The following is a 288358-nucleotide window of genomic DNA, read 5'->3' as shown; positions in this document are numbered from 1 at the left end:
GCTCATTTTCTTCGATACTATTGTTTCGGTGAAAATCTCATGTTGAGAAGCCACTTTTAAGACTCATCAAAATCATTCTTTCATCGATAGACCCCTTTTCGTTAAGTCACTTGCAATTTCCATCGAAATCATTCTTTCGATGAGTTTCTCTCTTCGGTGAAGGCCTATGTATGTTCATCGATATCCTTTTTTCATTGATATCCCTCTTTATCGATGAAACAACTTTGCCTTTGCTCGACGTCATGTTCATCGATGAAAACTTGTATTTCGATGAATGCCTTTTGAGTTTCTTCGGTAATGATATTCCTTCAAAATCACCTTTTTGCCTTTTCGCCTTTTGTTTTCACTTTTTTGATGAAACTTAGAGTATCGATGAGTGGTTTTCTACGTTCATCGAAGGTAACCTTTTGCCAAAATACCTTTGCTTAGTGCTTGTGTCGATGAAAACACTCTTTCGATGAAACTTCCTTTGCAGTGCTCGATACAGTTTGCTGGTCGAAATATCCATTAGTCTTCATGCTTATGGAAACATACATTTTTTTTATATATTTTTATTTTCAAATATAGTGCTCAACAGTGGCTCTGACTGAGGATGGAGGCATATTGAATATGTCTTCAAGAATCCAGAGTCTCTGGTTAGCGCAGATATGATGGTATTTACAATGGAAATGGATCCTAATCTACTGTACAGGTGATACAGAATGTTTCAAGAAAAGAAGTTCTTTAAGAACTGCCCATGTATTGGCAATTCTTGGACCTCCCCTGTCGCGTTTTGAAGCAAATAAGAATCCTCCCCCCTTTTGTCTATAATCACATATGGGCCGATCCACAAGGCTTCAAATTTACCATGCTTGCCTTTGTCTTGACTCCTGGCATTCCACATTAAGACCCAATCTCCTACACAAAATTTTCTGTTTGATGTCCTCTTGTCATACAACCTCTTCATTTGATTTTGAATCCTGATATTCTGCCTTTGAGCTTCTGCCCTTACTTCATCAAGTTCCACTAACTGCATTATCCTTTCTTGTGATGGATCTTCAACATCTATCTCTTCTTGAATCATAAATCTATGCACAGGCAAGAGATTATCCAAAGGTAGTCTAGCCCTTTTGCCATAAACCAATTCAAATGGAGACTTTCCTGTAGATTTCTTCACAGTTATCCTATCTGCCCACAGTGCAAGATTCAACTTCGAATCCCATGCTTTTTTGTTTTGTCCCAGCATCTTTTTAATGATCTTTAGGATGTTCTTGTTGCTTGATTCAGCTTGCCCATTCCCCTAGGGGTGGTAAGGAGAAGAATGTGATATCTTAATGCCATATCTTCACAAAAAGTGTTGAATTCCTCTGATTTGAAGGACATGCCATTATCTGAGATGATCCTTGCAGGGACACCAAATCTAGTAATAATGTTCTCCATTAAGAATTTTATCACCATCTTACTAGTGGCCTGTCTGGTAGGTATTGCCTCCACCCATTTGGTAAAATAGTTTGTAGCAACCAATATCCATCTGTGTCCTCCACTGGACCTTTCTGATATTTCCCCTATAAAGTCTATTCCCCACTATTGAAATGGTTCCTCAGCCAACATTGGTCTCAGTGGGAGTGATCCTTGATACTTTGTTTTATTTGAAAACTTCTGACAAGCTTCACACTTTCTGACATATCTATAAGAATCATTGAAGACACATGGCCAATAATATCCAGCTCTCAATATTTTATGTGTTGTAGTCTTAGCTAAGAAATGGCCACCACAGACCCCATCATGCATTTCATGAAGAACTTTGTCTGCCTGGTAGTTGTCTAGACATAATAACAATATCCCATCTCTATTTTTCCAATATAAGTCCCCATTGATAATCACATATCTTGCTGATTTTAGCTTCAAAGCTCTCTTCTGACTTTCGGTCATAACATCTGGACATTTTAAGTGCTTAAGGTAATACATGATATCAGTGTACCATGCTGTTTTCTCAATACTGAAGTTAGCTTCTTCCCATCCAACCTGATTCACACCAGACTCTTCAATTTCAGTTCCTGTCATGAGTTTGGCCAGCCCTTGTCCTTTGATAACCTGTGAAATTTTAAGCTCAATGTTAAATTCTTGTATCTGATTGATCCATTTGCATCTTTTGCCCGTGACCTCAGTTTGTCTGAAGATATCTTTTACTGCTGCATCGGGGACATAAGCAATGACTTCAGCCCCTACTAAGTATGGTCTAAATTGTTTCACTGCTTTGACCAAAGCATAGGCCTGCTTTTCATTCAATTCATATTTTACTTCTGAAGGGCTCAAAGACTTGCTAAAATATGCAATGGGCTGCTCATACCCTTTTGAATTTTTCTGTAACAACACTGCTGCTATAGTGTGACAAGAGGCGAATGAGAATATCATAAAAGGTTTACCAAAATCTGGGGAAATTAGTACTGGTGCCGCGGTAATTGCCCTTTTGATTGCCACAAAGGAATCAATTGCTTCTTCAGTCCAATCTATCTGGGCCTCTTTTTTTAACATCCTTACTATAGGTTTCACTATGTCTGCAAAATTCAAAATAAACCTTCTCACAAAATTAATTTGTCCCAAGAATGATTGAATGGCTTTGATAGTCCGGGGGATGGGAACCTCATTAATAGCTACTACCCTTTTAGGGTCAATTCTTACTCCCTCCTTGGATACTATGTGTCCAAGTAACTTTCCCTCTTCAACACCAAAGTGGCATTTTTTAGGATTCAAGGAAATCCCATATTCTAAGGCCCTTTTAAATATCTTTTCAAGGTGTTCATAGTGATCATCAGCTTTCTTTGAGTACGCAGTCAGATCATCTTGGTATACTACCATGATTACATCAATCAATTCTGCAAAAGCCACATCCATTGCCCTTTGAAAAGTAGCTCCAGCATTGGTCAATCCAAATGGCATTCGTGCATAGACATAGGTGCCCCATGGAGTTGTGAAGGCTGTCTTATATTTTTTAGTTTCTCTAACTTTCACCTTATTGTAACCTGAAAATCCATCCATCATAGACAGCAACTCACACCCTGTTACCTTCTGCAGCATGTTATCCATATTTGGCAATGGATAGTTATCCTTTAGAGATGATACGTTTAGATTCCTAAAGTCTACACATAATCTAATATCCCCATTTTTCTTCCTGACTGGTACCAAGTTAGAAACCCATGTGGAGTATCTGCATGGCTCAATTATTCCTGCGTCTTTCATCTTTATAATTTCTTCCCTCATTTTTGGTAACAATGTAGGATTAATAGGTCTCTGCTTTTGCCTAAATGGCTTAGCTTCTGGCTTAAGTGGTATCTCATGTTGAAAGAGATCTTCCCTGTAAGCTTTGAGATCTTCATAAGACCATGCAAACACATGTTTGTATCTTTTTAGCAACATTATCAGTTGTTGCCTCATAGCAGGAGTTAATTTTTTTCCAATAAAAACATTTCTGGGGGCTCCTTCATTTCCTAGGTTGATTTGTTCAACATCACTCTCTTTAACAGCTGACCCTTTGGTTTCAATCACATCTTGAGCATTAAAAGTTCTTTCTAATACCACTAGGCCTCTTGGTAATTTATTTGACTTTAGTTGTATAATTTCATGTCCAAATAAAGTTTCCTTACCTTCAGTTTTTTCCACAAAGTCATTAAAATTTATAGCTTGAGCCTGATAATGATCAACACACTGTAAGAAGTTCAGTAGATCTGCATCATCTTGAAACACTTGCCAATTATACAAGTTGTCAGGAACAGATGGTCTTACTTTCATCTCTACTTCAGATATCCCAGTTAGCGTTACATCATTGCCTTTTAGTGCAATATTTGCTAAAAAATCTGCCATGATGTTCTTTGATCTATCTATCCAGGTTATCTGAAAAGCATCAAAAAGCTCCATGGTATCCCATACAGCATTCCTATATTGTTTCAGTCTTAAGTGTTTCAAGGCATATCTTTCCCTTACTTGTGAGACTATTAGTTCTGAATCACCAAAGACACTTAACAATTTGATTCCATGTTTGACTGCTATGTTAAGACTAGTGAGTAGAGCTTCATATTCAGCAATGTTATTTGTACATTCAAATAATAACTTGAAAGAATATTTGTAAGTTTCCCCTGTGGGTGAAATAAAAAGGATTCCAGCCCCACTCCCTTCTTTGCTGCAAGACCCATCAAAGAACATTTTCCATATCTGACCATCCTTTTTAGTTAGACATGACTCAATGGGGATCCACTCTTTAAATTTAGGTTTTGTCAACTGTACCTGGAAGTTGTCCATATCAGTTTGTAAAAAACATACTTGGTTCACTGTTTCGTCCATGTCTTCTATGATATATGTGGACCGAGGTTCCCTGTCAATTTTTATTTCCTGTCAATTTATTGGAATTGTAGCATAGGACAAATCCAGCTGCACATATCCACCAATCATATTCTACCATTGTCTAGACAACAGCATTCCATAGTTTGGTGGAACATCCACCACTGTGATATCTGTTTTATATGATGCTTCTGGACAGGCTGCTAATCTGAACTCTACATCCTTCATGATACCAACCACTGGGACTGATCTATTGTCCATGGCATAGCACTTCCCAAAGGTATAATCAACTTCCAATCCTAATTCTTTCATCACCCCAACAGGCATGACATTTATGGTTGCTCCTGAATCGATCATACAATTCTTCACCCTTTTGTTGTTTATCACCAAAGTGAGATAAAATGGGTCTACTTGTGTTGGGTTTTTAGTTATAGTGGACCCTAAGTATATAATTGGAGCCATTTGTTCATTGTTGTCACTTGTTGGAACCTCTTGTTTCTGTTCATTAATATTTTCTTCTTGGACACCTGAAATCATCTCCAAAGTTTTTTCTCTATACTCAGGAAACCTCATTATTTCCATCAATGGAACAGAAACTTTTAATTGTGTTAATGCAGTTGAGATATCAAATGAGGTAGAGTGTTGTGATGAAGGGAGTTTTACTATTTCTTCCTTTTGAACGTTAGGACCCTTCTTATTATTCTTTGGTACAACCTCCTTAATCATAGCTCCTTTGTTTATTCGCTTGAGTGTCTCATTAGTTTCTTTCATAAAAAGACTAGTAGGTTTACCTTGCTCTGGATTCACTACCCTATTCCTTAAATCATAAGTCCTTTTTGCTTGTGCAACGGCATAAGCTGTAATTCTCCTTTTTTCTTCCTCAGTAGGGATTCTGAGCTTAACACTTTCATTTTTGCTGGTGGTCACAGGCAAGATAGAGCATTGATCAATATTGATAGAATCTGACCTTCCTTCCTGACTAAATGATATCATATTAACAGTTGAATCATCCACATGTTCTTCATAGCTATCCTCTTCCTCTTGCAATCCTTTTGCTACTGCACGCAAAGAAGAAGCGTGTGGCATATTGCAAGCATAACACCACATGTCATCGTCTTGAGTATAATTCACTGTTCTTTTTAAAGGATCTGGAATTTGTTGATTGTCTCTGTGGTTCCTGTCTACTGGTTTTCCATCCTTCCATGTGGTGTTATAAGGCATGTCATGTAGTCTAGGTCTCTCAGGATGGTAGTATTGCTGCTTCTCTATTTTGTTTACTCTTACAGATAAATATTTTAGGGCATTTAAAACTTTGTCAAGCTTATCTTCATCTCTATTAGCCTTGGGTGCTCTAGGATTGTATAACCTTGCATCCTCTCTCTTTCCCACTTTACCAGCAGCCTTTCTGTTGTTTTCTATAATAATAGCATCTTTCATAACATCCCAGAGGTCTCTAGGATTTCTGGTTCTTAGCTCATAGTTTGTTTTACTGTCATAAGCATTGATATAATACAGAATGCTCACCTCAGGTACTGGTTTCATCCTATTGGGGATTTTGTTTAAAACCCTGTTAAATCTTTTGTTCAAATCTATCACTGATTCATTTTGCTCCTTTTTTATACTAATGATTTCGTGCAAAGCAAACTCAGGGCTGTTATGGTCTCCATACTACTCAAGGAACAAATCTTTGAATCTTGCAAGATCTCTAATGGATGCGTCAGGCAACGTCCTAAACCAATCTCTTGCATCCTCTATCAATGATTGCATAAACAACTTGATCTTGACATCTTCATATGGTAACCCAAAATCCTCAATCACTGCGTCAAAGGCTTTACAGTGAGCCTCACCTGAAACTGCATTACTTCCTGTGAACCTTGGTATTGCTGTCCTGATTTCATTTGGGATAGGATATGGGTATACTATCATTCCTGAAAAATCAAACTGCCTCATTTGCTCCATATTTATCAGTCCATGCCCTCCATGAGGATTCCCAAAGTTTTGGTTCACATTACCATAAAAGGGTATTTGGTTTTGATAAGGAAGAGGGTATTGATTCTAGTGTTGATATTGAAACTGATTAGGGGGTGGATGTTGGTTATAAAATTGACCAGGGGGTGGGTACTGATTATGAGTATGTGAATTTTGCTGGACTGGTGGTGCACTTGATTGCACATGATCATCCCTTTTGCTACCAAACAAGGGATTCTCATAAGCTTTGAAATCGTTACCTTTTGTTTTACCCACTCCTTGAGCATATGTTTTCTTGTAATTGTTTACATCTTTATTAAAGTCATCCTCACCAACATTTATGCCCAACTTGGCACACAGCTCCAAACATTCTTGAGTCCTTCCTGAATCTCTCATCTCAGCAGCTGCCTCCATCATTTGACTAGTTAAATATGTGAATCTATCTGCAGGGTCTGCCATACTTGATCCTGATGGAGGTGGTGTGTATTGTCTGGACCGTGCTTCATGATTTTCAAAACCAGGGGGAATTTGGCATCGCCCCTTTTGAGCTTTATATGCTGCAACCAAATCTTCATTCACCGGGCTTGAAGTTGTTGTTCTATCTTGTTCTTTTAAGGGTGAATGTTGGCTACTTTCATGTTTATACTAGTTGTATCTTTCTCTCATGGAATCATTCATGGGTTCTTTATTTTTGTTCTTTCGTTGAGGGAAATCTAATTGGGATAAAGATTGTCCTTTTACAACCGATCTTGTTCTGTGCATTGATATTCTTATTTCAGAGTCGCCACCTCTTTCCTAGAGGATATGTGTTATTTTTTCTTCTGAGTTCTCTCCCACAGTAGAGTCTTAATAATTTCTCCCCAGCAGAGTCGCCAATCTGTTGGGTCTCAAATCAACAGATTGGATAGGTTCTAAGGAAATGCCAACTCCTATGATCAAACCCTCCAATTGACTTGGCCAACATGTAGAGTGAACCTGTTTGGTTGCTAACTCTCTCACTTTAGGCTCTGCAGGACCTAGGCGGGTATACCTATTCACTGAATGTCTCCGATAACCAGTGCTTTTTATAGCAGATGTATTATCCTAATCTAATATTTCCTGATCTTTGAAATGGCATGAGTTCCTTGGATGGAGATATAGCAAATGAGTTCAAGATTGTTGTTGTAGAAGCTATTTGATCTATGTTTCCTAACTACTTATGTTTGCTTTTAAAATAACAAATGGTGAAATATAATGATGAGTGTAATCTATTTTGACCAGTGCCTTCTTTGCTGTTTGGGCTACAGAGTCATTGTACTTTCTTCAGGACTTATTATGCGAGCCTGTGAGACAGTTTTTTAATCCACCCTTTTGTTGACCTGTCGGTTATTATTTCTTTTGAGATCAATTTGAATGCTTATATCATGTGTTGATTGAATGAATTTAACCCTACCTTTAAGGGACCAATCAATGAAGTACTGTAAGGAACAATTACAATTCGCAAGCAAAACTTTTGTTTCAACGTTATAACATGAAGCACAGATTTGATTTCAAGGATATGAATAACCTTATCACTTTAGATAATATCACAAATGATTGCCAAAACAAAGTGAAATAATCCACAACACATACGCAAAGAAAAGCAACAGTTCATAGCATGTATTCCATCAAAATTTGTAGAACTTACAGGCTGTCATACATCACCATCTTCTTCTTATCTAATCATTATCTCTCCCTAGGCTCACCCAGAGTCATACCATAATAGTCTAATTTATTCTCAAGTAAGTGATAACTTTTTGAACTTTTGACAATGAAATCAGAAAAAACTAATAAACCTGGAACAATAGATTGTTTAGCGAAATCAGTTAAGTGTTTAGCACTGGCAATAGACAATTGCCTTATAATCTCCAAGCTAGCCACTCCGTTTGGTACCATAATTGGAAGCATATGGGGTTGCCCTTCATATCCAAATACCCTTATTTCTGTGTGATTATCATGGCAATACCAATCACCCCAATTATGTTCAATCTGTGACTCTAGAGAGAAGTCCTTTGGTCTGAGAAATCTCTTGATTTCAGGAGACAAAGTGTAATCCCTGTGTTGCCCAAAAGTTGGACTGAGAGGTTTCACAAAGTATTCTTGAAAATGCCAATATTGGTTATTCATGAACCTTTGGTCCCATGCTGATACCCATAACTGAACCGGCTTCTTCAGACCATTCTTATCATAAGATCTAATGCTGAACTCATCTGGCCAGAAGTTAATTTCTTGTCCACAATAAAGAAGTATATGCATTAACATGGAGTATAATGAAAAATGAACATTCACAAGGTCTCCTTTCAATTTCTCCAGCCCATGATTCAAGGCATCTGCAACATAAGTGGCAAAATCAAATGACCTAGGGTCTTTTGATTGCAAGTCGGCACACAGAACCATAACCCCAATATCCATGAGTGGATGAGCCTCTAGGCCTAGTACTTGGGCTGCAGCATAATATGTATACTTGAAATATGGATGGAAGTGGTTGACATCAAATGGCACCTTGTCATCTTTGCCAAACTGAACAAATGACCCACCCACTTTTGGCCTGTGAACAGGTAGTCTCCAAGTCCTGTAGATATTTTCCAAACTAAAGAATTCTTGTGAAAGTTTCTTCATATCGATACTCTCCTCTACTTCCCAGTCCAAATCAAAAACCATATCGATAGTCTGTTTGTTAATTACTACTAATGTATTCCCTCTGTAATCACATATGGTTTTGGTTCTTGGGTTGTAGCAATCTACCAGAGCTTTCATTAATTCTACATCTACAAACACATTTGGGACTACTAATTTGCCTAAGTTCTTCTTCCATAGATTGCTTATGGGTTCAGGTGCATCCCTTCTTTTGTAACCAAACAAAAATAACTCATGCCCCCTTATTTCAGTCCAAATGTCTCCTAAATTTTCAAATCTGTCCTCTAATCCTTCTTCTTCACTTTTAAACTTCTTGGACCTTACACTAGACGATGGACACTGGTCTAACAAATCCTGAGTTATAGCTCTCCCTTCTTTCTTCTGTCTCTTGGGCTTCTCTTCAGGGTTCAGCTCTTTTCCTTTCCTACTCTTTTTAGAAGAAGAAGACGAAGGTTCCATAATCACAGTAAATAAGAGAGACAACACTTACTTGGTGGAATGCTCAATTCTTCTGGTTATCGTTCGCAAATCTCCGCAAGTTCTTCGCAATTTTCAATCTTTTAGCATCGATCTGGTTCTTACGAAAATTCACTCGGTTCAACTGTAATCGTATGGGCAACTTGTGCATAGTTAATGTTCTGCATCTATAACGGCTACTCAAGTGTTTAAACTTAATTGCAGATGTGACACTCTTCAATTGGGCCTTTAACTCTTTCGCGGGAAGTACAGTTCGCTCAAAGTGCTCATATTTCAAGTTATCAATGAAACCCTTGTCTTCGGCTGAGTGTTTAAATCTTCCATGGAAAGCTCATTTTCTTCGATACTATTGTTTCGGTGAAAAGCTCATGTCGAGAAGCCGCTTTTAAGACTCATCAAAATCATTCTTTGATCGATAGACCCCTTTTCGATAAGTCACTTGCAATTTCCATCGAAATCATTCTTTCGATGAGTTTCTCTCTTCGATGAAGGCCTATGTATGTTCATCGATATCCTTTTTTCATTGATATCCCTCTTTATCAATGAAACAACTTTGCCTTTGCTCGACGTCATGTTCATCGATGAAAACTTGTATTTCGATGAATGCCTTTTGAGTTTCTTCGGTAATGATATTCCTTCAAAATCACCTTTTTGCCTTTTCGCCTTTTGTTTTCACTTTTTCGATGAAACTTAGAGTATTGATGAGTGGTTTTCTACGTTCATCGAAGGTAACCTTTTGCTGAAATACCTTTGCTTAGTGCTTGTGTCGATGAAAACACTCTTTCGATGAAACTTCCTTTGCAATGCTCGATACAGTTTGCTGGTCGAAATATCCATTAGTCTTCATGCTTATGGAAACATACATTTTTTTTATATATTTTTATTTTCAAATATAGTGCTCAACACCTACTACATGTGCTATGTCTGGTCTACTATGAACAACATATTGTAGCTTTCCAATCATGGATCGGTAAAGTGTCTCATCAACAGATGAAAATTCATCATTCTTTGATAATTTACAGTTGGTGGTCATAGGAGTACTTACTGGTTTTGAATCCTCCATTCCAAATTTCTTCAAGATTTCCTTTATGTACTTGGATTGAGTAATGAAAATCTCATTTTTCATTTGCAGTATCTATAAACCTATAAAATACTTTATCTCACCAATTAATGACATCTCAAATTCTTTGCTCATTTCATTTCCAAAGTTCTTGCATAAAGAGTCATTTCCACAAAATATAATATCATCAGCAAATATGGCTGAGATCAGTATTCCATTTTCATCATTCTTCATGTACATGTTGTTGTTCTCACTTGTCCTTATAAAACCAATCTTAATCAAATAAGAGTGCAATCTTTCATACCATGCTCTAGGTGCTTATTTCAAACCATATAAAGCGTTGTTCAATTTACATACCTGATCTTTATTATTGTCTTCAACAAATCCTTCAGGTTGTTCAATAAAAACTTCTTCTTCTAATATTCCATTCAAAAATGCAGATTTGACATCCATTTGATATACCTTGAAGTTTTTGAAAGCAGCATAGGCCAACAATGTTCTTACTCCTTCCAGTCTAGCAACAGGTGCAAAAGTTTCACCATTATCAATTCCTTCTTCTTGAGCATAACCTATGCAAGTTAGTCTTCCTTTGTTTCGAATGACTTCTCCTTTTTCATTTAGCTTGTTACTGAAAATCCACTTTGTACCATTTAAATTTTTGTCCTTTGGTCTTAGGATTAGTGTCCATGTGTCATTCTTCTTGATTTGATCAATCTCTTCTGTCATAGCATTTATCCAATCTTCACTGTTAAATGCCTTTTTCACTATTCTCGGTTCAAATTCAAATATCAAACATGTGTTCTATCTCAGTTTGTTCCTTGTCATCACTAGATCATCCTTATCTCCTATAATCTGACTTGGTGCATGGTGTCTTCTGACATACTTGGCTAATACAGATGTAGACGTCTAAAACTGGTCAACTCTTGCGGAGTCGTATTTTAACATTGGCACATTGCCTTATTTTAGTTTTTTTTGCGTCACATTAACATTTCTTCTATGTTGTGTACTTGGTCTTTATCAGTTGCAAGCATCGAGTCCTTCTTTTGCATTCTTCATTTGTCTCGCTTTCAAATTAGGTCTTGTCGATAACAATTTTCAGTCATGATTTTGGTCAATCTTATCCTGTCGCATCAATGTGCGTGTTAATTTTTCATCATTTTGGACATCGTCAATCCTAATTAGGGTTTTGTCCTCTTTTCAATCTTGTCATCTTGCAATTGATTCATCATCGATCCTTGTCCTCTGGTCAATCTTGTCATTTTGTGATCAATTTGTCATCAATCTTGTCGTCTTGCGATCGATTTGTCATCGATCGTTGACATTTTCAATCTTGTCATTTTGCGATCGATTTGTCATCGATCGTTGTCATTTTCAATCTTGCGATCGATTTGTTATCAATCGTCGTCCTTCTCAATCATGTCAATTTGGATCAATTTGTCATTGTTCCTCATCAATTGGTGCTTTTATCAATCAAATCACTTATCAGCATTAGTCCTTTGTTAATTAGAATCATAATCGAATTGGCATCAATTATCTTTTGTCAAGACCTAATTGTCATCCTTGCATTTCTAATTCATCTTCTAAGGTTTTATGATTTATTCATTTAATCTTGTTTGTCATTTTCCCTCTAGGTTAAATAATTTATTTATTTATCCTAAGTCTTCTTGTCACAATTAAATGTTTATTTAATTGGCTAACTAATTTCTCCTCTCTTTGTGAATTAATTAATAAATGAAAAATTATTAATTAATTTACCTAATTTTCCAATTTACTAATTTCTCCTAATTCCTAATTTTCTAATTTTCATCAATTTTCTAATTTCCTAATTTCTAATTCAACTAATTTTCAATTTTCTCCTATATTTCCCCTAATTTCATGGGAATGACATAGCAATTTGTCATAATTATAAATCAATCAATCTTGCATAGAAAGTGTCAATTTGTCATAATTTGTCATATTTGTCATTCTTGATTTGAAATTTCTTTTCAAATCTCCTCATGCTAATCTTGTCTTTTCTCTGATTTATCTATAAATTGGATGAATTTCTTCAATCAAAAGGTCGAATCAATCATGCTTCTAGTACCCTTATGTTGTCGCCTTGTCTTGTCAATCTTGCTTTCATATTACACTTATGCACTTGAAGGTGAGATCCACAAAACAAAGTAATTTGAAGGAGAAAGAAGGACAATGAAGATTTCTAGAGGAGATATTCACATTTGCAATGGTTTGCATTTGAATTGAATGTCTTGTTTTTCATGCATCTCTATTGAATGTAATTAGGATTTGTCACTGCATTTTAGTTTTCATGATTGAGCTAGGCTAATTTGCTATTTGCTTTGATGATTTCTAGATTCCTACCTACATTTCTTGGTGAACCCGACGTGAACTAACCATCTAACCATGTTTTGAGTGCCTTTTGAGCTGATTTGTAGGTAAAAACCCAAGAAACAGGGCAACTCAAGGCTTTCTGGGCAGTTCTGCGCCTGTGTCAAAGGGATCTGTGCCAGTGTCAAGGGATTTGCACCTATGTCAAGGCATTATGTGCCTATGTTAGAGGGATCTATGCCTGTGTCAATGCATTCTGCGCCTGTGTCAATGCATTCTGCACCTGTGTAAAGACATTCTGCGCCTGTGTAAGGCCAGAAACAGAGGTAAAAATCAATGTTTTTACTTGCAAAGTACTTTGTTTTGCATTCTATTTTGGTATTCTAGTTTTCTTTGGTACTGATTCTCTATGCAGCACCTTGGCATTAACTACTAACAAATCTTATGCAGGTTCACTAGTCAAAGACCAAGCAAATCAAACTCCTAACTTAGTGATTTTGCAGGTTGCCTTATATTCCAACCAAACTTTGTGTTTGCAATTCATAATTAGGCACCTAGTATGTTTGCTAAGTAGGATGGAATGAACATGTGTTTACTTTGCTTGTCGAGTTTGACATTGGAGTAGGAGAGTATGCTCTCATCCTTCTTAGGGTGATCAGAAATCCAGATCTTCGATACCATTCTCATGTTTTGGATTGTTTGTTACCTTTAGAGGGCCTGCCTTCCTAACCATTTGCTTTCTTTTGCAAGCAAGTGAAAATCATGAGAAGGGAACGACCCAAAGTGAGCATAGCTAGAGTACCTTGGCATTCTAACTCACTATAAATAAATACCTGATGGGTGAAGCTTTGAAGGAAGGGTTATGTGGGAATTGTAGTTACTTGGGAAGTGATGACCCTTGGACTCTTTCTCATATCAACATCTAAGTAGGGCCTCATGGTCTAAATCCTACTTGCGTGACTACATTTGTTTGGTATCTTGGTGGGCCTATGTCTCAATCACGCTTGTGTGACACCAAGGAGTAGCGCTTAACATAAATCCTTATTAAACACCTTGTATTTAGAGGCCAAAAATCCTTCTAGTTGCTTGAGAAGGAGGAGTTTGGATACTTGGAAGAGATACTAAGTTTGCCATGGGGAGATTTCCATGGGAATTGATGCTTGGCTGCCCTGAGAAGTGAGTGTTGTGGAGGGGAGCCCATGGGGTCAAGCATCTATGTATTCTCCTTGAATCTCATAACGAGTCTACCTCTCAAGTACCTAATGTCCTTACCTACCATAAGAAATGTGTGAATGAGCATGATTGTTTTGAGTCTAAGTTGAAATATCTTATCTTCTTTGCTTGTCAAAAGTTGAGTTGTGTCTCATTTCAAAAACAAGACAAATTGATTCAAAACAAGGTTAAACACAAGAGTATTTCATTCAACAAAGTTCAAAACACCTTCAAACATGGTTGTCAAACATTTTTTAAGATCTTGTTTCAACAATCATGTCACTTAGATTTAGGTTCATCCTAGGTTTGCATTTTGCAAATTCATTGTCAATTACCAAGGTTAGGTTTCACTTAGGTCATACTCCTTTGCATATCAATAAGGGTCATCCATTTGCATGTGTCCTCTTGCATTAGAGTAATACCATTTCATAATTCACCCTTAGGTTTTGCCTTAGGTTGACATTGTCATACATTTGCATTTGCATCCTTGTCCTCACAACATTAGGTCATATTTGCATACCCTAGATCCCTTCATTAAGCTTAAGTCATTATCATATCATATTAGGGTCACTTGCATAGTAATTGTCCCATTGCATATAGTGTCAAAACTAGGTTTTGTCATACTTGAGTAATCCAAATCTTTGATAAACCCTAAGTCATTGTTAGGAAGTCTAGACCTTATCAAACTTTTGTCTTTTGTCATCAATGTCATTTTGTCAAACCTAGCTTAGTATCCAAGCATATAGGGGAGACATTGTCATTTTCTCCTTTTGTCACTTGGTCCTTTTGTCCTTTGAGGTCTAGACGTCATTTCAATTTCATAAGGGTCTCTTTCTTAGATTTGCATTCCAAAAAGTTTGTCAAAATCTTGAAAAACAACAAAAACATAGGTTGCCTTCTTGCTATAGATTGCATTCTCATCTATTTAGTTTGCATTTAGTTGCATATCATATATCATTCTTGAAAAATTCTAAAAATATTACATTTGCATAGTGACATGCCTGTTGAAACAAGGTCAAAATCTAAGAAGATGGGTGAATCAACATATCAACCCATTGACAACATATCAAACTCACAGTTTCAAACTAGACAAATAGTACAGATTGAAGGTTCATCAAGCACATCATTACCACCATATGGAATGGTTCAACTTGGACCACCTCCATTATATGAACCAGTGTTTGTACCCATGAAACTAGGACATGGGAGTGTTCCACCAACACCAAGGGGAAATGCACCTTTTGATTGGAATCAACCAAACCTGCAACATGAAATTCAAACATTATATGAGGAACAAACTCTTTCACAAGGATTTGGTTTAGATCAAGGCATTCAACAAGAAATAAATCCAAATGTTTTACTAGATTCTTCATCAGATTTCAATGCTTTCGATGATGTTGATATGTTCCTTAAAGATCCTAAGATGATGAAAAAGATGGATAAGTTCTTGAACAAGGTCTTTAAGATGTCCCCACAAAAATATCTTGACATGATGAGTAATGTGACCTCCTCAAGTGAGCAAATCAATGTGCAAAAACAACAAGGTGGTGAGCTGTTAAGTTTCTCTCCGCATCCAAATGAAGAACATGTGCAACAAGAAACTCAACCTACCTTGATGAGTAAATGTGCTTCAAAGGCATTGACAGTGACTATTCCTCAAAAGTCACCATTTGAGACAATAAATAATCCATTATTTAACTCAACACCTGTAACACAAGATCAAATGAGGACCACACAAATATTGGTAGTTGTCCCTCAACAAGAAGTGGTTCCTCACATGCATAAAATTGGATCAAAATCTAAGATGCAAGAAAGCTTTATGACTGGAATGCCTGATCTCACCAATGTCTAAAATAATTCCACAATGCAACAAAGTTCCTATGTCCCATTAAGTTCAATATATTTGCCAAACACTGAAGTACATGTTATGCAAACTATTGTGATAGATCCTTCAATAATGGCGACACAAAGAGCTACAGATAGTGGTTTGCACCAACAACAAATGTTGCAATAATTGAGTAATACACAAAAGGTACAATCGAATGTGCAAACAAACAATGCACAATAACAACAATGCCGCATTCGACAACAAGTTGCAGTGCCCTCTGCACCATTACAAGTTAATGCAAACTTGCAACCACCACAATGGATTGGACAAACAACACAACAAGTCAATGCAAGTGCCATACCCCATCTTAAGGAGAAACAACAAAAACCTCCCAAACAAAGTTTTTTGCAAATGATGGGATTTACACCGAGACAACAACAATTGGCACAAAGTCAGCAAATTCTGATTCGTCAGCATCAAAAACAACATGTGCCTCAATATGTGCCAAGACAAACAAGCTATCATACTTCACAACTACAATTGACGCCTGTGCAATATCAACAACACCCTCAATTGCAATATCAACCTAGGCTACAAACGATGATTCCACCACAACAAGCACAACAACAAGGTCAATATCAAGAAATGGCACAACCACAACAACAAGAGGTGTACCAAGAACATTATATGTCGGAGACACCAAAGACGGCAATTTCAGAGCATCAACAACTGATCGAAAACACGATGTATCGACAAAGAGTACCCACCAGGATTAATGATGGACCTCCAAAATCTGACACAATTGTGCAATAGCTTGAGAAGTTACAACGACAAGTCGACACATTAGAAACCAAAGGAACAAAGAAGTTGTACACAGATCAAGATTTATGTCCTAATCCATTTGACAAGAGCTTATATATGCCTCCCTTCCCTAAGCATATTGAGGCACCTAATTTTGAGAAATATAAAGGGAATGGCAATCCAAAAGATCACATTCGAGCATTTTTCATGGCGTGTACTGAAGTGAGTTATGAGGAAACATATTTAATGTGCTTATTTGCATGAAGTCTCATGGGACAAGCCATAGATTGGTATTCGCATTTGCCAGGAAATATAAAGACTTGGTCGAAATTGGCTCAAAAGTTTATATCTCACTTCGCATTCAACATTGACAGTGACGTGACCATGTCAGATTTATGCAACACCAAGCAAAAGCAAGGTGAACCATTAGTGACTTTCTTGTAATGATGGCGAAGCTTGTATAGTCGTTCTTCCCTAGATATACTTGAAGAACAACAAGTGAACTTGTTTATCCAAAATTTGGTCCCAGAAATGATGTATGAACTCAAATTGAAAAGTCCCAGTAGTATTGAGAAACTCATTAAGAAAGGGATGAACATTGAAATTACTCTTGTAGCTAAGGGAATCATTAAGCTCAACAAAGATAGTGACAACACAAACAATTCAGGGGACATAAATAGATTTTGGTACAAAAACAAGAATATCACTAATGATGGAGTTGTTGATGCAAGAGCGGTGAATGCAAATCAACCCCCATTCACAATCAAGAAATTGAGTGCTCCTAATATGTCAACAATGGAACAAAATAAAACACCAGCGAGCAATGTTACTCAACAGCCGCAATACCAACAACATACTCAACAATACACTCAACAATATAATCAACAACAAGGTCAACAACAAAACCAACAATGAAAACCTTTCCGATCAAGGGATGGGCCTCCTCGACAATTTATGCCATTGGAAGAGCCTGTTGAATCAGTAATGAAACAATTAATACAAGAAAAATTTATCAAGTTACCAGATATGAAGGCAGAACCATTGGTAAAGCCGCATTGGTGGAATGATAATGCATATTATGAATACCATCGGTCAAAAGGACATAAAACTGCATCATGTTTTCAATTGAAACATATGATTCAAGACTTGTTAGAGCAAGGAGTAATTGAGGTAGATCCACCCAACGCAACCTCTAACACTGATCATACAATTTTCAAAACTCCTTTGCTTGATCATGACAAGGGTAAAGCATCTTCTTCAAACTCTACCCAAACAACAAATTATGCAAATACTGGTTATAACAATGTCATCAATTGTTTTCGAGCGTCAAATGAGTATGTTTCCACCCTAAGAATAAAGGGACAAGATCCTTCTTGCGCAGTCACCACTCGTTGATCCAAAATAGTCCTAAAAGGAGCTCCTACAACTCCTCCCAAGTCAACTTCTATAAGTCAATATAATCTCCTAGATCATCTGGGAAAGACACCTGCACAAATATCGATCCTTGAGTTGTTGAAAATGTCCCCTGTGCATTGCATAGTCCTAGATAAAGCTTTAATTGAGTCCACTGTCTTGACAAACATTGATGTTGACCAGTTTCAAGCCTGAATAGGACATCTAGTTATTTCCCAACACATTGCATTTTCTGATAATGATATTTCACCTGATAAGCTCCCTCATAATGATCCTTTACATCTTGAAGTCTTTGTCCATAATTGCAAAATCCGACAAGTCTTGATAGATGGCAGAGCGGGTCTTAATATTTGTACCTTGAGAGTGGTCATTGGTCTTGGTTATACAGAAAATGATATTGATTCTTCTAGAAGAATAACAATCAAAGCATATGATGATGTTGAGCGCCCATCTAAAGGGATAATTACATTGCCTATCAGAGTCGGTCCAGTGACAGAAAACACTTTCCTGCAGGTCCTAGACCTCGATCTCCCTTACAATATGATTCTTGGCAATCCGTGGATCCACACAATGAAATCAGTTCCATCCACTTATCATCAATGTTTAAAATATCCTTACAATGGAACTGAGATAACAATTCTAGGAGATCCTAATCCATTTCAATTTTGTGCTACTATAAAGGATTCCCCGCAGTAGCAAGTCCCAGTTAATAGAGAGGCATAGTCACATAGTTATGTAGATCCTAATGAATTGTTAGATGCAGTCAAAGGAAAATTGAAGATACAAGACCAAGGATGCAGAGAGTATTCAATGGCTCAAACATTCCTCATCGGGAATTTACCAATATCTCCAAAACCATATGGCAAACCACATTTGTTGCAAAAGGAACCTAAGGTAGTCATTCAATATCAATCCCCCACTACATTTACAAGATGGGGTGAACTTGACAAAGAAAATATGGATGATGATGTCATAAATTGGCTTTATAAGGATCCAACTGAGACCCCACCTGTCAGGTTGCTGGTGGAACGGTATGGCAAAGGATTTACTATGCTGTAGAAGAAAGGATATGACGGCTATAGTGGCTTAGGCCCTGACAAGAAAGGAAGGCTAGAACCTATTATACCCAAGATGCAACCTCCAACTTTAGGGTTAGGTTTTGTACCATTGCGAATTGGACCCTCGTCTACCAAAGTGACCACGCGTGGAAAGGGGCATGACTCTGATGATGAAACAACACCTGAGGATACCTGACCTGAAACTAATTCCAATGAATGGGAGTGGAGTTCTTTTTCTTCTAGCTCCTATGCCCTTGATAATGTTTTCCTTGACCCTGATGATTTTCCCATGGAAGACAAACATGAAATAACTCCCCCTCCCAAAACATGTCCTAATGCTTGGATAGAGTCATTCTGGGACCCAAGCTCTGAATTAGATGCAAGTAGTTCAGACAGTGATACCACAGACATTTACATCTTTACCATCTCAGCTCTCTCTCTCCTTCAAATCGATGATGGCATGCCCCTCGTTTATCCCCAGCTTATCCAACATGACCAACAAGAACCACTCACATTGGACTATTTTCAAAATGACGAAGCAATTGTAGAATTTCTAGGACTACGGGAAGGCATACCACAAGGAGACCATAAGGTAGGATTTGCTATTGATCTAGATTCCACAACATATTTTGGGGAGTCAACTCCATCTTCCAGTTATAAACATGAAAAAAGAAAAGAAAAAGTACAAAATAAAAAAGATAAGTCTTTGAGTGAAAACCGTAAGGCACTCTCTGATCATAAAAAAGTAAAAATAAAAGATGTACCTGCGGGTGAAAACCTCTCTGAGGCACCCAAAGGTGGAAGATTGGACGTACCCTCGTCAAGTCAGGATAAATCAACATTGCTTGTGGAAATGACCGAAGAAATAAATTTGGGTACACCTGACAACCCTAAGGTCATTCATTTTGCTGCTTCTCTATCAAAACAGGAAAAGATAGATTTTGTCAATTTCTTTCTTGAGAAAAAGATCAGTTTTGGGTGGTCCTATGCAGATATGCTTGGCCTTGATCCAGAATTAGTCCTTCATCACTTGCCATTAAAAGCAGATGCCAAGCCGGTCAAACAGAAACTTAGAAAGATGCATCCCCAGGTGGCTCTCTTGGTCAAGGTAGAACTAAAAAAATTACTAGACGTGGGCTTTATCAGACCCATTGATTATGCAGACTGGATTTCAAATTTGGTACCAGTTAGCAAAGTAACTAGGCGCATTAGAATCTGTACGGATTTTAGGGATCTCAATAAAGCATGCCCTAAAGATGATTTTCTACTGCCAAATATAGACATCATAGTTGACATGACTGCTGGATATGAGATGCTCTCATTGATGGATGGTTTCTTCGGCTATAACCAAATTCGCATTGCTCCTGAAGATCAACATAAGACAGCATTCACCTGTGCTTGGGGTACCTACTATTGGAATGTGATGCCCTTTGGTCTTAAAAATGCTAGAGCAACATATCAAAGAGCTATGATGACAAATTTCCATGATTTCATGCATACTTTGATGGAGGACTATGTTGATTACTTATTATGCAAATCTGTCACAAGAGATAGTCATCTAGCCATCCTGGGCCCAATCTTTGACTGAATGGAGACCTACAAGCTCAGACTCAATCCAAAGAAGTGTGTCTTTGGTGTCACAGTTGGCAAATTACTAGGGTACATTATTTCTCATAGAGGCATCTAAGTCAACCCTGCCAAGGTTAAAGCAGTAATGGATATGCCTCCTCCTTCCAATCTCCGTCAACTAAGAAGTCTGCAAGGAAAGCTACAGTCAATCCACCAATTTATAGCTCAATTGGCAAACAAATGTCATCCATTCCAGCATTTATTGCATAAAGGAGTCACTTTTAAATGGACTGAGCAATGTCAATCAGCATTTCAAACTCTTAAGGACTATTTGTTGTCACCACCTATTCTAATGCCTCCTATAGAAGGAAAGCCATTTATATTGTATATTTCTGCAACTGAAACAGCACTAGGAGTTCTCTTGGCCCAACAGGATGAGAACAGCAAAGAGCGAGCTATTTATTATATCAGTCGGAGACTAGTGGGCTATGAGCTAAATTATTCAACTATTGAACGGGCATGTTTAGCAGTAGTCTTTGCAACATAGAAGCTTCAACACTATATGTTAAGTCATCAGACATTGCTAGTTGCAAAAATTGATCCCTTGAAATACTTGCTTAGTAGGGCAGCTTTGACAAGTCGCCTAGCAAAGTGGGTTATGATCCTCAGTGAGTTTGATATTGAGTACATGGAGTGAAAGGCAATAAAAGGACAAGTCATAGCAGATCAACTTGCAGAGGCTCCTATTTATGATGATCATCCCATGTTGACCGATTTTCCGGATGAATCAGTCTTTTCTCTTACATCTTCTAATGAATGGAAGTTATACTTTGATGGATCCCATACCAAGTTTAGGTCCGGAGCAGGTATATTGTTTGTCACCCCTCAAGGTGATGCTATTCCCATATCCTATAGAATAACTTTCCATTGTACCAATAACATTGTAGAATATGAAGCTCTGGTCACAAGACTCCGAGTAGCGGTCCATTGGAACATCACACATTTACAAGTCTATGGGGATTATCAGTTAGTCATCCATCAAGTGAATTATGACTACAAAACAAAAGATGAAAAGCTTATTCCCTACAAGCATATGGTAGATTTCTTCAAGACAAAATTCATGGCTATCCATTTCAGTCAAGTTCCAAGAATTCAAAACAAGTCAGTAGATGCGATGGCTACGATTGCTTCCATGTTGAATATGCCCCACAATATGGACAAATGTGAATTTTTGGTCGAACTATTGCTTGTACCTTCTTTTGAAATTCTGACAGTAGATGTGATGTGTGTTCTTGTTGGCCCTAACTCCCCAAGGTACAATGACGTCTATCAATATTTGAAATCCCAAACCTTACCACCTAACCTTTCTGCTAACCAACGCTGAGCCTTCATCAGACAGACAGCCAAATATGTCATCATTGCCGACACCCTTTACCATCATTCCTTTGACCATACCCTCCTTAGGTGTTTGGATTCTGACAAAGCACAAATGGCTTTACACAAGGTTCACGATGGTATATGTGGGGGGCATTTCAATGGTCTGAGCTTAGCCAAAAAGTTGATTCATGCTGGGTATTAATGGCCCACTCTGGAAAAGGATGTTCATGATTTTGTTAAGAAGTGCTACAAATGCCAGATCCATGGAAATTACATTCATGCACCAGCCCAAGAGCTTCATTCTGTCATATCTCTGTGGCCCTTTTCTCAATGGGGTTTGGATCTTATTGGCAAGATTCACCTGACATCTGCAAATGGGCACAAGTTCATCATTACAGCCACAGAGTATTTTACAAAATGGATCGAGGCTATCCCCATGACCTATATCACTGGTGTGCAAATTTGAAAATTCCTACCGAATTATATCATATGCCGATATGGGGTTCCCCTTGCCATAGTCACAGATAATGGCTGTCCCTTAAAGAATAAAGATGTCAAGGAACTCTATGAAAAGTTTCATATCCAACACCGTTTCTCTAGTCCATACTATCCATAGGGTAATGGTCAAGCCGAAGCATCAAATAAAACCATTATCAAGATCCTGAAAAAGGTTGTCAATGACGTTGGTCGAGATTGGCATGTACAGTTGAATCCAGCACTATGGGCTTATCGCACTTCTATCCGCACACCTACTAGAGCAACACCTTATTCTTTGGTGTATGGTGCAGAAGCCATTTTACCCTTGGAAGTGGAGATTCCTTCTTTGCATGTTTCCTTGCAACATCTGATTGATGACGAGACACACAGAGTCTCTCAGTTGCATTAGCTTGAGATGTTAGATGAGAAACATCAGACAGCTTTGACACATTTGCAAGCATATCAAAACTGTCTCTGTCGCTCTTATAATAAGGTCAAAGGGTGACACTTCAAAGTGGGAGATCTAGTTTTAAAGGCAAACCCCAAGAATGCACAATCTACTGACGTCATCAAAGGCAATTTTGAACCTAATTGGGTTGGGCCTTTCATAGTGACTGCAGCCTATGGCTCGGGGGCATATCAGCTTGCCACCCCAGAAGGTGACCCTTTGTCTGATCCTGTAAATAGCATGCACCTTCACAAGTATTGGGAATAATTTTCTATCAGCACTTTTTCAAATATGATCCTGAAAAAAAATACAAAAAAAAATCAAAAAGCTCAAAAAAATACAAAAAAAAAAAGTGAAAAAAGTGAAAAACAAAGAAAAAGAACAAAAAAGTAAAGAAAAATGATTCGCCCTCTAGTGAAAACCTGACAAACAGGTGCTTTGGGCAAGTACCATGGTAAAAACCTAGCAAACAGGCACCATGTGTAAAACAATCATTGCTCTGTCATCTATCATGACCTCTAGCTATGCTTTCTCTCTACAGGTTTATCGTGCCTATCCTTGTCCTGACCCAATGTTCTGTTTCAGGCCTATGATTGGTCAACATCATTGTCTTGCATACTCTAGTTTCTTGTGCATATGTTTCAGTCCTGGTCTCTATATATGTCTTTCAGATGTGCATTGGGTGCGTTCCCCTTGTCATTATCAATCACTAGAACTTTCAAATTGAAAAATGTCCTAAAATAATCCAAAAGAATTGAAAAATGTCCTGCAATAATAAAAAAAAATTGAAAAATGTCCTGAAAAAATCCCAAAAAAGTCAAATATAGTCCTGAAAAAATGAACACAAAAAAATTGTAAAAACTCGAAAAGCAAAACAAAAAATATCCTCTTGGTGCATAAGATAGATCATTGAGCATACCTCCAATGACATGCAATCACACATTGTGCTTTAATGGAATCATGCGTTAATAGATGAACTTTTTCAATCAAACCAAACATTCAAGCTGATCACAATTGTCTTCTCAATCGAACATCAACATTAATATCATTCATCCTTGGCACATTATCATGAGTCTTATACAGGGTGTGGTATGCTCGAAACCAGACTGTGTCCTATCTTAGACGGGGTACCGCATTCCCTGAAACCAGATAGCATGATCATCCTATCAACACTTTCAACTTTTGACAATGAAGATCAAGATGTTTGTTTGACTTGTTGGAATTAGTGAGTCTTATCTTTTTATTGATTTATCTTATCTTTTTATTGATGATGTCACTGAGTGATTTAGAGTGACCGGGATGGCTCATGGTCCCTTTCTTTTTTGTTGTGATTGCTATTTGTGGAATGTTTATCACCAACTGGGGCAACTATATCATTGGGTGTCTATGATAAGTACATTCGCTTTGTGAACATTGCACATACCTCGACCCTTGATGTATGCACCCTAGGATGCTTCACTCATTCCTTGTGTGCGATGTGTCTGTCTTTTGCAAAAAGGGTTGCATTTCAGCTCTGGCCTTCAATGCCATGATGCTATGCATCCATTTTGCTACATTAAATAAAGGTTCTCACATACAAAGTGCATTAGTGAAAGCAAGTTTTTCTTCATCTCTAACTATCCTTTGTCTCATTTCTTCTTACTAACATTTCTTCCATCAGTTTGGGTAGTCAGTTCAGTCTAGTTCTCTGATCTCCACAAAAAAACACATATGTTGTATCCTGCATTCATTGATTAGTACATTTGCATTATATCAAACATCACATCAAGCATTTTATCCATTATAAATGCATCAAAAACACATAAAAAATATATCCATACATGTTCCACAGTGGTACATCAACAGTGCATAAGTCATCCATACATGGAAAACAACTATAAGTCATAACGCATTGCATCCCATCATATTGATGCGTGTCATATCATATATCCAAATAATATTGGAGTACAAAATTGGACTGCCTATCCTTGGTATGGCCCACAGGCTGACTACATAATGTCACACTACATAATGTCAACTGTCTGTCATAAGGAGCACGTGCCTCTGTCATTGGGTGCTCCCTCTGTCCTCCTCATCCCTGCCATGTCTCAAGGATGATGTCCCTCCTACTCCAGGTCCTAGCTATGGTGGTCTCATAGGTCCACTCACCCCCATGTTGCTCACTGACCTCTAAGAATGTGCCCTGCTCTCTGTCCTCGATCGTGCTTGATATGATGCTACTCTCTGCTCTAGTGGAATTGCACTCTCATATAGTGTCCTCCAATGGTGTATCTCCTCTCTGGTCTCTACCAACATCTATGCCATCTCACGTGCATTGGAATCCCTAATCGACCCAATGCACTCAGTGACTCTCTACCCTTCTTGCTGTGCCTGGGCTATTGTTGTATCTCGAGCCACTGTAAGTCTGGCTATCTCTGCTCTAAACTGATCATGCTCTATCCTCAAGATAGCATTTTGTCTCTCTAATGTCGCAATGTGATCATGCTGACTCGCTATGGTAGCCCTGCACATCTCCATCTCCTCTATCCTAGCTGTCTCCGGCTCTATGGGTATATCCTGCAATGACTCTTGATCGGTTAAATCTGGCTCATAATCTTCATCCTCATCATCTCTGTCCTTGTCATCCCCCTCATCCCTGTCCTTTTCATCCCCCTCATCCTCTCCATCCTCATCCTCCTCTCCATCCTCATCATCTCCCTCCTCCTCTCTAGCGAGTGGGAAGTCCTCTTGTCTCCTAGGTACTGGAATATCAGGATCTGTTAATGGCACTGGCCATCATCGTGCAAACCATCGCTTATACTCCTCTATCATCCCAACATCCACCACATCTGATCTCCAATCCCACTGTCTCTACTGTAGCTATGTGAAGTCATCATATGCTATGTGTGGCTGAATCACCCTCCCCCACTGACTCGTCTCTCTGTGAGATCAGGCAAAGTGTGCAGTCCCTCTAGGTACATCCTGCCTCTCTCCAAACTGTCATCTGACTCTCTCTGGCAGGTTCATCTCAATCATTCTCTGATGATTCACTGGTCACCCAATCAGGTATCTCTCCTGTCTACAATACGGTAGCTCATCACTATCATCTGACCATCCCGAGCAATCAAGATATGGCCTCCATGTGAACTCCCTCAATCTGTCTAGCTCATGTCGCCAATACAATATGTATCCAAAAGGACCCTATCTTAGTGCTCCCCCATAGCAGTACACATATGGTCGATGTGGTAATACCTATCTCTCTGCAATCGGTCGACGTATGGCTATGTGCTCAAATACCCATACCTATAATAGTGTGACTCCACAGCTCAATGTCTGCACTCCCTTATATGCTATCTAATGTAGCTGAAAATATAGCATAGCAAGTACACATGGTCCCCATGTGTACACCATACCCTCTGTTACCATCCGCTCTAGCACTCTTCCCCATCCAATAGGGAATCCATGTCCTCATCTGTCCCCTGCTAGTAGGCATGCTATAACCACTGCTATCACTACATATCGTCGATCGTACTCTGATGCCATGGTCTCCCAGCCAATCTCCCTCTCTATGATATCCAAATCATCTGCGTCGCACTCAAATAATCTGCACAAAGCATCTCTCCCTGTCACTAGGTCATACTCTATCATCTCCCCATGAATCGAAATGCGGAGGATATGCCATACATCCTCTAGTGTCACAGTCGCCTCTCCAGTCGCCAGATGGAATGAGGAAGTCTCTGAATGCCATCACTCTGCTAGTGCGGTGAGTAGTCCTATGTTTTCCATAATCTTGGGCATGAATGTGATATAGTATATTCCAAGTCCTGATAATGTATCTTTGTCTGTGCTCCTAAGTCTATGTTGTAACATGAAGCAGTCAGGTCGGTTCTCCCGCATGATCAATGGATACTGTCAACTCTGCATCACAATTGTGGCACATTTTGTCAGTTTTAGGGTTTTCTCCTATGAGCTGTATTTCCTTGTTTCATGTCCAAATCAGGGTGTTTCTAATCTATTTTGACCTATCCTACCCTTATTCCCCTTTTCGGATCATTCGCATGCTGTTTTTGACCAAATTTGAGCTCCCAATGCACAACTGCGCTTGTGTGCTGTATCCTGTGCCTGTGTTGCATCAACTTGCACTTGTGTACCCTAAACAAGTGCATAATACCCTACACAAGTGTAGGATGCGCTCACACAGGCGCACAAGTCACTTTCTGCATTCTCTGTGGGCCCCGCAATGTCCCGCAAGCAAGTCAAATTCATAAAATTGACAATATGGGTTTTTGAGATACATACCATTGCTCCCACGTTGTCCAGTCAGATGTAGGTGCGTACACATTCTCTGAGGTGATCTACCATTGGAATGTTCGCCATCTCTCTGCAAGCATCCTTTTCCAGAGCAACAAATTTTCCTCTTTGGCTAATGCAAATGAGCTCTTTTCACTCTCTTTGTCTCATTTATAGATCTTTGTCACTGCATAGATGGACATGCACCCTCTCCATCTTATGCTGGTTGTGGTCTTTTGCACTTTCAATTGCTTTTCCTTTTTGTATCCGAACCCCAATTTTCAGTCTGCTTGCTCCTATCATGTTCTATCATTCTTATCGATCAATTGGCCTCTTTTCTGGATGTTTTCGGCCAATTCCTTGAGAGGGCATGCATATGTCATTGTCATTATCTGGGGCATTTTCATTATTTTTCTTTGAAACAATGCTTAATATCACATTGTCTCAAAGAGGGGCAAAATGTAGATGTCTAAAACTGGTCAACACTTGTGGAGTTGTATTTTAACATTGGCGCATTGCCTTATTTTAGGTTTTTTGCATCACATTAACATTTCTTCTATGTTGTGTACTTGGTCTTTATCAGTTGCGAGCATCGAGTCCTTCTTTTTCATTCTTCATTTGCCTCGCTTTCAAATTAGGTCTTGTCGATAACAATTTTCAGTCATGATTTTGGTCGATCTTATCCTGTCACATCAATGTGCTTGTTAATTTGTCATCATTTTGGACATCATCAATCCTAATTAGGGTTTTGTCCTCTTTTCAATCTTGTCATCTTGTGATCAATTCGTCATCGATCCTTGTCCTCTGGTCAATCTTGTCATTTTGCGATCAATTTTTTATCAATCATGTCATCTTGCGATTGATTTGTCATCGATCGTTGACATTTTCAATCTTGTCATTTTGCGATCGATTTGTCATCGATCATTGTCATTTTCAATCTTGCGATTGATTTGTTATCGATCGTCGTCCTTCTCAATCATGTCAATTTGGATCAATTTGTCATTGTTCCTCGTCAATTGGCACTTTTATCAATCAAATCACTTATCAGCATTGGTCCTTTGTTAATCAGAATCATAATCGAATCGGCATCAATTATCTTTTGTCAAGACCTAATTGTCATCCTTGCATTTCTAATTCATCTTCTAAGGTTTTATGATTTATTCATTTAATCTTTTTTGTCATTTTCCCTCTAGGTTAAATAATTTATTTATTTATCCCAAGTCTTCTTGTCACAATTAAATGTTTATTTAATTGGCTAACTAATTTCTCCTCTCTTTGTGAATTAATTAATAAATGAAAAATTATTAATTAATTTACCTAATTTTCCGATTTACTAATTTCTCCTAATTCCTAATTTTCTAATTTTCATCAATTTTCTAATTTCCTAATTTCTAATTCATCTAATTTTCAATTTTCTCCTATATTTCCCCTAATTTCATGGGAATGACATAGCAATTTGTCATAATTTGTCATAATTGACAATCAATCAATTTTGACATAGCAACTTGTCATAATTATCAATCAATCAATCTTGCATAGAAAGTGTCAATTTGTCATAATTTGTCATATTTGTCATTCTTGATTTGAAATTTCCTTTCAAATCTCCTCATGCTAATCTTGTCTTTTCTCTGATTTATCTATAAATTGGATGAATTTCTTCAATCAAAAGGTCAAATCAATCACGCTTCTAGTACCCTTATGTTGTCGCCTCATCTTGTCAATCTTGCTTTCATATTACACTTATGCACTTGAAGGTGAGATCCACAAAACAAAGTAATTTGAAGGAGAAAGAAGGACAATGGAGATTTCTGGAGGAGATATTCACATTTGCGATGGTTTGCATTTGAATTGAATGTCTTGTTTTTCATGCATCTCTATTGAATGTAATTAGGATTTGTCACTGCATTTTAGTTTTTGTGATTGAGCTAGGCTAATTTGCTATTTGCTTTGATGATTTCCAGATTCCTACCTACAACAGGCTTGGTAGGCTCTGTATGATCTTCTTCATCACTCGGTAACTGGATATTCTCTTCATTTTCTTCAACAATCTTCTCGGTAAGACTTCTCAGTTGAACATAGACAAATTCATCATAGTCTTCTGGTTCCTTGGAATTTCCTTCATCATTTCTTTCTGCAAATTCACCAATTTTCACATTTGCACTTTCTACTATTTTGTTAGATGATTTGATCAGACATTTAAATGCTTTGCTTCTAGAAGAATAACCTAGAAATGTTCCTTCTTCACTTTTCTGATCAAACTTGCCATTTCTATCATCTTTGTGAACATAGTATCTGCTTCCAAAGATTTTAAAATAACTTACATTAGGTTTCTTATCATACCAAATTTCATATGGTGTCTTCAAAGTACCTTTCTTCAATTGAACTCAGTTCAAGGTGTAAACTGTTGTGCTTATTGCTTCTCTCCAAAATGTTTGTGGCACCTTCTTTTCAATCATCAGTGTTTTAGCACAATCCACAATAGATCTGTTTCTTCTCTCAGCTATTCCATTCTGCTATGGAGTTCTCAGTGCAGAGACTTGTCTTTTAATACCATGATCATTGCAGAATAAGTTGAACTCATAAGATGTGAACTCTTCTCCTCTATCTGATCTAAGACATTTCAGTTGTCTTCTTGTTTCATTTTAACTCTTGCCTTGTACCATTTAAACATTTGAAAAGCTTCTAATTTTTCTTTTAAAAACATTACTGACATCATCCTTGAATAGTCATCCACAAATAATATGAAATATTTATCACCATAATAACTTTGAACTTTCATAGGACCAAAAAGATCAGTGTGCACTAGATCTAAAACTCCCTTAGAAGTGTAAGACTTACTTGTAAAGCTTGATCTTGTCATCTTACCCATCTGGCATCCTCGACACATAGCATTCTCAGGTTTTTCAAGTCTCGGTAGACCTCTTACTCGGTGCTTCTTGCTTATTTTGATCAGATTATCAAAATTGACATGAAAAAACCTTTTATGCCATAACCAGGTATCATCTATCTTTGCATACAAACACTTGTTACGAGTTGAGTCAAGGTGAAATGTGTTACCTTTTGTTTGTGTCTCGGTAGTAGCTAACTTTCCATTCTTGTCATGAACTTTGACAATTCCTTTCTGAAATTCTATTCGGTAACCTGTGTTGTTTAGCTGTGCTACACTCAACAAATTGTATTTCAAACCTTCAACCCAATAAACATCATTGCATCTTGCATTGTCAAGAAGTGTTATAGATCCTTTACCTTTCACCGGACATGGTGCATCATTACCAAATCTAACATAGCCTCCATCATAATCTTCTAATATAACAAACTTGTGTTTATCTCCTGTCATATGATGTGAGCATCCACTATCTATAATCCAAGAATAATTAGTGTTTATGTGAGATATTAGGGCTTTTTCTTCATACCTTTCTTCATCTGATCCATCTTTGATAGCCACATTAACTACTTCCTCTGTATCTGTCTCATTTGATTTATCATCATTGGATTCCTCATCAGCTATTAAGCATGTCTTTCTATCTCTTCTTCTGAAGTCTCGGCGTCTTCTGTAATGATTATCTTTCTGTCTGTCATCTCGGTAATCTCTCTTTTCAGTAAAATCTTTGTCAGGGCAGTTAGAAGCCATATGTCCTATCTTATCACAATTGAAACATTTCAAAGGTAGTTTTCCTTTATACTTACCTTTGCCTCTCGATAACCTTTTGGCTAGTAGTGCTTCAAACTCTTCTTGCTTTCTGATCTCCTCATATAGTTTGTGTACTTCTTCCATGTTCTTACGAAATCATTTACTTGCTCCACTATGATCTCCTTAAGAGTACTTATACTTTCTTTCATTGTAATCATTAGATTCATCAAGATGAAAAGAACTAAATGCAGATTCAACTTTATTTATCGAAGATCCACTGTTATCAAAATTACTTAACTCAAATGCATGTAGCTTACCAATAGTAGCATCTAAATAAACTAGCATATTAGGTACAGACCTCAATTCATTGATTGTAGAGACTTAGATTGCATAAGCTAGTAGAAGGGTTCTCAACAACTTACTTGTTATATCCTTTTCTTCAATAGATCCACCTGCTCCTTTGATTTGATTGACAATCTCCTTTAGTCTTGTACTATACTGAGTTATGTTCTCACCTTCATTCATCCTCATAGATTCAAGTTGTCCTCTTAGACTATCTACTTTTGCTCTTTGAACATGTTCATCTCCTCCATATACTGATATGAGATTATCCCACATAGCCTTTGCATCATTGCAGCCTTCTAGGTCATTAAACTTTGAGTTGGTCAATGCAGATGTTATTTCAATCATTGCTTGAATATGTTCTTGCTTTGCCTTTATCTCTTCCATAGTCAATGGATAGGTGCTCGGTGTAAAAAAATCATTCTCCAGATAGTATACAACATATTCTCTGACTCCTGATGGATGTAGCTTCATCCTTTTCTGCCATGTAGAGAAACTTGACTTGTTCAGCTTCCGTGCATCCCTCTTATACATCTTTGCATCTTTAACTCAAGTGCCTTTAAACTTTTCCTTCCGGAGTCCAAAGCTCTGATACCAATTGATAGTTCTGATACTTAATATAAGTACAGATCCAATAGACAATAAGATGAGAGGGGGGGTGAATCATACAAACTTAATCATCCATAAAAACATCAGATTCAACCTCGGTAACATATATATCAGTAATATAACCTAAATTGTCAAACATACAAACTCAAAAGCATATAAACATCATAAACCTCATAACACCAAATTTAACATGGAAACCCAAATAGGGAAAAACCACCATGGGATTTTGGGCCCACTAAGAAATATACTCTTCTAGAGTATGCTCGGTTAAAAGAAAATCCTGTTAAAAATTACAAACACATTGCTAGATGTGACCCGGTTAAGGGATTTCCCTCAGATCTATTAGGATCTTCACCTTGTTAGAAGTGACCTTGTTAAAGGATTTCAAACACTCAATTAGAATGTCACCTTGCTAGAGGGTTTTACAAATAAGACTGTTAAGTCCACTCAGTTAAGAGATTTTTTGTCACTTTCACAAAATAACAGTAATAAAAATCTATCTGCAACTTCACATCTAAAATGCTAAAGCAGATTCCTATTTGTTCAATACAATCTAGACATAGAACTAATCTTGTCTATCTGCTGGGCTTCTATACTCTGTTATTCAAACAAGTCTTCAAGCTTCTGTGCTTGGTAATCACTATGTAGCATCCCTGTGCATACACTTGCCTGCATACATTTTTTATCAACAGTTTCCTATTTATAAACAATTACGTAACTGCTTAATCTCCTTGATCATGTTTCCCATGATCAATCATAACCATCATATCTTCAATCTTGTCCAGGTTCAATGCATCTTTTGATCTGAAAATGTTTTACCCTGCCTTGGAACTTGCATACATTTCTTGGAACTTGTGCCAGGGTATTGTGGTTCAATATGTGTTGTAGATCTTCATGTTGACTTTCCATTGCCTTAGATTCATTAACAAACTTCATCCATAGCTCACCAATCATTTAATTAGTTCCTGCTCATCAGTTTCCTTCATTAAATAATGTATGCAAACATTTAATGTATTTTGTTATAGCTCGGTTACAACTCGGTAGCAACTTGATTATAACTCGATAAATACTAAACTTCACTCGATAAACATTCTGCCTTCATTAACCGATAGCGATAACCTTAGGGTTTACTGACTAGGTTCCTTAGGGTTTACCGACTAGGTTCTTTGCTTGGTAACATAGTATAATATTAAGCTTTACAATTTACAACATATGTATGATGTTAAAACAATCTAAACATCATGATCTCATCATTGTCTGACTCCGTAGTAGTTGCCCATTGAATACCTTATTCATCCCCTTATTCATCATATTCTTTCCTGTGTCTTTTACTGGCATCTTTATATTCTTTAAATCATACTTCTCAAGATATGGCAACATCATACTGAATTAGAAAATCAATTTCTTGACATCAATGACAAAATAATAATATCAAGATAGTAAACATCTTTAATCATTTTTATCCATAATCATCAACAACCTTCTCAATATCCTTATGAAATGCCAACAATCTTTCATTGTTTGTTAAAATGCAATATTGCCAATAGTTTGTACGTGTGATGATGCCATGAAAGGTTTTATATCCCTATTTATCAGACTGAGAAAACCAGTGAAAGACAAAAAAAATGCATTGAGAAGGAAAAAGGTTGAATTGCCTAATGTTTGATGTTGAAGTGATGTGTGGGGACCCTGCCAAGTGAAATAACTTGTTGTAGTTTCAAAGGGTGGAAAAAGAATAAGCATTTTATTTACTGTCCTAATAGACCATCCATCATAACAATGATTACCAATGATGTGTGCATTGAAAACAAAGTTCTAGAGGAAGGATCTTTCTATTGTAATACCAAGTGAGTGTCAATAGACCTTGTGTAGGGTCCTCTGCCATTTTAAGTTTAACCAGTTTTATATGGAATTTATTGTTCTAGTTTTTTACTATCTACTAGACATTATTGATACAAGGACTTGCATTGCATCCATTTTTTTAATTAGGTAATATGAAGGGTAGGTTGTATTTGTAAATGTCTCTTTGAGTTTATCCAAATTTTATAACTATTACCTCACATCTTGTTATTGTTTCATATCTCTATGTTCTATGAGGAGAACACCTATGTTTTTCTTTGCCAATCCTCTAAGATAGTTTATGACTGCTAATAACTATATATTTTGATCATTTTATATTGTCTCAGACCCATGATAATAGTGATAATGCATCAATAGAATATATGGATATAAAGTTCTTATCCTGCTATAACTGTACATTGGACAGTGTTCTTTCACTCCATGGTTTCTCTACGTGAGTATTATTATGACTATATGCTGCTATTACTTGGTGATTCATATGGACTATTATTTAGGCATTCTCCTTATTAGTACTGTATGATCTGCATGGTTGCTATCTTATATTTGTCAACCAATCTTATATTTTCCCTTGATGGTCATGTATTTTATTGCTATTTGTATTCCCCATAATTTGAGTCTTTCTCATACTATTTTTTATATGCTTTCTCATCGCCTAGACTAATGCATAAAGTTCTATCATAAGCTAGATAGTCCCTCATTGTTGAAAAGAAAACCTTTGAATAGTAGCATACTATTTTACCATCTTATAACAAGATGGCTCCCATGACATCCTCAGTAGCATTTGTGTAAGCTTCAATGAGAAACAAAGAATTAGGTAAGGTCAACATTGGAGCATTGTGATGCAGAGCATCCACCAATCTCAATCAATCAGGGAGCTCTTTCTCCCAACTCACCTATTAATAGAGAACAAATCCCAAGCCCTCACTAGCCTACTATCCCCTCAAGTTGCTTCAACACCCCAAAGACTCACTTCTCCCATAAAACCATTGACATACATCACATAGGGAATTCTCACCTTGCCCAAATCTATCTTGAGGTCTTCCAACCCTTGAATCACACCAACTCACAAAATCTTACTCCCTCAAGCCCTTCTCCAATTAGGACTCCTAATGGCTTTTGGACACAACTCCTAATGCCAAGTAGGAACACATCAACCCAAGGGTACTCAAATACATCCCCTCTATTTTGGCTTTGGTTTCATCCAATTTGATTTTGTTTTGAAAAAGATATTCCAATTTTTGTAAAGCACTGTCAAAACCCTTCCTAGGGTTAACAGTGACCATAAATAATGTAATGCATCATTTGTAGCCATAGTAAAACCACCAAAACTGGTGGGAACTTGTAAAATATCATGCCTTTTCATATTTTGGTGTTTTCAGAGGCTCACGAGTAATTTTGGCACATGCTAGTTGAATGCAAGGGACTGATTTCTAAGTCACAGTATGAAACACAATGATTTCATGGAGTTTTAAGTAGTGTGAATGCATCAATGGTTCTTAGGGAGTCTAGTTAAGGGAAAGAGGAATGTGTGAGGGATCTATTGACAAGGGAAAGGGTCACCAAGTTGAAGAACAAATAACTAAGAAAACCTTTGGCTATCCTACTTTAACATTGACTATGACTGTCTTAGCAAAACCAGTGAGACAACAATTTCTTGTTTGCCAAATAGGGTGTGATGGGAAGTTTAATGGTTGGAGTTTTGGGAAGGTTAGTACATGGACCTTATAAAGTCCTAGAAGCCTTTTGGAGGCACTGAGGAGAGGGGAGGAAGGCCATGTTCATTATTGTCGTAAGCCTACATGACTGGAACAAAAGGACAATAGTGTAACAGTAAGACTTCCTTTGTACTTTAGTTGGTTGGTTGGTTTTATAATGTATATAATAACTACCTTATCTATATTAGAGACTAACTTAATAATCCCTTTTATAGCCCATAGAGGTAGGGCCCATCCACTGTAGAGAGTTCTAACTAATTGCATTTACAAGTATTCTTTGTTCTTTGTATTATTCCTAATGTGCATCATTTTCTTGCAAGTACTACTTATAACTAAGAGAAACATCATGAGATATGCCAAGTTCTCTCCTCTCAAAATCAACGGAGTAAATAAAAGGGGACATGCCAAGTTCTCTCTTCTCAAAATCAATGGAGTAGCATTCTTTGTAGATGGGTTTATTTAGTGGGCCGAGTATTCTATGATTATCTTGTCCCTCAATTTCTTCTCTCATATGTCAATGATAGAATTTGGAACCAATATAAGTTTCTCCTCATCATCCAATGGTAGTAGATCAATTAAGGATGCAATATTTTAGCCAGGTACCTTTTTGGGGAAAGACACATGGAAAACATTGTGAAGCTGACTACTTGTGGGAAACTTTAACTCATAAGCCATTTCATGAACCCTTTTTAAAAATTTATATGGTCCATAAAACAAGCTTTGAGCTTTTCCAATCCACTTTACTTTATAGTAGTTTTCTTATAAGACTATAGGAGTTGAAAAACCATATCTCCCACATTTAAAGATCTCTTGTTATGGTGTTGATCTGCTTACAACTTTTGTTGAGTGACTTTTAAGTGACCTCAAAATGTCTTGGTTATCTTTCACCAAATCATTGTTATTGATACCCTGTTGTTAGTAAAATTAGTAGATGATCTCCTTCATTTATTTTCATGCATTTCTTTATAAACAATTTAAATATTTTGCACCTAATTCTTGATGGTAATTCTCATGCCTACATATTGCAAAAGCCACTATTCATTGAATACTCATGGTTTTTATTCTTAAATTCAATGTTTATTCAATAGTTATTTAGTATGCCATTTCACTTCTAATTTACTATTGATGTTCTATTGTGTTTTATAACTTAAAACTTAACAATCACTAAAAGCTTTGTATTGTAGTAGGGTTTAGGTTAATATTTAAAATATATAATTTATTATTGATGTGTTATTATGCTTTATGAGTTAAAATTTACAATCAACAAAAGCTTTGTATTGTAGTAGGTCTTAGGTTGATAAATGTAGCTTTGAATGCAACTATTGTGTCTTAACATATAACATTGGGTGTATGTGCTTGAACATATCCAATTCATGTGTGCTTGCATTGTTAGAGTGTTTAATCTTAGGATTTATTTTCAATAAAAAAAGCCTAGAATTCTTTGTCTCGTGTTGAAAGATCATCTCAACCTTTTACCTAGGCAAACCCAAAAAGACTCATTTTAAAGTTTTTTAAAGTTTATATAGCTTGACATGCGATCCGTAGAATGACATTGTAAATTGTAAGTACATATTGTTCATAGCAGGTTAATTTTTTATTGTACATGAGCTTCCCTTTCTTATTGGAAGAGCAATTAACATTAACACCATTGGCTATTCCCCACAAATTCATGTTCATCAATTGTATTTGGTTTTTTAATTTCTAGGTGTGGAAGTTGAGTTCAAAATATTTTTCTAATGGAATTTTTGTTCCTAGACCATAGAAAATAAGGCACTTCCACAAAAATAAAAATTTCATAAAAATTTCACACTTTGGAAGATTATTTGAAAGATTCCTTTACAAAATTTTTAGCTCAAAAAAATTATTGAATGTAGCTGATCTTTAGCATTCACCCAAACTTTTTGCAAACTATTCTCCCAATAAAACCTGCCAATATAACTTTTAACATAAGCCCTAATGAGTGGATTCCCTATGCTTTCTCTCTTTACGATGTGCCTAACTGACCTATTGCCATGGTCCCTACTTCACTACCAACTTCTACCATTTCCTCCACAAGTAATGTTTAGACAATAATTCTAAAGTGAGGTACCAATAGGGCTGCTGATTGTTAAGGCCTCCAAGCTAAATTTATCAAATATGATCCGAATTCCTTGGCCTCCCCTTCGACAAAGATTTTCAACAGAGTTGTTTGTTCAAGGTGGCACCATTGTTTGATGACTTGTATGAGGGTGCAAGGCTCCTTTTCATAAGTTGAATAGTGCCACAAGCTATCATTGATAGAGTTTGAGTGATGGGCAATAGGTTGGCCATGCTAAATTAGCATGATGTCTAGTACATAATCAAATACATCAATCTAAATATCAAATGATTTTGCAATATTCACTAGAGTAAATGCTAGCACAATGTAGAGGTGTTGTTTGAGGCTATTAAAGGCATGTTTTTTGTGGAGTCCATATCAATGTTTCCTTCATGCATATAACCTTGTTGAGTGATCAAGGAACATGTGAAAATATAAGGAATAACCTTTTATAGAAGTTCTCAAGTTTGAGAAAGTTGTGCAATTATTTGAGTTTGCATGGGTATGCTAGTATCATGTCACCTTGATTTTTTCAAGATCAACTTGAATGGGAGAGTGGTTGATAATGTAACTAAATTTGCATGGTGCCAACATTTCATTTGTTGAGGTTGGTTTGCAACTTGTGTTGGCATAGAATATGTGGTACATGTGTAATGTGTAACATATGTTCTTCCAATATTGTATGGGATAGGCTAGTATTTAATCACCTTGATTTTCTCTAGATCAACATGAATGCAAGTGTGGTTGATTATGTAGCCAAGGTGTTAATTTTGTGTGGTGCCAAAATGCATTTATTAAGGTTAGCTTGCAAGTTGTGTTGATGTAGTGTATTTGGTACTTATGCAAAATGTAGCATGTATTCTTTTAAGATCTTGTTAAATATTAGGATCTCATCCATGTAGACAATGATAACATTTTTTATCAAGCGAGTGTCACAAGAGCATTAGAAAATGTCAAAAGGCATAGCCATCCATTCATAGAGTCCTCACATTTTGAATATAGTTTTCCAAATTAATTTTTTTCTATTGGATAGAAACTTAATGATATGTTGATTTGGTTTAGTGTGCCTAGAGATTACCCAAGTGATTGTTGATGTGTAGAAAGAGATACATGTTCTTCATTGAGATCTTGTTGAGACATAAGAGTCAATGTAGAGTCACCATATGTCGTCTTTCTTGGGTGAAAGAATTATCAAACTACCACAAGGATGAACTCGACTTGATACTTCTTGAATTTACTAATTTTTGGACTTTGTGTTGATTTTGTTCTCCTAAAATGATGTGTTAAAGATATATTTGGATTTAGAGATTTGAGAATTAGGTCAATTTTATATAGTATGAAGTAGTGCATAGGAAGACTTATCGATAAAATATCAATGTGGCTTCATGTGGGATTCCAAATGGCATTGAAATTCATCCCACTATACTTGAAATTGAACTACTTGGCTTCATCTAGTAGGACATGCTAAAAGGGAACCAACAAGCACCATTGCAATTGGCATGAGTATTATTTTAAAAAATAAAAATAAATCACCATCTGAATTTCAACATCATCCCAACTTTGCACCTACGACCAAACCATTAGACAAACAACATCCTTGTCAGTGCATAGTTCTCGATAGGCATCAGAATTTTGACGCCAATTGAAGAATAATCTGGCAAGGATGTTGTATGCCCGACGTAACATTATTATCGGATGCTCATCGTAATAGTCATTACTGCAAGTTCCTGGTAGGTGTCGGAATTCCAACATCCATCCAACGAGGATGCTTTACACCTGATGACATTCTTTGGCCGGATGAGCAATCATGGTCGCCATTGAAAAAGTTCAGGATGTCGTCAGAATTTTGATGTTAGATGGCACTGTCGAAATTATTGACGATGAGTTTTTGACAGCTTCACTTATCGGCAGTCCGACGAAAAATAGTAAAAATTTTGACTATAGGCTGTTGGAAATCAGCCCCAAATGTACTAGTGTGTGGGTAGATTCCCACTATGGTTTTTCCCTCAATCGGGTTTTCCACATCAAAATATTGGTGCTATGTGTGTTATTGATGTGGTGTTGCTTCATTCTTTAATTCTTAGTTATTAGATCTAATTTGTGGTTATGTTGTAGTAAGTTTTTGATAAAATTAAATCACCTCCCCTCTCAATTTGTTGCATTGTTGCCAACAATTGGTATCAGAGCTAGATCCTCCAGAAGAAGCTTGACTGCTTGAGGAGATCCGGGATGGCAACTTTTGGTTTCAAGAAGGATAGTCCAAGATTTGATGGAACAAACTACACTCTCTGGAAAAGCCAGATGCAATTTCATTTAAGATGCATTGGAGAAGAGTACTGGAAGATTACTAATAATGTATATAATGTTCCTCAAAATGGTCCTACTACTTTGGATGAGATAAAGGAAGAAAAATTCAATAATAGAGCTAAGGAAGCATTGTTAAGTGCCTTGTCAGATTTTAAGATGACTAATGTGATGGAATTAGAGACTGCTCATGAAATCTCAGTAAAAGTGGAGACCTTGCATGAAGGTGATAGTCATGTGAAGATTGTTAAGTTGTAGAGATTGAAGGGAAAATATGAAAACTTGAAGATGAGAACATTACTTCTTTTATACATAAAGTGACTGATCTTGTGTCTAGAATCAGATGTGTCGGTGGAGTATTAGAAAAATTTGAGATTGTTGCTAAAGTGTTGAGATCCTTGCCTCCTTATTACAAACATAAAGCTGCTACTATTGATGAGATCTAGATTGTGAAAAATGTGACCAGAGACATGCTGATTGGTAAACTTGCTGCTTTTGAGCTGAGTGAGTTTGGAGAGTCTCTTCCTAAGACCAAATCTGCATTCAAAGCTACTGTTTATGGGAAACAAAAATATGATCCAGGAGAAAGTTCTACAAGAGTATCTAGATATGAGAAAGAGATGAAAGAGATGGAAGATGAAGAAAGAGAGCATGAGGAGCTTGAAGTGCTTATTGTCAAAAGATTGCCTAAAGGTGTCGGTAAGTATGAAGGAAATTTACCTCTTAAATGTTTTTTCATCTAATAAGATAGGATATTTTGCAACAAGGTGTTCGGAAAGAGATAGAAATCCTAAGAAGACATATATGCCCAAAAATCAAAAGAAGTGTTATTATGTTGCTAATGAAGGAGTGACGGATGATGAGTCAGATAAGGGAAATTTAGGAGATGAATTTGTGTTCATTTCTATCAAGGAAGATGATCTTGTAACTACAGATTCAACAAGATGCATTAATGTGGAGAAAGCTTTGGCTACTAAAGTTGAGGAGAAAGATGAATGGGTAATTGACAGTGGTTTCTCTCATCATATGACAGGTGATAAGAGTAAATTTGTAAATTTGGAAAAGTATGATGGTAGTATAGTGAGATTTGGTGATAACAAAGCTTGTGTAATCTGTGGTAGAGATTCTATTTCTCTTGATGGTAAGCACAATACTAATAATGTGTTGTATGTTAAAGGTTTAAAGAATAATATTTTGAGTGTTGGTCAGATGGTTGATAACGGATACAACTTGCAATTCAAGAATGACAAATGTGAGATCTTGAGTAGCTCCGGAATTGAGATTGCATCAGGTGCAAAGGCTAAAGGTAATATCTTTCACTTCAATGTTGGTGGTAAAAGATTCTTGATTTCTCAAGTTGATGAAAGTTGGTTATAGCATAGAAGAATGTGTCATGTAAATTTTGATTGCATGGTTAAGCTAAGTTCTAGTCAATAAGTGAGAGATCTATCGAAGTTAATAAAGACTTCTAATCTGATATGTAAGGAATATCAATTAGGGAAATAAATAAGAATTACTTATAAGAGAAAACCATATAATTCTAATGGATTGTTATATCTTGTACATATTGATCTATGTGGTCCCTCTAGAGTGAGAATCTTGCAGGGTGATAGGTATTTCATTTTTTTGATAGATGTTTATTCAAGAATGATGTGGGTTACCTTCTTAAGGGAGAAGTCTGAATCATTGGAGAAGTTCAAGATTTTCAAAGCTAGAGTTGAAACTGAGACTGGATTCAAGTTGAAGTGTTTGAGATCTAACAGAGGTGGAAAGTTCACTTCTAGTGATTTTAATGCATATTGTGAAGAGCATGGAGTTAAGAGACAATTATATGCTCCTAGGACACCATAGCAGAGTACTGTTGTAGAGAGAAAGAATAGAACAGTTCAAGAGGTTGCTAGAACCATGATGATTGAAGGAAATGTTATGCATGTGTATTGGAGAGAAGATATAAGTACTGCAATATACACTCTTAATCAAGTAAATGTCAAAGGTGATACTAGTAAGACCCCTTATGAGTTATAGTTTGGTGCCCCTACTGTTAGGTGTTTCAGAATTTTTGGAAGTAGATGCTATATCAAAAGAGATGAAGATCTTGGAAAGTTTGATGCTAGATGTGATGAAGGAATCTTTCTTGGTTATTCTACTAGAAGGCATATTGGTGTTATAATAAAAGGTTGAGAAAAATAGAACTGAAAGTGCTAATGTGAAGGTTGATGAAGGTAATGTAAGACATATCAGATCTCACAGATATGATTCTGATGATCAGAATGCCAGTTCAGATAAAGTAAAACAAGTGCAAACCCAAAGTCAAGTTCAAATTGATCTAGAAAAGTCAGAGAATGAAGAGAAAGGTGCAAATGCTTGTGTAGAAGAAAGAGTTCAAGAGCCTGAAATTCAAGAAAATCCTAAAACTCCCAGGTATGTGAGATTGAATCATTTAGAAAATCAGATTATTGGTGATAAAAATAAAGGTGTGATGACTAGGAGAAGATTTGTTGAAGAAATTTGTTTGATTTTTAAGATTGAACCTAATTGGATTAAAGCCATGGAAAAAGAATTGAATTAGATTAGGAAAAATGATACATGGATTCTTGTTCCTAGACCTAAGGATAAAAATGTAATTGGAACTAGATGGGTATTTAAAAATAAGTTGAATGAGTAGGGTGAAGTTGTTAGGAATAAAGAAAGACTTGTTTGTAAGGGTTATTCACAGATGGAAGAAATTGATTATGAGGAGACTTTTGCTCCGGTAGCTAGAACTAAAACTGTATACACATAAAATTGGCTATGAGTAATTAAATAAATATTTTATATTTATTTAATATTTATTCTTCTATTAAATAGTTAATTTGAAAAGATTAATTTATTTAATTCATTTCATGTCTTTCTATTAATTAATTTAATTGAAATATTTTATTAATTAATTCATTTATCCTTTTCTTCTAATCAATTAATTAAATATCTAATATTTCATTATTCTTCAAATCAATCAATTAAATATCTAATATTTAATGGTTATTCTTCGATCCTATAGTCTCAAATATTAAATAATTTCTTCAATTATTTAATCTCTTTTCCAATTCATCTTCCATCTCCACTTCATATTTCCTTTGACAACTCATCCATCATGTGGCTAAATTAATTGAACAAAATTAAAATAAATAAAACATTTATTAGCCACTTATCTCCAACTTCCAAAATAAATGAAATATTGTGTATGTACACATATTTCTTAACCTTGTTCTATATTCTCTCTAACATCCCTATATCTTAGGAAGGACTTAAGTCCACTTGTCCTCTCATGCCTAAATCTTCTCCAACCATCCCTAGATTCCCTCGGTCTGCAACCTAGTCAAGGTGAGATGAGTGACACGTGTCTTCTCCTTCCCCCTTTCTCTCAACCTTCACCTTTGCTCACAACCATCCAAATTTGCAGATTTGATCATGACCATTGATCTCAGACACATCATCTTATCCTCACAAAAGTCTATAAAAGTAGTTGTTTGAGTTGAGAAAGGGTTAGTCTTCAAGATAACAATTTGAGTAAAAATTATGCATCCATGAGTTTTATCTTGAAGCAATTTAGCAATTTAGCATTTCTCATTTAGCATAACCATTTAACTTTAAATCATTTGCATTGCATATCATAGTATCAATTAACTATCAATTATCAGTCCATTCTTCATATGCCATCTTGGAAGCTACTAGTGCTTGTCTAAGAGCAAATCATCTACAACCATCACATTTCATCATCAGAATACTACCTACAACATATTAGTTTCACAAAATACAAAGGAAATGGTACAGGAAATCCAAACTCAACCAATGAAACTACATAAAATTGATATTAAAATAAAAACAATATTACCTTCATGATTTAAGTCTCATTGTGTCCTAACTCCACTGTTCCTGGTTGCAAATAATTTGCTCTCAGACAAGCACTAGTAGCTTCCAAGATGGCATATGAAGAATGGACTGATAACTGATAGTTAACTGATACTATGATATTCAATGCAAATGATTAAAGTTAAATGATTATGCCAAATGAGAAATGCTAAATTGCTAAATTGCTTCAAGATAAAAATCACAGATGCATAAGTTTTACTCAAATTGTTAACTTGAAGACTAACCCTTTCTCAACTCAAAATCCTACTTTTATAGACTTTTGAGAGGATAAGATGATGTGTCTGAGATCAACGGTCATGATCAGATCTGCAAATTTGGATGGCTGTGAGCAAAGGTGAAGATTGAGAGAAAGGGGGAAGGAGAAGACAAGTGTCACTCATCTCACCTTGATTGGGTTGAACACCGAGGGAATCTAGAGATGGTTGGAGAAGATTTAGGCATGAGAGGACAAGTGGACTCAAGTCCTTCCTAAGATATAGGGATGTTAGAGAGAATATAGAAGAAGGTTAAGAAATATGTGTATGTACACAATATTTCATTTATTTTGGAAGTTGGAAATAAGTGGCAAATAAATATTTTATTTATTTTAATTTTGTTGAATTAATTTAGCCACATGATGGCTGAGTTGGTAAAGGAAAGATGAAGTGGAGATGGAAGGTGAGTTGGAAAAGAGATTAAATAATTGAAGAAATTATTTAATATTTGAGAGTATAGGATAGAAGAATAACCATTAAATATTAGATATTTAATTGATTGATTTGAAGAATAATTAAATATTATATATTTAATTAATTTATTAGAAGAAAAGGATAATTGAATTAATTAATAAAATATTTCAATTAAATTAATTAATAGAAAGAGATGAAATGAATTAAATAAATTAATCTTTTCAAATTAACTATATAATAGAAGAATAAATATTAAATAAATATAAAATATTTATTTAATTGCTCATAGCCATTTTTATGTGTATACAAAAGCTGTTAGATTAGTTATTTCCTATGTTGCTTATAAATATTTCAAGGTTTATTAGATGGATGTCAAATCAGCCTTTCTTAATGGTGAGTTGGAAGAAGAAGTCTGCATTGAGAAACCAAATGGATTTTAGTTGACAAATGAAAAGGACATAGTTTGCCGGTTGAAGAAAGCATTGTATGGATTGAAGTAAGCCCCTAGAGCTTGGTATGCCATATTGGATAAGTATTTGATGAAGCTTGGATTAAATAAAGGTACAACTGATAGTAATTTTTATTTCAAGATTGATCAAAATAAAATTTTGATTGTTGAAGTTTTTGTTGATGACATTATCTTTGAAGGAAATGATTGCCTATGTAAGGAATTTGTTGAAGAGATGCAGAATAAATTTGAGATGTCTATGATTGGTGAAATGAAATTCTTTTTGGGATTGCAAATTACTCAATTGGATAAAGGTATTTTTATATCTCAGTCTAAGTATGTGAAGGAATTGTTGAATAAATTTGGTTTTGAGAACTCTAAGCCTATTGTTACACCTATGGTAACTAGGTGTAAGTTAACAAAGGATGATGATTCTCTGAAAGCTAATCAAACTAGATATAGATCTATGATTAGTGGATTGTTGTATTTGAATTAGACTAGACCTAATATAATGAAAGTTGTGTGTCATGTTGCTAGATTTCATGATAAGCCTAAGGAATCTCATGTTACTTCTATAAAAAGGATATTTAGATATTTGAAAGTGATAGTTGATTTTGGTTTGTGGTATCCTATTCATGATGAATTTGTTGGCATGATGATGATTTTTGTATCTGATAACTTCATGTGTTGTCATTGATGGCACACATATGTTTTGATTGTCATAGTCATCTTAGTTAAGGTTAAACCGGTACTACTATTGAGTTATTATATTGTTAACCGATATCATTTGTAAAGAGTAAGTTAAACTGGTATGAAGATGTCTAAATTGGTATATGTAGTTAAAACAATCGGTTTTGGTATGATGTTTACAAGGGTGGAAGTGGACCAAATACCTTTGAGGAGAACTGCAAGATAGTAAATCACAACCAACTCATGGCAACCAATAACACAACAAAATCATCTTAACCCCACATCCTTATGACCCCCAAGGCATACATGCCATATTTTCTCCCCTTATGACCCCCGAATGCATAAACAAAACTATGCAGCAAGCGTCACATAAACAAACCCTTGAGATCACTCTCAAAATGAGAGCCTCTCACTCTAAGGCTATCAAACTCCTTCTACCCCCAAGACCATCCTACCCTCCCAAGGGTAAGAAGGCCTTGGATACTCCCAAAACACAAGAGAAGCATAAACAGAAATAAGAGGAAGATCACATAATATTTTCACAAAGGAAAGATAAGGAAAAGCAACATTTACATTCAAACATTCCTACAAACAAATTTCAAACATACAAGTAAGAAAAAGCACCAACCTTGAATCTGCCAAGGGTATTCTAGGGATAGCTTGAAGAAGAGCAGCCCAATTCCACAAATCTTTTATGCAACACTTAGCCAAAATTTCTATTCTAAAACTAGTTTTTTTTTAAATTGCAAGATCTCCAAAAATGGAGAGTGGGTGATTACTCACTAATTCTCCATCTCTATCCTAAGAAGGCTTCTCTCACTCCTTCCAACCTCTTGGATAGAGTGAGAGGCTCCCATTGGTTGGTCTTCCCTAGGTCTTACACACTCCCTAGCCAAGGCACCTCAAGAAGAGGAATGTAATGGGGAAGAGGAATGACACATATCAAGAAGGTTATCTAACCAAGGATGACACTCCTAAAGATGAAATTCGGCCATCTAGGAAAACCCACTTTTTTGGGTGGTTAAACAAGCCCTAGGGGAAAGTCACATGGCCAAATTTCACCTTCACCCATAGGTACCCCATGAGGCCCAATAAAAATGCTCCAAAACTGACTCTAGGAGTTGATTTAACCCTTTGAAAGTCCACCTAAAGTTAACCTACGGGTCAACTCTGAGTTGACCCTCCTTATGGCTCACTATCCTAGATTTATTAGAACCTTCAAGGATAATTTGGAAATATATCAATTAAACAAAAAAGTAAATCTCTCAAAAAGGTGACATGACAATTACCAGCATAACATACAACATATGTGTCAAGTGACACTACAAAATAATTCTACATCACAAATACACACATGGCAATTGTCCCTTGAATTATTTAAACAATTTAATAAATACAATTTACACACATGCAAACATTTATGTTTACAAATAAAATACAATACATACGGGGTGTTGTCTCTCCAAATAGACAACCCCTGGTTTTATGAACGTACATAGGCCTAGGCTTGATTCTCCATAATGTTTCCATGGTCACATGGATAATTTTTCCACGCATCTCAATTACACATTAGTACTTTCCAATAGCCCCATCTAATAATAAACACAAAATAAGAATACAAATCAATCACTCTGCATACAATTGACATCATACAAATCAATTTACCATATATCAAAGAAAATCCACATAAGCAATGATCATAGTCGTCATAAACTCAATCCATTCATAAGATATGAATCATATTTCTAGAATCATAATAAAGTCCTGCAAATCAAATAATGACCTACACCATCTCAATGTTATCCTATTCTAGAATCATATAAAATTCTATATCCACAATGCATAGAAATGAAGCATCAATATATCAATGTTATCCAATTCTTGGTATCATATAAAGTTCTATATCCATAATGCATAAAAATAAAGCATCCATAGTAGTTCCAACATGAAAATCACTAAAATGCTAGGATGGGTTGGGGTAGGGCCTCACACAAAATTCAACAAGAGTTCTACTATGCTATATGAATAGATCCAATCTCAAAGGATGAAAGGTGATACATCTGGGTTAGGATACAATACATCTGAGAAAGGTGAATATTTCGGTACTAAGAGCAACATGCACAAAGGTAAAATTTCTCCTAATGCTAAGAAGCCTATCAGTAAGAAAGCTTACAAACCTATTTTCTTTAACTATCATAAACCAGGACATACTGCTAATTTTTCTAGAAGCAGATCTGATAGTAATACTGGTTATAGACCTAATACTAGGTATATGCCTAGAAGATTTGAAGGTTATTGTTATACATGTAACATGTATGGGCATAGATCAGTTGAATGCAAATATGGAGCAAACAATCCTGCACCTCACATGAATCCAAGACCTATTGGTGACTGGAGAAGGAATATCACTGATCGGAGGAACACAAATTGGCAAAGACCCTATGTTAACTGGTCTAGTCCTTATGAGATGGAAAAGAGAGTCAATGTGACTTGCTTAATTTTCAACAACTTTGGACATGTGGCTATGAAATGCAGAAGAATAATAGGAAGGGGCAATGCAGGACCTTGGAAAGCATCTGGAATGGCCTACTATCATTGTCACAAACTGAGACACATTGCCAAGTATTGTAGAATAAAGAAGAACCAACTGGTAAGTTACAATGTATATCTGAAAGGAAAGAAGAAGGTAGATATTGAAGAAACCAGATCCGAGATGAATAGGATTAGGAAAAAGAAAAGTGAGGACAAGCCATTGGAAGAATCGAATACTTCACCTAGTGTGGAGAATCCTTCACCGACAAACTGAGGTTTTCAATAAGCTTAGGGGTAGCATATCAGTAAATCCATTTTCGAACCCCTTGAAGAATGTATAGTAAGTAAATTCTACATTTTGAATTAGAATATGAGAATTTTGATATTGTTATCTATCGGTTTTCTAAAGGATTATCAATTGGTTAGTATACCTACCGGTAAAAGGCAAGCTTGTTAAGTGGTAATTAGGGTTTTTCACCCTATCGGTATTGCATTCAAAGAGCATTTTGTGAACACTTGCAGAGTGAAACAAAGTATTTTAGCATATTGTGAATGGATTTGTGCTACGGACTAAGAAGTTGAATCAGATTTGAAGCTAAGAAAGGTGAATCAGGTGTGGAAGAGAGAGAGAAACCAAAAACCCTAGCAATATGAAGGGGACAAGGTATTTGGTCAATCTCATCTCTTGAATCAAAATTATTTAAAATGGCATCTTCATCTTCTGCCCCATCAAAGATTTGTTTTATCACTACAGAAGCTACTGAGTCAATGGAGTCAAACAAGATAGAGTCATACAACACAATATCACAGGTGCCTGAGGGATTTTTAATTAAGGGTGATTTGTCCAATTACATAGATTATAAGATAGAAGATTTAGGATCTTTGGAAATCTATTCCCAGTTGAAATCTTTATGCAACAAGAATGGTAAGATCAAACTCGAGTATATTAGGGTTTATGAGAAAGGTTTTCCCAATGCAGTTTATTTTCTGGAGGATTTTGAGGAAGAACATGTGAGGATCATTCTAAGTCACATCCATGTTAAGAACATGTACTTAGATAGACCACACACTATCACAAAGGAGGCTATTCATGCCGTGACCAGTCACTGCCAAACCGATGAAGTTTCTAAATTGAGGAAAATCTCACAGAATATTGTCATTGAATTGATGAAGACCACTTGTGATGGTCGTGCCATGTCTATTAGCAAGATTTAAGATGAAGCAGTCAGATATTCTACAATGATTATCGGTTACAAAATATTTCATTCTAGCCTGATGAACAGTGCACCATCGGTTGTTGTACATATCGCCTACCAGATGATTAAAGAAAATGTAGATTATGATTTATGTGAGGCAATGCAGAATCAACTTATGTTAAATATGGAATCGATCAAGAAGTACAACAATCAGAAGTTCAAGTTTGGACAACTTTTGATCGGTTTGGTTTTCTATTTCAAAAATTTTATTCTAGGTATTGGTGATATACAATGGTCAAAGGATACACATGTTTTAGCCTAGATTAAGAATAGCATAAAGGTTGTAAAGAACACATTCCTAGTTGCTATGAATAGGCATTTCAATAAATTCCAAAAGAACATGAGAATGAGACTAAGGTTATCAGATGAAGTGGTGAAACACTTTGAAAAAGACATATGTTTCACTGTGACCACCGATTTCTGTCTTATGGAGGCTATTAAATCGAGAGAAGAAGAAATGGAGAAAATGGGCTATGAAGACAGTTATCAATTGTTGATCATATATGCCAACAACCTTCTGGCATCACCTAAGGATAAAAAGAAGAAGAGACTTGGTACTTATCAAGAAAGGATTGCACTGGAATAGCTCAGTAGTGTGAAAGGGAAAAAGAAAAAAGATGATCAAGCAACTTCTGTGTCAATCGGTACTAGAGTAACAAGAAGTGTTCAAACCAAGAAGGAACTGGTACCTAAAGTGTACACAAAGAAGTAGACTACCACTAGAAAGATAGGCATACATCTCATCCTACAAGAATAATCTGAGGATATTGAGTCTGAGGAAGAAAAGAAGAAGCTGAAGGCAACCGATAAGAAATCTAAATCAATAGGGGAAATCCCTAAGCAAAATATTTCTATTGATGTTGCATCTTTTAAGTCAATGAGTCATTTTAAGAAGACTTTGAAAACATTAAAGAAAATGCAATTTAGTAATGTAAAAGAATATTTTGATTCTTTTGATGAAGTTCAGAAATAAGAAGTGGTACAAGAGGTAATCAATTACCTATGTGGTTTAGGGATTCTTCCTTTTTCCTCTACTTATGAAATGGTGGAATTCTGCTCCTTTCTGTTTTGGGTCCCGTATGTTTCAGATTTCTAAGAAGTTAAGTTATTTGAAATTGAATATTAGGGAATGGAATATCTTGCATTTTAAGAATATTTTTCAGGAGAAACAAAGGATTCAAGATATGATTGAGTGTCTTAATACTCATGTGCTTCAACATGGTATGGTGCCACAAGTTTTTGATGAATTGAAGTCACTAAACTTACAGCTTGAGGAGGTGTTAGCTAGAGAGGAAATCTATTGGAGACATAAATCTAGAGAGTTATGGCTTTCAGATGGTGATAAGAACACAAAATTTTTTCATTCTTCAACTAAGATTAAAAGATGTAAGAATAGGATATCTTGTATTCAGTGTCAGAATGGGAATTTATTGACAGAGCTAGAGGATATTGCTTCAGAGGTAGTTAGGTTTTTTAAGTCATTATTATCTTCAGAAAATGGAAATCTCAGCAATGATATTATATCTAATATTCCTCCTTTAGTATCTTTGGAAGACAATAAGATGTTGATGTCTCCCTTTTCCTTAGAAGTTAAGAGTGATTTCTTTTCCATGAATCCAAATAAATCTCCGGGACTAGATGGTTTTACTCCTTTATTTTTTCAGAAATGTTGGGATTTTGTGGGAAATGATGTTTTATTGGCTCTCAAGGAAGCTAGGAGAAATAGGTCTATTTTAAAAGAACTTAATACTATAATGATTGCAATTATTACTAAAAAAGAGGATACTAAGACTTTTGCTGACTTCCGCCCCATTGCTTTATGTAACACTTTGTATAAGATATTTATGAAGGAAATTTCCCTTAGGTTGGAAAAAATTCTACCTAGGATCATTTCATTGGAGCAAGGTAGTTTTGTTCCTAGAAGGGAGACAACAGAGGGTGTAATTGTAGCACATGAGGTGCTTCATTCTATTTCCACCCAAAGAACACTAGCCATGATACTTAAACTAGACATGATGAAGGCTTATGATAGAGTAGAGTGGGGGGCTTTATGTGTTGTTCTTGAGAAGTTAGGTTTTTCCAAAGCCTGGGTCAAATCAATTCGTGCATGTATTTCTTCTGTAAGATTCTTAGTTTTAATTAATGGTTCTCCTTGTGGTTTTTTCTCTTCCACTAGGGGTTTGAGATAGGGAGATCCCCTTTCTCCTTTTTTGTTTATTCTCCTAACTGAAACCTTTAGTTGGGCTATTAGGGCTGCTAAAGTGGGGGGGCTTTGGAAAGGTATAAGGATGCATAATATTCCCCAAAGTATTTCTCATTGTCTCTTTGCAAATGATACTCTATTATTTGGACATGCTTCATTATTTGAGGCAAAAGTGATTAAAGGAATAATACAAAATTATGCATCATTTTCTAGTCAGAAAGTGAATGGTGATAAATCAAAGATTTTCTTCCTTAATACATCACAACTGGTTCAGCATAGGTTGCAATCCTTTTGGGGATTTGAGACTGGAAATCTTCCATGTACTTACCTTGGGTTTCCTTTCTTTGTTAAACAGGATAAGATTGGTTTTTGGGATAAGATTATTTCGGTCATTTCTAAAAGAATTCTCTCATGGAACCATAGATGGTTAACTTTGGTGGGTAAAATTGTTCTCATCAAGTCTTTTTTGAATGTTGTTCCCATATATCTCATGTCTATTTTGAAGTCTCCAAAAGAAGTTATTGTTAGTTTATAGGATACCCTTAGAGATTTTCTTTGGAACAATAATAAAGATGGCAAGAAAAAATTCCCTTTAGTTGCATGGGATAAGGTATGTTTGCCTAAGGAACTTGGGGGAATAGGAATTCGGAGTCTAGACAATCAAAATTTAGCCTTAGGTGCTAAGTTGGTTTGGAATTTATATGAGAAGCCTAGCTCCTTATGGGCACAGATTATGTTTGCCAAATATTTAAATAATGGACTGAGAGAGTACATTTTTAAAGTCTCAAATTTGCCTTTGGGTTCTGCCATTTGGAATTTCCTTTGTAAATGTAGATCAATTATTTTGCCTCATCTCTCATGGATTGTTCACAATGGTAGAAAGGTTAGATTTTGGGATGAAGTATGGAATGGATACACACCTTTGGTGAATATTAGGGATTGGTCTCCTCTGATCACTATTCTTTCCTCCCTTTGGGGTATTTTTGTAGCAGATTATTTTGAAATTGTGACTAGTGGACCCCTTAAGCTAGCTAGATGGAAGTCGATTGATTTCTTAGATGTTGATCAAAGTATGAAATTAGATTTTGAGAAGATTTTGGGGGATAGAATTGTATTTCTTTCTGATTTTGAGGATGAACTTATTTGGACAAAGAATATTTCTGGTAAGTACACTGTTAAAGATGGTTACAACTCTCTTATGGTTGCTAAAGATTTATCATCCTGGCCTTATAAGTTGTTTTGGCATTTGGCTTGTCTTCCTAAAGCTAGAGCCTTTACTTGGTTGGCAGTTCAGGATAGAGTCCTTACAGGTATGAGACTTGATAGGCTTGGTATTACTATTGTTTTCCCTTGTGTCCTTTGTAACAAAAATTTGGAATCCTCTTCACACTTGTTCCTACATTGTGATTATGCTTATGAATGTTGGCAGTGGTTGTTTGAGAAGTTAAATATATCCTTTTTTATTGGTAAGGATCTCATTTCCCATTTTAGATCTTGGCCCTTTATGCTTGCCTCATCTTTTTTATGCATGCCTTTGGATCATATCTCCATCTATTGTGATTTGGAATATTTGGCTAGAGCGAAACAATAGGATATTTTTTTAAAAAAGTACTCCTGTGTTTGAGGTTCTATTAAAAATCGAGTCTTCAATCTCTGAGGTTGCTTTGTCATTTATTTATAAGAATTTGGACAATCTTACTTCTTTTTCACACTAGGATAGTAGAGTTACTAGAGCTTGGAAGATGTTGTCGGTTTTATCCTCTCATGGTTCAATTTTAAAAAAGAATGATGCAATAGGTAAGAGATGCTCTGCTAGGTGGAAACCTCCTCTGCAGGGGCACTTTAAACTGAATTTTGATGGGGCCTCTCATGGTAACCCTAGGCCGCCTAGGGTAGGCATGGTAATTTATGATCACAATGCAAATTTTATTCGAGCTAAGTGTCATGCTATTGGTTTTAAAACTAACAATTATGCGAAATTTCATGCTTTGTCTTTTGGATTGGATATGGCAATCTCTTTGGGAATTAAGGACTTAATAATTGAAGGTGATTCTATGGTGATTATTTAATGTGTTATGAAAAAGAAATCAAATTGTTGGAACTTGCAGTATATACTTGATCTAATTTTACAAAAATTAGAATTGTTTGAATCTTTCTTGTTATCCCATTGTTATAGAGAAGTTAATAAGATTGCAGATTATTTGGCAAATTTAGCCATTGATAGCAATGCTAATCAATGAGAGGTGGGTTTTGAGAAAATTCCTTCTAGGGTATGGGAAGGTTTGCAACAATAGTTATGTGATTTTCTTGAGTAATGTTGATGTAAAATTTTATGATGATAATTATTCCTGCTTTCCCCTTTCATTTCAAGTATTCATGTTCATTGTCTGGAGGAGTCTTCGAGCTCATGGTATTTGATACAATAGTGTTTTTCCAAAGGTTTTTTGATACTTTCTTTTTTGGTGGGAAGGTTTTTGGCTCATGGGATTTGGCATAGGGCTTTGGAAAATTTTGTCTTCTTCCATTGAAAGAAATTGTGGAGTCTACATTTGAAAATTATATGGGCTCTATGTAAAACTGATATTATATGTGTTATGACCACATTTTGTATGTGGTTTTGCATGGGGTGTATAAACTGAACTGCTAGATACTATAGGTTTATTTGATGAAATGTGACCGGAGGTTTTCTTCCTAGGGTTCTTTCCTCTGGTATTCTCTTTGAATCCTGTGTAAAAAATATATATATATATTAATAAAAAAGTTTAGTGGAATAATCCACTTTTATTGAAAAAAATAAAATTTACCTATGTCAATATAACCAATTACCACATGAGATTCATAAAGAAATCTCTGATTCTTTAAATTTAATTCTTGAAAGTAAATGGAAGTTCATTATTGATTAGGAACAAGAGATGATTGATAGAAATTTTGTTCAATATTTTCTTGAATTGTCTCATGGCGAGTTGTTAGAAACAATTTTTAAGCATAAGGGATAATTTCATACAAGATCAAGGAGAATGAAACTATTGGTAGGAAAAATTTAGGAAGTTGAAGATGATACTCATCAGGAAGCTAAAGCTATTTAGGAAATGAATGACCAGTTAAAGAAATATCACAATAAGCCTGATCAAACTAATACTAGAGCTCCACTGGAGCTGGACACTGAAGAAATTATTCCATCGGATGTAGTCTACCCTATCAAGGATAAAGATGACACTATTTCACCACCTCACATATTCTTTGTGGATGAAACTGAAGATGTTCAGGATATTGTTGATACAACCGGTACCTATATTGAACTGGTTAAAGATAAAGAATAGGAACTAGATATGGTTAAGGAATAGAAAGCAGAGGAAGCACCGACTACTAAACAAAGTGTGGACATACAACCACCACCAAAAAAATAACATAATGTTGAAAGAAAACTACCACCGGTCATTACACCAACATAAGAGGAACATAAAGAGAAACCATAAAACAAGGTAGAAGAGAAAAGGATGAAGAGAAGAAAATAGAGACGTGGAAGAAAACAAATGTTGAGGATGATGATGATGTCTCAATCAACATTAAAGGTCATATAGCTATGGACAATCTGAGTGCCTCTGAATTAATGTAGATTTCTACTACTATGCAATCCAGAGCACATAAGAAGAGGCTAAAAGAGCAGAAAGGAGAAGCAAAGACCATTCAAACTATTGTTAACATTTTTTCAAGTCTCCTACCGGAGACTGATACAGGTAATCTATCCACCCCTATTGCTAAGCTTGGATAGTTAGTTATTGATGCTAGTGAACAACTAAAATCACTTGAAGAGGCAACTCATGCCTTAGCAGAAAAAGGTTATAGGAAGGAAAGGGGAGAGCAACTGATTTCAGAAATTGATAAAGGCAAGATTGCTTTAACAATGAACAAAGATCTGTTAAAAATGGGTACAGAAACTAGCGGTAATATTTTGGCCACTATATCTAAATTGTCATTATTCTATTCTGACTTAAAGAAAAAGAAAGAAGATACATAGAAGGAACTTGAGAGGATAAGTGATGTATACCTACTGGTACATGATTCCTCTTTGAATTTTGGTAAATATGTTGATGCCTTAGAGAACCTATTAGAAGTTTATGATTTTGAATAGGTGAAGCAAATAATATCCTTGAAGGAGCTAAAGAATCAGTTAATTCCAAAAGTTGAAATCTTACAAAGGGCATACAAAGACGCTGAAGCAATTTTGGCTACCCCGGAGATGAGCATTGTTGATGCTATGGAAGAATTCGTTGCATAGATTTTGACACATGTTGAAATCACGGAGACACTGTTAGAAACATGGGATAATGACCTTAAGAATTTAAAGTTTCATTTAAGTGGCATTTTCTTGAGAATTGCATTGTAAAGACTTCAAAACTCTTTTATCTATATATGAAGTTTTTGATGACAAATTTTGATGTAATGTATGTATTTTACTTTCTGTTTGGCATTGCTGTCAAAGGGGGAGTAGAATTAGTTTAAGAGTCAAAATATTGTATGTACTATTAAGGGGGAGTAACATTTTTGTAATGGAATGCAATTGCTAAGGGGGAGTGTGTGTCATGGAGTCAATTTTTGTTTTACACACTTAGTCGACAAAATTTTTCCTAAGTGTTGCCATCAATGCCAAAGGGGGAGAATGTTGGCATGATGATGATTTTTGTATCTAATAACTTCATGTATTGTCATTGATGGCACACATGTTTTTATTTTCATAGTCATCTTAGTTAAGGCTAAACCGGTACTACTATTGAGTTATTGTATTGTTAACCAATATCATTTGTATAGAGTAAGTTCAATCAGTATGAAGATGTCTAAATCGGTATATGTAGACAACCGATATATGTAGTTAAGAAAATTGGTTTTGGTCAGTTCTACTATTACCATTTTTGAGATGTAGCAGAGAGAGACAAGGAGGTGCATGGAGACAATCATCCATTTTGAATTTGACATGAATCGGTATGTGAGTTTGAAGCGGTCAACACTCAACCGGTATCATTGTTCCAACCAGTTTTCCTAGTTTGTGTGATGAGTTATCACTGGTTGTGATGCATTACCACCAACCAACACTATGGTGTTGATTTGTGTCATGTTAAGAAAATTGTCTATATTCATTGAACCTAGGAAATTGGGTCAAGGTTCAGGAGTCGACATGAGATCTAATGTCTATAAAAAGACATTGTGATGAGTTATTTTGTAATAGAAGATACAAGTTATGGTATGAGTTTAAGTAGATGCAATTTTTTGAAGGAGTTGCATAGTATGTTGGTGATATAGTAACATGTGAGTAGAAAAGGATCTAAACAAGCAGAATGTGTTATTCTTAGATCATACCACCTATTGTTTTCTAATCACTACAACAATTAAATCCCCTATTTGGGTAAGCTCTAACAAGCTTCATTGTAGAAATCCTCTAACAATGTGATTCATTAGCTTGGATCTAAATCCTCCACTGAGGTTACCTTTAACTAGGTATAGCTCCTAACAGGGCTTGGGATCTTTAACGGGATCTACTCCTAACAGAGCATTTGTAGACCTTAATCAATCAGTTACCTATTCTATAGATAGTTAACTTGTGAGTTCCATCTCACTATGGTTTTTCCCAGTTGGGTTTTCCACGTATAAATATTTACGTAATGGTGAATTTTTTTCTTATAGTGAATGATTTTATAACACTTTGGATTATATGCAAAGGCATTGGTAAATTGGTTAAGTGTTTTTACCAGTCTACAATTAAAGTGTTATTGTTTTTCCTATCACTGATTCACCCCCCCTCTTAGTGCTTTATAAGTTTATTAGAATTTACCTTGAGTGTTTTTACAGATGCTTTTTGGGAAGGTGATTTTGATTATTGAAAGATTACTACTAGTGGTGCATTATTTTTGGGTAAGAAGTTGGTCTCTTGGGCAAGTAAGAAGCGTAATGTTATTTCTTTATCTACTACAGAGATTGAATAGATTGCCACTACTAGAAATTGTACTCAGGTAATTTGGATGTAGTAGATGTTGAAAGATATAGGAGTTGTTTATAATGAGCCTATTTCTATATACTATGATAATTCAAGGGCTATCAATATTTCAAAGAATCTAGTGTTGCATTCCAAAATAAAGCATATATCCATCAAGTTTCATTTCTTGAGAGAGAAGGTGAATGAGAAAGAAGTCAAATTGGAGTATGTATCTACAAAGGAATAGATTGCAGACATCTTTACGAAGCCTTTTCCTAAAGATACTTTTGAGTATCTTAGAGAGAAGTTAGGGGTGATTGCCCCTCCTGATGAGAACTAAGATGCATGGAGTTGCATCAGTCTAATGAACTTCATAGAGATATCTTGTGATCTGGATTGATGAGTGAGGCTACTACTTAGATGGAGTAGTCAATGTTGGTGTTTAGTGGTTAAGATGTATAGATTTGTGAAGCTAAGGGGGAGAGAATACTAATTCTTGAGCCTTTGTCATTGATGTCAAAGGGAGAGAAGAGCATGTGAAAAACCATGAAGTATTTTAAAGATTTGTGATTTGAGTTATTTGTCAAAGGGGGAGTTGATCCTTGTGATTTTAAGGGAGATTTTTGTGAGTCGATTTCTTTCTTTGCATTGATTTTTTTTACATTCATATGTTGCCATCAATGCCAAAGGGGGAAATTATTGGATATTGCTGAGAAGTTTTCTGAAATGATGTGTTGTTATTGATGTCAACATATTCTTTAGTGTATTCACATGTTGTAGTTAGATTGAATGAGTTGGTTTAGCTTGTGTATTGTAGATGAGCTGATGCAATTTAAAGAGTTTTTGATATGTTGTTTGTAGATGGTTCATTCCCATTTGTAGAGGTCCACATGATGTTTTGATTGAGTTATGAGGTTCGGTGTTGTGGATATTATTTAGTTGTTTGTGTTATTTGATATTTTGGTTTGTGCTCCATATTGCTTTGAAATTGTAATATTTTTAGTTGTGGATGTGTGGGATGTATTCTGGACATTGATGTGCATCCTTAGTTTGATTGGTTCATGATTTGGAAATCCACAAGCGAATCTTTCAGGTTGACAATCAGTTATGTTGGTGTTCTTAAGCTTTGATAAAGAGCTGATGATGATTCTAGTAATCCGGGTTGTTGTGATTGTTGTGGTATAATTCAAGTTGTTTGAAAATGTTTCTAGATCATGTTCTATGCATATTGGTGGTCTGCATTGATTATTGTGCACATTATTGAATATTTTCCTTGTACGGTGATGTTGTTCATGTTATACGACATTCTTGGTGATTGTAGCGTGTTATGGATGATCAACGCATAATTCTTGGAGGTGTTTCATATTTGCAGTGCTGATTTGGGTCCAGACTATGTCTTAGCTGACATTGTTTTGGTTCGCATATATTGTTGTAGCGTGTGAGGTTATTATTTTGTTATTTGTATTGAGGGTTTGGCCAACCTTGAAATAGAGCTTGATGACTTGTATAAATGAATATAATAATCATTGGGAGGTATCATGCTATGTGAAAATATTGTATTAATCATTCAATAGAAGGGAAGTTGTGGAAAGTTATACGAAGAAGTGTGTTGCAAAGAGGATTGGACAATGAGCTTAACCAGAACCGTACTTAGGCATATGGAGATGCTATTTTCATAGTTCATGTAATCCGGATTGTTGTCTAAATGCTTTTGTAAGTCAGTGAGACTTCTTGTAAGGTAGTGAGCCTTCCCTAAGGGTTGTATCCTTTCTGGGTTTTCTTGTTTGAGTAGTGTGCTTGAATGCATGTGCATTCCCCATTGTAATATTTTACTTACTCCTAACAGGGTATTGTCTCATTGTGGGTAGGGTCTTACCGTGTTTTTTTCCCTTAACTAGGTTTTCCATGTCAAAAATCTTGGTGTTATGTGTGTTATTGATGTGGTGTTGTTTCATGCTTTAATTGTTAATTATCAAATTTGATTTGTGGTTTAAGTTGTAGTAAGTTTTTGAGAAAACTAATTCACCCCCCCTCTTAGTTTATTGCATTGTTTCCAACAAAGTATAATTGAATTGTTTTAATGAAAATTCTCTCCTTTTGAGGGTGTAGGCATCTAAAAATGATCACTACTTGCGGTCTCATACTTTAACATGTCTGCATTACCTTCTTTTAGGTTTTCACATTTTACTAACACTTCCTCTATGTTGCACATTTGATCTTTATCATTTGTCAACATCATGTCATTCTTATGCTTTCTCTTTTTGTTCGATCCTCTTCAATTGTTGCAATTTAGATCTTATCAATGTCATCCTCAATTGTCATTTCATGATCATGATCAGATTTTAATGTTAATTAAACATCATTAATCATTTTCAATCATTATCAATTTCTATCAATCTTGATCAATTTATCATCAATCCCTATCAATTATCAATCATCATCTATCATTATTATTTTTTGTCAATTTCCATCAATCCTTGTCAATCTTGATCAATTTGTCATCAATCCTTTATCAAATCAATCTTGCCAATTTTGATCAATTTGTCATTGGTCTTTGTCATTATGAATTCAATAAACTTTTGGTCCTTGTAAATTATCTTCTTGATCATGATCATGATCATTCATTTATTACATTAATCACGTCATGGCATTGTTTTGACCTATTTCATTCATTTTCTCCTTTCTAGGGTTTAATAATTCTTTAATTATTAATCCTTTACTAATATTTTTCTTAGGATAAATGAATTTATTCATTTACCCTATGTCTTGTGTCACAATTAAATATTTTATTTAACTGTCTAAGTTCCCTTTTGTGGTCTAATTAATAAATCAAAGGTTATTAATTATTCCCACTTTTCTCTCCCTTAATTTTTTCCTAATTTTCTCATAATTTGTCATCCCTAATTTCATGCTTCTCATTTCTTATAATTTCTCACACCATTTCTCCACTAATTTGTCTCCACTTTTTCTACTCATTTTTTCATAAATCATGAGCTACTTTTGTGCTTAATTTGTCCTACGCTTGACATAGCAACTTGTCATATTTCTTGACATAGATATTTGTCATAACACTTTGCATGGCATTTTGTCATAAATGTGACATAGAAACATGTCATAATTTGTCATAATCATGCCTCTTTCAAATCAGTTTGCCAATTTTGAATGAGGTTGCTTCTTCCATCATCTTTCATGCTATTTTCATGATTTCATCAATTTCTCTATAAATTGGCCTCTTTCATCAATCATTTTCAACCACGCTTCGAGTAAATTTGTGCTACGATTTTCATCTCTCATTGTCAATTTTGATTTCACTCACATTTGCACTTGTAGGTGAGATCCACATCAAATTTGAAAGTGAAAGAAGAACAATGGAGGTCAATGGAGGAGACATCTAAGTTTTTGATGGTTTGTGTTTTTGATGTTTTATTTTCCATTCTTCTATTGATTGAACTAGGATTAAATTTGATTGCATTTTAGGTTTGTGGTTGCCTAATTATGTGCTTTGATGCTTTCCCCCATTTTCCTAGTTATAGAGAGATATGCTAAATAATGTCTAAAACACTAATGTTGTACCTTTTAATGGAGTTTTGTTTGTCTACACAAGGAATTAGGGTTTCATGAAGTCTTCACAAACATAGAACATGAATGTCAACTCCAATGCTTGAAAGAAGACCGATTGCTTGCTCACTTGAATTTAAATGCTTGATTTATTGAATTGATTATATTAATATCTTAGGTGGTTATCAAAATGGGAGGGGTAGACCTCCTTTTATACATGCTTGTAATTTTTTTTTTTAATTTTCCAACATGAGCCAACACAGGATCAAGATTCACTCAAATTAATGTTACCATTGAGGGGCCACAAAATGGGCCCCAATTAGGAGGACCAGGGCTCCAATGCCCTGGTCCTGACCAATCAAGGACCAAGAAAAGAGGGGCAAGAGATGTGCATTTTAATAATAATGAGATATTTGCATGGTGTGAGTAGAATTAGGGCTTCGATCAGGCCTTGGGACAAGAACACCAAGGTGAGGGCCCAAATAAGGACAAAATTGTAAGGGAGCACAATTTAGGATGCTACAAACCCAAATGAATTGACATACTAATTGCCTATAGGAAAAACTTCAAACAATCAAGGAATGTCCCAGTTCACATGAGACCCATACGCCCTTGATGATCTTAGACAATCATGTCCTAAGATGAGTGAAAAATCCACAAACAACAAACTAGTGAACATGCCTCATCCTCGCCTTTCTAGTCAAATGCATCCCGGAGATATAATCTCTAGTTAGATACATCCTGGAAAAGCTAAAAGACATGTTGTAGACACCTAAAAGATGCACAACAAATTAAGTGAATTTTATTCATTTAATTATCCCTAATTATTCTAATTAATTAAATTAAGATTTAATTAATATCCCTATTCTTCTAATTAGCTTATTAATCAAATTAAAGATTTGATTAATATTTCCCTTCTTCTATCTAAGCCATTTAATTAAATTTACATTTAATTAAATCCCCCCTTCTAGCTATTTTAATTAAATTCACATTTAATTAAAAATCTCCATTTATCCCCTTTCCCCTTGTAATTAAATCCACATTTAATTAAAACCTCCTTAGATCCTGACTAACTTGAATTCACTTAAGGCATTTGAGTAGTTTGTTCATAGGAACAAAATGGATGAGGAAAAATGACTCATAGGTTTTCATGTATCAGATAATTTGTTGTTTGATATCGTTGAGCACACAACACCTAAATACGTGTAGGATAAGCTTGAGGAGTTGTATGGTAAGGTAAATGAGCTCGGGATCCTGTAGCTTGAAGTTGATCTCTTCTTTCTCTCTAGATGTATTTCCCACTATTCAAAATTTTCTTGCACAATTCAAGTTATTTTTGTCACAGTTAATATGTTGTGGTCATGCCAAAGAAAATAAGGAGTGTATTTTCTTGATCCTATCTAAGCTTTGAGGTCAATTTAAAGTATTTGCTTCTACCTTCTATTCCACTATTGATACTATGAGGAAATATCATAAGATGCCTCCTTTTGAGAAGTTTTGTGTTGGATTGACTAAGGAGTAGGCCAAGTTGATTTAGATGGATTCTCTTCCTTAGAGTCATAGTTTGATGGCTCGGTCTTCCAACGTGATCCCACAATATTGGGTTATGTAGACACCTAAAAGTTGCACAACAAATTAAGTGAATTTAATTCATTTAATTATCCCTAATTCTTCCTATTAATTAAATTAAGATTTAATTTATATCCCTATTCTTCTAATTGGCCTATTATTCAAATTAAAGGTTTGATTAATATTTCCCTTCTTCTATCTAAGGCATTTAATTCAATCCCCCCCTTCTAGCCATTTTAATAAAATTCACATTTAATTAAAAATCTCCATTTATCCCCTTTCCCCTTTTAATTAAATCCACATTTAATTAAAACCCCCTTTGCAAATATATAAATCAAAATTTATTTATAAATCCCCCCACTTGCAAAAATTCAAAATTCACATTTAAATAAATCAATATTTATTTAAATCTTTCAAATGCAAGTTGCAACCAAAAATTGAAATAAATCAATTTTATTTTAAATCCTATTTTCCCTCACCCAATTGTAAAATCCTACTTCTCCCACTTGCCTCCTAATTATCCTTCTAGATACCTCCTAATCCCATCCCAGTCATGTCTAATCTCCTAATCATGTCCTTTCCCTAAATTTGAGGAGGTCACTTCTCAAGTTTGGAAGAAAGTCTTCTAAATGCATTAAAGGCTTCATCTCTCCAAAAAATAACTTGTTGAGTTCCCCAAATTTGGAAGGACTCTTACAAATTTGTCCCCCAAAGTCCTATTAGCCATTAATGGTTAATTCAACCTCCCCTCATGGTTAGAGTCTTTCTCTCTAACTTAACCCTCATCTAACCCAAGGGTATCATCAAGCACTCATGGCTTTGACCCTAGTTATCCTATTAGCCCTTGAGCAAGAGTTTACCCCTTGGGTAGAGGCTTTATCCATTGGTTATCCACTAACCCAACCATAACCTTACTTCCTAAGGTAATGACCATGTCTCCTTAGGCATTCAATCCCTCTTACATCTCCTCTCAATCCCTCTCAAGGTGACATTTGTCAGCTTGGGATTGGATTTAATCCCTCATATGGATTGACAACTTTCAATCCTATCCCTTGTTGATATTGCTCAATCTAAACCATCCATTTCTCTATTTTCCCTATAAATAGATCTCATTCCTTCTTCAAAAGAATCCAATCTCTTTGTGCATCTAAATTATAGTCATTTTGTTGGTTAAGGAGCTCATTCAAGTCATATTCAAGCATTATAGCATTTAGTATTTGAATCATGTTTTACGACATCATCTAGTTTAAATGCATATCTTTTCATAGCTTAATTAACTCATCTAGTATCATGTAATATTTAATTTGGAATCAATCTAGTTCATTATCTTCATCATCTTGAGCATTTAGTCTTGCATCTTACATCCTAGCTCTCATCCATCATCTTAGCATTCATTAGGATCTTAGTTGCATCCATTTTGATCCTAGAATCATTTAAATCTTGCTCTCTAGGTTGTCATCCAAGAGATTAAGTGCTCTTCCAAGTGAGGGCACCTTGAATCTTGAGGAACTTTAGAGATAGAGGAGCATGGAATTATTTTAAAGAGTTTAAATTCACTAAATTATTTTATTGATTTCTAAACTCTAATGCAATGTTCCATGTGTGTGTTTGAGTTGTTTTCCTTGTAGTGCAGGTTGATCCCACATTTCCAGCACACATTTTTGGCACCCACCATGGGGCTTGACCCCAGAAATTTCAAAATTTCTAATATTTTTCTACAGGATTCATGCCTAGAGTTTTCAACCACATATTCGCACATACAACCTTTGTTATCACACATTTGAAAGATTTTATCATGTATTTGACATATCTTTTCATGCATCTGACATATCTTCTCGTGCATTTAACATTTCTTTTAGCACATTTAATAGATATTATCGCGCATTTAACAGTTCTTTTAGTACATTTGATAGATCTTTTCGTGCATTTGATTGTACTTTTAGTGCATATGACCTCTATTTTCATGCATCTAAGATAGAGCAAAAAATTGTAACCCGAGTTTGAAATTAGGCTTGTGTAAGCTCACCAAAGGATTCTATATTTTTACTAACTCTAGTTTTTGCAGGTTTTCCTAACAGTTTCTTGAAGATTTTGAGGAGTTAGAATAGATTTTTTTTTCCTTTTTTTATTTCTTTCAAAGTTGGCTTAAAAAGGACTCACTTTTTTTGGTAAAAATAATCTCATCTTTCATTTTGGGCTTAAAAAGAACAAAATTTTCAACTTGCAAAAGCGATTTACTTTCAAGTATACGTGTTTCTATTTCATTGACCAGGATTTTCATTTCCTAGTTAAATATCAATTGTTGTGAAGGATTAAAAATAACACCATGCTTGTTGTGTTGGTGCCCAAAACCACAGATTGGAAAACCAAAGACTTGCCTAGTCCCCAGTTGATCCAATCAACCTTGGCCAATGGACAGGGATGGTCAAAGACCAAATCCCTCTGCACTTTAGACTCCACTAAACTCAGGTGGGTGTACCTTACACTCTCAAACACAAAAGAGGTGTGTTTTGAGTGAATTTAAACTGTGAGAATTAGCAATTGTGGGGATGACAAAAGGTTTTCCTGCAACTATGCTAACATTAGTGCTTTTTATTGAATGCCTTCAAAACTGATAAAATAAGTGTGAGTATAGTTGTATTATGCAAGAAATTACTGTTAGGACTTTAAGCAATTATGAAAAAGAGTAGTACTTATAGAAATTAGAATATTTGTTTCTCTGATAAGGACCTAATGCATACAAACTTATTTAGCAAAGATTAATAACATACCAGTGCCTTTATCTAATAGTTAATGAGTAACTTTGTGGACAAGAATCACTATCAACTCAAGAGACAATTATAAGACCATCACTGTGAAGGTTTCATTATGTGTTGTATGAACAATAAAAACCTAATTTTATATTCAATACAACATCATGTGATGGCACATCACAACAAATCTAAAATATTTATCAAGAGGACATGTGATTTCATCAAACACAAAATTACACACAATGATCTGAAGATAAAAACATGAAATCTTGTATATTAACTTCTGGAATAAGGATGTACACAAAAACTGCACTTACAAATACTCCAATACATTCAGTTTGCATAGAATAAACCTCTTATTCCTACTAGACCTTTCCAAAACATAATAGTTTCCGCCCTTCCAACGGTAGAATTATCTATCACCCCTTCATGATAAAAAAATGACTCATTAAATATATGTGAGCCAAAAGATTCAAATAAAAGGACACACCATTTCATCTTTTTAAACTAAACTCAACTAAAACCTAACACCTAACTACTTAACCGCTAGATGCAAAATATAATAAAAAATCAGTTAAGGCCATCCAATATTGTGTCACACTTTTGTATGTGCTCCAAATACTTGTTGTCCTTATGAGTGCTGGTGTTGAACATAGTATCTCTGACAATGATTTCCATGGTAGCCAATCTCTCCATCTTCTCACCTGTATCCTTCATATCCAAAACATCTTCCCGAGCAACATCAAGGGATGTGTTAAGTACATTATGGCATTCTACAATCCAAATCTCTTTGTCTTTTAACTGCTCTGCATCATCCACAATATCTAGTAAACCATACCTAACAATATCTTTGCAATTTGTAAATTCTTGTTTAATGTCCACACCAAACTCTTTATGTTTATTCAACCTTCTCTAGATCTTCTCAACCACTTTCTCATTGGTACTCTTATCTTTCAACAATGACTTTAGTGTTACAAATCTCTTTTATGAGAAGCCATATTATCCAAGGTCTTCTGACAGTTTGTCCAGAATTCTTTGAGAACTTCCAATAAATGCTCAAACCTATTTGTTAACAAAACACAAGAAGCATCTATCTTGGCAGTCCTGATTTGCTTCTTTAACTTAATGTTTTCCTTCATTTGGTCTTCATATTTCTTCTTCCATTGAACACTAGTATTAGCTATCTGTGTTACTTCATGACCATGACTTCTCAATAGGTCTTCTTATAAATTCTTATATTTTTTACCCTGTTTTACCACCCACTACATTTGGGCCTTATTCAATTTTGCAATGTCAATCCCCAAATCTGTTGTGACAATTGGATTAACCTCTCCAACTTTCAGCTTCATCATGTGCCCAAATGCCTTATCTACATCTATGATCTTGGGTCTCTTATTTGGAGGGTATAGGGCCCAAAGAAACATTTCCTCTTCATCTGGATCATACCTTGATCTAATAAAGATATCATTAACACCCCGTATGTCCAATTTTACATCCTTTTTGTCAGAATGCAACAAGCTGTCAATGATAAAAGAGGCACTTAAGTCCCATCCTAGGAACAAAATGATGCCTACCCCACTGAGAAGTTTTCTCCCTCTCTGTGGTGTCATTGTGGCCACTTCTTCATCAATATCTTCTTTTAATTTTTTAAGCATCTTTGCTTCATTTTCTGGAGTAACATTTGGGATGTCTCCCTCAAGTTTTTCCCTTTATAATGGTACAAAAATGACTTGAACTCCTTTAACTATACAAAAACCTCATCTACAACAAAATTTGTATGCTCTTCTAGTCATATATCTGCATTGGCATTTATTCTCACCATGATTTTCTCCTAGCTCTCTGCCACTTCTTCTAATTCAAGTACATGGAGGGTTGATACAACTACATTCTCATCAGACCCACTCTTAGAATATCCTTCTTCTCTTAGTTCCTGAAGCCTTGGCTTCCACTCTTCTAATTTTTGGTTTAATTCCTCTAAAAGTGTAGCAGCCTCATCTCATTCCCTATTTCTAAATAAATCTTCAGCCTCCATGGGTATATGCAGATAATCTCCCAGATTCTAGCTCTTCCTGCAGTGGTGGATATACCCCTCTGGATCATAGTTTTTCTGAGCCTGATGTCCAAACAAATTGTACTCCTCTACTATCTTCTTTTCTATTATCTCATAAGCCTTGGTAGATACAATGGTGAAGTCTCCAAAATGCAAAGTGCCAGGCATAAATGTCTACTTGTGTGCACCACCAAAATGTTTTGCATTTGACATACTAAGTTGCCTAACAATATTTAAATAGGCAATCCTATCAAGAACTAATATAGGCAACATATACGGAACACCCTCAAAACCATAAACCCTGAAAAAGGTGAAATTCTAACATACAAACCAGTCACCCCAATTATGGTTAACCCTCGTGTCTCTAAAAGCATGGGGTCTCAAGAATCTCTTAATCTCAGGTGAGAAAGACCCATGAAATTCCACTCCAAACAACCTATACAAAGACTTAACAAAATATTCTTCAAACAACATGAAATGTGATTTGACAAACCTTGAGTCCCACAAGGATACCCATAATTGAACTGGTTGGTTCGGTCCATCTTTTCTCTTCGGAATCACCCTTAATTCCTCTGGCCACAAACCCTTTATCTTACCATCAAACAAAACCATATGCATTAGCAATGAGTAAAATTTAAAAGTAGGGTTAGGTTCCGTCTACAAACTCAAGAACCCTTCATGCAACTTCTCTACCAAGTAAGTTGCATAATCAAATGGCCTTGGCTCATGCATTTGAATATCTGTAGCCATGACCAATGGGCCTATCCTTGTGACATCAGGTACTTCTTCCCTGCAGACCTAGCCACATGCCCAGTATGTGTATTGCAAGTATTGTCTAAATAGAGTAATTTCAAAAGGAGGACCATCTTGCTCTATGAGTCTTTCATTCTCTTTCTTATGAATCACTAACCTCCACACTATGTGAGTGGTGTCCAATTGGGTTTACTCTTCTTCCAGGTTTGTAAAAGATAGGGGCATGTAAGGCTCATAAGACACATCAAAAACCTCATGAATAGTCTTGACATATATCCAGATGAATGAATCCCCATTGGGAAATTGAATGCACCTTTTTTCTTTGTTGTACCTTCTGGTAAGCAATTCCAATAATCTAATATCCAGAAAAATATTTGGGACCACCAGTCTGCCCAAATTTTTTGTCCAAGGGTTTGACAATGGCATCTCCTTGTTCCACCTCAGGTAATGATATAGAATCAATTCATGGCCTCTTATGGTTTCCCATATATCTCCAACCTCTTTGTACTTGTCTTTCAGTTGATCCTTGGGCAGAAAATAGGCTTTAGACCTCCTCAACTTAGTACCAGATGACTCCATTTGGTCAATCATGTCCTAGTTCAATTTTTGCTTTTACACACCCTCTACAGACTTTGTCCTTTTTGATGTAGCAGACTGTGTGTCTGAAACCTCTATGACCTTTCTTTTCCCTTGTGAACCAAAAGCCTCCATGATTAAATTCTTGAACTTTCAAATTACCTGCGCATCTTGTCTGCAACTTCAATGCTGATGGCTAAAAACACTGTGAATAATTCTCGCACGAAAACCCTTTCTTTATGCTGGATATGCCATGACTAGAGTCTGTAACAATAATAAATGCATCATATTTTCTTCGTGTAGATCCAATCTTCTTGATTGTCTTTCTGACCAGCATAGGTCACTCAGACCAGTCCATCGGATCTCACCCCGGCCGTTTCACTTTATTCCTCAAGGCTTGGCTTATCCTGATGGATCCTCCTTTCCTTTCTATTAGTCAGCTTTGCTTTATGTTAAATCAAGGTAGGTCTCTATGATTAAACCTCCTTCCGTTTATCCCTCCAGTCTCGGGCTTTAGAATAAATCACTTAATACTTCATCCAATGGTCCCATGACATTTAACTTTCTTTTTTATCAGTGTAACCTTCCCCGATGGATTTGCCTTTTGTCCCTCTATGACATTCTGCCCATCAGGCATCGACATAACTCTGAAAATGTTTCTCTGATAATGTAAGTTACCCCGATGAGTCTTTTATTTCAATCCGCACCTTACTCTCCTTATTGGGTTGCTTTATTCTATCAGCGTAGGTTTTCTTGATGTAATCTGTTCATTGGTGATGAGCTCTTCTCCCTCATCGGGTATCAGGATAACTCAAAGCACAGCTTCCTGATAATGTATGTTATCCTGATGACCTAGCTCCCTTTTTTGTTTGGTAGCACTTTATTGGAGAGTCTCTCTAATAGAGTCGCCTTCTCCACTTAGTCTATCGGGTATTAGGGTAACATAAATTAGGACTTCCTAATGACTTGATGACATCGCTATGAATACATTGCTCCATCTATTGTCGGCAAGACTTCCACCGATAACCTCACTAGGTATCAGGATAACATTTTTTCCTCGTTCCCGATAGTGTATGTTACTCCAATGACTCTGACTTCTTATCATATCATCATCATAACTCTCCCCGATGGATTACCACTCAGTCACACTTCTTCCTACCACTCAGGATTTTAGGAAACACCATCGGCATGAGTTACTATGATCAACACACTCTGTCCTCCTTGGGTGATCTCATCAGGGTGGCTTATACCGATAAGCAGAATTTTGCATTTTGTACAAAAGAAGCCTTTCTCCTTGGATGCAACTTTTAATAGCCATACTAAAAGGTTTCTCCCACACCATTGACACCTTTGAACTTGTTCACAACCCTTCTCTATGTTGATCTTCCAAAGGTGTTCTTGCAATGAAACTAATTGTGAAGATGAGGATTACCAGAATGTCATCACACTCAACATTTCCCTTGAATATGCCGAAGTGATGCCTTTTCATGAAGACACTACAACATATCACCTGCACATACAATCCAACAGTAAATTCTCTTATGATGAAACTATATGCAAAAAGCATCCATATATAGCACATAAATATTTTGTAAAAATATGTGCTAACATGTTGAATAGAGGATAGTGTTACAAGCTAGGGTTGTTGTTGCACCAAAAGATCAACCTATCAATGCTCGATACAACCACTAGACTTATAGAATCTACAAGAGGCTATTAAACCATGTCGTGAATCCCAATCAGGGATGTTGGCCCACTACCAACAATCCCCCTCCCCACATCACTTGTCATGGCCTACGTGATTCAAACCTGTGACCAAGCTCTGATACCACTTGTTAGGATCCAAGAACACTGAGATGGGGGGTGAATTAGTGTTCTATCAGAATGGACAGTTTTTAACTTTCTAGACCATGCATATATATACTAGTAAACAAATAAACATATAACAAGAAGCAAATAAACCAAGCACATAAATGAACACCATAACACACAAAATTTATACGTGTAAAAACCTCAATGTAGAAAAACCATGGTGGGATTTGTGACCCACAATATCAGTTCACTAGCCATATAAAAAGATATTACATATAATAGGGGCCTGCACTTGCAGGAAGGCACACTGCCTAGAGCATACTGCTCATCAGTAAAGATCTTCACTAATTACAAGATTTTTGCCAAAGTAAATTACTAAAAATGAACTCAAGAATGCATCTACTATGCCAAATAGAGTTCCAGTTTTGGTTCTGGTTTGTACTAGTTCATAAACTTTGAACTACTACCGGTATCTCTTTTCCTCCAAGAATGCTTTCCAAGCTATCTATAGATCATTGCATGATATAATATTCACATACAAAATTATCTTCATACATATATTTCTCATCATACAGTTCTGCTATATTCTCCTATATCCACACATTTCATCTATCACATTACTTGCAAAAATAACCTAGCAGACTGGCCTATATACCTATTACAAATGATATGACTTATGTCAGGTTACAATACATTTACAAAAATATCAGCCTTGACAATAATAATTACAAAATGATTTAAGTAAATCCTCCTTGATGTCAGCTTCCAAAGAAGTATTGATGCTGGTGTTGGTGTCAGTGTCGGTGTATCCCTGAATGCTCCAAAGTCGGTATCTACCGGTATATGCCTCCTAGTGTCAGTTTATGACTTCCATCATATCTTGTTGCCATCAATGACAACAAAATGAATCTAATGAGTGTCAATTGGCAACAATCTTCGCCTTTGGCATTGATGGAAACACTCATGTGAAAAATGGATTCCCTACCAATATGCTCCCCCTGAGCAATACACTCCATCTAAAATGTGTTTCCTTAATATTTTCCACATATACTCCCCCTTTGACATTAATATCAAAGACTGGTGAAAGAATCGAAAGAATAAAATAATACTGTTAGTTTCACTGGAGCTTAGTCATCTTCAGGATTTTTAGGTATGGCTTTTGCAATAAGTGAAGATATGTATCCCAGATGGATTTGAAAGTATCAGAAATAGATGCAAGTCCACTTAGTAAGTGGGCAAGTGTTTCTTTCTCTTGGATATATGCCGGTGTGGTTTTAGCTATCATATCCATGCACTATTTCTTGTGAACACCCAATGAATCTAGTCTAGGACATACCAATCCTCTTAGATTTCTTGCACTTCTCATTATTTTATCTCTCTCCTCAAAAGAAAAAAATTGATTCTCCAAGGACCAAATTTGTCCATCAATAGATGTGGTTAGTGTAGTCAATCTATCAAAAGAGCAATTTTAGCCATCTTATCATATAAATCCTTCAATGTGCTATCTACATTAGCTGTAAGACTTTCTATGTTATAGCACACTCTGTAGATATTAGTACATTGTTTTAAACAAACCTCAATAGGGATAAGTTTGTCCTCAATTTCCTTCTTTCGTGTTTCTATAAGCTGATCAAAAGTTGTTCTTTTTGCTGTTGTGAAATTTTCCAAAGTCTATCGGTCTACAATTGACCTCAGAGATTGAAAATTGTTGGATATGTGCTATGTTAGAGTCTTTATCTTACCGGAAGGGATTTCTCCATCTTCAATTTGATAGTTAGGTAATAATCTGTGCAACACAGAGATTGACTGATCAATTAATCCTTTATCTACAATACATTCCTTCAGTAATTTTTGAGTAGCCATCATCATTAATTCAATTGGACTCAACTCGAAGACTGATTTCTTCTCAACCTTAGAAGTGTCAATTGCCAAAACCTTTGCCGGGGAATCAATTTTACCTACCGATATGGACTCAGTGGCTTTTAACTTTTCCATCTCAACCTCTATTGCACTAGTGGCTTCGCCACTTGGTGCAGTGTTGGTTATTGTTGATGGAGTATTATCCACCGAATTTCTAGTGTCCTATACATTGCCTTGCTCAAAAAATGGTCTGTGCCGGTACATACTATACACTATCCTTAGCTACCGGTTCTATTTGAGTATCTATAGTTACTGTCGGTTGTATCAAAATTGCAGTTGAACTGCCCAAAATACCTTTCCCTTTTGATTTGACAGGAATGGTGGAAGTGGTTGCCCTTGCAAATTCTTCTTGAGATGTGAGAAAGTCTGGGTTTTTCTTAAAGAATTTGGTCCATCCCTTAATTGTCTCATTTACCACCTCATTTACTCTCCCCATCATAAGGATTATCTATTGGGATTTACTACTGAAGATTGTCCTAATTGTAGTGTCTATACATCTTTTCATTTCCTCATTATTTACAGTACCACACAATCCCAAAAGTGCTAATTCTTTGATCTCCCTATCTCTCTTGATATCATCAAGTCTCCTAGCCTCAAGTTTATTATACAAGGATAAAGGTATCTCCTTCAAAATTTCAATTAAGGCTTTCTTATAAATGTCCATATATAACAAAATAGCCTCTTCTAATTCACTTTGCTCATTCTCTTCTAAATCTTCATAATACTTTGATATATTTTTCAATATTCCATCTTTTGTAGTTTCATCAATAAGCTCAGCATAGGTCATTGTGGTCTTACCGGTTCCAGTATCATCACCCTTCTTCTTTTTTCTTGTGGTTGCCGGTGTGACTGGTTTCCTCTTTTGCATAGGCTTCCTTACCGGTGGTGGAGGTGCAGTAGGCTTAGTTGCCTTTCTAACAAGTCTCCTCCTAGGCTCTGCCTTCTTCTGCTCTACCGGTGGTTTTACCACATTCTTCCTTTGTAACCTTCTAAAAGCTAGAGGTTCATTATCCTCATAATTAGATTTTGAAGTGATAGGGGAAATGTGAACTTGTGGCTTCTTCACTTTTGCAGTACCAAACTCTATCGGTTTAGTTGCTTGTTTTGATTTGGAACCCAACCGAATGTCTATCTTATAGATCAAATTTTGTACATATGCAAACATCTTTTCTATTTTCTTTTCTCTTCTCTTCCTGTTAAAGATGGTTTTCACTTCAAGAGCCTTCTCTCTTGTTGTACCAAAATGTTTTGTCTTATCATCTAATGGGGCATCTGATAGCATCTTTGTATAGAGTTCAAATATTCTATCATCCACCTCATATCCAAGCTCAGTAATCCAAATTTTCCTAGGTTCAACTGCTTCCATAATACTTTCATCAGTTTTTACCATGAAACAAATATCAGTGGAATACTTCTCCATAATGTTCTTTGAAATTCTCTCCCTTTGCCTCATGTGTTCTTAAAAAGTCTTAAAATACCCCCAAAGTTTCTCATCTTTGCTGGTACCAAGACCGGTGATAGATTCCTTGATCTGCATACCTACCAGTATGTCATGAGCCCAATGCTTCTTCCCTAGACCGGGTAGCTCATTTAGGAAGTAAAGCATTAAACAAACAATCAATTTTCCATATCTAAAAGTACCTTTCTTGATTCTTTTGATCTTTCCAAGGTTTAACATCAACTCACTCCTCATCCACTCACATAAATCATATTTCACATTATTCCTCAGCATCTGATATGTAGCATGAATGCATGAACTAGCAACAAAGTTCAATTGGTTGGATTGAGTTACCTTGTAACCTATGATCATGTGCAAACTTTATATCTATGTCGGTGATTGTGCTTATCCTCATTGAACTTCTATCAGGTGTAGCACCAGTGATTTTTTTAACCTTTGTGTTGGAAATTTTCTTGCCAGGTTCTTGTCGGACCCTGGGTAAGCTGGTGACAGCTTGAATTGCCTCTTTCGTGATCATGTAAGGCCTATCTAGCCAAATAAATTCATTGTGAACCCTGCTCAGAACGTATATGATCACTTCATCTTTGAATTTTGGTATGTACATAATACCAGTTAACCCTAGATCCTCAATTGCTTTGAATTTTGATTTGATGGTTCCGGAGTCTCCCAATATCACAGATTGATACATGCTTTTGATGTTCAGTGCCCAAATCCTCAAGGGTATAGTGAATGTATGCCCTCACATCTTTGACATACATTACACCATCAGGAACCCTAGAAAATGCTCCTGTAGAGTCTTCCTTTTTAGCAATTTTGGGAACCTCCTTAAATACTGGCCTTAACCTATCCTTGAATTTGACAATGGTCGGATTTGCAATAAAAGTAGGAGCTGAAGATCTAGATGCCATGTTGAAAAATACCAGAAAGTGAATGGCGGTGGAAGTTTGATAACTGCTCGAAAGCTTTTGATAATGCTTCTGCTCACTCTTAACTCACCTTTACTTTGCTTTGAATGCTTGAATGCTCAATAAATAAAAATGAATTCACTTACCCTCTTTTATCATCAAATAAAACCCTAATTTTATGTAATAAATGCTTCACCAACAACCCTATGAATGCCAGTTTCACAGTTATGTGTTGGGTGAACCTTCATTGATGATGAACACAATTCTCTAGATGTCTTTCCAGATCTCCTTAGATCTCTTTAGGGGTAATATGTAAAATTTAGCAATGACTTTTCCAACCCCTATGGCTTATGCCTTAGTTTTTGGTGGAATTTCCTGTCGATCGAGGAATACTCTATTCTCCTAGTGGAGTTACTAGTATAGATCCATCTCCACTTGGTTCTTCAATTTTTGTAACCCATTTCTTGGTGTGATCTTGTTGTATTTCATCTACCTTCTTCTTTATTTTCTCATTATCTTTATCATTATTAACCGATTGAGTCGTGCTTTTGCAATACTTAGCAATATGACCTATTTTGTTGCATGCATAATATGTAACATTTATCTTTTGAATTGCTTTGACATATCCGGTATCATTTCTTGACCTACAATTATTAGCAAAATGTCCAAACTTTCCACATGCATGACATTTAACATTCATCTGCAATCTTATGATCTATGACCATATTTCTTGCAGTTTGTGCATTGAATGGGAATAGAATTGTAGTTTTGATTTGTCTTATTTCTACATTTTTTAGCCATATGCCCAAACTTATTGCAAACAAAACATCTACCATTAAATTTATAAGCCTTAGATTGCCTTACCGGTTTCCTCTGTTCTGATGAGTTCTGCATACCGGTTGTCTGATCTTCATTTGCAGTACCGGAGCATTCACCTTGTACAAATCCAAGTCCTCTCGAATCATCAATCTGTCTTTGTCTTTTCAATAAGTTATCCAATTGTTGCAGCACTGATCTTAAATGTTTCTTTATACTCACTTGCAGTAGTCAGATCATCTCTCAGAGTGGTTACTTGTCTTTCAAGTTCTTGTTCATTGTTTTGGGAGTGTGCCAAATCAATTCTCAATAGATTATTCTCATGAGTCAATCTACCACATTCATCAAATTTATTCTTCAGAGATATAACAAGATTATCTTCCTTCTTCATTCTATCCTCAATATCTTTTGATAACCTCATAGTCAGATCTTGCATTTCATTCTTCATGAGCATGTTTGGTGGACTTAGTTTTTGACATTGTTCCTTAAGAGCATTTTTCTCCTCATCATCTGGTTTCTGTAAAAGTTTTTTTCTCTTGGCTTGAGCAGATGATAACCTTTCTTGTAGGATAAGAATGAATTCATTTGCAGAGTTCAATTCTTCTTGCAATTTCAAGTTCTTCATCCTTTCAGCATCATAATCCTCAAGAGCCATCTCAAGTTGCTTCTCCATAGCAATGTTCAAAGATTCTAGTTTTAGGATCTTCCTCAAGATGTTAAACTTCTTCCAAGGAACCAAGCTTTGATACAAATTGTTGGAATCCAAGAACACTGAGAAGGGGGGGGGGTGAATCAGTGTTCTCCCAGAATGAACAATTTTTAACTTTCTAGACCATGCATATATACCAGTAAACAAATAAACATATAACAAGAAGCAAATAAAACATCCACATAAATGAACACCATAACACACATAATTTATACATGGAAAACCTCAATGAGGAAAAAACACGGTAGGATTTGTGACCAACAATATCAGTTCACTATCCATATGAAAAGATATTACATATAATAGGGGCTTGCACTTGTAGGAAGGCGTGGCCTATAGAATACTTCTCATTACTAAAGAGCCTCACTGACTACAAGCTTTCTGCCAAAGTAAATTACTGAAAATGAACTCAAGAATGCATCTGTTGTGCCAAATAGAGTTCCAGTTCTAGTTTCTGCTCTGTACCGGTTCATAAACTCTGAACTGCTATCGATATCTCTTTTCCTCCAAGAATTCTTTCCAAGATATCTATAGATCATTACATGATATAATACTTACATACAAAATGATCTTCATACATATATTTCATATCATACAGTTCTGCTATATTCTCCTATATCCACACATTTCATCTATGACATTACTTGCAAAAATAACCAAGCAGACTGACCTATATACCTATTACAAATGACATGCCTTATGTCGTCTTACAATACATCTACAAAAATGTCATCCTTGACAATAATAATTATAAAATGATTTAAGTAAATCCTCCTTGATGTCAGCTTCCAAAGAAGTATTGATGTCAGTGTCGGTCCCAGTGTCGGTGCTGGTGCTGGTGTCGGTGTAGCCCTGAATGCTCCAAAGCCAGTATCTACCGATATATGCCTCCTAGTGTCGGTTTATAACTTCCATCATATCTTATTGCCATCAATGACAACAAAATGAATCCAATGAGTGTCAATTGCCAACAGATAGAAAATCATTTCTTTGGAAGGATAAAAAGAACGCTTGGATTCTATGTCTCCAAAGTGATAGGCATATGCTCTTCCCTTAATTGGGTGATAAAAAGGCCGAACCCACTCTTTTATGCTTTTTACACTTCAAGAATTTAACTTCAAGTATTTTGAGGGCCTGCCTTCTCGAAGCCTTGAGGGGGATAGTGAGAAGGCTATGACCCAAGTGAGTACGGATAAAGCCAAGTAATCTAACTCACTATAATCAAATCAGCATTTGACATGAAAATCTCAAGGGATGAAGCATATTTGAGTTATCTCATATTGAGCACTTTGTATGGCCTTGAGTTCTCAATCACGCTCATCTAACTACATCTTGTTTGATACTTTGTTGGCTATAGGCCTCAATCACACTTGTGCGAATTCAAAGGATATCTTCAAATGAAATCCTTATTATGAACCATCAAAGTAGAAACTTGGAGCCGAGTCAGTTGCCATACATTGGCAATATCATAGTGCAAGGGTGGGGAAGAATCCACCCCCAAGATTACTCACCATATATCTCCCAAGATAACCACCCAATTGTTAAGCAATGCACTTTGGGTTAATTTATGAAAAAAGACAAAAAAATGGGCATCCTCTAGGGGGTGACAAGGTTGTTTGAGCTGACGGAGTATCAAAAATAATGGGCTATGATATTGTTGATGACCCTTTAATAAAGTGTCTATTTGATGTGTCTTTTATTGTAAATCAAACCAGTGATAACATCGGGGATTTGAAAACATCCTCAAAAGAACATACACTCAATATTTAGCATAGGTGTTCGCTAACTAAATTACTAAATTTCAATTGATTGTCAACCCAGGGACACATTACTTGAAATGGGTCTGCATTATATATGCACTAAGTTCCTACAATAGCTATCATGCATTACTGCAGCAACTAAAATCTACTTCGGATAAACAAGAAAGAATGAAAACAACTGAATGGCTACAGGAAAACTCTGCATTAACATAAAACTCACTTAAAGAAATTATAACTAAGCCCAAAGCTATCAAACAAGAATTACTCTGTTTGCTTTGGCTGTAGGAACAATCAATGGATCTGTTTCCAGTGGCTGCAGGAATAGTCAATGTCAGGACTTCTACTATGGCAGAAAAGGAAAACTAAAATTAACAAAGGCACATGATCACTCACCAAGTGGGCCCCCTTGGATGAGTGTATTCAGGCTTCCAAAATAACTCTAAGTTCTTAGAATAACATAACTTTATTCATTGCTTTTCAAAAGTCAACACATCATTCAGAATGAAAGAAGACTAAAACACTCTACAACTTTATTTCTAAATCTTCTTCTCTTTGTCCCTCTCTTTCTTTCTAACCTTAGAGAAGAGGCAAAGATACTTATTTAAAAGAAAATTACAAAAACTTCCTACAATTAAGATCACGCTGATGAGAAGAGGCATATAACATTCATGAAGGAAAATAGTCGGAGTTAAGCCACTAAAACCTTGGATCTACACCAAACCATAGCCAAGAATATAGTGTGGCAGTATTAAAATATTGATTCTCACTAAAGTCGGACATAAATGAGTCTTTCACACCCTTCTACTTTGCCATTCCTAACGCTCATTATCCTCTTCACTGATTTGAACTTTAGTTGCCCCTTGAATATCTCAAACTGTCATCTCGACGTGATAGGACAACCTTCTCCACAACATCTCATTTATTCTTGCAATTGAAAAGAGAGAACATACAAGCATATACATATCTATTTTAATTAATCATAACACTTATTCATTTCACACATGATATCATCTATGACAGTCCATGAGGCAACATGAACAAATCACATGGCTATAGGAATAACTGGCATGGCAATATGAATACCTGGCAAAGACAAATCATGATTTAATGGGTTCAGTTAACATTTGAAATGCATATAGTCAAAGTTTAATACATCATTACCATCCCATTATACAAATTAAAACATGACAAAAACTTATGAATTCTAGGAATAAAAGGAGCTAATATATCAGCTCATCATGCCCCCCAACTTAATTTCTTGCTGATCCTCCGACAAGAGGAAAGTTTCTAATTCACACACTAATTCACTGGTCACCAATAGTTCCCTGACCTGTCCCTCTTGAAGCCAAATTCCAATAAAATCCCTTCATCTTTTCTAGTCTAGCCCATCTGGCTTCTTCTGTAGCTGCCTCATCGGATTTGTCTATAATCCTACATCCCAACAATGGCCACATGAGGATAGGAGGTTAGAAGATCAAAGGTAGCTAGTCAATGCTTTTTATCCTACCCAATCGATGTATTTAGGGGCTCTCTGTACAACTGCATGAAAATTTGGCAGTGAATGAGGTTCACCCTATTTTAGGTCCTCTAGAAGATTATTCCAACACTGAATCAGATAGTCAACTGCAGTTGCACTTTCATTTTCAATCAAGTGTTCATATTCCTGAAATATTTCCTCCCTCATTGGTAACACTTGACTCCTTACATTAGGCCTTGCTAATAATTTCTGCCAATCATAATAAAGAAGTCGTGGGTCCTTGGCTTCAGTCCTAAGTGGAAATAGACAATCAAATTCAATAATTTTATATGCTTTCGCTTGAGTTCCCATGCTAATTTCATTTTGCACCCATGACATTAATGCTTTTATGTGGATATCACCAATGTATAACAAGGGATTCCACTCACTATCAGAAGTTACATCATAGCTATGCAAATAGAATTCACACAATAAATTTTTAACAGTTGTTGGAGAGGTCTGATAAGCATCATAAAATTCTTCTGGGGTGTCTAAATAAGGACTAAGGTCTCTAATAATGTGGTTTAGCTTAAAACTTAAATACCTCTCTTTTAGATGCAAGACATAAACCCTTGTTGGAGCCCTACATTGTATCAATTCAGAAACCATACTAGTAATTTTGTCAACTTTAGCTTCCAATTCTGCAATCTGATTATCCCTCTTTTCAATTTCCCTCTGTTGCTTATCAATAATTCCATGTAACCTATCCCTCTCCATCTCCCACTGCCTATAAAACATTAATGCAATAGACAAACTAGTGAGAGATGATGGAGGTTTGATAGCTGTTAGCTTAGGGCATGGAATTTCTTCAACAAGTTCTTCAAATTGTTTTTCCACATATGCTAGACTTGAAATTATGTCAGCACCATGTTCTTCCTAGAATTTAACCTCTGTTGGACTCCCATGTTCTTCTTTTGATGTTTCTATCGAAATGACCTCCATTGCAGCGCCTGTTGGACGAACTTTCTATGTACTCCACTGAGTCCTTCTTGCATACACTTTTGGATTAATTGTAGGAATGGTTTCTACTAGAGGCATTGCTATAGGAGGATTTCCTTTCGGCTTACGCCTTTTGGCTATAGGAGGAACCTGCATTGCTTTAGGCTGCACCATAGTTTCTCCTTCTACATCAATTGTATCTACTTCTTTCCCTTTCCTTTTAAGAGATTCCTCTCCTCTTTGTAAATGAGTGGAGGGCTGCTCAATGTTTGTTTCAACCACCACATCTTCTTCCATAGTTAAAGCTTCTTTGGCAATAGGAGGTTCATTTCATAGAGAAATTATAGGAGATGAGGGCTCTCCTATGTCTTCCTCTTGCTCTACTAATTCCTCTACAACAAGAGCATCTTCAACCCTAAATTGCAGTATATCTTTGAATACCCCCCATGATATTTGAGAAACATCCCTAAGAGAACGTTCTACTAACAATTTTATCAGGCCATGATGGCTGACATAGCAATTTCCATTCTTTCATGTTTCTTTGGCACTTATGGAAATAAGGTGGTATAGAAAATTTGGAATATTTACCCTTCGGATATGCCATAAATGACTAAGAAATTTGAAATGGACCGAATGTAAATTTGAATACCTTCCATTGCAAGTAATGTATTTCACTATATACAATGCCACCTAAGACCATTCTGGTAGAAGAGATATCCATCTAGTTCCTTATTTGTCCACCATTAGAGGTCCATCTGTGGGGTGTGTAAATTATGTCTTAGCACTTCTTGCATCCTTAGATTCAGGGAACAACTCTCCTTTCTGCAGGAACCCAGTAATTTCAGCTATTCGTTGTTCTGTAGAAATAACCCTCAATCCCTTGACAAAAGCTTCTCCTTCATTGAATGAATGCATGAATTTAGAAACAATTTCTTTTGGCATTTTTGATGATGATGTTTTGATTGTCATTGATGGACACACACTTTCTTTGAGATCACTTTTTGCATGTATGAGTTATGCTCAACCGGTATTTGTTCCAACTGGTATTATGTAATATAGTCTTTAGACTATCAGTGTTTTGCAGAAAGTGTTTACTGATCTCAAGCGGTATGAGGACCCAAAGTGGTATGAAGACCTCAAGTGGTTAGAGGATCCGAATGCGGTACGAAGAAACAAAGTGATTGTTATCATTTTTCCCTGTCTTCATTTTGACAAACCGGTAATTGGTAAAATGTGTGAATCAGTAATCGGTAAATGTATGAACCGGTATTACTCTATGATGAGTTACCAACTGGTATTTTTGTGATGAGTTATCATCCATTGACACTTTGGTGGTGATTTTTTGCCATGTCACCAAATGTGTCTAGATACACTGAACCTAGGAACTTGCAATGTAATCCTATTGGACCGACATGAAATTATATTCCTTTATAAGGACATCATTTCTAGGGTTTTAGGAGAAGTTAGGGTTCAAGGTGGTTGATGAGGTTTTTGTATGTGTGATTACAGAAGAAGATTAGGTCTGTGTGAAGAAATAGAGTGTGGAGATATTGAAGATTGAAGTAATGCTAAATGTGCATTAACAATGAGCTATCAAGGATATAACCAAGCATACTGTGCTAGTATTTAGATCACTCACTTGTTGATTACTCACATCTTCGACAAGTCTGAAACCCTTAACCGGGTAGGCATGTCAAATCTTTTATAAAGCCTCTAACAAGGTGGTTCACAACCATGGATCTGAAATCCTCTCACAAGGTAGTCTTTAATCAGACTTATCTCCTAACAGAGATTGAGATTCCTAACAGGATCTGTTCTGCTGAGGAACATTGTATGACCTTAACTAGTCTGACCTTAACCGGTCTGGTTACTATTCTTCAGATAGTTACTTGTGAGTTTCATCTCACCATGGTTTTTCCCATTTGGGTTTCCATGTCAAAATCTCTTGTGTTATGGTGATTGTGCTCTTGTGGGTGAATGCTTTATTTGTTGTTTGGTTTGCATTTGTCTTAACTGGTTTGTTAGTAAATCTGTTATACCGGTTAGCTGCTAAATTGTTTAAGTGTTCGAGTTCAGTAATTTTTGGTATACTAATTCACCCCCCCCTCTTAGTATTCATCAATTGGTATCAGAGCCAACCTTTCTATAAGTCTAACCACTTGGAAGGAGATATGGAAGAATACACTGTGAGGGAGCTTACTCACCGTCACACTCAGACTGAGAAAGCCTTTGATAAACTCAAGGTCAAATATAAAGCCTCTTTGGAAAAAAGAAGAGAGCATGCTGAGAAACTGATGGAGCTTATTGAAAACAATTCTTCTGATGAAGTAGACATGGAAGCCCTAGTTGAAAAACTAAATGAGTCTAATGCCAATCTGAGAAGGGAACTAGAAGGACTGACTATCAGAATGTGTCAAGAGCTTGAGAACCAGAGGAAAATTGAAGATTTGGTAAAAGACAAAGATCATGAGATCTCCAAACTGAAGCAAGAAATCAGTGCACTTAGCGCTCATCTCCAAGAGAGTAAAATGGAAAAAGAAGAAATGCAAGGTGAACTAAACATGGCTATTTCTGAGAATGCAACCTTGAAGGAGTCAAATGCTTCTATTACTTAGGAATTCACTGAAACAAAGGAGATACTTGCCAAATTCAATCAGAGTGCTGCTAAGTTAGAGCAAAAGCTTGAATCAGCCAAACCGGTAAAGAATACTAATGGACTTGGTTTCTCTAGTTATGAGGTACGTGAGACCTCTGGAGCAAAAGATGTAGCATCAAAGAAGCAACCGACACCAAAGGATAAAGGTAAGCAAAATTTTAAATGTGTTTGCTTTAATTGTCTCAAGGAAGGACACACTGCCAATGTATGTAGAAATAAGACTTACAATAATTTTCCTTATTTTCTAAACAATAAGCCTAGATCTAATAGATTCAATGGTAACTGTTATGCATGCAACAAGTTTGGGCATAGAGCATTTGAATGCAGGTCTATTGTGCACAACACTGGAAGATATCCTCAAAGGAGTCAAGGAGTTTTTTCTGAATCTTCTGTGAACTAGAATCCAAACTGATATAATGCCTATAATCATTAGTTAGGTGGTGGTGGCTATCAAGCAGCAACCGGTTGGAGAGCAACTTGTTTTATTTGCCATGATAGTGGTCACACTGCTGCAACATGCAGGAGGAAGAATGGTAGAATGAACAATGGACCATAGAGAACACCTGGAATGGTATACTATCATTGCAACAAACCAGGACACCCTACCATAACATGCAGAATGAGAAAGAACATATCAGATGATATACCGGTCACTCTGGAAGGAAAGATTGATGTTGAAACTATTCAAGAAGATATGAAGACAACATGGAAGAACAAACCTGAAGAAGTGTCATAGGAAAAACTGGTTTCTGCACCTAGTGTAGAAGTCTCTGAACCGACAAACTGAGCTTTAGACAAACCTGAAGAAGTGTCATAGGAAAAACCGGTTTCTGCACCTAGTGTAGAAGTCTCTGAACCGACAAATTAAGCTTTAGAAAAGCTTAGGGGGAACAAATTGGTGAAATGTTTCAAACCCCTAGTTTACACCGGTAAAAGACCTTAACCAGCATGTGTTACCTATCAATCAGCAGAAGACCATAAATGGTAAAAGGCAAAATTAGGGTTTATAACCTAATGGTGGAGCATTTATTATGGTAGGTGAATAATTTGTTTAAAAGGGATTTTCAAGTCATTTTCACTTATCAATTTGCGAGAGAAGAAATTCTCAAGTGCAGAGTGAACAAAGGTGATTTGTTTTGCGATTCAGAGAGATTTCAAAAACTTTGAAGTAGAATCTGGAGATAGTATCAATCAGTCAAGTGAAGAACACTAAGTGGTGTTCCAAGTGACCAAAGTAGTGTGTTTCTAGCTACAGTGTCAAAGCCCTAAATCTCAATTCGTGAAGGTATTTTTCAAGTTTCTTTGTTTATCATGGCTTCTGCTTCGCACTCCAATTCAAGTGCACCTATTGATTCAGTGGATTTCATACAAAGAAAGATGAAATACAATGCCCTATCCTAGATACCTGCTAGTATTATAGTTGAGGAAGGTATTTCAGATTATATTGATTGCAAAATAGAAGACCTAGGATCCCTAGTGATCCATTCTTAGTTAAGTCTATTCTGTAGGGATGACAAGAAGATCAAACCAGAATACAACATCCTGGAAAGAAAGAAACTTCACAATGTGGTCTATTTTCTTGAAGAATTCATAGAAGATCACATCTACATCATCTTAAGCAGAGTGCATGGTGACAAAATGTATCTTGAGCAGACACATGACATCACACTAGAAATGATTCATGCCATCACCAATTTCTGTAACGTTGGAGAGGTGCCAGCCCTAAGAAAAGTCATTAAGACAAAAATGACCAAGCTCACCGGTTTTGTGAGCGACCAACAGGGAATAACCGTCAACACTATCAAAGATGAATTGGTCAAGTATTCCTGCATGGTGATCGGATATCAGACATTCTATGCCAGTAGAATTAACTCTGTCTCTGCTACTACGGTTAATTCTGCCTATAGAATGATCATGGAAGATGCCTCATTTGATCTGTGCACCTGTATGCAGAGGCAACTTTTGGTAAACCTGAAGTCTATTAAATAGGACAATGTCTTAAGATTTAAATTTGGACAACTATTGGTAGGATTTTTTTTCTACTTTCAAGGTTATTTTTTAGGAGTCGGTGATATTGAATGGTTTGCTGACCAACTGTTTACCAAGCAAATCAGAGAAAGTCTTCAAGCAATGGGAACTAGTTATCCTAAAGTCTTGAACAAATACTTTGATGAATTCAAGCGGAAGATGAGCCAGAGGATGAGGATATCTGGCAATATTGTCAAGAAGTATGAAGAGGACATCTGCTTTACCATCAAAGTAGATGAATGCATAATGGAGGTAGTTGATCCCAGAAAAGAAAAAGTGGAGCCCATGGGATATGAGGTGATGTATGACATGCTCGATGGGTATACCTCTACCCTAATCACCTCACCTCTTGATCCAAATAAGAAGAGCACTGACACCTACTTAGAAAGGGTAACACTGGTTGAAGAACCTTCAGTGAAGAAAGGAAAGGCAGTGCCATTGGTATCGGCACTAGTTACTTCAACAAGTCCTAAAATGACCAAGCGATCACTGGCCAAGAAGAAACCGGAAGTTGCACCTGCCAAGGTTTTTGAAAGAAAGCGAAAGACTAAGAGCAACTCACCAAATTCTGAGGATACAGAACCTAAAGTACAACCTAAAAAGACTAGGCAAATGAGGAAGAAGGCAAAGACAACTAGCAATGAACCGATATCATCAGCACCAGTAAATATAGACATTTCCTCTTACAAACCATTGACACATTGTCAAAGAACTATCAAGAATATTAGGAGAAAAGTGCTAAGTGATTTAATAGATCATTTTGATGATTTTAATGACAATGAAAAGGAGGAAGTCAAATAGGAGGTTATTCAATATCTATGTAATAATGATCGATCACCACCAAAAATTAGATCTGTGACACTAGATTCTTTATACAATTCTTTAGATAATAAATGGCGCATTGCCATAGAAAAGGAACAGGAAATATTTGCACAATATTTTCCTGATGTGTCAAATTCAGAGCTCTATGAAGTTATGGATAAATATAAAGGCCTCTTCTTCATGAGAAGAAGAAGACTCTTGTTACTGGAAGGCAAAGTCCCTGAAGTGGTGAAAGATACACACTCACATGCCAAAGCCGCTCTAAGATTGCACCAAGTGTCTAAAGCCAACAAGAAGGCTGAACAAGAATCAAAAATTGGAAAACTGGATGAGGTATATGAGGGTGAAGGAGAACCAGTTACTGAACAGATGGGCACAATTGATGTTGATGCTTTGGATGGTAAAAATGTCACTCCGGATGCAGCAAAGGAAAAGGCTGATAAAGAGAGAGTGGACAAGGAAAACAGGACAAAGAAAATGCTGAAAAAGTGCAAGTGGGGAAAGAGAAAAAGAATCAAGAGGAAGAGAAGAGGAAACAAGCAGAAGAGGAGAAGAAAAAAAAGGAAGAGGAGAAAAGGAAACAGGAAGAGGAAAAGAGGAAACAGGAAGAGGAGAAGAAGAAACGGGAAGAGGAGAAGAAGAAAAAGGAAGAGGAAAAGAGGAAACAAGAAGAGGAAAAGAAGAAAGAAGAAGAGAAGCAGAAGGAAGAAGAAAGAAAGAAGGATGAAGAGAAGACAAAGAAAGAAGAAGAGGAACAAAAGAAGGCAAAAGAGGAAAGGCAAAGAGCTGAAGCAAAGAAGGAAGCGGCAAAGAGCACACATGTGGAGACACCAAAGGTAACCGGTAGTCAAGCCAAACCGGTTGACATTACTAGTCCTATTGACCTCCAATCTACAAATGAATCAGAGCTGCTCCAAAGCATTAAGCTTGCACAAGAGCAACTTGAATAATTAAGGAGGAAAAAGGAGCAAGATGTTATTCAAACTGCGGTTGAAACACTTACCAGTTTGATTCCTGGTACTAACCTCCCTAGTACCGATTCCTCTCTGGCCCAACTAAAACTTCTATGTATAGTTGTGGAGGACCAGGTACAATGCCTGGAAGAGGTTGCTGAAGCTATTGCACAGAAAAAGAATCAAAAGGCACTAAACATTGCCTTAGTGAAGAAACTAAACGAGCTCCAGTCTGAACTTCAGAAAGAATAGAAGGACATAAGAGATGCTATGGATGAGGGTAAATTGTAGTTCAGTAAGATAAGCCAACCCCATCTATTCTGTGATGATGTGCTTGCACATAAAGACGCCCTATGATTCCTTCACTACATATGGGCAAACTATTCACCGATTTCAGCTCCAGTCTGCTAGAATAGAGTTGGAGATCAGCAACTAGACCATAGATTTGTAGGAACTTCAACTAGTTCTACTACCCAGACTACAAATACTTCAGAAATGCTATCTCAATCTGGATGCCTTAACGGTCACTCAAGAGATGAGCACAATTGATTCCATGGAAGAACAGGTATCCCAAATGCAAATAGAAAGTGAGGTGGCTACCTCATTACTTGAGTCATGGTCTTCATGCATGAAGACCTTTATGTAGGATTTTAAATTGGTTTTTGATAAGTTTCACTCATTATTGTCATAAACATTTATTATATTAATGATAATGAGAAACAAGGGTTATTCTGCAATACTTTGTCATTGTTGGCAAAGGGGGAGTAGTATTTTGTATTTTAAAATTTTGATGAATGTATACTTTCATGTTATCTCTTTAAGGGAGTAGTATATATTGTATTTTCTACAAAAGGGATAGTGTATATGCTTAGGGGGAGTAATTTTGATTATGGCATATTTTTGTTGAAAAACACTTAGATGTCAAAATTTTCCTAAGTGTTGCCATCAATGCCAAAGGGGGAGATTGTTGGCATTTTTGATGATGATGTTGTGATTGTCATTGATGGACACACACTTTCTTTGAGATCACTTTTTGCATGTATGAGTTATGCTCAACCAGTATTTGTTCCAACCGGTATTATGTATTATAGCCTTTAGACTATCGATGTTTTGCAGAAAGTGTTTACCGATCTCAAGCGGTATGAGGACCCAAAGCGGTATAAAGACCTCAAGCGGTTTGAGGATCCCAAAGCAGTATGAAGGAACAAAGCAGTTGTTATCATTTTTCCCAGTCTTCATTTTGACAAACTGGTAATTGGTAAAATGTGTGAACCAGTAATCAGTAAATGTATGAACTGGTATTACTCTGTGATGAGTTACCAACCGGTATTTTTGTGATGAGTTATCATCCACTGACAGTTTGGTGGTGATTCTGTGTCATGTTACCAAATGTGTCTAGATATACTAAACCTAGGAACTTGCAATGTAATCCTATTGGACCGACATGAAATCAAATTCCTTTATAAAGACATCATGTCTAGGGTTTTAGGATAAGTTAGGGTTCAAGGTGGTTGATGAGGTTTTTGTATGTGTGATTACTAAAGAAGATTAGGTCTATGTGAAGAAATAGAGTGTGGATATATTGAAGACTGAAGTAATGCTAAATGTGCATTGACAATGAGCTATCAAGGATCTAACCAAGCATACTGTGCTAGTATTTAGATCACTCACTTGTTGATTACTCACATCTTCGATAAGTCTGAAACCCTTAATCAGGTAGGCCTGGAAAAGCCTTTATAAATCCTCTAACAAGGTGGTTCACAACTGTGGATCTGAAATCCTCTCACAAGGTAGTCTTTAATTGGACTTATCTCCTAACAGAGATTGAGATTCCTAATAGAATCTGTTCTGGTGAAGAACATTGTATGACCTTAACCGGTCTAGTTACTATTCCTCAGATAGTTACTTGTGAGTTTCATCTCACCATGGTTTTTCCCATTCGGGTTTCCACATCAAAATCTCTTGTGGTATGGTGATTGTGCTCTTGTGGGTGAATGCTTTATTTGTTGTTTGGTTTGCATTTGTCTTAACCGGTTTGTTAGTAAATCTGTTATATCGGTTAATTGCTAAACTATTTAAGTGTTTGAGTTCAGTAATTTTTGGTATACTAATTCACCCCCCGCTCTTAGTATTCATCAATTTATTCATTGTAATCTATTATTTTCAAAAAATAATCAATCCACCCATTCACCTGGAAATAATGCTCACACTTGGCATCCTACAGCAACGTGTCATGGATTACAGGTTCATGGTGGTTAGGATCTCCACCCATGACTATTTTAGCTCACAAAATAATTTCTGCAACTAGGAATGAGGACCTAAAGTAATCTGCAAAACTGAAAATATTGGCTTGAATATTCCTTACTTCTAGTTTCGACGACAGAATGCATTGCTCACTCATACCAAAGAATGTCTCATTAAAAAGAATTATGATAGGCAACCAAATCAAGTTACTGACAAGGACAAATAATTACTTAACTTGGAAATCAGACCATGAAACACCCCCCAACTTATTTTGACATGTGTCCACACATGCGGAAAGGATAGAGGGAAGTGTATGCGGATTTGAAATAGGCAATAATCATAGTAAAATAATAAATGCATAATTAATAAAAAATAAGCTATGTACATACTTAGAGTCACGTGAATAAATGCTGCATGAAATGGTTAACTAAAAATATGGGTGAAATGAAATGATGTGACATAAATGAAATGATAGACAAAGAAATGAAGTGGGATGACATGGATGAAATAATTATTAATAGAGAATAATATTTCCATAAGACATGGAAATATCTTTATGAAATGATGCTTGAATAATTTATTGAGTGTTAGGAACGTTCCCTATAGAAGATGCAGAAACCGCGCCCTTAATGTTTCCATCAGTTGTTGTAGGAACTTCTCTAGTTGCTATAGGAACTTCTCCAGTTGCTGCTGGAACTCATATTTAATCTTGACTGGTGAATTGCTGCATAAACTATTCTTTGGTTGCAGGCTTATGATACAGGCGTAGTCAATGACCATTTACTAAAAGCTTAAATCGAACTAGATCAATAGTGGTCAAGCAAACTACTCCATTTTTGAAAACTTCTTCTATCTCATATGGGCCTAACCATCTTGTCTGCAGCTTTCCCATAGTATCCTTATATCTAGAATCATACAACAGTGCCCAGTCACTTGCTTGAAATTTCTTCTCCTTTATGTACTTATCATACCACTTAGCTCTCTGATTTTGAATAAGTTATGTTTGTTGGACAACCATCTTTCTCAGCTCATCCAAAACATTACATTGCATGGTCTCTTTGGGCTTTAGAAAGTGTCATATTCAATTGTAGAGTTGTTCTCAGAGTTTTGTGTTCAAACTCAATAGGCATCATTGCTTCTTTTCCATACACCATTTCAAAAGGTGTAAAACCAATTGGTGTTTTCCATGTTGTTCTATATGCCCAAATGGCCTTAGGAAGTCTTTGAGACCAATCTTTTTTTATGAGCAGCTAATGTTTTAGTAAGAATGACTTCTAGATCCCTATGACTTCTACTTAGCCATTTTCTTGTGGATGGTATGGGGTAGACTTTTTGTGCCTGATATTGTATTCATTAACCAATGCTGCAATCAATGTGGGAGTAAACTGTGGTCCTTGGTCTAAAACAATTTCTCTTGGAACTCCATACCTGGTAAATATTTCTTCATAGAAAAATCTAGCCACTTTATTATCTCTTGCATGTGTCACAGCTCATGCTTCCACCCATTTGGTGACATAATCAATACATACCAGAATATAAGATTTTCCATTGGAAGGAGGATCAATTGGTCCAACAAAATATAATCCCCATTTATCAAATGGTGCAACTAATATCTATGGATATAATGGAATTTCATTAGATCTAGTAGGCCTACCCATGCACTGACATGTGTCACATTTCCTTGTGTATTGTGATGCATCCTTATATAATGTTGGCCAATAATATCTTGTGCCCTATATTTTAAGTGTCGTTCTTTTAGCAGAAAAATGTCCTCCACATGGCTCATCATGGCATGCATGAAGGATATCATATGTTTCATCCTCTCTAACACATCTTCTCATGACTTGGTCAGGCCTAGTATAAAATAAACAATCAACAATCCATGAGAAGTTAAAACTTTTCTCAACTAACAATCTTCTTTCTTTAGGAGAGAAATGAATTGGCATTTTATTAGCAGCTAAATAATTGGCAATATCAACATATCAGGGAGTGTGTTCTTTTATAAGGAACAAATTTTCATCTGAAAATGCATCATCTATGGCTGCAGGATCATCCTGCAATTGAAGCCTAGAAAGATAATCTGCAACCACATTAGACTTTCTTGGTTTATCAACAACTATAATATCAAAGTCCTACATCAACAGTAACCAGTGAGACAATCTTCCTATAATTGAAGGTTTATTCATGAGATATTTGATCGTGGTATGATCAGTATGCACAAATATCAGATATCCTATTATATAATGCTTGCATTTGTTGAGTGCATATATAACTGCTAACATTTCTTTTTCAGTGACAATGTAATTAAGCTCAGGCCCTTGCATATTCTTGCTAATATAATAAATTGCACTCTCCAAATTCAATCTTTTGTCCCAAGACTACTCCCATGGCATAATCTAATGCATCTGTATGAATTTGAAGTGGCAAGGACTAGTTTGGACCCTTAAGAACTGGTTCTTGGGTCAATGCTTTTTTGAGCTTCGAGAAAGCTTCATTGCATGAGGAAGTCCAATTAAATTCCATATCCTTGGTCAAAAGAGAATATAAAGGACCTGCAATTTTGCTGAAATATTTGATAAACCTCCTATAATATCTAGCATGACCAAAAAAACTCCTGACATCTTTTTGCTTTACCGGTGCAAGGATATTTTGAATGACTTCTATTTTTGTTGGGTCAACTTGTATTCCATTTATAGAGATATGATGACCTAGAACTATACCTTCCTGCATCATCATGAAGCACTTTTCACTATTCAATGATAAATTGTAATCTTCACACCACTGCAAAACTTTCTTTAGGTTCTTCAATGCCTCTTAAAATTCTAAACCATAGGTTGTAAAATCATCCATATAGATTTCCATGCTGTCCTGGGAAATATTTGAAAATATGCTTATCATCGCTCTTTGAAAAGTAGCTGGAGAATTACATAAGCCAAAAGGAAGAACAAAATATGTATATGTTCCCAAAGGACAAGTCAATGTAGTCTTTTCTTGATTCTCTGGGGCAATTTGAATCTAGTTGTAGCCACTGAATCAATCAAGAAATGAGAAGTACCTCTTCCCTAATAAGGAGTCTAATACCTAATCCATAAATGGTAATGGAAAATGATCCTTTCTGGTTGCCAAGTTCAAAGCTCTGTAATCCACACATACCTACCATTTTCCTCCAATCTTGGGAACTATCACTAAAGGTGACACCCATTGACTATCTAAAACAGGATAGATAAATCCAGCATTTAATAATTTCTGCAATTCTTCTTTAACCATTTCTCTTAATGCATGATTGATTCTTCTTTGTGGTTGTCTAAGTCGTCTACAGTCTTCTTTTATGTAGATACGGTGGGTACAAACTATAGGATCAATTCCATGCATGTCCTTGTAATCCCATGTAAAAGCATTTTTATGACATTTGAGCAAGTCCACAAGTGCTACTCTTTGGGTTTTTGTGAGTTTACTATTGATATTCAAATATTTGTTTGAATCAACTTCCACTTTGATAGTAAGATCAATCTGAGATACTTCAGAAAAATGAGAAGTGTAGACTTCTCACGGCAACAAAGTATGCAGTATATCAGTGGCTGCAGGAAAGTCTGATTTTGAAATATTTGATACTAATTCCTACAACTGTTACTCTTCTCTTAACTCATTTGTCATAATTTTATAGAGAATTGAGTCATCATCATGAAGTTGGATGAATGGTTCTCTATTAATCATCATAAGGTGATTGACAGAGTCAACTCCTTCTTCAAATTGTTCTCCCAAGTTAGGCCAAATGACTTGTTGTTGATCAAATTGGGGCTAAGTGGGAGAATATAGAGCTAAAGTTTTGGTAGTATTTCCATCTGAGATAGTCATATCCCTTGACCAAAATCCAATATATGCATCAATTGTAGCAAGACAAGGTCTCCCCAAAATCACTGGATATCCTCCCAATGTGGCCTTAGGAGACAGGATCATAAAATCTGTAGGGTATTCCCAAGAATCTAAAGCATCAACTATATCTTCACAATCATACCATCAGGTCAAACTGTGGAATTTTTAGCAAGATATAGGATTGTAGGTGTAGGTATGAGACTAAATATTTCAAGCCACTACATAATATCCCTTGTTATGACATTAATGGCTACTCCCAAATCTATCAAAACATTCTTTATCTGAGTGCCATTGATGACTATATTCACAAAAGGGCTACCAAGATCAACATACTTACGAATTGAAACTTTTCCTAACATGATATCAACAAATTGACCCATTACATGCATTGTTTGTGGATCTTTTTTCTTTCTATCAAGCTTCTTTAGACATGCTTCCCTAAGTGCCTTATTGTACACAGGGACATCCTTAATAACTTCTAACAATGGAATTTTAACACATACGTGTTTCAGCTGATCTATAATATCACAACTTTGATCCTCTTCTGGAAGAATCTTTTTTGCTTGCAACCTTTGAGGAAATGGAGATATTTGTTGATTTTGAGGTATTGGAATTGTTGGACTATAGATTTCTTGTTCTTTTAGTATCTCAGTTATAACTGGTGGGGATGGGTTAGGCAAAGTTGTCCCAGATCTGAGGTAAATATCACTTATAGATAGAGAATAGGTTGGGTATTGATTAGGATCAGCTGAATAAACTTGTTGTTGTTGCTGAGATTTGCTATTAGGATTCAACATTGGTTGAGTGGGTAACTATGTGGGCTTAAGTGGAACAGTAGTGGGTGCAGGAGGAGGAATTATTGCAGGTGGTTGTGGCTAATGCATAGGTTGCTGATATCCAGAAGACTGATTTGTCCATGGCTGACCCCCCCTCCATTGAGGAGTAGGTTGCCAATTTCCTTGAAATTGCTACCATGGTCCCTGAGGTGGAGACCAACTTCCTTGTGGCTATTGCCACTGTGGATTTTGATTGGTAAAATTTTGCCCTTGGCCTTGAGGACCATACCAATTTGGATAACTACCATTGATTATTTGGTGCATAGGAATTTCCACTATAACCAGAAAAAGAAAGTGGATTGGGAGGCATACCTTGTCTTGGAAAATTTGGCCTTCTTTGAGAAACATAGAAAACTTGTTCATAATCACCTTGTATTGTCTTGAATTCAGGAACTTCAAGATTTGAAACCATTTTACATCTATAGCCTCTTTTCCTTTGTCTACAATGGGGGTAGAATTCTGCAAGAACTGCATCAACTTCATCATGCTTCTTCTTAGTTGAGAGTGTGTCCAGTTGAGTGTAGCCATATTGTTTATGATATCCCCCTTAAAATCCTTCAACAAATGGCTAAGTTCCATTCTAGAAACTCCATTACCAGATGTTGATGAAGAAACTCTTGGCTTAAAATGCCTATTCTTCTTAGAAGCAGATCTTGAATACTTTTGACAAATTTGTCCAATGTCATTCCATGTTGATTGTGTTATGTCACCTCCTCCCATAAGATCCAAATCATTTATGCATTCATCACTGATTCATCTCAAAAATATCAGCTTGAGAGAATCTTCATTTAGAGTGCTATGCTTGGACTTTTTGAAACTGAATAGAAACCTCTCCACATAATCTTCAAGACTCTCATCTTCTTTGTGTCATTCTAAAAATATCATCCCCATGTCAGTTAGTGCCTCTACAATAATCCTTGTATTTCGTAAGAAACAATCATTTCATCTCATCCCATGTAGTGATTGTGCTACTCCCTAGACTCATAAACCATCTTAAAGATGATTCTTTCAAAGTGGCAGAGAATATTTTGAGTCTATAGGCATCTATAGTTTAATCAAAACTTCTATAGAGGACATCAAACTCAAACAAGAATTTTTTTGGGTCCTCTGTCACTAATCCATATAATTTAGGGAGGGAAGAAGCTTGAATGTTCTTGAGATTAGCACTACCATGTTGATCAGAAATATGGAACTCAAATGTTGGTGCCATAGGTGGAGGTGGGTTATTCCCACCAGGGGGTGGATTTCCTTGCATTGGGATTTTGAGAGAATTCACTAAATGAAGTTCCTCTTTAGGATGTCCAAAGAGAAAATGGAGGCTGCTCTTCAGAAGTTCAAATTCAGGAGGGTTCAAATTTTCTGGGATTTGATATAATGCAGCAAAAGGATTTACATCTGGGGGGTCATATGGATCTATTCTTGCATGATTAGGATGATTGGGAAGGAATCTACCTTGAGCATCTCTTCTTGACCTATGCATGCAAATTCATAAGAATTACTTTAAACAAATTGGGTTATCAAAAACAACTTCAACCTTGTTCAGCTAATCTTATCTTCTCTCATCAACAGTTTGTGGATAATACCATTGTCATGGGGGAATCACATATCTTAGAAGCTAGAACCCTGAAGGACACTCTTTGTAAGTTTGCCTCTACATCTGGTCAGCTCATTAATTGGGTCAAAAGAAAAATTTTCTTCATCAACACACCAGAGAAAGACAACTAAGAATCAGCAGAATCTTGGAATGTCAGATTGTTGATCTTCCTGCCACTTATCTTGTCCTCCCCTTGGGCATTGCACCTCCTGATTATTTTTGGAGCTCTCTAGTGGAAAAATTTCATAAAAAAATAGCTAGTTGGAAAGGATCCCTTTTAAGTCAGGCTGGAAAGCTTCAACTTCTAAAAGCTTCTCTTCAAAGCATACCTATCTATGCCCTAAGCCTTTTCAGAATTCTAGTTAAGTATGCTGATGCAATTGAGAAAATTCAAAGAAAATTTCTATGGTCAGGGGTTGAAGATAAGAAAAGAATGTCTCTTGTGGCTTGGGATTAGGTATGCAGACCAAAAAGTAAAGGAGGTTTGGGCCTGAGAAGAATCTGGACCCTAAATGAAGCTCTCCTATCTAAATAGGTTTGGAGAATATTCCACTCAGATAGTGAATGGTGTAAAATCTGGCGAAGTAAGTACTCCCTTCTATCCTCCTCTCTTTCCTCTTTATCAATTCTAAAATTAGTATGAATGGGTCCCATATCTAGAATCATGCCTCTAAGTGCAGAGATAACATTGCTAAAGGGGTTATTTGGAAAGTAGTCAATGGTAGGAAAGTTAAATTCTGGGAAGACCCCTGGCTTTTTGATAAACCTTTAACTAATTTCCCAGAATGGTCCCCTTATGCCTCCTCCTATATTAGAACATTTGGTCCTTTAGTTGAAGGGTACTGGATAGGTAATAAATGGCAGAACATTGAAAGTATCCACCCAAGCCTTATTAAGCTTAAAAACCATCTGTCTTCGGCCTGGTTGAATAAAGAGGAAGACTCCCTCATTTGGAAATTTGAACCCAAAGGTAATATTACTATCTCTTCAATGTATGGTGTTCTCTCCCTCACCCCTTCTGAAAATCCTTTCTGGTCTAAAGCTTGGATAAAGGGTCTGACCCCCAAAATCAACTTTTTCTATTGGACTATTCTTCAAAATAAAATCTTGACCTTAGATAACCTCAAGGGTAGAGGATTTGCCTTTCCTAATAGATATGCTTTGTGTCTTAAGGAGGAAGAGTCTATGGACCATCTGGCCATCCATTGTTCCTATTCTGCTTCAATTTGGGATAGATTTCTTAAGAGTTTTTGCATTGATTGGGTGTTTCCTAACACTATGAGTGAGTTGTTCTACTCCTGGAATTATCATTGGTCTAACTCCTTTTTGAGATCTATGTGGCAGCTATCACTCCCTCACATTCTGTGGGGATTATGGAAAGAAAGAAACAATCGTATTTTTAGGGACACTTCTCTTACTCGGGACATTGTGTTCCAGAAAATACAATGGGCGATTGTGGAGAACATTGGGATCATTGGGGGTCCCTGCTTTTTGACCAACTGATTGGAATCTCACATTTTAAGTTCCCGGAGTTTGAAGAATGCTGGCAGTTCTGACCCCAAGCAAAACAAAATATTAGAAGAAAGATGGCAAACTCCCCCTCATGGTTGGTCCAAAGTCAATTTCGATGGTGCTGCAGAAGGTATTCCGGGCCCTGCGGGATGTGGAGCTATTCTTAGAGATGATAAAGGTATATGCAAGGAAATGATTGTTGTTCCAATAGGAAGCCAAACAAATCACAAGGTAGAAGCAATGGCAACACTCCAAGGTATTCTCCTCGCAAAAAGATGGACTTGCCCCTATATATGGATTGAAGGGGACTCTAACAACATTATCAAATGCCTCAAGGGGACCTCTAATCCCTCATGGTCTATCAATAACATTATAAAGGCTGCTAAAGACCTCATTAACACTTGTAAGATAAGTTACATATCTCATATCTACCATGAAGCTAATGGTTCTGTTGACTGGGCAGCTAATGTAGTGGTCAATCAAGATGAAATGATTACTTGGAAAGGAGAACAAGGCCTCATAGAGGATGTCAGATTAACCATTTTTAAGGACCGATATAATAATACCCCAAAGATCTCAAATGGACAAAATAATAATGAAATGGATTAAAAGGAGTGCTTCGAGCAATAATAATATTGTCAGCACCATTTATTATAACACTCAATCAATCACTTCCCATGATTTTTGGGTAAATTTGGTAGCTTTGAGAAACTCTTTGTCTAAATCTTTGCAAGTTTCAACATTCAGCTCTGAATAGAAAAAATATGGGAAGAAATAGATGTCGCTACAAACCTAGCAATTGCAAGGAGTGGAAACAAAATGAGGCGGTCTAGAACATTCTGCAGAAGGGTGGGTTTTCAAAATTTATGGAGAGGCTCCATGGACAAGACGCCACAATCACTAATTTCTTTTGTAAAAACTAGAGAAAGGGCACTTTGAAGATGGGAGACTAGTCTGTCATCATAGATGAAGACCTCATTGCTCAGGCCACGAGTCTCCAAAGGGAAGGAAGCAACTACTACAGAGATAGAAAAGTGAGCAAGGAGGCAATTAAAAGATATCCTGAAACTGAAAAGGAGAAAAATGCCTAGTGAAGCTAAGTAAAACTTACTATCCTCCTAGGGATTTTGTCAAGCCATGGAGGGAGGTCCTTTTTGTTATAATGCGCTATATCACTTTGGATGGTAGATTCACTAAAGTGTATGGCTACCATTTTGTTTTGTTGAATCATTTTAGGCATGACGAGAAAGTTAACATTCCTTATTTTTTGTTATGTTCTATGAATGTCACCATTAAGGCCCATAAAGAGAACCCTAAGGGTGACACTACCATGCATCAAGGCTTAATGGTTCTAATTTATGACTACCTCAAGGCTAACCAAATAGCCTGCCCTCAGCCCTCTATTTCTGAGTCTGAGGAGAAAGGGTCAGACTCTATTTTTTCTTTGGATGAGGGTTCTGATAGTGATTGAATGAGTGAGTCTGAGGAGAGTATGGATGACTCGGAAGCTAAAGTAGGTAAGAAGAGGAAACATTTGAATACCAGGCCTTCCTTCTTGAAGGGCAAGAAATATAAAGGCAAAATTCTCTAGATTAGTTCCTTGGAGGAGGAGGAGGTCTCTAAAGATTCTAAAAAGGAGAAACCCCAGGGTTCACTGAAAAAGAAAACTAAAGTCCACATCTAGACTAGAAACAAACAAAATAGAAAGGAAGAGAATGTGAAGGAGCTGGAGGAACAAAAGTAGGAAAAGATTTTAGAAGTTGACTAGAATTTGGAGGAGGTGACCACTGGGGAAGTACATAGGGTTGAAGATAAAGCCACTATTGGTGACACCCCAAATAAGGAACAAGACAACTCCGATAAGATAGATCCCTCCTCAAACCCTCCCCCTAAGGGTATGAAAGGTTTTATGGACACCATGGAATGGTTAATCAACAATTACAAGAAAGTTGTGGAGGACAACAAGAAGGTCAGTCATAGAATCCAGATTCTGGAAACTATCAGCACTGGTGAAGGGAAGACTATGGAAGATTATATGGAGGATTTGACCAAAACTATTGCTAAAGCTGAAAATATAAGAGACTCCTTCAACCCTAGATTTGATAAAATTGAGAAAGACTTGATTGAGAGGAAAGAAAATGCTAGTGCTATGGATCAAACAATGGTGGAAGTTGTCAGTAAAGTCAGAAAAATTGAGGAATGTCTCAAAAGCATCGTAGAGCAAAGCTCAAACATTCTGACGGTCTCTGCTAGTAATACCAAAACCCTCATCAGCAAATTGGATGAGGAAAAGGACACCCTAGAAATTGACCCTAACACTAAAGGCACAAGAGATGTTCAAGGACCCTGAACAAGAACAAGAGGTAAAAAGAAGGAGAAGAAGCCAAATAAGGACCTGGATGATCTCAAAGCTATTGTGGCCAACTACGAGCAGCTAGTGATTAAGGTGGAGGACCTCCTGAAGACTATAACTGTGCAATGTTTTACTAGTTTCTGTTGTTTTGTTGTTTCTATCTTTTGTTGTCCTTTCTATTTACTGGCTTTATTGCCAGTCATTTTGTAAGCCATTTTTATATGGTCTGGATACTCTATTATGATCTTTTTTAATCTCCTATGTTAAAGGTTTTGGGTCCTGAAAACCTATTTTTCTTATTAATCAGAACTAAATTGAAAACTAAAAATATAATAACAATATTAGGTTCTTAGTTTGACACCATCCCCGACAACGATGCCAAAAAAATGTTCACTCCACCAGTAGGAATAATAACTATAATTAAAGTATCAACCCAAAGTTTGGACATTCACTTTGTGAAGTTACTATCTCCATCACTGAAGTTCATTTGATTGTCAACCCAGGGACATATTACTTGAAATGGGTCTGCATTATATATGCACTAAGTTCTTGCAATAGCTTTCCTACATTACTGCAGCAACTAAAGTCTATTTGGGATAAGCAAGTAAGAATGAAAATAACTGAATGGCTACAGGAAAAATTTGCATTAACATAAAACTCACTTAAAGAAATGCTAACTAAGCCCAAAGCTATCAAATAGGAATTACTTTATTTGCTTTGGCTGTAGGAATAGTCAATGGATCTGTTTCCAGTGGCTGCAAGAACAAACAATGCTAGGACGTCTACTATGGTAGAAAAGGAAAACTAAACTTAACAAAGGCACATGATCACTCACCAAGTGGGACCCCTTGGATGAGTGTATCCAGGCTTCCAAAATAACTCTAAGTGCTTAGAATAACAAAATTTTATTCATTTCTTTTCAAAAGTCGACACATCATTTAGAATGAAAGAAGACTAAAACACTCTACACCTTTATTTCTAAATCTTCTTCTCTTTGTCCCTCTCTTTCTTTCTAACCTTAGAGAAGAGGTAGATACAATGATTTAAAAGAAAATTACAACAACATCTTACAATTAAGATCATGTTGATGAGAAGAGGCGGATAACATTCATGAAGGAAAACAGTCGAAGTTAAGCCACTAAAAATGTGGATCTACACCAAACCATAGCCAAGAATATAGCGTGGTGGTATTACAAGATTTATTCTCACTAAAGTCAGATATAAATGAGTCTTGCACACCCTGATACTCCTTTGTTGTTCCTCATGCTCATTATCCTCTTCACTGATTTGAAATTTTAGTCACCCCTTGAATATCTCAAACTGCCTTCTCGATGTGACGGGACAACCTTCTCCACAACATCTCATTTATTCTTGCAATTGAAAATAGAGAACATACAAGAATATACATATCTATTTTAATTAATAATAACGCTTATTCATTTCGCACATGATATCGCCTATGACAATCTGTAAGGAAACATGAACAAATCACATGGCTACAAGAATAACTGGCATGGCAACAGGAATAACTAGCAAAGAGAAAACATGATTTAATGGGTTCAGTTAACATCTAAAATGCATATAGTCAAAATTTAATACATCATTACCATCCCATTATACAAATTAAAACATGACAAAAACTTATGAGTTCTAGGAATAAAAGAAGCTAATATCTCAGCTCATCAGTAGGGATGGCCATTGTTTTTGTGTGTGCTATATCTTCTTGTCATGAACATTGAAACATCTTGCAAGTTACAAATCAACCAATACAACAATCAGTTTAAAATACAAAGAGAAAAGAGAAACCTTAGAGAGAAGAAAATTTAAAAATCCAACTAGAACCTTTAAAAGGGGTATCGAATCTTCAAGTATCTTAAAAGATAATATTTTATCCAACGAGATTAAGGAGTATCAAATAAAGTGATCAAAGCTTTCATCACCCAACAAATCTTATAAAAAAAATACCAAGTCAGGTTCTCAAGCTGCCAAATTAAGTTTTTACATTGTGAAACTTGACTCATATCATTTGACACACTTTTTCATGGGGGTGAATCAAACTAAACCTCTACTTGACAAGTAATATTGAGTATCCAAATCAAAGTATCCATATCAACCATCAACATCAACATTGATCATTTTGTATGACCACTCCCCATATTTTGAGAAGAACAAGTCTTCATCAAAAGACTAAGTTGAAGAAGAGACAACCTAGTCCTAGGGCCCTTACCAAAAGGAGTAAATTTCTCTACATCAACCACCAAATCTTTAAATCACATTGTGTTTTCTTGCATCATATGTGGTTGTATCTCCAAGGAAAAACCAACGAATTTGTCAAGGAACCTTTGAGAAGTAGGGCTTACATTCAAAAAGAAACATTCAATCAATGCCTTAATAGTGGAGGAAGGATTAATTTTTCCTTATTTCCAAATTTTTGCATCAATTACAATGAAGCTTGACTTGGGCCACCAACTCGACTAAGATTCCCAATAGAAGAGGAGGAAATCACTGCTATAGAGGTATATTAATGCCCGTTGGCACTCAATCTTGAAAAGGCAAGGAATTGGATCCACAACCAGAATCTAACATGAGATGTAGGGAATCCAATCCTTTTGATGAATATGTAAATATGGAAGAAGATGAGATCACCGAAGAACTCATCCAACAATGCCAACAAAGTGCTGCCTTCCAAAAGCTCATGGAAAGGCTTATAGATTTGGACAAACAAACGTACCTCTTCATGATAAATAGCAAAGGAATCCCAATACCTGAGGATTTTGACATAAAAAATTCAAAGAATGAAATATTCCCAAGACAAAGGTCAAGGACCTACACATTCACTCAGAATCAAGAACATCTGAGAGGAGAGGACACACATGATCAAGACAACACATGTAGCCGAGATGACACCCATGATCATGATGACATTAGTGAACAAGGGGATGCCCGTATCAAAGGTCCAATGAAGGAAATGTGCCACTAGATCTTATTACACAACAACTCTAAGAAATCCAACAACAAATGCAAGATATGCAACAAGGGTATACAACGAGGTATTCTTTGGAGGATATTTATCCTTACCCTTTTGACAAGACGCTAAACATGATACCTTTCTCGTCAAATTCAAATATACCAAAGTATGATAAATACGATGGTAAGAGTGATCCTCGTGATCACGTCAGGTAATTTTGTACTATGAGCTTAGAGTTTTCTCATAACAATACATACATGATGAGGCTATTCCCAAGAATTTTGGGAGGGAAAACAATGGAGTGGTTGTCAAAACTCACACCTCCCATCAGATCATTTGATGAGTTGGTGAATAAATTCTTTACACAATACTCCTACAATATCTAACATGAGATCACTATGCTTGACATATACAATACAAAGCAAAAGAACAATTAAACATTCATGGTGTTCTTACAACGATGGAGACATATGGTCTCAAGGTACCCACATGATGGACCTAAAAAGGAAAAGATAGAGATTTTCATAGACAATTTAAATCCTGAAATGAGTTACAACTCAAACTATAATGTCTACCTACTTTTGCAAAGCTGATAAAAAATGGCATCCAAGTAGAGGAAGCCTCCATCAAGAAAGGGACCTTGAAGTTCTCCAAGGAAGATGTTAGTTCGCTAAGAAATAACACATATAGAAATCAATATAATAACAAAAACTCAGACAAGTCCAAGTTTTGGACTAGAAACAAAAATGTTGTTAATGATGGGGTAGTTGATGCCAACAATGTAAAGTCTAAGCAACCAGTGTTGACTTTATCAGGTAATACACCATCCAACAATGATCAAAGAAGTGCCAATCAAGGCACTAACAATTATCAATTCACTACCAACCAAGGAGCATCGACATCAAACAATAACAATAACAAAAACCAAGGAAACAACAACTACCGAGCCAACAATAACAACAATAAGGGGAACAACAATAACCAAGGGGGAAACACTAACACTCAACCTCCCCCACATTGAAGAATATATACACCATTGGGAGAAACCCTGGAATATGCATTTCAAGAAATATTGGCAAACAAGATCATCAAATTGCCAGTCATTAGCAACTTTGAACCCCAAGTCAAACCACCATGGTGGAATGACTCATATTATTGTGATTATCATCAAAACAAGGGGCATAGAACAAATGATTGCATGAGGTTGAAAAACCTAGTTTAAGATATGATAGACAAGGGAGACATAATGATCGATGGACATAAAACCAATGGTGATCATGAGGCTTTCAAAAATCCTCTTCTTAATTAGGACAAGGGAGGAGCATCAACGTCAAATAACAACAAAGGTGCCCACATCAATCACATATACAAAAACACCATAAATCACATATCAACATATGGCAATCAAGTAAATGTCATAAAGATCAAAGATAAACAAGAACATGCACCAATAAATGTGAAAACAAGGGCTCATAAATATATCTTGAAGGGGAGCACATCTAAAGCAACAACTATCCCCAAGACTCATTATAACTTGGTCGATCAATTGCAAAGGACACCCACTCAGATATCAATACTAGAATTGCTCAAAATTTTACCAAAACATAAGGATATCTTGGAGCAAGCTCTTGAAGGAACAACTATTCCAAATGATCTGGATATCAATCGGTCCCAAGCCATGGTGGCCCATATGAAAATGCCACATAACTTATCCTTCTCAGAACATGATGATGTCTCTTTGAGTCATCCACACAACACCCTGCTCCATATCAAAGTCCTAGTCTATAAATACCTGATGAAAAGAGTGCTAATAGATAGAGGATTTGGTCTCAATATATGTACCTTAAATATTATCCATGCATTGGGCTTCTCTAAGAAAACTATTTATCCTAAAAAGAAGATAACTATCAAAGACTATGATGATGAAGAAATGTCATCTGAAGGCATAGTGATACTACCCATTCAGGTAGGACCTATGCAAAGAGACACAATGTGCCAAGTCTTGGATATAGAATTGACATACAACATACTCTTGGGTCGTCCTTGGATCCATGAAATTCTAATACCTTCTACGTACCATCAATGTCTCAAATTCCCCTACAATGGACAAGAGATTTCAATATCAATAGACACTAACCTCTTTCAATACTGCAATGCTATGGGGGCAACACAAGATGTTCTAGTTCCACACAACAGTGAGGCCCAAGCTTCCTCATCATCCAACAATCAAGAAAAACTCAAGTCATTATCCATAGACTGAGCAAAAGATGAAGATAAAGGATCAAGGCATGGAGGAGTACTCTTTTGAACCCCTATGTCTATCTAAGTTACCAACTTCACCAAAATATCACAGACAACCTTCCACATCAAGACATCAGGGAGCACAACCCATCAAGAATTTTGATGGTAAATTATCCAAATCGGCACACTAGTGGAAGAATTAGAAGACAAGGACATCCTTAGTTGGCTATACAAGGATTAGGAAGAAGTAAGAGATGCTACCCTAGAAGTAGTTGTTCTCATAGAACATTATGGAAATGGGTTCAAAATCATGCAATACATGGGATACAAAGGAAAAGGACCTATTGGAAAGCATCAAGAGGGAATCCTAGAACCCATACAACCCCATTCACAACTGGAAAAAGATAAATCGGGACTTTGATATGGCCAACATGTTCAAACTAAGCAAAAGAGAGATCACCATCAAAAACCCCAATGGAAAGAAAAGGTAACACATAATGAAGAATCCTAGAAAGAGATGCTACACCACATAGAGGAAAAGACAAGAAAAGAACAAGAGCATGAATAAAATGAGAGGAGACAAGAAGAACTAGCTACAAAGGAAGGAGGCTTCTTATAAGAAAGTACATCATTACAAGAACCTGATAAAAAAAAGTCCGAGCCACAACCTGAAGAAATTGCTACTCAAAGAAGGGAAACTATGTATGAGAAAATCCAAAGAGTACAAACAATTACAGACCCTGAAACAAAACAAGCTACCAAACTTGGATCGCTTATTAGTGACCTTTTATCTCCCTATAACATACTTGTCAGATTTAGTGGAGTGACCTGGGACAGTTATTCCAAAATAGATTCCAATGAGTATGAGTGGGACACTTGCTCTGATATTATTGAGGATATTGAGGTGGATACAATCCATGCATACACACCCATTCCTTATGAGGGACAAGGCTCAATCTCTATATTGTTTGAATTCATCCAACATATCTATGAGGCTAGTGAGAATGAAAAACTTCAATACGAAAGAGGCAATATTGATGAGAGTACCATAAAAAACCTTGAGATTTTTATAGACCTCACCCATGCTATGGACAACTATGACAATATCTCTATCATGACCCTCATAGCGACTGATCTTGACTTGCCAATTTACTCCCTACCTCTAATATATCCTGACCTTATAGATAGGGAAGAACCTGAGCACAATATACCAATATTCCAAAACAATGAGGCCCTTGTTCAATACCTCTTCTCTGTTAGCCTAGAAACATGCTCCACTAGTGAAGCACATAACAACATTTGCAATCAGGGGAGTTCCAAGTCTCTCAGTCACAAAATGAACAATCGATCTAATGGTGAAAACCATCTAATGGCAGTATTAGATTGCGAAAAAGTAAAAAAAAAGGATGCATCTAATGGTGAAAACCTATTTGAGGTACCCGAAGATGGGAGACTTAACACTCTTCCTGAACATCACCAGGAGAGATCACCAATCTTGATTGAGCCAATGTAATCAATAAATATTGGCATTGAAGCAACAACCAAAACCATACATCTCGTGGACTCACTAATGAAAATAGAAAAACCTGACTTTGTCAAATTCTTCAAGGAAAAGAAAATCAACTTTGATTGGCCTTATGAAGACATGCCAGGGATAGATCCAAATCTCATCATGCATCATTTGTCAATCGCTCCTGGAGATAAACCTCTCAAATAGACATTAAGGAAGACGAACCCATATGTCGCGATATTGGTCAAAGCAGAGGTGAAGAAGTTACTTGATGTAGGATTCATCCGACCCATTGATTATGCGAAATGGATTTTCTAACATTGTGCCAATCTCTATTCCAAATAAAAGAATTGGAATTTGTATAGACTTCAAGGACCTCAACAAGGCTTTTTTGAAGGATGACTTCCCTTTACCAAGTGTTGACACCATTGTTGATCTAATGATAAGGCACACAATGCTATCCCTCATGGATGGTTTTTTTGGCTACAACCAAATCAAGATAGCTCCAAAAGATCAGGATAAAACTACATTCATGTGTCCATGGGGTACATACTATTGGAACGTCATGCCTTTTGGCTTGAAAAATGCTGGTGCAACTTATCAGAGGGCCATGACAACAATCTTCCATGACATGATGCCTATTTTTATGGAAGATTATGTGGATGACTTGCTAGCAAAATCATTCACAAGAGCAGAATACCTAGACATCCTAGATAAAATCTTTCAAAGACTAGATCAATTCAATATCAGATTGAATCCTATGTAATGCCCCACCAGGAAACCCTGAAGGGATAAAGCTAAAACACTCAAATGGAGTGTAAATATTTTTTTTTAAATAATATATTCATAAGACACAGCATTAAGATGCATTGGAGTTATCTAACGCTTAGACAACATAGAGGAAGACTAAATGAACCTAAGGAGTTTCCCAACATAATTACATAACCTAACACCTAACTCAACTCATGACATCTGATCCAATTAAGCAGGATATCTTAATTACATGTTATTACTTGAAACATGGATATAATTTGTTTAGTGAATTAACATTATAGAAATTAGGAAGCGTTCATCTATTATGGTTGAAGATGAGGCTAACATGAGGAAATTTACCCATAGAAGTTAAAACATAGATCACTTGCAGATTCATCCATTAAGGTTAAAATATGGTTAACATGACGAGTCCATCTATTTTAGATACAATATAAATAATATATCGAAGTTCATTTATAGAGGTTAAAATTTAATTAACCATATGAGTGTTAGGCCCAATATAGAAAGCTAATGTACTGAGAGGGGAGGGGTGAATCAGTACTATAAAAATTTTCTTTGATAATAACCTTACTATTATGCATAAGCAGAATAGTGCAGTAACATAAAATAAAACTATAATCAACAGATAACAATCATACATGATTCACTCCATAACACATATATTTTGGTCACGTAGAAACTCTTGGTTAGAGAGAAAAACTGCGGTGGGGATGGCACCCACATTTTCACTACTGCAATAATAAAGAATTCTTGGTTAGAGCTACATTTAGCTATTTCTGATAGCTTACCCTGTTAGGAGTATTAAGATCAGTTAGATCTACCTTACTAAAGGATTTTTACAACACTATATAAGTGTAGCACTTGGTTAAAGGATTTACAGTTTATAGACTTGGTTAGAGTCATTTACCCTGTTAAAGGTTTCTCTTACAACTTCAAAATATTACAATATAATCATTACAAATATCTGCAACTTTACATCTAAAATGCTAAAGTAGATTCTATGTGTTCTGAATAAGATTACCTAGCTTGTAGCATACCTCGGTAACCCATAATAAAACTTGGTAAACCCTTCTGTTTACTTTGTTCTTCGACTGTTCACTAATAACCTTCTCAGTGACCTCTCTGTGTCTCTATAATAGTCTTCCTTCATGCATACACACTGCTATCTCATTGCATGTCATACCATATTATGTGTCTTGTTCTTCTAACCCTAGAATCATGTTGTATATATAGATCTCTTACAACGGTGATCTGATTCATTGCTTCGATATTACAAAAAGATTCTTCGAATGAATAACTAAACAAAATATCTCATAGGTTAGATTGGCCTTGTAATCATAAACACTCTCATAGTGCAATTTCCAATGCAAAAACGGTTAGATGTGCCTCGACCTTGTAACATGTTTTCATGTGCATGTCTAGGTTCAATGTATCTGATAAAACATTTCACTTGGTGAATATCAACTTGGTGAGTTAACTTTACCACTCAGTAGCCATGAAACTTTACTCGGTAAACAGTTCGGTGAATGCTATGTTTTGTGATTGCTTTCTTCAGTAATCGACTAGACTGTTCATACCAACTTCTTTGTGTGTACCGACTGCATGATTTAGTAATACTTAACCGACTAGAATATAGTATGACTTTGGATATGAAACTAATGGCAATTTGATAAGTAGTAACAATCTCCCCTTTTGACATTAGTTGAGATGTTTGACAAAAACTACTTACAAAGTCATAACTAAAAAAAATATATACTTGACAAAATGACTATACTTGATAATATGTACAATAGTCAATAGTATATGCAGATATACTCCCCTTATCATTATCCTGTACATAACTTTGAATTTTGCATGTTCGGTTCTGTTCTGTACTTGTGTGCTCTGAATGCTCTGTATATTCTGCTCGGTATACTCCCCTTGTATACAATACTCAAAATTGTGTTATCAAAAGTGTATTACTCTCCAAGTGTAGAGTTACTCCCCCTTTGCTGGGCTTTCTTCTATGTAGTAACTAGGATTTCCTCTGTGTAGTAACATAATATTACTCCCCCTTTTTGACAAACATTAAAAACTTAATTTGCATCCAGAGGCAGTAACTAATCAAAAATAGTCTTATACTTGGTTCGGGCATCAGTGAGGGCGACTGAGAGTGAGTCCTTGAGACTTTCCATTAATGAGTTATGTGCTTGAATATCAAATAAGAGTGATATCAAGCCATCAAGAGTGCTTCCCTCTTGGGTAGTTGATAAGCTTGTAGCTCGGTTGAGCTGCTCTTGGACTTATGAGAGATGAGGAAGGAATAATGTTTGAAGGGTCATTATATCCGTCCTAATTTTATGCTCTTCATTCCTCAGTTCTAACTGTTGAGCCATGAGCTGTTGTAGCTTTTTGTAAAAATTCTGAATGAAATTAGGCTCAGTGGTCAACTTGGATGAGAGATCTGTGATCTCTTTCTCAATTGCATCAGTTTATTTTTTATGTCTTTAATAAATAAAGAAAATGTACACAATTTTTGGAATAAATAAAGAATGTGCTTGAGTTGAGGGGTCAACTCAGCAATGAATTTGACAAGTTTTACCTTGCCAACAACAATTGATTTTTGGACTTCCTCTACCATTTTTGTTGTGAGCTCTTTATCCTTGAGCTTGCGTAGGTACTCAGATGCATCTACTCCAGACGTTTCAATCTGATTAAGAAGTTCATCCAACTGAATATGGATGGCTGCATTGGTTGACACTGTTGCTGATGGTAGCATTTCTGTGAGCAGTGTCCTAACCTTTTGAAGTACCTTGTTCTTTTTCTGTATGGCCAATTGCTTCTCTTGTTCAGCCTTTGCTTTGCATAGTTCACTGAATTCAGTGAGTGCTTGCCCTTTTAATTTGGAAATGTCGACATTGGGCAACACGATCGGTTTAGATAAATCAAATTTAAAACCATGCTTTCTCACCTTCTTCTCTTTTCCTTTGATCTATGGCACTAAGACAAGTACTTGTGAGGCTTGTTGTCCCTCGGTAGGTTGCTCGGTAGATGAAACACTTTGCACTGTTCCTGTAGCAATTGTAGTGTCTTTGGATGGCTTGATGCTAGGGGTCTCTGCTGTAATATTTACTATGCTTGTCTGTGCTTGAGACGATTGATCTTTTGTTGTGTCTGCTGCAGCTTCAGATTTGTTACTTGTATCTTCTGCAGCTTCAAATTTGTTACTTGTATCTTCTGCAGCTTCAGATTTTTTACCTTTGGTAACTTGTTTGGTGTCCTTGGGAGCTTTGGTTGGGACTGGTGGCTTCACCGGCGGATAAGGCTGAACTTGTTCTAAGACCGATTCACTAGACACAAGTTTTGCATAAGTGGTGTCTTCAATCATTTCCTGCTCCAGTGTGGCTTCATCCATTACATCTTCATCAATTTGTATTGTGTCAACCAGGTCTGGACCTTGCTCGGTGACATCTGGATCTTGCTCGGTGACATCAACAATTTCAATTTGAGATTGTTCACCGACATCCTTTTGTTTGAAGATCTCTTGCCACTTGGCCTTAGTCTCATTCTTCACATCAATATATAGCCCATTCATCAATTTTAAGTCTCTCTATTTCACAAGAATTTTTGAATTTTATGTGGACAAATTCTCCTTGATTTCAGCTACGGACATGTCAGGAAATAAATGGACAAGACTTCTTTCTCTTATTTATCTCTCTGAATCCATTGCATATTTCCATCTGTTATCAATATGTGAGTAGAGTTCACTTGGAAGTGACTTTGCTAGTTCTAATGGTGCTAACCAAAACTTTAGAAGTGTACATATGACAACTTCTTCAATCTATCATTTCTCATCATTATTCCTAGACTCATACTTAACATATCTAAATCCTACAAATCCATTGTATTCCTTAAGATTGACACAAAAGTTTTCAACACTGTGAATGTTTGCCTTTTTGCTCTCCACAATCTGGAATTTGTTAGCATCATTAGACTCTGTATCACTCGACTCTTTTGGCAAAATGAGTCTCTGAGTAGATTTCTTATAAGTTCTAGTTACCTTAGGAACGACAACAGTCTTTTGTTTCTTGCTCGGTGATGCAGCTGATGCTCTGGTGTTGGGTCTCTTTGTTGGTGGAGTCGGTAGGCCCTTTGTAATGTCCTATTTCTTTCTTTTTAGAACTTTTCCTTTTGGCAACTCTGTGCTCAATGTTATTGCAGCCTCCTGTGCTTTTGATTCTTTCTTGGTAATGGCAAGATTGCCTTTGACAGGTGTAGAGGAGGATTCTTCTCCAAATTTCTCAGATAAAGCTTTTATCATCTTTGTAGCTTTCCTTGTAGCCTTAGGAACTACAATGCTCATTTTTACTTTCTCCTTTACCTCTTCATAGGTTCCATACCTTAGTTCAGTTGCATGCCTTGGAAATGATAGGTAGGCATCAATTTGTTGCTATGTGATGTCATAATCAATCTCATAACCCATTGGTTGCAACGACTGTATTCTTGGTTCAACAACATTTACATAGCAATAATCAATGTCGACTTCAAAACAAATATTGTCCTTGTATTTTTCGACCAGTTGTGGTGGGATCCTATACCTGTTGTGCATTTTCTCTTGGAATTTTCTAAAATAATCATCCATGACATCATTAAAGTTATCTCCTAACTTCTTGATGTAATCATTGATCTAATGGGTGATAGGTCGGTGTAGCTCCCATACTACTTTACCGACTGAGGGAAAGAACTTCTCAAAATAGAAAAACATACAGACAAGTAGTGAACCGAACTTTAGTGTGTTTGCCAAGTTGTTTTTCTTCAGCTACCTTATTGTGTTCAGGTTCTTAAATAAGTTCTTTAGTAGTACTTCACATAAGTCTACTTTCACTCCCTTCTTTACTATTTTGTAGGCCAGGTCCACTGCAGCACATGGTACACTATTTTCCCTTGCAGATTGGAAGAAATAGTAACCAATAACTCTGATTGCAAATTTTAGTTCAGCATTAGTGACACTATTCAATTTCAGTCCTTGGTAATTGGATTCTACTCCGGTTAGACTAATTAGCTCCTTTTGTGATATCATTTTCTGTGCACGAACATGATCGTAGATGGGATATCCGGTGATCAGGTGAATGACTTCCTTTGTGATCTTGAACGGTTGCTCTTGTAGCCACATGAAATCATCATGTACTCTGCTCAATACAAACTTAACCCATTGGGGTTTGAACACACGAGGATAGACTAGGGCTTCAGTTAATCCCTTGATTCTGATATGTTCAAATTTACTATCCAGTTTGCCGTTAGTGCATAGTTCATTATATGTGTCACTAATCTCTACATGACTGAGTTCCTCAACATGACACTTGGTAAAGAATCTGACATCTTCTACCAATAAGACTCGATCCAGGATAAGTGAAAATGTAGTTTTATCATTCGGTTCAGAGGCGACTTTAGGAGTTAGGGAATACTTCAGAGATGGCTTCTCCACATTTTGGACAACTACAAGGTCTTGGATCTTGGGCGCCATGGTAGATCTTGAGTAAAAATTCGACAGGTTATCCTTAGGGTTTACAAGTAGTTGACTCTTCACACTCGGTAGACACTAGCAATTTGACTAAATCAGAAACCAGCTAAACAGTGTGAATAGATTGATGTAAATACCTCAAAATTCACTTTGAATGAATTTTGATCACTTTGATTCGCTCTGCTCTGCTTCTCAAAAACTTGGGTGAATGAAAATGACCGCGAAAACACTTTTAAGTACTCAAAAATACCTTATCGGGCTCCGTGCAAGTTAGGTCAAGATATTAAATGCACTTGGCTCACCTTTTATCGATTTACTCCTTTTTTTGTTTTCACCGAGTACCCAACTTTGCTTTGTTAACCGACTTGACAGGTTTCCTGTATACACTGACTTGACAGGTTTCCTATATAGTATGTAAACTGACTAATTGCATCTTAACCATGCGGATTTTGAATTCTGGTTCATAATAAAATAGGAACTGTTATGATTTAACTTTTAAAGAATGCAGTTCCTTCATACCTTTTCTTGACTAATTTGAAATAGGTGCACCTAACTCAGTAGGTAAGGTGCTTTCTTTATCAGACATAATTTCTTTCTTTTTCCAAATCATCTTGAATTTTTCTTTTATCTCCTCAGTGTCTCTTCTCGGTTGATCTCTGCAATCTCTAGCTAAATGTCCAGCTTTGTGACAATGAAAACATACCATACCGAGATTTCTCCATGATCTCCGGTTGTTCATTCCAAACTTTATAAAACAGTTGGCACTTATATGTCCATATCTTCCACAACATTCGCACCATATCCTTGTATTGTAATCCCATGGTACTGCTACATATTGTTGGTAAGAATCTGTGTGAATTCAGTAACCTCCAGTGTTTGCTTGGTGTGGATACTTCATGTAGTTCTTTTGCTTAAACCAGCACTTCTCGGTACTATGTCCATATCTATTGTAGTTTTTACAAAACCCTTTGAATTTTGCCTTCTGATGGTTGTTAACAGACTTTGTCCTACATTGATCAGGTATGTGACCATATTTATTGCAATTATAATAGTATCCATTGGACTTAGAGATATTTGGTTGCTTACCTTTTCTGATCTGGCATATGTTGGCAATATGACCTTGATTTCCACAGTAGTAGCAACTAGGCTTCTTCCTTTTGATGTTATTCCTTTTTCCAATTTGTTTTGATGATTCTCCTCTCTCGATAGTATGAATTCCTTTCTCGGTAGAGTCTTTTCCTTTGTAACTAAGTCCTCCATCTTTGTAGAGTCTTCTTGTATTCAGTTTCTCATCCAACATCTTTGATGCTTCATAACTTTTCTCCAATGATTCTTTGGATTTCTTTTCTGTTTCAAGTTCACCAGTCAACCTTAATACTTCAAGTTTCAATGATTGATTTTCATCATTCTTCAAAACTGCTTCATGATGTGCATAACCTAGTTGATCTGTCATATTTTGTTGAATACCAGTTAAGCTTATGATTTCATCATCCTTATCAGATACTAGAGCTTCAAGTTATTGTTTCTCTCTTTGTAGATCTCTTGCTTTATCCTTAGCTATCCTTAATGCATCTAGATTTTCAGCCATTTGTGTACTAAAATGTTCATGTTCTCTTTTCATTGCTTTTAGTTGATCAACCAATGCTTTGTTCTTTTCTTTAAACATTCCAATCATTTCTTTAGTTTCTTCAAATATACTGTTCTCAGATGATGTCTCGATTTGTTCCACTAGCTCTTGAGAATCCTGCAAGTCATCAGATAATCTTCTCCTTACTTTCAAAGATTTTTGCATTTTCCTCTGCATGTCTGCAATCACTTGATTTGCATTATCCAACTCTTCTTGAAGATGCACAATCCTCCAAGATTGATTTTAGCCTTCCAATGCTAAGATCTTTCTCTTTAGGTAGTTAAACCCTTTTCCAAGATTCAAGCTCTAATACCAATTGTTAGGCCCAATATAGAAAGCTAATGTACTGAGAAGGGAGGGGTGAATCAATACTGCAAATTTTTTTTTTGATAATAACCTTACTATTATGCATAAGCAGAATAGTGCAGTAACATAAAATAAAACTATAATCAACAGATAACAATCATACATGATTCACTCCATAACACATATATTTTGGTCACGCAGAAACTCTTGGTTAGAGAGAAAAACTACGGTGGGGATGGCACCCACAACTTCACTACTACAATAATAAAGAATGCTTGGTTAGAGCTACATTTAGCTATTTCTGATAGCTTACCCTGTTAGGAGTATTGAGATCAGTTAGATCTACCTTACTAAAGGATTTTTACAACACTATATAAGTGTAGCACCTGGTTAAAAGATTTACAGTTTATAGACTTGGTTAGAGTCTTTTACCCTGTTAAAGGTTTCTCTTACAACTTCAAAATATTACATAAGGTTCATGTCATTTACATTTCTGCTCAATTGCAAGACCCCTCTGGCAATTAATTAAGTTAAGATTACATAAGGTTCATGTCATTTACATTTCTGCCTTTTAGGCGAACTCAACCACTATACAATGACCACTTTGGTCAATAAATCCTAAATGATCCCTACATAGAAATGGGTCCAACTAAGCATATTAAAAGCTAATACAAAGGTTCATTGCCTGACGGTACTCTAACAAGGAGCCTGACCATCTTAGGGCCAACCACAACTCAGCCAGATAAACAAACATAATAGGGTCTTCCAAATAAACCTATCAAGGCCTTGCCATTACTTAAACAAAAGCGAATTTATAAATTAAACTTGTCATATTTCCATTTGTCCTTATCACAAAACCAAGAAAGAACATAACTAAACCATTTATTTTACTAAAAGAGGATATCCTTAACTCATCAATTTTCCAATCGATGCATTATTAAATTTCTGATAATTCTATTAGCATATCATTTAAGTTTTCAGAATATCCAACGATGAACATTTCATTTTTCAATTACTTATATATTTTAGCAATCTATTTCTAAAGTTCTCAGATGACCTATATCATTCAAATCGAAAAAACATAATATGTTCCTGAATAAGGTATTATTTAAAAATAATCCATTAATAAATTTTATTTTTTTTTCAACAATCTCCCAATTAAAATAATATTCTATCCTCTTCCCAACAATGAGACTTCCCCATTAATACTGCTTCCAAAATTGAATATTAACTATTATATATTTATAATCCCATGATTAATAAAATATACAAAGTTAATAATTAATAATACCCAATAATCCCATTTAAATATTAATTAATATACATATATATTAATCTTCATCAATAAAATATATATTAATAATAACATTTTAATAATGTTCAAATTTCAAATTTATTATTAATTAATATATACATTAATCTTCATTAATTAATATATATATTATTAATAATTAATAATTAATTACAAACTATATTAAAGAAAAACTTTTATAGAAAAAATAAAATTTTAAAAAAACTTTTATTAAAAACAAAATTTAAAACTTTATTTTTTTTTACACAAAAAAAACTTTTAAATTTCCCACCCTCCCATGGGGAAACCCATGGGCCCCACCAAGTGGGAACCACGTGGTCCCCTCTCCCTTTGGGAAGGGGTTGTGGGGGCCAGGACATGGTCTCCCTGCAGCCAAGGCTACGTGGAGACCTTGCCATGGTCTCCATGCCATGGTTCTCCCCATGGCTTGGGGAAGCCACGACTCTCCCCAGCCATGGGTTGAGACCATGGCTCTCCCCATGCTGCCCCAAAAAACAATGCACATAAAATAATTTGCAGTTTATAATTTTTTTTGAGTTTTAATATTACTTTAACAAAAAACAATTAAACTCAAACCCTAGTTGCTGGGTACACAACAACAACATATATTCTTTTTTTTGACAATACTCAGAAATTTTCTGAGAACAAAATGAGGGTATTTTCCAGAATAGCAAAAGACCAGCATAAACATATCCCTTTTAAAAAAACAAAAACAAAAAAAAAACACCAGAAAGCCCCAAATAAAATACAAGTAAACTAAAACCCCCAAATAAAAAACAAGACTCTGAAATTCTCTGAGACACACAGAAAATGGATTCAGCCATTTTTAAACAAGCATTTTCATTTCTAGGCAACTAAAATTAACAATCTTTTCCACAATACAAAACTAATTTAACCATTTTTCCACAATACAAAACAATGCATACCCATTTTTTTTAAAGCTAAAACTCAAATCTGAGGACATTCATGGCTTCTTTTTTTTTAAACCAGCATTTCATGAAGAACAACCAAACACCATTTTTGATTTAACAGCAAAATAAAAAGGTAAACATGAATCCTACCTCCTTTAGCATTCCTGGCAAGATTTTGAAGAAGATCCCCCAACCTGCAGTTGTAGAAATCCTTCCTTTCCAAAATCCCCATTCTCCATCCAAAAATATCTCCTTTTTTTTTTTCAAAAGAAAATCAACAAACCCCCCCCCAAAAAAAAATATTTTTCCAACCTAGGTTAAAAGAATGAAATTTTTGACCTAATTTTCAAATTTCGAATTTAAACACTTTTTAAATTAAAAAAATGGAAATTATCATTCTTTTCAACTATTCAAATAATCTAACTTGCTTTTGTAATTAAAATTAAAATGCTTCTCTCTCATTTAATTTTAATTTTCTCAATATTACTAAGCTAACATTTATATTTCACAATATTGACGAGGATAAAATATTTTGATTAAATTAATTCCCAAAATCAATCTTTCACACTATATCAAATATACTTTTAAATTAAACTTGCTTTTCTAATAAAAATTGATTTTCTTAAATGAGTAAAATTTAACCTTTCTTTTCCAAAATGCAAAAGAGGTTGAATTATCTCTATTTCAAATAACTTTAAATCTTTCCTTTTTAAAACGCATAAACTAATTAAATTCGTTATTTAAAATTAACCATTAAATTAAACTCGCAACAAACATAAATAAAGTGATCTTTTTTTAATTAATGATTATTCACATAAAAGAAACTTATTTATTTTAATTCCTCAATTACTAATGCATAAATGGACACATTAAATTAAATTAAATACTTAAACTTGCTACAAACATAAATATAGCGATCCTTTTTAATTAATGATTAATCACCTAAAAGAAACCTATTTATTTTGATTTTTCAATTACTAATGCGTAAATGAACACATTAAATCAAATTAAATACTTAGGATAAAGTACTCCATTTTACCACACACAAGACATGCAAACCAAGAAAGCCCACCAATCACATGACACACAAACCCAAATGAAAAAGGAACCCCGATAGACCACACACAATGCTCACCTAATCATGGCTAAGGCAAGACGAGGGTTTTACGACCACCTAATCCAAATTCTAAGGATAAGGGAGGTATACCCCACCCTGCGAATCCTGATGGAGATGAACCTCGCACCTAGACGGTACTGTGCCTGCAATCTCTTGCAACCATGAGTCACACAAGCATACATAAATATACATATTCAATGAAGGTGTTAGCTCGTGATTTATAACCAAAATTAGGGAAACAATTAAACTTACACAAGAATCGAAGCGAAAGCACAATAACATGTATGCACAATATTCGTATTATCTAATCTACAACATTACATCACAGTAAATCAACCATTCAAAAGGGCTACATAGGAAATCAACCAATGTCAAACCGGTTTTGCAAAGCTAACTAGGGTAGGGGCACTACATTCTCCCCCCCTAGGCTCCAACTTACTCTTGGAAGTCGCAAGGCTAGACGGAAAACATGCAACACGTATTAGCCCTAAAACTCATTTAACAATAATAAATTTGCACATATGAATCTTTTTGTAAATAAATGAAACATTATTGCTAAAACCTCTAAGAATGTCCTTATCCATAGGCAAGATACCTCTAAAGCCATACCCTTCTTTAAAATATTCTAGGAATTATCCACAATCATAGCAGAAAAATGAGAATTTTCTTTCTTTCATTACACCCATCAAAGCATTAAAAGAGGTAAGCATCAATTACCATACTCATTCTACCAAGCAGGTCAAGAAAACATAGTATCATGATCAATCTCTTTTACCATTACATCTTTTTACAAAACTTTATCACATAGAACTAGCTTCAAATATAAATTTCTACAACCAAGTTAACTTTCAATGAATAAGAGCAACGTAAATAACTCAATTGTTTACACTTTCTAGGCATATAAGAACTTTTCCAATGACTATGTCCCATAACATAGTGACAAGTTAACACCATTTAATCCATGATTACACATAATACCCATCCACATAACTGGATTGCACAACACAAAAGGCCACATGTGAGCATGTCTAATGCTCGGTCAAAGATAACATGCATGATCAACATCTCTATGCCTAGATCTCAGAACAAATAACATGATCATAAATATCCAACATCTCACTCAAGGGCTTGATGGTGCTAGGGTACACCATAGTGGTGCTACCTTCCATACAAGACCCTCATGAACATCCCTTGCTGTGTAGGGTGTTTAGCCTCCAAGAGATAGTCACCACTCATAGGTAGGTAGTGGATCCTAGCTATCTCACAACCTCACTTACCCCCATCCTCAAGGTTCCCTACATCCACTTCCTCATATACACTCAACCAAGACCATCTCCTACATTCTTGGATAGGAATTCACATTCCAACATAAGATCAGCATACAAAAACAACAAGGATAAACCGGTTTAGCCACCCAAGTATAGAAGAATAAAGATAATAATCATCAATTCCAATAGTAAGGCAAGAAAATCATTCCAGAATTGCAACATCAAATCAAGTAAAAACAAGATTGCAAGATCGTGGCTAAACCTTCAAGGTCAAAATAGAATAAATTGCTGGCCCACAAGGAAATAAATAAATAAATAAATAATAAAAGAAAAATCATAAGTGCACATTACATCACTATGTGACTAGTAGCTAGCCACCAACAAGGAAGGAAGGAACAATCATCTAGCTATCGTAGTAGCTCATCATGTGGTGTGGCCTAGTCAAACATCCGCATGGCATGGCAGTGTGCACCTCGACATCACCCTGCATCACATCATCACGTGGCATGGCTCTACCCTAAACCTATCGGTAGGCCGCATGGCAATGTCTACTACATCTTGCATCGTGTCTCAGCATGGCATGGCAGTACTCCAAGTGGAAAGGGCACGCAATGGACATAGCCCACATGGCAGTGTACCTCACGGTTAAGGGCACGCGCAGGTCACACCTCGCATAGCGACGTACTTCTCAGGATACTCGCCGTAAGCCAGAGGTATACATGGCTAAGGTCTACCCACAAGTCTACCAACACTAGTCAATTGGTAGCTCATGTGAAAAATAATATACCTCTCATGAAGACAAGGCAAAAGATGCTCCAATAGAACCCATCATTATGCTCAAGATCTGTCATCAATTATGCTCAAATAAAGGATAGGAATACGCTGACACACATGAACCTCATAAATCGGTTCATCACAAGGGAAAGTATTGAGTACACCTAAAATACAGTTTCATTATATAACTATATTTTTCCTTGAAATAGGGAATCTAAAGTTGCTTCGCGTCGACATTACTCGTATGTTGTTCCATACTATTCAAGGAATGGTGACTTCTAATACTACCCCTTCACATACTAACTTATCAACAACCCGTGGGTTGGCACTCAGTAAGGAAACAAATAAGCAACACCACATAAACAGTATGGTTTCCCATACTCATAAGCAAACATATCCTCCATGGTTGATTACTTCGCCATTCCATGGGCACACATAGTAGGCACGGGTTTCTTACAATACACAAGGAATAGCACCATCACTGGTTTACTCACATTTACGGGGGGTACTTTTCATTGCGCTATCATCTACTCAAGAAGGATTTTAACTATGCTTTCCACATGAATAACTGAATCAAGTTTATTCTAGATACAAGTAATGAAATTCTTAACAATTCACCATTACATAAGGAAATAACATCATTCTGATATCTTTCTCAAATTCCACTAAGAATTTGCATTCACACTACTAACTATGCAATTTTCTTTTGCAAAGCGAAAAACTTTCCTCTTTCAATTAGAAGCCAAAAGAAAACATTCATTTTCATATACATTATAAAAATTCTTCTTAAATCACTGCATTCTTAATAGCATTTTTAAAAAAAAAAACCTTATAATTTAGGCAAGAGGAGGAAGAGAGAGTTGGAAAATCAACTATTTCCTATGAATACACATGATCAACAAGATCACACTGTATGCTCAGATATAAGTCTATCATTTTAGTTGCATAGTTTTCATTTCACTATCTTTTTAGGAGGATGCCAAAACAACCTAACATGACATTTCCAATTATTATGGTTGCAATAGAATGTTATAGTTTTTCGAACAAGAAATCAAGACAGACAATCTTTTGGTGATACAAGACCTCTTGAGAACACTCACTATTCTTAATTCAATACTATAATACATCAAAATCTTCAACCTAACATTGAAAATCAAAATACAACAAGAAAGTAAATGAGGAGCTATCAACTAAATAACATACATTAATGCATACACATCAAACAAGTCTTTCATTCGCACTTTCTAAACACAATAAGGCAATTATCTATATCCAAAGGCAAGTTAAATGGAGCATTGCTAAAATAGATCCTTGTTCAACTAGTTTAAAGAAGCACATAAAACAATCTTTCGTGGAACACATTAATACACTCTTGAAGCTACTATAACATGTTCTCTTTTGGTAGTTCTTTCACAACAAGGCATTTTCACAAAATCAACTATGCGCATATTAATGCACCTTACTTAAGATGGAATTTAATTATATTACTCCTACAAAGCACATGGAGAATCCTTAATGTAAACATAAAATTTTCTCTCAATAACCAATATTAACATTCAAACCAAAGCCCTTTTTTTATAATCTAAGAACACATAAGCATTATAAGGCTCAAACAAGGCTCAAGAATTCACATCCTTTCTCTTGGAATAAGAAAACTCAAATAAGAGATAAATTACACATATCAAACTTATTTTAATTTCTAGAGAGAGAGGAGGAAGGGTCATAATCATTCAATTTACTACATAATAAGCATTTAATATTTGCCATACTAGTCCTTCAAGTGGACAACACTAAGATCATAACTATAACAAGCACATTTCGTACTTTTAGATTTAAGACAACACTAACCAACCCAAATGGATTAGTCAAAAGAGTACAATGAATCAAAAGGAAGGTACATATGACTCTCTTTCAGAATAAGAGAAATCATAGACCAAGACCTCAATAAGAAGACAAAACACATACAATCACTCCCAAGCACCCACATCAAGAAGTTGAAAACAAGGTGTGAACACACGTGTTACACCCCAGTTAAGGTTTGCTCAATCATACACCTACAAAAGGGAGGACAAGCATACACATAAGGTCGGTACACCACACACCAACTAAGGGCACAAGCAAAACCAGAGATCCCAGTGTTGCAATCTGGCTTTGATACCAAATGTAATGCCCCGCCAGGAAACCCCGAAGGGATAAAGCTAAAACACTCAAATGGAGTGTAAATATTTTTTTTTTAATAATATATTCATAAGACACAACATTAAGATGCATTGGAGTTATCTAACGCTTAGATAACACAGTGGAAGACTAAACGAACCTAAGGAGTTTCCCAACGTGATTACGTAACCTAACACCTAACTCAACTCACAACATCTGATCCAATTAAGCAGGATATCTTAATTACATGTTATTACTTGAAACATGGATATAATTTGTTCAGTGAATTAACATTATAGAAATTAGGAAGCATTCATCTATTATGGTTCAAGATGAGGCTAACATGAGGAAATTTACCCATAGAAGTTAAAACATAGATCACTTGCAGATTCATCCATTAAGGTTAAAATATGGTTAACGTGATGAGTCCATCTATTTTAGATACAATATAACTAATATATCGAAGTTCATTTATAAAGGTTAAAATGTAACTAACCATATGAGTTCATCCATTGTAATTAAAATATTGCTAAGAAGATGGAGTTCATTTATTAAGATTAAAATGCAAATAACCGTATGAGTTCATCCATTGTAGTTAAAATGTAGGTATTAGAATGAAGTTCATTTATTAAGGTTATAATGTGGATAACCAATTGAGTTCATCCAATTATAGTTAGAATGAAGCTAATTTGATGAAGATCATTTATATAGAATAAAACGTAAATAACTAAATGAATTCATCAAATTTAGTAAAATATAGCTATTATGATGATGTTCATTTATTAAGATAAAAAGGTAAGTAACTAAATGAAGTTCATCCATTAGAATTACAATTTAGGTATTATGACAAGTTCATCCAATAATTGTTATCCATTCATTATGTTCAAACTTTTCCTTAACCATATACCATGCATCTAAATTTCATTACATGCTTAAATACCATCATAACCTAGTGAGTTCTTTCCATGCTTACTTATTTTCATTAACATTAACGAAATACTTTCCATAATCATATCTACAATCTTCTATGATCCTAATTACTGCATTTAACAAGATGACATCTATTCCCCATTATACACTCACGTAATGCATCCATACATGCTAGCACTAACTATGAAACATGAGAGACAAAAGCATCACATAACATAGAAATGATCTCAGAGTTCACCCCTAGAGAGCTACATCTCCAGGTCTGCTCAACTGCAAGACCCCTCTGGCAATTAATTAAGTTAAGATTACATAAGGTTCATGTCATTTACATTTATGCCTTTTAGGCAAACTCAACCACTATACAACAACCACTTCGATCAATAAATCCTAAATGATCCCTACATAGAAATGGATCCAACTAAGCATATTAAAAGCTAATACAAAGGTTCATTGCCTGATGGTACTCTAACTAGGAGCCTAACCATCCTAGGGCCAACCACAACTCATCCAGATAAACAAACATAACAAGGTCTTCCAAACAAACCTATCAAGGCCTTGCCATTACTTAAACAAAAGCGAATATATAAATTAAACTTGCCATATTTCCATTTGTCCTTATCACAAAACCAAGAAAGAACATAACTAAACCATTTATTTTACTAAAAGAGGATATCCTTAACTCATCAATTTTCCAATCGATGCATTATTAAATTTCTGATAATTCTATTAGCATATCATTTAAGTTTTCAGAATATCCAACGATGAACATTTTGTTTTTCAATTACTTATATATTATAGCAATCTATTTCTAAAGTTCTTAGATGAACTATATCATTCAGATCGAAAAAACATAATATGTTCCTGAATAAGGTATTATTTAAAAATCATCCATTAATAAATATATTTTTTTTTAACAATCTCCCAATTAAAATAATATTCTATCCTCTTCCCAACAACGAGACTTCCCCATTAATACTACTTCCAAAATTGAATATTAACTAATATATATATTTATAATCCCCATGATTAATAAAATATACACAGTTAATAATTAATAATACCCAATAATCCCATTTAAATATTAATTAATATACATATATATTAATCTTCATCAATAAAATATACATTAATAATAACATTTTAATAATGTTCAAATTTCAAATTTATTATTAATTAATATATATATTATTAATAATTAATAATTAATTACAAACTATATTAAAGAAAAACTTTTATTAAAAAAATAAAATTTTAAAAAAACTTTTATTAAAAACAAAATTTAAAACTTTATTTTTTTTTACACAAAAAAAACTTTTAAATTCCCCCCCCCTCCCATGGGGAAACCCACGGGCCCCACCAAGTGGGAACCACGTGGTCCTCTCTCCCTTTAGGAAGGGGTTGTGAGGGCCATGACATGGTCTCCCCACAGCCAAGGCTGCATGGAGACCTTGCCATGGTCTCCACGCCATGGTTCTCCCCATGGCTTGGGGAAGCCACGACTCTCCCCAGCCATGGGTGGAGACCATGGCTCTCCCCACGCTGCCCCAAAAAACAACGCACATAAAATAATTTGCAGTTTATAATTTTTTTTTTAGTTTTAATATTACTTTAACAAAAAACAAATAAACTCAAACCCTAGTTGCTGGGTACACAGCAACAACATATATTCTATTTTTTGACAATACTCAGAAATTTTCTGAGAACAAAATGGGGATGTTTTCTAGAATAGCAAAAGACCAACATAAACATAAAAGAAAACACCAGAAAGCCCCAAATAAAATACAAGTAAACTAGAACCCCCAAATAAAAAACAAGACTCAGAAATTCTCTGAGACACACAGAAAATGTATTCAGCCATTTTTAAACAAGCATTTTCATTTCCAGACAACTAAAATTTACAATATTTTCCACAATACAAAACAATGCATACCCATTTTTTTTAAAGCTGAAACTCAAATTTGAGGACATTCATGGCTTCTTTTTTTTTAAACCAGCATTTCATGAACAACCAAACACCATTTTTGATTTAATAACGAAATAAAAAGGTAAACATGAATCCTACCTCCTTTAGCATTCCTAGCAAGATTTTGAAGAAGAGCCCCCAACCTGCAACTATATAAATCCTTCCTTTCCAAATCCCCATTCTCCATCCAAAAATATCTCTTTTTTTTTTTTTTTTCCAAAAGAAAATCAACAACCCCACCCCCCCCCCCCCCCAAAAAAAAAAAAAAAAATTTCCAACCTAGGTTAAAAGAATGAAATTTTTGACCTCATTTTCAAATTTCGAATTTAAACACTTTTTAAATTAAAAAAATGGAAATTATCATTCTTTTCAACTATTCAAATAATCTAACTTGCTTTTGTAATTAAAATTAAAATGCTTCTCTCTCATTTAATTTTAATTTTCTCAATATTACTAAGCTAACATTTATATTTCACAATATTGACGAGGATAAAATATTTTGATTAAATTAATTCCCAAAATCAATCTTTCACACTATATCAAATATACTTATAAATTAAACTTGCTTTTCTAATAAAAAATGATTTTCTTGAATGAGTAAAATTAAGCTTTCTTTTCCAAAATGCAAAAGAGGTTGAATTATCTCTATTTCAAATAACTTTAAATCTTTCCTTTTTAAAACGCATAAACTAATTAAATTCGTTATTTAAAATTAACCATTAAATTAAACTCATGACAAACATAAATAAAGCGATCTTTTTTTAATTAATAATTATTCACATAAAAGAAACTTATTTATTTTAATTCCTCAATTTCTAATGCGTAAATGGACACATTAAATTAAATTAAATACTTAAACTTACTACAAACATAAATATAGTGATCCTTTTTAATTAATGATTAATCACCTAAAAGAAACCTATTTATTTTGATTTTTCAATTACTAATGCATAAATGAACACATTAAATCAAATTAAATACTTAGGATAAAGTACTCCATTTTACCACACGCAAGGCATGCAAACCAAGAAATCCCACCGATCACATGACATGCAAACCCAAATGAAAAAGGAACCTCGATGAACCACACACAACGCTCACCTAATCATGGCTAAGGTGAGACGAGGGTTTTACGACCACCTAATCCAAATTCTAAGGATAAGGGACGTATACCCCACCCTGCAAATCCTGATGGAGATGAACCTTGCACCTAGGTAGTACTGTGCCTGCAATCTCCTGCAACCATGAGTTACGTAAGCATACATATATATACATATTCAATGAAGGCATTTGCTTGAGATTTATAACAAGAATTAGGGAAACAATTAAACTTACACAAGAATCGAAGCGAAAGCACAATAATAGGTATGCACAATATTTGTATTAGCTAATCTACAACATTACATCACAGTAAATCAACCATTCAAGAGGGCCACATAGGAAATAAACCAATGTCAAACCAGTTTTGCAAAGCTGACTAGGGTAGGGGCACTACATCCTAAAAAGTGTGTTTTCAGAGTCACATCTAGAAAAATCTTGGGCTACATTGTATCAGAAAAAGGCATTGAGGTGGACCCCACAAAGGTTCAAGCTATCATGGAAATGCCACCTCCTAGGAACATTAGTTAACTATGATCTCTTCAAGGCAGGCTACAATCCATCAGATGATTCATTGCTCAATTAGCCGACAAATATCTCCCATTCATCCATCTGCTTCACAAGAATGTACCTTTCAGATGGGAAGACAAATATGGAGAATCATTCCACCAACTCAAACAATATCTAGTGAATTCACCAGTTTTGGTACCACGAATAGTAGGCAAACCACTCATCCTTTATATATCACCAACCTAAGTGTCACTGGGGGCACTGCTAGCACAAGAAGATCCAATAGGAAAAGAAAGGGTTATCTACTACATTAATAGGACTTTGAATGCCTATGAACTCAACTATATATTCATTGAAAAGGCATGTTTAGCAGTGGTGTTTTCCTCTCAAAAGTTTCACCACTACATGTTAGCCCACACAATCAAGCTAGTGGCAAAGATTGACCCACTAAAATATCTACTTAGCAAAGTCACTCTCACAGGGAGGTTAGCTAAATGGGTCATGATCCTAAGTGAGTTTGACATTCAGTACATGGAATGACAAGCCATCAAAAGACAAGCAATTGTAGATCAACTGGCAGAAGCACCACTCCCAAACCAACACCCAATACAGGTGGAATTTCTAGATATGGATGTGCTCACTATCACACCCAAGCAATGGATCCTATGTTTTGATGGATCCTATACACAACATGGATCAGGTGCTCACATCCTATTCATCATTGTAGAAGGACACACAGTTCTAAGATCATACAAGTTGATGTTCCCCTGCACCAATAACGTTGCTCAATAACATTGCTAAGTATGAAGCTCTAGTGACAGGTATCAAAGTAGTCATAGAATGGAGAATCACATAATTGAAATTCTATGAAGACTCTCAATTAGTTATCAATCAAATTAATGATGACTATCAAATGAAAGATGATAATCTCATGCCCTACAAATGCATGGTGGATGATTTCAAAAAGTACTTTGTACACTGTTGGTTAACGGATTGGATTTCTCAAAATTTATAAATAAATACTCCTGTTGCCCAAATAGAAAACCAATGATAACCAGCAGTTGGGTAAATAATTGTTGTTCTTACCCTCTGCATTAAGGTACAACTTCCTATATAATATTCAATGAATTTTGAATAATTTTCTCTTTATGTGATTCACTTTTAACCAAAAAGTAAACGAAAGGCTTCAACATTCATTAGTCAACACAATATGAATGCTTAATGATGGATAATGAAATTCTTAATAAGACATTTGATCTCAAATGGAAATTAACTCTCAGGATGATAAAAGAATGTTTGAATTCTGATTGACACTCACTCATGTCTCACAGGACAAGGGGAATCAGAAAATTCAAAAGCTTACAGCTAGTTTCATTTACCAAATTGATTTGCAGACTTCAAATGAAAAATCAGAGAAAAGAAATTGATACATGAACACATAATCATTCCAACAGAAATTTTACGCATTCAAAACACACAGGTTTCTCAAGTTGTATCATATATTTCATTCCACTCAAAGATGGGTATTTCACTAAAATTACAAGTGAAATTAGTCTGGTCCTTCAAGTTTTTCACCCAAAAATTCTATACCGTGCAAAAACATCCTTACAAATATATATATAGCCACCAGGATTAATTGTCTTTTTAAATAAAATGCAAATATGAAATTCTAGAAACAACTGCCTATAACAGAAATTTAACTAAATGGCTACAAGCCGTAAATAGAGACATAACCTAAAGAACAGAAAATGACCTAAATTGTCTCTGAAGTGTGCATGGTGCCACGTATATTTTGCCACTCCATATGATCCGTGGAGAAGTTATGAACTACTTGGTAATGTGGGAGCCCAATGTGCAGGATGCGTTGCTTCCACACTTCTTTATCCATACCCACCTGCGTGACTTTAGTTTTGTGCACTTCCAAGTGATCTGAACAGACAACCAACATGGATTCAATGCGGGCCACTCTGGTGAAGTCATCATGGGTGAAGGATTTTGATTCTTTAACAGAATTGATTTTCCCTTTGAAATTCTGCACCATATCTACTACCTATTCAATGGTCTATCCGTCTTCCTTCAGAAGTTGTACATCAATGCACTTCAAGTCTTTCTGCATCACGGCAATGAGTTCTTTCAATTCTTTTAGCAACTTAATGGACTCTTCATGACCTTGTTTTATGATTGAATTTCTCCATTCAATGTTTTCCTTGGCCACATGCAGTACCTTGTCATCTAAATCATTTACTACCTTTTCTGTAAGGAAGTTCATGACGCCATACTTCTGTACATCTTTCATTTGAACCAGTACTGCAGCCCATTTTTTCCTTTCCTTTTCCCATGCTGGCACTTCTATTTCCAGCTCTTGAGTCACAGTCACAGCATCCTCATATGCCTTTACCAAATTAGCAATATACTCTATTCCTTGCTGAATTATGAACTCAAGCCACTCTTCAAAGGTTTCTGCCAGGACATGATTTCTCTGAACCTTATCCAACAAATTCTAGTTCATGGGAGATCTAGGATCAAAATTTTGAGGAACCTATGATAGGGGCTATGGGCTGGGATGATGAATGGCCTTAATATACTCTGCCATTTGCTTCACAGTTTGCTTCAACTCTCGTTTGTCTTTCTCATCCTTCCATGTTCTAGGCAACATTAGTTTAGCAGAGGACTCTAAGTGTTTTGCATCAGCAGCCCTTGAAGCAGTTCCTAAATCAAGCTTTTCAACAACAAAATCCTACTCCATTGCATTTTTTGGATCTTTGTCAGAAATAGGCCTAGCCACTTCAGCTACCCAGTGCCCTGTATTCTCATCCACCTCCAGCATAGCTTCTTCTTTTAGCTTTTTGGACTTAGGTGTTTTTTCGAGGCATTTGCTCACCATATCTTCCATGGGTACATTGATAGGGACCACATTGCGCTTCTTACTTATTGATGCTCCTAACCACCTTGAAACATTTGAGGATATCTTAGCTGGCGATGTTTGACATTCAGATGAATCCATGGTCACCAAAGTAGTCACTTGATCGGAGCCTTCCCCAGACTGCTCCTTTTCTTTACTTGCATCTTGAGCTGCAGGAATGTCTGTTTCTGGTTCACCCATACTCACTTGCGCCTCCTCAGTATCAAGAACTATGATGGTTTCTTTTCCTGTGATGTCTGCACCTTTCCTTTTACTTTTGGAACAGGTGACTCAAACTATTGAGGGGCCAAATAGTGGTTCTTTAAGTCTTCTGGTTTGAACCTTTTCACTTCGAGTACCAGTGACACCTGCAATATTAACAACAATGTTAGAAGAAGAAATTGGTACAGCAGCATGAGATTGCTCAACTGATTTCTCGACTGAGCCAGCAGTAAATTTTATTCCAGGCCTATGATCTCTTAACCATTTCTCTATTCTTCTTATTACATTAAAGGTTCTTGACTGAATATTTTCTTCTTCTTTCCTATCCCAATCAATTTTAGGAATAGGTTGCACATGAACTCTTTTATTGAACTCTGGGTCCAATACATCTTCATCTTCCACTTCTTGTATTCCTGCAATGTTCATGGGCAATTTCAAAGTAATAATTTGCTGTAAAGTGAACCTCAACCATAATCTTCTCCGAACTTCAAATTCATCACAGCAATCCTCCCAATAATCTTCTAATTGGGGTATATGTGAGAAGTTCACATCAACATTCAATTGCTTCATTGCATATTCTTTGTTGTCGAACCCCTGTCGAGCAACATATGGTGGCAAATTCATCTTCTTGAGCTCCAATTCTAAGTTCAATGCATCAGAAATAGTTTGGCAACTATAATGTCTGAGTTCAACTAGGAAAATTGCTTCAGATTCACTTTTCATCCCAAATCTCTTATCCACATGAGCTAGCTGTCTGCTAACTTCTAAAAGTACATAGCTGTCGAGAGCATATCTGGGTAATCTGAAAGGTTCATCTTCAAAGCCTCCAATTCTGATATAAGTGAATCTAGGAAATTGAATGAAACAACTCCCATATGTGGTGACCAACTTTAATGCCTCAGGTGACATCCTATTATTCAAATTTCCTTGTAGTTCAAAAGTTAATCTTCCCGCAAAGACATCATTCCATCTCAAGAAATTTTCTTTGTATCTCTGTATTTGCAAATGTGGATAGCACTCGTAGACCTTCATTCCATTAACCCAGGGTTCCTGATGTAATCCTGTCCATTCTCTAATACATGCTAAAATATAGAACAAGTATGAAGTCATGTGAAAATTAGTTGTTCCAACAAAATTACTCAACCCTTCATGCAATCTCTCAGTAATTACTTGTGCCCAGTCCAAGTATTTTTCACCAACTAATAATACCTGAATGTAAAAATACATCCAGTCCTCCCAATAGAAGGCATGTGAATTCCCCTTAAGCCTGTTCAAAAGGACCACAATATCCCTAACTTCTGTGATGAAATGCTCTCTTGTTAAGGGTTTGGGCAACCTAGAACCTCCCTTTTGTATTTTAAGGAGCCAGTTCCTGGCTATGACGCTTTGATAAACACTTCTCTTCTCAGAGAAAAATGCGTATGAGGTTCCTATGGACCAATCTTCATATGGCTCTTTGTGAGGAATTCCAATTGCAGCCATTACAGTTTCTCTGTCAATCCGCACTAGCATGTCTCCATTATTGGCTCTAATACACCTATTACCAACATCATATCAGTTCATACATGCATATACTAATTATGGGCAAGGAGCAGCAATTGGGAATGCAGCGGCCTCAACAAGACCACTATGAACTATCTTTTCCATCATGGAATTAGCTGTCGAGTTCTTGGCCCTCTCTAAAAAGTTATCTAACTCATCCTGAATGAAGGCTATATCATCTAACTCTGGAAGAGTACTAACCAAGCATGATGTTCGACCCAATCTGGGCAGAACCGGTCTCATTTTTGCTTTAAATTGCGTCAATTAGACAACATTCAATTCTGAAGCAAAGAATTACACTTTCCAATTTTCAGAACTAAACAAAGCAAGGGAAAATAAGCAATTGAACTCACCTGTCTTCAATATCAAACTGTGAAACCCTCAGAAGAACTGAGCTAGATTACCTTCTGCATCTCCACTCTTCACCAATGGCAACAATAATTACCTTACCTGAGATGCCCCATATTTAAAGATGGAAAAGACTGAAATGAACCAACACACGCTTCGACCCAGCTTATTCTCCGTGTGAAACCACTTGTGATTTGATATAATTCTGACATGCTTATTAATTAGAAATCAACTCCACATAGTCGACATGCCTTCTCATGATTGTTTCCATAATTACAATTTGAAAACATGAAAACCAAGGAAAATTATGTTTTGATTGCACCACCTTTTCTTTCATGACACCATCGGGCTGAGTTGAAAACACCGGTTTGAACCTTGAACTCATTTTTAAAGAAGTTGATTGGTTCAAAGTTCAATGACAACAAGTCACATTTGCAAACAAGCAGAAAGAGACAAAAGGAATGTTCAAAAGCACGAGAATGAACCTTGAACCTTGAACCATTTCAAAACAAAAGTTCAATGGTTCAAGTTCAAAGCGAACACAAGACAAGCACTAAAAAGACAACCGCAAAACACAAGACAAAAGACCGATTGAACCTTGAACCTTGAATCGTAAAGGTTCAAAGTTCAAGTTCAATGACTATGCTAATGACAACTTGGAACTTTATGGAATGCATCTCTCTTGAACTTGAATTGTGAACTTTATTAAAGGTTCATTGAATGAGTACGAAGCTCATTTAATGAAGACTTAAGTCCTAGAAAATAATTACCCTTTTTTTTTGATAGGCTATAAATGAAAAATAAAAAGGGGGCAACATACACATCACCTTTGAGCAGATTCCAAGGCTAGAAAATAGAGTTGCTGATGTAATGGGCACTATCACCTCACTTCTACAAATTCTAGATAAACAAAAGCATTATGAATTCCTGGTGGATCAATTGTTTTCCCCAGCCTATGACAATTCAACATCCCAAGTCATTTGTGCCCTAACCGGTTCGGATTCCCCTCTATATGGGAAGATTTATGCCTCCCTCAAAGACAATACCCTCCCACCAGACCTATCTAATAACCAAAAATGAAGCTTTATTTGACAAGAATCCCACTACACCTTAACCACTGACACACTTTATCGCCAAGGTCTTGATGGTACTCTTCTTCGATGCCTCGATCGTAACGAATATGACTCCACCTTACATGAGCTTCACGAAGGTATTTGTAGTATGCATTCAAGTGGTCCTACTCTTGCCAAGAAACTTTTGAGGATGGGATATTATTGGCCGATAATGGACAAAGAGTCTTATCAATTTGCTAGGTAATTTCCTAAGTGCCAAATTCATGGCAACCTCATCCATGTGCCAGTGCAAGAGTTGCAACCATTCACTACATCTTGGCCTTTCTGTCAATGGGGATTCAACCTAGTGGGAAAGATTCATCCTTCCTTGTCAAAAGGACACAAGTTAATTATCACGATCACTAAATACATCACCAAATAAATTGAGGCAATTCCATTGACTATAGGTGACCAACAAACAGATAGCTTCCTTCATCCTAAATTACCTCATATGTCGATATGACATCCCTAGCTCTATTATCACAAATAATGCAAGACCTTTCAAAAATCAAGATGTCTAAGAGATTTGTGAGCGATTCCATATTCAACACCTTATTATCCACAAGGGAATGGCCAAGCAGAGGCCTCAAACAAGACAATCTTGAAAATCCCCAAAAAGACAATGAATGATGTTGGTAAAGATTGGCATGTCCAGCTTAATCCTGCACTTTGGGACTACAAAATGAGTATCCGTACACCTACAAGAGATACACCATACTCATTGGTATATGGATCCAAATCTATCCTACCTATTGAGGTAGAGATTACATCACTCTAGGTGTCATTAAAAGGCCTCAATCCAGATAAGGAATATCGAGTCAACAGGTTGCAAGAGCTCAAGCTTCTAGATGAATGTCGACAACCTGCCTTTGATCATCTCAAGGCATATCAACAAAGAATGTGTCAAAGTTAAAATCACAAGGTCATCCCAAGGGCATTCAAAATTGGTGATCTAGTCCTAAAATAAAATCCCAGAAATCAGCAAGATCAGGAAAAGAAGGGGAAATTTGAAGCTAACTGGTTGGGACCTTTTGTCATCGTATCAACTTATGGATCGGGAGCATATCAGCTGTCAAATTCAGAAGGGGACATGCTCGATGAACCAACCAACATCATCCATCTAAATAAGTTCTACACTTGAGTCATCCAATGCACAGATCAAGCAAAAAAGCAAAAACATAAAAAAAGTATCAAAAAATAGTCACTAGGCTGAAAACCTGGCAAACAGGCACCTTGTGACACAAAAAAAAAAAATACAAAAAATACAAAAAAACGAAAAACAAATCAAAAAGTGCAATAAAAACAAATGGTGAAAACCTTGCAAGAGGTGCCATTTGTGAGAGAACAACTCCTCTGTCTATTAATACTCACATCATATATTTGATCCATTTGATCTAAGCCCATAGCCACTACAAAAAACTCCCACTAATGCTTATCAATCCTGGACTTACTTAGCATAATCGCTATCCTTGATTATCTAAATAGTTATTTGTATCATATCACACCATGGCTTGGTCCGCAGTGTACATATCCATATCAAAGCAGTATTGACAACAAGGGCAAAATCCTGACCTCACTGGGGGGATTTTTCTTTAAGGGTTTTTAGGCATCATACCAAACACGTAGCAAAACAACAAAGATCAAGACAATCAATAGTGACCAAAACAAAGAAAGAAGGCAAAACATCAAGGATTGCACTAATTTGGACTTGACAAAAGGATCTATTTTCAAGATGTTTTATTTTGGCAAGAATACTTTTCAGATAGCATGCATGCTTATGTATGGTTGTTGATCTTTTTGCTTATCATATCTCCTAAGCGACTCAAGGATGTCTTATGACTAGAGAAGCAAGGAATGAATGTGATGTTTTATTTGTCTGATTTTTGGGAATGGAACCTTCTACTATACCAATTTGTCTTACGATGTATTCAAGAAACATATCACTAAAGACATTTTGGATTTGTATGGGACAAAGGTTAACTCTTGTTTGTTTTACACAAGCAACACTCAGGTCATCTTGGTTCAATTATACCTTGATGCTTGTGTCATCTTGCAATATCAAAATCCATGTAAGTTATACTCAGGTTTTTATGGTTCAATTATACCATGACGCTTGTATCAAATTTCAATAAATCAAATCCCAATGATGAAAACAAGGGAAGCACTAGCACTTTGATAAAAAAATGGATGACAACATTGAGAACAAGAATGCATATTAAACTTTGTATTAGGTGCATTATCATGTTAAACTATAGTTAGTTGTATTATCATCATATCATGCTAATTAGTATCATTTCATTATCATGTCATGTTAATTAGTACCATTTCATTATCATATCATGTTAATATTTCTTTAGGTTGCACATCATTATCATCTAAAAGCTTGGATTAATTTCCACATCATTGTCCTGTTAATATTGCATTTAGGTGCATTCACATTTTCATTTTACAAATTACATTAGATGCATTAACATTTCATATCATTATCACATCATACATCTCATTTTCAAGATACATCTCACATCATACATCTCATTTTCAAGATACATCTCACATCATACATATCATTTTCAAAATATAGATCACATCATACATCTCATTTTCAAGATACATCTCACATCATACATCTCATTTTCAAGATACATCTCACATCATACATCTCATTTTCAAGATATATCTCACATTATACAAATCATTATCACATGTTACATATCAAAAACATTTGGTATTCTAGATTTCATTATCCAAAGCACATAAAAGCACAAAAACATGTTAGCAACATTTGCACCATCATAGGCATATCACCTTCCACACATATAGTATCCATTAGACATACATTAAAATCATCATATAAGCATGTAGATCATAAAAATAAAAAACACACACGTCACATCATCTGCATCGTCATCTACAAAAGTCATATAAATCAAAAGCATATCATATAGCTCATGAAAATCAAAGTAGCTACATTGATAATATATCATCATATATATGTGTGAACACATGCTGATCCAAAGGAAAATCAATGATACAAGTCAGAGCCAATCATCAGTGAAACAATTGAATGTCCAAAATCCCTGTATATCATATCAATAACAATGTCCATAAAATCAAGCAATATCAGTATCAAGGAAATCACTGAACATCAATAATCTATGGAATCAATAAGCATCATATCAATGAGATCATCAAAGTATCATATCAATAAAAACATCAACAAAGTATCATATCGCAAGGTCATCAAAATACAATAATGTGTGTCTCGATAAAATACATCAATGTACAAATACAACATATGTGATCATGATCAAGGGGCAGGATCATCCTGGCGACCTCCAGAACCTATTGACTGAGAGCTCAAGCTACCTGCACCTATGCTACTATTGGGAGTGTCTCTCCTAGGTCCCACGACCCCTTCGCTGCCCCTATGTCTACGAGATCCACCCCACTAAGAACTAGATGCATAGCTAGGAGCCCACTGAGCTACTGACACCATCACAAAGTATAAATCCCTATAGTAGGTGGCCCTCTTAGTCTAATAAACAAGAGTCCAAATGGTCTTTTCTATAACCCCCTACGTGGTTTCCTATTGCAGAGTTTAAACCATCTCATCAGCTCGACCCCGACACTCTATCTTATTATCCCACTTTGCGGTAATCTGCATAATTTGTGCATGGGCAACCTGTAAATCCTATTGTGCTATGTCCCTCTCAGCTCGAGTGGTTTCCCACTCTAGTGACACCATCACCACCTATCTCTGTAACTGTCTTACCTATGCCTAGGCCTATGTAAGATGACCCTATACCCTATGCAATAGGGACTATAATTCTTCTATCTGTGTTTGCTGCAGATGTGGAGGCACTCTAATATGTGCCCCTTGTGGCTGCGATGACTAAAGATCCTAAATACCAACCTGTCGAGGGGCAGGAGGGGGCATATCAATCCTCCTTCATCAAGAAAGTGGTTGTACATCCTCCTCCTCCTCCTCAACTGCTATTCTCACCAATCCTATCAACCCTACTCCTCCACCAACCTCCTTAGACTTAGTCTCCTCATCAAAAGAATCATCAGTCTCCTCCTCAGATCTGTCATCACCTAGCCCCTCCTCGGCCTCCACTAAAGCAACATCCTCATCCTGTACTGGCCCTCCTCATCCCAACTACTGCCTCCATACTCCTCATGTACCCCTCTCTCCCCATCCACCACCCCTCCCATCCCTTCCCTCATCTACTCCTCCTCCCTCGCCACCACCAACTCCCCGATCGTACCTAATCGCACAACCTCTAACACCTCTACTACCCCTCCCACCTCTCCCACCCCTCCTACCACCTTAATGACCTCCCCCTCCACCCTAATCATCATCATCATTGACCTCCTCCAGTGCATGAATTGACTCTCCTGGCCCTATCAGTCATGGGAGTCTATGTGTAAGAAAATACTACATATACTCCGCAGTCATCCAAACATCAACTACATCCTTTAGCATTCTCCATACACAAACTGGCAAGGAGTAGAAATCAACCCAGGATGTAGAAAAATCTAATGTAGGTCCCCAATATGTCCTCTCATTGTGTACCCTAACATACACAGTCATCCTCTTCGGCATAGGCTGCATGCGACCAAACTGTCAGTAAACCCGAGGTAGAATAAACTGCTCTACCACATAAGTGGTGCAACCTAAAATAAATCTGCTCAAAAATAAATATGGCACCTCAAAACCATCCTTAGGCCAAGGCTCACACAATCCAAATGGCCTCCTCACTACTGAATCGATGTCATTCAAATCCTGCCTCCAATACTCTAACTTCCTGAGCATTGGTTGGGAAGCGATCTGGCTATACATCATCACAAAGGTGCCCCTATTGGTTTGAACCTCTCTCCAAGTGGATGGGTCACTACGATGTGCTCCCATCTGCAGAAGAGTGCACCTAGAAGCTAGACTGGTCGCATCATCATAGACCACCTGATGGAGCTCATGATATAGATTGGCAAGAAAAATATCCCCCATGCATATCATGTACATGATTGCACCATCTATTGTAGAAATCGGCCCCATCCAATTGATAACCCATGCAACCTCCTGTATAGAATTAGGAAGCTACCAATCAAACCTGCCAATACTAATGAGAGTGGGGCATAATTGTCTACCATTTCCTACCATGCCACTTAGTAGTCTGCAATCTGTGGATCTACAAACACCTCCCACAAAGCGTTTGTCCCACCAACCTCCACATCATAAATGACCAACTCTCCTAAAATCAGAATCCAAAGAATCTGATAGATGTCCTCAGGTGTCACTATGATCTCACCCATCGGTAAATAGAAGGTGTTATGCTTAATGTTCCATCTCTCGGCCATCGCAGTGAGTAATGCCCTATTCTTTTGATAGCATGGTATGTGCAACAAGTAAATGAGACCGCAAACCTCTATAATTACCAAATCATCGCCAGTCAATCTATGTCTCATCACAAAAGTATTCAGGTATTTCTCCCGAAGTATGAGAACCACTCAATGGACCTATATCATCACATGGGTATCATTCTATCAATTACATCTATTCTAAACAATCAAACAATCAACAAATCAAGCAACAGTAGTCACGACATCAACCAAGGCCTATGTAATCATCCAATCAATAAATCAAGCATCATATTGAGAATTAATCGACAACTTCATTTCAAGACTCATATCAAAAATCAAGAACCATATCAATGACAAAGTTCCATATCAAAGATCAATCTCAAAAAACAATCAATCATGTTTCACTGAATCAAGACTCATATGATAGATCAATCGATCAATCAAATCAGCCCCATATCGAAATTGTTCCATATTGAACAACAACAAGACCCATACCAGAAATAGACCCATATCAAAAAATTGACCCATATCGACAAATAGACCCATATCAAAAAATTGATCCATATCAACATCAAGACCCATATCGGAAACAGACCCATATCAAACAAGAGACCCATATCGAAAACCGACCCATATCGAATAAGAGACTCATATCGGTATCAAGATCCATATCAGAAATTGACCCATATTGACAAGTAACCCATATCGACCTTGAACCATATTGACTTTGACCAACTTGATCCAAACCAAAATTTGAACCATCTCAAACTAACACAAAGGACTCATAATGACAAATGACAATCAATCAACAAAAAAAAATCAACACAATCAATTCAACTAACACATTGATAGGGTGTAAAACTTCATAATAAACCTCAAAATCAAAATTGCACATGTCAAAATTTTCTTAAAATTCAAAAAATTGTCTCATATGCGCTAAAACAATATTTAAATGCGTTGTTTCAAATGCGCTATTTAACTAATTATATGCGTGAAAAAAATCATTATATGCACTAAAATGTCACTCATATGCACTACACTGTCTATCAAATGCACTACAATCCTACTCAAATGCGCTAATAAAAATTCATATGCACTAAACTAAAAATCATATGCGCTACAACAATCATCAAATGTGCAAAAAGAAACATCGCATGTGCTTAAAGCCAATTCATATGCACTAAAAGAAGAAAAAAACTTAAAAGTGCAAAAAGCCCTAGAAAATTCAGAAAACTTGCCAAATCTACCAAAATCAACTAAAATCTAAGCTAAAAATTCACAAAGAGGGCTAAAAGATCAACTCATAGGTGGACCATAATCTGGTGGCCTCTAGAATCACCAAACTCGCTCAAATCAATGACAATGGTAGGGGGTGCCATCTCTCCTCTCTCCTCCAAGCTCCAATTCTCCAAAGAGAAGTGTGCAAATGAGCTGGAAATGGGCCCTTGGAGGCCTATATAGCCCATGCTGACACAGGTGGTTGTGATGCCTCAGTGGATGTGTGGGGCATGTACATGCTATCCCCACATAGTCCTAACCCCATTTTTACATATCATTTTTAATAAAATCTATCGAGCGATAAATTTTCAAAAAAACCAATAAAATAAAATTTAAAAATTTAAAAAATCGACAAATTAAAAAATCACAACAATCCGAAAATCGTTGTACTTCATTCTTCTCCCTCGAAAACCACATTTTTTTTGAATTTATCACCCGAGGGGGCATATGATCACTATCATATTGATATTTCCATATCGACTTCATATCGAATCGACATTATCATTAGTCTCATATCGATAGATAAGTTTTATATCAACATTTCATATCAAAATCAATTTTCATATCTAGGAAATTAAATCAACGACTTTGGCAATGAAAACATATCGAAAAAAAATTGATTACAAAATGAGTGTTTTCCTTCGAATCAACATGTGGTCACACATCGACTCAAAGAGGGCAAAATATAGACACCTAAAAGTTGCACAACAAATTAAGTGAATTTAATTCATTTAATTATCCCTGATTCTTCCAATTAATTAAATTAAGATTTAATTTATATCCCTATTCTTCTAATTAGCCTATTAATCAAATTAAAGATTTTATTAATATTTCCCTTCTTCTATCTAAGCCAAATAAATTAAATTTACATTTAATTAAATCCCCCCTTCTAGCCATTTTAATAAAATTCACATTTAATTAAAAATCCCCATTTATCCTCTTTCCCCTTTTAATTAAATCCAAATTTAATGAAAACCCCCTTTGCAAATAAATAAATAAAAAAATTATTTATAAATCCCCCCTTGCAAAAATTCAAAATTCACATTTAAATAAATCAATGTTTATTTAAATCTATCAAATGCAAGTTGCAACCAATGATAGAAATAAATCAATTTTATTTTAATTAAATCATATTTTCCCTCACCCACTTGTAAAATCCCACATCTCCCACTCGCCTCCTAATTATCCTTCTAGAATCCTCCTAATTGTGTCTAATCTCCTAATCATGTCCTTTCCCTAAATTTGAGGAGGTCACTTCTCAAGTTTGGAAGAAAGTCTTCTAAATGGATTAAATGCTTCATCTCTTCAACAAGTTAACTTGTTGAGCTCCCCAAATTTGGAAGGACTCTTACAAATTTGTCCCCCAAAGTCCTATTTACCATTAATGGTTAATTCAACCTCCCCTCATGGTTAGATACTTTCTCTCTAACTTAACCCTCATCTATCCCAAGGGTCTCATCAAGCACTCATGGCTTTGACCCTAGTTATCCTATTAACCCTTGCACAAGAGTTTACCCTGGGTAGCGGCTTTATCCATTGGTTATCCACTAACCCAACTATAACCTTACCTCCAAAGGTAACCAACATGTCTCCTAAGGCATTTAATGCCTCTTACATCTCCTCTGAAGCCCTTTCATGGTGACATTTGTCAACTTGGGATTGGATTGAATCCCTCACATGGATTGACAATTGTCAGTCCTAGCCCTTGTTGAGATTACTCAATCTCAATAATCTATTTCTCTATTTTCCCTATAAATAGAGCCCATTCCATCTTCAAAAGAATTCAATCTCTTTGTGGATCTAAATTATAGTCATTTTACAAGTTAAGGAGCTCATTCAAGTCATCTTCAAGCATTAGCATTAGCATTATAAAATTTAGCATTTGCATCATGATTTAGGACATCATCTAGTTTAAATCCATATCTTTTCGTAGCTTAATTAACTATCTAGTATCATTTAATTTTTAATTTGGAATCAATCTAGTTTTATTATATTCATCATCTTAAGCATTTAGTCTTGCATCTTACATCCTAGCTCTTATCCATCATCTTAGAATTCATTAGGATCTTATTTGCATCTATTTTTATCCTAGAATCATTTAAATCTCATTCTCTAGGTTATCATCCAAGAGATCAAGTGCTCTTCCAAGTGAGGGCCACCTTGAATCTTGAGGATCTTTAGAGATAGAGGAACATGGAATGATTTTTAAGAGTTTAGATTCACTAACTTGTTTTATTGATTTCTAATCTCTAATGCAATGTTCCATGTGTGTGTTTGAGTTGTTTTCCTTAAAGTGCAAGTTGATTCCACATTTCCAGCACACACATGTCACCAAAGATAAAATAAGAACAATCAAAAGACATAAGAAAACAAACAGACAATATGTTCATGCCAAACTAATTCTTGTCTAGTTATCATGATGATTATATATGTTGATAGGATGTCTTTATATCTTCTCAATCTTAATCTCGTCATGTCATGATTGTGTTGAAGTCCAATGTTGAATTCTTGTCTAAAGTTTAATCCATCTACAAACTAAAAGTATTTATTATGAAGCAAAAGTGAAGTGATGCAGATTGATGGTGGAAGTGAAACTTTATTGCATTTTGTGAGCAAAAAGATAGATATAGATGTAGCGTCATAAATTGTACACCCTTAGTTGGGTAGTACAATTCTATGCTTAGGTTAGCACCCACCTTATTGTGTTTTCATCTTGCATTTCAATTCCCCCTTAAGCATTTAATTAATTAATTTAAGAACTTCTTTCGTCTCTCTACATATCATAAAATTGGGCCCTATATCCTAAGTGTGCCCCTTTTTATTTCATTTCTCCAATTAATCATTTCATCAAATACCCTAATTATGTCTTATTCCAGCCTTCAAGGCCCGATTTTTCATATCAAAACATCACAAATTTCCACAAATTCTTAGAATTTTCTTTAAAATCACAATATCTTGCTTCCCCAAAAATTTGGCGAAAAGTTAGTCGAACTATGTGTTCAGACCATGTTGGTACCAACATGGTCCTGATTTTTTCTCCTTGAATTTTGGGAGCATGTTTTGGTGGTATTTTAATATTCAAATCCAAGAGATTGGCAAAAAATATCATTTCTAAGTTAGCCTATGACTCAAAACAAAGTTACGGTCTCCTATGTAAACCCTTTCTTTCCTCATTTGAAGATCTAAGATCTAGCAATTGAAGGAGCTTCTTATGTAGTGAAAGTATAGGTTTTTTGAAGTCTAAAACAACAAATCAAGCATCCATCAAGTCTACATCAAGCATTTTCAACATCACTTAATAGGTTTGAAGACATTGAAGAATAATAGGAGATCATTGACTGATGATTGGCTTGTACCTCTCCCTTAGGGTCTGGTATGGTTTTATGTTATTTTCATGTCTTTGTATGAGCTTCATAACAATCATTTTCAGATTTACATGTTGGCAATATGTTCGATTTGGTTGTGTTGTCATTGATGTCAACATTGTATCCCGGTTGGAGACTATCTCGGTTAGTCTTGGTGATCATCTTGGTTTTGGCTATGATTCTGATCCGGTATGATCAGATCTTTGGAATCAGTTTTGGATCCTTAATCTAGATGGTTATATGCTTTCTATATTCTATTGGTTGATGATTTGGTTATTTGGATATTATCGCTTTTGGTATTTACTGGTACCAGATAGCTTCTATCTTTCCCAGTTAGCTTTACCGGTAAGTGATATTTGGTATTTTGGTCAGACGATCTTGGTCCGGCTTATGGAATCAGTTTCTATCATGCTAAAGGTGCTTCTTGATCATATTCTAAGTGTTTGGTGACTTTGCATTGGCTAGTATGCTATTATGGTGGTCCTATTTGGATCCGATTAGACTTCCTGTGTTACTTCACTAATGGTTTCTACCAGCTGGTGAAGTGTGTTGTATTTTGGTCTTAGTGAAATTTATGATGGATGGAATTATTTGGTTACTTGATTTAGGTCCATGCTATGTAATGTAAATTATAATATTGGTCCGGTGATACCATGTAATATAATTTTTGTTATTATGGGTTTATGGGTTTAGGATTTAGCCGACCTTGTCAATAAGGTTGATGATTTGTATTTATAGGTGACTTATTCATGCAATTTGGATATCGATGGGATGGATGGTTATGTTTGCATTATCAGAGGAAGGTTTATGTCTGAATATGTGATATATCATTTGATGAAGGTTTTTGTATTGTAGGACAGACATTTGTGCTTAACTGGAATAGTATCATGTATTAGGAGATGTTACTTTCACAATTCATTCTTTCTAGATTGTAGTCCAATGTTTTTGTAAGTCAATGAGACTTATTTTTGTGATGGTCAGTGCACTCTAGGCTATTGACCTTTTTTGCAAGTGCAGACCAATTGTAATTGTTCACAATACTACTGCAGAGTATTCATCTGATTGTGGGTAGGGTTTCCTACCGTGGTTTTTCCCTTTACTGGGTTTTCCATGTCAAAATATTGGTGTTTGTGTGTATTGTGCTTTCATGTTCTATTCTTCATTGTGTTGGTTCTTTATGCTCTGGTTTAATGGTTTTGATATGCATAAGTTTCTAATTTTTGATGGTAAATTGATTCACCCCCCTCTCAGTGGACTCTTGGTATCAGATCTATCTAACAATTGGTATCAGAGCTTTGTCCTCTCTACAAAAGTTTAACCGCTTCAGGATATTCGATGGCAATTGCATCTAGTTCTATATTCAATCCCTATCGGAAGGAGAGTCCCAGATTTGCTTGCACAAATTACAAAATATGGAAGGAGTGAATGAAGATTCATCTCAAATGTCTTGGAGTTGAAGTTTGGGAGATAGTGGAGAGAGGGTATATACCTCATGATCCTAATTTTGGAATATCGACACCTACTGATAAATAGAAGAAGGTTGAAAATGATGTCAGACCTAATAAAGCATTGTTAAGTGCCCTATCTAATGAAATGATATTGAATGTCATAGAGTTGGAGAATGCAAAGCTGATCTAGACAAAGCTTGAAACTCTTTATGAAGGTGACCAGGCTATGAAAATTGCAAAACTTGAAGTTTTTGGGTAAGGTATGAAACTTTGAAGGTGGAAGAAGATAAGAAGATAAGTTCTTTCATGGATAGAGTAAATGAGATTGCTATGGGAATCAAATGTTGTGGCATATTGATTAGTGAGGATGAGATAGTGTCAAAGGTTATGAGAGTTCTACCTCTGGCTTATAAGATGAAGGATACTTCAATAAATGAACTTTGCACAATGTCAAGTACCCCTATTACTAGAGATACACTACTTGGTAAATTGACTGCTTTGGAGCTTGAGGAACTTGGAGATCAGAGTGCTACTAAAATTGAGACTGCATTTAAAGCATTTGCCTCCAATAAGCAAAAGGTAGATTGGAAAGAGATGTATGCTAAAGATATGGAGGACATTGAAAGAGAAGAAAGAGAACTTGAAGAGATGAAAGCCCTGATTGCTAGAAGAATTCCTAAAGGACCAACTGGAAGTAAGTATGAAGGAAAAGTACCTTTTAAATGTTTTTCATGTAATAAAATTGGTCATTTTGCTTCTAGATGCCCTAAAAGAGCTCCTAGGAATCATGAAAGATTTGTGAAAAGTTATAAGCCTAATCTAGAATATCAGAATAGACCTAGATTCAGAAGGAATAAGGATAAATTATGTTTTTATGTTGGTGATGATGATGATGAATCTATGAGTGGAATTGGTAATGGAGCTGCCTCTGGTAAGGAGTGGGTTTTTATTGCTATCAAGGATCATTGTCTGGAACCTATCATTGAAGCAACTCATACTAAAGGAAAGGCTATAGCTGCTAAAATTGAGGAAAAGGATGAATGGGTTATAGATAGTGGATGCTCACATCACATGACTAGTGACAAGAGAAAATTTCTATCACTACAAGAATTTCAAGGCGGATTAGTCAGATTTGGAGACAATAAGGCATGTAGGATCAAAGGAAAGGGACCAATATAATTGGATGGTAAGACTAACATTGATAATTTTTATTATGTTGAAGGCTTAAAGCATAATCTTTTAAGTGTAGGTCAGATGGTGGATAAAGGATTTCATTTACAATTCAAGGATGGAAAATGTAATGTTGGCATTCTACACTCTTATGAGAATATTTGATGTTGTCATTGATGGAAACCAACTAGAAACAAATCGGCAACCAACTAGCAACCAATTGGAAATAGGTTTCTACATGCATCGACAGACACCGGCACTGGTAAACGCTTACACCGGCATCCAGTTTACATCAGAAATGAAGTATACCGACACTCAAGCTGACATGGGATGAACTTTTGTTTATTGTAATATAATTATCTTTTGTAAGCCGACATGGTATGTTGTAAAAGACTCATATATGTATGAGATCTTATAGGTCATTTTGATATGAGTGATGTGAGAGGTAGTAGATGAAACATTATGTATGGTAGAAGATAATTGTTTAGTGGCAGCGAAGGTTTTTGGTTAAGGTATCTATTTGATCTTAAACCGGTACTGAACTTGGCATTAGAGATGTTGTTTTGAGTAGTACATTGTATTCGATTTAATTATCCATTTTGTAGTCAATGAGACTCTTCTTTGAGCAGTGAGCTCTAGGCTATTGTCCTCCCTGCATGTGCAGGCTTCTATTGTAAGTAGTATTTATTCATTGGCCAATGAGTAAATATTGTGGGTCACAAATCCCACTGAGGTTTTTTCCTCACCGGGTTTCCTCATTAAATATCTTGTATTATGGTGTGTTTCTATGCTATCTCTATTATTTTTGTTTACTGCATTAATTCTTGTTTACCGGTACATTGTTTTGGGTGGCAAAGTTATAAATAAGTTTAAATATTCAAAAAACTAGTTAGACACTAAGTCACCCCCCCTCTCAGTGTTTGTGGGACTATCATTAAATCCAACAATTGGTATCAAATCTTGGTCCTCTATTTGTGAAAGCCTAACAACTTGAGGAATATTCTGAAACCAGTACAGATGGAGAACTTAAGAAAACAGTTGGAAGGAGATCTTGAAGATTTTGATGTAGAAAAATTGAAGAATATCAAACTTGAAGATGATGTGAGGACTGCTAAGGAATTCATTAAAGAACTTCAAGAGAACCTTGGTATAGCACAAAATAAAAGAAAATAACTTCATGAGAAAATGCAGAATGATGATGATGAAAAGGAGACTCTTAGAGATATTGCAAATAGGTTGAGACAAGAAAACAGTAATATGAAGAATGAAATGCAAGATATGACTATGAGGTTATGTAAGGATATTGAAGATAGGAAGAAGAATGAAGAAGAATTGAATAGGAGACTTAATGATGCAGGAAATGAAAATCTGAGACTTGGTCATGAAAATGATATGCTAAAGATAGATTTGATTCACATGCAACATGATAAGGAGGAGCTTACAAGACAAGTTGGAATTTTGGAAAATGAGTTGATCACTGCAAATGAACACAAAGACAAATTCAAGAAAAGTTCAGAAAGGCTTGATGACATGCTAAAAAGGCTAAAACCCGATGGAGATATAAATGGACTTGGATTTGAAATTGGAGAAAGTTTCGGTACTGCAAATAATCAAGATCATAACAAACCGGTAAGATAGCCTAATGCCTATAAATTTAATGGGAAATGTTTCAATTTCAACAAGTATGGTCATAGAGAAAATCAGTGTAGATTTAGAAATAATCAGAATACAAACTTACCCACCAGTCAATGTTCCAAATGCAACAATGTTGGTCATAATTCAGAAAAATTGCAGAATGAATATGAAATGCTATGTTTGTGGTAGATTTGGGCATTTATCTAATCAATGCAGATCACAAACCTATCAAGGATATGGAAAGGCTATTCAGAGGAATAATGTAACCTATTATGCATGTAACAAGATTGGACATATTGCAAAATTATGTAGAAGCAAGAATACACCAGCAAACAATAAAGGATCTAGTTTGAAAGGCAAAGAAAAGGTAGATGAAGTAAAGAAAGAATTTTCAAAACAATGGATTAAGAAGAGTGATCAGAGAACTGATGAAACTATCTTTGCACCGGTAGAATAGAGTAACCCTCCACCGGCAGGAGATTCTTCATCTAACTAAGGAATAATCCTTAGGGGGTATTGCAACAAGTTGAAAATCATGCACTCTACCCTCGGTTGATGGTGAGAAGATACATTTCTTCTTTACTAGTAGATGTGTTAAGTGAAAACTTAACTAACAAGAATTTAATACGGTTGTTGGAAGATATTTCATTATATAACATCAGAGATCCCTCATTTTTGACTCACCGAGCATTCAAACATCAAAAAGCATGAAACTGAGCAAGGGCATTTTAAGGCGAAGCTGCGAAGTGATTTTTAGGCATTCAGAGAACTTCAGTTAAGAGGTATTTTTTTCAATGGCATCCTCATCTTTTGTTCCTGAGTTTATTGCAAACCCTACCATTGTTGAAAATATCAAATGCCCTAGACTCGTGTTTAAGATTATCCCCAAGATTGCAAAACAGGATGATTCTGTCGAAGCTTTTTCAAAAACTCTGAAGGCTCTAGCATTTGCAGAAGACCCTAGAATCTACATACATTGCAACATAGAAAACCTATGGACTGAGGATTTAAAGAAAATATTTAATGAGGTTATTACAGATGGAAATAGTGTGATTAAACCTGAACATAATATTGTGGAAGACTTAGGTTTTGTAGAGATTCAAAACATTCCTGTATTTCCAAAGGAAGTTGTAAGACTTGTACTAAGTAGAGTCCATGGAGAGTTCATATGGTTAGATTCAGTTTGCAAGATAATCAAGGAAGCTATTAAGGTAATTACTGGTTTACCTTCAACCAATAGTAGGCTTGATAAAACCAAGAAAATACCTAACATGGGAGTTATGGAGTTAACCAAAGCCACATCTGATAATAGATCACTTAGAGTGAATGATGTTAAGGATATAAATGTGAAATATGTGACTATTGTACTTGGATACAAAGAAACACATGCAAATAGACTGAATTCTATTTCTAGCCTTTGTATTCATAGTACATATGAGATGGTGAACAATAATGCTAAGATTTATGTGTGTGAATGGCTTAAAGATGAACTAATTGACAATTTGAAGAATATTAAGGGAGACAAGAAAGGTACTTTCCATTTTGGAAACCTACTAGTATGCCTGATGCTATACTTTACTAAAGAGATACCCAACATAGGTCACAAAGATTTTGGTTATGACATCCTGCTAGGAAAATAGATACAAGAATATTTCACCGGTATGGGCATTAACTATGATAAGAACATTACAGACTACTTCAAAATATTTCAAACTAAGATGAGAGCAAGAGAGAGATTACTACAGAGCATAATTGATAAGTATGACAAACAAATCTGTTTTGTCATTAAGTGAGATGAAACTTGGATGGAAGCAGTAAGCCCTAGAACTATTTGGGTTACTAAGATGGGTTATGAGGTAGACAGATCTGTTCTTGAGACATATGCTAAAGCTCTACTTGATGCACCAAGGGAGCCATCTGAGAAATTCTTTGGTAGTGCAGAAACCATTGAGAGTAATGTATCTATGAAGAAGAGGAGAAAAAGAAGAAAAGTTTATCAGAGATGCCTCCAAGAAGGTCAAAGAAATCAAAGAAAATGTCATGAATATTAGTGGTATATCAGCAAGTGAGCTTGAAGGACTGCATCCTAAAGCACATGTTTCACCAGTTGTAACATCTTCTAATACTGACAGTGGTAAGATTGTTGAGTTTAAGAGAGTGGAAAGCAAAAGGAAAACCTCGCTGGTACCTTCTCCTCCTCCTAAGAAAACTAGAACACTGAGGAAAAAGCAATAGGCAGTTAGAGAACCGCAGAAGAAGCTTACACCTAAGAAGAAACAGACACTGGTTACCCCCACACTGGATGATCTACTAATTGAGATTACACAAGAAAGTAATTTGATAAATGTAAATAAATGGTATAATTCTTTTAAGGATTTTGACAAAAAAACCATTGAAGAAAGCATTATTCTATATTTGGATATTTACAAGAAAGTTTTGATAGAAGTAATTGATGAGTTACCCAATGATTTATACATGAGATTGGAAGCTAAAAGACTATCTATGATGGAACTGGATAAGAAGTTGAAAGTTAAAGCACTTTTGGCTGTACATCCGGTAAACTCTAGAGAAGAGATAGATGAGCTTATTTCTAAAGCTAACCAGTCAGTATTTGTTAGTGGATACCGACAAGTGAGCCTGATGGCTAGAAGGATTAAAGAAATTGTTGATGAGACTGCAGATAAATTAGATATATTTTTTGTTGAAAAGGAAAAGAAAGAAGAAAGAAATAGACCAAAATTTGAAAAGACATTCAAGGTATATCAGAAAGACAAGGGAACAGGTAAAATAGTTGGTGTACCTTCTATAAAAGTAACATATAACATCCCTCCACCGGCTCAGGATGCCCCTCCATTAACTTAAACATCACCGGTACATACAACTAATCCACCGAATATAGTTGTTGAAGGTATAGTTCATGATGATACTAACCCAGAGTCTGAGATACTTTTACAATGAATGTGGATACACAGAATATAAACATTGTTGTGGACAAAGAGACTGTAGAGTTTAAGGTAGATAGTGTTGAGAACAACAAGATCTCAAAGAAATTGGCACAAACTATTGACTCTCAGGAAATTGAGATATTGGCTCAGGTAGAGCAACCAGAGATTGAGAAACCAACAAAGAACAAGACAACTAGCATAGGGCTACTGGAATCTGAGAAACTGGCAATGGTATAGATAGAGAAAAAATCTGAGTCAGAGGTTCATGTTGAGTCTGAGAAACTGGCAGTTACAGAGGTGCTTAATCAAATTGAGAAACCATCAACGGTAGAGGTACATACATAGACAGATCCACCGGAATAAAATATAAGTAAAGTGGAAGCATATGATGAAAATAAAGAGGATGTAGTGAAGGTAATTGGTCAAACATCTATTGAGAAGAAACCCACAGTAGAACTGAGCACATCTACAGGTGAATTTAGACCTACTAACATAACAGAGGTTCTATTGGATTCCATTAAGAGGATTATAGATTGCAATGCCTTAGCATTTAAGGAAATTGATAACACATTACCTATTTTGAAGATGATTACACCAAATTGTAAGATAGATCGCATTAATGATTCTTTAGGGAAATTGGACACATTGTCCAAATTCATCATTGATAATGTATTAACCATACATAAGGTGAATGAGGATACCATTAAGGAGAGAGTTGACAAAGAGAAAAACACATTCTTTGAGAACACTATAAAGAAAGGTACTGATCACTTAGACACACTTTTATCGGTACTTAACTCTACAATTTTGGAGTATAAGGAGTTATATAGAGAAGCATGTAAACCTCACTGTTTGATAGAGGACATTGATTAGGAGATAAAAAAGAAACAAAAAGAAATTGATGACATAGCGGACAACATGATAGGTTAATCTGGACTTATATCAGTTTTTGAGCAGGAAATGGCAGTTTTTGAGGAGAAGTTGGAGAAACTTGAGAAAGAGAAGGCAAGGATAAGGTCCAATGCCCGGGAACTCAAAAGTAAACCTGGTCCAAAATTGGACAATCTTATTACTCAGAGAGTTGAATTATCTAAGGCAACAGTACAGGGAGAGCAATCACCGGAGCAGCAAATGCACTATCTCACCGGTATGATCCAGTAGATTGAGGTACTCTAAATGACATCAACAAGTTTACGCAGAGTTTAACTCTAGTTTTGGCAGACATTTTTCATATAGTAACCAACTAGTTATAGACCTTAAGGTAGCATTTTTTTATACTCTTTTGATTATTTATGACATCCTTTGTCATTGATGTCAAAGGAGGAGTAGTGGAGAGAAAAATGTATGTACAAAGGAGATCACCTCCTCAGGGGGAGCACATCTTTCTGGATTTCACTTTTGGATAATAGTTTTGGATTTTCTCATGAGTGTTGCCATCAATGCCAAAGGGGGAGATTGTTGGCATTCTACACTCTTATGAGAATAGTTGATATTGTCAATGATGGCAACCAACTGGCAACCAACTGGCAATAGGTTTCTACATGCACCAGAAGACATCGGCACTGACAAGCGCTTACACTGACATCTAGTTTACACTGGAAATGAAGTATATCGACACTCAAGTTGACATGGGATGAACTTTTGTTTATTGTAATATAATTATCTTTTGTAAATCGACATGATATATTGTAAAAGACTCATATATGTATGATATCTTATAGGTCATTTTGATATGAGAGTTATGTGAGAGGTAGTAGATGAAATGATATGTATGGTAGAAGATAATTGTTTAGTGGAAGCGAAGGTTTCTGGTTAAGCTATCTATCTGAGCTTAAACCGGTACTAAACTTGGCATTAGAGATATTGTTTTGGGCAATACATTGTATTGGATTTAATTATCCATTTTGTAGTCTGTGAGACTCTTCTTTGAGTAGTGAGCTCTAGGTTGTTGGCCTCCCTACATGTGCATGCCCCTATTGTAAGTAGTATTTATTCATTGGCCAGTGAGTAAATATTGTGGGTCACAAATCCCACCGAGGTTTTTCCTTCACTGGGTTTCCTCGTTAAATATCTTATGTTATGGTGTGTTTCTATGTTGTCTCTATTATTTATGTTTACTGCATTAATTCTTGTTTATCGGTACATTGTTTTGGGTGGCAAACTTATAAATAAGTTTAAATATTCAACATACTAGTTAGACATTGATTCACCCCCCTATCAGTGTTTGTGGGACTGTCATTAAATCTAACATGTAAGATCATCAATAGATTCAGTTTGGAAATAGCTTCTGGAACTCAGACCAATTGAAACATCTTTCATTTGAACTGCAGTGAGAAAGCTTGTTGGATTACTCAGATTGATGAAAGTTGGTTATGGAATAAGAGAACGTGTCATGTAAATTTTGATTGCACAGTGAAGATCAGTTCAACATAGGCTGTCAGAGATTTGCCCAAAATTGTCAAACCTCATAATTCGGTATGTAGAGAATGTCAAATGGGTAAGCAAGTCAAAACTTCTTTTAGAAGAATACATGATAAATCTAATGAAATTCTTGATCTTATTCATACTAATCTATGTGGACTGGCAAGAACTAAAAGTTTTCAAAGCTGATGATTAATGTAGAATGATGTGGGTAGCATTTTTGAAAGAAAAATCTAAAGCTTTTGATAAATTCAAAATCTTTAAAACTATGGTTGAGACTAAGACGGGACTGAAGATAAAAGTGTCTGAGATTATATCAAGGTGGTGAGTTTACATCTGGTGAATTCAACAACTTTTGTGATAAGAATGGAATCAGAAGACAATAGAATGTATTGGTGGAAAGGAAGAACAAAACCATATTGGATGCGGCAAGGACTATGATGACATAAGATATATTGTCTGATATTTATTAGAGGGAAGATGCCAATACAATTGTATACACTTTCAACAGAGTACACATTAAAGGTGATACTGGTAAGACTCCTTATGAATTATGGTTTGGTCATACTCCTACTGTTAGATATTTCAAAAAATTTGGAAGTAAATGTTACATTAGAAGAGATGATGCATTGGGAAAATTTGATTGTAGAAGTGATGAAGGAATATTTTTGGGTTTTTCTACCAAGAGCAAAGCATATTGATGTTATAACAAAAGATTGAATAGGATAACAAAGAGCATAAATGTCAAGGTGGATGAACATGACAATAATCAGATCAGATCATATGACTGTGGATAGAAAGATGAATTTATCAGACCAGAACTAGTAATGCATGAAGATGCTTAGAATAGTGAATCTGTCACTCTGGTAACATCAGAAAACTCAATTATGACAAAGGAATGACATAAAGAGTTAGTAAATCAAGAAAATTCAAAGACTCCCAACTATGTGAAACTAAATCATTCTGAAGATCAAATCTTTGGAGATAAAAGAAAAGGTGTGATAACTAGGAGAAGACTACCTACTGAAGAGGTATGTTTGATTTTTCAAATTGAACCGTAATCATTTATTGGAGCAAGTAAAGATGAAAATTGGATAAAGGAAATTGAAGAAGAATTAGATCATATTGAAAAGAATAAGACATGGGAACTAGTTCCTAGACCTAAAGACAAGAACATTATTGGAACTAAATAGGTTTACATAAATAAATTGATTGAGGAAGGTCAAATTGTGAGGAACAAGGCTAGATTGGTTTGCAAAGGTTATTCATGGGAAGAAGGAGTTGATTACGGTGATACTTAGCCTCAGTTTTAAGAATTGAAGTAGTAAAACTTTTTCTTGCTTATGTTGCACACAAGAACTACAAGGTATATCAGATGGATGTCAAATGTGCATTTCTAAATGGAGATCTTGAAGAGGAAGTGTACATTGAGAAACCTGATGGATTTTCTTTATCAAAAGACAAGGACATGGTCTGTCGATTGAAGAAAGCATTATATGGACTAAAACAAGCCCCTAGGACATGGTATGCTAGATTGGACAAATATATTTCTAAGCTTGGTTTTAGCAAAGGTAATGTTGATAGTAACCTATATTACAAAATTGGGCATGATGACATACTGATCATTAAAGTCTTTGTGGATGATATCATTTTTGGAGGAGAAGATAGTCTATGCATGAAATTTACTGATGATATGAAGAATGAATTTGAAATGTTTATGATTGGTGAGATGAAATTTTTCTTAGGTTTGCAGATTACTCAGAATGATAAAGGTATTTTCATTTGTCAAACTAAGTATGTGAAGGAGTTACTTAAGAAATTTGGACTTGAGAATTCCAAACATGTCGATACTCCTATGATAACCAGTTGCAAATTGTCAAAGGATGATGAATCCCCTAAAGTGAATCCAAGTAGATTCAAATCAATGATTGGTGGATTGTTGTACTTAACTCAGACTAGAACTAATATTATTAATGTTGTTTGTATTGCCTCTATATTTCAATCAGATCATAGAGAAACTCATGATATTGATGTTAAGAGAATATTCAGGTATTTGGCAGGTACAACAGACCTTGGGTTACGGTATCCAAAGAATGATGACTTCAGATTATGTGCATATACAGATTCTGATTGGGCAAGAGATGTGGATGAGAAGAAGAGAACTACCAGTGGTGCATTTTGTTTGGACTCATAAAATTTGACTATTTTGAGAGGCCCATTTCAAAATTTTGCTCTGCATTTCAGAATGACACCTAATGAGTCAACTTGAATGGTTTAGTTTGGGATATGTAAAATGGAGCCAGTTGATTATCAAGGGGTAAGGCTTGGGAAATGTGTCCTACACCTTTCATTTGGCCTATGAAGTGTTTTGCAACTTTCAGTTTTCAATTTGGTTCAATTTGTCAAGTACCCATTTCAAGGGGTGAGTTGAAAGTCCATCATAGGTGCAAATGCAGATTTTATTAAATAACCTACTTTGAGGCCTTGCATCTTTTGCCCAGTTTGTCATCATGTTGAAATTCAAAGTGCACTAAATTCTATGCATATAGGTGAGTCCACATGCCAAGTTTCAGATCTTTATGAATCCATTTGATCAGTTTTCCAAGATGATTTCTTGAGCCACTTCATTCAGTTTTATGCATTTTCATTGCTACATCTTTTAAAGTTGCTATTTTCACGAGCAACCTATTTGTACCCAGTCAGCCTTTTGGCTGAACTGAGCATTCTAAGGTCTTCTTTGTACTTCAAGGTACCTATGCCCCAGATTTGGGGGTCTACGGAGATTGTTTGATATTTTTAAGAAAGGCATTTTGAGGTCCCTGCACATTGGTTTTATCAGGTTCATAGTGCTGACAAAGCCATTTGGTCATTTTTTACCATTAATATTTCTTCACTCAGGATTCATCTTGAGAAACGTCTTGGCAAAGTGAATGCTTATATATCAGACAGTACGCCTATCAGTTTGCGAAGTCCAGAAAGGTGTTTTGACTAGTTTGAAAATTACATCTTTGGGATTAAATGCGAAAATGTGGTGCAAGCGCCTGAAAGTTGCAAAACTCAGTTTAATGATCAGAAAACTGTGCCAATCAACTCCAAAGGTATGTACGAGGTTCTTGTGGCATTTCAAAGGTCAGTTGCATGAAAACAAAAAAAAAAATTGTCGGACCCACTTTGGTGCTCGACTTGGCTCATGCCCTTGCAACATTATTTTATTGGTGACTTGGTTCACTGAGAGAATTTCAGAATATTTAAATGTGGATTGTGATCATGAGACATGTCATAAGAGTTCAAGATGCTAATAGAACTCCAGGCAATTTCAAATTTGCAAGTTTAATGCAAAATCCTCCTTCAGCGATAGAGAATAGACATAAAAAAAATGCAAATTGGTATGTGACTAAGGTGAAAGAAATTTCCAAGTAAATATCAATTTCCCTGTGGTTGAGAAAACCAAGAAGCTCTCAGCAAATGTGTAAATTGCTAGTCCTCCCTTTGTTGTGATCTCTATGTGATGGCGTAGAAGGCAGAAAGTTTCAATACAAAATGTTGGCAAGTGTAATTCCAGATTTGCAAGGCAACCAACAATCCCTCCTCTACATGGCAAGTGAAAGAGCAGAAACTTCCAATCAAATGCAATTTAGTAGATTCATCCTCTCTCCTCCCTCACGTGGTTATTGATCTTTTCATTCAAATGCAAATTGGCTGGTGTAAACCAATATTCCTCCTTGCATGGCTATTGGTGAAGTTAATTTAAACTCCAGGCAATTGCAATTGGTAGGTTTGAATGCCATAATCTCCCCTATCGTGAGGTAAAAGGTTTCAGAAAAGTTTCAAGCAAACTACAGATTTGCAGACCTATGCTCATGTCCTCCCTTCATAGGTAGCATGATGGTTAAAAAGAGCTTATGAAACTCCAAACAAATGCCATTACCAGGTGTATTGCCAGATTCTCCTCCTCTACATGGCGTTAAAAAGGATAAAACTTAAGCAAATGCAATTAGCAGGTGCATGGTAACATGTGATGATTCTTCCTTGCCTACTGCGTGGAGTTGAATTTGAGAAGGCATTAAATTTAAAGCAGATGCACTTGGCATGTGCTCAAGATAGTTCCTTCCCTCGCATGCCTTTTTAGCAATGCTCCTGTGTGGTTTCAGAGGCTTTATAAACTTTCAAGCAAATCCCAATGGCAAGTGTAAATTACTAGTCTTCTTCTGCAGTGAGCCATGGCGTCAAGAAGGCTGTTGAAAACTTAAGAAAATACAGTTTGTAGATGTATTTCCCAGCCTTCCACGTGTGGTGTTGAGCAAACATTTAAAAAAAAAAGAAAACCTTTCAATGCAGATGCATTTGGCAGCCAAAGCCAATGTGAGGCCCTACCCCAACCCATCCTATCTCTTCAGTTATTTTCATTTTGGAACTATTTTGGATACTAGTTTGGACACACTATGGATATAGAACTTTTCATGATTCCGCGATTTTGGTAACATTGATATATGAGGATGCTTCATTTCTATGCCTTGTGGATTATAGAATATTATATGATTCTAGATTAGGGTAATGTTGTGATGATGCAGGTTATTATCTGAATTTCAGGATTTGATATAATGTTTGGAAAATGTTTGCATATATTGTAGATGGATCAAATTTTGAGGATTATGAGGAAATTGCTTTGAATTGTGACAAATTATATTTCATAATGTCAAGTCTTTGTAGAATGAATGTATTGTATTCTGATTATGTGATTTTATATATTATATGAGGCTATTTGGGAAGTACTAATGTTTAAATTGAGATGTGCAGGAAAATATCCATGTGACCATGGAAATATTAGGGAGAATCAAGCCTAGGCCAATGTGCGTTAGTAAAACCAGGGGTTGTCTATTTGGAGAGACAACACCCCGTATGTACTGTATTTTATTCGTAAATGTAAAATGTTGCATGAGTGTAATTTGTATTTATTGGAATATTTAAATTGTTTAAGGGACAATTGCCATGTGTTTATTGTGATGTGGAATTATGTTGTAGTGTCACTTGACACCTATGTAGTATGTTGTGTTGGCAATTTGTCATGTCACCTTTTTGAAAGTTTTATTTTTGTTAATAGTTATATCCCCTAATTATCCTTGAAGGAACCAAGAAATCTAGGTTAGAGAGCCACAAGGAAGGTCAACTCAGAGTTGACCCGTAGGTTAACTTCAGGTGGACTTTCTGAAGGTCAAATCAACTCCTAGAGTCAATTTTAGAGCTTTTCTATTAGGCCTCATGGGGTACCTATGGGTGAAGGCCAAAATTGGCCATGTGTCTTTCCCTTAGGACTTGTTTAACCACCCAAAAAAGTGGTTTTCCCAAGATGGACGAATTCCATCTATAGGAGTGCCCTCCTTGGTAGGATAACCTTCTTGGAGAGAGTAATCCCTCTTCCCCATTCCATTTCCCTTCTCTAGGCACCTAGGTTAGGGAGTGTGTAAGACCTAGGGAAGGCCAACCCAATGGGAGATCACTCACTCTATCCAAGAGGTTGGAAGGAGTGAGAGAGGCCTTCTTAGGCTAAGAATGGAAGCTTAGTGAGTTAATCACCCACTCTCCACTTTTGGAGATTTTTGGAAAAATTTGGAAAAAAAAAAACCAGTTTTAGAAATTTAGAGGAATTTTGGTGGCCAAGGATTTGCAGAAAGTTGTGTGGATTGGGCAGCTCAACTCCAACTAAGTTTAGCATACCTATTGGCAGAATAAGGTTGGTTGTTATCTCCTCTTGTTTTTGTTGTCTATGTTAGTTATGTTGTTTTGTTGAAGGAAAGAAATGCTTGTAAAGAAAGTGTGTATGTGAATTGTTGTTGAAGAAAATAATGTGTAGTTTCATTTCTATGTTTTTCTGTTTTGTGTTCTTGTTTTGGGAGTGTCCAAGATCTTCTACTCTTGGGAGAGTAGGATGATCTTGGGGTGGAAGAAGCATGACAGCCTTGGGTGAGAGGCTCTCCTTAAGGAGAGTGATCTCAAGGGTGTCCTTTGTGACCCTTGCTGCATAGCCTTGTGTATGCATTTGGGGGTCATAAGGGGAGAGAAATGGCTTTGAGCCTTTGGGGGGCATAAGGTGTGTGAGATGAATTCTGTTGGGTATTTTGTGTTGCCATGAGGTGGCTTGTGTTATATTTTTGGCTGCAGTCTCCCCAATGGTACTTGGTCCACTTCCACCCATAGATTGATCTCCACAAATGTGGTGATAGTGTAGCTTGGGATGGGAAAGTGAATGTGTTGTGTGTTTTCCCTATTGTTATGTTGTATTGCTTGGTTGTAACCCGTCTAGGTCTTGATTCTCCTAGCTCGGGGGTGGCTTCTAGTAAGCCTAGGCTGGGAGGTGAGCATCCCATGGTCACAGTCCTAAAACTTTACTTGCAGGTGGCTTGGGGGAAAAGACTAGGAGTTGCAGATTTTGTGTTGCAGACTTCTATTTCAGATTCCTGATTTTTATTTAAATGCAGAAAAGAAGAAAGAAATGTAAACTTATGATTTGCAGCAAAAGAAAAAGGAAGAGAAAGTGTATATGTAAATATAGGGCTTAAAATGATTCTGGTTCTATTTAAATAAATGTAATTTTTATTTTCTGTGTAAAAGTTAGAGAAGGATGACTGTTTAGATCTCCTACCCATTTTCTTATTTGGGCTATTGTAACTATCATTCTGGAAAAACATTGTAAATGTAATTCTTTTTATTATATTTTTATGTCTATTGTGTTTGCTGTGGTCTACATTTAAATCTGGTCTGTAACATGTTTATTTACTGCATTAGTAAGGAAAAGAAAAAGAAATGTAGTAGGGTTATTAATTACTTGCATAGCTTAAATTCTGTTAGTTTTATGACTGTTTTTTAAAAAAAAAGAGTGAACTAGTATTGTTTTTTTTATTTCTCACTATTTACTTGCATAGTTTAGATTTTGTTATTTTATGACTGTAAAAAAAAAAGAAAACCAGAACTATTTTATTTCTGTAGCAAGTTTAAATAAAAGAAAGAAATAAATAGATCTATTCTAAGTGCTGTTAGAAGACTAAAAACGGAATGTAGATGGTTATAAACCTCAGATCAATATAAGGGTTTTTAACCCTATTACTTCAACATTTAGTCATATATACCTCTATATGTATATAAGTATATATATTGAAAATATATACCTATATAGATATAAAGTATATATATATATAAGCTTCCTGTAATGTGCATACCCCTGTAACAACAAAATAAAGGATGCATTTTGAACTTGTGCATCTCTGTTTCAAACATATAAAATATAATGCAGAATAAACCCTTTTATCCTATATATATATATATATATATATATATATATATATATATATATATATATATATATATATATATATATATATATATATATATATATATATATATATATATATATATATATATTCTGCAATCTAAAGTCATGCTCTGTGGGTGCCTGTAGAAGAAAATATCTTCATATTCATAACTTATATTGTGCATATATATATATATATATATATATATATATATATAATACACATTGATATTAAAAAAAAATAAACACATCACATAAGCTATGCCCCACGAAATGTTAAATGAAAAACAAAAAAAATAGTAATAATAATGCCGGCCGAACCACTGTGTGTAAACACAGTGGACGGCTCACGGGCCGTGCCACTGTGTTTACCCACAGTGGACGGCACGGCAGCCGAGCCACTGTGTGTAAACACAGTGGGCGGTGCTCGGGCCGCGCCACTGTTCTTACCCACAGTGGACGGCACGGAGGGTGCCGCCACTGTGTGTAAGCATAGTGGACGGTCCGCGGCCGCCACTGTGCTTATACACAGTGGACGGCAACCGTCGTCACTGTGTATAAACACAGTGGCGACCGGGAGAACCCCGCGCCACCTCCTCTCTGCGAAACCCTCCGCCGTGCCCTAGCTTTGCCAAACCTGCAATCCCCCAAAACCACAAAAAAAAAGGGGACACGCAATAAAATATAGACGTTTAATAAACCCTAACCCATTTCGGGTTAGGGTATAAAAGGGTGAAAAATAAAATAGGTCAAGTGTAAATTATAAAAATGCAACCCTAACCCAATTTCGGGTTAGGGTTAGCATTATAAGAATTATATATATATGTATATATATATACAAATAAATGTATATATATATATATATATATATATATATATATATATATATATATATATATATATATATATATATATATATATATATATATATATATATATATATATATATATATATATATATATATATATATAAGTAAGAGAATTAAATTAGAGCATTATAATTGATTTTTAAATTATAATGAGGGTTAGTATTTAAAAATATATATATATGATTTTATATATATATATATATATATATATAAGGAATTTAAATGGGGATTTTTTTTAAACATTGATTTTAATATATATATATTTGGGGTCAATTCAATAATGGGATTTTTTTTTATATGACCATTTAGATTGGAGTTTTAAACTTGGTTTTAATATATGAAATGAGGTTAATTAATGATAGAATTATTATACGTCCATTTACTCCTTAGGAGATTTGAAATTTCAAAATAGTAAAATTTTAAAAAGGGATTTAAGAATGAAGGGGTTATCAAAATTGGAAACACCATACATTAACTCGATTAATTTAATTAATTAATCAATAGACTTCCCTCATTATATTTGGGGTATTAGGAAAATTTAAAAGGGGAATTTGTAGAACCAATTTTATGGACCATAAACCCTTGGGGGTAAGCTTGGGCCAAATTTAATTTAATCGACAAATTAAGAAGTTAGGGAAAATTAGAATTGGCCTTAGCTTATTGTCGGTTTTAGTGGGCAAACGACATTGTAGTAATTCGAACCCTCATCAGTTGGATGTATATAATAATTTCGCAGGTGTATCAATTAATCAATAGCATTATCCTTATATGGATTGGGAATGATTTAATACCTTAAGGTAACCAATTATTCCTTGATTTAATTAGCGACAACTTGTCTTAGGTAATTGAGCTAGCTAACTAATCGGTAATGCAAATTAATCTTCACCAATCAAGTCACTCGCTCGAGTTGGTTATTTAACTTAACCTTAGTAAGTAAGTTAATTACATCCTAGATAAGACAAAACTTTAAATACAGTCGTTATGTATTAGGATTTATAGCGAGTTCATGACGTCAAAAAAATTTTGTTGTTCCGTTTTTGTGCCCTAAAGCTTGGGCACGACAGCCAATGTCCTCCCCACACAGGCACGTAAAAAATGAAATGGCACAAGGCATTAAAACCTTTTAGCAAAGGCATGTTGGCAGGTGTAAAGTGTAATTCCACAACCTTAGGCAGTCCACATCCTTCCTGTACATGTCTTGGTATTGGTAGAGGGTGTTTATAAAATTCAAACGACCATAGTTTGCAGGTGAAATGGTGGTGAAGATTGTGAAAAATTTAGAAAGTGCAAAACCAAGCATAAACCATATATCCCACATTGGCTAGGCGGGGGAAATTTTTGGTATTTAAATGTAAGGCTACGTACTTCTATAGTGTCAAAGCCTTGAAGGCTTTTGATGCAAGGTGTTGGCTGACACCTAGTAGACCCCACGCATGCCTGCATGTTTCTCAAGGCAAGGAAGCTAGCTAGCAACCAGGTGGACCCCACGTGTGCATGGTTGCTGAGGTGAGCATGTTTTGTAGTAAAAGAACGAGTTAAAGATCGAGCAGGTTTGAGCTGATTGAATGGCGGTCGCTATGTCACAAGGCAAAGATGCATGAAGGTTACCCTTCACAAACCAATGACAAACCACTAACGGTCATGGTGAAAGCTAAGGTAATTAAAGATCGCACAAGTTCGCAGAAGATCAACAATGGTCGCTATACCGCAATGCAAGGATGCTCGACGGTTAGTGGTATGACTCAATGACAAACCATTAGTAGTTAGTGCAAGCTGTTAAGGTGAGTAGGAAGATCCAGGTGGCAGCCCAGCTGGCGGGTCCGAGTGAGGTGGTGTTGGCAGGTCTAGTGGCATACAGGTGGGTGCCACGTCGCATACAAGTGGTGGATGGATGAGGTGTCATCCCAGACGGTGAATAGTGGACCCTGCTGACAAATCACAAGCTGCCATGTGGCAGGATGTCAGGAGTAAAAATACAGAAAAATCAAGGTTAAATATATAGTCCTGACTATAGATAAAAAATGATAAATTTAAATGATGGCTTGCAAAAAAGATTATTTCGCCTAGGGACTATTTTTTACCCGAAATGGAAAGCATTATATATCATCAGAAAGCTCTCGAGATGAGGAATCCATTAATGTATTTTGTTTCAATAGATCTCAAATATTTTGAGAGAAGTTTCCATGGGAAGGATAAAGGAAAATATCCAGTTGGAGAAAGGGGACACTTGGCAATGTGTTATGCAGACCTAATCTTTTTCCCTCCTCTTTTTATCCTCTATTCTTCTCATTTGTAAGGGATCACAAGAATTTTGTAAAAAAACTCTGGCAAAATATATTTAGGATTTTTTCTGGTTTTTGGAAGATCATTCTGAGTTATGTAAAGATTTTGATGAAGGATATCAATATACAGATCAAAGCATTTTGAGCCTAGATTCTTAATGTCTTCTTGTATGCATGATTGATTTACTAGTTTGGTTAAATAATCTAGGATTGTTTAAATGAATGAGTTGCAAGGCAATTTTACAGAGATGTTTTAGGTTTTTCTCTCAAGGAGGGGGATTAAATATGTAATACCCTAAAAATGGTCATCTAAACCATGGGCCCCTAATCTCAACAACATCACCAAGGTCCTAACCAAAGGCATTTAAATCAACCTTGAGCACATTATTAATTCTTTAATCATTAAATATCACATGGCAAATCAATTACTCAATATTAATTAAATATTTATTTAATTAATTGAATCATTTCCAAGAATATCATTATGATCAATTATCCCATTTTAATTTATTAAATATCCTTGCATATTTAATTAATTAATAAAATTGCCATTTAATCATGCAAAAGGAATTAATTTATTACAAAAGAGGAATTAATCACAAACAAAGAGTTGAATTAAAAATTAAATAAAAGAATTGAATTGAGAGAGAAATCAAACTTGAGATATTATTTCTTTTTCTAAATTTAGAACTTGAAATCAGAAAATCAATTAAATTGAATTATTGAATTATTCTCTAAAATGGGAACTCAAAGCTTTTCAGAAAAAGAAGTTCAGTTGCATTGAAAAGACTCTTTTCTTGTATAAATAAAAGAATTATCTATTTTTATCATAAATGCATGGAATTAATTTATTATTATTTCCAATGTAACTTGGACTTCCAATTTGAATGCATTTCAATTGAGCTATAATTAGAATCTATCTCAAAGTTAACTAAACTTAATTTCTCAATTATTTTCAATTAATTCTAAATTGAGCTTTTTTCTTGGTAATTCTCTATAAATTCAGTCTTCAGCTTTCATTCCAATTTACCCCAGAGATTTTTGAGAACACGCTTGGAGATTATTATCACGCTAATTTCACTCTGGAATCATTGAAGATTATTGTGTTTTATAGATTATTTGCATCCGTTTTTCATCCATTATTGCTTACATCCATTATTGCTTGAATTGATTTTTGCTTGAATTATTCATCCATCTCGCATCCATATAGTTAATATCATATAGATTAAATCCTTCGTCTTGGTGTAGTCTAGTCACTGGTATTGCTTATAACAATTTGAGAGCAATCTTATACTCGCATCTTTTAGAAGGCAATTAGTCGCTTTGTTATGGTTTTTTTACTTATTGATTATGTTAGGATTCCCACAGATACTAAGAGGGGAGGTGAATCAGTATCTAATCGGTTGTAAGATTTTCTAAACTTAAAACATGTAGAGCATATTAATATTTTGTACTGGTAAACAAAAAGTAATGCAATAATCAGAGACAAAAGAAACCACATGAAAAACACACCATAACACAATATTTTAACAAGGAAACCCGGTGTGGGAAAAACCTCAGTGGGATTTTTGACCCACAATATTCACTTACTGGCCAATAAGAGAATATTATTGCTACAAGAGGGGCCTACACATGCAGGAAGGCCAAGTGCCTAAAGCTCACTGCTCAATTACAAAATGGGAAGTCTCACTGACTTACAAAATGGATTATATAAATCCAATGTCTTGTACTGCTTCAAGATAGCATCTACTATGCCAGATCCAGTACTAGTTTCTACTCTGCTTCTTACATAAACCCTTAACCTATAATTCGCATAATAGGTATGCCTTATTTCACCTAATTACATTCTCTATCTATTACAAAATGTTCTACAATGATCTCTCTTATATAAGAGTCATTTTACAACTTGCCAAGTCGTCTTACAATGATTTTACAATAATAAACAAAATATATTAACAAAAAAATTCCTATCAGCTTCTGTGTCGGTATGCTTCCTTTCACTGCCGGTGTCGGTGATCTATGTGCCGGTGTAGAATCTAACTTTGCTGGTGCCGGTGGATTGCCTTGCCGGTGTCATAGGATTATAAGGTTGCCATCAATGACAAAACCTTCAATCACCTACAATGTTTTATTGGAGTGTGCATTTGCCAACAATCTCCCCCTTTGGCATTGATGGCAACACTCATGAGAAAAATTCAGAAGTGTATCCAAGAATTGAAGTCCAGTAATTGTTACCAAAAATGTGTGCTCCCCCTGAGCAAATGATTCCTAAGTTATTGGATTTTTCTCATACCACTACTCCCCCTTTGGCATCAATGACAAAGGTTGTCAAAGTGTCAATAGAGTGTATTTTCCTATCTCAACCTTGTAACCGGTTGGTTATAATTTGAAAAAGTTTTGCCAGAACCAAATTCAAGTTCTCAATGAAATTTTTACTATCTTTTATTGCGGCCTCTATCCTTTGAACTGTACCGGTGAGGTGTTGCATTTGCTCTGCTGGTGTTTTATTTCCTTGTACTAATGCATCAGATATTTATTTCCTTAAACATGCGAGGTAGTCCAACTTTGGATTTAATCTCCATTTCAGATCCTTAGCCTTACTTTTTATTTTCTCCTTTTCTCTTTCTAGCTTTAGTAACTCTTCCTCAAGACCTGTTATTTTTTGCTCAACAATTGATAATGAATCAGATGAATTAATAAAATTGTTAGCTAGCTTATTAATTTCCTCTTGTATCTTGCTCGTTTTCTTGTCTATGTCAACTATCAAAAAGTTTGTCTTACAAGTGTCTCTATACAAAGTTTTGAACTCCTTAGGTGTGTTGCATAGTTCCGGTAGAAGTGTGTCAAACTGCCATGTACACTTCTTTATTTGTTCCTCAAAGAATTTTTCTTTTTCTTTTCTAACATCTCTTCGAATGCTTCCTCCTTTATTTGTTCAATTGTCATTGTGTTGTTAGTAATATACTTAGACAAAGTGTCAAGTTGACTCAAAGAATCCTTATTATCTACATTGCATTTTGGAGCTATCATCTTCAAAATTGGAATTGTGTCATCTATAGCTTTATATGCCTGTGAACTACAATCCGTTATTTTCTTTAAAGAATCTAAAAGAACTTCAGTTACATTTGTTGATTTAAATCTTGCAGTTGAAGAGTCAACACTCTAAATTCCACCAGTGGGAGCAATATCCTTGCTTGTAGTGACCTCTGGTAGGTTAGTCTGGTTTTACATTTCTTTAAACAAGGGTTTGTCTTGCTCAGTAGTTACCAGTGGCACTGATTTTGTATTAACCTGTTCCTGTTTTGGAGCTTGTTGCTCTACTTGTTGCTCTATTTGATGTTCTGCTTGTTGTTTTGTTTTCCCATCTGCCAGTTTACCTTCAGTGTTATCAGTTGCCAGTGGCTCACTAGCCTTATCTATCTTGCCGGTTGTGTCCTTATCTACCACAATTTTGACCTTTTGAGTATCAACATTTATTATATATAGTACCTCAGAATTAAGATTTGTATCCTCCTGTGATATATCCATACTCTCATCAGCCGGTTGATCTTTAGTTGTTGTTAACGGTGGAGTAACCAGAGGTGGTGGGGAGAAATTATCTCTTATTTTGATTCTTGGAGGTCCACCAACCTTTCATTTTCCCTTATCCTTGTCTTTCTTATATACCTTGATTGGTTTAGGGTTTCTATACTCTTCCTGTTTTTCCTTCTCAACAAGGAATATATCCCATGCATTTTTCAGTTTCTTCTGTAACCTCATTTACTCTTCCAACCATTAGTGCAATATGTTGGTGTGTAGTAGAGAATACTGACCAGTTAGCCTTTGCAATTAGATCATCTATTTCTTTTGGAGAGTTAACTGGGTAGACATCAAGTGATTTTCATTTTTTATTTTCTTATCAAGCTCTACAATAGACTGTCTTCTTGCTTCCAATCTCTTGAATAGTTCATTTGGTATTTCATCTACAATTTGCATCAAAAATTTCTTGTAGATATCCAAGTGTAAGATAACATTGTTTTCAACCTTTTCTTTATCATCAAATGATAGTGAGTCATATATTTTGTTGATGTTTTTCAGTTGTCCTTCCTCTGTTATTTCATCTAACAGTTTGTCAATCGGAGCAATATTTTGTTGAGTCCTTTTCTTTGGTGTCAACTTTTCCTTCTTAGGAGTAGACTTCTTGACTGGGGCCTCACTGCCTGTTGTTTTTGTCTAGTTCTTCTAGGCGAAGGTGTGGATACTAGTGAAGGTTGTCTTTTCCTCACAACTCTTTTAAATGTAGCTGGCATGTCACTCTCTGAAGAAGTTGCTACTGGTGAAAGGTGAGTTTCTAGTTGTTGTGCCTATAACTCATCTTCAGTGATACTAGTTTGTTTTAGTACATCTTCTTTGATAGCCTTAGCCTGCCTTGAACCTTTCCTCACTGTTGCCTCTACTTTCTTCACTCTCTTCTTGGATTGAATTTGATTCTCAATGGTTTCAGCACTACCAAATACCTCTTCCTTAGGTTCATTGGGTGCTTCCAGAAGGGCTTTTGCATATCTTTCAATGATGTGATCATCTATCTCATAACCCATTTCAGTAACCCAAATTGTTCTTGGGATAACTACTTCCATCTAAATCTCATCCTTCTTAATCACAAAGCATATGTCATCTTTATATTTATCTACAACTGTTTGTGATAATCTTACTCTAGTGTTCATTCTGGCCTTAAATGCTTGAAAGTATTCATTAAGATTCTTTTCTCTGTTTTCACCCATGTTGTTCAATAAGTCAGATAGTTGTTTGCCTACCGATATGTCAAATCCAAGGTTCTTATTACCTATATCGGGCACCTATTTGGTTATATGTAGCATTAAGCATACAAGTAAGTTACCAAATTTGAATGTCCCTTTCTTATCCTTCTTGATCTTTCCCAGATTGTCAATAAGTTCATCCTTTAACCATTCACATACATCAATTTTCACATTATCTTTAACCATATCATTCATATACATCAATTTTCACATTATCTTTAACCATACCATGAGAAATTTTTATGCATAAGCTGGAAACTGAGTTAAATCTATTTGCATGTGTTGTTTTGTAACCTAAAATCATGCTAATGAATCTCACATTTATGTCAGTTACATCATTCACCCTTAAAGACCTTTTGTTAGATGTTGCACTGGTTAGGTTCATTACCAGGTCATTTGAGACCTTCTTTGTCTTGTCTGGTCTATTACCGATGGAAGGTAACCCTATTACAACTTTCACAGCCTCCTTGGTAATTTTATGAATTGAATCTAGCCAGAAAAATTCACCATGAACCCTGCTCAATACTATCCTTATCACTTCCTTTGGGAATTCCGGAATGCAGAGAATTTCAGTGAATCCTAGGGTTTCAAGAATTTTGTGTTCAGGTTTCACATTACCAGAATCATCACATATGACATTCTTGTACATGTTCTTGATTTCCTCATCACCTAGTTCTTCTATATGGCAATGGATGTACATTCTAGGGTCTTCTGCAAAAACAACTCCTTTGGGGATTTGGGAAAATTCACCAATACTATCATCCTTTTTAGCTATCTCAGGAACTAACTAAAAAACAAGCCTAGGGCACTTGATTACTTCCACTACAGTATGGTTTGCTATGAATTCAGGTACAGAAGAGGATGCCATGATAAATACATTTTTCTGCCTTTGGAAAGATTGATTGCTGAAATGCTTTGCCTCTTTGCTCGAAATGCCTTAGCTCTAGAAATTTCGCGCTCTTCTAATGTTTGAATGCTCAGTGAAGTAAAATGGAGCCAAAAACATTAATTTATAATGTCAATTTTTCCAACTACCACAATTAATGCTTGCCAGTTAAGTACTTACTTAACATATCTGTCGGTATAGAAGTAATTTCAACTTCTTACCATCAACCAAGGGAATAATAGCATATTTCACATTGATTGCCAAACCCTCAAAAGAATTTTCTTCAACTAGATGAAGAGACTCCTATTGGTGGAGTGCTACTCTATTCTGCTGGTGGAGTGTTACTTGGTTCTACCGGTGGAGGAGTATTCCCAACACCATTTAGATCTGATTTCCTAATCCATTGTTTTGAGAATTCTTTCTTAACTTCTTCAACCTTTTCTTTTCCTTTCAAACTAGGACCTTTGTTGTCTATCATTGAGGACTTGCTTCTACAAAATTTAACAATATGCCCAATTTTGTTACACGAATAACAAGTCACTTTACTTCTCTGAATAGCCTTTCCATAACCTATGCCGGTTTGTGTTCTACATTGATTAGATAAGTGTCCAAATCTTCCACAAACATAACATCTCACATTCATTTTGCAATTCTCAGAGTTATGACCAACTTTGTTGCATTTAAAACATTGACCGGTGGGTGTACTAGTATTCTGATAATTTCTAGATCTACATTTATTTGCTCTATGACCATACTTGTGATAGTTAAAGCATTTGCCATTGAATTTATAAGTAGTAGGTTGTCTTACCAGTTTGCTATGATCCTGTGTGTTTGCAGTACCGGAGCTTTGACCAGTTTCAAAGCCAAGACCATTAGTGTCACCATTAGGTTTCTGATTCTTCAACAAGTCACCAAGTTCCTCTGAGCTTTTCTTGAATTTTTCTTTATGTTGATTTGCAGTAGCCAGTTCTCCTTCCAAGATACCTTTTTGTCTCATGAGTTCATTTGAGTCATTCTGTGCATGCATCAGATCTGTCTTCAACATATCATTTTCATAAATAAGTCTTGTGTTTTCATTTGCAGCATCATTCAATCTTCTAGTCAAGTCTTCTTCATTCTTCTTTCTATCTTCAATTTCTTTACAAAATCTCATAGTCATATCATGCATCTCATTCTTTGTTGTCATGTTTTCTTGTTTCAGCTTATTCATCAGATCACTAAGAGTTTCCTTTTCATCATTCTCATTTTGCATCTTTTTGCAAAGTTCTCTTCTCTTGTTTCTTGAAATAGTAAGATTTTCTTGAAGTACTTGAATGATATCCTGAGCAACCTTTAGATCATCTTCAAGTTTGATATTTTTCAATTTTTTCTGCATCATAGTCTGAGAGAGCTCCTTAAAGTTGCTTCATCAAGTTTTCCATCTCTACCGGTGTCAAGATCTTCCTCAAGCTATTAGGCTTCTGAAAATAGAGGACTAGGCTTTGATACCAATTGTTAGGATTCCCATAGATACTGAGAGGCGGGGGGGTGAATCAGTATCTAACTGGTTGTAAGATTTTCTAAACTTAAAACATGTAGAGCATATTAATACTGTGTACCAGTAAATAGAAAGTAATGCAATAAACAGAGACAAAAGCAACCACATGAAAAACACACCATAACATAATATTTTAATGAGGAAACTCGGTGTGGGAAAAACCTTGGTGGGATTTGTGACCCACAATATTCACTTACTGGCCAATAAGAGAATATTACTACTACAAGAGGGGCCTACACATGCAGGAAAGCCAAGTGCCTAGAGCTCACTGCTCAATTACAAAATGGGAAGTCTCACTGACTTACAAAATGGATTATACAAATCCAATGTCTTGTACTGCTTCAAGATGGCATCTACTATGCCAGATCTAGTACCGGTTTCTGCTCTGCTTCTTACATAAACCCTTAACCTATAATTTGCATAATAGGTCTACCTTATTTTGCCTAATTACATTCTCTGTCCATTACAAAATGTTCTACAATGATCTCTCTTATATAAGAGTCATTTTACAACTTGTCAAATCGGCTTACAATGATTTTACAATAATAAACAAAATATATTAACAACAAAATTCCTATCGGCTTCTATGTCGGTATGCTTCCTTTCACTGTCGGTGCCGGTGATCTATGTGTCGGTGTAGAATCTAACTTTGCTGGTGTTGGTGGATTGCCTTGCTGGTGTCATAGGATTGTAAGGTTGCCATCAATGACAAAACCTTCAATCACCTACAATGTCTCATTGGAGTGTGCATTTGCCAGCAGATTATTGATTACTAACCATGCATATAATTACTTAATTGAAGTGTTGTGCTTGCAGCTTACAGACCATTTTTTCACACACACATTTCTGGCACCCATCGTGGGGTAGAAGACTGCATTTTTTGGCCTACAAGACTGTTTTATTTTTTTTGTTATTTTCCAATTTTTGGATTTTTTGATTTTTTTTTGTCCATACATCTCGTACGACAATTCCCACAGGCTGAAATGACAAACTACAGGTGTCGTACGAACTGGAATCCTATCTCGTACGAGTTAGGATCCTGTATTGTACGAGTTTGTATACTGTCATACGACTCTATATTTTCTGGTTAAAAGGCAAATTTCATGATTTTTATTGATTATTCTAATGACTGACCCTGACTGTTTATTTGTCTATCTCAGAAATTTTCATAGCCTAATCAGTTTTTGCATAACGCTTTTCAAAGAATATGCTTGTCACACAAAGACAATATGACTACTGATTTGTTGTATTTGCAGGTTGCCTAAGGAGAATCAACTAAACATTGTGTATTCTTTAAATTCATTTTTAAGGAGCCTAACTTGCTATCTGGTTAAAGAACAAATTTGTCTTTTGTGTTTTTAGAAGATTTTGAGAGGTAGGAGAGTATACTCTTGTCTTTTTCTAGACAATCAGAAATCTAGACCCTTGAGGCTTTTTCTTTGTTTGAGATTTGTACATCTTTAGCAGGCCTGCCCTCCCAAGGGGTTGAAAAACTCTTAAAGTTGTTATGGCTGGTGTGAGGGGAATGACCTAAGTGGGAATGATTGGACACCAAGTACTCCAACCCACTATAAAATAAATGTGATTTGATGAAAATCAAGTCAATGGCAGTGCTTGGGAATAGCTCTCCTATGTCCTTCGGGTATATTAAACCTTATTTTTTAAGGCTGGGAGACCTCTTAATTGAGTTTATACCTCGACGCACTGAATGAATCCCTGACTAAATCCAAATCAAAATTAGAAGCTACCTGTTTCATCTCCGAAAGGGGGATAATCTTTGTGCAAGAGAGATAGTAACTCTCCCAAGATACTTGTCATTTCATGCCCCCATTAGCATTTGGAGTTGGATAATACGGCGTTGAGAATCTATTGCGTGAGACTCAGTGGCCATATTCTTATTAGCTATTGGGTGTGTACCTGAGTCTACAAGAAAAGATTTTCTTTCCTCACCAAATTCCTTAGGTTTTGCATGATGTGATTAGAGTCACTATACATACTACTTGTTTTCTATGTTTTTCATCCCTGAAACAAAACTAAAATACCAAAAATTGGAGAAGACAAGAAATAACTCAGTGATTTGAAATTTTGTCTATGTCAGAAACTAGTCCATCATAAGTCGAAACTCTGTCTGTGTCAGAAACTAGTCCATCCTAAGTTGAAACTCTATCCGTGTCAAAAACTAGTCCATCCCAAGTTGAAACTCTGTCTGTGTCAGAAACTTGTCCATCTTAAGTCGAAACTCTGTCCATGTCAGAAACTAGTCCATCCTAAGTTGAAACTCTATCTGTGTCATAAACTAGTCCATCCTAAGTCGAAACTATGTCTGTGTTAGAAACTAGTCCATCCTAAGTCGAAACTCTATCCATGTCAGAAACTTGTCCATCTTAAGTCGAAACTCTGTCTGTGTTGGAAATTAGTCCATCCTAAGTCAAAACTCTATTTGTGTCAGAAACTTGTCCATCTTAAGTCAAAATTTTGTATCCTGGTCCAAAATTAGTCCATCTCAGAATTGGTCATACTCAGTTATCATACTCAGCAATCAAAAAAACTCATAATTTATAGGCTCTGTCCTGTGAACAGTTGTATGAGTCTGATAATTTATTGTGCTTCACCTGATCCTGTCTCGTATGAGTCTTCTGATTTGTCATCCTAGGCTTGATTTTGTGTCATACGAGTCATTTTAATCTATCGTCTGGTTTTGTATCTTGTGTCATACGAAACAAAACTTCTCTAAGTATTTTTTTATCCTGCACATACCCATCTGTCATATGGTACAAGACAACAAGTCATATGAAACATAAATTTTGTCATCCTATAGTTGCTAAATTATCATCCGGTTCAGAAAACCCTGTCGTACGAGTCTCTAGTTTTGTCAGAATAGAATAGTCAAACTTGCCTAAAAATAGCTTACAATGAACATAATATTGGTTATCAATTCTCCTAAGCATAAATAGATCAAGACAGTGTACCTCTGCCATTTGTGTTGCACGATTTGGTCGATCATCTTTCAGCTATTCAATCAACTACCTATCAAATGTTAGTCACTTAGATAAATGTCTTATACAGGATAGATTGTTCCTGAAACTAGACTGAATCTTACACTATGCTTAGAATCAACTTAGATAAACATCTTATATAGGATAGATCATTCCTGAAACCAGACTGAATCTCAGTTGTTTCTCCCAAACAATACATTAACCGAACAACTAGCTCTGAAATTGATCTTGACCTCTACATCACAAACAACTTTAGGTCGCACTAATCCATAAAAATGCCTATACAAACCAAGAGTTCTAGTAAGAAAGAAGCCAAAGGAAAATGAATACCCTTTTCATATACCGACAATCCATTTTACGAAAAGGATCCACTCACTGACATACCATCGTCATCAGGCGAACCAATTTTTGATGAGCCTAAATCTCCCCTTATATATGAGACGGAACACAATGATGGAAACAAGGATGATAATAACATTCCCACAAATGATAATGATTCCTCATCATTCAGTGAGGCTGACGAAGATGTTGAACCTCCAAAAAAAGAAATCATTGACTGTCAAAAGGACAAAGACTTTAGAAAAATGATGAAAGCTATCATGACCCGAGAAACGGAAGACTATTTCTTAGAACTAGCAAAACAAGGTGCTAAACTTCCTACTGGATATGATGTTCAGATGCTCATTACTAAAAAGAAAGAATCACCTATACTCATGGTACACAAACAATTACTAGCCTTATGGATGGAAGTCTCAGAACTAAAGAATAAGGACAAGTCCCCAAAACAATATTCTCTGGAAACAATATGTCCCTTTCCATTTGACAAGAATCTACACATGCCTCCATTTCCTTCATGAGTGGAGATCCCAAAATTTGACAAGTATGATGGTACCTCAGATCCTCAAGATCATGTTAGAGAGTTTTGTGCTTCCTATATGGAGTTCATGCACAATCAAATGTACCTCATGTGCCTTTTCCCGAGGAGTTTAGGGGGTCAAGAAATGGAATGGTTCTCAAGTCTACCCAAAGGAATAAAAACATTTGAAGAACTAATCCAACTATTTTTACAAAAGTACTCATACAACATTCGACATCCTATGACTATGATCGAGCTTTGCAATACTAAACAAAAAATAGGAGAGCCTCTTCTTACTTTCCTCCAACGCTGGAGAAAGATGTTTTCTAGGTATTCTCGACCTGTCCCAGACTTTGAGAAAATGGATATATTTGTCAATAACTTGGTCCTCGAACTGAAGTATAGTGTGCAAATACAAGTACACCCATCATTTAGCAAAATGGTAGATAATGCCATTCGAATGGAAGATGTGCTCATAAACAAGGGGGATATCACGCATTGGAAAGAAACACAACCAAGATCTAGCTCTAAAGAGAAGAATAAGTATTGGAAGTTTGGCAAAGACAATAACAAGAATGTTGTTAATGATGGAGTAGTAGACACTGTCAAAACCAACTCAAAATCCACAATATTCAACTTGGCTAGCGGTACCCAAGCACTTAAAGCCATTGAGGCTGCAACAGGAAATCCGCGAAAGAAAACAAAGGAATGGTTCAAAGAAAAGCCTTGGATTTCCAAACCTGAGCGTGATTTTACTCCTCTTGAAGAATCATATGAATCCTCTTTCAAAACTCTATTGGCAAACAACTTGATAACGCTACCAGATAACTCCAAACCATATGATCCAGATGTCAAACCAAGATGGTGGAGAGAAAATGATTACTATGACTTCCATCAAAATAAAGGTCATAACATAAACAATTGTATGAAGCTAAAACATGAGATTCAAGATCTCATAGACGCTGGTAAAGTTGTTATTGGGAATCATCTGACTAATGCAGTTCATAAAGCATTTAAAGACCCTTTTCCTATTTAGGAACAAGGTGATTCTTCAAAGACCAAAGGAGGTGCCATGGTAAATTATACTTATGTCAGTCAGGACAATGTTATCAATATGATTGAGCCTTCCCACTCAGAATATTGCAATGTGATTATAGTTTAAGATAAACCAAATGAATCATGATATGCAAGATCTCTCACCCATTCTCAAAAGAAAGTTACCCTCCAAGGAGCTAGTTCTTCCGACCCATCTCAAGCAACATCAAACCCATCAGCCTTGCCAAACAAACAAAAAGAATCAACCTTGGACAAATTTAAAAGGTTAACTTCATCATCATCTTCTGGATATAGTGTCGTTGAACAGTTAAAAATGACAAATGCTCAAATCTCAATCTTTGAATTGCTAAAACTCTCATCTGCTCCTAGACAAAGCATTGCTCACCACCAACATTCCAAAAGATTTAGACATTGATTGGTTTTAGTCTATGGTGGGTCATCTGACTTCACCTCACTATCTGACCTTCTCTAAAGAAGATGATAACTCACTAAATCATCCACATAACCAGCCATTGCATATTGAAGCCATGATCCACAAACACAGAGTCAAACATGTTTTGATAGATGGAGGCATGGGGTTGAATATTTGTACTTACAGTCTACTTACACAACTAGGATTCTCTGTAAATGTCATTGATATTAGCAAGAAAATAACAATAAAATCCTATGATGAAGAAGAAAGGACTTCTAAAGGCCTGGTGTCATTACCAATCAAAGTGGGACCGGTAGAGAGAGATGTTCTTTTCCAGGTTCTTGATATTCCATTGTCATATAATATATTACTGGGTAGGCCATGGATTCATGAAATGAAGGTAGTACCATCAACATACCATCAATGATTAGAGTTTCCTTATAATGGAGCTGAAGTCAGTATTCCTGCTTATACAAATGTCATCTGTAATGTATTGACAAAAGGTGCAGATACTTTTGTGCCTCATAATAGGGCAGCCTCTCCAAATGCAGATCTAGAAGCATTAATGAAAGACTTAGAAAAGAGATTGAAGATTACAAATACCAACATGGATGGCTACAAGATAGAATTGGTACTTTCATTAGTTTCTCTTCCTCCATCACCAAAACAGTTGGGCAAGCCATTCGAGGCTATGAGAACACAAACTTCAACTCTGAATACCATATATGATGGTTTCTTTGTATAGTCTTCTACCTCCATGGTGGATGAAATAGAAGAGGATGATGTTCTTAACTAGCTCTTTAAGGAAGATAGTCAAAATGAGGAGGTACGACATTATGAGATTTCCTCAAACCAATATGGTCCTAGCTACAAAATGATTCAACGCATGGGGTACTCAGGTACTAGTCCTCTGGGAAAACAAAAGGAAGGTATTACTAAACCAATTCAGCTACAAACCAAATCCACAAATGATAAGGTTGGACTAGGTTACAATCCGAAAAAGACATCAGATCAAAAACATGTTTCTAAGCCTAAGTGGTAGAAAAGAATATCACCTTTAATAGTACAAGAAGTAGACACTCAACAAACAAAAGCATAGTGTAGAAAAGAGAAAGAGGAATCAGCAGTCAAGAAAGAAGAAATAGTCAGTGCTCAAGCTTCGATGGTATCAACTACAATAATATGGGAAGTTGAGGTCTCTAAGGATATAAGAGATGAAGTGGTAAGAATCAGAGATTTGTTTGCACCACTAAAAGTTCTAGTCACATATACTGGCAAGCAGCATGTAGACGATTCAGAGACTGATTCAAACGAGTATGAATGGGGTCCTGACCACCTCTCAGACACATCCACTACAGAAACTCCAAAAGAGTCTAGCGATGCCATAAATGATGCTCAAGAGCTGATGCAAATAAAACTAGAGAAGGAAATATAGGAAATTAGACAAAGGAGACAAGCAAATTATGAATGAGGATTGAAAGAAGGAAGAGTACCAGAAAGCTTCTCATCTATGTACCCCTATCCTAAAACTGAACAAATTAGGTATAACACTACACAAGAAGAGTTGGAAGCTATAGAACAAGAGCTAGTTATCAGTCCAGAAGAAGCTAAATGGAGTAGATGACAACAAATCATAGAAATAGCAAAATCATGTCAACAGGTGTGTCGGATATAAGTGACAAATGAACCACAACTTGAAGGAACTTGCAACATTAAAGATGTTGGTGTTGATACCATACATATGCTTACTAAATCACCTGAAGAAGACTCTGAAACTTCATCCGATGACTCTAATGACTCTGATGATAGTTTTATTCAAGACGATGTCTACTCAGCCTCAAATTCTAAATCATCTGATACAAACAATAAAAATATGTCTATTGATCTTATCACTATTAAACCATGATATGACGTCTAGTCTGGCGTAGTGAACGATGTTACAAGTATGTCTATCGGATTAGATCAACTAAATATTAACAGGAACTTTAATAATCATGATCTGACTCTTCCTGGTCTCGAGACACTTACACAAGGTGTCATTCTAGAACTCAACTTTTTGATCCATGGCTGTGATAACAATACCATGAACGCTCTTGAACCTATCCAAGATTTATCCTTAGTACATCCCAAGTTTATTGACTATACTTTACAAAACTAGCCCATGAGTATACCTACTTTTGCCAATGACTATATGTTAGCCTATTATCTCAATGCAGTCAAACCCATAGACTCTTTCACCAGTGAACAGAGTGAAAATATGACTGAAGCGGATATCAAGTATCTTAGTTGCAAAAATAAGAAAAATAAAAATAAAAGATCTAATGGCGAAAACCACATTGTGGTGGTATCAGAATCTAAAAAAGAGAAAATAAAGGATGTGCCTAAAGGTGAAAACCTCTGTGAGGCGCCTGAAGGTGAGATACTTGATATACTGCCAAGTCATTTCCAGGAAAGGTCCTCCATATTGATCGAGCCAACTCAGCCAGTGAACATTGGGAGTCAAGAGACACCACACATCATTCATGTAGCTCAATCACTATCAGCGGAATAATTGAAGGAGTTCACTCAGCTGTTCTTAGAAAAGAAAATAAAATTTGCATGGACGTACTCTAATATGCCAGGCTTGGATCTTGATCTCATTATGCACCATCTTTCAATTACACCAGGAGTAAAACTAGTTAAGAAAAAAATCCGTAAGATGCACCTACATGTAGCACTATTAGTCAAGACTGAACTAGAAAAGCTACTCAAAGATGGATTCATCAAAGCTATAGATTATTCCGAATGGATTTCAAACATAGTACTTGTGTCAAAGGCAGATAAGTCTATCAGAGTTTGTAATGACTTCAGAGATCTTAACAAAGCATGTCCAAAGGATGACTTTCCATTACCAAACATTGATATGATAGTCGACATGACTGATGGGTATGAAATGTACTCACTAATGGACGGATTCTCTAGATACAATCAAATCAAAATAGCCCCGGGAGATCAAGAAAAGATAGCTTTCACCTGTGCATGGGGAACCTTTTGCTGGAACATCATGTCATTTGGGCTAAAGAACACAGGAGCAACCTATCAAAGAGCAGTTACAACCATTTTTCATGACATGATGCATAAGAATATGGAAGATTATGTTGATGACACCTTAGTGAAGACTATGAAAATATCAACACATATTCAAGAGTTAGGTGCTATACTCGACAAAATGGAAAAGTTCAAACTCCGGTTAAATCCAAAGAAGTGTACATTCAGAGTGACATCTGGTAAACTACTTGGCTATATCATTTCAAAGAAGGGAATCAAGGTTGATCCTGAGAAAGTCCAAGCTATAATGGAAATTGCACCTCCAAAGAACATCAGTCAAATGAGAAGTCTACAGGGGCATCTCCAATCCATCAGATGATTCATTTCTCAGTTAGCAGACAAAGCTCAACCTTTTACAAAGGTATTGAGAAAAGGAATAATATACAACTAGGATCAGTAGTGTGAACAAAATCTTTAGCAAATCAAAGAGTACTTGTCAAATCCACCAATATTGATGCCACCGATTCAGGGCAAACCACTAATTTTATATATATCAGCAACTGATTCATCACTAGGGGCACTTCTGGTGCAACAGGATGACAACAAAAAAGGAACGAGCTATTTATTACATCAGTAGGACATTGGTGTCTTATGAAATGAACTACACTATAATAGAAAAAGCATGCTTGGCATTAGTCTTTGGATCACAAAAACTGAGACACTACATGCTAGCACATTCAGTCAAGCTAGTGGCCAAAATTGATCCACTCAAATATCTTCCCAATAAAGCAACACTTACAGGAAGATTAGCGAAATGGGTAATGATCCTTACAGAGTTTGACATTGAATATGTGGAATGCAAAGCCATAAAAGGACATGTAATTGCTGATCAACTTGCTGAAGCTCCACTTGAGGACACTCAACCGCTACACATAGAGTTTCCAGATGAATCAATAATGCACCTTACTCAACAACCTTGGAAAATGTTCTTTTATGGGTCCTTTACTCAAAATGGTTCAGGTGCTGGTATATTATTCATTACTCCTTAGAAGTATTCAATCCCAAAGTCTTATAAGATTCTATTCCCTTGCACAAACAACATTGCATAATATGAAGCTTTGGTAAATGGGATAAAACTAGCTATTGAATGGAAGGTTGCAGAATTGTATATCTATGGAGATTCTCAGCTGGTGGTTAATCAAATCAATGATACATATCAAACTTGAGATGAGAAATTGATGCCTTACAAGAGAATGGTTGATGATCTTAAGAAGTATTTTTCTTTTGTATCATTCCAATAGATTCCTAGATCCGCAAACAGAGCAGCAGATGCTATGGCTACCTTGGCATCTATACCTGAGCTACAGGAGTCCATTTTTTGCTTTGATTTCCTAGTGGAAGAGTTATATTACCTCGCTTATGATTCTCCCAAGACCCAAATAGTCTATTCTATTATTGGACATGACTCATCCTGATACAGTCACATTTATTCCTACCTATAAGACCAGATTATCCCTGGAAATCATACTCAAAATGAGAAAAGAAACCTAACTCAAAATGCTTCATGGTATGTATCATAGCTAATGATTTATTTACACGAGGTTTGGATGGTACACTGCTTAGATGTCTAGAAACTGAAGAATCTAAACATGCATTATCGGAAGTCCATGAAGGTATTTGTGGATCTCATTCGAATGGTCTTACTTTATCTTGGAAACTACTATGGGCTGGCTACTACTGGCCAGACATGGAAAAAGATGCCATCCAATTTGCTCAAACTTGTGAGAAATGTCAGCTTCATGGAAATCTCATACATGCCCCCGCAAGGGACCTCATATCATTTATAACAAAATGGCCTTTTTAGCAATGGGCCTTTGATCTTATTGGTTAGATATATCCTACTTCATCCAAAGGACATAAATTCATCATAACTGCCACTAAGTATTTCACCAAGTGGGTAGAGGTGGTTCCGCTCATTAAAGCAACCGGTAAACAAGTCACCTTGTTCATCCTAAACTATATCATTTGCAGGTATGAGATACCTTCGTCCATCGTGACCGATAATGGAGGACAGTTTAAGAATAAAGATTTGGACAAACTTTGTGAGAAATTCAAAATAAAGCAACACTGGTCATCAGTATATTACCCTCAAGGTAATGGACAAGCTAAGGCATCTAACAAAAACCTACTGACTATTTTGCATAGAACAGTGAACAAATCCAGGAAGGATTGGCATCTGCAGCTCAATCCTGCACTATGGGCTTACAGAACAAGTATCAAAACACCTACTGGGGCTATGCCTTCTCTTTTGTGTATGGGTCCAAAGCAGTACTACCTATTGAAGTAGAAATACCATCTCTAAGAGTTTCTTTGCATGGTCTTGTTACTGATGAAGATCATAGAATATCTAGATTGCAAGAACTCGAATTGCTGGATGAGCGTCGGCAAGTGGCGTTTGATCATCTCAGAGTGTAGACAAAGAGAATGTCCAGAGGATATAACAAGAAAGTTAGACAAAGAGAATTTTAGGTTGGTGACCTAGTTCTGAGAGAAAATTCAAAAAATCAGCAGTTCTGAGATAACAAAGGGAAGTTTGAACCCAACTGGCTGGGTCCCTACATTGTTACTGTAGTATTCGGCTTTAGTGCCTATCAACTCTCAAACTCAAAAGGAGAATAGCTCCATGAACCAATTAACACCATCCACTTGAAGAAATTCTTCACTTAGCATTCTCTGTGCCACCAACTTGTACAGTTGGAAAAAGTCCTAAAAAAAAAAAAAATGAAAAAATAAAAAAGATACAAAAAAACAAAAAGGGAAAATCATCAAAAAAAAAAAATATAAAGAGAGAAAATGCCCTAGTGAAAACCTAGTAAATAGGCACCTTGGTAAAAAAAATGAATCTCTGCCAAGTGGGTGAAAACCTGGCAAACAGGTGCCTCTTGTACTCAAGTGCTCCATCTATCAATGCAACATTGGCATTTCCCACTTTCATGCATCTTTGCTTTCGCATGTACATATTTTTCAGTCACTTTTGTGACATCCTGGTTCGTTGGAACCCTCATGAATTGAAACTAATCATCATCCTAGTCTTAGGCTACTCAATAGAGCACATTACATATCCTAAGCAGTGTCAAGCAAGTCATCTTTCTGTCAGTGAAACCTGGTCGTCCACTCCGAGTCAGTCACTTGTCTCCTAACTACGAGAGAGTTTTTATCACTGAGTAAAAAAAAAAGCAAAACAACATAATGGAAAACAATCACTAAACAGTTTAAGCTATGAATGAAAATTTTCTTTGTGTGCTATCTTTTATATTGGTTTTTGATTATTATCCCTCTGAGTAACTCGAGGAAGTCTATTGTGACTAAGAGGAGCAAGGATTGGGGGCATAATATTTTTTTTGTTTTCTGCTTGTAGGAATGATCCCAATGATCTAGAAACATATAAATTAGCTGGGTGTCTATGATAAGATCCTTCACAACAATGTGAAATCCCCTCACATACCTCAACTCTGCTTATTTGTATGCTATAGGGAGGTCCATATCATTTATTTGTCTATTTTGAGGGAATTTCTTTATGATGCAATTCGGGTCCCTATGAAATCTGTCCAAGGATATGAACAAAAAAAAGGGTCATTGCGGACAAGATAATTAATATTGCACATTGAAAAAGAAAGGAACTCTAACTTGCTTGTTGTGTTCGTTATGCTCAGTGATTAGTCCTAAGTATTTTAAATCTAGTGACTAGGTTTAGGATGCATTTTGCATATCATTTTGCATTTTTGTGAATTTAGAGTGATTTTGGTATGATAATAATCTCTTTATCTTCTGAATGAGAGTTGAAAGCATCATCATTTCTTACGCTAAGCGGTCTATTTATCATCATTTCTTTGATCGAGTACTTGTGTTTTGAGATGTTTAGCTGCATACATAACATTTAATATAGATTCATATATTTCATTATTTACTCATCTGCATTCATCTTATTGCATAAAAAAATGAAACATTGCATTACTCATATTACTCATTACTCATTCATTTATTTGCATATGAAAAGAAACAAAAATAGACATCCATGGTCATTTCCATTACATACATTCATATTGAAAAGACACGCATACATATAGAATAAAGAATATAAAAGACATCTCATAAATGAATCAACACAAGTATGATGAAGTCAAATCAGATCTTGTATATATATCATGTCAAGTATAAGAGTACAAAATAATGTCAAATGACATATACAAACTCCCATCGGAGCAAGAATCATATAGGCTACAAAAAATGGGTGTGTCTACAAAAAAATATCCGGGCTACAACAAGAAAAAAATAACTAGCACCCTCTCCCTCATTGCTTGGTGGAGGAGGAGGAGCCTGATGCTCGGGATCCTGACGAGGTGCCCACGCTCCCTTTGATCATGCCATATACTATGAGTAGGGTATCACCTGCTGAGCAACAGGAACTACAACACTATATGCTGCAACATAGTAGGTTGCCCTACTAGTCTGGTGAAGGAACTCCTATCGCAAGGGCTCTATCTCTGCTCTCATCTCTACTCTCAGTGCTGCGATCTGGCGATCATGCTCAGCCCTCTCCTCGGCAAGCTATCGGTCCCACTCCGCCAGCTGAGTTTGAGCCACTATCAATTGTAACTGCAGCTCTGCAAGACGTGCCCTCATCGACCATCCAGCGTCTGTCCCCTGCTCTCTTGTAGGCTTCTCACCTCCACCTCCACCTGTAGCTCCACCTTGCTCATCCCTCCGCTATCAGACCTATCTCAAAGCTACTCACTCCTCCTCAGTCCTAGCCAATCTCACACCCACTCCTCCTAGGGATCCGCCCTCACCCCACTACTATCCACCCTCATCTAGCACCCTGCAGCTGCTAGCACTAGGATCACCACCTATCCACCTCAGAGCCTTGGCTCTCTATCCCTACCTCTGGCCCTGCCTGTGGCCCTATCCCTATCCCTGTGTTGGTATGGGGGAATCATCCTCAATATCCTCAATACGAGGAGCCTGCTCACACAGATTTGTGAATCGAGGGAATGGATGTTGCTAAAAATAATCTCTATACTGGGGCAATGCCCCCACATCTGCTATGTCATCCATATAATCCCAACTTAGGCAGTGTAAACCAGTCAGCTCCTACATCATCGATGCATATGACAACCGTGGGGACCATCCCTATCTCTCCTCATCATCATACCGAGCATAAGCTGTGTACTCCTACAAGATCCCCTGAGGCTGGCCATACTGCCTCATCACTCAAGAAATGATGAATCACAACACAATGGTCTGTGACCTCTCGATCAGTGGGCATGTAACAAATAGATCCTTGCAAACTAGCTGCCAGTCATCCCATGGCTCCAAACCTCTATATGGTCTCCATACGATAGCTATCAGGTCATCGAGCTGTCATCTCCAAAAATTTGTCTTGCTTAGATGGGGCTGTGTAATATATCTAGCATACCTATAAATGATTGGTTGCCCAAGCTCTCTACTATCATCTACTATGGGCCAACAAATGGGAAGGTGCTCCCAAGCCCACACCTGCAAAATATATACCCTGGCAGCCATGCTCCACCCATCTCTATACACGATCTCATGCATCTCTTGATACATGTGGGCCAATAAACAAGATCCCTAGCCAAGTCTCTGAGGGGTCTCTATCAACCTCTCTAGCATCCAACCCCATCAGCACTGGAAGCCCTGCTGCCCTCTGTCTAGCATAAGAAAACAACCTATGAATCCTGCTAGGATGCATGCCAGAGGATAATCCTCACTATACTTGCTCATAAGAATATCCCAACTCATGGACCATGTCAAAATGTCAGGATCACCAAAGACATGCCTGATTGCCTGCAATCCTAGAAGGTGCCCTGAATCATAATCCACCTTATCCCCAACAAAAGGGATATAGAGGATCCTGTATACATCCTCAGGAGTGATCCTCAACTCCCCCACTGGCAGATGAAACATATTATGCTCTGAATGAAACCGCTCAACCAATGCTGTGAGCATCCTGTGGTTCACATAGATATCGGATAATCTCAACAAATGAGTCAAGTTGCACAAATCAATATGAGCCTGCTCAACCTCAGATAAATCTCGCACTAATGCCATAGCAGGAGGATATACATATCTAAACAACACAAGAGGTAATTGAACCTGCAAAAACCCAACAACGAAGCATCAGAAAACATTCCAAATGAGCCTACAAGAGAAGTAAAACATCACACAAATCCAACTAACTCAAATGCAAAAACAAAATTTCATGTTAAGACTTTCAAAAATGTTCACTGTTTCCTGAACAACAACACATAGATAAGCAGCATTTCGTACGAGCCAGGAATAGCTCTCGCACAACAAAACAGCCTCAAACGACAAACTATTGGCTTTCACACGACAAAATGGTCTTTTAACAAACCTGTCATACGATACGAGGGTGCATCCTGAACGATAATTCTAATGACCCTAAATGACAAAATAAATTTTACCAGTTACTCATACGAGACAGGATCTTGTCTCGCACGATAAAATGTGAAACGCGACCCCACACATACAAAAAACTTGAAAAATAAGCAAAAAAAATTCAAAATTGAAAACATAGAGAGGTTTAAGATTGATCACTTACCACTGGCTCATAGTTTTAGGGTTGATTATGTCTTCTTTGGCACTTGAATCGATGTTGACAAGTAGGGACCACCATTTTCTTCGCAAAAGGATTTTTGAGTTTTCAAACTTGGAGGGTTAAAATAATTTGAAAATGACACTTTCGTCCCATATATAGCCAAAAACCTAATTAGTTAACTTGCTCCAATGGACATGAAAATTATATCCTTAGCTAATTTGACCGCTCTGATTCCATTTTTCGGGATCGAAATCAAAATTCAAGATCAGTTTACTAGTCAATATCACAATTTGGACTGCTTAGAGCTCTTTTCATCGAAATGCTCATTTTTTTCTTCCAATTGCGCTCAATTTTAACGATGAATCTAAATATCAATTTCAATTCTACACATCAACTTTTTGATCAACTTTGCGCTTAACTCATCAATCAAAGTCGAATTCTTCAAATATTCCTCTAACTCAATTTGTGCTCAAACAACTTATTATTGCCACACAATTGCCTATCATGTACCCTTGCTATCTTTCAATTTTGTTCCCAAGGGGCCATACTCAGGACCTTATTTTTCAAATCTTCATCAAAAGTCGAGCAAAATTTTTTTTTTAACTAAAGAAAATCAATTCTTATTGCTAAGGGGCATCTCAGCTTCATTGCTTCAGATCAAGTTGAGATCTCTCGATCATCTGAATTGAATCAATCGCTAGGGGCATATCAGTTTCATCGCTTCAAATCAAGCTAATATTTGTCCTTCATCTAAACTAATCTCTTAACGTCAATCAGTTTCATCACTTCAAATCAAGTTGTTTATTTGTTTAAACTCAATCAAAAGTTTAAAGAGAATCTTTGATCACACTCAATCTAAGCAGGTGTTTAGTATTTGTTTCTTGATCAAGCTGAACAGTTTATCTTCATCGTGTCCTTATCATTCAAGTTCAAGATCAATTTTTATCATCACTCACTGCATCTAAGTTCAATCAAGTTCTAGATTAGTAAGATCCGCTTCTTGATCAATCAAGTTCAAGTTCGGTATCTTTTGTTTCTATCGTTCCTCAGTTCAATCAAGTTTGGGATCAGTATCACTTTAATCAGACTTCATTAAACTTTGTCGCTTCGAATCAAGCTAAACACCTTGCTCTTCATCTAGTTCGTGATCATTCAAGTTTAGAACTGGCATCTCCTAGACATCACACATTCTTTGAACCAGCGTGCTACTCACACATTAATTCAAAGAGGGGCAAATGTAATACCCTAAAAATGGTCATCTAAACCATGGGCCCCTAATCTCGACAGCATCACCAAGGTCCTAACCAAAGGCATTTAAATCAACCTTGAGCATATTATTGATTCTTTAATCATTAAATATCACATGGCAAATCAATTACTCAATATTAATTAAATATTTATTTAATTAATTGAATCATTTCCAAGAATATCATTTTGATCAATTATCCCATTTTAATTTATGAAATATCCTTGCATATTTAATTAATTAATAAAATTGCCATTTAATCACGCAAAAGGAATTAATTTATTACAAAAGAGGAATTAATCACAAACAAAGAGTTGAATTAAAAATTAAATAAAAGAATTGAATTGAGAGAGAAATCAAACTTGAGATATTATCTCTTTTTCCAAATTTAGAACTTGAAATCAGAAAAGCAATTAAATTGAATTATTGAATTATTCTCTAAAATGGGAACTCAAAGCTTTTCAGAAAAAGAAGTTCAGTTGCATTGAAAAGACTCTTTTCTTGAATAAATAAATGAATTATCTATTTTTATCATAAATATATGGAATTAATTTATTGTTATTTCCAATGCAACTTGGACTTCTAATTTGAATGCATTTAAATTGAGCTATAATTAGAATCTATCTCAAAGTTAACTAAACTTAATTTCTCAATTATTTTCAATTAATTCTAAATTGAGCTTTACTCTTGGTAATTTTCTATAAATTCAGTGTTCAGCTCTCATTCCAATTTACCCTAGAGATTTTTGAGAACACGCTTGGAGATTATTATCACGCTAATTTCGCTCTGGAGTCATTGAAGATTATTGTACTTTATAGATTATTTGCATCCGTTTTTCATCCATTATTGCTTACATCCATTATTGTTTGAATTGATTTTTGCTTGAATTATTCATCCATCTCACATCCATATAGTTAATATCATATAGATTAAATCCTTCGTCTTGGTGTAGTCTAGTCACTGATATTGCTTATAACAATCTGAGAGTAACCTTATACTCGCATCTTTTAGAAGGCAATTAGTCACTTTGTTATGGTTATTTTTACTTATTGATTATTGATTACTAACCATGCATATAATGACTTAATTGAAGTGTTGTGCTTGCAGCTTACAGACCACTTTTTCACACACACAAAATATACTTAAAATCTTTCTGTTAGTAACCAGTAATTCTGCTTGAATTTGATAACTGGGTTTAGCACAAAGGTAGAATTTATATATGTCAAGCATATAAAAATTTGGTGAAGTCAAAGTGATGAAATGTATGTGGATTTCCTATTTAGAGTTCTTATCTAGTCTTAGGTGACTCTGAAGCTTGGGATAAGGCACTGGTATAGTTTGCTAAGTTTTATAACCTTCTTGGAGATCAAAACTGAAAATGATTATGAATCTTTCCTTTATGTTTAGTTATGTTTAAGGTGATAAGGGTTTGTAGAAGTTGACACTGGTTTTCTGTGAATCTTCTGTCATAATTGTGAAAAGTGTTCACAAATGGTATACCCACCTAAGCTTAGTATAAGCTTGAAGTGTAGAAGGTTTTTCTATAAACCTTGTTAAATGTTGTCTTGGACTTCTATTTTCTTGTTCTCTCAATATGTGACAGAGGCTTGAAAATTCTTATAGAGAAGATAAGGAGATTAGAAATTAAGAACAACACATTCTTTCTTGGGAATAAGTTGGTTTCATTGCTTAGAAAGAAATAATCATGCAATTCATTATCTACTGGTGAAGTGGACTATGTAGCTGCTGCTACCAACTGTACTCAGATTTTATGGATGAAACAAATGTTAAAAAATATAAGGGTAAGTTATGATGAGCCTATTGTTATTCACTATGATAATACTATTGCTATTGATATGTTAAAGAATCCGGTATTTCATTCCAAATCAAAACACATTTCTATAAGGTAAAATTTCTTGAAGGAAAAGGTGGAAGAAAAGGAAGTTAGATTGGTTTATGTGCCTACTAAGGAGCAGATTATGGATATTCTAACTAAACCATTACCTAAAGATACTTTTGGATATCTCAGAGATCAGTAGGGGGTTACCAAACCTCCAAAAGAGACTTACAGATGCAGGAATGCATCAATCCAATAAGCTTATCAGATATTTTCTTTAATCCGAGTTGATGAGATGATGCTACTACTTAGGGGGAGTAGTCAGCTATTTGGTTTAGTATATTTGATCTGGTATTTGTCCTTTGTCATTGATGTCAAAGGGGGAGAGGAGGTATTCATGTGAAAATAAATCATATCTTTGAGGGAGATTGTTGGCATTCCTTAGCACTTGGATGTTTTTCACATTCAGTGTTGCCATCAATGCCAAAGGCGGAGATTGTTTGAAATATGCTAGATTTGGTTAAGTGTTGTCATTGATATCAACATTGTATCTCAGTTGGGGACTATCCCGGTTGGACCTATCTCGGTTAGTCTTGGTCATCATCTTGGTTTTGGCTATGATTCTAATATGGTATGATCAGATCTCTGGAATCGGTTTTGCATCCTTACTCTGGATGGTTATATTCTTTTTATATTGTATTGGTTCATGATTTGGTACTTTGGTTGTTATTTCTTTTGGTATGTATCGATAGCGGCTAGCTTCTAGCTTTCCCAGTTAGTTTTACCGGTATGTGATATTTGGTATTTTGGTCAGACGATCTTGGTCCAGCTTATCGAATTAGTTTCTATCATGCTAAAGGTGATTCTTGATCATATTCTGAGTGTTTGGTGACTTTGCATTGACTGGTGTGCTATTATGGTGATCCTATTTGGATCCGGTTAGACTTTATGTGTTACTTCACTAAGGGTTTCTATTGGCTGGTGAAGCATGTTAGATTTTGGTCTTAGCGGAATTTCTGATAGATGAAATTATTTGGTTACTTGATTTAGGTCCATGCTATATAATGTAAATCATAATATTGGTCCAGTGATACTGTGTAATATAATTTTTGTTATTATGGGTTTATGGGTTTAGGGTTTAGCCGACCTTTTCAATAAGGTTGATGATTTGTATTTATAGGTGACTTATTCATGAAATTTGGATATTGATGGGATGGATGGTTATGTATGCATTTTCAAAGGAAATTTTAGGTGCAAATAAGTTATATATCATTTGATGAAGGTTTTTGTATTGTAGGGTAGACATTTGTGCTTAACCGGAACTATATTAAGCATTAGGAGATGCTACTTTCATAGTTCATTCTTTCTGGATTGTAGTCCGATATTTTTGTAAGTCAGTGAGACTTCTTTTTGTGATGAGGAATGCACTCTAGGATGTTGGCCTTTTTGCAAGTGTAGACCCCATTGTAATTGTTCACAATACTACTGTAGAGTATTCTTCTAATTGTGGGTAGGGTTTTCCACTGTAGTTTTTCCCTTTACTAGGTTTTCCACATCAAAATATTGGTGTTGTCTGTAATGTTCTTTCATGTTCTATTCTTCATTGTGTTGGCTCTTTATGCTCTGATTTAATGGTTTTGATATGCATAAGTTCTAATTTCTGATGGTAAACTAATTCACCCCCCCTCTCAGTTTACTCACAGCATCAAATCTGTCTAACATTGTATTCATGCTTTAGATCCATTTTAGCATTGAAATTTACATTTATAATAATTTAGGGTTTGTTCTCCAAAGCGTAGGGTAGAACTTTAGTTTTACTTTATTATTCATTTATGATCTTTCATACACACAAGATTCTTGCACACACATTTTTGTTACATTATCGACTATTTGTGGATGTGGAAATCACCAAAACAAGGGATTTGACTAAGGCAAAATGCTATATAGCCACCTAGACACACTTTTTCAAGTTGCAGGTGTGGGTATAGGAATCTAGTGGATGCACGAATTTAGGGACTGACAGAAGACATAGAGACATTCTTAGGGCCAAAATATGATGTCAAATCTCAGGGAGAGGGGTGTGGCACCCTGGGATAGGACCAAGGCATGGCACCTTGGTCCCCAAGGTTTTGCAATTTTAGGTGCGAGATCTGCATATCAGACCCTTAGGACATTAGATTCAGAGGATCAACTTCCTATCAGTAGAGGGACAGGGGTGCCCAGTGCCCTAGGATCTTCCAATTTTGCAATAGTTTCAACAGTAGGTGCACCTCTGAATCCATTTCTAGCTCTCTTTTCTATCTTTCCATTTTAGTTTGCACAAAATTTGCATTTTCATTTTATTATGCTTTGTTTATCATCTCGTAGTTTAGTTGATTGTTGCATTACATTTTGCATATCTACTCCTCATTTACATCAAAGGAATAGAAACCCTACAAGATATTCCTTGACTGTCTCTTCCCTACAAGAAGTAGTCAAAGTGAGATATCTCCCTAGGCTCTTTCGTATTCCACTTTGTGTGCATGAGAGTGAGATTAGGTCCAAGTTACTTGGTTCCATTTTTATGCATCACATCTTGGTAGACCTGACATGAATCCAATCCTCTTTAAATTTTCATTTCTTAGTTAGATCTAGCTATTGCATTTTTCTTTTCATTCAAAAGCATAATTTTTTTTTAAAAAAAGAGTTTTTATTCATTGCATTGTGTGTTTTAAGTTTTGTTTACATTCTTCATTTCAAAAATGTCGGATCTTTATTTGCAAGACTTTCATTCCTAGATGAGGCTCGGATTATGAGTTTAGTAAGGATGAACTAGATGAGGCTCTTGATGGGTTTCTATACCCTAAACCACCTAAATGTACATTTTGCCAAAAACTAATCAGCCTTGTTACTATGCCATTTTGTAGTGATGAGAAAGATAAGTTGAATGGTTCTTCTCATGAATACATTCCTATCAACAAGTCCTCTAAATCTAGTAACATGGTGGTTTATAACAATCTACTTTATGAGATTTAGGACAACATAAATTGTTTCAAATGAACTCACTATCAATGAGCAGCAAATGAAATAGTCAAGGGAGATGGTGCACTTTCCAAGAGCATGAGTAGGAGTTGATGCGGGAGCAGGTTCGGGTTTGAATTTGAATGGCTCTAGTGCTAGGAGTCCAGGGGATTCCCCCATGACTTTCCCCACTGAATCAGTTCCTGATCTCTTGGATGTAACCTCAAATGATACATGGGATGGTGGTACCATGCATAATACTGCCAATGGTAAATCTGCCATCTTTGACAAACCTGGTGTTGTTGAGGGCCCCAATAATAAGATTCCATCTGTGGAATGCAACAAGAAATGGGTTTCTTTATTTGCAACTAAGCTTAAGGGTAAGGCCATTTTGCTAGTACCACATAAAGTTGACCAGGATTCTGGCGCTTGCTCCATCTCTATCCCAAACTGTATTGTGGATCAGAATATGGCTCACATGAACTTAGTCTTGGTGGGTAAATTTGTTGGACCACGTCCTAATATTGAGGTTGTTAGATCCTAGGTGTCTAGAAAATGGAAAGGTAAGGGACAAATTGATGTTGTTGCTATGACTAGTGGCTTCTTCTCCTTTTCATTCGACTATGAAGATCTTTGATCTATTTTGGCGAGAGGTCCCCGGATTCTAGGAAAAGCCTCGCTAGCCCTTAAAAAGTGGGAACCAGGTTTTAACCACAAATATTGGGAATGTAATGAAGCCCCTATCTAGGTCAGTTTGTCAGGTTTACCCATGGAATTCTGGAGAGAAGATATATTTGTGGGTATTGCAGCTTGTTTTGGTGAGCTAATTTCAGTTGACTCTATGATTGCAGCTAAAAGACATCTAGTTTATGCCAAATTGTGTGTCAATGTTAAACAATCTACAAATCTACCTTTTGAGATTGATCTTTTCTCTAAGCTGGATAGATGGGTGTAGAAAGTGGAGTATGAATCCATCCCTTTCACATATTTCCATTTTAAAAAAGTGGGTCATTGGGATAAGCAGTATCCGTCTAAGCCAAAGAAGGAATGGAGAAAGAGGAATGAAATGCCTCTCTTAGAGAAGATGGATGCCCTTCCTGCAGAGACTCCTTTGAAATATTTGAGCAATGATTGGGATGGATCTATTAATCCCTCTATTCCTACCCCAATTATGGGGGATGGGGTTCCTATTGTCCGTGACCCAAACCCCTCGCCCCTTGAGGAGAATATTGTTGAATCCCCTACTGTGGATACCCCCTGTGAAGAAAAGATTATTATAAATGCTATTGGATATGTCCAAGATATTCCCATTCAAGTGGTTTTTTATATGGATAACTCTATTGAGGCAAAACCCTTGACCTCTCCCATGCTAGAATCATCGCTAGAGGACTTTGGTCCTTTTATTGAGGTCAAACCCAAAAATAGAAGAAGGAACTCCCCTATTGGCCAAAATACTCTGGTCTTAGGGGAGTCTTAACTAGAAACAAACAAAAAGTGGATTGTGAGTCAGATTCAAGTGGGGTGGGGAGGCCACCCAATGTGGTTAGTAGAGATAGGCAGAGTCGGGTTTTCATTGCAGATGAAGCCCGAAGAATGTTACCAAAAATGGGGATGGGATCCCCCTCTCTTACTAAATGACATTTATCTCATGAAATATAAGGGGTTTAAATCACCCCCATAAGCATGACCTGCTATCCAACTTGGTTAGAGATCATAAGCCATATATTTTCCTTTTCCAAGAAACTAGAATGCCTGGTAGCAAAGTGGAAAAAATTAAATTGGTGATCTTTGGAGATTGTGGTGTTCACTGTGTGGATGCAGATGGTGCTTCAGGAGGTATCACCACTCTCTAGAATATGAGACTACTATGTGGTAAGGTGGTTCTCTCTTCTCCTAATCACATTGCTACTAGATTCTTAACTCTTAAAGATGGATCCTCCTAGTTTATTTCCAACATCTATTCCCCTAATGGGAGATCTGCTAGGAAATCTCTCTAGTCTTTCATTTGCCATGCTAGATCACTCTTCCCTAATGAGAAATGGGTTCTTTTGGGTGATTTCAACACCCCACTCTTAAATTTGGAGAAATCTGGGGGCATGCTTATCCTTATTGACAGTAGACAAGACTTGGCTGACATGATCAACTCTTTGAGCCTATTGGACCTGGATGTTATTGGTGCTAAGTTCACCTGGTCCAACATACGTAATGGGGAGGATCTCATTGAGGTTAAGCTAGATAGGGGCCTTGTCTCTCCTGATTGGATTCAGAATGCTTCCTATAGACTCAATGCCTAGCCTTGTGTTGGATCAAATCACTTCCCTATTTGCCTTTCGGTGACTCCATTGTCTAGAAGAAAGGCATAACCCTTCAGATTTTAGAAAATGTGGCTGATGGCCCCTGACATCTAAGATAAAATTATGGAGTGGTGGAATATGATATCCAGGGTATGGCCATGTTTCATATAGCCAAGAATCTATCCAATGTCAAGTCCAATATTCAACGTTGGAACAAGTCCTCTTTTGGTAATATCTTCAAAATTAAAGATAAGCTCAAACTATATCTTGAGGAGGTTCAAAAGAATACCCAAGTCTTCGGGTTTGATAAAGATGTCTCGAATAAAGAAATTGATATTTTGACTAAATTGCACGATATTATTTCCAAAGAGGAGGAATTCTGGAAGCAGAGATCTAGAGCTTTATGGCTTAAAAGTGGTGACAAAAAAACTAAGTTCTTTCATATGATGACTCTTAAGCACAGGGCTGCTAATAGAATAAATAAAATTCAGGCTGGCAAGAGATGGGTTGATAAGCATGAAGAGATTTTCTAGAAAGTCATCATTTATTTCTCTAATCTCCTTTTGGTGGATGATCCTCTTGACGCTCTAGCCCAAAATGAGATCTTGCAGGAGCTTCCCATCATTGTCTCTCAGGATATGAACTTGGAGCTTAACAGAATCACTTCTCTTGATGAAGTGCATAATGCGGTCTTCTCTTTTGAAGGTAAAAAAGTCCCTAGCCCTAATGGCTTCCCTCTTTTTTTTTTCAAAAATTTTGGCAGATTATTTGCTCTGATGTGGTCACTGTAGCTCAAGAGTTTTTTGGATCCCGCTCTCTCCTAAAGGAGTTGAATGCCATCTTATTTGTCCTCATCCCCAAGAAACCTGATGCCTGCTCTTTTCAGGATTTTAGACCTATTAGTCTTTGCAATTCTATTTATAAAATTTTCATTAAACTCCTAGTGCTCAGTCTTAAGAATTTCATCCCTTCTTTAATTTCAATACATCAAAATGGGTCTGTTCCTAGGAGATAGATCCTGGATTCCATTATTGTGGTGCATGAGAACATCCACTCCTTATCTATCAATAAAAAACCTGGCTTTTTTATGAAATTGGACCTATTGAAAGCTTTTGATAGAGTCAACTAGAGTTTTATTCTCTAAATCCTTAGGGCATTTGGATTGAGAGATAACTTTATCCAGATTATTGAACAATGTGTGTCCTTCCCCAAATTTTCAGTCTTGACTAATGGATCTGCCTCTAGTTTCTTCTCCATGTCAAGGGGCATTAGACAAGGGGATCCTCTATCTCCTTTCCTTCTAGTTCGGATGAGTGAAGCTCTCATTAAAATTATTTAGAGGGAAGTCAGAAAAGGCAATATTATGGGATTATGGCTCTGCTCTTAGACCTCCTCATGCTCTCACCAACAATTTATGGATGATACTTTGTTGATGGGGGAAGGTTTAGTTAAAGAAGCTAAGAATTTAAAAAAGACTCCGGATACTTATGAACAAGACATTGGGCAAAAAATTAGCCTGGCTAAAAGCTCATTATTTTTTTTTAACACCCCTTAGCACAAGAAAAAGAAGATTGCCTTGATTCTAGGGTGTAAAGTTGGAATTCTGCCCGACTCTTATTTAGGTCTTCCCCTCTGCCATGGTTTGGCCCCAGACTCCTTCTGGGCAAACCTTATTGATAGATTCCAGAATAAGTTGGCTAGGTGGAAAGGTTCTTTGTTAATCCAAGTTGGTAAGCTCTAGCTGCTCAAAGCTTTTCTATAGAGCCTCCCAGTTTATTCTATAAGTTTATTCAAAATCCTTGCCAAAATTATTGATAAACTAGAAAGAATTAAAAAAAAAAAATTGTGAATAGGGACTAAATCTAAGAATAGATTACATCTTGTGGCTTGGAATTAGGATTTCCTTCCCAAATCCATGGGGGGACTCGACATTAGAAATATGAGAGATTTAAATAAAGCCCTAATGGCCAAGCAACTGTGGAGATGTTTGAAAGAGAATAATGAATGAATTGACATTTTCAAACATAAATACCACATTCTGGATATCCAAAACACTCTGGAATCTTATGACCTTCCCAACATTATTTCTGATTTATGGAGCAACTTCTTTGGCTCCTCCAAATTTGTTTTACATGGTTGTAGATGGGTGATGGAGAATGGTGCCAAAATCAGGTTTTGGGATGACTGGTGGACTGGTGATGGCCCCATATTGGATTCTATTTGGGCTTCTCCTTTCAAAGAATTATGTCTCAGAAAAATTGGCTCCTGGGTGGCTGATTATATTAGAGATGGAGTCTGGTTAGATCTCAATTTTGTGGATAATGCTTTGATACCTATGCAACCTTGGTTGAATTGTATACACATCCCCCACTCTCATGTGGAGGATGAAGTGTTCTATAATTTCTCCTCTTCTGGTAAATTCAAGGTTGCTGATGCTTACAAGTTCATCTCCAGAAACTGCCCTCCCTTCTCGGCTGGTATTTGGAATAATCTCTTAATTACAAAAATTAACATTTTTTTAATTATTGTTTGTGCAGGGTAAGATCTCTACAATTGATAATCTTTGCAAAAGAGATCTTCTTCTTACTAATAGATGCTTCCTTTGTAAAGAAGTGGAGGAAAATGTTGATCATATGCTACTTCACTGATCTTTTGTCAAGGATATCTAGAATTTCTTCCTTGATATCTAGAACACTAATTTGGTATTCCCTGATTCTATTCAAAGGTTGTGGTTTAAATGGAAGTGCCCCTTTGACAATCAGGCTTTGGGAGTTCTCTAGAATTTGTGTCTTCCTCATATTGCTTGGAGTATTTGGAAAGAAAGAAACAATAGTCTTTAGAGATTTGGAATCTTCTGCGCTTGTTGTGGCTACTAGAATTTGTAATTCTACCAAGGATAATTTTTTGCACTCCTGCCCTAGTAGAAAGAATGACCATCCTCTCCCTACTCTCTAGGAGGAATGAGATAATATCAAATAGTGGCAAATTGATTGGAATATTTCCATTACAGTGCACAAAACTAAGCAGTGCAGACAAAATGTTCTTTGGCATCCCCCCTATGGAATGGATCAAAATCAATGTCGATTGGGTAGCTAAAGGGAATCCTGGGTAGGCCGGATGTGGGGGAGTGGCTAGGAATCATATGGGTCTACTGGTTTCTGTGGTGGCACTCCCTCTAGGCACCCAGCCAACCACTTTGTGGAGGCCAGTGCTGCCCACATTGGGTTACACAAGGCTAAAAGAGAAGGTTTCAGAAACATTTGGTTGGAGTTTGACTCACTAAACATTGTCAATTCTCTGAATGGGTGCACGGATCCTAGCTAGATGATTTCTAATCTGATTAAGGATTGTCAGGATATAATAAATGAGTTGGAAGAATTCAAAATTTTGCATGTCTTTCGGGAAGGCAACAAAGAAGCGGTTCTACTGGCCAATATGGCAGTGGGCTACGTGGTGGCTAAATGGTGGAGCAGTATGGATTCATTCCCAAAAAACTTGTGCGATCTGGCTTGTGATAATTCCACCGACTTGAGGTATTGAATGAATTTTAATCATGATTTGATTGAGATGTTGGGGAAATGATTGATTTTTGTTTTTCCTATCCGAAGATCTAGAAACTTCCCTTGTGCCTGGATTTTTTGTCTTATTGTGTGGCCCATTTCTTGCTACTATTCGAAGACTTATCTGGTGTGGCACATTTCCTGCTACTATTCGAGGACTTCTATGGTGCGGCCCATTTCTTGTTGTTTGGTGACCCAGATCATAATGGGTGGGGACAAGAATAGGCAAGAACCACCTACTTTTGAGAAATGGAAGAAAAACAAGGAGGTGTGGCAGGAAATCATTGATGGGGAAATTGTCCCCTTCTTGGAAAGATCCCATGGCCCTTCTCCTCTAGTCATGAAAACCTTTGTCAATTGGTGGAAAAAAGGGGTTCTGAGGGTTTATGGTGCTAATTACCAGCTGGATGAAACCTTGTTGGCGATGATTACTAGTCTAGTGATGAATGGTAGAAGGTTCTATAGAGACAGGAAAACAGGGGAGGAAGACTTGGTGAATTTTTTTGACAAAGACAAGGAGCACTCAAGAGTTAACAAAATAGCTGATGGTGGCTACAATAGGAAATATCTTATGGCTCCTTGGGTGGATATGGCTGAGTTCATCATGAGGTATATTATTCTTGATGGTAGATATATGAGTATCTTTTCCTACCATTTTACCATTTTGTACCATTTTAGGGATGGTAAAATAATTTTTATTCCTTTCTATCTGGCCTCCTCTTTAGAGAATCGTCTTGAAAAAAATATGGAGAATCCAAATAATCCTATTCTCCATGAAGGGCTTATTGTTCTCATCATGGAGTATGCTAAGACCCTTGAAGTTGTGCCCTCTCTATCTGAGAAAGGCCAACATACTAATATTCAGGAAGTCTCTAACTCAGATATGGATTTGGAGGATAGTGGGGGTGCCATTCCTTTTGATGACCCCGATTATAAGCCAGTAGAAGAAGGTGAGATGTTTGTCACCCCTGATATGTTTAGCAATAAGAATCCCCCCAGATGGGTGGCTAGCAAATATAAATCTACTAGCAAGTTGATTTCTAAGGCCGAGCCTCTTTCTAAAAAAAAGAATCTTGCGGCTAAGGACTATGGTCCGAAGACTTTAGACTAGGAATTTAAATTGGACATTCTTATTAACATCCTAAAGGAAAAGTAGGGGACCATGCCTAAAGAACTAGACACTGGGTTATAGAGGAATGGTACTCTGATGATCCTGGTGATGGAAGCAACTAGAAGCCAGGAGAGGTTCTAGAAGTGGGCGGAGAGAGAAATTGATACCCTCAAAGTGGGGGTTAAGGAGATAATAGATATCTTCATAGCTTCGCTAGAGCCTAGAAAAACTGAGAAGCTCATGATTATGACCCAGAAGCTCTCCCAAGATGTCAAGGTTATGAAATGCAACCATGAACAAAGAATTGAAAAGGTGGAACAATCTATGGCGGAGATAAAGAAAAACCTCAAGAACCTAGTCAACATAAGCAAGGAGGCCATGAATAATAGTATGGAGGGGCTTGAAAAGATCAATGTCATGGTTGTGAAGTACAGATCCATTCATAGTGAACCTAAGAAATATCTTGGAGGTGAAGACATTGCTGCTGGAGGCAACAAAACTACAGGCCCTAGTTCCAGGATCAGAAGCAGGAGCAGCAATAAGGGCACCTCCAGATTCATTATGGAAGAACTGGAGGAAGTCAATAAGATTACCATCCAGAAGAACAAGGAGCTCATGCACTCTCTTACTTGAGTGTTTTTGTTTTGTTGTCTATGTCTCTTTTTCTTTCATCTCTATTCTGGGGTGCTCCCCCATTTTGCTGTTGGTTTCTATTTGTTTGTCTAATGGCTGACTTTTGTAAAACTCTTGGTTTCGAGTTTATGTAAAACCCATTTATCTTTATAAAAAATAATCTACTTTATGAGGGCCTATCTCCTTTTGAATCTAAGGACAAACCATTTAATAGATATGATCATGCTATGGCAGATGATGCCCTTGATGATTTTATGTCTTTGCCAACTCCTTCATATAAAGACCAAATGTCTAAAATATTGATTAACATGATAAATGTGAATGAACATAGAAAACCCCTCTTTGTGGTTCAAGGTGATTTCCCTTATCTAACATCACAATCTTTAAACTAACCTCTCCTTATAGTTCAAGGTGGTAATGGAAATGATCCTTATTACACTCGTAACAAATCTATTATCATTGTGCAAGGAGGATATCCCACTAAGAGTCCTTATGAGTACTCTATACAAATAACTAGAGAGAGTTATCATTTGGTTTCTCATACCTATAACATAAGAAACAATAGGAAACATAATCCTCCTCTGGTTATTCCAACCTCACTTTCTAATCCTCAACCCATTCATATTCAAGCACCTTGCATTTTACAAGCTCTTGGTAGGGAGTATGAACTCATTGAACAACTTAAGGCCACTCCTGCCAAGATCTCCCTTTGAGACTTGATTCAAACCTCTTCAACATATCATGGAATGTTACAAGATGTCTTGAAAACCTTGAATGTGCCCCCAGCAGTGACATCTAGTAATGTGGCTTCTTTGATTGACTCAATAACCACACCTAAAGCTCAAATTGTGTTCACCCAAGATGAGTTACCTCCTCATGAAATTCAATGCCAATATGATCCTCTCATGATTGTTGTTATTATCAATGAAAATTCTATAGGACAGACCTTTGTGGATAAAAGCTCTGGACTTAATGTTTGTAGCATTAACTTGTTTCATAATATCAACGTGGATGTTTCTTTCATCAAACTTGATTCCCTTACTATCTGTGGCTTTGATAATATGGCTAGGTCTTCATTGGGTATCATAACCTTGCCTGTTAAGGTAGGACCAATTACCTTGTCTACACCTATTCATGGCATGCTTGATAACTTGACCTACAACTTGTTGTTAGGTATACCTTGGATTCATAACATGCAAGTTTTTGCTTCTACTTTGCATAGGAAAGTTAAATTTATTTATAACAACAAGATGTATACCTTGCTCGCTGATACCGATCTCCAAGATTGTTTACAAACATCTGCCTCTAAATATTCCTCCACTAGTTCTTCTCCAACTATTTCTAACGTCCCCTCTAGTATCCCTTCTCCTTCTAGTACTGCTTTCTCCTCTACCAATCCTATTCCTCCAAGTGATCCTGAAGTTCCTAAAAGGATTCTTCTCAATCTTAATCTCCTCCCGAAGATGTCTTTTCCCCTAAGAAGGTACTCCTAGATGATGATTGGGGGCCTTTGGACTTTAACCCTACTTTTGTGGGAGAATATAGAATCCCTTCAAGAGAGCCTAAGTCTGAAAAAGAAGGAAGACAAGGATGAACCCGAAAAATCAACCCACTTTGTCTAAACCATTAAGTAATAACTTTATGGTTGCTTCTAATTCAAAGTCTTCACCAATTTCCACTTCAACTGATTTTCACATTCAGATCTATGAAAAACCTCCTTCCCTTACTGAAATAGATAACCTCTATGGTCCTGGTTTCCATATCTTACTTAAGAGTGAATATAATGGCAATGGTTGTGGTGCTCAAGAACAAGGGATTGAAGTTCATATAGAAAATAATTTTCGCAAGGCTACATTTGGACTTAAATACAATCCCCTCAAACCCACCAAAGCTTCTAAGAGACCATCGATTAGTGTTAATGTCATTTCCTTTTCCCCTAAACCTCTTTCATTAAAACATCCTGAGTATATTGACTATGATTCTAGTATCTTTTATTTGGATGTCTTCTCTACTGATGATTCCTTAGCTAAGTTTCTAGAGGATTATGATAATCTCCCTCGTTACCATCATAGTCGCAGGTTTCCTTATTGTTTGAATGCAAAAGCATATTTTGGGGAAGAAATTGAATCAGCTAAACATAATGATGTGATGATTAAGGAGTTACCTCAACTAAAGGATATCCCTCAACAAAGTAATCTCCTTATAAGTGATACTATTGACATCATGGTGGATCCTTGTAATAAAGACAAGATTATAAAGGTAGGGAAATGCCTTACTGATGAGGAACATAAGGAATATTTTGATTTATTACATGAGTTCCCTGAAATAATTGCTTGGATATTTTCTGACATGCCTGGCATTGATCTTAATATTGTCACTCATAATATTGTCCCAATTCCTTATGCTAAACCCATGAAGCAGAAGATTAGAAAAATGAATCCCAAAATAGCTTTGCTTGTCAAAGCTAAAGTTGATAAATTATTGGATGCATGATTCATTCACCCTATTGACTGCTCTCATTGGATTTCAAATATTATCATTGTGGCTAGACCTAATAAAAATATTAGGATGAGTACCGATTTTTGAGATCTCAATAAGGCTTCCTTAAATATGATTTTCCACTTCCCAACATTGATATGATAGTAGAGTCTACCGTTGGACATGCCTTAATCTCTTATGGATGGTTTCTCAGGATATAATCAAATCTTCATTAATCCTCAAGATCAATTTAAAACTGCCTTCACTACTCCTTGGGGTACGTTTTGTTAGATTATAATTCCTTTTGGATTGAAGAATGCAAGTACTACTTACCAACGTGCTATGACTCTTATTTTTATGCATGTATGACTACATGCATAAAATCTTAGAAGATTACATTGATGACATCTTAGCTAAGTCCATACTCCGTCAAGACCATGTCAAAATCCTTCGGTCTTTGAGATAATTTGTAAATACAACATGCGCTTGAACCCTCGAAAGTATGTTTTTGGCATGGATAGTGGAAAAATATTAGGGTTCATAGTATTGCATTATGGTATTGAGGTGGATACAAAAAAGATAGATGTCATTGTTAATATGCCACCTCCTAAAAATATTTCCCAATTGAGAATTTTGCAAGGAAAGATACAAGATATTTGTAGGTTTGTGTCACAACTCATGGATTGAACCTTTCCCTTTACTCAATTTCTCAAGAAAAACATCACCTTTCAATGGAATGAGGATTGTCATCAAGTCTTAGAAGATTTAAAATCTTATTTGGTCAACCCTCCTATCGTGCAACCAATTGACCCAAATAAACCATTTCTTCTATACATAGCTGCATCTCCTCATGCTCTTGCAACTTTGTCAACGCAATGTAATAGTGATGGTAAAGAAATCCTAGATTATTATATAAGTCATACTTTTCTTGATTACGAAGTCCAATATACTATGATAGAAAGGTAATGTCTTGCTCTTGTTTTTGCAACACAAAAGTTGAGGGGGGAGGGCCTGGGTAAGCCTATAAGGTCCTACCCTCACCCCCATATATATAGAGGGGGGTTTCAGAGGGATAATAAAGAAAATCCAGTGAGGGGGTCGAGCTCTCTCCAATCGAGGCCGCTACACTAAAAAAGATAAACCTCAACCTATCAGTCTGAAGGTAGTAGCGCATTCGTAATATCAATCACTTTGGTTGGCACTTTCATTCGTGTTTGTTGGAATGACCTTTTGAATGATGAGTTTCATATTATCATCAAATCCAATCCTTTGAAGCATCTTTTCTCTAAGATAGATCTTTCAAGACGTCTAGCAAAGTGGGTTATGATGTTAACTGATTTTGATCTTAAATTTGTTTCTCAAAAATCAATTAAAGGACAAGCATTGACTGATCACTTAGTTGATGCTCCTTCACCTCTCGTGCAACCTAATAAATTTTCCATTCATGATGAGTTTTTTCTTCCTATTGAGGCTGACAAAACTTGGGAATTGTACTTTGATGGCTCTAGGTGTCCTACAGGCTCGGGGGGAGGTGTTGTTCTATTTCCTCCTAATAAGAAACCTATTCCCTTATCTTATCATCTTGATTTCTTATGTACTAATAACATTGTTGAGTATGAAGCTCTTATAGCTAGTCTTAGAGTGGCTTTAGCCTTGAATGTTAATCACATACATATCTATGGTGACTCTCAATTAATAATTAGACAAGTTATAGGAGTTTATCAGGATAAACAAGATAAATTATCATAATATTGAGATTTGGCCTTATCCTTGTTACAAAAATTTGATTCCTATGTCATGGAGCCTTCCCCTCAAAAGGATAATCAACATACTGATGCAATGGCATGTGTTGCTTCCCTTATATCCTTAGAGGATCCTAAAATAGATCTTAAATTTTTTATTCATAACCTTTCTTCTCTGGCTATTGCTGATAATCCCAATGATGTGGTTTATTTCTATACCATTGATTCTGACAAATGGTACTCGCATATTTTAAGATATTTGACCTATGGTACATTTTTCAGATTCTATAAGTAAAAATCCTAGGACTGGGATTTTTGTTAGTCGTATGATACATTATCCTTTCTAACATCCTTTATAGAAGGGGTTATAATGGTTTATTTCTCTGTTGTCTCAATAAAATAGAAATCCTAATTGCTCTTGAGGAAGCACATTCAGGTGCTTGCGGGGGGAATTTTGGGGGCAAAACCTTAGTTCAATGGTTGCTTCGAATGGGATAAAATTGGTAGATGATAAAGAAAGAGTCCTTTGCATCTGTTTAAAAATTTCATCAATGTCAGCAACACAACAATTTGATTCTGCTCCTGCACAAGAACTTAATTTGCAAGTGGCCTCTTGGGCATTTTCAATGTGGGGCTTGGATCTTATTGGAAAAATTTATCTTCCCTCATCCCAAGGACGTACTTTCATTATAACTACTACAGATTATTTTACGAAGTGGGTAGAAGTGGCTCCTCTTCGATCCACCACTGCTGAAATAATTTGTCAATTCATCTTAGATAATATTATTGCTCGATTTGGAATTCCTTCCACTTTGGTTTCTGACAATGGTACTTCATTTAAGAACAAATATTTGAAGATTTTTCTTGAAAAATACCATATTCAACATCGCTTTTCTACACCTTATTACCCTCAATCTAATGGCTAGGCTAAGTCCTCTAATAAAATTCTTAAACAAATTCTTCGTAAGACTATTAAAAAACATGGTAAGGACTGGCACACCCAGTTGACTTATGCTCTTTGGACTTATCGAACAAGTGTGGGCATAGCTATAGGTACTACCTGCTATAATCTTGTTTATGGTGCTGATGCTATTATGCCTTTAGAGTTAGAGATTCCCTCACTAAGAATTTATCTTAAGGGTATAGTTGATGATGATTTTTATCAAGAACAATAGCTTCAACAACTTGAAATGCTTGATAAATGACATATAAACACTCTTGAGCATATTCAAGTGTATCATAAATCCCTACAATGAAGCTATAATGATAAGGTCATTCAACGTTCCTTCTCAGTAGGTGACCTTGTGCTCTATGAGAATCAACATAACGTGAATGCTTCACCTAAAGAAAGAGGAAATTTTAGCCCGAATTGGATTGGACCATATCATCATTGAGGTCTACGTATTAGGTGCCTACAAAGTAGCAGATGTGGGAGGTATGCCTCTTAAGGAACCCATAAATGCTATGCATCTTCATAGATACTATGCTTGATCTTCTCCTTTATTTTCCTTTCCTTTCCTTTCCTTTCTTTTCTTCTTCAAAATTCCATGATATAATAGCATCTCTTCATTAAAGCATGTAGTATTGAATAATTAATATTTGATCTATACTACTTCATTCTTGACAAACATGTTTTTAAAATCTTGGTTGTCTTGAATTATTTATGTAAGTTTTTAGGGATTTACATCTTTTATGTGCTAACTTAACATACAATTTTTCATGTGTTTAAGTTAAGATACATCATGTGGTGTTTGATTAAACTTTGAATTAGATCACATTAGTTATGTAGTCCTTAAACACATTTATTTACATCATCAATGTGTTATTTAATTAAATACTTAGTTATTTAATTAGATCACACATGTATCAATTTAACCATGAGGTATTGAGAAATCAATCACATGATACTTAGATTAGACATACATGTACATTTCCAAATTTGTTACTTTTTTTTTCAAAGCAATAGATACATTCATTGTTTTGAAAATTAAAATAACACATTTTAGGCAAAGATCATCATCATATATATGTATATATCATTAAAAGTTTTAAACTACATCATCATCGACCACTAGATGAAAAATGTGGTCTCTGCTATATCAACACTATCTATGGCTGGTGACTACTCAAGCCCTTGGGTCCTTGTCTTGATGGTCCCATGGGTGTATAATGGGATGAAGAATGTGAGTGACTCCTATAAGAACTCCTCTAGTCTCGATCCATGACTATACCTCAATACATGGCTAACTCTGCCCGAGACTCTGCTAGCTCGTGCTTTAGCCGCTCCCCCTCTTCTCGACTGATCTTTAGCTCTATTCAAACTAAGTCAAATAGATCTTCATGTCTTCTGACACTCCTCTGAGGTCTATGCATGATTTGCAAACATTGAGGTATGTGTGAAGTAGTGACAATGTCTAACAAGGTCTGTTGGACAAGGGACCGCCCCTCTTGTACTCTGACCATAGAAGACAGAATAAAATCAAATCACATGTTCATCATAATAAAAAATTCTAAAATACTAATTTAAATAAAAATCCTTTACTTGGATCTCCTACCTTCTAGTGTGGATAGTGTGTCATGGCTATCCTTGATCTAGAGTTGCTTCCCTCTCCATGCTCATAGTGTCTTTGTACTCCAGTAGGTGGTGTTGTAGGAGATGATCAACATAAGTTCAAAGTCAATCCCAGAGGTCGAATTCCTCTCCTCTATCCGACACTACTAGTGGATCTAGGGCTATGTAATCATCTCTAGACTGATGGGGAATCTCCTCCTCTCTCTCATTTTTCTCCTCTCTATCCTCCTCCTCCTCCCCCTCCTCCCTCTCCTATGGGTCATCCTCATCGTCATCCCCGTCTTGACCTCCTCCCCACCAATATCTCCATCTCCTCCTCCTCCTCCCTCCTCATCATCATCTTTATCCTATTGTTCTCCCTCCTCCTCTCTCTCATCCTTATGATCCGATGTATCTCCATCACTTGGGACCTTGGATGTCTCATGATCCTCCCTAGCTGATTGTCTCCATGGTTGAGGAATCCCCCTAGGATAGTCTAAAGGAAATGCCTTCAGGGTAAGTCATGTCCCACCATGTGATGTAATTGTGATGACCTCTGACATCATCATTAAAGGGGACCACGACATCTCAATCAAAACCATTTGAATCTGTTAGCTCAATCTCATCACTATAAGACCTAGGAACTACTCCCAACCTTGCCATCACTTGACAATGGTGTATAAAAATTGGAACATCATCTGGAACACCCTACTCCAACCCAAAATATCACCTAACATTGTCAAAATAGAATGGGACTATGATGTGGCTATAGTGCCCCTCAAGGAGGTGGTTCCTCTACATAATCCAGAGCTAATTGTGCTAGATTGGCCATGTGGTCATGCATCAGTATGGTCTCCATCTAATGACATCTGATCTCAATCTATTGATCACAATCCTCCAATGTAATAGATAACCATTCTACCATGGTTTGGTGAGCGGGTATGCATATGCTTTAGGCTGCTCTGAGCCAATATCAATTGGTACTCTTATTGGCCTAGTGCATGTGATATGCTTGAACATCCAAACTTGAAGAAGTGTGCATGTCATCAAGATACATCCATCACCATAGAAATAATCTCCTAAGTCATGGTAGAGATGGGCTAACATGCTTCATCCCCAGGAGAACATTGTTCGCTCCTCCTCCATCGCTCAGATAGTATAAGTAAGACCCCCATGCATGTGACTGCCTTGTCCATTTGGGCATATGGCTAGCCCCACTATGGCTATCATGAGTCTCCTCATGAGTGGAATGGTGCCCATAGGATGTAGTAACCACTGAATCATGATTCATCCTCTAGTATCATTGGGCATGACTCACTTAATCTAGTACCTCTTCTCTCTCCTAAAATAAGATAGGGTGTGACCTGTCTGATATCTCATTGTACATCCTCTAATGGGAAGCCTCAATATGCGATAAACATCCTCAAGTGTCACCATCATCTCCCCCACTGGTAGGACAAATGTGGAGGTAGCTATATCCCATCTCTATGAGAGCCATAATCATTGTTGGGTGGAACTTCATGGATGGCATGTTACAGATATACCATAACCCTACTACTTTAAGAAACTCTCTGTCATCTTGAGACAATCAGGGAATCAAATTTTGTATATTTCAATATGTATGACTGATAGTGTGCTCTTGCATATAGGGTAGTCTCTACAAAAATCAACCAATCAATAATCAGTATCATTCTCTCATTCAACTCAGCACCAGAAATCCTGATCTTGTACTAAACCCTTGGTCACCTTAGTCAGGGACCGGGATGCCATGGAAGGATCAGGGCGCTCTAGGAGGACTAGGCCACCCTAGTAGGACCATGGCACCCTGGTCACGCTCTAGGAGGACTAGGCCACCCTAGTAGGACCATGGCGCCCTGGTGGGACTAGGGCACCCAGTTGGGACCATGGTGCCATAGTGGGACCATGGAACCCTCTTGGGGGCACATGTGCAATCAAACTTTCCCTCATACCAAAAATTTATAGTCAACTCAATAGAAAGTCAACATAAAGTACAAATTTAGTTTAGTACACTCACCTCATCAAGTGGTTGATCAGAGAGGATGAACTGTCATAGGATCTCCATCTAGGAAGGCATCTCAGGTCATCTTTGAGGCATCATGAGTGCTACGTGGTCTCTATAGATGTCTAAAATTAATTAAATTAAATATTTAATCAATTTAATCCCTTCTACATAGTTAATTTGTCTAATTATGTTTCTCATTATTTCTCTTAAAATTAATTAATTCAAATTCAATTAATTTTATCACTATAGTCCCATAATTAATTTATCAAAATTAATTATTCCCCATTCTTCTAAAGTCATCTCAATAATTAATTCTTCTAAATTCCTCTTAGTTAATTAATTCTAATTAATTAACTTAAGTCATGTGATTCTTATAAATCACTTCTTTGAATCCTCACTTAACCTAATTAATTCTTCTAGAAGCCTGATTATCATTATTCCTCAATTTTATATTCCTCCACTCATTCTCTCTCATCATATCACATCCTCCTAACATTCCCACTTGCACTCTAATTACTCATTAAGCCACCTAAGCAATCCCCTTAATCATTTGCACATCTCTAATCACCTTGATTAGGGATGGGTCAACTTTGATCCTTTCAAGGAAATTCAAATTCTTTGAATCTCCCTATGCATCCCCTTCCCAAGGAATTTTTAATTCCTTTATCCATTTAGTCTTCACACACATCTCTTTTTGGAATTTTTAAATTTCTCTCCCATATCTCCAAAGAATTTTCAATTCCTTTTTTCTTTCCAATGTACTTGGGAGATTTTCCCCATGTACCTTGAGAGGTGCGGAGATAAGAAATGCCTTTATGGCATATCTCTTGAGTCCCATACCTTGTCCTCTCAATCCATGTGCTCCCTCTCAAATAAATCTTAACTCTTCATTCCAAAATAATTCTTGGCCCTTCATTTTGGCCTCCTCCAATCTATAAATTGGAGTCTCCTCTCCTCACAAATCATCCACTTTTCATCCAATCTTATGTTGTCCATTTGAGAATCAAAATATTTCATCATGCCATCCTAATGCCCAAATATTCCCTCATCTAAGCCATATCCCTCTCATCCATCATCATTATTCAAATCCAATCCAAATCCAATCCAACCAATCTTGTTGTGTGTGGAGAGCAATCCAAAATCCTCATCCAAGGAGCAAATCAAGTAGAGAAACAAGGCCATCTCTACTTCATCAAGCTCAATTAGAGGAAGAAGTAAAGAAATAAGGTATAATGGTTGATTTGTGCATGTATATGCTTTATATTTTCACATCTTCATTTTGGCACGCTTTGTGGGACACACGTCCCTTTTTTCTAACATTTCTTGCAAGTTTCTTATGTTTTAAGCGTGCAGGTTTTGCTTCAGTGCGTCCAATTGTATTTCAACACATTTGACCCTCTGCTTTAGCACATCCACAATGAAAAAATGCATGTGATTTAAAATTTTAATTTTGGATCGCCTTTTTTTTCATATTTTCTATTGATCAGTGCATCCACCTACGAATCAACGCCCCTGCTTCACTGTTTTGATGTCTCCATTTGAAAAAATATTCCTATCTAACTTTCTTTTCAAATTTTACATAAAAAACTGTAAATCAATGGTTGCACAGGTGTCAAAATGTATGCAATTAATGAAAAAATCTTTTCACTTAGCTTTTTCTTGATTTTTTCATTTAAAACTGTGAATCAACACCTGGGCATACGAATCACCACCTACGTCTGTGCATCAGCGCGTGCATTTTGATGCCTGAGCAGTTTTCATAAAATAGACATAACTTTTTGCTCAGGTGTCCGATTTTCAAAATTCAAAATGGGTTGAAAAGAGGACTTAGAGATATAAAATGTGTTATCAATATATTTTGCATATAATTTTTTTAAAATTAGTTTAATTCGTTCAAAGTCAAGATTTATTTTTTTACTTTAAATGCACATAACTTTAGCATATGAAATCATTTTTCATTAAATTTTTTTTGAAATTATCTAGAAAATCATAAAAAAATCCAATTTGTAATTATAAAATTATAAGGAATCGTCATATTTTTATCTTTGTACTAATCATATTGTCTTTGTAGCCTTTTCGTTGGTCCAAGACAAAAAAACTCAAACTACTAATCATCTTTTACAGGACGTTTGTCGAAGGCTTTCGGTTTTCCACTAAAGTAGATTTTTTTCATGCATTAGATTAGAAAACACATATTTTGGGGTTAAAAAGAACTTGTGTTTTCTGTGTCTTGTGCACTTGCATGTGTGTAGGGTGGACCCACCGTTACGCTTAGTATCTTCTCCCCTTGCCTTCGTGGATCTTGGGTGTAAGAGAAAAGTGATTAACAACACTCATATTTTTTTTTTTGTAGTAAGGGGTATTCTTGATGGGAATTTGATCACCTCACAAGGGCATCTCGAATTGGGACATGTCGGGGATATCGACTCTCCTGACACGATCTGGAGTGGGTTTTTTGGAACTTCTATATAAATATGTTAGTCAAACGGCTAAGGTGCTGAGTGAATTCAACATATGTGGGGGCCTTCCCTTCACCGATAAGCTCAGTTAGAGCATTAAGTGGCTTTCTTCAAGAATCCTTTATTAGATTGGTGATCCCTCAAAATTACACTAAGAACCTTGTTTAGTAGCCCAAAATCCCACATTCATAGTGTAGGGGATGCAGATCCTACCCCAAAGTTACCTCTCATGTAACCACTCAAGATGAGAAAGAAATTCCTCATGTAATAGATCCTTAGATCTCTAAGGTAAGAGAATATGGTATGCCCGAGAAGTGAGTACACTGTAAGGGGGAGCCAGTGCTACCATAATCTTTATTTGTCCACTTGGTTGAGGTATCACTTGTGTGAGAGGCCTATTGAATGGTTTCCATATTCCAACCTAGGTTGTATGTCTGATGCATGTCCTCATTTGTGCAAAAACTACTGAAATTTTGTTTTGGCTAGTCTAGGCCCCCTTAACTTTCACGCTTGTCATAAAGTATTGCCTTAGCCAATGTGCTTGTCATTATTTTATTTCTCTTGCCAAGAGTAGATAATGTCCAAAATATTCTCTAATTTAACCAAACATTTGACCAAACCCTTCAATCTCCACTTTGTCACTGTCAAACCTCTATTTCATCTCTATTTGAGCTATAAACCTTCGATCAATTTTTATCTATCCAAACGATCATCAATCCCCAACCAATATCTTTATCCCATCATCAATCCATTCCCAAGTAGCCTTCTGTGTCTTCTTCCTTCCATCAATCCATAATCATTTTCTTCTCACCTTCGAGGACTTAGCACATCAACCTAATCAAATCTCCAAAATCCCAATTAATCAATCAATATTCCTTTAATCCAATCATAAATCATCAATCCTAATCCAAAGTCAACACTTTGTGAAAGTTCGATTTAGACCTTTATCTTTAATCAATTATGAATTGTCTTTTTGTGCTTGGGAAAGAATCTCCCCCAAGTACCTTTTCTTAATCATTTGGGCTGATCAAAACCCTAAATCCTTTGCCCTATTTTTCTTAGGCACGTAAGTCCACCCTAAGTAGAATAAGGTTTTATCATTTAGATCATTTTTCCCTATTTTTCTTAGGCACGTAATTCCACCCTAAGTAGAAGAAGGCTTAACCATTTGGATCCTTTTGCCCTATTTTTCTTAGGCATGTAAGTCCACACTAAGTAGAAGAAGGCTTAATCATTTGGATCTTTTTTCCCTATTTTGCTTAGGCATGCAAGTCCACCCTAAGTAGAAGAAGGCTTAATCCAAAAGTCTAAATTTTACCTAGCTTGGTTGTCACCTTGCTTTGCGGTCTACATCATCAATTTCACACCTCACTTAAGTCCTAATCCAAGGGCTAAGATTTCATTTTAATCCAAATCAATCTTGTCCTAACCCAAGGACCAATCCAATCTAGTTAAATTCAACCTGATCCAAGAAAATCAAATCAAATCAAATCAATCCATCAATCCAATCTAAATTTGCTAAGTCCTAGTCCTCATCTTCATCAAACATCATCTCATTACTTTTTTTTTATCAATTCTATCCAATCCCAACTTATCCCCCCATTCAATCCTCATCTTCATGGATCACCCTATCAACCATCCACATCTAGCTCATACATGCCTCAAACTTATCCAACTTCCACCTATCGATGTCTCCCATCCCATCCCACTTACCAAGTCAATCCCAATTCATCTCACATCTCTTATCCTTCTCAGTCTATTATAGAATATATACTATCCAAGAAACTAGATGCCTAAAACAAGCATCATGTGTAGTCCCTCCATCTTCTTGCACTCTACACTTGGGGTCAAGCTTCATTGACCATGTCATCCTACCATTTGCATTATCCACATCCATTATCCTCTATCCACATCCTATCTAAGTTCATTCTTCTTTCATATCTTTGGTCTTGACTGTCCTATCCATATCCTCCATCTCATATCCCTCATCTTATCCAAATTCATCCCTCATTCCTACCTTTGGTCTTGATCATGCTAGAGAAAAAATAATGCGTATGCATGCTTTGGGAAAATGCAAGCCCAAATGCCTCCTCCATTCATATCCACCACACATTATCCTTCAATCTCACACATCTTTATTCACCATCCTTCTAGCCTTAATTAGGGCATTTACCTCCTTTGCAACATAGTTCTTGGATCCCCATTCCACCTAGCCTCCATCCTTTGGTCCTTCATATCCTATCACCATCCATCTACTTAATCCCTTCACCCCCTATCCAAGAAATCTCCCCATCCATCCATCCTCTTACCAAGAATTGGTTCTCCCTTGTCATTGGTCCCCCTTCATTTATCCTATATCCACAAACCAATCCCATCATATCATATCATATTTCCCATCCCATCCAATCCTATTCAATCATTTATCCCCCTCCCATTTTATCCACTCCATTTATGACCCCCATCAAACTAAGATTTTCCCATATATCTGAGCTTATACTGATCCACATGTAATGTTGGCATATGTGCAGAGCATGATGACATGATGATATTGTATGTTGTCATTGATGTCAATATGCTGAAGTATGAACTGGTATGTTGTAGTAAAAAAACTGGCAAGAGAACCGGTATGATGATGTAAACCAGTATTTGTGAAAAAGTGAAGTGGTATGTTTGCTCAAGGTGAACCGATATGTTGGAATGAGAACTGATAATTGGAAGTTTTGTATTGGGGTTTCATTTGGCATGACTACCAGTTGGTAGTCTCAGCTTCAAGGTTTCCAATTGATGCATTCCAATATTATGTGATTCAATCGATGACATCTTGTGATGAGTTAGCATTGTAATGAAGACCAGATAAGTGTTTTCACGTCAATCTTGTGCGCGTGAAGGATTTCCTTGAGTATCTTGCATGGAGATTGATCCTATCTACCTCGGGAATGTGTGAAGTCTCTATAAATGATGGAGAGCGCATGATGAGTTATTAGCTTCCTAAAGCGGCAAAGAATGAACGTTGGAGAATATCTTGAGATCTGTTCAAGAATATTGTATTTGATGCTATGTGAATAATGGTCAGGATTGAATCGACTGGATTGTAAAACCTAAATATTTAGGGTTTAGGGTTTATGCTACTAACCTATCTATTTCCTATAAGGTCGATGATGTTTTTCATTTTGAAGTTGTTGGTAAATTATATGTGTGTATCCAAGTGAAGAGATACTTGATTCTTGCTAGACCGGAGAAGTGTGTTGATACCTGCAGAGTGTGATTGCAAAAGAGGAGGAGCTAAAGTGGATCTGCCTTGGCATTAAGTGTTGTTATCAGATCAATGTATTACCTATTGACCTCTAACCATTTCAGCATTTGGAAAATCCCTTAACCGGGTAGCTTTAATAGGCTTTTATGTAAATCCTTTAACAGGGTGACTCAATTCAATGAGTTCTTCAAATCCTCTTGCGAGGTAACCTTTAATAGGGTTCTAACCTTTAACCGGGTATTTAGCCATCCCTTAACCAGGTGATCCCTAGCAGGATCGATTCCTAGCAGAACCTATTGTAATAGTCTTTAACCGGACTAGGCTCCTAACAAAGCAGACTTCAAAAGAGTTCAAAGAGAATCTTGTGGGTATTCATCCCCACCATGGTTTTTCCTAGTTGGTTTTCCATGTGAAAAATCAGCATGTCATGTGTGATGCCTTTCATGTGATGGTTTAGTGTTTTATGTCAAACTGGTAAAATATGTTGAACTAGCAGTCATTATATTTTTGATGATAGATTACTTGTTTATGCATAAGGGTGAAATGGAAATGAGGTATTATATTGTATGGAAAGCTAAGGGTTATCGGTTTATGTCTTTCACATTCTCATTGTGTTTTACCAGTAGTAATCTAATTTAGACCAGTGTTATTGCTTACCAGTCAAAGTTCACTATGCGCAGTCAAACTGGTTCAGGGAAAGTGTTTTTACCTGTACTGATTCACCCCCCCTCTCAGTACTAGTTTGGTAATAATTGTTCATCATTTATTCATCATTTGGTATCAGAGCCTCTTCTAGGTCCTCTGTGTTGTAAGCTTAACCGCTTGAGGAAAAGATCCTACTCTAATGGTGAAGAGGGAAGGTCCAAAGTTCAACAAAGACAACTTTAAAATATGGAAGGTCAGAATGAAGATATACATTAGAAGCATGGGTGCTCAACACTAGAGCTATGTTGAAAATGCTTATGTTATCCCTACTGGTACTCTCATCGATGATCAAAAGAGAGAGATTTGGGAGAATGGGAAAGTCATGAAAGCCCTAATCAGCAGTTTATCTGGCATTGAGTTTATTGATGTTTAGGATAAAGACAATACCAAAGAAGTATGGGATGCTCTTGAGAATATCTATGGCAGTGATGAGCATGTGAAACAAGCTAAGGAAGAGTGCCTTAGGGGAAAGTTTGAAGACATACGGATGGTTGAAGGAGAGACCATTCAATAATATGGAATAAGAATCAAAATTGTTGTTGGAGACATCAAGAGTGCAGGTGGTAAAATAGATGATTCCACTATTGTTAGCAAAGTCTTGAGATCCTTATTACCGATCTATGCAATAAGGGTTGTTGCTATTTAGGAGTTGAGGTCTATAGACAAGACAAAGGTATCCCTAGACTCCATCATTGCTAAGTTGATAGCTTATGAGATAAATAATTATGATGGCAGTATTCAAAAGACTGAATCAGGCTTTAGAGCATCTGCTGCACCATCTAGAAAGGGTAAAGAAGCTAGTACCAGTTGTGAACCAAGACAAATCAGAGAAATGGATGATGAGGAGATCCTGATGGAATTTGAAGCTCTTCTTGCCAAGAGACTTCCTAAGGGAACTGGTAAATACAAAGGTAAGCTCCCTTTGAAATGCTTTTCTTGCAATAGGATAGGACACATTGCTGTAAACTATCCTAATGGTGATAACAAGGACAAACCGAAGAAGCTCAAGAATTTCAAAGGAGGAAACAGGACAAACTATTTTGTAGTAGTTGATGAAGGTGTCACTGATGAGGAATCAGAAGATGAAGAAAGTGAAGACATTGTGTTTGTAGCAGTAAAGGAAGATGTGTCAAACAAGAAGGCTCTTGTCTCCCGCTTTGATAATTCTAATGAGTGGGTTATTGATAGTGGTTGTTCTTACCATATGACTGGTGATCGGAGTAAGTTTCTATCTTTGGAAAAGTATGATGGTGGTGTGGTTCATTTTGGTAATGATGCACCATGTATGGTAAAAGGCAGAGGGTCCATCTCTCTGAATGGAAAAAGCAGTGTTGATAATGTGTATTGGGTAGAAGGTCTCAGACACATCCTTTTGAGTGTTGCCCAGCTAAATGATAATGGTCTCACTCTAGAATTCAAAGATGGAGTGTGCAAAATCAAAGGAAAGAATGGTGAATTGATGGCCACCAGTATGCAGACAAAAGGTAACCTATTTCAGTTGAATGCAAATATTAGTACATGTCTAATGGCCAAGTTTGATGATAGATGGATATGGCATAGTAGACTCTACCATGTAAACTTTGATAATATTATGAAGACCAATAAGATCAAGGCAGTTAGAGGATTGCCTATTCTAAGCAAACCGGATTATCCTTTGTGTAGAGAGTGTCAACAAGGGAAAATTTCTTCTTCAACCTTGAAAGGTAAATCTTTCACTGCAGACAATTTACTTGATCTTGTGCATACTGATTTGTGTGGTCCTATGAAAACTAGGAGTGTGTAGGGAGATAGGTATTTTATGATTCTTACTAATGATTGCTCAAGAATGATGTGGGTCACATTCTTGAAGGACAAGTCTGAAGCCTTTGGAAAGTTCAAAGCCTTTAGAGCACTGGTTGAAAAAGAAAGCGGTAAGAGGATTAAGTGCCTAAGAAATTATCAAGGAGGAGAATTCACTTCCGGTGAATTCAACAAGTACTGTGAAGAGAATGACATCAAGAGGCAACTTTCTGCCCCCTAGACTCCATAATAGAATGGCCTAGCAGAGAGAAACAACCAGACTATAGTTAAAGCAGCCAAAACAATGTTGATCCAAGGAAAAGTTGCTCACACCTTTTGGAGAGAAGCGGTGAGCACTGCAGTCTACACAATGAACCGAGTACTCATAAAAAAGGGTAAGGATAAAATACCTTATGAGTACTGGACTGGTAAGACTCTTGTAGTAAGCTACTTTAGAGTGTTTGGTAGCAAATGTTATATCAAGAGGAGTGAACATCAGAGCAAGTTTGATGCAAAATGTGATGAGGGAATATTCCTAGGGTATTCCACAAAGAGCAAAGCTCTCAAATGTTTCAACAATAGGACTCAAAGAATTGTTGAAAGAATCAATGTTAGAGTTGATGAAACCTCTAAGAAACCTGAGGAAACTAGCAGTGAGCAAGTGGTAGATGAATTGGTAGTAACCTTCTGGGAACCGGTTGTAAAATAGCCTAGTACCAGTAACTGTGCTCCTACACCGATAGATACTGATGCTGATGAAGATGAGGATGAAGAAAAAAAGAAAGAGGAAACAACCAAGATCATTCCTAGGTATGTAAAGCTGAATCATGATCCAAAGTAGATTATAGGAGATAAGGATGCATGAATTCTTACAAGAAGAAAGGTCAGAGAAAACTCTTGCATGATCTTTGAATTTGAGCCTAAAACATTCAAAGAGGCACATAAAGATGAAGACTGGATCAAAGCAATGGAAGAGGAACTTGACCAGATAGAAAAGAATGGTACATGGCCTTTGGTACCAAGACTTGAGCATAAAAATGTCATAGGCACCAAATGGGTTTTTAGAAATAAGCTGAATGAAGATGGCACAGTGGTAAGAAACAAAGCCAGACTAGTGTGTAAAGGATATGCTCAAGAAGAAGGAGAAGACTATGGAGAAACCTTTTCTCCAATAGCCAGATTAGAAGGAGTTCATATGATTCTTGCATATGTAGCCTTCAAGGGATTCAAAGTATATCAAATGGATGTAAAATATACATTCTTGAATGGAATACTATAAGAGGAGGTGTATATAGAGCAACCAGATGGGTTTGCCCTATCAAAAGATAGTGACATGGTGTGTAGGCTACATAAAGCCTTGTATGGACTAAAGCAGGCACCTAGAGCATGGTATGAATGCTTGCACTCCCATCTTGTGAAGATTGGATTTGAAAGAACAAGTGACGATAGCAATATCTCCTTAAAATCAGAAGGAGATCAAATTCTAATCTGTGAAGTATTTGTTGATGACATAATTTTTGGTGGAGATGACAAGATGAGTCATGACTTTGCAGATGAGATGAAGAAGGAATTTGAGATGTCACTTATGGGGGAGATTAAGTTCTTCATTGGATTACAGATTCAACAAATGAAAGATGGAATCTTTATCACTTAGTCCAAGTATGTCAAAGAGGTGTTGAAGACCTTTGGCATGGAAGACAACAAACCAGTTGGTACACCGATGGTGACCGGTTGTAAATTATCAAAAAAGGATGACTCGGTGTTGGTAAATGAGAAGGAATATCGATCAATGATTGGTAAATTGCACTATGTAGTACATAGAAGACCGGACATTGCACATGCAGTGGGCATTATTGCACGGTTCTAGACAAGCCCAAGAGAATCCCACTTGGTAGCAGTCAAGCAAATTCTTAGATATCTAAAGGGAACTATTGACTATGGAATATGGTATCCATATAGTAATGATTTCAACCTGAAAGTGTTTACAAACGTTGATTGGGCTGGTAATGTGGATGATCAGAAGAGCACAACCAGTGGTGCATTCTTTCTTGGTGGTCGACTAGTCTCATAGATGAGTAAGAAGAAGAGTTGTATCTCTCAGTCTACAATAGAAGTGGAGTATGTTGCAGCATTTATGAACTGCACCCAGACAATTTGGATGAAGCATGTATTAAATGGCTTCAAAGTTCCTATAACTGAACCAGTAAGTATATTTTGTGACAACACAAGTGCAATTAACATCTCCAAGAATCCAAATTTACATGCTAGAACCAAACACTTCGAGCTCAAGTATCATTTCTTGAGGGAGAAGTTTTAGAACAAAGAGGTTGTACTAGAACATGCTTCCAGTAAGGAGCAGTTAGCAGACATATTCACCAAGCCTCTACGGAAGGCTACCTTTACCTATTTGAGAGGTGAATTAGGGGTGCTGCCCCTTCAAGAGGTGAACTAAAGGTGTGTGCTCCACATTAGTCAGGTCTTACATTGATATATCTTTTTTCAGGATTGGTGTGTTGAAGGATGCTACTCCTTAGGGGGAGCAACATAGTGGAACATAGATGTGTATGCCTCCACTTTGGCATTGTTGTCAAAGGGGGAGAATATGTGAAGCAAAAAAGATATTTGCCGTATTGGGGAGAAGATGTGAAGCAGAAGTAGAAAGATATCTTTGTATATTACTATCAATGTCAAAGGGGGAGATTGTTGGCATATGTGCAGAGCATGATGACATGATAATATTGTATGTTGTCATTGATGTCAATATGCTGAAGTATGAACTGGTATGTTGTAGTAAGCAAACTGGCAAGATAACCAGTATGATGATGTAAACTGGTATTTGTGAAAAAGTGAAGCAGTATGTTTGTTCAAGGTGAACTGGTATGTTGGAATGAGAACTGGTAAATGGAAGTTTTGTATCAGGGTTTCATTTGGCATGACTACTGGTTGGTAGTCTTAGCTTCAGGGTTTCCGATTGATGCATTCCAAGATTGTGCGATTCAACTGATGACATCTTGTGATGAGTTAGAATTGTAATGAAGACCAGATAAGTGTTGCCACATCAACCTTGTGCACATGAAGGATTTCCTTGAGGATCTTTCATGGAGATTGACCCTATCTACCTTGGGAATGTGCGAAGTCTCTATAAACAGTGGAGAGCATGTGATGAGTCATCAGCTTCCTGAAGTGGCAAAGAATGAACATTGGAGAATGTCTTGAGATTTGTTCAAGATTGTTGTATTTAATGCAGTGTGAATAATGGTCAGGATTGAACCGACTGGATTGTAAAACCTAAATGTTTAGGGTTTGGGGTTTACGTTACTGACCTATCTATTTCCTATAAGGTCGATGATGTTTTTCATTTTGAAGTTGTTAGAAAATGCTATGTGTGTATCCAAGTGAAGAGATACTTGATTCTTGCTAGACTAGAGAAGTGTGTTGATACCTACAGAGTGTGATTGCAGAAGAGGAGGAGCTAAAGTGGATCTGCCTTGGCATTGAGTGCTGTTATTAGATTAGTGTATTACTTGTTGACTTCTAACCATTTCAGTAGTTGTAAAATCCCTTAACCTGGTAGCTTTAATAGGCTTTTGTGTAAATCATTTAATAGGGTGACTCGATTCAATGAGTTCTTCAAATCCTCTTGCAAGGTAACCTTTAATAGGGTTCTAACCTTTAATCAGGTATTTAGCCACCCCTTAACTAGGTGATCCCTAGAAGGATCAGTTCCTGGCAGAACCTATTGTAATAGTCTTTAACCGGACTAGGATCCTAATAGAGTGGACTTCAAAAGAGTTCAAAGAGCAGCTTGTGGGTATTCATCCCCACCGTGGTTTTTCCCAGTTGGGTTTCCACGTGAAAAATCAGTGTGTCATGTGTGATGCCTTTCATGTGATGGTTTAGTGTTTTATGTCAAAGTAGTAAAATTTGTTGAAGTAGCAGTCATTATATTTTTGATGATAGATTACTTGTTTATGCATAAGGGTGAAGTAGAAATGAGGTATTAGATTGTATGGAAACCTAAGGGTTACCAGTTTATGTCTTTCACATTCTCACTGTGTTTTATTGGTAGTAATCTGATTTAGACCAGTGTTATTGCTTGTCAGTCAAAGTTCAGTGTGTGCAGTCAAACTGATTCAGGGAAAGTGTTTTTGCCTGTACTGATTCACCCCTCCTCTCAGTATCGGTTTGGTACTAACTGTTCATCATTTATTCATCACGTAATCCAAACACCCATGCATACCATGTTAATCAAATCCAAGTGGAAATCCTCTCACCTAGAGATCATGTACACCATCTTGTCTCTTGTATTTATCAATATATCCATATCCTTCCCATCGGGATGCATCCTTCCCATGTCTGGAAGTTTATCTAAATCCATCTTCTTTCCCATCAAGATGTATCCTTCCCATGTCTGGCAGCCTAACCAAATCCAGGTCCCACTCTTGGAAAGAGATGTCAGTTGGCCATATGCAAGTTGTTTGCATGATTGATCTTTTCTCTGTGATTTTTTATCTTGTGTCCCATGATTGTACCTGTTCAGGGCTTCCCTGATCAACCTATATCTCGCCATGTCATGTTTGGTGTATAATGGGGCATTTTTTTGTGGTATGGCATGTTTGATGGTTTCTCTTGTATGATCGTACAGTCTCGCATTTACATCATCATCGATTTTTGTGAACATTTGTACTTAGAGATACCTATTGTTTGAGATTCTAGTCCATGCCTCAGATATTCACAACATCCTGATTCTTATAATCAATGGTATGGATAATTTATGGCAATATCAAAACTAGTTTTTCCCTCCACATCTAGATATCAAGAAATCTCATACACTCCATTTCATTCACTCATCCCATTTCACCCATTTATCTTGGAGACTCCAATGTATTCATTCACTCCCCTTCTTCATCTTCATCTTTTCATTATCTAGTCCTCCTATCCATTTCAAGAGCACACTCATGTTCTTAGAACCCACATGTCCTCTCGAGGGGGCATACCACTACCTCCTTGTCATCCTTCCTCATCTCACCTATGATTGGGGCATCATGCTATTAGTCCTTATCCTTTCCATCCACTATGTTGTATTCTTCTTTGATATAATATCACTTTATGATAGTATATCAAAGAGGGGAAAAATGTAGATGTCTATGTTGGCATATGCACACTCCAATGAGACATTGTATGTGATTGAAGGTTTTTTCATTGATGGCAACCTTACAATCCTATGGCACCAGCAAGGCATTACACTGGCAAGTTAGTGCACTGGCATCAACAATCAGACTCTACACCGAGACTCAGAACACCGGCACCGGCACAGAGAAAGGAAGTATACTGCCATAGAGGCTAATAGGATTTTGTTATATTATATTTTGTTTATTATTGTAAAAACTTTGTAAGATGACTTGGCATGTTGTAAAATGACTCTTATATATAAAAGAGATCAATGTAGACATTTTGTAATGAAGCAATGGATAAGGTCGTGTAAGTAATATATGCGAAATATTAAGGCAGACCTATTATGCAAAATATAGGGTAAAGGGTTTATGTAAGAAGCAGAGCAACAACCAGTACTGAATCAGGTATTATAGATGCTATTGTAAAGTAGTACAAGATATTGGATTTGTACAATCCACATTGTAAGTCAGTGAGACTTCCCATTGAACAGTGAGCTCTAGGCAGTTGGCCTTCCTGCATGTGCAGGCCCCTATTGTAAGTAATATTCTCTTATTGGCCAGTAAGTGGATATTCTAGGTCACAAATACCACCGAGGTTTTTCACACACCGGGTTTCCTCGTTAAATCCTTGTGTCATGGTGTGCTTTTCATGTGGATGTTTTTGATTCTTTTTATTGCATTATTTCTTGCATACTGGTACACTGTTATAATATATTATGCATGTTTTAAGATAAGAAATTTTGTACACTGGTCAGATACTGATTCACCCCCCCTCTCAGTATATGTGGGAATCCTAAAAGTCTAAAATTAATTAAATTAAATATTTAATTAATTTAATCCCTTCTACATAATTAATTTTTTTAATTATGTTTATCATTATTCTTCTTAAAATTAATTAAATCAAATTCAATTAATTTTATCACTATAGTCCCACATTAATTTATCAAAATTAATTATTCCCCATTCTTCTAAAGTCATCTCAATAATTAATTCTTCTAAATTCCTCTTAGTGAATTAATTCTAATTAATTAACTTAATTCATGTGATTCCTACAAATCACTTCTTCTAATCCTCACTTAGCCTAATTAATTCTTCTAGAAACCTGATTATCATTATTCCTCAATTTTATATTCTTCCACTCATTCTCTCTCCTCATGTCACATCTTCCTAACTTTCCCACTTGCACTCTAATCACTCTCAAAGCCACCTAATCAATCCCCTTAATCATTTTCACATCCCTAATCACCTTGATTAGGGATGGGTCAACTTTGATCCTTTCAAGGAAATTCAAATTCTTTGAATCTCCCCATGCATCTGTTGGAATCAGGGATCACTAAGAGGGGGGTGAATAAGTGATCTATAAGTTACTGTATTTTTAAACCTAACTTTAAACCACCACAAGCATACAAATGAAACTGAAATGCAGAAACATAGAACAAACAACCACAAAAGCATAACACCGGATTTTTACATGGAAACCCAAATGGAAAAAAACCACAGTGGGATTTTAACCCACAATATTATTCTACTATGCCTAGTAGAAAAACAATCTTACAATATGGGGAATGCACAAGCATTCAAGCACACTATCTAGAGCTCACTACTCAAATACTAGAAGGGTTACAACCTCAAAAGGCTCATTTCCTTACTTATTAATTACAATGATGAATTATAGAAAAATGAACTCCAAAAGAGCATCTAAAATTCTTGGATGAGTTTCGATTGAGTGCCAAATATACCGACTGAATCACCTCTGTTGTTCTACTGCCCTGTTCACTGTCTCAATCAGCTACTGGATCAACAATGCACACATGAAACTACGCCAAAAAAAATTATTGATCACCACTTGCTCACATACAATCATATCATTCACCAAAAATATCTTCTAGATCGGTCTTATATATCCACAATCACAAAAGAGGTCATTTCCCATGTCGGCCTGCTAGTGTAACGTGTAGTCTCATGTCGGCTTGACTGGATCACCAAAACAATAATAAAATGATGTCTCTATGTTGGCCCAATCATACCAAACATGCTTCAATGCACCACAATCACCGGAAATCTTCTGGACCAAAAATGCTTTATTCATCCTGGAATACCGGTTTACAGCTACTTCTTGTTAAGAAGAATTATGGCTACCGGATTGAATCTCCATGAATATTTTCCATCAATGACAACCCTGAATGAATAATGAACCATCAAAATCCACTGGATGAGTGTCAATTGCCAACAATCTCCCCCTTTGGCATTGATGGCAACAATCGTGAAAAATGACTAAGTGTTGAGCACAATATACCGAATCAAAAGAATTTCTAAGGCTCCCCCTTAGACAAATAATTCCACTCTTCTATACTATACATTTTTCACTATTTCTCTCCCCCATTGACAATAATGCCAAAGACAGGTGTTGTCCAAAACTTATATACAGAGATATTTGTCGGATATTTTACAGATACTTGGAGACGTCGGCAAAAATGGTCTTCAAGGATCCTAGGTAAGTATCCCACCCACTCTTCAAGTTATCCAAAACAGTAATAAATGCACTGAATATAGTGGCATGAATCTCTACTTCCTTCAGATTAGATTACATAGGTTGTTCCATAGCCTTCATGCAGTCCACCTTATTTCTTAGCATGGTGTCCAACCGGGGGGCAATTAAGTTCCGAAGTTCACCTACTCTCCTCAAAATTTTGTCCTTCTCTGCATTGAGCCTTGATATTTGATCATTTAGAACCAAAATTTGTCCTTCAACACTGCTGGTTGGAGCGACATTGGGATCAAAGGACCGTGAAATACTAGCAAGCTTGCCCTAGAAAACACTTATTTGTTTGTCTATCTACAGTGAATTTAGGCAAAATTAAACAAGACTTGAATAGTTTACCACCTTCTATCAAGGCATCTTAGATAACCTGCAGATATTTATTTAATCTCACCCTATCATCCTCAATCATCTTCAAGAATTTTTGCATCCTAACATCCTTAAATCTATCCAAAACTCTCTTAGTAGCAGACTTCTCTAAAGAATCAAAACTGGTATTTACACTATTAATCAATTGCAACAATTTACCGAAGGGGTTGGTGTTGGAATCTAATTGTAAATTTGGAGCCACCTTCTAAGAAACATCAACCGATATCAAAATGAGCTTCTTATCTTTAGACTCAGACTTTACCAAATCCTGGCTAGCCTGAGCTTTAACAACAGTTGTGAGAATGAGCTTCTTTGCAAAAGACATCTGTCCCAAGTTCAGAGGACCATCTAGATTAGTGGAGATTTGAGGTGGGGTCATAGTACTAGAGGAGTGACAATTGCTGGATCAACTACTCCTTTGTCTTTGTCTAACTCAGTGACCTTTACCTCTGCACTCCCAACTTCCTTTTTCTCTTATCCATTCCCTTTATCTTGTTCACTAGTGTTGCCACTTGGTGTAGGATCATCCTTTTGGATCTCAGGGGTTGCTGAGTTTTCCAACACAAGTATTATCACTAGTCTCAGCATCAAGTGTTGTGCTACCTTGATCTTCTAGATGTCCCTCAGTCTGAGTTTCATCCTTCTGACCACAAGAAACACCTTGCTTTCTTCCCACTAAGTAGACTTGAAAGCATCTTTTTACAAAGGATAATTTACAATTATTTTTCTCCATATATCCTCTATTTCCTTTCTTACCTCTTCCACTTTTCCAATCATTAATATGTTTACTCTATTTTTTCTTCTGAACTCTTTCTTATTAGCTTCTTCAATGTCTTTTGACTTCATCATGAGTGATAAAGGTGCAAACATTTATTAGTTCTCTTTCTTTCATCTCCTTATCAGTTCTGCTAACAGTTAGTCTTCTTGCATTAATAAGGTTGTATAGGTCCTTAGGGATGCTCTTCTCTATCTCAATCAATGTTTTGCTAAAATTGTGCATGTATAATACAATAGCTTCTTCCACTTTTCTTTGATCAGCCTCATTTGGATTTGCATAACACACTCCAATATTCTTTAGATTACCATCTACAATTAGTTCATCAATTAACTAATCTGCTAACAATGAAGGAACAGATGTAGATTTACCTTGCTTAACACTAGACTAAAGTGGAGTTTTAACCTTTCTTTCTTTCTGAGGTCTTCCAGTAGGGGCAGGATCAAATTTAGCCATCTTACTTTGTTGGAATCCACCAGACCATAACTTCCTAACCACTCTTGCAAATTCACCTTTCTTCTTCACCTTGTCTGCTTCCTCAGATTCTGTCTCAGAGGCCACTGAAGACACAACAACATAATTCCACTTGGATGTCTCATTTTATTTTAATACACCTTTTCCAGATGGGCTAGGTCCTAAGGATGGTGCCACCAGAGCAGGAGCAAACTTTCTCTCTTTTGGTTTGACCTCGGAGGGAACCAAACCAACCTTATGCTACTTAGTTTCCTCTTTGGCCTCCTTCTATGCATATTTTTCTCTTGCCTACTTCACCTCCTCTCAGGTGAATCCCATCTACATTGCCACTTCTTCGTCCATCTTTGTAACTTTCCTTTTCCTAGCAGGTGTGGTGAATTTGTCTATGCAATTCAAGGTCTTTATCCTTGAATGTTCCAAATATTCCTTCTTTAGGGTCAACCGGTTATCTTGATTTTCATGGAATCTCTTATCAAAGCATCAAATCTTCTCAGAAAATTCTGGATAACATCTGCATACATGATTTAAGTCTTTTGCAACCTTTTGGAATCGATTTCATGTCATCAAAGAGGGGGTTATTAGAATTTGCATGAAAATTTCCCCCTAAGGCATAAAGCCCTAGTTACCGAATGAAGATCCTACACCGGACTCGGGTGTAGATCCATTGTCAGCTTTGGATTCATCTTTTCTAACCCACATCTTCTCATGTTCGTCTCTAATCTCTTCTACCTTCTCCTTTGCCATTTCATCTGATTTGTTTTTGTTTATTGGAGCATTGTTCTTGCTTTTGTAGCTATTTGCAATATGACTGGTTTTGTTGCATACTCGATAAACAATATTCTTCTACATAGGTCTGAAGTTCATCTAATTTGGTCTCATCCTGCACCAGTTAGAGATATGTCCAAACATCCCACAAGAATAGCATCTCTTTTTTTGGAAGTTATTCATTATTTCTCTACACATATTTGACTTGTGACCAAAATTATTGCACATGAAACACTGACCAGTAAAGGTAGGAACATTTTTCATGTTGTTCATTCCATTATTCATCCTACTTCTACATTGATTTGCCATATGACCAAATTTATTGCAAGTAAAGCATCTACCATTGAATTTATGAGCATTAGGTTGTCTTACCGAAGGATTCTTGATCTTCTTCTGATAAGGTTTTGCATTGCTTTCTCCAAATCCGAGGGATTCACCTTTCTCAAATCCAAGTCCTCGCATGTCCTTTCCATGTCTTTGACTTTCTAGCATCTCATCAAGCCTTGCTGAGTTGGTTTTGAATTTTTATTTGTAGTTATTTGCAGTAACAAATTCATCCCTTAAGGTGGCAATTTGTCTTTCAAGTTCTTGACCATTATTCCTTGATTGTGTCAACTCAAGCTTCAACTGATCATTCTCATAGGTAAGCCTTAAGCATTCATCAAATTTTTCCTTCAATGATTGTACCAGTTTCTCTTCATTTTTCTTCTAGTCAACCTCATCACAATGGTTTGCATCTCATTCTTCAATGCAAAATTCTCTCTCTCAAGCTTGTCAACTTTATCAACTTTACCCTAATTTTGCATGATTTGATCTTATTTCTCCTTCATCTTGTCCATCAATTCTTTCCTCTTGTCTATTGAAGTGCTCACTTGATCCTTCAAGTGACTAATGAAGTCATCAACAACATTCAGATTTTTCTTTAAAGAACCGATCTCATTTCTTGCTGCATCAAGATCCTCAAGTGCCACACTGAGTTGTTTCTAAAAACCAGAATCCATTGATTCAATCTCCTGGACCTTCCTCAAGCAGTTAAGCTTCCTTAGAGGAACTAGGCTCTGATACCAGTTGTTGGAATCAGGTATCAGTGTGAGGGGGGGGTGAATCAATGATCTATCGGTTACTGTATTTTCAAACTTAACTTTAAACCACTGGAAGCATACAAATGAAACTGAAATGTAGAAACATAGAACAAACAACCACAAAAGCATAACATTGGATTTTTACATGGAAAACCAAATGGAAAAAACTACAGTGGGATTTTAACCCACAATATTATTCTACTATGCCTAGTAGCAAAACAATCTTACAATATGGGGAATGCATAGGCATTTAGGCACACTGCCTAGAGCTCACTACTCAAATACTAAAAGGGCTACAACCCCAAAAGGTTCATTGCCTTACTGTTTAATTACAATGATGAATTATAGAAAAATGAACTCCAAAATAGAATCTAAAATTCTTGGATGAGTTTTGATTGAGTGCCAAATATATCGACTGAATCACCTTTGTTGTTCTACTACCCTGTTCACTATCTCAGTCAGCTACCAGATCAAGAATGCACACATGAAACTGAGCTAAAACAAATTCTCGATCACCACTTTCTCACATACAATCATATCATTCACCAAAAAGAACATCTACACCGGTCTTATATATCTGCAATCACAAAAGAAGTCATTTATCATGTTAGCCTGCTAGTGTAACGTGTAGTCTCATGTCAACTTGACCAGATTACCAAAGATAAATGTGGATCACCAAAACAATAACAAAATGATGTCTCTATGTCAACCCAATCATTCCAAACATGATTCAATGCACCATAATCACCAGAAAGCTTCCGGACCAAAAATGCTTTGTTCATCTTGGAATACCAGTTAACTAACTATCGGTTAACACCTGCTTCTAGTTAAGAAGAATTATGACTACTGGATTGAATCTCCATGAATAATTTACATCAATGAAAACCCTAAATCAATAATGAACCATCATAAGCCACTGGATGAGTGTCAATTGCCAACAACATCCTCTTCCCAAGGAATTTTTAATTCCTTTATCCATTTAGTCTTCCCACACATCTCTTTTTTGGAATTTTTAAATTCCTCTCCCCTTTCTCCGAGGAATTTTTAATTCCTTTTTCTCTTCTCAATTTACTTGGTAGCTCTTCCCCATTTACCTTGAGAGGTGTGGAGATAAGAAATGCCTTTATGGTATATCTCTTGAATCCCACACCTTGTCCTCTCAATCTATGTGCTCCCTCTCAAATTGATCTCAACACTTCATTCTAAAATATATCTTGGCCCTTCATTTTGGCCTCCTCCAATATATAAATTGGAGTCTCCTCTCCTCACAAATCATCAACTTTTCATTAAATCTTATGTTGTCCATTTAAGAATCAAAATCCTTCATCATGTCATCATAATGACCAAATATTCACTCATCTAGGTCGAATCCCTATCATCCATCATCATCATTCAAATCTAATCCAAATCCAATCCAACCAATCTTATTGTGTGTGGAGAGAAATCCACAATCCTCATCCAAGGAGCAAATCAAGTAGAGAAATAAGGGAGCCTCTACTTCATCAAGCTCAATCAGAGGAAGAAGTGAAGAACTAAGGTATAATGGTTGATTTGTGCATTTGAATGTGTTCATTTATGGTTTATCTTGGTTCATACACTAATCATTAGGCTTTATATTTTCCCATCTTTAGGCTCCTCCATTGTAAATAAGACAAAAAGTGAGAAAATGACAAACAAAAGTGTCATTTTTACTGTTTATGAGGTATGCGCTTCTCTCTTTCCCAAAACCCTAATTTCTATTTTCCTTCTTAATCTCTCATATCTTGAGTAAGATACCTCCAACTTTTGCACCGTTGGTGGCATTGGAATAGTGATTCATTTATATTCCTTACCAAATGTTCCTTGATGTACTTCAATTTTGTATCAAGCTTCATTGTGAGCATTTGTCATCACCTCTTTTCAACAATTCATTGTGGCAAACATAATACCCTATTTCACCTCACTACATAGAAAGCCAAAATAGGGGGGCATATAGCTATCCATGAATTTCATCACTTCCCTACTAAGCATTAGGTGATTTTGTGATTTTATCTAACATGTGGTTTTGTAGGTTGTTGTTCCTAACAGTGTACTGTAGATACCACTGGGGGCTTCATTCGACACCTTATGGATATATTCTATTTCATGAAATGTTTACATTTATTTACTTTATCTTTCATATGCACGTAGTGTCATATGACTGCTAAAGTGGGGGCTAAATGTAGCATCATAAATTGTACACCCTTAGTTGGGTAGTACAATTCCAAGCATACGTTAGCATTATTGGCAATTGACACTCATCTGGTGGCTTCTGATGGTTAATTATTGGTTTAGGGTTGTCATTGATGGAAACTCTTCATGAGATTACCATCTGGTAATCACGGATCTTGATTTCTGAAAGAAGACGTCAACTAATAGCTAGTCAACTGGTATTTCAGGATGAACAAAGCAGTTTTGGTCCAAAATCTTTCTGGTGATTGCAGTGTATTGAATCATGTTTAGGATGATAAGGCTGACATAGAGACATCATTTTATTCTTGTTTTGGTGATCCACATTTATCTTGGGTGATCCGGTGTAGCCAACATATGACTACACGTTACATTAGTAGGCCGACATGGTAAATGATCTATTTTATGATTGTGGATATATAAGACCGGTGTAGATGATATTTTTGGTGAATGATATGATTGCATGCGAGTGAGTGGTGATTGAGAATCCATTTTGGTGCAGTTTCATGTGTGCATTCTTGATTCAGTAGTTGACTGAGATAGAGAACAGGGAAGAACATATCAGAACAACAGAGGTGATTCAGTCACTATTTTTCGCACTTAACTGGAACTCATCCAAGCATTGAAGATTCTATTTTGGAGTTTATTTTTCTGTAATTCATCATTGTAATTAATCAGTAAGGCAGTGAGCCTTCTAGGGTTGTAGCCCTTATTGTATTTGAGCAGTGAGCTCTAGGCAGTGTGTCTGAATGCTTGTGCATTCACTATATTGTAATATTATTTTTCTATTGGACATAGTGAATAATATTATGGGTTCAAATCCCACTGTGGTTTTTCCCATTTGGGTTTCCACGTAAAAATCTAGTGTTATGATTTTGTGGTTGATTGTTTTATGTGTCTGCATTTCAGTTTTATGTTTATGCTTTCGATGGTTTAAAGTTAAGTCTGAAAATTTACTAACCAGTAGATCACTAATTCACCCCCCCTCTCAGTGATCCATGATTCCAACAATTAGTATCAAATCCTAGTTCCTCTGAGGAATCTTAATTGATTGAGGAAGGTCTGAGAGATTGAATCAATGGATTTTGGTTTTCAGAGACAACTCAGTGTGGCACTTGAGGATCTTGATGCAGCAAGAAATGAGATCAGTACCTTGAAAGAAACTTGAATTTTGTTGATGATTTCATTAACGACCTGAAGGATCAAGTGAGAAATTCAAGAGACAAGAGAAAGGAATTGATGGACAAGATGAAGGAGAAATAAGATCAAATTATAGAAAATCAAGGTAAATATGATGAAGTTGATAAGCTTTAGAGAGAGAATGTTGAATAGAATAATGAGATGCAATACATTGTGATGAGGTTGACTAAGGAGATTGAGGACTGGAAGAAAAATGAAGATAATCTGGCACATTCATTGAAGGAAAGGGCTGATGAATGCTTTAGTCTTACCTATGATAATGATCAGTTGAAGCTTGAGTTGACATAGTCAAGGAATAATGGTCAAGAACTTGAAAGACAAATTGCTATCTTAAGGGATAAACTTGCTATTGCTAATGATTACAAAGACAAATTCAAAGCTAGTTGAGCAAGGCTTGATGCGATGCTGGAAAGTCAGAGACATGGAAAGGAGATGCGAGGAATTGGATTTGAGAAAGGTGAATCCTTCATATCTGGACAAAGCAATATAAAACCTAATTAGAAGAAGAGAAAGAATTCTCTGGTAAGACAACCTAATAATCATAAATTTAATGGTAGATGCTTTAATTTCAATAAATTTGTTCATATGGTGAATCAATGCAGAAGTAGGATGAATATTAGAATGAACAACATGAATAATGGTCCTACCTTTACCGGTTAGTGTTTTATATGCAATAATTTTGGTCACAAGTCAAATATGTGTAGAACATTAATGAATAACTTTTAAAACAAGAGGTGTTATGCTTGTGGGATGTTTGGACATATCTTTAACTAGTGTAAGATGAGACCAGATTATATGAACTCCAGACCTGTGCAAAATGTTGTTTGTCGTGCATGCAATTAAATTAATCACATTGCAAAGTATTGCAGAACCAAGAATAGTTCTCCAGTAGACAAGAACAAATCAGATGAGAAGGGAAAGGAAAAGGTAGAAGAGATCAAAGACAAACCTGAGAAGATGTGGGTCAAAAAAGATGAATCTAAAATAGACAATGGATTTACACCCGAATCTGATGCAAGATCTTCATCTGGTAACTAGGGCTTTATGCCTCAAGGAGAACTTTTCATGTAGATTTACCTTGCTTATCACTAGACTCAAGTTGAGTTTTAACCTTTCTCCCTTTCCGAAGTCTTCCAGGAGGGACGGGATTTGATTTTTCTTTATTTCTTTGTTGGGCTCCACCGGACTGTGGCTTCCTCACCACTCTTGCAAATTCTCCTTTTTTCTTAGCCTTGCCTGCTTCCTCCTCAGATTATGTCTTAAAGGCCACCAGAGAAACAACAACATAAGTCTACTTGGACTTCTCCTTTTTCTTCAACACTCCCTTTCTGGATGGGCTTGGTCCTAAGGATGGTGTCACCAGAGCAGGGGCATACTTGGTCTCTTTACCCTTGGAGGGAATTATATTGAATTTAGGCTTTTTGGTTTCCTCTTTGGCCTCCATCTGTGCATGTTTTTCTCTTGCCTTCTTCACCTCCTCCTAGGTGAATCCCATCTTCACTACCACTAGATGGTATTCTGGAGCATGATATGAAGTTTGCATCAATGTGGTTGTATACAAAGTTTATCAGTCAAGTAGACACAACTTTTTCTCTAGAACTACCATATACTCTGCATATTAGATATTGAAGAATGACATGAGGTATGATCTATGAACAGTCCTTTTGAACGAGTTGATGAGAAATTTGAAGAAAATTAAGACAAGAAGCAAAATTTCAAATATGGAACTCTTCTTATTTGCTTGGCCTTATATTTCTTGAATGAGATACCCAGTATAAATGGAAAAGTCTAATAGGCCTATGATAGACTGGTGGCAATAAAAATCAAAGAGGGACTATGGGGAATAGGAGATGCCATAATGAGAATATTTGATCTCTAGGGTTATTTCAAATCTTGCCAAGCTGCAATGAAGAACATAGAAAGAATCCCAAAGGAGATTATCGAGAAGTATGAGCAAAATATTTGCTTCATGGTTGATACGGATCAATGTCAAATGGAAGTAGTGGAGCCTAGGACAATGTGGATCATGCCCAACAAAGAAAGAAAGAAAAATTTGATCTTGTCCCTATCGGAAGACTTTAGAAAGGAAGAAAGTTTAAAACTTAACTTGAGTTCGGTGATAAGCAAGGTAAATCTGTATCTGTTCTTTCATTATCAACACATCAATTAACTAATGAGGTAATTATGGATGGTAATTTGAATAATATTAGAGTGTATTATGAAAAACTAAATGAGGTAGATCAGAGAAAGTATAAGTTGTTTTTATATTTGCACAATTTCAGTAAAACAATGATTGAGCTGGAGAAGAGAATCCCTAAGGACCTATACAACCTTATTGATCCAAGGAGATTGACTGCTAGTAGAATAGATAAGGAGTTGAAATAAATAGAATTGATAAATGTTTTCACCTGTATCACCTGAGATGAAGTCATAAGAGTCATTGAGGAAGCCAACAAGAAATAATTTAGAAGCAAAAACAGGGTAAATAGGTTAATGATAGGCAAGGTGGAAGAGGTAAGAAAGCAGACATAAGATATATGGAGAAAAATAATTGTAAATGATCTTTTGTACAAAGATGCATTTAAGTCCTCTCAGTTGGAAGAAAAAGGAGGTGTTTCTGGTGATCATAAGGATGAAACTCAGACTAGGGGACATCTAGAAGATCAAGGCAACACAACAATTGATGTTGGAACTAGTGATAATCCTTCGGTGGTAGATAGTACAACAACCCTCAAAATTAAAAAAGGATGATATTGCACCAAGTGGAAACACCAGTGCACAAGATAAAGGTTGAAACATAGAAAAAGGAACTTGAGAAAGAAGAGGCAAAGGTTGTTGAGGTAGACAAGGGCAAAGGAGTTGTTAATATGGAAATTGACACTCCTGCAGTCTCAAGGACCCCACCTCAAATCTCCATTAATCTAGATGGTCCTCTTAACCTTGGACAAACATATCATGTCGAGAAGTTGATGCTTGCTACATCTATTCAAGCTCAAGACAGTCAAGATCTGGTGAAGTCTGAGTTAGAAGACAAAAATCTCATTTTGATGTCAGGTAATGTTTTATAGAAGGTGGCTCCGAATGTACAGTTAGATTCTAATGCTATCCCCTCTGGTAAATTGTTACAATTGATTAATAGTGTAAATACTAGTTTTTATTCTTTAGAAAAGTTTTATACTAAGAGAGTTTTGGATAGATTTAAGGATGTAAGGATGCTGAGATTTCGGAAGATGATTGAAGATGATAGGGTGAGATTGAATAGAGGTCTACAGGTTATATCAGATACATTGACAGAAGGCAGTAAATTGTATAAGTATTATCTAATTTTTCCTAAATTCACTATAGATATAAACAAGCAAATAAGTGTTTGCTAGAGCAAACTTGATAGTATTTCACGGTCCTTTTATCCCAATGTAGCTCCAACCCATAGTGTTGAAGGACAAATTTTGGGTCTAAATGATTAGATCTCAAGCCTCAATGTGGAGAAGGACAATATTTTGAGGAGAGTTGGTGAACTTCGGAACTTGATTTCCCCCCAGTTGGACTCCATGTTAAGGAATAAGGTAGACTGCATGAAGGTAATGGCTCAACCTATTTCTTCTGATTTGAAGGAAGTAGAGATTCATGCAACTATATTTAGTGCATTTATTATAGTTTTGGATAAATTGAAGAGCGGGTGGGACACTCACCTAGGATTTTTGAAGACCATTTTTACTGACATCTTCAAATATTTGTAACGTCTCTAGCATCTATCTTTGTATATTAAATTTGGACTACACCCCATCTTTGGCATTGTTGTCAAAGGGGGAGAGAAAAGGATAAAAATGTACATTATAGAAGAGTGTAATTACAAATTTCAAAATTCTTTGTCTAAGCGGGAGCCTTAGAAATTCTTTTGATCCGGTGTACAGTTCTCAACACTTAGCCATTTTTCACGAGTGTTGCCATCTCAAAGGGGGAGATTGTTGGAAATTGACACTCATCTGGTGGCTTCTGATGGTTGATTATTGGTTTAGGGTTGACATTGATGGTAACTATTCATGAGATTCCCATCTGGTAATCATGGATCTTGATTTTCGGAAGAGGATGTCAACTGGTAGCCAGTTAATCAGTATTTCAAGATGAACAAAGTAGTTTTGGTCCAGTGATTGTGGTGTATTGAATCATGTTTGGGATGATTAGGCCAACATAGAGACATCATTTTATTGTTGTTTTGGTGATCTGTGTTTATCTTTGGTGACTTGGTCTAACCAACATATGACTACGCGTTACATTAGTAGGTTGACATGGTAAATGATCTATTTAGTGAATGTGGATATATAAGACCGATGTAGATGATCTTTTTTCTGAATGATATGCTTGGATGCAAGCAAGTGGTGATCAAAAATCCATTTTGGTAGAAATTTCATGTACACATTCTTGACTTGGTAGCTGACTAAGATAGAGAACATGGCAGAACAAAGCAGAACAATAGAGGTGATTCAGTCAGTGTTTTTGGCACATAACTAGAACTCATCCAAGTATTGTAGATGCTTTTTGGAGTTTATTTTTCTGTAATTCATCATTGTAATTAATCAGTAAGGCAGTGAGCCTTCTAGGGTTGTAGCCCTTATTGTATTTGAGCAGTGAGCTCTAGGCAGTGTGCCTAAATGCTTGTGCATTCCCCATATTGTAATATTATTTTGCTACTGGCCATAGTGGAATAATATTGTGGGTTTAAATCCCATCGTGGTTTTTCCCATTTGATTTTCCATGTAAAAATCCGATGTTATGATTTCGTGGTTAATTGTTTTATGTGCTTGCATTTCAGTTTCATGTTTATACTTCCAGTGGTTTAAAGTTAAGTTTGAAAATTTGTGAACCAGTAGATCACTAATTCACCCCCTCTCTCAGTGATCCCTGATTCCAACAAGAACCTACCTTAGTGTGTTTGCATCTTGCATTTCAATTCCCCCTTAAGCATTTAATTAATTAATTTTATTAAATTTAAGGCCTTTTTTCATCTCTCTACACATCATAAAATTGGGCCCTTTATCCTAAGTGTGCCCCTTTTTATTTTATTTCACCAATTAATCATTTCATCAAATACCCTAATTATGTCTTATTCCGACCTTCAAGGCTCGATTTCACATATCAACATGTTGAAAATTTCCACAAACTCCTAGAATTTTCTTTAAAACCACAATATCTTGCTTCCTCAAAAATTTGGTGAAAAGTTGGTTGAACCGTGTGTTCGGACCATGTTGGTACCAACATGGTCCTAAATTTTTCTCCTTGAATTTCAAGAGCATGTTTTGGTAGTATTTTAATATTCAAATCCAAGAGATTGCCAAAAAATATAATTTTTAAGTCAGCCTATGACTCAAAATAAAGTTAGGGTCTCCTACATAAACCCTTTCTTTCCTCATTTGAAGATCTAAGATCTAGCAATTGAAGGAGCTTCTTATGTAGTGAGAGTACATGTTTTGTGAGGTCTACAACAACAAATCAAGCATCCAGCAAGTCTACATCAAGCATTTTCAACATCCCTTAAGAGCTTTGAAGACATTGAAGAATAATAGGAGATCACCTACTGATGATTGGCTTGTACCTCTCCCTTAGGGTTTGGTATGGTTTCATGTTATTTTCATGTCTTTGTATGAGCTTCATAATATTCATGCTTTAGATCCATTGTAGCATTGACATTTATATTTATAATAATTTAGGGTTTTCTCTCCAAAGCATAGGGTAGAACTCTAGATTTACTTTATTATTCATTTAGGATCTTGCATACACACAAGATTCTTTCACACATAATTTTTCATTACATTATCAGCTATATGTGTTGGTGGAAATCACCAAAACAAGGGGCTTGACTAAACCCTATATAGCCACCTAGACACCCTTTTTCAAGTTGTAGGTGCAGGTACAAGAATACGACAGACACACAAATTTTGGGACCGATAGAAGACACAAAGACAGTTTTAGGACCAAAATCTGATCTCAGATCTCATAGATAGGGGCGTGGCATCCAAGAATAGGATTAGGGCTTGGCACCTTGGTCCTTAGGGTTTGTAGTTTTAGGTGCCAGATCTACATATCAGATCCTTAGGACCTTAGATTCAGAAGATTATCTTCCTATCAGCAGAGGGACAAGGGAACCCAACACCCTAGGATCTTCTAGTTTTGTATTAGTTTTAGTAGTAGGTGCACCACTGAATCCATTTTATAGCTCTCCTTTCTGTCTTTTAGTTTCAGTTTACACAAAATTTGCATTTTCAGTTTATTGTGCTTTGTTTCTCATCTCCTAGTTTAGTTGATTGTTGCATTGTATTTTTCATATCTACTCCTCATTTACAACAAAGGAATAGAAACCCTAATATATATTCCTTGACTCTCTCTTCCCTATAAGAAGTAGTCAAAGAGAGATATCTCCCTAGGCTCTTTCGTATTCCACTGTGTGTACATGAGAGTGGGATTAGGTCCTTGTTAATTGGTTCTATTTTTATGCATCACAAGAGATAATAATTCATCCAACTATGAGCTGCCAAATATCCCAACCCATCGCGAAGGTTGAGGGGTTGCCCTAGTGAGAGATGTGATTAGCTATATTATGTAGGAGCAGTGTGCGTGTGGTTTATGAAGTGATACAAAGGGTATGGATGGGAGTGATCAAGTAGAGTGTTGAAGGAAAGAGGAGCGAAGTCCCTACACATGGCATCGATTGCCCAGTTTTCACCATGGTACTTTCCCAAGGTGCCACCGAAGTATTTTTTTCATATGGAAAATTTTATTTCTCTTCTTATTTGTGATTTTTTACCTTTTTTATTTTCTTTTTAAAGGATGTTTTTAAATTTTTTTATGTTTTTTTAAAACCTTTTCTAATTTTTTTTGTATTTTTTCAGCACCTTTTCTGATTTTTTTATACTTTTTCTGATTTTTTTTTTTTGTATTTTTTCAGGATCTTTTAAAGAAACTCTCTGAAATGATCAAGTGTAAAACCCATGAAGGTGAATGCTATTGATTATATCTTCATGTAGTTCACCTTCTGGAGTAGCTACCTAATATGCTCATGATCCATATACAACAATAATGATGTATAGACCCAACCAATTTGGTTCAAACTTTCCCCATTTCTTCTCTCGATCTTGTTGAGAAACTCAATATTTGACCGGATGATGTGTATGCGTATCTATTGTCTTCCTTGTTGGAGAAACTAAGGTATAATTACGAATGTGTGCACCACATAAGGCCATATGCGTATCAACTAAAGGGGTTTGGGTAACTCTAATAGCAAATCCCTTCGAGGAATTTCTACAAAAGGTCCATAAATTTGACATATCACCAAAAGGGGATATATGCATGGAACAAATGAATGTGGAATGAAGGCTTATGAGTGTTAAAATAAGTGAAAGTAGCACAACATGATGGAGACTTAGGATCAACAAGTATTTCTTTTGACTTGTAATTTTAGAACTTTTGGCCCTAGTTATTTTAGCATTAAGGGAGATCAATTCATGTTCTTCCTTATTCATAATATTATTATCCTTGACTTTTCTTTTTGTAGATTCCAATAGATTTTGATTTTGATTTGGACTAGAGGACGTTTTCTTAATTTTGACTTTTGACTTTTTCTTTTCACAGCTTGATTTTTGATCTTCGATAAGTAAGGGCCTTCTTAATTCTTGTTGATCCAAAGTCTAGGAGAGGAACGAAAATGGAAGGAATGGGTGAGATGGTAATTTTATATGATTTGTCAAAAGGGGTGGTGATATATTCAATGAATTCTTTGTTGGAACCACTCTCAGGACTAATGATATCAAGAGTTGTTTGCACCTCTAGAGGAGATTTGTATTTAGGATTAGCAGCCATAACATTAGGTGATTCGTACCTAATTCCTTGACATTATAAATTATCTTGTTATGCCATTTCATCATATAAAACTCCCCATTTCATTTCTTCTTTTCCATAAGTTTGAGAGGACAATGGTAGATTTTCAATGTAGAGAACATGGCTCATGGTATATTCTCCTACTCCTTGTTCTTTCACTTGTATTTTAATCTCAACTTCATTGGATTTGGAAGTGGATGCTTTCAAGAATTCAAGATCAAAATATGCTTGGGAAGGAGGCACTTCACAATTGCTTGGAATTATGGATTCAGTCTTAGAGCTTAGATTATTGCAATACATAAAAGGATTTGGATCTCCTCATATAGTAATTATGACACCATTGTGTGAAAATTTGATGCATTAATGGTATGTAGAAGGTACAACTTGCATCACATGGATCCATGGTCTTTCTAGGAGAATGTTATAAGTTAAGGGGATATCAAGGACTTGGTAAACTATATCCTTCACTATAAGTTCCACTTGGATTGGCAATGTAACTAATCCTTTAGATGAGCATTCATCTTCATCATATGCTTTTATGGTAATCTTTTTCCTCGGATCAACTACACTTTTAGACAACCCTAATTTTGTGATCAATTTTAGGGTATAAATATAAAGACCTTCTCCTCCATCTACTAGAACTCACTTAATATTAACTTTGTGGATAAGGACTTCAATGTGTAAGGGCACATTATGCAGTTGTTGCATGGATGAGTCATCATTGTTTATGAAAGTGAGGGTGTGAGGGGAGGTGATATGTTTCACCATAGCTTGAAATTGGTCTACATGCAAGTCTATAGGTGTTGTAGCAGTAGCAAACACTTTGTCAAGGATATATTTATGTTAAGGGAATAGGTGTAGTAGCTCAATTATAGAAATTTGTGTGGGCATCTTTGCTAAATTCTCTATAAGGTTGTATTGCGAAGTTGGTGAAGCGGATTTGGAATTAGGACCTCTTAGGGTGATTGTGCCTTTGTGTATGGTGACATTGAAATGAAGTTCTTTTCCTTTTATAATGAAAGCATTTACATGATTATCAGCTCCAATGATGCTATTTATAACATAGTTTTATTTAGCAGTGGTATAATTCACATTGTTTCCAGATTTAGGGATCTTTCCTTTATCCTTGTTGTGCTTAGGGAAGGGATTTTTAAACATATCATGATTAGAGTTACTAGAAGGAGTATGTCCATCAACTATAATCTTTCCATCATCAAGAAGGCCTTGTATCACATGTCAGAGTATATTACAACTATTTGTCTTGTGTCCTTTGTGTCTATGATAGTTGCAAAAGTGACCATCATTCCACCGTGGGGGTTTGACTTGTGGATTATAGTCCCTCATCTTAGGTAGTGTTATAAGATCATTTTCAAGGAGTTCTTTCAATGTTCACTCAAGTGATAGGCCTAATGGTGTAAAATTTTATTTAGGAAAGATCCTTTGTTTTTCTTTTCCTTTGTCTGAATATGAACCCTTAAGGTTGTCAATAGGTGACAATGTTTTGGCAATTTTCGCATCGACAACTCTATCATTAACCACATTCTTGTTCTTAGCCCAAAAGGGTGTCTTGGTGTTTGAACTTGAGCCTGTCTTATGATCTTTATCATCATGTACCTTGATAGTACCATCATTGATGAGGGTTTGTACAATCTATAATCCCATTTCTATTAATTCATCAAAGGAGTCCAAACATTTAAGATGAATTTCTCTTCTGATTTCCTTGTTCAAATTTTGACAAAAGAGATCAACTAATTATTTATCAGGAATGTTAGAAGCTACTCTTTTGGTCAAGTGTCTCCACCTTTATAAAAACAAGACAAAGGATTCTCCTTGTTTTTGTTTGGTATTAAAGAGGTATGTCATGGTCACTTCATGTTCACAGTTGTAAGCGTAATGTGAGATAAATTTGTCAGCCAACTCCTGAAAAGACTTGATAGTTGGGAGAGTCGTGAAAACCATTCCATAGAACCTCTTCCAAGACTACGAGGAAATAATCCCATAAGGTATGTTTCATCAACTGCAAATCACAAAGTAGCTACACAAAACTCTCTCAAGTGATCTTTAGGATCTCGTTTTCCTCTATATTTATCAAGTTTTGTTATCTCCCAATGACTAGGAAAAGGTGGCATCAAAATGATCAAATCGAAAGGATAGGAACATATATCTGTGTGTGTGAAAAAGGGTCTATAGCTGCAAGCACAACAATTCAATTAAGTCATTACATTTATGGCTAGTAAATAATAATCAATCAATAATAAACCATAACAAAGTGACTAATTGCCTTCTAAAAGATGTGAGTATAAGATTGCTCTCAGATTTTTTATAAGCAATACCAATGACTAGACTACACCAAGATGAAGGATTTAATCTATATGATATTAACTATATGGATGCAAAATGGATGAATAATTCAAGCAATAATCAATTCAAGCAATATGGAGTCAAGCAAACATGGGTGAGTAAAACTAAATATAGATGCAAATAATCTAAAAAGCACAATGATCTTCAATGACTCTAGAGAGAAATTAGCATGATAATAATCTCCAAGCGTGTTCTCAAAAATCTATGGGGTGAATTGAAATGAGAGCTGAAGACTGAATTTATAGAGAATTACAAGAGAGATGATGAAAAAAGCTCAATTTAGGATTAATTGAAAATAATTGAGAAATCATGTTTAGTTAATCTTGAAATAGATTCCAATTATAGTTTAATTGAAATGCATTCAAAATAGAAGTCCAAGTTGCATTGGAAATAATAATAAATTAATTCCATGCATTTGTGATAAAAATAGATAATTCTTTTATTTATTCAAGAAAAGAGTCTTTTCAATGCAACTGAACTTCTTTTTCTGAAAAGCTTTTAGTTCCAATTTTAGAGAATAATTCAATTTAATTGCTTTTCTAATTTCCAATTCTAAATTTAGAAAAAGAAATAATATCTCAAGTTTGATTTCTCTCTCAATTCAATTGTTTTTGTTTAATTTCAATTCAACTCTTGCTTTGTGATTAATTCTTCTTTTGTAATAAATTAATTCCTTTTGCATGATTAAATGGCAAATTTATTAATTAATTAAATATGCAAGGATATTTAATAAAGTAAAATAGGATAATTGATCAAAAATGATATTCTTGGAAATGATTCAATTAATTAAATAAATATTTAATTAATATTGAGTAATTGATTTGCCATGTGATATTTGATGATTGAAGAATTAATAATGTGCTCAAGGTTGATTTAATTGCCTTTGGTTAGGACCTTGGTGATGTTGTCGAGATTAGGGGCCCATGGTTTAGATGACCATTTTTAGGGTATTACATTTTCCCCTCTTTGAATTAATGTGTGAGCAGTGCATTGGTTCAAAGAATGTGTGATGTCTAGGAGATACCAGTTCTGAACTTGACTGATCACGAACTAGATAAAGAGCAAGGTGTTTAGCTTGATTCGAAGCGATGAAACTAAATGAAGTCTGATTAAAGTGATACCGTTCCCGAACTTGATTGAACTTAGAAACGATAGAAAATAAAAGATACCGAACTTGAACTTGATTGATCAAGAAACGGATCTTACTGATCTAGAACTTGATTGATCTAGACACAGCGAGTGATGATAAAAATTGATCTTGAACTTGATTGATCAAGACACGATGAAGATAAACTATCCAGCATGATCAAGAAACGAATACTGAACAACTTCTTAGATTGAGTGTGATCAAAGATAGTCTTTAAACTTTTGATTGAGTTTAAATGAATAATCAACTTGATTTGAAGTGATGAAACTGATTAACGTTAAGAGACTGATTCAGATGAAAGACAAATATCAGCTTGATTTGAAGCGATGAAACTGATATGCCCCTAGCGATTGATTCAATTCAGATGATCAAGAGATCTCAACTTGATGTGAAGCGATGAAGTTGTGATGCCCCTTAGCAAATAATAATTGATTTTCTTTAGTTGAAAATATTTTTGCTTGACTTTTGATGAAGATTTGAAAAAATTTCTCGACTTGTGAAGATGTGAAGTCATAAGGTCATGAGTATGCCCCCTCGAGAGAGAAATTGAAAAATAGCGAGGGTACTTGATAGGCAATTGTTTGCGATAATAAGTTATTTGAGCACAAATTGGTCCTGAGGACTATCTGAAAAATTTGGCATTGATTGATAAGAAATTGAGTGCAAAGTTGTTGTGTAGAATTGAAATTGAATTAAGCATTGATATTGAGCGCAATTTGAAGAAAAAATGAGCATTTGATGAAAAAAGCGCTAAGTGATCCAAATTGTGAAATTGAATAGGAAAATGATCTTGAATTTCGATTTCAATCCCGAAAGTGGAATCAAAGTGGGCAAATTAGCTAAGTGTACAATTTTCATATCCATCAAAGCAAGTTGAAAAATTAGGGTTTTGGCTATATATGTGACAAAAGTGTCATTTTCAAATCATTTTAACCCTCCAAGTTTGAAAATTCAAAAAGCCTTATGTGAAGAAAATGGTGGTCCCTACTTGTACACATCAATTCAAGCGTCAGAGATGTCATAATCGACCTTGAAACTATGAGCCAGCGGTAAGTGGTCGATCTTAAGACTCTTTATGTTTTCAATTTTCAATTATTTTGTTCATTTTTCAAGTTTTTGGCATGTTTGGGGTCGAGTTTCACATTTTATCGTGTGAGGCAGGATCTTGTCTCGTATGAGTAACTGTTAAATTTTCTTTTGTCATTTGAGGTTATTAGAATTGTCATTTGGGACACACCTTTGTATCGTATGACATGTCTGCAAAAAGACCATTTTGTCATCTGTGGTCTTATAGTTTGTCATTTGGGGTTGTTTTATCATACGAAGGCTATTCCTGACTTGTACGAGATGTTGCCCCTTTGTGTTTTGTCATTCAAGAGATAGTGAGCATTTTTGAAGGTCTAAACGTGAAATTTTGATTTTGCACTTGAGTTAGTTGAATTTGCGTGATGTTTTACTTCTCTTGTAGGCTCATTTGGAATGTTTTTTGATGCTTCTTTGTTGGGTTTTTTGCAGGTTCAATTACCTCCTGTGCTCTTCAGATGCATATATCCTCCTACTATGGCATTAGTTTGACATTTATCTAAGGTTGAGCAGGATCATATTGACTTGAGTGGTTTGACTCATCTTCTTAGTTTGCCAGATATTCATGTGAATCACGGTATGCTCACAGCGTTGGTAGAGAGATTCCATTTAGAGCATAACACATTTCATTTTCTAGTGGGGGAGTTGACTATCACTCTCGAGGATGTATATACTATCCTTCGTATCCCTTTTTCTGGGGATAAGGTGGATTACGATTCAGGACACCTTCCAGGATTACAGGCAATGAGGCATGTCTTCAGGGATCCTGACATTTTGACTCGCTCCATTAGTTGGGACATATTGATGAGAAGATACAGTGAGGAGTTTCCTCTGGCATGTGTTCTAGCAGGATTTATCAGCTATTTTCTGATGCCAGACAGAGGGCAACAGGGTTTCTAGTGTGGTTGGGGTAGGATGTTGATGAGATTGATGGAGACCCCTCAGAGGCTTGGCTGGGGTTCTTGCTTGTTGGGTCACATGTATCGAGAGATGCATGAGATCATATATAGAGATGGTAGGAGCATGGCTGCAGGTGTATATATTTTATAGGTTTGGGCTTGGGAGCATCTTCCCATTTGTCAGCCTATTGTAGATGATAGTAGAGAGCTTGGGCAGTCGATTATATATAGGTATTTCGGTTATGTCACACAACTCCATCTGGGCAAGATAGATTTTTGGCAGCGATAGTTAGATGATTTGATAGCCATAGTGTGCAGACCTTACAGAGGTTTGGAGCCATGGGATGACTGGCAGCTAGTCTGCAGGGACCTTTTTGTCACGCGTCCACTTATTGGGAGATCACAGACCATTGTTGAGTGGTTCGTCGTTTCTCGAGTGATGAGGCAGTATGGCCGGCCTCAGGGGATCTCGCAGGAATTTACAATGTATGCACATTACACAAATGAGGAGAGACAGGGATGGTCTCCATGGTTATCTTATGCCTTGGCCATGCAGGAGCTGACTGGTCTACAATGCCTTAGGTGGGATTATATGGATGATGTAGCAGATGCAGGGGTATTGCCCTAGTATAGAGAGTGGTTCCAACAACATCCTTTTCCTAGGTTTACTGATCTGGGTGAGCAGGTGCCAAGCATTGAGGATATTGAGGATGATGCTCCTGTGCTAGGATAGGGACAGGGTCTAAGACAAGGCCATAGATAGAGATAGGGACAAAGAGCCAAGGCTCTGAGGCAGATAGGTGGTGATCTTGGTGGTAGTAGTAGTAGGGTTCCAACTGAGGGTGGATAGCAGAGGGGTGAGGGAAGATCCCTTGGGAGAGTAGGAGTGAGATTGGGTGGAGATGAGGAGGAGCAAGCAACTCTGGGATAGGTCTAGTAGTGGAGGGATGAGTAGGGTGGTACTAGAGGTGGAGATGGGGGTGGAGAGCCAGTGAGAGAGTAGGGGAATGACGCAGGGCGGTCGATGAGAGCACATCTTGCAGAGCTGCAGTCACAGTTGATAGTGGCTCAGACTCAGCTAGCGGAGAGAGATCGTCAGCTTACGGAGCTGAGAGCAGAGTGCGATCATCAGGTTGCAGTGATGAGAGTGGAGCGAGACACCCTCTAGTAGGAGGTTTTGCATCAGAACAACAGGGAAGCCTACTACGTTGCAGCATATAGCATGGCAGTTCTAGTAGCGCAGCAGGTGATCCCTTATTCTTAGCATATGGCACGTTCTGAGGGAGCTCAGGCACCTTGACAGGATCTCGGTCATCAGGCTCCTCCTTCTCCACTAGGTGATGAGGGAGAGGCTCAGAACTAGATATTCTTTTTGTAGCTTGGATATATTTTTTGTAGACACACCCATTTTTTTGTAGCCTATACGATTCTTGCTCCGATGGGAGTTTGTATATGTCATTTGACATCATTTTGTACTCTTAAACTTGACATGATATATATATATATATATATATATATATATATATATAAGATCCAATTTGACTTCATCATACTTGCATTGATTCGTTTATGAGATGTCTTTTATATTCTTTATTCTATATGTATGCTTTTCTTTTCAATATGACTGTATATAATGCAAATGATTATATATGTCTATTTTTATTTCTTTTCATATGCAAATAGATGAGTATGTAATGAGTAATATGATTAATGCAATGTTTTCATTTTTGTATGCAATAAGATGAATATAGATGAGTGAATAATGAAATGTATGAATCTGTATTAAATTGTTATGTATGCAGCTAAAACATCTCAAAACACAAGTACTCGATCGAAGAAATGATGATAAATAGACCACTTAGTGTAAGAAATAATGATGCTTTCAGCTCTCATTCAGAAGATAAAGAGATTATTACCATACCGAAATCACTCTAAATTCACAAAAATGCAAAATGATATGCAAAATGATATACGAAATGCAACCTAAACCTAGTCACTGGATTTAAAATGCTTAAGATTCACCACCGAGCATAATGAACACAATAGGCAAGTTAGAGTTCCTTTCTTTTTCAATGTGCAATATTAATTATCTTGTCCGCAATGACCCTTTTTTCATTCATATCCTTGGATAGATTTCACAGGGACCCGAATTGTATCATAAAGAAATTCCCTCAAAACTAATAAAGAAATGATATGGACCTCCCTGTAGCATCCAAATAAGTGGATTCAAGGTATGTGAGGCGATTTCACCTTGTTGTGAAGGCTCTTATCACATACACCTAGCTAATTTAGATGTTTCCAAATCATTGGGATCATTCCTACAAGCAGAAAACAAAGAAAATATTATGCCCCCAATCATTGCTCCTCTTAGTCACAATAGACTTCCTTGAGTTACTCAAAGGGAAAATAATCGAAAACCAATATAAAAGACAACACGCAAAGAAAATTTTCAGTCATAGCTCAAACTGTTTAGTGATTATTTTCGTTATGTTGTTTTGCTTGTTTACTCAGTGATAAAAAATCTTTGGTAATTAGGAGACAAGTGGATGACTCAGTGTGGACGACCACGATTCACTGACGGAAAGATGACTTGGTTGAAACTTCTCAGGACATGTAATGTGTTCTGTCAATTAACCTAAGACTAGGACACTAATCAGTTTCAAGTCATGAGGGTTCCAACGAACCAGGATTTCACAAAAGTGACTAAAAAATATGTACAAGTGAAAGCAAGGATGCATGAAACTGGAAATGCCCACATTGCGTTGATAGATGGAGCGCTTGACTACAAGAGGCGCCTGTTTGCCAAGTTTTCACCTACTTGGTAGAGATTCATTTTTTTTTTACCAAGGTTCCTGTTTACCAAGTTTTCACTAGGGCGTGTTCTCTCTTTATATTTTTTTTCTATTTTCGTTTTTTGATTTTTTTTCTTTTTTTCAGGACTTTTTCAAAAAAAAATTTGGATTTCTTTAGGACTTTTTTCCAACTGTACAAGTTGACGGCACAGAGAATGCTAAGCAAAGAATTTCTTCAACTGGATGGTGTTAATCAGTTCACGGAGCTGTTCTCCTTCTGAATTTGAGAGTTGATAGGCACCAGAGCTGAATACTGCAGTAATGATATAGGGACCCAGCCAGTTGGGTTCAAACTTCCCTTTATTGTCGTGAAACTGTTGATTTTTTGGATTTTCTCTCAGAACTAGGTCACCAACCTGAAATTCTCTTTGTCTAACTTTCTTGTTATATCCTCTAGACATTCTCTTCTGATACACTCTGAGATGATCAAATGCCACTTGTCGACACTCATCCAGCAATTCGAGTTCTTGAAATCTAGATATTCTATGATCTTCATTAGTAACAAGACCTTGCAAAGAAACTCTTAGAGATGGTATTTATACTTCAATAGGTAATACTACTTCAGACCCATACACCAAAGAAAAAGGTGTAGCCCCAGTAGGTGTTCTGATACTTGTTTTGTAAGCCCATAGTGTAGGATTGAGCTGCAGATGCCAATCTTTCCTAGATTTGTTCACTATTCTGTGCAAGATAGTCAATAGGTTTTTATTAGATGCCTCAGCTTGTCCATTACCTTGAGGGTAATATACTGATGACTAGTGTTGCTTTATTTTGAATTTCTCATAAATCTCGTCCAGATCTCTATTCTTGAACTGTCCTCCATTATTAGTCATGATAGATGAAGGTATTCCATATCTGCAGATGATATGGTTTAAGATGAACAGGGGGACTTGTTTACCGGTTGCTTTGATGAGCAGAACCACTTCTATCCACTTGGTGAAATACTCAGTGGTAGTTATGATGAATTTATGGCCATTAGATGAAGCAGGATATATCTGACCAATGAGATCAAAAGCCCATTGCTGAAAAGGCTAGTGTGTAATAAATGGTATGAGGTCCCTTGCCGGGGCATGTATGAGATTTCCATGAAGCTGACATTTCTCACAAGGCTTAGCGAATTTGATGGCATCTTTTTCCATGTCTGGCCAGTAGTAGCCAGCCCATAGTAGTTTCCAAGATAAAGTAAGACCATTTGAATGAGATCCACAGATACCTTCATGAACTTCTGATAATGCACGTTTAGATTCTTTAGTTTCTAGACATCTAAGCAATGTGTCCAAACCTCATCTAAATAAATTGTTAGCTATAATAGCATACCATGAAGCATTTTGAGTTAGGTTTCTTTTCTCATTACGAATAAGATTTTCAGGGATAATTTGGTCATGTAGATAGGAGTAGATGTGGTTGTATCGAGATGAGTCATGTCCAATAATAGAACAGACTATTTGGGTCTCAGGGGAATCAGAGGTCAGGTAATGTAACTCTTCCACCAGGAATTCAAAGCAAAATTGGACTCTTGTAACTCAGGTATAGACGCCAAGGTGGCCATAGCATCGACTGCTCTATTTGTAGATCTAGGAATCTGTTGGAATGATACAAAAGCAAAATACTTCTTAAGATCATCAAACATTCTCTTGTAAGGCACCAGTTTCTCATCTTGAGTCTGATATGTATCATTGATTTGGTTAACTACCGACTAAGAATCTCCATAGATATTCAATTCACCACCTTCCATTTAACGACTAGCTTCATTCCATTTACCAAAGTTTCATATTCCACAATGTTGTTTATGCAGGGGAATAGAATCTTATAAGACTTTGGGATTGAATACTTCTGAGGAGTAATAAACAATATTCTAGCACCAGAACCATTTTGGGTAAAGGACCCATCAAAGAACATCTTCTAGGGTTGTTGAGTAAGGTGCATTATAGATTCATCTGGAAACTCTATGTGTAGTGGTTGAGAGTCTTCAAGTGGAGCTTTAGCAAGCTGATCAGTAATTACCTATCCTTTTATGGCTTTTCGTTCCACATATTCAATGCCAAACTCTATAAGGATCATTACCCATTTTGCCAATCTTCCTGTAAGTTTTTCTTTATTGAGAAGATATTTGAGTGGATCAATTTTGCCCACTAGCTTAATTGAATGTGCTAGCATGTAGTGTCTCAATTTTTGTGATGCAAAGACTAACGCCAAGAATGCTTTTTCTATTATAGTGTAGTTCATCTCATAAGACACCAATTTCCTACTAATGTAATAAATAGCTTGTTCCTTTTTGTTGTCATCCTGTTGTGCCAGAAGTGCCCCAAGTGATGAATCAATTGCTGATATATATAAGATTAGTAGTTTACCTTGAATCGGTGGCATCAATATCAATGGATTTGATAGGTACTCTTTGATTTGCTGAATATTTTCTTCACACTGTCGATCCCAGTTGTATATTACTCCTTTTCTCAATACCTTTGTGAAAGGTTGAGCTTTGTCTGCTAACTGAGAAATGAAGCATTTGATGGATTGGAGAGGTCCCTATAGACTTCTCATTTGACCGATGTTCTTCAGAGGTGGCATTTCCATTATGGCTTGGACCTTCTTAGGATCAACCTTGATTCCCTTCTTTGAAATGATGTAGCCAAGTAGTTTACCAGATGTCACTCTGAATGCACTATTCTTTGGATTTAACTGGAGTTTGAACTTTTCCATTCTGTCTAGTATAGGAACTAACTCTTGAATATGCGTTGATCTCTTCATAGTCTTCACTAAGGTGTCATCAACATAATCTTCCATATTCTTATGCATCATATCATGAAAAATGGTAGTAACTACTCTTTGATAGGTTGCTCCTGTGTTCTTTAGCCCAAATGGCATGACGTTCCAACAAAAGGTTCCCCATGCACAGGTGAAAGTTGTCTTTTCTTGATCTCCAGGATCTATTTTGATTTGGTTGTAGCCAGAGAATCCATCCATTAGTGAGTACATCTCATATCCGACAGTCATGTCGACTATCATATCAATATTTGGTAATGGAAAGTCATCCTTTGGACAAGCTTTGTTGAGATCTCTGAAGTCTGTGCAAACTCTGATGGATTTTTTTGCCTTCGACATAGGTACTATGTTTGAAATCTATTTGGCATAATCTATAGCTCTGATGAATCCATCTTTGAGCAATTTTTCTAGTCTAGCCTTGACTAATAGTGCTACATGTGAGTGCATCTTACAGAGTTTTTTCTTAACTGGTTTTACTCTTGGTGTAATTGAAAGATGGTGCATAATGAGATCAGGATCCAAGCCCAGAATATCAGAATATGTCCATGCAAAGTTTATTTTATTTTCTAAAAATAGCTGAGTGAACTCCTTCAATTCTTCTGCTGATAGTGATTGAGCTACATGAATGATGTGTGGTGTCTCTTGGCTCCCAATGTTCACTGGCTGAGTTGGCTCGATCAATATGGAGGATCTTTCCTAGAAATGACTTGGCAGTATATCAAGTATCTCACCTTCAGGCACCTCAAATAGGTTTTCACCTTTAGGTACATCCTTTATTTTCTCTTTTTTAGATTCTGACACTGCCACAATGTGGTTTTTGCCATCAAATCTTTTATTTTTATTTTTCTTGTTTTTGAGACTATGATACTTGATATCTGCTTCAGTCATATTTTCACTCTGTTCACTGGTGGAAGAGTCAATAGATTCAACTGCATTGAGATAATAGGCTAATGTATAGTCATTGACAAAAATAGGTATATTCATGGGCTGGTTTTGTAAAGTATAGTCAATTAATTTGGGATGTACTAAGGATAAATTTTGGATAGGTTCAAGAGAATTCACGGTATTGTTATCACAGCAATGGATCAAAAAGTCTATTTCCAGAAGAATACCTTGCGTAAGTGTCTCGAGACCAGGAAGAGTCAGATCATGATTATTAAAGTTCAAGTTAATATTTAGTTGATCTAATCCAATAGACATACTTGTAACATCATTCGCAACGCCAGACTAGACGTCATATCATGGTTGAACAACGATAAGATTAGTAGACAGATTTTCATTGTTTGTATCAGATGATTTCAAATTTGAGGCTGAGTAGATATTGTCCTAAATAAGATTGTCATCAGGGTCATCAGATTCATCGGATGAAGTTTCTGAGTCTTCTTCAAGTGATTTAGTATGTGTATGTATGGTATCAACACCAACATCCTTAATACTGCAAGTTCCTTCATGTTGTGGTTCATTTGTCATTTGTATCTGACACACCTATTGACATGATCTTGATGTTTCTATGATTTGTTATCATCTACTCCATTCAGCTTCTTTTGGATTGATAACTAGTTCTTGTTCTATAGCTTCCAACTCTTCTTGTGTAGTGTTATACCTGATTTGTTCTATTTTACGATAGGGGTACATAGATGAGAAGCTTTCTAGTATTATTCCTTCTTTCAGTCCTTGTTCATAATTTGCTTGTCTCTTTTGTCTAATTTCTTGTATTTCTTTCTCTAGTTTTATGCACATCGGCTCTTGAGTATCATCTATGACACCGCTAGACTCTTCTCGAGTTTCTATGGATGTGTTTGAGAGGTGGTCAGGACCCCATTCATACTCGTTTGAGTCAATCTCTAAGTCAGTCTCTGAATATTGTGGGCTTTGTGTTTGCTTTAACAGTATCTACTACTCCATGTTAACAACATTCTTATTATTGTCTTTGCCAAATTTCCAATACTTGTTCTTCTCTTTAGATCTAGATCCTGGTTATGTTTCTTTCAAAGGTGAGATATCTCCCTTTTTTATGAGCACATCTTCCATTCGGATGGCATTATCTACCATTTTGTCAAATGATGGGTGTATTTTCATTTGTACACTTTACTTCAGTTTGGGGACCAAGTTATTGACAAATATATCCATTTTCTCAGAGTCTAGGATAGGTCAAGAATACCTAGAAAACATCTTTCTCTAGCATTGGAGGAAAGTAAGAAGAGGCTCCCCTATTTTTTGTTTAGTATTACAAAGCTTGATCATAGTCATAGGATGTTGAATGTTGTATGAGTACTGTTGTAAAAATAGTTGGATTAGTTGTTCAAACATTTTATTCCTTTGGGTAGACTTGAGAACCATTCCATTGCTTGACCCCCTAAACTCCTTGGGAAAAGGTGCATGAGGTACGTTTGATCGTGCATGAAATCCATACAGGAAACACAAAACTCTTTGACATGATCTTGAGGATCCGAGGTACCATCATATTTATCAAATTTTGGGATCTCCACTCATGAAGGAAATATAGGCATGTATAGATTCTTGTCAATGGAAAGGGACATATTGTTTCCAGAGAATATTATTTTCAGGACTTATCCTTATTCTTCAATTCTATGACTTCCATCCATAAGGCTTGTAATTATTTGTATACCATGAGTATAGGATATTCTTCCTTTTTAGTAACGAGTGTCTGAACATCATATCTCGTAGGAAGTTTAGCACCTTGTTTTGCTAGTTCTAAGAAATAGTGTTCCTTCTCTTGAGCTAGGATAGCTTTCATCATTTTTCTAAAGTCTATCATTTTGACAATCAAGACTATCTTTTTCTAGGGGTTTTGTGTCTTCTTCAGCTTCACATGATGAGGAATCATTGTCATTTTTGGGAATGTTATTATTGTCCTTGTTTCCATCATTGTGTTTCATCTCATACATAGTGGGAGATTTAGGCTCATCAAAAATTGGTCTGCCTGATGACGACAGTATGTCAGTGAGTGGATCCTTCATGTAGAATGGATTATATTGATATTTGAAGGGTTGTTATTTGCCTTTGGCTTCTTTCTTACAAGAACTCCTGGTTTGTGTAGGCATTTTTATGGATTAGTGTGACCTAAAGCTTGTTTGTGATGCAGAGGTCAAGATTTTCAGAGCTAGTTGTTCTGTTATAGTATTGTTTGAGAGAAACAACTGAGATTTAGTTTGGTTTTAGGAAAGATCTATCCTGTATAAGATGTCTATCTAAGTTGATTCTAAGAGTAGTGTAAGATTCGGTCTGGTTTTAGTAATTATCTATCCTATGTAAGACGTTATCTAAGTGACTTAAATTTGATAGGTAGTTGATTGAACTAGCTGAAAGATGATCGACCAAATCGTGCAATGCAAATGGTAGATGTACACTGTCTTGATCTATTTATGATTAGGAAAATTGATAACCAGTATTATGTTCATTGTAAGCTATTTTTAGGCAAATTTGATTGTTCTATTTTGACAAAACCAGAGACTTGTACGACAGGATTTTTTGAACCGAACGACAATTTAGCAGGTACAAGACAACAATAGTTTTGTTTCATACAAGTTGCTACCTCGTACCGTATGATAGATGGGTATGTGCAGGATGACAAAAGATTTAGGGCAGTTCTGTTTCATAAGACATGGGATACAGAGCCAGATGACAGATGAAAATGACTCGTACGACATAGGATCAGGTCTAGGGTGACAAATCAGAAGACTCGTACGACATAGGATTAGGTGCAGGACGATAAATTATCAGACTCGTATGACTGTTCACAGGATAGAGCCTAGAAATTCAAAGTTTTTTCAATTGATGAGTATGATAACTGAGTATGACCAATTCTGAGATGGACTAATTTTGGAATAGGATAAACTAGCTTTGAATAGAATTTTGACTTTAGGATGGACAAGTTATGACACATACAGAGTTTCAACTTAAGATGGACTAGTTTCTAACACGGAAAGAGTTTTGACTTAGGATGGACTAGTTTCTGACATAGACAGAGTTTCGACTTAGGATGGACTAGTTTCTAACACGGATAGAGTTTCTAATCACTAAGTTGATTTCTTGTCTTCTCCAATTTTTGGTATTTCAATTTTTGTTTTAGGGATGAAAACATAGAAAACAAGTAGTATGTATAGTAACTCCAATCACAGCATGCAAACCCTAAGGAATTTGGTGAGGAAAGAAAACCTTTGCTGGTAGACTCGGGTACACACCCAATAGCTAATTAGAATATGGCCATTGAGTCTCATGCAATGGATTCTCAATGCTGTATTATCCGACTCCAAACGCTAATGGGGGCACAAAATGACAAGTATCTTGGGAGAGTTACTAAATCTTTTGCACAAAGATTATCCCCCTTTCGGAGATGAACTAGGTAGCTTCTAATTTTAATTGGAACCAGTCAGGGATCCCTTTGGCGCATCAACGTATTAACTCAATTAAGAGGTCTCTTAGCCTTGAAAACCAAGGTTTAATATACCTAAAGGTATGGAGGAGAGCTATTCTCGAGCACTGTCGTTGACTTGATTTTCATCAAATCGCGTTTATTTTATAGTGGGTTAGATTACTTGGCATTAAGATGTTCCCACTTAGGTTGTTCCCCTCACACCGGTCGTAATGGCTTTAAGAGTTTTTCAACCCCTCGGGAGGGTAGGCCTGCTAAAGATGTACAAATCTCAAACAAAGAAAAAGCCTCAAGGGTCTGGATTTCTGATTGTCTAGAAAAAGACAAGAGCATACTTTCCTACCTCTCAGAATCTTCTAAAAAACATGAAAGATAGATTTTTTCTTTAACCAGATAGCAAGTTAGGTTCCCAAAAATGAATTTAAAGAATACACAATGTTTAGTCAATTCTCCTTAGGCAACTTGCAAAGACAATGAATCAGTAGTCATATTGTCTTTGTGCAACAAGCATATTCTTTGACAAGCATTCAGCAAAAACTGATTAGGCTATGAAAAATTCTGAGATAGACAGATAAACAGTCAGGGTCAGTCGTCAGAATAATCAAAAAGTCATGAAACTTTGCCTCTTTTTTAATTTTTTACTAGAAAATATAGAGTCATACAATAGTATGAAAACTCGTACGATACAGGATCTCAACTCGTACGAGATAGGATTCCAGTTCGTACGACACCTGCAGTTTGTCATTTTAGCCTGTAAAGATTGTCGTATGAGATGTACGGATGAAAATCTGAAAAATAACAAAAAACAAAGCAGTCAGTCTTGGAGGCCCAAAAATGTAGTCTTCTGCCCCATGGTGGGTGCCAGAGATGTGTGTATGAAAAAGGGTCTATAGCTGCAAGCACAACTCTTTAATTAAGTCATTACATGTATGGTTCGTAAATAATAATCAATCAATAATAAACCATAACAAAGCGACTAATTGTCTTCTAAAAGATGCAAGTATAAGATTGCTCTCAGATTTTTTATAAGCAATACCAGTGACTAGACTACACCAAGATGAAGGATTTAATCTATATGATATTAACTATATAGATGTAAAATGGATGAATAATTCAAGCAATATGGATTCAAGCAAACATGGGTGAGTAAAACTAAATATAGATGCAAACAATCTAAAAAGCACAATGATCTTCAATGACTCCAGAGAGAAATTAACGTGATAATAATCTCCAAGCATGTTCTCAAAAATCTCTGGGGTAAATTGAAATGAGAGTTGAAGAATGAATTTATAGAGAATTACAAGAGAGATGATGAAAAAAGCTCAATTTAGGATTAATTGAAAGTAATTGAGAAATTAGGTTTAGTTAGCCTTGAGATAGATTCCAATTATAGTTTAATTGAAATGCATTCAAAATAGAAGTCCAAGTTGCATTGGAAATAATAATAAATTAATTCCATGCATTTGTGATAAAAATAGATAATTCTTTTATTTATTCAAGAAAAGAGTCTTTTCAATGCAACTGAACTTTTTCTGAAAAGCTTTTAGTTCCAATTTTAAAGAATAATTCAATTAATTCAATTTAATTGCTTTTCTGATTTCCAGTTCTAGATTTAGAAAAAGAAATAATATCTCAAGTTTGATTTCTCTCTCAATTCAATTCTTTTTGTTTAATTTCAATTCAACTCTTGCTTTGTGATTAATTCTTCTTTTGTAATAAATTAATTCCTTTTGCATGATTAAATGGCAAATTTATTAATTAATTAAATATGCAAGGATATTTAATAAATTAAAATAGGATAATTGATCAAAATGACATTCTTGGAAATGATTCAATTAATTAAATAAATATTTAATTAATATTGAGTAATTGATTTGCCATGTGATTTTTGATGATTGAAGAATTAATAATGTGCTCAAGGTTGATTTAATTGCCTTTGGTTAGGACCTTGGTGATGTTGTCGAGATTAGGGGCCCATGGTTTAGATGACCATTTTTAGGGTATTAAAATTTCCTTGATAGAAAACCTATGGGATGATGTTGTTGGCAATAATGCAGCAAATTGAGGGGGGGTGAATCAGTTTTCTCAAAAACTTACTGTAAATTAAACCACAAATCAGATATGATAATTAACAGTTTAAAGCATGAAACAACACCACATTAATAACACACATAACACCAAGATTTTGATGTGGAAAACTCAGTTAAGGGAAAAACCATGGTGGGAACCTACCCACAATGGGATAATACATTGTTAGGAGTAAGTGAAATATTATAATGTGGAATACACATGCATTCCGGTACACTGCCTAGAGCTCACTACTTAAATAAGAAACCCAGAAGGGTTACAACTCTTAGGGAAGGCTCATTTCATTATAGATAGTCTCATTGACCTACAAAAGAATTCAGACAACAATCTGGATTACATGAGCTGTGAAAAGAACATCTCCATATGCCTGGGTATAGTTTCAGTTAAGCTCACTATCAAATATTCTCCACACAACATGTCTTTGCATAACTTCACACAACTTCCCTGCTACTAAATGATTGATACAATATTCACACATAGCATGATACCTCTCAATGATTATTGTGTTCATTTATACAAGTCATCAAAGCATAAAATATAGGTCGGATCAACACATGCCACATATTACAAAAATATAATTACATACACTATAACAACACATGCGACCCAAAACAATATCGGCTAAGACATAGTCTGGACCTTAAAGACCACCAAAAATATGAAACACCTCCAAGAATTATGCCTCAATCATCTACAATACACTACCATATCATGAATGTTGCATAACATGAAGAACATCACTAGACAAGGAAAATCTTCAATAATACGCACAATAATTAATGCGGACCACCAATACCCATAGAACATGATCTAGAAAAATTCACAAGCAATGTGAATTGCACCACAACAACCACAATTAGTAGAATCATCATCATCTCTCTACCAGAGCTCAAGAATATCAACATAATTGACTGTCAACATGAAATATTCTCTTATGGATTTACAAATCATGAACCAATCAAATTGAGGACACACATCAATGTTCAGAATACACCCCACACATCTACAACTAAAGATATTACAATTCTAGAATAATGCAGAGCACAAACTAGAATAACAAATAACATAAAGAACTGAATATTAACCACAATACCGGACCTCATAACTTGATCAAAACATCATATGGACCTCTACAAATGGTAGTGAACCATCTACAGACAACATACAAGAAACCCTTTAATCCGCATAAGCTCATCTGCAACACACAGGCTAAACCAACTCATCCAATCTGATTGAAACATTGGAATACATAGAATAATATGTCAACACATCAACCAATGGCCAACAATCTCTAATAATCTCTCCATTTGACATTGATGGAAACATATGAATGTGAAAAATAGTCAATTAAAAGAAAGAAACAATCTCAATCAAAATCTCATCAAAATCACAAGGATCAGCTCCCCCTTTGACAAAAAACTCAAATCACAAATCTCAAAATGCTTCAAGGTTTTTTACATTCTCTTCTCTCCCCCTTTGACATAAATGACAAGGCTTGGGAATCAAGATTATATCCTCCTTTTAATTAGCTTCACAAATCTGTACATCTAAACCACTAAACACCAACACTGACTACGCCCCTTGAGTAGCGGTCTCACTCATCAATCCCGATCACAAAATATATGTGTGAAGTTCACTGTACTGATGCAAATACATGCATCTTAGTTCTCATCAGGAGAGGAAATAACCCCTAACTTCTCTCTGAGATACTCAAAAGTATCTTTAGGAAAAGGCTTCATAAATATGTCTGTAATCGGTTCCTTTGTAGATACATACTTCAATTTGACTTCCTTCTCATTCACCTTCTCTCTCAAGATATGAAACTTGATTGATATATGCTTCATTTTGGAATACAATACTAGATTATTTGAAATATTGATAGAACTTTATTTATCACAGTATATAAGAATAGGCTCGACATAAATAACTCCTATATCCTTCAACATCTGCTTCATCCAAATTATCTAAGTACAATTTCTAGCAGCAACAATGTATTCAACCTCTGTAGTAGATAAAGAAATGCACCACCAATAGTGCTCTTCCGGTCATCAACATCACCTGCCCAATCCACATCTATAAAAGAACTCAAGGTAAAGTCATCATTCTTAGGATACCATAAAACAAAATCAATTGTCCCTTTCAAATATCTGAATATCCTTTTTATAGCAGTAACATGAGATTCCTTAGGATCAACTTGAAATCTAGCAACATGACACACAACATTCATTATATCAAGTCTAGTCTGAGTCAAATACAATAATCTACCAATCATAGATCTATATCTAATCTGATTAGATTTCAAAGAATCATCATCCTTTGTCAGCTTACATCCGGTCACCATAGGTGTACTAACCGGTTTAGAGTCCTCAAAACCAAATTTCTTCAACAATTCCTTCACATACTTGGACTGAGATATGAAAATACCTTTATCCAACTAAGTAATTTCCAATCCTAGAAAAAAATTCATTTCATCAATCATAGACATCTCAAACTCATTCTATATCTCTTTAGTAAATTTCTTATATAGGCAATCATTTCCTCCAAAGATAATGTCATCAACAAAAACTTCAACAATCAAAATGTTATCCTGATCAATCTTGAAATAAAAATTACTGTCAACAATACCCTTATTGAATCCAAGCTTTATCATATACTTACCCAATCTGGCATACCAAGATTTAGGAGCTTTCTTCAATCCATACAATTCTTTCTTCAACTAGCAAACCATTTTCTTCTCATCTGTCAGCTGAAATCCCTCTGGTTTCTCAATGTAGACTTCTTCTTCCAACTCACCATTAAGAAAGGCTGATTTGACATCCATCTGATAGATGTTCAAATCTTTGTGAGTAGCATAGGAAAGAAATAATATAACAACTTCAATTCTTGCCACTAGAGCAATAATCTCCCCATAATCAATTCCTTTCACCTGTGAATAACCCTTACAAACAAGTCTATCTTTATTTCGAACAAATTCACCATGTTCATTCAACTTATTGTAGAATACCCATTTAGTTGCAATTACATTTTTATCCTTAGCTCTAGGAACAAGAATCCATGTATCATTTTTCTCAATCTGATTCAATTCTTCTTCCATTGCTTTAATCCAATTTTCATATTTACATGCTTCATCAACATTTTTAGGTTAAATTTTAGAAATCAAAAAGTCTTCTCCTAGTCATCACACCTTTATTCTTATCACCAATAATTCAATTTTCTGAATGATTCAACCTCATATACCTAGGAGTTTTAGGATTTTCATGAATTTCAAGCTCTTGAACTCTTTCTTCTGCACAAGCATTTGCACCTTTCTCTTCCCGTCTTTGACTTTTTCGGGTCAATCTGAACTTGGCTTTGGGTCTGCACTTGTTTTCCTTTTTTTGAACTTACATCCTGATTATTAGAATCATATATGAGAGATCTAATATGTCTTACATTACCTTCATCAACATTCACATTAGCACTTTCAACTATCTTTCTCAATCTTTTATTATAACACCGGTGGGCATTACTTCTAGTAGAATAGCCCAGAGAAATTCCTTCATCACATCTAGCATTAAACTTTCCAAGATCTTCATCTCTTTTGATATAGCATCTACTTCCAAATTTTTTGAAATATCTAACAATAGGGGCATGGCCAAACCATAACTCATAAGGAGTCTTACCAATATCACCTTTAATATTTACTTAGTTAAGAGTGTATACTGTAGTACTCACAACTTCTCTCTAATAGATATGCATAACATTTCCTTCAATATCATGGTTCTATCAGCTTCTTGAACTATTCTACTATTTCTCTCTAGAACACCATTTTGCTATGGTGTCCATTGAGCAGATAATTGTCTCTTAACTCCATGCTCTTCACAATATGCATTAAACTCACCAGAAGTGAATTATCCACCTGTGTCAGATCTTAGACACTTCAGCTTCAATCCAGTGTCAGTTTCAACCCTAGCTTTGAAAATCTTAAACTTCTCTAATGCTTCAGACTTCTTCCTTAAGAAGGTAACCCACATCATTCTTGAATAATCATCAATCAACAACATGAAATACTTGTCACCCTGCAAGCTTCTCACTCTAGAAGGACCACACAGATCAATATGTACAAGATCCATCAATCCATTAGAGCTATACTATTTTCTCTTATAAGTAACTCTTGTATACTTCCCTAATTAACATTCCTTATATACCAAATTAGAAGGCTTTGGTAGATCTCTCACTTCTTGAGTAGAACTTATCTTAATGATACAATCAAAATTTATATGACACATTCTTCTATGCCATAACCAACTTTCATCAATATGAGAAATCAAACAAATTTTACCACCAACACTCAAGTGAAAGATATTACCTTTTTAGCCTTTGTACCTGATGCAATCTCAGTTCTGGAGCTACTCAAGATCTCACATTTTCTATTCTTGAATTGCAAGTCATATCCCTTATCAACCATTTGACCAACACTCAAAAGATTATGCTTTAAACCTTCAACATACAATGCATCATCAGTACTATGCTTACCATCAAGAGAAATAAAACCTCTACCACAAATTACACAAGCTTTGTTATCACCAAATATTACTACACCATCATCATACTTTTCCAAGTTTAGAAATTTACACTTATCACCTATCATATGATTATAGAAACCACTGTCAATTACCCATTCATCTTTCTCCTCATTAATGTAGCTTGTAGAATCTGTAGTTATAGGATCATCTTCCTTGATAGCAATGAACATAAATTCATCTACTGAATTTCCCTTATCTGACTCATCATTTGTCACACCTTCATCAACAGCATGATAACACGTCTTCTGATATTTAGGCTTATATGGCTTAAATGCTTCTTATAAGGATTTCTATCTATTTTCGGACACCTTGATGCAAAATATCCTTTCTTATTACATGAAAAAAAATTAAGAGGTAACTTTCCTTCATAATTATCGACACCTTTAGGCAATGTTTTGGAAATAAGTGCTTCAAGCTCCTCAAGCTCTTTTTCTTAATCTTCCATCTCTTTATCATATCTAGATACTCTTGTAGAACTTTCTCCCAAATCATATCTTTGCTTCCTAGAAACAATAGCTTTGAATGTAGATTCAGTCTTAGGAAGAGAGTCTCCAAACTCACTCAGCTCAAAAGCAACAAGTTTACCAATCAGTATGTCTCTTGTCACATTTGTCATAGTCTAGATCTCACCAATAGAAACAAATTTATGTTTGTAAGTAGGAGGCAAGGATCTCAACACTTTAGCAACAATCTTAGATTCTTCTAATACTCCACCGACACATCTAATCCACACACAATCTCATTCACTTTCTGCATAAAAGAAGTAATGTTCTCATCTTCACTCATCTTCAAGTTCTCATATTTTCCCTTCAAGCTCTAAAACTTAACAATCTTCACATGAATATCACCTTCATGCAAGGTATCCAATTTTATCTAGATTTCATGAGTAGTCTCTAAGTCCATCACATTAGTCATCTCAGAATTAGACAAGACACTTAACAATGATTCCTTAGCTCTAATATTGAAACTTGCTTCCTTTATCTCACCTAGAGTAGTAGGACCATATCTGGAGGAACATTATATACATTCTTAGTAATCTTCTAGTACTTTTCTCCAATGCATCTCAAATGACATTGCATCCAGCTTTTCTAGAGAGTAGTTCATTCCATCAAATCTCAGACTATCCTTCTTGAAAGAAAATATTGACATCCCGGATCTCCTCAAGCTGTCAAGCTTCTTTCAAAGGATCCAACTCTAACACCAATTGTTGGTAACAATGTAGAAAACTGAGAGGGGGGGTGAATCAGTTTTCTTAAAACATTACTGCAACTTAAACCATAAATCAGATCTGATAATTAACAGTTTAAAGCATGAAACAACACCATGTCAGTAACACACATAACACCAAGATTTAATGTGGAAAACCTGGTTAAGGGAAAAAACACGGTGGGAACCTACCCACAAAGAGATAATACCTTGTTAGGAGTAAGTGAAATATTACAATGGGGAATGCACATGCATTCAGGCACACTTCCTAGAGCTCATTGCTCAAACAAAAAACCTAGAAGGGCTACAACCCTTAGGGAAGGCTCACTACCTTACAAGAATACTCATCGACTTACAAAAGAATTCAGACAACAATCTGGATTACATGAAATAAGAAAATAGCATCTCCATATGCCTAGGTATAGTTCCGGTTAAGCTCACTATCAAATCTTCTCTGCAACACACGTCTTCACATAACTTCACACAACTTCCTTGCTACTAAATGATTCATACAATATTTACACATAGCATGATACCTCTCAATGATTATTAAATTCATTTATACAAGTCATCAACCCATGAAATATAGGTCGGATCAACACACACCAAATATTAAAAAAATATAATTACATATGTTATAACAACACATGCAGACCAAAACAATGTCGGCTAGACCTAAATAACCACCGTAAATATGAAACACCTCCAAGAATTATGCCTTGATAATCAAGAACACACTACCCCATCGTGAATGTCACATAACATGAAGAACATCACCAGAAAAGGAAAATGTTCAATAACACTCACAATAATCAATGTGTACCACCAATATATATAAAACATGATCTAAAAACATTCACAAGCAACGTGAATTGCACCACAACAACTCAGATTACTAGAATCATCATCATCTCTCTACCGGAGATCAAGAACATCAATGTAACTAACTGTCAAACTGAAAGATTCATTTGTGGATTTCCAAATCATGAACCAATAGAACTAAGGACAGACATCAATGTCTAAAATACATCCTAAAATACATCCCATAGATCTACAAGTAAAGATATTTCAATTCCAAAAAACTACGGAGCATGAACCAAAATACTGAATAACACGAACAATTGAATATCAACAACAATATCAAACCTCATAACTCAATCAAAACATCATGCAGACCTTTGCAAATGAGAATGAGCCATCCCCTTTAATCTGTATCATCTCATCTGCAACACACAAGCTAAACCAACTCATCCAATTAGACTGCAACACTGGAATACACAAAATAATATGTTGACATCAATGACAACACATAAACCAATGTCCAACAATCTCTAACAGATGTTTTGTTATTCTTTAGAGTGTCCAACTCTTGTCCCAATGCTCTATGTTCATCCAAAATAGGATCATTAGTAGGTGTTGGTTTTGATGTCTTTTTAGATCTCTTGTAACCCGGTTGCAGGTAGAAAGGTCTATGATCCTTTATCTTGTTATCATCACTTGTCTTGGTATTTTTAGATCCACTAGCTCCAGGTTTGTCATTATCTGTGAGTAACAATATATCAAAATCAAGTGGTAGTTTAATTCCTTCATCATCAAGGGCCTTGAAATATAGTTGTGGGTCATGTATAACCACCTCTTTAAGTAGTTTAATGAATCTAGGATCATGAAATGCTTCTTCTACATGAGATTGGGTTAGTTCTTCATAATCCATTTCACTTGTTTCAGTAGTTGCAACTTCCTCCTCAAAATGTTTCTCCCAATTGCATTCTTCATCTTGAAACATTATATTTTGAAACATTCTTCTTCTTGATTTAGGGGACATAGGTGATTGTTCTGATATTTTATCTAGGACTAGAGATAGGACAATGTATGAGACTCAAGATGGAATGAAAACCCTAGAATGAAGATGGAAATACAAGGTATGATGCAATTCTAAGATATAATTTGGGGGTTGGATGCTAGATGAGATATGAAGGTCAACTAATACGCTCGATCTAATAAAGATGCAAGAACTCAAGGTAACTCTATGTCTGAAAATAGTTGTGGTGCAAAAGATTTACCTGTGCTATGACATCGATAGACACAACTTGGACAAGTGATCAAGAGAGGGTATGCCAAAGTAGGAGATGATGAGCTCCAAGAAAGTTACCCTACTCAAAGATGTTGATATTTTTCCGAACTCAAGGATGAGGAACCTCAAGTGATATAGATGATCAATAACCAATATTTGATTCAAGACCAAAGAGAGTGACCTAAGTGTACGTTGAAAGTTTTGTTTGACCATTGATGGATATGCAAGGACTGAGGATATAACTGAATGGAATGATCTGAAATATGTAATGACTAAAGATTGAGACCTAAAAGATCAAGACTGAAGAATGATTCCCCAAGAATATGCAATCTTAAGCAGGAGCACTAGGATTGTTTTGAATGTTTAGGTTTTTTTCATTTGTCAAAGTGCATTGATAGAAATTTGCCAGCAATATGTTTTCTAATGAATCTTGGACTGTGATGTCTATGTTTGAAAAAGAACAATGTAGGTCTTCACTTAGGGATTCTGGTCTTGCAAGAGATCATGCAAAAGTTTGTATTGTTTGACTTTTGGACAAGTTGTGAGGTTCGCAAGGTGTATTTTTAGTGTTATGAGTTTTAGGTGTGGTGTTTGATTGTGATTGAAAATGTTTGTTTTGAATACACATGCAAGAGACAACAGACAAAATGTTTTGGATGAATTTGACACACAACCGGAGTGGAAGTCTGAAAGGGGGCCTAGATTAGCCCAACTTTTTCACTGGTCTCGACATATTTGAAATCACTTGTAAGCATGTACAACTAGATGGGAAAGAGGATACTACTTGTTGAGTCCCCATTCAGATTACTCCAAATACTAAAACAAAGTGACCTCAGAGAGATTCGGTGGCACTGGCTCCCCTTACATGGCACACACTTCTCGGGCACACCAAAATCTCATACCTCAAAGATTCAGATACCTTATAAACCAAGGGACATCTGTCTTAACAATGAATAGTAGAAATGTGGGGTGGCTTCAAAGGTTTGACCTCCTGCACTAGCAAGGAAAAGGGTTTTTTGGCTTCTACAACAATGGTTCATAGTAATTCTTTGAGGAACAAGATCACGACACAGATTCTCAAAGAAAGCTACTTAAAGCTTTGACAACCCCTACAAGGAAAACCCCCAACACAAGTTGCACTCTAGTTGTGTGGACCCCTTGGAAAAGCCTTTTATATAGTGGCCCAAAGAGAAATACTGCTCAAAAATCACTAAGAGGTGATGGAATCCCCAGAGTTATTCTAGTTTTGAAATACCCTAATGGGGTGATGAAATCCCCACTGAATATTTCGCTAATAAAAATAAGAAGTGGGTGTCATTGTCACCTTTCTCTTACACCCAGGATCCTAAAGGAAAGGGGAGAGGATACTTGATGCAACGTTGGGTCCACCCTATAGAATGCAAGAACATCATACACAGAAGACACTTGTTCATTTTAAGCACCAAATCAAAATGTGATCTAAACTTTAATCAGACAATTATTTCAAAATCACAATTTCTTCGACATGCATCCTACATCAAACATCATTAGTAGTTTTTATTTCAATTCTTCGACACATGAGAGGAAACCTGCAGAAGACCACAAGGATTAGCCTGAAAATCAAAAAGCCAACTGAAACACTACCCACACTAAAAACCACCCAAACTAGCTAACTAACAAGAAACACACAAAATAAACGATCAAACATTACTAACAAAACAACCACCAAACTTTAAACTTGCCAATGAAACACTAACAATAGACTAACAAACGAGAATACTAATGACCACTAACTAACAAAATCAATCTAAAAAACTAATCTAACCTAAAACTGATTAACAAATTAAAAATCTATGTCTAATCTAAGTTAATAAATTCAAATCTAATCCAAGTTAACAAAAAATCTTTTCTAATTTTAACAAAATCTAAACCTAAATTAACAATTAACAAATTTAATTTAAAACTAACTAACAAATCTAATCTAACTAACAAACAAATTAAATTGGTAAAAATTCAACTAACCTAAATTAAAATAAAGCAAACTATACTGAAATTAAAATTAAAATAAAAACTAAATTAAAAACCAAAATCAAAAGCTAAATTAGAAACCAAAATAAAAAAACTTAACTAAAAACCAAAATAAAAAAATTAAAAAAAAATGAAAAAATAAAAAACTAAAATCAAAACCAAAATAAAAAAATAAAATAAAAAGAAGTAAATAAAAAACTAAAATAAAAACCAAAATCAAAAAATAAAAAACTAAATCAAAAACCAAATGAACACGTAAAATGAAAAAGAAAGACTAAACTTTTAAACCAAATCAAGTCCTATGTTAAGGTGGGCTTGCTTTTTACATAATGAGTTGTTTTTTTGCAGGCAACGTGGGGTGGAGAAGATGCCAATAGATAACAGTAATAGTTTTTAAGTATTCATTAAAATTAGATAACAGTAATAGTTTTTAAGTATTCATTAAAATTAGATAACAGTAATAGTTTTTAAGTATTCATTAAAATTAGATAACAGTAATAGTTTTTAAGTATTCATTAAAATTAAAAAGCAGATAACCAGATTTGAAACGTATTAACAGGTTCATCTCCAAGCAGAAGACCAAGGCAAGGTATGTGAAATGCCTCGAGGAATACAAAGCACCTGAATTGTTTATCAGAATGTGAAAAAGCAGACAAGGGACATTAATTGTTTGAAAAAATGTACAACCATCTGTTTCAAAAAGTACCTCAAATAAAATTGATCAATGGCAATGCCATGATTGCAACATACACAAAACAAATTTTGCTAAAAGGGCATTAAAACTTTTAAGCAATGCAAGCAAAATAACAAACAAATGATTAATTTTTATTACCCAACAAAACCACTTGAATGCATGAATTTAGTATTGAATGAGTCTTTGCCTGCAAAACTGAAAGAACTATCTTCTATTCATGAAGTAAAAAATAAGAAAAATTCTTCTAGTCCAAATCAAAATCAAAAGCAATTGGACTCCACAAAAAGAAAAGTAAAGGATAAAAATCTTATGAATAACTAAGAACATTAATAGATCTCCCTTAATGCTAAAATAACTATTATCACTAAAATGTGCACCCTTGTTGAACCTAGTTCAACCATCTAGTAACACATGGGAATGATCTCTAGAATAAAGGCTCTGATGATTGAGACCAAACCTCCATTTAAAGAGTTGGCTCTCTTTACTAATCACCTAATAAACTACACTAGACTACTAGATAATTACTTAGAAAAGAGAGAAAGGAACTTAAAATGAAACTACAATGCTTGAAAGGAATCCTATTACTAACCAAGTGATTCACCACAAAAGGTTTTTTTAGTTTTGTACCCTACTGCATAAAACTTACAATGACTCAACAAAACCATATGCGTTGCACAAAATATGATTTCTAGCACTTCATACACCAATATTTCATGAGGATGTTTTGCTATGTTGTCCAGATGCAGCCATGGTCTGGTGGGCTCCTCAGAGAGAACTGGCCAGATCATCCAGCAAGAGTAACACAATGGAAGCAATAACAACACATAGGAATATTACAAAATCAGACATTTGCATCGTCATATGTTCATCATAGAATGTATCTGATAGTCAATTGGTTACATGTCGGCTAACATGCCAAATTACAATCCATCTAGGACTCTCGGAGTTATCTGGATCTCTAATCATTAATCTAGAACCTCATACTAATCAATCTATCTCTAATGACTATAGAAAACAATATATATATCCTTCAAAACACATCCGATCGACCACAAAATATTACATTAACCAAGGGAGGAAAATGAAACGTATAAGATAGTTCGGCCCCAAAATGTGAAGACCGCATTTGCCAAGAACAATCCGGAAGTGCGGACCACAAAGGAAGATTGAACAAGGGCCTAAGAACATCGAGTGTGGTGCCAAACTAATCCGCAATCCAAGAAATCGCTCCGAAAAAAAATAAATCTCCAACTTAGATGATAAGCTCAAAACTACTCTGGAACCCAAAAACAATTACTCTGGAAGGAACAACTCACCAGAAAAGAACCCAAATGAACTAAAAATTTGGGATAATGCACAATAACACGCCTAGAACCCAAAAATCTGATCCGCAATGAAAGATACACAACTACCAAAATACACTGAAAGAAACACAGAAAACTACTACATGAACTAAACAAGAACAAAACTAAGGAAATATTTTTTGGTTGATGCAAGATTTCTCATAGACCGGGGATGCTCCTGCATCATGTCCTTAGAAGGAAAATAATTTTTTTCACAACTAGAACAACTACGAAAGATTGTTCACAACTTATGACCTGCATGAAAGTACCCAAATATGTTCACATGTTTGCATCTTGAAAATATTTTGAGGTTTCAAAAGTTTAATGAACTCATAAATTGGTTTAAACACATGAAAACAACCACATATAAAGGCATAAAATAATTCAAACTAATACAAAGAAGAAATACAAAGTATTTGAACTAGATGAGATTGTCTTCTATTGCTTTAAAATTGTATTGCAATGCTAAATCAATCTTGAATGTGATTGATTTTCTAAGTTACAACTTGTCTCAGTGCTTACTAAGTGCCGAAGAATGCAAAAATGCTTACAAAAATGAAGAAGAAATAGAGAAAGGAGTATAAGTAGGCTTATTTAAGTACAAAAGCATCATAAATGCTTGCATCATGCTTACCTTGAATAGATGAAGAAGTCTTTATTGAGTTGGGTTGGATGCAACTGATTTTGGCTCAAAAAAACCCTTCAAACTTCTTCTAACTGAAAATTTGATGAAGAAAAGACTTCTTCTTTGACTTTCCTATGAGTTAGGCCTTCAATTTTGCTCCCTAGATGCTTGGAATAGGCTTGAACAAGTCCTGAAGTGCCCCTATATTTGTTGAAATTGCTTGCTAACACATTAACTTGCCCCTAAATGCTTGTGAAGTAGTTGGAAAGAGTCTTCAACTGTTCTTGATTTCTCTTCAAGTGCCTCTTTATTGCTCTTTGCAACCGTTGTCCTTTGACTATCATATTTATTGTCATAAACATTGCTCCAGACTTGTGCATCTTCTCATTTTAAAGACTTCATCTTTTGCAAGGTTTTAGCTGGATAAAAGCACAAAACTGTGTCACATTTCAGGCCAACTTATCGGCACAAGTGAATTTAAGTAATTCTAACTAAAAATTAATTTTAGTCAAACATATGGTTTATAGAGATGTGTTATAGCTATCTTATATATGAGCCACAACTTTTCTAATTGGAATTGTCTACTATTTATGTATATTTTATACCACTTTGGGTCTAATTACCAATTTATTTATTTATTTTTTAAAAACTCAATGTTTCAACAACTCCTACTCCTATATTTTTTTTTTGCAATGTAAAAATACCCTTTTATATATCTATAAGTGATTTTTTCAAAATATATATCTTTTAATATTTTAATTAGTTTTTATATTTTATATTTTATATTTTATATTTTATATTTTGTATTTTATATTTTATATTTTATTTTTATTGAAAGTAGGTCATCATGACTAAAATATAAGGCTGATTATCTTGTAAAGGAAAAATACTAAAATTTATTTTAAAAATTTTGAAAAAAAAATAAATGCACTAGAGAAAAGAGTTTATGTCAAAATGATATAATTATTTTCTACTTTAGATAAATAATTAAGAAAAAAGACACCGCCAAATGGAAAGAGTTATATTTCAGCACACACAACTTTTTAAATTTATTGAAAAATATATATACATAAAAAATAGTTAAAATAATATTTTTGCACTAAAGTTTCAAGTTATCAATTACACAAAAAAATGAAGAGAAAAAGGTAAAATTTACTATATAAAGTGCGACACCTTGTGTAACTTCAATTTTAGTATTTTATCAGCAACTAAATTATAGTGTTTCTTTATAAGAAAAGTATATTCAAATAATTTTAATTTTTTTTTTAAATTAAAAGCATAAAATACACAAAAAAATATATATTTTATTAGTTTACATTATTTCAAAATTCAAAACATATATTTCACTTTTTGTTGATTCAATTTAAAAAGTTGAATCAGCATTGGCCATTTCCTTTATAAAAGTGTGACACAACTTTGTGCTTTTACCCAGCTTCCACAATCAGAAAACCAGATCCTTCATGCCATACCTTTTGATATTGAAGACTACTCTTGATTTATCAATATCATGAATGCTAAATCACTATCTTGAGTCTTTGTGACTGTGTTAAGCTCTCTCAGACTCCACCCTTATGCATTCATTGAGATTTCACATATAAACAACAACACATATGTTCATCCTCAAGAAGTATTTTGTCCTCATGCTTTTGGACTTTTAATAGTATTCTTGGATGTCATGGAGTCTTTGTTCATGGGTAGTCAATGCATCTTTTGTCTTTAAGCTCTTTGTTCTTGTCAAACAAACTAATGAGTGTCTAAACTCACTATTCTGTTCAGACATTCGGATTAGGTTTCTCTACTAATCTCGAAATATTGTTCATTATCTTGTTTAGGAATTGATCTTCTATTCTTTGCTCTCTATTACTCTTCCTTGATGGTGTTGTAGTGATACAAATTTTTGATTGTCCTATGTGGTTGTGTTATGTCAAGAAGCCTACAAAATTTGTAACTTCTCATTTCTTTGTGATGTACTGTCTTTATTACTTTTTACTGAATCCTCATCACATATATGTGAGTTACTTCATGTCATAAATTCATCTTACCTTGTAGCTTTACCTGCAACAAACTTTTCCATGGTTGGAAAGTGAATATAGCCTGAAAGGATGTCTTTTGAAGATATTCTATATTGATTGCTTTGATCCTTTGGCAGTGATATATATTTGATGTTTTGATGCAAATGTTTCATCATTTCTTTTCTCTTATTATTGCACGGGTCACAAGTATTGATTTTGTCAGTCCTCTTTGTTCTCTATGTTAGATCTACTTTGACAGTCAATAATTCTCTGTGCTTTCTTCTTTAATTAATGTTATGACCTTTGGTAACTTCTCATACTATGTTTCCTTTGTCTACCTCTATTTTTACCCTATGTGTGTATTGTTTTGACAAAGACTTAATCTCATATTCCTCACCATATTGTGCCTCATTTCTATGTTTTGAAAACTACTATTTAAAACTCCTTATTACTGCATTTCTTTGTCATGGATCTTGACTCAATACTTTGAACATCACTGTTGAGCACAATGTACCACTGAGAGGGGGATGAGTCAGTGGTTCATAAGAATCTTTACCTTTTAAACCAATCTTTTAGTATTGGTTACCAACATAAGCACTAAGAAATCAAACTGGTAAGATATGAGAGGATATCAAAAAGGCAAACACACAAATGCACAACCCACAACACTAGATGTACGAGGAAAACCTAGTATGGGAAAAACCTTGGTGAGAAATATTGTTGGAGTCTACTACTCCAATCCAACTTCACAATAAAACAATAGATTACAAAAAATTAAGGTACCAACCTAAGGAGCACCAACCCCTACACCAAGCACCAACTTGGTATAATACAATGAAACACAACTTGATACAATAATAGCACCTTATTGCAAATGAGTTTTGCAACACCTGATCAACTAATCTATGTTGGTTACCAACCTCCTCTGTTTCATTGGTTCTTCCACTACCGGTTATCAGATTGCTCTCTTTGATCACTTACCAGTTACTCTTTGCCTTTCTTCTCTTTCTTTGAACCTCACCCTGCACAGTTCCACACTTGGATGCCTTCATAACCTTTCAATCCCTGCCAGTATGCTTGACTGTTAAGACTATCATAGTTCACCGGTTACTCTGTCTCTGTTGGTTAGAACCTCTCACTGATTCAACCTGCTAACACTCAAACACTTTGTTTTTTAGCGAGATACCTCTCAAACTGGCTTCTCTCTGCTTGCTCAGACACTCACTCTTCTCACCACTGGCATTCAACATCAAACATATTCAGTCTTGAGTTCACATATTTATATCTGAATGTTCTCGCTAAAAGAAACATTCAAACATTGTCATGCTAGGGTTTTCTTCCACCAACTCAATCCGCATAAAATCGGATCGGATTTTCTTATCTGGAATGATGATTTGTATCACATCAATCAACACCGCCATCTCCTTGCCTTCCAATGTGCATTTTCTATTTTTAGATGTCTGTTGCATGCTTTTCGGCCTTTCTCTATACATCACTATTAATGCTTCAGTTGTTTCCTTCAACTAAAGACCACAAGGATCAAATTGTCCTGTAGGATCGGATCGATCATCTTGCCTCTCTGTCTTTCTCAAGCCACAACATCTTGTCATTGTCCCATGATTTGTGGGTTCTTCATTAATGTTGACTTTCTCATCAACCACCATGTCGATGAACACTTCACTGACCTCTGCATGCTCACCACCTGGTGTCCACCTATCATCCTTGTCGACATCCACCTTTGTTTGGTCTACTATGTTAGTTTAGCATCATCTTCAGACTGCTATGTCAGTTTGACATCCTTCACCGACCAAGACTCACTGCCAATTCAACTCACCTTACCGGTGTACCTTCATACCTGCTAACCTCTTCTCTATCGATGGATCAAGTTGATCTACCATCAAACATATTGGTCCATCCACTAAGTCCATTTACCGGTTGCATGATACTTCTCTTTTTATATCGGTGATCACATCTCTATTATCTTTTGCTTGCTTACCGATGGTCCTGCTTACCGATAGATGTTGCACTTCATGTGTACTAGTAACATACCTTTTTTGTCTACTTACACACTCCATCCTTCATACTGTTTAACATCACTACTTAACTTCACCCATATTGGTCACCACTACTTACCCACTGGTGACCATTGCATATCAGTTGACATCAATGATAACCTAATGACAACAATCTCCCCCTTTGGTATTAATGTCAACATACCTGCAAGTCTCCACACCAATAGATTTCTCCCCCTTTGACACCATGACAAAGGGTCAGGCTATTTTATTATGCGGTTTATTCTCCCCCTTTGATTCATACTTAACCGATTAGACTATGGGTACTCCCCCTGAACCATATATCTCCTTACAAACTTAAGTGCAGGAGACAGGTGACACAACTCCTAGCTTGTGTCTCAAGTACTCAAAAGTGCTTACCGGTAATGGTTTGGTGAAGATGTCTACTTCTTGTTCTCCTATAGGGACATATTCCATCATGACTTCTTGTCCTTCAACCTTCTCTCTAAGAAAATGATACTTGATGGCTATATAATTTATCCTTGAATGCATCATCGGGTTCTTTGATATGTTGATGGCACTTGAGTTGTCACATTGGATGGGAATAGGATCAAAGATGTCACTTATATATCCTTGAGGGTCTACTTCTTCCAAAGCACCTGAGAGTAGCATGTGGCAACAACAATGTATTTTGCTTCAGCAGTTTATAGGGAGACACAATCTTGCTTCTTGCTATGCCATGAGACCAACCGGTCACCTAGGAAGAATGCACCACCACTTGTACTCTTTCGGTCATCAATTAAACCTCCCCAATCAACAACTGTGTATGCTTCCAAGGTAAATTCCCCTTGTTTAGGGTACCATAATCCATAATTCAGTGTCCCTTACAGGTACCTAAAAATTCTGATGACTGCATTCATATGTGACTGCTTAGGTGTTGCTTGAAATCTAGCCACCATACATACTACCTGCACTACATCCGGTCTAGAAGCAGTAAGATACAATAAAATTCCTATCATGGATCTATACAATGTCTTATCCACTATTGGTGACTCATCATTCTTGCGCAGTTTGCTTCTAGTCACCATGGGGGTACTCACCGGTTTACAGTCCTCCAGTTGAAACTTCTTTAGCATGTCCTTTTCATACTTGGTTTGTGAGATGAAGATTCCCTTATTTATCTAAGATATCTGCAAACCAAGAAAGTATGTCAACTCTCCAAGAATTGACATCTCAAACTCTAATTGCATCTGATCAACAAAATCTTTGCAAAGAGTGTCCTTGTTGCTTCAAAAATGATGTCATCTACATACACAACCATAATGATCATGTGGTTTCCATTTGCCTTGATGTATAGATTGTTGTCAACACTTCCTTTTTGAATCCTTTCTCCTCCAGGTACTTATCTAGCCTTGAATACCATGCTCTAGGAGCCTTCTTTAAACCATACAAGGCTTTCTTCAACCAACACACAAAAGTTTCATCATCATGTAATAGAAACCCTTTTGGTTTCTCCATGTACACTTCTTCTTCCAAATTTCCATTAAGGAAGGAAGATTTTACATCCATTTGATATACTTTATAACCCTTGTAGGCAGAAAAATCTAGAAACATCCTAATTGCTTCTAGTCTAGCTATCGATGCAAATGTTTCTTCAAAATCAATGCCCTCTACTTGAGAGTAACCCTTGCACACAAGTCTAGCTTTATGCCTAACAATTTTACCTTCTTCATTCATCTTGTTCTGGTAGACCCATTTGGTTCCAATGATGTTCTTGTCTGTCGGTCTAGGGACCAACTCCAAAGTCTTGTTCTTCTCAATCTACTGCAACTCTTTTGTCATGGCATCCATCCATTTCTAACTTTTGTTGGCCTCATTGAATGTCTTAGGTTCCATTTCAGTCATGAGGCAGAAATTGACTTGTTCATCATTTTGGGAAAGTCTTCTTCTAGTCTCCACACCATCACTCTTATTACCTAAAATCTTCTCTTTCGGGTGGTTTTTTTGCACATACCAGTTAGGGGCCTTATTGGATGCTTCTTCTGGTTCATTGTCTGACTTAGCTTCTTCACCTTCATCACCAAAATCATCATATTGGTTCACTTGTGCTTGTCTTACTTTATGCATGTCCTCTTCAACTCTTACATGCACACTCTCAATGACACTTCTTAGTCTTTTTTTGTAGCATTTGTCAGCCCTACTATGAGTTGAGTAACCAAAGAAGACCCTGTAGACACCTAAAAATGTCTCATTGATCATGTACTAATTATTCCTCTAATTGATTAAATAATTCTTTAATTATTTAATTAAGTTGATTAATCATATACTTCTAATTTCATATTTCCTCATCATTTTACTAATTATTCTATTTCCTATTCTATCATTATTTAATCATTTTAATCATTTCCTAAATATTAATTAAATATTTATTATTTAATTAATTATGATTAATTCCCCAATTTAAATAATCTTTATTATTTAAATAAATTACTAATTATTCAATTTTTATCTCCAATCATCTAATCATTCAACCCTCTTCTAAATATTAATTAAATGTTTATTATTTAATTAATTGTGATTTTAATCCTTTAAATTAAATAATCTTTATTATTTAATTAAATTACCATTTCTGAATAATTAAATAGTCTCTTTAAATTATTTAATTAACTAATTAATTCTTCTAGTTCTTCAAATTCTAATTTCATATTCTTCTAATTTCTTCCAAATTCAATTACATGTGCATGATTTCAAAAACCAAATTGAAAATCAAAGTTAAGTTCTAAATATATTCAAATACTAAATTGAATTAAATAAATTCAATTATTTGAATACATATCATGCAAAGATTAAATTGACAATCTAAATCTAAATGCAAGCACATGCTAAATTAATTAATTAAATCATTTATCTCTTCAATCTCTATTTCCATCTTTTAGTTAGCTTTTTCTAAATTAAGCTCTCTATGTCATCTTCTTTATTTCCACCAATCATTCTTTTTCTTCCTTCAATCAACTTTTTCTCAATCAATTGACTCAATTAATCTATTCCATCTATTGAGTTTCACTCCTACAATCAGGAGTTCAACTATCAATTTTCATGTGAGCTCACCTGAGTTCCATATCTTGATCAATCTGTTCCACCTTTCAATCAATCTTCTCCAAAAATCTATAAATTGAGCATCCAATCTCCATTTTTGATAATCACGAACTTTGAATCTTTGTGTCACTTGCAGGTTACCAGTGCAATATCTAAGAGCCATCATACCACAGAGAAGAGAAGAGAAATGGAAGAGATATGCAATCTTGGAATATGGAGTTTCATTGAATTATTTTAATTCCTATTTGATATTGCATTATTTCATTGTCTTGTTTGTTAAATTCTTTTATTAGATAGGGATTCGTGATTTCCCTTTTGCTTCTAATTAATATTTTATAAGATGAATTTTACACTTACACATTTTGGTGAACCTAATGTGAAATAACAACAATTTAACCCTCTTTATTTTTCTGTGTGTTTTTTGCAGATTGTGCGGATTTTTATTTTTTTTTGTAGGTTGCACAAATTTTGAGAAAAGATTTTTCGTCATGCAATCGAGCATTCATCATCATGAAATCACATAGACATGATCACGCAGTCAACCCTTCGGCGTCACGGATTCATTCTGACAGGGTCACGCAATCGCCCTATCCAGATCCCACAATTGCCCTTTCTGCATCATGCATTCACAAGAAGCTTTGTGGTTTAATTCTTTCTTCCATCTGTTATTTGTTCTGTTTAATTCTATCTTAAATTTGATTAATCTGGGATCAAATTGCTTTTATTTTATGATTTGATTATAACAGTTTATGGCAAGAAAAGTTTAGTTCAGGATTTCAGGTGCAAGGAAGATGAAGCAACAAAGGAGAGAAGCCAAACGCTATCAAAAGGTTCTTCAGGCAGAAAAATTGATACAAGATTCGGAAGAGAAATTGGCCTTAGATAGATAGAATAGCTTAGTTATTTCTTATCAAGTTAAATATGATCTAATCAATATTGAATGGATGATGAGAGATTTGGCTAGGGCTTCACAATTGGTTTTGCAGGTTCCTGATTGGGTTTAGTTTCCTTTTATTTTATTTATTTTTAGTTGTTTAATTTTTTTGTTGTCTGCTTTCTGTCACACAATCGACCAGATATCATCATGCATTCGGTCTGTCAGATTTATGCATTCACTCTGTCAGATTCATGCATTCAGTCTATAAGTATCACGCAATCGCATAGGTAAAATTACGTAATCGTCTCTATCAAGTTTTGAGTTTTTGTTTTCTGTTAGTTTGGTTCTACTACTAATCTTCGGTTTACATCCTGTGGTGGATTTGTAGAGAGGATTAGATTAGTATTTTTGCATGCACACTTCACACTTCATTTTTAGTGCTTAAAATCAACAACAGTTAAAATGGACATGCATGGATAATCTCACACTTCATTGTTGGTGCTTAAGATGAACATGGGCTAAAATTGACATGCATGTATCTCACACTTGGTTTTTGGTGCTTAAAATCAACAAATGGTTAAAATTGACACGTATGCCTTCATACTTGGATTTGGTGTTTAAAATAGACATGCACATGCATATCTAATACCTAAATTTGGGCTATAAAATGAACGTGAATCAGGCTGCATTAGATTAAATCATTTTTCTTTTTCTTAAGTTAAAGAACTTTTTATTGTGTTTGGGGTGGACCTACTATTGCACTAACTGACTTTCCACCTACCTTCGGGGTCTTGGGAGGAAGAAGGAAGGTGACAACGACATCCAAATTTTCTTTTATTTTATGTAGTGAGGGGTATCTTTGACTGGGGATTTCATCACCCCACAGAGGTACTTTAAAAATGGATGCATTGGGGATATCATCTCTACCCACATACTCTCAAGCGGGTTTTTTGAGCCGCTATATAAATATACTGGTCAGGTGGCTAGAGTGTTGAGTGAATTTTATGTATGTGGGGGCCTTCCCTGCACCGATAAGGTCAACTAAAGCCTTAAGTGGCTTGCTCTGAGAATCCATCGTTGGATCGGGACCCCTCAAAACCTAATACTAAGAATAATCTAGTTGCCAAAAATCCTACATTCAGTGGTTTCGGGAGTGTGGATCATACCCCATAGATACCCTTCATGTACCTTACACTATGATACAGGAATCCCTTGGCTATAAGATCCTTGGATCTTTGGGGTAAGAGAGATTGGCATGCTCTAGAAGTGTGTGCCGTGGAGTGGAGCCAGTGCTACCAGACTCTCAATTTGTTCATTTTGTCTCGGTATTTTATAAGGGCCTCACTGAATTGTGTCCACTATCCAACCTAAGATTGCACCCCGTGTTTTTTTATGTATCGATGTGCTAGACCAGTATTGAGTCAGTCCCTTGGGCTATTTCAGGCACTATCCCACGTATCTCCAAATTTTTTGAGATTGTATGAAAATTGAGTCAGTCAGCTATACATACCTACTAGCAATTGTTCTCAGATTTGGAAAACTACAAAACATTGTCCTACACACGAAGTTACAGAAAACAAAGTCCATTTTGAAACCAAAACTCAAAATTCCTTACATACTTGTGACCCTAGGCAGTATTTTACATAGTCTTTTGCATAGTCCTAATCACGCCCTCATTATCGTCCTACATCCTTTGCATAGTCCCACTTACATCTTCATTATCGTCTTACATCTCTTCCATAGTCCTAATCACATCCTCATTATCATCCTACATCTTTTGCATAGTCCCACTTATGTCCTTATTATCGTCCTACGTCTTTTGCATAGTCCCACTTGCGTCCTCATTATTGTCCTATTCTTTTTCATTATCATCCATATTAGTTACATAGTCCTACATTATCATATGTGTATTTATCTAGACCTCACATATGTCTGTGTTCATTATCAGTTATAGGTACTGTTGGAACCCTAAAATTTGCAATTTTTAGAATTCCAAATTCCAAGACAAGGAGCAAGAAAAATTCTAAATATATATATACATATATATATATATATATATATATTGAATAGGTACAAGTAATATATTTTATATTTGTTGCACAATATGAAACCATAACATAAACACAATAATGGGCATAAAAAATGGAGTGTGAAGCACCAAAGGGGGTATTTACATCATTTAAAGACCATTTATCCATTATATACCCATAAAATAGCCTTAAAATACCTCTAATATGCCTAAACAACTTGTAAAGTGACAATTAATTACATAAACTAAGGCAATTTCGGGATTTGGAATTATTTTTATTTAAAAGGGGGTGTCTTTTCACCCAAAGGGGTATGAAAACCATTCAAACACATATATATGTGTGATGTAAAATGTAAAGAAAAAAAAGGGAGGAGAGAGACAAAAGGTGGAGGCAATTTTGTACTTTTAAATTTTTATAAAAAATAAATAGTTGCATTTTCTTTCTCATATGTGTTGAGAGTTAACATATTTTCAGAAGGCAGTTGCTTGTGATATTATCTAAAGGAGATAAGGTTATTTGTGTTCTTCCAGTGAAATTTTGTGTGTCATATTGTAGATTTGGATCAAAAAATATTTACTTGTGAATTGTAATTGTTCCTGGTATTTCTTCCTTGGATGGTCTCTCAAAGTTAGGGTTAAATTCATTCAAGCAGTTTACAATATAGACATTGAAGTAGAGCTCATAAGAAACAGTAACTGACAGGCTCATCGAGAGGTGGTGGGATTAAAAACTATCTCATAAGTTTACACAATAAGTCCTGAAGAAATATAAGACTCTGTAGCCCAAATAAGAGGAAAGGCACTGATCATTTGTAAACAAACCCTTTAACCATACCAGTTACCCTTTACTTTTAAGCATTAGGATTAGTAGAGTAGGTATAGTAGGTAATTTAGCCAAAGTATAACATATATACTTTTGTAAGATACATAGATCAATACACACATCTGAAGTCAGTCTATTTAAGAAACTTATGCCAATCTGAGACTAGGAGACATCAGATTAAGACACTAAATCTGCCATAAAAAGCATTAGTTGAAGGAACAACTAGTGAGTAGGTGTACCCGCCTAGGTCCTGCAGAGCCTAAAGTGAGAGAGTTAGTAACCAAATAGGTTCACTCTATAAGTTGGCCAAGTCAATTGGAGGGTTTGATTATAGGAGTTGGCATTTCCTTAGAACCTATCCAATCTGTTGATTTGAGACCCAACAGATTGGCGACTTTGCTGGGGAAGAATTATTAAGACTCTGCTGTGGGAGAGAACTCAGAAGAAAGAAATAACTTATGTCCTCTTTGAAAGAGGTGGCGACTCTGTAAAAAGGAAAATTAAATGAAAAAGATCAGTAACATTCAGTATGTTTCAATATCCATATTTTTTTGGAGAAGCATCTTCAGAAAAATATGCACAGTGGCAACCACAGCCACAAAGAGGCAAGAATATTCCAAGAAGTTTTAAGCCATTGGATTTCGGTAACATCCCTGAGTATCCATATGCATTTCCTTGTGAGTTGAAGATCTATATGCCAAGGTTCCATGGAGATGAAAGGGAATCACCAATTGGGCATCTAAAATCATTTTATTGGTTTATTGAGACCTTCAGAATCTACTCAGAAGAAACGATCATGAAATGGTTTGTGCTAACATTGGAGGATGTTGCAGAGCAGTCATTCAACTTGTTATCCCCACAAAGTATCTCATTATGGGAAGAACTTGAGTGGTGGTTCATGGAAGAATTCTACGGTGTAATTGAGGACAACACTTCAACCGCTAGCCCTTCAATTGGTTCTCCATACCAAAATCAGATTCAATTGGATTATGATTGTGGCAATGCAATCTACAACATAAGAAGAAAGGAAGGTGAATCTATAGAAAAATTGATTGGCAGAATAATGGTGACTTATTTCCAAATGCCTGATAATATACAACTTAATTCAACTATATTGGAGGAATTGATTGTGAGAGAATTTGGGTCTGACAATTTGGAATCAGCATGTTCAATTCTTGAAGAATTGAATAAAAAACTACATGATTTGCGTGAGATGAGTAACATCAATATAAGAGATGCAAATGAAGATGAATATATAGAAGAATCAGTTATCCATTTGGAAGTCCCATCTGATGAAGAAGCAATTGATGATGTTTGTGAGTACAAGTCAGAACCTGAAGAAATTGTTGCTAACATTGATGAAGAATATTGTACTAGTCATGAGGAAAGTGAATCCATACTTGAGTACCTTGATGATACAATTGATAAAGAAGAGGCATGTGAATTTGAAAATGGCTTTCAAATTTTTTCAAACCCCTTATGTGATGAAGTGATACAGGAAAATCATATTCCCTACTGCCATGGTATGTGTGAAAAGGATTTTCATGTATTCTCAAATCCTTTATATGATGAAGAAGAAAACATTGCAAATAGTATGGACAATACAAACATGTGTGAAGACAACATGGGTAATAATATGACTAAGTCACGTGACAAAAGGACCACAAAAATAACAAAGTTACAAAAGGAAGGTACATCACATAGAGATAAAATAAAAGGTGAAAAGAAGTACCAATTAGATAATATGCAACATTCCAATAAAATAGAGATGAAGAATATGCGGATGCCACAAGAAGCAAACTTTTGTAAAAGTATAAATACTATTTCCTATGGAATAGGGGATAATGGTAATCCAGGTGTAATAAAGAATCCCTATAAAATAAGTATGGATGATGCATCTTATGACAGGAATTGCCAATCAGGTGATATCGCTAATTTCAAAGTTTTTATACTACTTCATGATGAGAATCAAATGTTTGATAGAGGAAAGAATTGGTGTTCAGTTTTTGGGCTTGAGGCCACCAAAACAGGTCAATGAATTAGGCACATGGTCTGCTCTACCAGAGATCTAAATTCTTGCTATGCCCACAAGGGGCATCCATCCCCAGACAGAGCCACTATTGGAACCCTAAAATTTGCAATTTTTAGAATTCCAAATTCCAAGACAAGGAGCAAGAAAAATTCTAAATATATATATACACATATATATATATTGAATAGGTACAAGTAATATATTTTATATTTGTTGCACAATATGAAACCATAACATAAACACAATAATGGGCATAAAAAATGGAGTGTGAAGCACCAAAGGGGGTATTTACATCATTTAAAGACCATTTGTCCATTATATACCCATAAAATAGCCTTAAAATACCTCTAATATGCCTAAACAACTTGTAAAGTGACAATTAATTAAATAAACTAAGGCAATTTCAGGATTTGGAATTATTTTTATTTAAAAGGGGGGTGTCTTTTCACCCAAAGGGGTATGAAAACCATTCAAACACATATATATGTGTGATGTAAAATGTAAAGAAAAAAAAGGGAGGAGAGAGACAAAAGGTGGAGGCAATTTTGTACTTTTAAATTTTTATCAAAAATAAACAGTTGCATTTTCTTTCTCATATGTGTTGAGAGTTAACATATTTTCAGAAGGCAGTTGCTTATGATATTATCTAAAGGAGATAAGGTTATTTGTGTTCTTCCAGTGAAATTCTGTGTTTCATATTGTAGATTTGGATCAAAAAAGATTTACTTGTGAATTGTAATTGTTCCTAGTATTTCTTCCTTGGATGGTCTCTCAAAGTTAGGGTTAAATTCATTCAAGCAGTTTACAATATAGACATTGAAGTAGAGCTCATAAGAAACAGTAATTGACAGGCTCATCGAGAGGTGGTGGGATTAAAAGCTGTCTCATAAGTTTACACAATAAGTCTTGAAGAAATATAAGACTCTGTAGCCCAAATAAGAGGAAAGGCACTGATCATTTGTAAACAAACCCTTTAACCATACCAGTTACCCTTTACTTTTAAGCATTAGGATTAGTAGAGTAGGTATAGTAGGTAATTTAGCCAAAGTATAACATATATACTTTTGTAAGATACATAGATCAATACACACATCTGAAGTCAGTCTGTTTAAGAAACTTATGCCAATCTGAGACTAGGAGACATCAGATTAAGACACTAAATCTGCTATAAAAAGCATTAGTTGAAGGAACAACTAGTGAGTAGGTATACCCGCCTAGGTCCTGCAGAGCCTAAAGTGAGAGAGTTAGTAACCAAATAGGTTCACTCTATAAGTTGGCCAAGTCAATTGGAGGGTTTGATTATAGGAGTTGGCATTTCCTTAGAACCTATCCAATCTGTTGATTTGAGACCCAACAGGTTCATAGCGTGTGCCTTCAGAGGTCTCCCAGGTGATGGTTATCATAGCAAACCATCAAAACACTCACACAGATGATAACCAAATTTGCATGATATTAGAGGCACCGAAGTACAATGATGATAGAAATATTTGTCTCAAAGATTGGGGGCATGATCAACCATCTCATTTAGGCTGGTTTGAAGATGAACTCATAGAACATATCATGGATGTCAAAAATACCCATAAAGACTATGAAGAGGGATTTAACATTAATCTTGATAAAATAGCCTATGATACAAATGATACAATCGCTATGATCACCATAACTCCCAAAAATAGCCTTTGATGGACTTGTGTGCTACTAAACAATATGAGAATGAAACATTTGCATCCTTCATACAACAATGGAGGGATCTCTGTAGGAGGTGCAAGACAGTTATCCTAGAAACAGAGCAAGTGGATATGTTCACAGATAATTTGATTCCTAAGATTAAATATCTGATACAAATGAAATGTTTAACCACATTCAAACAAATCACGGAAAAAGATCTCAAATGTGAGAAGGGACTAGTAGAACAAGGTCTTATTAAGTATGGCAATGCCAACAACAATGACAAATCTAAGTTTTGGTCGAAAAACAAAAATGTGACCAATGATGCTATTGTAGATGTTAGAATGATAAACAAAACTCAACCCATTTTATCTTTGGGAACAAGTATGTCATCTAATTCACATACAGGGAATAATGAAACCTTAGAAAATGTAAATGCTACACAAAACATGAACACAAGGTACCCCAGGGTAAATGCTCCAAGAAGAAATTACACACCTCTACGAGAACCTATTGAGTCAGCGCTCCAAAAGTTAATACAGACAAACATGATCACTTTACCTGAAGTAAGATTGTATGAACCAGGTCCTTTCAAACCCACATGGTGGAATGATAATGATTTCTGTGATTATCAATGGACTAAAGGTCACAAAACAGAAAGTTGCTACAAATTGAAAAACTTGGTCCAAGATATGATAAACCAAGGGGACATCACCATTGATACCGATAAAACCTCAACAAACACAAATCATACGATTTTAAAGGATCCTTTTGTTAAGAATGACAAGGAGAAAGCTACCACATCAGGTACCCAAGACAATATCGCTAACTACACAAAGGTCTCATACGACTACACTATTCATGCAATTAGCTCGGGAGATGTAGCAAACAATGATTTACAAGAAACACTTGATCAACATGATCAATATCAAAACACTCACATAGATGATAACCAAATTTGCATGATATTAGAGGCACCGAAGTACGATGATGATAGAAATCTTTTTCTCAAAGACTGGGGGCATGATCAACCATCTCATTTAGGTTGGTTTGAAGATGAACTCATAGAACATATCATGGATGTCAAACATACCCATAAAGACTATGAAGAGGGATTTAACATAAATCTTGATAAAATGGCCTATGATACAAATGATACAATCACTACGATCACCATAACTCCCAGAGAGATAGACTATGTATTAGTTACTCGTAGATCAAAGGTAACTTTACAAGGAATACCACAAAATCAACCACCAACAGTAGCAACTTACAATGTTGTTGAGCAACTTAAGAAAACTCCTGCATATCATTATTCAAACTATTGTGAATTTTGCCCACTCATAGAGCTATACTAGACAAAGCACTTCAAGATTGGATAGTGAATAGAGATATAGATGAAAATGCCTTCCAGTCTATGGTGGGAAACCTGACACAAGGCACATGTATTGCATTCACAAAACAAGATATTCCTAGTGATAGACTGCTTCATAACGACCCTCTACACCTAGAAGCTTACATTCGTAAGAAAAGAATAAGAAGAGTACGCATAGATGGGGGAGCCGGTCTCAACATTTGTACTTTAAAGTTGGTTAAGGCACTAGGATATTCTAAACTTCATATTGATTCTTCCAAGAGGATAAATATCAAGGCTTACGATGATGAAGAATGCCCATCTAAAGGCATTGTAACATTACCTGTGCAAATAGGACCAATAACGACAGAGGTCACTTTTAAAGTCTTGGACAGAGAGCTAGGATATAACATGTTATTGGGCTGCCCATGGACCCACACCATGCAAGCAGTACAATCCACGTTCCATCAATGTGTCAAATTCCCATACAATGGCATTGAAATCACCATAAAGGGTGATCCAAATCCATTTCAACATTGCAATTATCTGAAAAACAGTATGGATAATCAGATACCTATCAATCAGGCCGCACCTCTCACTACACAGCTAGAAACATTAAACATAACATAAACAAAAAAAGGAAATGCCTACAACATCCTCATTACAAATCAAAGATATGGGTTGTGGAGAGTATTCTATTGCAAATACTTTAAGTGGGAAACAATTGCCTCTTTCTCCTAAGTCCTTTGGGAAACCTCACACTATAGTGCAAAAATAGGACAAAGGAAAAGAAATTGTCAGATATACAAATTCATGATCTTTCATTAGATGGGGTGACTTAAAAGAAGAATCCCTGAATGAAGATGTTAACCATTGGATATATAGAGAAGAAGATCAGATGACAATACCCCGAATACACATAGATTAGTATGGCAATGGATTCAAAATACTCCAAAGACATGGATATGATGGTACCACAGGCCTTGGGTTATAGAAACAAGGAAGAATAGAACCTGTTTTTCCTAATGATAATCCAGGGATTCAAGGATTGGGATACAAGCATGTACAACGTATCATCGAAGAAAGACAACATACTCTTGATATTCTAAGTCAACCAAGCAAACCATCAGATTTAATATCACAAAGGAATTTGTCCACACATGCACTCCCATATTCATCTCAAACAAGTAATCAGGTACCTACATCACCTAGTGCAGAATCAGATGGAGAAGACATGAGACAACTCTTGCAAGAACCTACCACTGAGTTACAAAATGATGCAGTTGTTGACACAATAGTATAGGCTAATGTGGCAACATATGCAGGTTTACCACCACCAACCAAATCCCACCCATGGTTATTGTCACTACTTCTACCATGAGAAGCCACTCAGGCTCAACCTGATGAAACAAATGAAGAAAGATTGCAAAGGCTTATACCAGGCTTAAGAAGGGTAACTAGTGTCCAAAGAAGACCAGTCAATCTACAATAGAATCAGGGATAGGAACAAGAAGAAATAAGTGATGATAGCTCATATAATGAAACATATATTGAAAGTGAGACAGACTCTCATGACTATGAATTCTTATCACTCCATTATTCTAGCCCACCAGAAAGTGTAATATTAAGGAATCAAATAAAGCTTATACGGGATGAAGATACACAAAGTTAGTCAAACAATCAAGTCTTCATGTTATCAGAGTCTTCTATAGAAGGGAGTAATTATTTACCCCTAGTGCATTCACACTTGATTGATTGGGGACAAGAAGGAAAACCAATGCTGGATTGGTTTGAAAACGATGAAGCAATTTCAGAATTTCTAGGAGTCAGAGAGGGATTTCCACAAGTTGATCATAAAGAAGGGTTTGATATAGACCTGAATAGAACGACATACATTGGAGAAGAAAGTACTTCTGCAATAGAAGATAAAGATCAAACTACTCATAATGACAAGAGTGACTTGGGTAATCTTCCTATGGAAAGAGAAAGGTCAGCATTACTTACAGATGAAATAGAAGAAGTAAACATAGCAAAAGAGGAGGTTGTACATAACATCCATCTGGAAAAATCACTAAGCAAAGAAGAAAAAGACCAATTCATTCATTTTTTCAAGCAATGACCTATCAGCTTTGCTTGGTCCTATTCAGACATGTCAGGTTTAGACTCTGAATTAGTGTTGTATCACTTACCTTTGATACCAGGAGTCAAACCTTACAAGCAAAAATTGAGAAAAATGCATCCTAGTATCACATTACTGGTTAAAATAGAACTACAAAAGTTGTTGGATGAAGGTTTTATCAGACCTATTAACTACGCGGAATGGATATCCAACCTAGTACCTATGACTAAGCCCACGGGAGGCATACGAATCTGTACTGATTTTTGGGATCTAAATAAAGCTTGTCCTAAGGATGACTTTCCTCTACCCAATATCGACATGATAGTTGACCTAACAACTGAAAATGAGATGCTATCCTTAATGGATGGTTTTTCAAGATACAACCAGCTTAAAATTGCACTAGAAGATCAACATAAAACAACCTTTACATGCCCATGGGGAACATACTACTAGAATGTGATGCCATTTGGTCTCAAAAACACTAGAGCAACATACCAAAGAGCCATGACAACATTGTTTCATGACATGATCCACAACATAATGGAAGATTACATGGATGACATATTGGCTAAATCACAAACAAGAGAAAGTCACCTTGTAGTTCTTACACAAATATTTGATCGGTTGGAATAGTATAATGTCATATTAAACCCAAAGAAGTGTGTATTTGGCATAACAACAGGTCAACTATTAGGGTTTATAGTATCAAACAGAGGAATTGAATAGACCTTGCCAAGGTCAAGGAAATCATTGATATGCAACCTCAATCGACACTTAAACAACTTAGAGGGTTACAAGGAAGACTCCAATCCATAAGGAGATTCATAGCACAGTTGGAAGATAAGTGTCACCCATTCCAACATTTACTCAGGAAAGGAGTTACTTTTAAATGGACAGAACATTGCAAGGAAGCTTTTGAACACACCAATGTTAATATCTCCTACTCTAGTACAACCTCTATTGTTATATATATCATCAATGAACTCAGCTCTAGGAGCTCTATTGGCATAGCATGAAAAAAATGGAAAAGAAGGAGCCATTTATTATATAAGTAGGACTCTGATCGACTATGAGCTTAATTATACCTCCATAGAGCAAGCATGCTTAGCAGTAATCTTTGCATCCCAAAAGCTCAAACATTACATGTTGAGTCATAAGGTACAACTCATTTCACACTTTGACCCACTCAAGTACCTATTGAGCAGAGCAACATTGACTGGGTGATTGTCTAAGTGGGTTATGATCCTTAGCGAGTTGGATATAGAATACATAGATAGAAAATCCATCAAAGGACAAATTATAGCAGATCAATTAGTAGAGGCTCCTATATAGGACAATCACTCATTGCTGATAGACTTTCCAGATGAATCCATGTTTACATTAACTGCCTCAATAATGTGAAAGTTATACTTTGATGGGTCATATACAAGTCATGGATCTGGAGCAGGGATTCTCTTCATTACTCCTCAAGGGGACGTTATACCTAAGTCATTTAGGATCAATTTCCAATGCACCAACAATATGGATGAATATGAAGCTCTCCTCATAGGGCTTCATACATCTGTACAATGGAAAATATAAGAGTTACAAGTCTATGGTGTTTCGCAGTTGATTGTAAACTAGGTCAATGATAATTACAACACAAAGGATGACAAACTCATGCCTTATAAGAAGTTGGTCGAAGATTACAAGGAGAATTTCAGCAAAATTACCTTCAAATAAATCCCAAAAATACAAAACAAGGTAGCAGATGCAATGGCAACCATAGGATCTCTTCTCAATATACCTGCTAACAAAACTCAGTGTTAGGGTTTCAATTAGATCTAAAGCAAATATAAACTAACAATTATATGCAAATTTTAAATACAAAAGATGAAGGAATAAAACAGGACATAGATAACATAGAGATTTAACGTGGTTCACCTAGAATGGGTTACGTCCACCATACATAGTCGTCCAATCTTTCTTATTATCCAACAAAAACAATACATAAACCTTACAATGCCTTAAGCATCCCAGCCGCTTATAACATACATTTTTAGGGCAACAAACAAAGTCGGCCTTTTTAGGGTTTTATTACAATGTCAATTTTCATCAACAAAAATGTCCAAAAAAAATTCGTGGGGATTGCTGCCCTTGAACCCCCGTAGTGGGCTACCACCTACATTCTCGGGGCCCAGTGTAGCCCTGGACCCCGACAAGAATATGTGTTGAGTGTACAATACTTTGCTAATCAGTCACCACATATCAACAATCTCCCACTTGGAGACTGATACTAGACAACACCACTGTACTTGCAGCATCCA

The sequence above is a fragment of the Cryptomeria japonica genome, chromosome 7 (assembly GCF_030272615.1).
Source record: "Cryptomeria japonica chromosome 7, Sugi_1.0, whole genome shotgun sequence".
Lineage (NCBI taxonomy): Eukaryota > Viridiplantae > Streptophyta > Pinopsida > Cupressales > Cupressaceae > Cryptomeria > Cryptomeria japonica.
The sequence above is the reverse complement of the archived record's forward strand: the minus strand, read 5'-3'. Positions refer to the sequence as shown.